Genomic DNA, 279,932 nt, shown 5'->3' on the forward strand with positions numbered 1-279,932 from the left:
TATATCATTGGAAAGATTCACAGCTATCCATCAGACACATTTTTGGAATGTTCAGGTCAACAGAAGTTTAACCTTTGACCTATAGGGTACATATCAGAATTACCTGTATAAATTGCTTTTAAAAAGAAACCCTGACACATTTTAAACTTTGTTTGACAAGTGGTTCTGAAAGGTCATCATCTTTCAAATTATATATAATATAACTAACTTTGAAAGCACTCGCTACAACTATTGTTTAATAATCACCCATATTATGCTATTGACATTAGAATGTTGGAAGCTTAGCCATATACTTCCATGTAGTGGGTCAACTGTGTTTTTGAATTGTAACTTTGGTGATAGAGGCACGAAATTTCACACACACACACAGCTAGAACAGGGTTTTAAACTGATGTGTAGATACAGGGCCATCAGAGGATTCAGGCATTAACCCCACAGATTTTTTTCTCTCTCAATATGGCCGCCCCAATAACTCATTGGGGATAAATTTCACAAATCTACAAGATCTACAAATCTTTTCTAGGTGTGTATGTGCAATTTGGTGCCTCTATCACCAAAGTTACAATCCAAAAACATAGTTGGTAGAAGCTCTGTTGACCTGAACATACCGAAAATGTGTCTGATGGATAACTGTAAATTGTCGCTTTCCAATGATATATCAAGGACATATATCATATAGTTCTAAAAGAGCTGCAAAATCTGGACCCCTACAAATCAGCCGGGCTAGACAATCTGGACCCTTTCTTTCTAAAATTATCTGCCGAAATTGATTCAACCCCTATTACTAGCCTGTTCAACCTCTCTTTCGTGTCGTCTGAGATTCCAAAAGATTGGAAAGCAGCTGCTGTCATCCCCCTCTTCAAAGGAGGGGACACTCTTGACCCAAACTGCTACAGACCTATATCTATCCTACCCTGCCTTTCTGGCCTGTTGTCTGGGCCTCTGGTAGTCTCTATGGGGGTGCCACAGGGTTCAATTCTTGGGCCAACTCTTTTCTCTGTATACATCAATGATGTTGCTCTTGCTGCTGGTGAGTCTCTGATCCACCTCTACGCAGACGACACCATTCTGTATACTTCTGGCCCTTCTTTGGACACTATGCTAACAACCCTCCAGACGAGCTTCAATGCCATACAACTCTCCTTCCGTGGCCTCCAACTGCTCTTAAATACAAGTAAAACTAAATGCATGCTCTTCAACCGATCGCTGCCCGAACCTGCCCGCCCGTCCAGCATCACTACTCTAGACGGTTGTGACTTAGAATATGTGGACAACTACAAATACCTAGGTGTCTGGTTAGACTGTAAGCTCTCCTTCCAGACTCGCATCAAACATCTCCAATCCAAAGTTAAATCTAGAATTGGCTTCCTATTTCACAACAAAGCATCCTTCACTCATGCTGCCAAACATACCCTTGTAAAACTGACCATCCTACCGATCCTCGACTTCGGCAATGTATTTACAAAATAGCCTCCAATACCCTACTCAATAAACTGGATGCAGTCTATCACAGTGCCATCCATTTTGTCACCAAAGCCCCATATACTACCCACCACTGCGACCTGTACGCTCTCGTTGGCTGGCCCTTGCTTCATACTCGTCACCAAAGCCACTGGCTCCTGGTCATCTACAAGACCCTGCTAGGTAAAGTCCCCCCTTATCTCAGCTCACTGGTCACCATAGCAGCACCCACCTGTAGCACGCGCTCCAGCAGGTATATCTCTCTGGTCACCCCCAAAGCCAATTACTCCTTTGGCCGTCTCTCCTTCCAGTTGTCTGCTGCCAATGACTGGAACGAACTACAAAAATCTCTGAAACTCGAAACACTTATCTCCCTCACTAGCTTTAAGCACCAGCTGTCAGAGCAGCTCACAGATCACTGCACCTGTACATAGCCCATCTATAATTTAGCCCAAACAACTACCTCTTCCCCTACTGTATTTATTTATTTATTTATTTTGCACTTTCTTCCACTACAAATCTACCATTCCAGTGTTTTACTTGCTATATTGTATTTACTTTGCCACCATGGCCTTTTTTGCCTTTACCTCCCTTATCTCACCTCATTTGCTCACATTGTATATAGACTTATTTTTCTACTGTATTATTGACTAAGTTTGTTTTACTCCATGTGTAACTCTGTGTTGTTGCATGTGTCGAACTGCTTTGCTTTATCTTGGCCACGTCGCAATTGTAAATGAGAACCTTTTCTCAACTTGCCTACCTGGTTAAATAAAGGTGAAAAAATTAAATAAAAATATGATTAAAGGGTATACGTGACCAATAACTTCTTGTATACTGGCATGGTTTGTCAAAGGGTAAAATCCCTATGGGAAAATGTATGGGATGGAGGGATGAAAGAAAGAGTGATAACCGGAGAAAGCTCCAATTGCTGCACTGCTATCACACATTTTCCAACTCTAGGGACATAGACCTTTAAAGAAATCACTATGAGACATCGTCACCCCAAGTGAGCCCGACCGAGGGCCCCCCATGGGTGCACATTTAGTTTTTTTCCCTACCACCACACAGCTGAATCAAATAACCAACTCATCGTCAAGCTTTGATTATTTGAGTCAGCTAAGTATTGCTAGGGCAAAATCCAAAACGTACACCCAGGGGGGCCCCAGGACCGAGTTTGGGAAGCGCTAGTCTAGAGTCCCATATACGCCAACATTCTTTCATTAGATTACATTTTCATACACAATAGACACAAGAGAGCTAAAACTGAATAAACACCAAATGACATGATACTGACTCACACGCAGCTCCTAAAAAGACATGTTCATATTAGTCAAAGCAGACAGAAGACTTGTCGAGTTCACCACACTAACACATGCATTTTCCTTTACAACTGAGGATGTCAAAAGTCCAGAAGAGTTGGACATGACTGTCAGGAGACACGGCCACTGTCTGGGTCAGTGGTTGATTTTAAAAGTACTCTTACAGTTCACAGCAGTACCAATGTTGATCAACAAAATTCTTGGCCCTGTAACGTTTAATATGTGGTATAAATATAAAGAGTCTCTGTATTTTTTTGACTTTTATAACTCTGATGGTCTTTATCTGGGTCATTGGTTTGTTGCTGCCAAACCTGTATAAAGTTGATCTACACCTGCAAGCTGCAGTGTGTTACATCAATGGCAGCCGTCAGAGGCACCCATTATTACTGTTGACACAGGGTCCTTCCCTAAGGACCTTATTGCAGACCATTCACTATATCCCTGTGGTCTGTTGATTTGTACACAAGGATTATGTCCATTAGAACTTCACAAAGGAAGTGCAGTCAGCCATAACAGGTCATTCTGTAATGTTAGGCCCCTTTAAAGACAGCATGTCACCAGGCTGCCTGTAACAGTGCACATGTGAAGGGGTGAAGATGGACAGCACTAATCTCTCTGTATTGCTCCTGATGACTCTCCTCTTAAGCCTGTCTTGTGCTGAGGATGAGATAGCACCTCTATCCTGCCCAGAGTACCAAGAGGGTTTTGACGGCTCCTGTTATGAGTTTGTGGCTCTACCGCGTTCCTTCCTCAGTGCACAGGGCTGGTGTGAGCGGGGTGGTGGACACCTGGCCTTCATTCTAAATATTGATACACAGCAGTTCCTACAGAAGCACCTGCAGCCAGAGCAGGACTGGTGGCTGGGTTTAGCACCAGCCTCCCCGAACCTAACACTGGACTCTGCTGTTGCTGAAGGTAAGAGAGCAGCCCAGGCAACTAAAGTGGGCATTATTTGATGACACTAATGCATTAGATCCTTTGATCATGCAAAGGATCTCAAAGGGTGGGAGTAGAGTGCATTGTATTCAGTTGAGCAAAAATTGTACAGAAAACCGTTACATTTCCACTGCTATCTCCCAACCTAAGACTAAGATGCTGGGCTTGTTGACTCTCACGTCAGCTGGCGTCTTGGTTGGAGATTTAATCTGGCACTATTGCTAGGAGACCATGCCACATTTAGATATATCCTTTTAGCAGCTAATGAGGTACACTTGTCATTCAATAGGTTATGCTGTCCAGTCCTTTGATTTAAAGCAGTCTTTTTAATTCCCCACACAAAGGACCAAACTTTATCACCTAATAGCGTTGTTTCCTTTCCTTCCTGCTTCTTTACGTATTTAATAATGCCTCTGACATCCCTCATGAGAACACAAGCTATCATAGTATTTATCAAATGAACTAGATAGTACACAGTAAGCATGTCAGTTCGAACAGATGGGACATCTAATATTGTGGGAAAATAATACTTTATTTCCTCTACTTTGAAGAGCAGGTGTTCCTAATGTTTTGTACCCTCAGTGTATATATTATATAATATAATACTTTCATTGGTGTTTGCGCTGTACATCCTCAGGTCCTCTCTCCTGGCTTGATGGCTCTGATGTCAGCTATTCTAACTGGATGAACGACCCTGATCCAGGGGCTGGCTGTGGTCACATGCTGAGGGGCTCAGGGTTTCAGTGGGAGGCAACAAGCAACTGTAGCCAGGAGCTGCTCTTCATCTGCCAATTTGGTTTGTATTTGATGCGTGTGTGTGTTTGTGAGGCAGAGAGCAAGGAGTGCAGCTGGATAGAACTGTTAATATTGTAAAACAAACACAGCTGCAGCAAAGGAGGGAAATACATGAAAACAAAGTTCCACTTGAGGAAGGAGCTATTGTATAATCAACATAAAAGATGTCTTTATCACACAGGAAACCACAGTAGCTGAATAAAAGCAAAGCCACTGAATATACCCTTTCAATTGAAATGACATGCTTTGGTTGTAAAAACAATACAAATAAATGGAAATACAAGGTAGGAAATATTGACCTTTGCATTTAAAGTATTGCACTGTTTGTGCTCCTAAGCTAGTGTTTCATGCATGAATGGCAGACATTTAGAGTAGGCATTGTAATAATGATCCTCTATCTAAACCATGTGTACTGATACCCCTCCCATAAATGTAATGGCTTTTATACAACTCAATTCTAAAAAGGAAGACAGCCTAATGATGAAAACGATAATGATAATTTCATATAATTTACATTATTAGTAGCACTCTCTGTAGTGACAAAAACAGTCCTACAGTATATGCCCCTTATTATCTACACAGCTTATACGCTCTGTTACAGTATGTACTATGTAAAGTGATTTTCCTCTCCCTCAGTATATAGGAAGCAGTGGCTGCTGTGTGGCCTTCAGACAGTACCTGTACTACATGCTTCTCTGCTTGATTCTAATCTCTCTCCCTCTTATCAGTTGGATTACACAACAACCAATCTTTAGTCGACCACAATGTGAAAAATGGCACAGCATCATCAGCCAATGAACTTTAGTTGTCCCTCAGACACATTCTAATAATACAGCAACACACATGAGAATATATTCAATTCAAATGCAGAATGCAATGTGATGCATTTAAAATTAAACTAAACATAAATACCCAAGTAGGCCATTAACTTTGTTCTGGTTTGGTACATTTCAGATCTTGTATTTGAACACATTGGCAAGCTTGAGCGGAGACTAGCACCTAGCACACAGTCATATTCATCACCCAGCTGTCTCTGATCCACAGTCCAGAAAAACATCATCCTTCAGAAGCCCATCGGGGAGTTTGGTGTCATCAAGTGTTATAGCATGAACCAATCAACAGATGGTGCAAACTGCAAGGTCCTGTACGGAAGCCCCCTTCAAATCCAGGTAGAAGTAGAATCTGGTAAGTAAAACCAACATGAGCAGAAATAAAAGCATCTGGTCTTACATTTCCGAGTACAAATCTTGGTAGAATGAGACAACTTTGCTATCTATAGGTACGAATGTGACCTACAAACTCCACCGTTGTGAGATGTTGGTGGCCAATTCATCAGCAGTCAGAGGAATCATCCCCCACAACATCACAGTGGGACCAGAGGTGGAGAAACAGCTGGGCTCTGGCTGCCACCAGCTGACCCTGCATGCCTCTAACGGGGTCTCGGTCTTGGGCGTGTCCACTGAGCTGCAGGTGTGTCTGCTGGAGCCTGTGGAGGGCCTGCTGGGATCAGTGATGGCTGAGGAGGGGGAGTGTCCAGACTCAGACCTCTATGTTAGTGTCTCCCTGGACCGGGGAGCCCCGGTGCAGCTTCTCTTCCAGGTGTCTGGAGCCAACGACAGCATCTCCGAGACCAGAGATATGGAAAACACCAGCATGCAGGTTTACAATATCTCAACCACTATCCAAGGTGCCTAACCTATTTACTCAAACTGTCATCCAACAAACCTTACTCAGAGATTAAAACAGTGATTGATGAAGATACCTTTTTTTTTTAAATTCTTTATTATACTCTTGTTTATATTATTCATATCAACTGTTTTGTTACAGGATTTTTGCAAGTGAAAGTCAGGGCCTGGAATGTCTTCTCACACATGGATGTGGATGTGGGGAACACAACAGTTGTTTGTCACAACAGTTCTGACCTCAGGCAGAATGGCTATGCAAACACAGTATGTGAAATAGCTAAGAATTCAATTTTTTTTATATATTCCTCTTTAACCTTTAACAGGTAGCACCTTTTTCACTAATGGGAAGGTAATTATTTTCCTGCAGTTTTTCTTCACATATTTGTTTTCATCCCCAGACAGAAAAGCATATGAGAGTTCGCCGAGCTAATAACTTGAGAATCACTGCCATTCCAGAAACTGCCAGTCAAGACACTGAAAGCGTCAAACTTGAGGTAACTGGCTTAGGAGGACTATCTAATGGAAAGCAGAGCAAATTTGAATGGGAATGCAGTAAGTACCAGTTAAAGGCTTTAAGCCACAGGGCTGTTGAAGAGAACCCTCTCACCTCACCCTATTACAGAATAAAATGAAATACAATGACTGTGAACTTTGTTACGGAAAATGGAAGTTATAAAACAATCTCAATTGTTTTTTTCTTTGTTTACTCAGTGTTGTCTGTCATCTTTTTACAGCATGGCCTTATGGTGGTGTTTTCTAACCATTTTCCCTTTCTAATTCCAATAGAAGAAGACTGTAAGGATAAAGGGAAATGCAACGATAAAACAACAGACAAGACTCGTTTGATTGAAAAAGACTGTCTTCCAAACCCATTTGAGTTTTTTGAATACACTTTTTCTGTGAAGAAATGGAGTGGCAATGAAAAATGGGTTGACTGGATTTCAACATCCCGATGCATCACGGTTACTCCAACAAAATTAGCCAACTTTAGAATTCGGTAATATGGGGATAGGCTTAAAATAGTGAAGTTAATAGAATTAAACAAAGTCATGCTATTTTATTTCATGACATGATAACTCCTATCAGTATCATTATAAAGACAGGCAATGACAATATTATAAAAATTGCTGTTTAAATATCCTATAAGCCTATTAATAATTCTAGTATCATCGTCATAATCATCCTCAGAGAAGTACAGGTAACTGCCAAAATAAAGGAAACACCAACATAAAGTGTCTTAATAGGGTGTTGGGCCACCAGAACGGTTTCAATGCATTGTGTTGCGATCTGGTGACTGAGACAAACACACACACACACACCTTAATCCCCCTATGCTCCTTTGAGAGCCCTCACTGACATCTCTTCATCCAGCCATGGTAGCCAAAATAATCATAATAACTGGACATTTTTATGCATGACCCTAAGTATGAGGGAATAATAATAATTGCATAATTAACTCAGGAACAACACCTGTGTGGAAGGACCGGCTTTCAATATACTTTGTATCCCTCATTTACTCAAGTGTTTCCTTTATTTTGGCAGTTACATGTATGTTGGACATCATAAGGCTTTTGAACTGGCCTAAGTGCCCATACAGAATGTTACTAAATATCTGGAAAGATTTGGGTTAGAAATTATTTAGCTAAAACTATTGACAGATTTGTAATCCTTAAGTGTACAACAGGGTTATGACATTAGCATGTTAATTGACTGATTTAATTCAAATTCAGAAGTAAATTGGTCATATTTTACATGAATTGCTCTCATGCCTATGGAGCATGCTGTAATTACACTAATAATATTGTTGCATTAAATGCCCAATAATTACATAATAATGTATGTATTGCTTTGTTATTACAAAGGTAAACTGTTTCTGGTACAACACTGTTCTTATTTCCATTTGTATGATATCAATAACTGCTGAACTCCATTGCTATGTATTTACGAAGCAATAATCAAGTTACTGTGTTACAAAATGTGAATTCAATGTTTTTAAGATCTATTTTATGCTAAAAACATACCTATATTCTTTCAGTTGCCAGGATAATTGTAATATAGTGGATGTAAAAAAAGACGTCAAATTCAAATTGGACTGTAACTCCAGTTGCCCAAAGGTAATTTGGCATGTTGAGGACCCAAACCCTTCAACAGTAAGTTTGAGATTCTTTTATTGTTGCATGCTGAATGCAATCATATGTTTCATTGGTTTCAAATCAAATTTTATTTGTCACATACACATGTTTAGAAGATGTTATTGTGGGTGTAGCGAAATGCTTGTTTTCATGTGTGAATGAGTTTCGTTGGAGTGCATTAATCAATTTATTGACTAACCCATGCTGTCTAATTTGGAGTTTACATATTCTAGATACATTTAAAAAAAAGATTCATAAACACATTACTTGTGGACTGCATGTGATTGACTATACAATAGCCAGAGTTCAGCGTACATGAGGACAACATTTTGAATTCTGTGGTCTTCTAGGGTGCCCTGCAAAACTGTTACAACAACGCAGGGAAAAAGCCACTTAAGGAAAGAAAAGATCAAGATGGTGAGAAAGAGTACAAAGTGAGCAAAAACTACCTGAAAGAAGCTTCAGATAGGTTTCAGAATCTCCATGTGATAGTTTATGGTGAGTACTGTATCTATTCCTTGTATTCAATTCCAAAATAACTTACTATAAGTACAGGCTAAATGTTTGGTTAACACAGTTGATAACAGGATGTCCTTCAGATATGTTGAACTTGCATCAAACTGTTCTTTAGCGTATTGACAGAAAAAAAGTGCAAAAAAATTGTCATATTTAGACATTTTCCGACTGATCAATTAGTCATCCCCATTTTTGTTTGAGATATTTATAGGAGCTTAGTTTGGATTGATTCATCCTCAGAAAGTATGGAACTAATGTAACATATTCACAAGTGGAAATAAGATATCAATATCCCTTTATATCACCGTTCTTTAGATAAGGAAACTTTTGAATATGCCAGGTACACCCTTCAGATACCAGGTGTTACGACTCCTGCACCTGCTGATACAACGCCACCTGTAACCGCTGCTCCGGCTATCACCTTAAGTCCCCCTTCATGTAGTATTTTCCCTCCGAATGGCACCGTTCTGGATCCTTTCAATATCACCTGTACAACACCTACATCCTGCACAAACGGCTGCAAATATTGTTTTAAAACTGACCAAGGTGAGTATCCCTCTTTGCCAGTGTTGTATATTTCAGGAGACCTTCTCCCATAAAATAAGTTTAGCACCAGAGCCAGATTAAGATCAACATGCCATATTGATTTAGTTAAAGAAATGATCAATGTAATCAGATAGTTTTTCTTCTTTATCTTTCAGGTAACCATCTGCGCTGCAGTTCTGTAAATAAAGTAACGTTACTCTTCCTACCTGTTGGGGAGATAACCAGCAACTACATGCTGTCGCTAGAGGTGACTGTTACAGAATTGAACACAAAGACCCGTGGAAGTACCACAATCACCACTGAGGTTTGTTATTACCAAACAAAAATAAATAATCAATTATATCATTTAATGTCTTGCCTTTCGTCTCCATAGTTCACATCCATTTAGTAATTGGAGCACTCATTTAGTTGTTATCCCCCAAGGTGCGGCCAGCCAAGTCCGGTACTCCAGTGCAGGAGCTCCAATCTGCAGTGGCGGACATAGTGGCTAATCTGGGGCAGCAGGGGATGCTCTCTGGAGAGACCCTTGGACAGATGTTCAAGTCTGTGTCGGACATACTGAATAAAGGCTCCAGTGAGGAAAAGAATAACAGGATGAAGGTATAAGGAGTGTGTGTGTGTGTGTGTGGGGAGGTACTAAATGAATATGAACTTTAAGACAAAGATAGTGATCTGTTTACGTTGAGTTTACAAGACAGATGATAGTGAGGTATCCAGATTGATTAATCCAGATGGAGATTAGGCAATTGGCGTACATGTAAAAGGTCCAGGTTAAGAGCTTTAAACATCATTCTTCAATGTTGGTATGTCTCCTTAAGCTGCGAGAACAGATGCTGATGAATATAAGTGAAGCACTGGAGAACAGCTCCAGCAGCACTCTTCAGAAAGTGCAGCTGACGGCCAGAGCTGTGGCAGGACTCACCAAGAGGGGTGATGAGCTTAGTCCCAATGCTCAGGTACACTTGGATAGCCCCCCATGGAAGCAGGGTAGCATGGAGTAATCCACACAAATACATAGGCCTATTGGTCAAAATGTGCCCAGAATAAAGACTTAATTTCAGATGGTCTATTTTTCCAGCTTGAAGCTAGCTTCCTGGTGGCAAACCTCAGCTCTTCCCTCCTCTCCATGAACGTCAGTGAGCATGTTGGAGAAGAGGAGTTGGTGCAGGCAGCTATACCAATTGTAGAGGCAGCCAGCAATATCCTGGATGTTTCTTCAAACGTGAGCACATATTTACCTTCACCTAGTCTAATGACAGTAATGAAGCAGCCTTACTGAACAGTTTGTCTTTCACAGAGAGAAGTCTCTGATTTACTTCTCAAGGGCATGGACAGTGTGCAGAGTGCACTGTTGAATGGGAAGAAGGTTGATGAAGCTTCTGTGATTGTCAACAGCCCTCATATCACTGTGTTTGTGAACAGGTAAGAAGAATGTGGGCAGAGGACATAAGAAAAGGAACTGTAGTTTTAAAAGGCAACGATTGTGACACATCAGACATATTTTAATTGCTGTTACAATACAATGTCTGCAAGACATTGCAACTGTTATGTAGCATCAATATTGAGTGACAGCATATCATGCCCTCTCAGAGTGTCAACAGAAACTATTCAGATGCAGTCTATAAGCAACCCAATAAGCTCCTCTGCAAGCTTTTCCTTCCCTCACCTGGGTGCTGATGTCCTTTCTCCAGATGAACCAGTGGATGTGAGAGTAAGTGTGCATGTGGGACTATATAATGTATGTATGTATTATCATGAGTCGGTATGCATGAAAGGTATTTTCATTGTGAAGAGAGATATGTCTTTTTGTACCTGTTAGTTTTGTTGATGAATAATTAGGTATGGTTTTTAAACCCTCTCTCTTGATTCACTATTTCCCACTTGTTACAGATGCTGAGTTTGAAGAAGAACCCATTTTCATGGAGCGAGGAGAACAATATTACCGGCACTGTGGGGTCTGTCTCCCTGACCAGAGGAAATGGTTCTGTCATCCCCATAGAGAACCTATCTGAGGAGATTGAGGTCAGAGTGCTGCAAACCCCTTCATATTCTATGTCATTTGAGAGTGTAACAACTCTACTGTTGCCTTAATAATACCCTATTAAATTAAAGATATAAGATTGCAGATCCTGGATCAGATATCAGTGGCGAATGACATCCTGTTGTATATAATAAATGATATACCCATAATCTCTTCTTTGAAAAACATAATCTCTTCTTTGATGCTCAGATCTTCTTGCCAAGGCCTGAAGGAGGGCAAGCAAACAGCACAATACTCTACTTGGGAAACTATAGCACACTGATGGTCGACGTCCCTTCACCTGATGTAACACTGGTGCTGAAGATAAAGCCATTGAAGGACATAACCTTTCAACTGTTCCTGGGGTATAAAGACTACCCAAACGATAAGCAATACATAGCCAAGACTCAGATGCCTCACCAGAGCAACACGCAAGGTGATGTACCTCCTGAACTTACATATGAATCACGTAGACATAACAATTGTGAAGCATGATGAACGGATAACATTTCATGTTTAGAACCTGTGTGTGTGTTTTGGGTACAGAGGAGAAATACACCTGGGTCCTGGGTCCCAATGATTTGATAGGGAAAGTTGGGCTGCACTACCTTGTTGTGAGGCCCATTGTGAAAGCAGGGGTTAAATCCGTCAATGCCACTGTGACTGTCACCTCCATTGCTGCTCAGTGCAAATATTGGAACGAAACCTTATCCACCTGGAGTGAAGATGGCTGCAGGGTGAGTGAAACAAGTACAACACAACACCTTATGATAAAACAAAGGCACATTGCAGCATCCCTGCAATCCTTGACCAGGCCATAATGAAATACATAAACCAACTGTGATCTCCTTAGGTTGGTCCTTTAACCACGCTATTGGCCACCCAGTGCTTATGTACGCACTTGACCTTCTTCGGGAACTCTTTCTTCGTCATGCCCAACCTCGTAGATGTGTCACGTACGGCTGAGCTCTTTGGCACCTTCGCCCAAAATCCTGTGGTGGTGTGCTTTATTGGTTCCATCTTTGTTGCTTACGTATTGGTGGTCATATGGGCACGCAGGAAGGACATCCAGGACATAGCCAAGGTCTGCCTTGAAAAACCACTGCTACCATTTTATCATCTTTGCTGTTGAACTTGCTGTTGATGCAGAGTTTTACCTTCAAGTGTTACTTCTTGTAGGTGAAGGTGACATTGTTGGACGATAATGACCCCTTGGCTGAATACCGTTACATGCTGAATATCAGCACTGGGCATCGGCGTGGTGCTTCCACCTCCTCTCAGGTCAGTACCAACAGTTTCCACTGCTGCAGGACATAATATTCTGTTCTCTGATAAAACCCCACTCAGTCACCCTGACCCCGTGTTGCTGCTGCAGGTTACTGTGACTCTGCTGGGCATGGAGGGAGAGAGTGAGCCACACCACCTCACTGACCCTGACAAGCCTGTGTTTGAGAGGGGTGCAGTGGATATGTTCCTGTTGACCACGCCCTTCTCTCTGGGGGAGCTGCAGAGCATCAGGCTGTGGCACGACAACTCAGGGAGGCACCCTGCCTGGTAGGAGAGTGGGAGGAGGGGAAAAATCCATGACCAAAGTTGAAGTGAAGATGTAGGTCTAGTTGACAATAAGAGTTTTCTTGCAGGTACATAAACAAAGTTACGGTGCAAGATGTAGAGACAGGACAGAAGTGGCACTTCCTGTGTAACTCATGGCTGGCCATAGATATGAGTGAGTGCACTCTGGATAAAGTCTTCCCTGTAGCCACGGAGATGGATTTGAAGAAATTCAGGTGAGAAGAAACTTGAATGCACCTTGGAATGGTAAAATATTAATAAAAATATAATTGTCCATTATGGTACAAGCTTCCTATACCGTATATTCTGCAGTAATATGTTCTTCATGAGGACGGCAAAGGATTTCCGTGATGGCCACATCTGGTTTTCTGTGATCAGCCGGCCTCCAACGAGCACCTTCACATGTGTCCAGCGAGTCTCCTGCTGTTTCTCTCTGTTGCTCTGCACCATGCTGACCAGCATCATGTTTTGGGGCATCCCTACCGACCCCTCTGAGCAGACCATGGACCTGGGTATGGACGCCTGCACAGTAATGGGGGCATTTGGAAATGGTAGGTTTTCAGAACAATAACTCGTTCTTCTTTCTCTTTCTACTCCTGTAGGTCATATCGAGTTCACCTGGCAGCAGCTGATGATTGGAGTTCAGAGTTCAATCATAATGTTTCCAATTAATCTCCTCATTGTGAGTATCTTCAGAAACACCCGCCCCCGAGAGACGAAGCCTGGAAAGCCCAAGGCAGAGGTGTCCAAGCAGGGGAAGACTGGCAGAGTGTCTCGCTCACAGCCCTCCTCCCCACAGAGGGACAGAGAACTCACGCCAGACACTGTCATCAAGGTAAAATATGTCAATATATTAATATTCCAATTGAAGCCAACAGTCCCTACCATAAAAACTCATTTTAGATACTGTATGTCAGTCATGATTTGTAAGTAGACAGTTGTAAGTTTGATATTAGCAAGGCTGTTAATGTACTGTATTCTCTCAGGACATAAAGAAGATTGCTCAGTCACTCTCCAAGGCTATGAAGAGCCCCATTCCACGCCTGGAGTTAGAGATGAAGCCTGGACAACAGACTGATATCAACACTCTGCTCTCCCTGGTGGAGGACATCATCCAGCAGCAGAACCGAGCCGGTGGGGAGTTCTACACTGATGCCTCCAAGAAAGAGGGATCGCTCATTCTCTCACTAGGGGTAACCAATCTGCAAGGTACATCCCGAGCCTCCAGATCCTACAATGATGATCATCAGTATTGGTTAAAAATGTTAAACTCTGCCTGACCCATATATTTCCTATGCTCCTCTGCTTTCAGAGACCAGCATGTGTGGGAGCCCTGAGAAGACTGGGGATGGGAGCCAGAAAAGGAGCACCAACAGCCAGTATCTGTACAGGCAGCTATGCCATGTAGAGAAGGAGCTGAGCCTACTGGGACCTTCTCGCTTCCCCAACCCAGACAGCTACTGCCGGGCAGTGCAGCAGGTCCAGGGCATGAAGGGACTGCTAGAGTCTTCCAGCCTGGGAGGGGACGAGCTGGCTCAAAGCCCAGGCCAAGCTGAGAGCAGTGATGGGGACAGTGGCAGTAAAAAGTGCTGTCAAGACGGGCTTCCCTGGTGGTTTGTGTTTATCGGCTGGATACTGGTGGCAGCCACCAGCGGAGTATCAGGATACTTCACCATGATGTATGGGTTGACCTATGGGAAGGACCGCTCTATAAACTGGCTCATCTCCATGGTCGTTTCTTTCTTTCAGAGCCTCCTAATCATTCAGCCGCTGAAAGTGAGAAACATCAGATTAGAACTTTCTAATTTCAATTTAAAATGCCCTGCAGCATGTATCTGTAATCTGGGTATTACTTTGTGGATTTCCTAACACAGGTGCTAGCTTTTGCAGCCTTCTTTGCTCTCGTTCTGAAGAAAGTTGATCAGGACGAATATGGGGATCCAAAAATTGAGGGGGCACTCAGAAACCCAGGTTCTTTGTTTTCCTTATTTACAGTTTTGGGGAAATTCTGTTTACTTGTACATTAGCTAGACTTTTACAACATTAAGCAGTGTAAGATGGCACAATCTGGTCCACAGATGACCCTGATGTAGTCTGGGCTGTCAGGAGGGATAGCACATGCAGCTTCTACCAGCCCCCGCCACCCACAGACATCGAGAGGATGAGGAACAACATGATCAAGGAGCATAAGGTTTTCGCCCTCATCAAAGAGATTCTCAGTAAGAGGAACCGCTTTTTCATTCACTGCACTGTCATTCACTACACCTATTGGTTAACATAAATGTTTAAGGCCTATGATTCTGTTGCAGCCTACATGGGGTTCATGTGGATGTTGCTCCTGGTGGCGTATGGTCAACGGGACCCTAACGCTTACTTCCTGACTCAGCACATTCGGCAGAGCTTCAGCCAAGGGATCTCAGACAGCATGAGCCACGGAAATGTGTTCACCTGGGCAAATACCTCTCTCCTCAGCAACCTCTTCGGAGAGTACCCAGGTAGGATTCTCTAAAGAGGATGTTTATTTCTTGGAGAAACATGAAGCTCCAAAATGTCCTAAATAAAGGTATAGATTGAATCCTGTGTCAACAAAAGCAAATGGTGTGTTAAAGGTTTCATCACAGATGGGAACTCCAAACTGGTTGGTAATGCCCGTCTTCGCCAGGTGAGGGTGCAGAAGAATTCCTGCCGAATCGCCCGCTCCATGCGCCAGGCTGTACCTGACTGCCATGCTCCATACTCATGGGAGGTGGAGGACACGGGCTCCTATGGGCCAGGCTGGAACCGCTCTGTGAGTGAAAACACCTCAAGGACCCTCCGCAGCCCCTGGCAGTACCAAACCCAGGCCCGACTCAGAGCCCAACCCATCTGGGGTAGTGTGGTTCTTTACAGGGGAGGGGGGTTTGTGGTGGACCTGGGCCCTGACTCACAGAACGCTAGCAGGTAAGCTCACAATTACAAATGCTTCAAATTGATCACAATTATCATGCCATAGCAAATGTATATAATGTATATAATGGAGGTTGGTTCCCCGGTCCCCAAATTCTGTAGTCCGCGCCTGTGTATCGAAGGGTGTATTTTAATTATTCCATGTATTCTGTCCCTGCAGTACCCTTCAATATCTGTTTGACAACACCTGGCTTGATTTGTTCACCCAAGCAGTCTTTGTCGAGTTCACAGTGTACAATGCCAATGTCAACCTCTTCTGCATTGTCACACTCATGCTGGAGACCACAGCTGTAGGTGAGACAGTTGTTATATCACTCCATGAATACAGCATAAAGTAAGTATTTAAAGGCATCCAAAACTCAGATTGTCAGCACCTGTCTTATTCTCTCAGGAGCGTTCCAGTTTCGCAGTGAGCTGCAGAGTGTCCGACTATACCAGTCCACCGGTGGACTCCACATCTTTGTCATGGCCTCTGAGGTCATCTATTTCCTCTTTATCTTCTACTACATGTATGTTCAGGTAAGCCTTAATTTAAATATCTTTCTTATGTGTAAAGCGTATAAAATCTGTGACACAATTGTCTAGTGCCATTGTTCTGGAATTCCTCCTGAGTCTAACTCTTCTCTTCTCCTCACAGGGAAAACTGATGAAGCAGCAAAAGTGGGCTTACTTCAAGACAAAGTGGAACCTGCTGGAGCTTGCCATCATCCTCCTGAGCTGGAGCGCACTGTCTGTCTTCATTAAGAGGACCCTGTTAGGGAACCGGGACATGGAGTACTACCACAACCATAAAGACCAGTGAGTTCACACTGGGTTGGGGTATCATGGGTTTCTGCTATTCTTTCGCTAGTCTGCTATCCCTATTGTTGGTCAGTTTCTCCTGTGCGATGTTCAACTTCTCCACTCTCTATCCAGGTTTGCCAGTTTCCATGAGACAGCCACAGCAGATGCAGTGCTGGGGTATCTGATCGCATTCCTGGTGCTACTGGCTACAGTCAAACTGTGGCATCTGCTGAGGTTCAACCCCAAACTAAACATGATCACTGCCACACTGCAACGGGCCTGGACTGACATATCAGGCTTCCTCGTGGTCATCACCATTATGTTCCTGGCCTATTCTATTATTGTAAGGGTCTTCCTGGAAAACTTTTAATTCTCCAACTTTCCCATTTGTCAGTCTCTTGGAGCAATGCATCTGTATTTCTAATAAATTGCGATGTGCTTGCTTTTGTGATAAATGTCTCTTCAATTTAACTGAATCGTTCACTTTTCACAGCTGAGTTATGATTCATTGTGCTTTGACACTAAATCTAGCATGTGATCATTGTCTGCAGTCTAATCTGATGTATGGCTGGAAGCTGTACTCATATAGGACTCTCCTGGATTCTGCTATGACCATGGTCAGCTTGCAACTGGGCATCTTCAACTATGACGAGGTCAGTAAAGGAAAGGACAGCTCTCTAAATTACAGCTATGGTCGTGATGGCAAGTCTGTGATTGGTATCTCCTTTCAATCCAGGTTCTTGATTACAACCCGGTGCTTGGTGCGTTCCTCATTGGCTCCTGCGTTATATTCATGACCTTTGTGGTTCTGAACCTGTTCATCTCAGTCATCCTGGTGGCGTTCACTCAAGAGCAAATACATCACAAGGTACTGTGCATCATAATCATATAACATTCCATGTTTATACAACGGATGGGTCTAATCCTGAATGCTGATTGGTTAAAACCGCATTCCAGCTGGTGTCTATTCCACAAGTTACCACTGGCTAAATCTATGACGTTAAAATGCCTATTTACTCTGTTCCACCTGAATGCGAAATCCACTGTCTCATCAGTCCAGCCAAGCAATTTACAAACTTGATCTCCACTATAAAAAGCATCTAAACATTATCTCGCATTTCTTTTAGACTAACATTTAGTTTTCAACAGCAGAGATTTGTATAAACCTTTGTCTGTATCTCCATCATTTGAAACAGCTGTCCCATAGTAATGGAGGAGTTGGTAGCAGGCAGGCAGGCAGGCAGGCAGGCAGGCAGGCAGGCAGGCAGGCAGGCAGGCAGGCAGGCAGGCAGGCAGGCAGCATTTCTCATCCAGTAGAAATCATTAATTAGCTGCCGTCATTTTTATGGATAAATACAAAGAAATGTCAGTTGAAAATAGCTGAAACAAAACTAAGTGCAGCTAGGTTGCAGTCTTTCCAGCTTCAGTTTGAAGTGATTAGCTGAGTTGTTGGCTAGCTCCTCTGAACAACAGTGTCCTGACAAGTGAACACATTTTCTATGCCAGGCGAAATCGTGCCTCATTAGCTCATTGTTATGGATGAATCCAAATAAATATCACTAGAAAACAGTTTAAACAAATGCAAATGCAGCTACTTTGCTGTTATTCTGGCTGCACATTTTGATGTGACTGTAAGTTACCCATAGTTGGCTAGCTAGCAAGCAAGGGATAAGAACGTTGCCAGCCAGTATGGCAATGGAACATTTAGAACACACGACTGGGTCGAGTCCATAAATACAAAACAAAAAGACTGAGCGACTAGCTGACTTGGGTAGGATGAAATAGTATGAATAAATTAATCCAAATAACGTTTTTAATTAAAATATGTCAATCATTATTTGAATATGTTGGTAACCCATTGTATAAAAGTGATAATGCCCTCGAAGTTGGTGTTTGGAGGATATATTAGCACGGTTTGCCAATATATCCTCCAAACACCGGTTTTGAGGGCATTATCACTTAAATAATACAGTATCAACACCACCATTTAACAGTGACCATTGGCGACTGTAGGTGTATCAACACCACCATTTAACAGTGACCATTGGTGACTGTAGGTGTATCAATGTAAGACCAATCAGATTTGACTGATCTTTTTTTACAGCCCTCAGAGGAGGAGGAGATAGTGGATCTGATGCTGATGAAGCTCTGCAGCTTGTTTGGGATCAAATATAAGAAAGAAGATAAAGAAGAAAGTAACAGTCCCAAGGTGAATGCCAACAATGCCTCTATTACTAAGAAAGAACCCTCCACTATATCCTCATAGATGCTTAGTTCTCAGTAAAGATCTGCCACTCTGTATGAATTGATTTTGGAACTGCTTTCATTTATGTTGCTCAATAGGAGTATTAAAACATGTTATATCAAGACTTTTGCACCACTTGTATGGTTGCTTGTAGCTGTTTAATCAAATCTAGCAATGTTCTAACAATATGTACAGGAAATAATAATTCCTCTCTCTAACAATTCTGCTTTTTCAATATATTTAGTTCCAAACTAAATAAACAATATAAAGGGTGTTGAACCATAGCAAACTGTATTCTTTCATCATTATAATGGGTTGCATTAAGATCAGATAAAAGGCCTGAGATGACTGTTGTGGGCTGCGCAATTCATTCTGATCACTTTTCCTAGGATAAAACACTACTACAGAAATGGTTTAGTGCAGTATCTGTTTTTACTTGTAAGAGTTGGGTGCAGACCTAAGTTCAAATGCATGTGTACAGTGAGGGAAAAAAGTATTTGATCCCCTGCTGATTTTGTACGTTTGCCCACTGACAAAGAAATGATCAGTCTATAATTTTAATGGTAGGTTTATTTGAACAGTGAGAGACAGAATAACAACAAAAATATCCAGAAAAACTCATGTCAAAAATGTTATAAATTGATTTGCATTTTAATGAGGGAAATAAGTATTTGACCCCCTCTCAATCAGAAAGATTTCTGGCTCCCAGGTGTCTTTTATACAGGTAACGAGCTGAGATTAGGAGCACACTCTTAAAGGGAGTGCTCCTAATCTCAGTTTGTTACCTGTATAAAAGACACCTGTCCACAGAAGCAATCAATCAATCAGATTCCAAACTCTCCACCATAGCCAAGACCAAAGAGCTCTCTGGCTGGAATGGGCTACAAGGCTGGAATGGGCTACAAGACCATCGCCAAGCAGCTTGGTGAGAAGGTGACAACAGTTGGTGCGATTATTCGCAAATGGAAGAAACACAAAAGAACTGTCAATCTCCCTCGGCCTGGGGCTCCATGCAAGATCTCACCTCGTGGAGTTGCAATGATCATGAGAACGGTGAGGAATCAGCCCAGAACTACACGGGAGGATCTTGTCACTGATCTCAAGGCAGCTGGGACCATAGTCACCAAGAAAACAATTGGTAACACTACGCCGTGAAGGACTGAAATCCTGCAGCGCCCGTAAGGTCCCCCTGCTCAAGAAAGCACATATACATGCCCGTCTGAAGTTTGCCAATGAACATCTGAATGACTCAGAGGACAACTGGTGAAAGTGTTGTGGTCAGATGAGACCAAAATGGAGCTCTTTGGCATCAACTCAACTCACCGTGTTTGGAGGAGGAGGAATGCTGCCTATGACCCCAAGAACACTATCCCCACCGTCAAACATGGAGGTGGAAACATTATGCTTTGGGGGTGTTTTTCTGCTAAGATGACAGGACAACTTCACCGCATCAAAGGGACGATGGACGGGGCCACGTACCGTCAAATCTTGGGTGAGAACCTCCTTCCCTCAGCCAGGGCATTGAAAATGGGTCATGGATGGGTATTCCAGCATGACAATGACCCAAAACACACGGCCAAGGCAACAAAGGAGTGGCTCAAGAAGAAGCACATTAAGGTCCTGGAGTGGTCTAGCCAATCTCCAGACCTTAATCCCATAGAAAATCTGTGGAGGGAGCTGAAGGTTCAAATTGCCAAACGTCAGCCTCGAAACCTTAATGACTTGGAGAAGATCTGCAAAGAGGAGTGGGACAAAATCACTCCTGAGATGTGTGCAAACCTGGTGGCCAACTACAAGAAATGTCTGACCTCAGTACTTGGTGGCAAAACCCTTGTTGGCAATCACAAAGTCATGTTTGCAGAGCGGTCAAATACTTATTTCCCTCATTAAAATGCAAAACAGTTAATAATTTTCTGGATATTTTTGTTGTTATTCTGTCTCTCACTGTTGAAATAAACCTACCATTAAAATTATAGACTGATCATTTCTTTGTCAGTGGGCAAATGTACAAAATCAGCAGGGAATCAAATACTTTTTTCCCTCACTGTATTTGTTATATAAATACTTTTTTCTTTGTATTTGGGTAGTTTCAAATACACATCCTGTATTTGAGTATTTTCAAATACATAGCCCAAAACAAGTACCTTTATTTGAGTATTTGAATGGTTACAACTAAATTGTATTTGAAAGTATTTTTCAAATACCTGGGTTAAATGCATGAGTGTGTGTTTTTTTTCAAATAACGTTTATCTGGATACTTGTTTCGAAATGTATTGTAAAATAATTGAAAAACCTGAAAGTATTTTAACCCCAGTCTGGTTGGGTGACAGAGTTATTTATACATGCTTGATTGACAGGCCATGTCGAAGTTAAGTGAAGTTGCCATCCTATATGCTAAAAATATAAATAAGCCACACAATGAAACAATGAAAACTAACACAGTTGATTATAGGCTAAGCTAGCCGTACCATGCATAGATTAAGCAGAAATCTAGCTTGGCTTGACTGCCCCATAGTTGCATGGACAAACTGCAAGCTTGGCTATCTACTGTAGATAGCTACACCATAACTGCTTTTTGCAACACAGGTATATTTACATACACTAGTGTTGTTCCCTATTGTATTGGGTTGCACAAAAACAGTTTGTGGGAAGCCAGAAATAAATAAAAATTCAATTTCAACTTACTGTGCTGATGCGCAGGTAGGTTGGTCTTTAAAGGGATACTTCAGGATTTTGGCATTGAGGCCCTTTATCTACTTCCCCAGAGTCAGATGAACTTGTCGATACTATTTTTATTGCTTACCTCAATTAGCCAAGAAATCCATAGTTTAAAAGCGACTGTTTTCTGGCATCTGCGTGGCGCCATTTTCCCTACATTTTCCCCCACGTGGGCCAGCCCCCTAGCATTTCGAGTTTCAGCCAACGAGTTTTAGCCTTTCTCCATTTGAGTGACAGCTAGCAAGATGCACACAAACTAGAGCGAGAAAGAGCACTGATGTGGTTCACAGATCTGCAAATATGCGATATAGTATGCAATTTTCGGGAAACACTTTTGGCTCGAGTGCTACTTTCAGAACTACTGGCTACAAAAGTACTGGAGAATCTCTTTTAGATGGGAGGAATTTAAAACCAAATATCTAAACGAACATATTATTAAAAATACTTTCCAAAGGTGGGTCTATTTTAGGCCCACTTGCTCTCTACTTACCTCATGTCAAAATTAAATTCCCCTCTATTTTTCCAAAATTGCAAACAATGTCTAAACAATTTGAAATGTTTCGTGGCCACCGATGATTTAACATTTATATCAAAATTAACAAACCATTTTATGCATTAGTGCTTTGAATTTGTCCTCTGGGGTGGCATCGTTATTCATGTAAATATATAAATGTTCAATGATTCTCAAATAGACAAGAAAATGAATTGTACTCATTATTAGTTTCTTCTGTCTTTAAATCAGTCATGATTTTCTGGAATTTCAATTAAAAAACAAATTATTTTATTGTACAATGACAATAACCAAGTGCCTCCCCATTACATTTTGAGTCAGATTTACCGTAATTTTGCCAAACCTTGAGAAAAAGTAATTAATTTACTTGTGTCTTATGATGATGTTACCTGCCACATGCTTAACAATTATTTTCACATTTTGTCCAAGACAACACCTTTTTTCCCTTTCATTTATCAGCATCACCTGTAGGACATTATGTCACACCGTTGGACAATACACAACAGGCAGTCAAATTTTACTATTAAAACATATTAATGACAATTTCCGAAGTTTCTAACCACTGTACAATTCAACTTCTAAATATTAGCAATGGATCCTCGTTAAATAATTTCAAGTGTGTTCACTCCAATTACAGGGCCTCGAGAGTCCTATTTAGTTATTGTTTTGTGTACTTCCCCAAGTCGGCAGCGGGTAATTTTGCGCCTGCTGCCTTAATCCTTGGGTATGATAGCCGTTTCTCAAGCTCACTCTCCGGAATCAAACCCTGATTCCTCATTACCCGTGGTCACCATAGTGTGCACAGAAGAACCAAAGGAAAGTTGATAGATCAGATATTATCATGAAACGTCACTGCAACGAAGGGCACGCTATCAGCTCAAGGTTATCTAGAGTCACAAAGTGTCCGGGGTGCCCGAGAGGACCCCACATGGGTTTTGGGTTTGATAAATGCACAACGTTCGTTGGCATGTACAGATGCAGGATCTTAATTTGATCACCCTGTTACAGGAGAACTTTCCATCAATGCAGGACATTCAAAACATGTAGTGTAGGTTTGTTAAGGCTTCTGAAGTTTGTAGTTTCCACTTGATTCTCACTTAAGAGAAATGTATCAACCCCTACAAGAACTTCTATTAATTATAATCCACAAAATAATTCACATTTCCTGTTCCAGTAGGATTATTTTCCTGCTGAAGCAAACTGGCTCAAATTAAGATCCTACATCTGTATTAGCTCTAGAATTATCACAGTTATCCAAGTAACGTTGGAGTGATCAAGAATCCATAACTGATGAGCTATTAGTAGTTTCATTGTACCTGACCTCCCTGGGGCCCGAAGCAAAACCATTTACTATTGTCACACAGTCACACCTGACATCCCAGTGCTCCCGCTACAATCCTCCCTCCTTTTAAACTGTTTGCTCCATCGGCCTAAGAATAAGTAGACCTATACAGAACAGAATGAGGTATAAACAAACAATATTTATTGAATAGAGTATTTTCTATAGAATCTTAAGATAAGTGAATATTAACATTAACATAAATAAGAAATTGTAGAAAATATCAAATGTAGAAAATAATAAAATATAACAGTGAGCTTTGGCTCTGCTACCTGGTAATTTGTCCAGTCCTCACAATATTATACAATTAGCTTTGTCTATACAATGTAAACATAAGCCTATAGGCTATGGCTGCAGCTATATGTCTTAAAATAGTCAAATAAAACCTATACATCTGTGTGATTAACTTTGGTTCCCTCTACAGCCTGGGCATTTTCAGCATCAGCATGGGCACCAGTCTATCTGGACTGTCTGGAAGAAATTGAGAAAGTATGTCACATAGTTATGTAAGCAGTCATTTACACAAATGTACTTCTGCTATACAATTGTAAATGTTACTAAGTGTGTAAACATTTGAATGTTTGAATTAAAATCTTACCATCAAAATATTCCTCTTCTGCACTTTCTCGAGGCAAAATCATCAATGATGTCATCATAGGACATGTGTTTCCCCACGTCATGATTTATGCTCATGATGGCCAGACCACTCAAACGTTCCTGTGACATGGAAGACCTCAGGTGGCTTTTGATGAGCTTACATTTTGTAAAGCTCCTCTCTGCCGATGCTACTGTTACTGGTAGGGTGACTGCAATTCTTAGGGCTATCCAAAGGTTAGGATAGAGTTCCTCCAGGTTGTTCTCACAGAGAAAGGAAAGCAGCTCAAAGGCAGTCATCTTATCTGATGGCAGATCAGGTCAATTCTGAATGTCGTGTGCCAGATCCATTCCACTGGCGTCACAGTCATCTCTGAAGGTTAGAGTGTTTTCAACTTCCATCCAGTGAGCCTTTAAAGATTCACTGGACATCTGAGAGGCAGTGCTGAAGTTCTGCAGCACTCCATATTTAGTTTTCACCTGGTTGAGTGTTTCAAATCTCTCATCCATGGATGTCAGCAGAGTCGACCACAATGTTGAAGAAGTTGACTTCAAGGTTTTTCAGTTCATCAGTCACTGGTTCATCAGGAGCCTCATAACTGAAATGCCTCTTGCTGTTTCTCAGTCAATTCTCTTTCAGAACAGCCTCCACATTAATTTACTCACAAATGCTTTTGGCTGTTGTCTGGGCCTCAGAGAATCCAGTTTCCCGGTATGTAGTGAGGGAGGCCTTTGCATTTGAGATTAAATTCACTGCGATATCCAACTGCATTGAGGCGGATTGGAGGAGCTTGTTCACCTTGTTTGTCATTGTCAGTATCTCACATCATACGACACAGCAAATCAAGAAGCGGTAGGACCCAACTTCCTCTGCAAGCGCTTGTGCCTCCATTTTGGCCACAGGATCATTGATCGTCTGTCTGGCTTCCAGTAATGCCTCCCAAACCTCAGAAGCCTGATACCTGATTGCATGAACACTTTGGAGCCTACTCTCCCATCTTGTGTCACTCCGTGACTTCACGGTTATGTTCACCTGTTTCTTCAAAACACTCCATCTTTGTGTGCCAGCTGAAAAAAAGGTAAAGAGCTTTTGCACATGCCCAAAAAAGATTTGGCAGCATCTGCAATGACAAGGTTTAGAGTATGTGCTCAACATGGGACGAACACGGCTCTGGGATTTATTTTGAGCAGTCTGGCTTGTACTCCTTGGTGCTTGCCCTTCATGTTGGTCCCATTATCATAAGCTTGCCCTCTGCAATCTTCAAATGGAATCTTCAGCTCGTTCAGCTTATCTAAGATGACAGTGGACAGATTCAAGCCTGTTGTAACCTCAACATTCACAAAGCCGAGTAAGGGCTCCTTGATCTCTGGCTTTCCCTTTAAAGCCACGCTTCTCAGAATAATAGACATTTGCTCCTGGTGACTAATGTCAGGTGTACAGTCCAAGATAATGGAGAAGTACTTTGACTCTCTTACTTGAGTCACTATTGCTTCCAGAATCGTGTCACTCACAATCTGTATCAGCTCATTCTGTGTGCGCTTCCCAAGGTAATGAGTATGTGTCTCTCCATCTTTAATTTTGCAGAGATTTTCCATAACGGGGTCAAATTTTGCCAGTAATTCAACCTCTTTTAGGAAGTTTCCATTATCTTGTTGGAAGAGTTTGTCTGATGATCCCCTGAATGCTAGGTTTCTTTCAGCCAGAGACTGGGTGATACTTATTAAACATGTAAGGACATCCCGCCATCTCTTTCTTTCAGCCTCCAAAATTGTATCTGGTCAAGAGTCTGTCCCCGACTTAGGCACAGTTCAAGTCCCTCTCCACTTAATCATATTGTTTGTATGTTCAGGACTACCCTCATGGTGTTTCAGAATGGCGTTGATGTTTGACCAGTCATTCACACCTTCCTTTATTATTTTGTAGGCTTTTGTAGAAAAGAGCTTAAAGCAAAAACAATACACAGCGTTGTTTTTGATTAAGTATGAAAGCCAGCTCCTGGTAATCTTTTCCCCATTTGACAGCTGTCTCTGTAATAAGCCTGAATGGAAACCTCTTCTAGACTTGTCTTTTGGGTAAGAAAAATCCAGTCCTGGTTTGAATGAACCTCTGTGCACCAATTCAGTCCTCATAAAGTCTGTGAAGACTGGGGGCCAATCTGCTAGGTCATTATCTGCTGGGTCATTTGGTGGAGCAGAAACTGTTCTATTAGGGTCTGAGCTGCTTGTATCTGATGCTGGCTGTACACCTCTGGTTGTGCTAGTACTGGCTGAGGCTGCCTGTACTTCACCTGTGTCTGTGTTAGTATTTGCTGAAGCCAACTGTACTGGGTCTGTGTTAGTACTTGCTGAAGCTGCCAGTACTGGGTCTGTGTTAGTATTTGCTGAAGCCGGATTTACTGGGTCTGTGTTAGTACTGGCTGAGGCTGGATGTAGATCAACTGAGTCTGTGCTTGTACTGGTTGATGATCCAGCATCTCCTCTACTGACAAACGTAAGCATAGCACCTGTAAATTATAGATAACAATACTATTATTAATTTTATCAGCTGCGTCAGGCCCATTCAAACTGGCTCCCCCAGATTTCCTTTTATACATTTTAAAATATAAAATACTATTTATACTATGGCATGGCTGAATACTTGATGGTTATTATTTAATGAGAGATGCAAACATATTAGATGCATCCATATTGCCCAGTACACCCAACTAATCAATATTTTAAAGTCAATATATAAATTGATAGTCAATGTCAATTCATTGTTTTCCATCTTGCATTAGTCCAGAGTTATAACTAAACCTTGACTGAGAGACTAGATAATCATTGTCTTGTTTTAAAATGATGTGCGCGTATGAGGAGTGCCATCACGCCCATATATTGTCTGGACTGGTCCCCACAGAGGTTGCTGCTGGAAAGTTTCATTTCGTGCACGTGCATATGAACGCATGTTCATGGGCGAAGCGGTTATCTTTTCCAAGCTGCGATTTATAAACACTGTTGCCCGTTGCCGTTTATCAAATATAATAAATAGTTGTATTTCACTCTCACATTTGTCAGGCACAAAGTCACAGAACACGGCCCTGGAAGTGGCTGGCAAGCCAGCAAGACAGACAAACCAAGAGATGCACTGCCCCACTAGGTTAGCCAGACAGACTAGAGAGCGATGCACTGCAAGTAAGCACATCAACTTCACGTTACTGTTATTTGCTGACATCAAACTTGGAGAGGAGAGAACAACAGTTTACCTGATTGTTGTTCCCGCAATTCACTCTCATGGTGCGGTGTTTTTTTTTTCTTTTTGTGACCAGAAGGATAGTTCCGCTTCATCCTCGCATTGAAGTTGTAAACACTGACACCCGCTTTGACACAAGGGGAAGGCGGGGCCCTTGCGTAATTTGCAGGGCCCAAGCAACGTGCGTAGTGAGCGTATAGGGCCGCCCGGCTCTGGTACCCCAGCCATGTGTACTTAGACTTGCATGGCTTAATCTTTGAGCCAAAAATATGCTACTGGCAGGATAAACCAGGTAGCCCCTAGAAACATTAAGGTTAACCTTGGTACACAGCGAGGAGGAGACCCGCTCGCACCCAGCGGGAGGCCTCGACCTACCCAGAGCAGCCAGCAGTAGCAGGTCATGCGACACAGTCCCCCTCAAAACTAACCACATTTGGTTAGTAGAGAGCCTACTGAATATTTTCTACCCCACTTTAGCTGAGACCGAAAATATCAAATTCTAGATGCCATTGCCTGCCGCTGTGCCCTTCAGCAAGTCACTTAACCCCCCACAAAACAGCTCCTGGGCACCCAGTGTGGCATCCCCCGCACCTTTCCAAAACCTGTATATGTACTGTACATACAGTGCATTCGGAAAGTATTCAGACCCCTTGACTTTTTCCACATTTTGTTACGTTACAGCCTTATTCTAAAATGTATTAAATGAATAAAAATACTAGAATAAAAATACTAAAATAAAAATACATACATAATTATTCAAACCCTTTGCTATGAGACTCGAAATTGAGCTCAGGTGCATCCTATTTCCATTGATCAGCCTTAAGATGTTTCTACAACTTCATTGGAGTCCTCCTGTGGTAAGTTCAATTGATTGGACATGATTTGGAAAGGCACACACCTGTCTGTATGAATTCCCACAGTTGACAGTGCATGTCAGAGCAAAAACAAAGTCATGAGGTTGAAGGAATTGTCTGTAGAGATCTGGGGAAGGGTACCAAAAAGGGTACCAAAAAATATCTGCAGGATTGAAGGTCCCCAAGAACACAGAGGCCTCCATCATTCTGAAATGGAAGACGTTTGGAACCACCAAGACTTTTCCTAGAGCTGGCCGCCCGGCCAAACTGAGCAGAGCTTGAGAGGATCTGGAGAGAAGAATGGGAGAAACTCCCCAAATACAGGTGTGCCAACCTTGTAGCGTCATACCCAAGAAGACTCGAGGCTGTAATTGCTGCCAAAGGTGCTTCAACAAAGTACTGAGTAAAGGGTCTGAATGCTTATCTAAAAGTTTTTTCCTATGTCATTATTGGGTATTGCGTGTAGATTAATGAGGGGGGAAAAAAACAATTTAATCAGGCTGTAACGTAACAAAATGTGGAAAAAGTCAAGGGGTTTGAATACTTTCCGAAGGCACTGTATACAGGTTTTGGAGAGGTGCGGTGGGGTGCCACACTGTTTATGTATGTGTATGTATGTGTGTCTTTAAGAGGGGTTGGGTTAAAAGGCAGAAGTAAAATTTCAGTTGGACCTTGTGTGCAGTTGACCAATAAACTGATCTTAATAATAATATTACCCTAATAATACTAATAATACTAATAATAATAATAATAATAATAATAATAATAATAATAATAATACTACCCTCTGTAGCACCTTGCGGTCGGAGGCCGAGCAGTTGCCATACCAGGCAGTGATGCAACCAGTCAGGATGCTCTCGATAGTGCAGCTGTAGAACATTTTGAGGATCTGAGGACCCATGCCAAATCTTTTCACTCTCCTGATGGAGGGTTTCCTACCAAATGTAAAGTCTTATTCACAGGGGCGAAAATCTGATATCAACTTTGGAGGGGACAATTACATTACATTTTCTCAAGAGCAATTCCTGAGGGGGACACCAAAAGTAGTGCTGTAACACATAGCCTACGTTTAATATGGTAAATGTATATTGAGGAACCAAAGAAATAAGGTGTTTGCCGTACTCCTAACTACCGGTACCCAAAACTACACAACTAATCACAACAGCAATACCATTGCCTTTAACAAATCTTAGTTCAGTCACCAGTTTAAGTTGAGAGTGGGGGTATCCATGGCATTTTCCAATTATGTTCCTATTTTACAAGTAAAAAAAATTGAGAACCTTTCATAATGTTGCCAAACAAAGACTCAACAAACTTACCTGAGACTCCCTGTCTCTGCCAGTCTGTCCCTGCATATCTGTCCCCAACTCTGCTGTCTGTGTACCATCTGTTGCCTGCTCTGCCTAATGACATCATTGTGAAACATTCCGTTAGCATTTCACTTCTTTCTTATGAACATTTTATCAACTAGTCTGAGATATTAGGCTACTAGGGTTCTTACTTTGCGTTTTGGTGTACTGAAAAATACTCTGATGTCCGTCTTTTTTCTGCAATTTTTTGGCCATTTTTCTACCTGGTTGGCTACACACACACAGTATGTAGGTTATTTACAGTAGGAGATGGGCTTCTATCATCTTATCTTCTATCATTCTATTTGGGCTTCGATCTAAAAGGTAGCTAGCAAATGTGAAACGGATTGCAGTGACAAGAGTTGACAGCTGTATGAGTTCACCATTTACACAACATATGCTGCAACCTTTTGTAATTTTTTTGTTTCATATTGGCTGGCTTCTAACAATAGCTGAATTTGCAAAGCTAGCGAGCACCAATTCAGTGGTGTTTGCTATAATCTTTGCTACACGGGTTAAATAAAGGTGAAATAAAATATATAAATAAAAGTTCCCTTGCGACAATTTAGCTTTTGCAACGAGACCATTAAATATATTTAAAACAATGTTAGAAGAGAGTGTAGTTCTGTTCAGTTTATCGCTAACCTTATCACAGGGACTTTGAAGCACTAACTTACATGCATGCTGATCTTGGAATAAATTGACGATAGCAAAGATTGCATCTTTGACGACGCCACATAAATGGAATAGGTACTAGCTAGCTTAATAGTTAATATTTGCGCGCTAGCTCTGCATATTCAGCTAGTGTGTGTGCGCGCGATTGACTGGATTAACCTCACGCCAGTTACGTGCATTGAGTGCCTTTCAGGCAGTAGATACGACCTCTCTGTTACGGAGCAAGCTAAGGAACTGGCAGTGGATCAAACCATTGTGAGGCAAAGGGTGGGGGGGTTGCAATATTTTGAAACTTAAAAACGCGCTATTAAGTGTCTATAATCAGCACAATTGCTTTCATTGCGTATTATTAATATTATTTAAATTACATAGTTATGTTTCAGTGATATATTGGGGGGGACAAATCATATTTTTCCCAGGATGGGGGGGTCGTGTCCCCCCCGTCCCCCCCGGGATTTCCGGCCCTGGGTGCACAATTGGCCAGCATCGTCCAGGTTTGGCCAGTGTAGGCCGTCATAGTAAATAAGATTTTGTTCTTAACTGACTTGCATAGTAAAATAAAATAGTTAATTGTGACTCTGAAAATAAAAACAATTTTGATAAGTCCTTGATATACTTTGAAAAGGAAATTCTGACTGTAAAAATATATTGATTTCTTATCATTTGAATCGGGCAGGTTAGGGCTTCTGCTAGGGTTTGAATAGTAGTTGGATATACAGTATAAAGGTCTCTCTCTAACCAGAGTAGCCTACTGGGTCTATAGCACTGCCTACTGGACACAATCATCTTATACTGCATGCAGGCTGCAATGAGTGCTCCATCATTGGCAGCCTTAAAGGAACAGTAAAACTCTGAGGCTGTTGACAGAGGGGCCAGAGGACCTTATTATAGCCCATTCACCGTAGGCCTTTGCTCTGTTTGTTTGTGACTCTGTTTGTTTGTGAACAAGGATACATCGTCCAATGGGAACTCACAAAGCCAGACTGCAAGGCGCACAGCCCTTTGTTGGAGCCAGAACAGATCATTCTGTGATGTTGAAGTGGTGGCAGGGAATTGCCTATCTCAGTCCCCTTTAAAGACAGCATGTCACCAGGCTGCCTGTAACAGTGCACAGGTGAAGGGGTGAAGATGGACAGCACTAATCTCTCTGTGTTGCTCTTGATGACTCTCCTCTTAAGCCTGTCTTGTGCTGAGGATGAGATGGCACCTCTATCCTGCCCAGAGTACCAAGAGGGCTTTGACGGCTCCTGTTATGAGTTTCTGGGTCTTCCTTCCTCAGTGCACAGGTCTGGTGTGATCGGGGTGGTGGACACCCGGCCTTCATTTTAAACGACGAAACCCAGCAGTTTCTACATAAGCACCTGCAGCCGGAGCAGGACTGGTGGCTGGGTCTGGCACCTGCCTCCCCAAACCTAACACTGGACTCTGCTGCTGCTGAGGGTAAGAGGACAACTTAAGAAAACACTAATTGCCATCAATATACTGTACAATAATAGATATGATTATGTTAAGGAAATCAAAGGTTGAGAGCAGACTGTCTTGTGCAAGGATGTATTTGCAATGAGTTATTTTATTATGTGTTAGAGTGTATGATTTAAATTCTTATGAAATTGCCATGATATGAGGGAATTCTATGTCAAAGGACCCATGAGCACTAACAAGAGAAGTTCATAGGATCATGTAAAATCTGGCGTCAAATGAAAGCTATATTTTTTTTATTAAGGAATATATACATTTTTCAACCATTTTCTATCCTAAATAATAGGAATAAGCAAAGGCTTTGACTGCTGATCAAACAGATGGAAAAGGGGTCTTAGAAAACATCTACCAGAAAAAGTCTTACAAGTTCAACGACGTCTATGATTGGTTCAGATTTGATCCAATCCGAACCAATAAAATGTCTTGTTTTGGGAGGAGCTCGTTAAAATAATAGCCAGTGTGTAGAATAATACCCAAATATGCAAAGGTGGATATAGAATATTTCTACCTGTGTGTACTTAAAGGTGACATCACCAGGAAGAGAGTGACATTTATATCCATAATTTTATATTTCTGTGTAGTACAGATCAGGGACCCATGATGATGTTATCATGTGTGTAAATCCACTTCATTACTGTAGTTCAATAATCAAAAAGAGGTTCAAGGTTAAGGTGACATCCGATTGTTTCTGCAGACACCTTTTGAATCTTAATTCGGAACAGATATGTTCAGTGTAAATTGTTAAAAGTAGTCTTATGTGAAACATCTGAGTCTCAGCGCAATTACAGTGCATTCGGAAAGTACTTAGGCCCATTGACTTTTTCCAAATTTTATTACGTTAGACTTATTCTAAAATGAATTAAATAAAAATCAAAACAAAAAACAATTTTTTGCTTTGTCATTATGGGGTATTGTGTGTAGATTGATGAGGATAATTATTTTTTTTTTAATCCATTTTAGAATAAGGCTGTAATGTAACAAAATGTGGATTAAGTGAAAGGGTCTGAATACTTTCCGAATGCACTGTACATTACCATGGAATTGCCCATGATGACTTTGTGTGAGAGTAGGCATAAATATTTAATTGATATTTGAAAGAGGTAATAGAGTTTTGGAGTTGTTGTTTTTTTAATAGAATAATCCTCCTTTGCTGAGCTGTGGTGGAAGTATTCCTCAAAATCTGTTTTTGCACAATTATTTTAATCAGAAATCAGTTAAATTCCCAGTCTCCTAAACTAACATGATCCGCCCACCTGCCTACCACTTGTCTTGAGACAAAGATGGTTACTCTTGGTCTTGTTTTATCAGTGGACCTTCTTTGATCTGCCAGTAAAACTGGAAGTAGACACAGGCTGGGTTTGGTGGCTACCTCTCAAGTCAGCTGGCCTGTCTGTCTCTCGCTGGGAGATTTATAATGTATTTATCTCGCACGCTAGGAGACAGTCACAATTGGATATCTCCTTTTAGCAGCACCTGGCTGATGACGAACACTTGTCATTCAACAGGGTCTTCAATAGGGTATGCTGTCCAGTCCCTTAATTTAGACACAGCTTTTTTATTCCCACACAAAGGACCAACTTTATCACCTACTCACAGCCGGCTCCTTCGACTTTGTTTTCTGATGTCATATCCCTTACTCTGCTTTTTAAGTGTTTTATTACGTGTATTAGAGTATTAACAGAATGATGTATCAGGATGAACAGCTGGGATATCATTTTGTAGGAATATATGTTACAAGTAAAATAGAATAAAATAGAATACTTATATATACTCTATATAGAATATAATACTTTATTTCCTCTACTTTGAAGAGCAGGTGTTCCTAATGTTTTGTACCGTCAGTGTATATAGAATATAATACTTTCATTGGTGTTTGCGCTGTACATCCTCAGGTCCTCTCTCCTGGCTTGATGGCTCTGATGTCAGCTACTCTAACTGGGTGAACGACCCTGATCCAGGGGCTGGCTGTGGTCACATGCTGAGGAGCTCAGGGTTTCAGTGGGAGGCATCTGTGGCCAGGAGCTGCACTTCATCTGCCAATTTGGTTTGTATTTGTTGTGTGTGTGTGTGCACGCATGCGTGGATGCATCTGTGTGTGCATGTATGCAGATTAACAAGGTAGCGAGGAATATATTGTATGCTCTTGCTATTCCCTTTCACTCTGTAATTGTTAAACCTTATTTACTTATTTGTCTCAGAATCTGGGCACTCCATTGCTTGTACTGACCACAATGCCACACTACAGTGCAGTTCTGGTCAGGTGATAGAGATTGATGACAGCTTCTATGGTCGTAAGACGGTTCACTACTGCCGGACGAGTCCCGCTTCTTCAGCCACCTCCACACAGGAGGAATGTAGCTGGATAGATGTTGTAGATTCAGTGACAGGTATGGTGTGAAGTCTAAGGTTTTTAAAACTGTTGAAATATTATGCAAGGTGTATTTTGTCCATCACTCAGGATATTGATGTATGTTTTGGTTTGACTATTGATTCAAGAATAGTCTTGTTCTTACATTGTATGAGTAAGAACATTAAAGGTCCAATGCAGACATTTTTATCTCAATATCCAATCATTTCTGGGTAACTATTAAGTACCTTACTGTGATTGTTTTCAATTCAAATGGTCAAAACAAGCAAAAATAGCTTATTAGCATAGAGCCATTTCTAAAGCAAGAATTTTGCAAGGACTGTCTGGGAGTGGTCTGAGTGGGAAGGGGAAAACTGAAAACTATCTATTATTGGCAGAGAGGTTTGGATTGAACTATATTTCTTATTGGTCTATTAACTAACGTATCGCCTGGTAATGTCGCCAGGCCGGCCAACACTCCAAAACAGGCTGAAATTTCACGTAGTCTTTTCAAACAGCTCTTACACTAAAAGGGCATTATCATAATTTTCACTATTTCACAGTATTATTCCAGCCTAATAGAGTAGATATATATAAAAAACACAGGAAATCACGTTTTTGACTGCACTGGGCCTTTAAGCACAGTGCTTTTAATGGGTCAAAGTAATTGCCTGCTGTGCAGTATTTGATAATTGCACTTTTAGGACACGCTGCTAAAAATTAAAAAGCAGAAATGTAAATATTGTAAAGCAAACACAGATTCAATAAAGGGCCCAGCAATTCAATAGAGGCAGCAATTCAACTTAATTCCACTTTAGCAAGAAGCTATCACGAAACATATTTAAACATTGAGCTCTCATGCATTTGCAAAGCAGAGAGCAGAACTGTAGCTATTGTAAAACACACACAGCTTGTGGTGAGAGCTGCCTTTGATACTGTGAACCACCAGATCCTCCTCTCCACCCTCTCCGAGTTGGGCATCTCCGGCGCGGCCCACGCTTGGATTGCGTCCTACCTGACAGGTCGCTCCTACCAGGTGGCGTGGCGAGAATCTGTCTCCGCACCACGTGCTCTCACCACTGGTGTCCCCCAGGGCTCTGTTCTACGCCCTCTCCTATTCTCGCAATACACCAAGTCACTTGGCTCTGTCATATCCTCACATGGTCTCTCCTATCATTGCTATGCAGACGACACTCAATTAATCTTCTCCTTTCCCCCTTCTGATAACCAGGTGGCGAATCACATCTCTGCATGTCTGGCAGACATATCAGTGTGGATGACGGACCACCACGTCAAGCTGAACCTCTGCAAGACGGAGCTGCTTTTCCTCCCGGGGAAGGACTGCCCGTTCCATGAACTCGCCATCACGGTTGACAACTCCATTGTGTCCTCCTCCCAGAGTGCTAAGAACCTTGGCGTGACCCTGGACAACACCCTGTCGTTCTCCACTAACATCAAGGCGGTGACCCGATCCTGTAGGTTCATGCTCTACAACATTCGCAGAGTACGACCCTGCCTCACACAGGAAGCGGCGCAGGTCCTAATCCAGGCACTTGTCATCTCCCGTCTGGATTACTGCAACTCGCTGTTGGCTGGGCTCCCTGCCTGTGCCATTAAACCCCTACAACTCATCCAGAACGCCGCAGCCCGTCTGGTGTTCAACCTTCCCAAGTTCTCTCACGTCACCCCGCTCCTCCGCTCTCTCCACTGGCTTCCAGTTGAAGCTCGCATCTGCTACAAGACCATGGTGCTTGCCTACGGAGCCGTGAGGGGAACGGCACCTCTGATCAGTCCCTACACCCAAACGAGGGCACTGCGCTCATACACCTCTGGTCTGCTGGCCCCCCTACCTCTGAGGAAGCACAGTTCCCACTCAGCCCAGTCAAAACTGTTCGCTGCTCTGGCACCCCTATGGTGGAACAAGCTCCCTCACGACGCCAGGACAGCGGAGTCTATCACCACCTTCCGGAGACACCTGAAACCCCACCTCTTTAAGGAATACCTGGGATAGGATAAAGTAATCCTTTAACCCCCCCCCTAAAAATATTTAGATGCACTATTGTAAAGTGGTTGTTCCACTGGATATCATAAGGTGAATGCACCAATTTGTAAGTCGCTCTGGATAAGAGCGTCTGCTAAATGACTTAAATGTAAATGTAAATGAATCGTCCCCCACAACATCACAGTGGGACCAGAGGTGGATCAACAGCTGGGCTCTGGCTGCCACCAGCTGACCCTGCATGCCTCTAACGGGGTCTCGGTCTTGGGCGTGTCCACTGAGCTGCAGGTGTGTCTGCTGGAGCCTGTGGAGGGCCTGCTGGGATCAGTGATGGCTGAGGAGGGGGAGTGTCCAGACTCAGACCTCTATGTTAGTGTCTCCCTGGACCGGGGAGCCCCGGTGCAGCTTCTCTTCCAGGTGTCTGGAGCCAACGACAGCATCTCCGAGACCAGAGATATGGAAAACACCAGCATGCAGGTTTACGATATCTCAACCACTATCCAAGGTACCTACCCAAATACAATCAGAAACAATGACAGAAGATAGAAGATTGTTTATTTATATAAGCTGTTTTGTTACAGGAGCTTTGCAAGTGAAAGTCAGGGCCTGGAATGTCTTCTCACACATGGATGTGAATGTGGGGAACACAGCAGCAGTTTGTCACAATAAATCAGACTTTCAGACAGAGGACCATAAAAGGCTTGCCCGGGCTAATGTGGAAATCACTTCCGATACAGAAAGTCCATCTGACTTCACTCAAAGTGTCACACTTGGGTTAACTGGTTTGAGTGAAGTACCCGGAATCAGTGAACCTGGGATACAACTTGAATGGGAATGCAGTAAGTACCAGGGCTGAGAACACTCACCTCTCATTTCAACTCATTAATAGGCTACAGTAACAAAGTCTGTCAAGACTATTTGCGTGGCTCACTTGTTCAAGTCTTATCTTCAAGGGTTGTGCCTGTTATAAATCTGAAATCCGAAGATTTTAGTTTTCAGTTCAGGCATAATCTTTCTATGAGTAGAATTGTAACAATGATGGTATTTCTCTGGTTTCCGGGTGACAGTATCGATTGTGTAGTACCTTTAATGTCCTTTCAGCACAGATGTTATACTCAAACCATGTTTCCCATTTATTCCAACAGATGAAGAATGTAAATGCAGAGACAAAACAAACCAGGAGACTCATGTGATTACAGCAGCCTGTCTTCCAGACCCATTTATTTTTGATATATATAGTTTTACTGTGCAGAAGAAAAATGGGGCCGGGGCTCAAGTGGCTAAAGCAGAGAAATGCATCACTGTTACTCTGCCAGAATTCACTGATGTTACCATAAGGTAAAACGAGGGAGGGAATGGCTCATTAGACAGATGTATAATCCTGAGTGACATTTTGTTTGTTAGGAGAGGTTTGCATTATCAAACGAAGAAGCTAAATGGCTGATTTGAATCAAATTCTAAGTTACAGTAATCTATGTCCCAGAAGATCTATTGTATGATAAAAGCTAACCTTTATTCTTCTAGTTTTTCTACCAACCCAGTGAACATAAACAACGATGTAAGGCTAAAATTGGAGTTTACCATCACAACGAGTTGCCCAACAGTAGTTTGGCATGTTGAGGACACAAGACCTTTGACAGTAAGTCTGAGACTCCTTTATTGTGCACACAGGCATATTTATGAATAGTGGTTTCAGTGCATGAATAGATAGAACTTCTGTTGTCTAATTTAAGATTAAATATACTTTATTAGTCCAGACGGAACTGTCTTCTGCTATTAACCAACCCCACTGACATGCACACAAACACACAGCTGTTTGAACACACATACACGCAAACACACATTCATTTGTAATTTGTCACATGAGCAAAATAAGCAACCAAAATGTATGCATGTGAAGTTCGATTGTATAGAAGCTGTAGTCATTCTGTACAACGACAGTGTCTATGAAGGCAACATATTTAATTTTGAGCTAATTTCTTCTAGGGAGACCTCAAACACTGCTACAAAAAAGCAAAGACCCCTGCTACACAGAATAAATGGTGGCAATGAATACATGGTGACAAGTGACAATCTGAAAAATGCACAGTCCAGATCTCTGAATCTCTATGTGATAGTGTATGGTAGGTATTCACTGATTTTAGAGTATGTGTTGTTACACGTGCTTTAGTTACAGATAATAGTAGGATGAGCATCACTTATGTTGAACCTGACATCAGAATGTCAAATTAGCCATTGTAAAGTGGGCCAATGAAGTCAAGTCAATCTGCCTACCTCTCGGGAACAACAGTTACAACTACATTGTCTATGGTGGTTACTCTAATAAATGGGGATAGAAAAACCAATGCCACAATCACCACTGAGGTTTGTCATCAAGTAAAAATCCTATCATTTACTTAATGATTTAATGCATGGAATCTGTCCTGCCTTTCTGCTCCATAGAGCTCACATTTATAATGTAGCATCTGGAGCTCTCATTTGATTGTTGTCCCCCAAGGTGTGGCCAGCCAGCTCCAGTTCCTCAGTGGAGAATCTGCAGTCTGTGGTTGAGAACACTGTCGCTCAGCTACAGCAGCAGGGGTTGCTCACTGGGGAGACCCTGGGACAGATGTTCAAGTCTGTGTCCGACATTCTGAATAAGGGCTCCAGTGAGGATCAGAAAGGTGCCAAGGAGGAGGTGAGAATGGGGTAATATGCTAAGGTCATAGGGAGCATGGGCTTTGATGCCAGGAATGTCTACACCAGGGATGGCAACTGGCGAACCGCTTTTGTAGTCCCTTGCTGCTGGTGTAATGCATTTAGTTAAGAGCCATAAGTAGTTTAACTGCAGAAATGGACTGAATGCAAAAATCAGTTGACTGCATGTGTGGCTATGGATGAGGGTACGCAGACCCGCGAGCCACTGCAGCTCCTCATGATGAGTTCACATTTTTTGTGTCCCCCACCCCGTCAAAGTTGCCCATCCCTGGTCTAGGGACTCTGTGTATTGGTGAAAATAAGACATTACACTAAACTAAAAGTTACAATAAATTAGTTTGAAGTTCAAGACAAAATGAAGTGTCTCTTTAGATGGATGTTTGTAAGGGATTCTGATTGATGTTCCAGCTGCGAGAACAGATGGTGTTTAGATGGATGTTTGTAAGGGATTCTGATTGATGTTCCAGCTGCGAGAACAGATGTTTCCTCAGGAAGCGCAAGTTACGGCCAGAGCAGTGGCAGGGATCACCAAGCGGGGGGAAGAGGTCAATTCCGCTGCTCAGGTACACTTGGATATGGGAGCAAGGAAACATAATCTTTCCCAAACATGTATTGCTGAAAGAAAGCGGAGATTTAGTTCACAATGTTGTGCTATGGATCTTTTCCAGCTAGAAGCTAGCTCCCTGATGGCAGACCTCCGCTCTTCCCTCCTCTATATGAATGTCAGTGAGCATGGTGGAGAAGAGATGGTGCAGGCAGCTACACCAATTGTTGAGGCAGCCAGCAATATCCTGGGAGTTTCTTCAAATGCAAGCACACAGGTGATATATATAGCTTCACCGAGTTCCCTGATGACAGTAATGAACTATGGTTACTTTTCAGGACTACTGCATTTTGTTTGTCTTTCACGGAGAAAGGTCTCAAAGATTCTCATTAACAGCATGGACAATATGCAGAGTGCACTGTTAAATGGCTAAAAGGTTGGTCAGGAGCCTGCCATTATCAAGAGCCCTGAGATCAGTGTGTATGCTAACAGGTAAGAGACAGAGCATTGGAGTGGAAACGTTACAATAAAAAATGCAAGGCCTGTCACATAAATGTAATTTGTATTTAAAATACAATATCTCAAAAACAAAACGCTCCTGTTAATGTCACGGCTGTCGAAAGGAGCGGACCAAAGTGCAGCGTGGTTGTAGTTCCACATTTGATTTAATTCGTGAAACTTTGCAATTCATAAATAACTGAATTTGACAAAACAACAAACTGTGACGCAGAGAGAAACAAACACTACTCAAAATATAATAACCCACAAAACCCAGAAAGAAAAACCCCTACTTAAATATGATCTCCAATTAGAGACAACGAGGGCCAGCTGCCTCCAATTGGAGATCACCCCCCCAAACAAAACATAGATATAGAAAACATAGAAAAAAAACACAAAACACCCCCTGTCACCCTAACCTACTCTACCATAGAAAAAAACATCTTACTATGGTCAGGAAGTGACAGTACCCCCCCCCAAAGGTGCAGACTCCGAATTCCCCTAAACACAAAACAAAAAAGGGAGGGTAGGGTGGGTAACTCCTATCTATGGCGGCTCTAGTGCAGTCCACATAACCTTATCCTCCAGCAGAGGAGGCGGCTCCGGTACGGGGCGTAACCCCTGCTCCACCCGCTGATCCCTCTGCTTTAGTACCACCGGACCGTGGATCGGAGGAGGAGGAACCGGACTGTAGATCATCGCTGGAGGTTCTGGGCTGCAGGCCGTCGCTGAAGACTCTGGGCTGCAGGCCGTCGCTGAAGACTCTGGGCTGCAGGCCGTCGCTGAAGACTCTGGGCTGCAGGCCGTCGCTGAAGACTCTGGGCTGCAGGCCGTCGCTGAAGACTCTGGGCTGCAGGCCGTCGCTGAAGACTCTGGGCTGCAGGCCGTCGCTGAAGACTCTGGGCTGCAGGCCGTCGCTGAAGACTCTGGGCTGCAGTTTTGAGAAGAACCCTTATACTTGGAGTGAGGGGGGTAACATCAGTGGTGCCATGGGGTCTGTGTCTCTCACCAGACAGGATGGATCAGCACACCCTGTGGAGAACCTGTCTGAGGAGATTGAGGTCAGAAAGCTGCAAATGTGTACCAATTTTAGTGGAGCTTTTCTCTTACGAGCCCTTGATGTCCAAGACTTACAGTATATCTTCTAAGATAATGTCCAAGACTTATACTTTAAAGACTATATGATCAAGTAGACAGAATTATGATTACAGTTGTATATATTACAAGATCTTCTATGATTCTCAGATCCTCTTGCCGAGACTTGAAGGCGGGCAGGTGAACAGCACAATCCTTGACCTGGGAAACTACGGCACACTGATGATTGACGTCCCTTCACATTTACATTACATTTACGTCATTTAGCAGACGCTCTTATCCAGAGCGACTTACAAATTGGTGCATTCACCTTATGATATCCAGTGGAACAACCACTTTACAATAGTACATCTATATCTTTTGGGGGGGGGGTGGATGAACGCAGTGCCCTTCTTTGGGTGTAGGGACTGATCAGAGCCTGAAGGTACGGAGGTGCCGTTCCCCTCACAGCTCCTTAGGCAAGCACCATGGTCTTGTAGCAGATGCGAGCTTGAACTGGAAGCCAGTGGAGTGTGCGGAGGAGCGGGGTGACGTGCGAGAACTTTGGAAGGTTGAACACCAGACGGGCTGCGGCGTTCTGGATGAGTTGTAAGGGTTTAATGGCACAGCCAGCAGCGAGTTGCAGTAATCCAGACGGGAGATGACAAGTACCTGGATTAGGACCTGCGCCGCTTCCTGTGTAAGGCAGGGTCGTACTCTGCGAATGTTGTAGAGCATGAACCTACAGGATCGGGTCACCGCCTTGATGTTAGCTGAGAACGACAGGGTGTTGTCCAGGGTCACGCCAAGGATCTTAGCACTCTGGGAGGAGGACACAATGGAGTTGTCAACCGTGATGGCGAGATCATGGAATGGGCAGTCCTTCCCCAGGAGGAAGAGCAGCTCCGTCTTGCCGAGGTTCAGCTTGAGGTGGTGATCCGTCATCCACACTGATATGTCTGCCAGACATGCAGAGATGCGATTCGCCACCTGGTTATCAGAAGGGGGAAAGGAGAAGATTAATTGTGTGTCGTCTCTGTAGCAATGATAGGAGAGACCATGTGAGGATATGACAGAGCCAAGTGACTTGGTGTATAGCGAGAATAGGAGAGGGCCTAGAACTGAGCCCTGGGGGACACCAGTGGTGAGAGCACGTGGTGCGGAGACGGATTCTCGCCACGCCACCTGGTAGCAGCGACCTGTCAGGTAGGACGCAATCCAAGAGTGAGCCACGCCAGAGATGCCCAACTCGGAGAGGGTGGAGAGGAGGATCTGATGGTTCACAGTAACAAAGGCAGCAGATAGGTCTAGAAGGATGAGAGCAGAGGCGAGAGAGTTAGCTTTAGCAGTGCGGAGAGCCGCCGTGACACAGAGAAGAGCGGTCTCAGTTGAATGGCCAGTCTTGAAACCTGACTGATTTGGATCAAGAAGGTCATTCTGAGAGAGATGGCAAGAGAGCTGGCCAATGACCTCACGCTCAAGAGTTTTGGAGAGAAAAGAAAGAAGGGATACTGGTCTGTAGTTGTTGACATCGGAGGGATCAAGTGTAGGTTTTTTGAGAAGAGGTGCAACTCTCGCTCTCTTGAAGACGGAAGGGATGTAGCCAGCGGTCAAGGATGAGTTGATGAGCGAGGTGAGGTAGGGGAGAATGTCTCCAGAAATGGTCTGGAGAAGAGAGGAGGGGATAGGGTCAAGCGGGCAGGTTGTTGGGCGGCCGGCCGTCACAAGTCGCAAGATTTCATCTGGAGAGAGAGGGGAGAAAGAGGTCAAAGCATAGGGTAGGGCAACGTGAGCAGGACCAGCGGTGTCGTTTGACTTAACAAATGAGGATTGAATGTCATCAACCTTCTTTTCAAAATGGTTGACGAAGTCATCCGCAGAGAGGGAGGAGGGGGGGAGGGGGAGGAGGATTCAGGAGGGAGGAGAAGGTGGCAAAGAGCTTCCTAGGGTTAGAGGCAGATGCTTGGAATTTAGAGTGGTAGAGCCCGGAGCCCTGTTCTGTGAGCTCGCAATGAGTCGTCAAGCCACGGAGCAGGAGGGGAGGACCGAGCCGGCCGGGAGGATAGGGGACATAGAGAGTCAAAGGATGCAGAAAGGGAGGAGAGGAGGGTTGATGAAGCAGAATCAGGAGATTGGTTGGAGAAGGATTGAGCAGAGGGAAGAGATGATAGGATGGAAGAGGAGAGAGTAGCAGGAAAGAGAGAGCGAAGGTTGCGACGGCGCAATACCATCTGAGTAGGGGCAGAGTGAGTAGTGTTGGAGGAGAGCGAGAGGGAAAAGGATACAAGGTAGTGGTCGGAGACTTGGAGGGGAGTTGCAGTGAGATTAGTAGAAGAACAGCATCTAGTAAAGATGAGGTCAAGCGTATTGCCTGCCTTGTGAGTAGGGGGGGACGGTGAGAGGGTGAGGTCAAAAGAGGAGAGGAGTGGAAAGAAGGAGGCAGAGAGAAATGAGTCAAAGGTAGACGTAGGAAGGTTAAAGTCACCCAGAATTGTGAGGGGTGAACCATCCTCAGGAAAGGAACTTATCAAGGCGTCAAGCTCATTGATGAACTCTCCAAGGGAACCTGGAGGGCGATAAATGATAAGGATGTTAAGCTTGAATGGGCTAGTGACTCTGACAGCATGGAATTCAAAGGAGGAGATAGACAGTTGGGTCAGGGGAGAAAGAGAGAATGTCCACTTGGGAGAGATGAGGATTCCAGTGCCACCACCCCGCTGACCAGATGCTCTCGGGGTATGCGAGAACACGTGGTCAGACGAGGAGAGAGCAGTAGGAGTAGCAGTGTTTTCTGTGGTAATCCATGTTTCCATCAGCGCCAAGAAGTCGAGGGACTGGAGGGTAGCATAGGCTGAGATGAACTCTGCCTTGTTGGCCGCAGACCGGCAGTTCCAGAGGCTGCCGGAGACCTGGAACTCCACGTGGCTCGTGCGCGCTGGGACCACCACGTTAGAGTGGCAGCGGCCACGCGGTGTGAAGCGTTTGTGTGGCCTGTGCAGAGAGGAGAGAACAGGGATAGACAGACACATAGTTGACAGGCTACAGGAGAGGCTACGCTAATGCAAAGGAGATTGGAATGAAAATGAACTAAACAACTGGGGAAGCGAGAGAGCAGGGCCTCCCTCACTAACCATTCACTGAAACACTCAAATATAACTTCTCCAACTTCCACTTTAGAAATTATAATTGATGTAAACTACAGTGGTTCAATGTTTCCAGGAATAGGCTCAAACTTAGTTTATTCAGCTAGATAACTTGGTACAGTATTCTTCCGTGAAACCCACCCAGTGCACCGTATCCTATGACGCCGTAGCTAACTAGCATGCTAGCATCCAATAACACACAGTTAGCACCAGTACTTGGTTACAACAAACTACCAATGGATCATTCGTGTCCGTGTCTAGTTCCTTTCATAACGCAGAAGTAATTAAACGTTGGCTAGCTAACACAAAGTCAGTCCTGTTAGCTACACAAGTGGACTACACATCTCGAAAGTTCAGAAAGTTAAGCTTACGTTGCAAAAATCTTATTGACTAAAAATGATACAGTACTGCTAGCTGGTAGAGTTGGCTAGCTAGCAGTGGCTGCGTTTACCTTTATCTTTGATACAAAGACAACTATGTGCCAGCTCCACGCACAGTACCCCCCCCAAATGCCAAACGTCCTGCACGGTGTTGGGCTGTAAGCACAACCCCCACCTGTGGACGTCGGGCCCTCATACCACCTTCATGGAGTCTGTTTCTGACCGTTTGAGCAGACACATGCACATTTGTGGCCTGCTGGAGGTCATTTAGCAGGGCTCTGGCAGTGCTTCTCCTGCTCCTCCTTGCACAAAGGCGGAGGTAGCGGTCCTACTGCTGGGTTGTTGCCCTCCTACGGCCTCCTCCACGTCTCCGGATGTACTGGCCTGTCTCCTGGTAGCGCCTCCATGCTCTGGACACGCTGACAGGCACAGCAAACCTTCTTGCTACAGCTCGCATTGATGTGCCATCCTGGATGAGCTGCACTACCTGAGCCACTTGTGTGGGTTGTAGACTCCATCTCATGCTACCACTAGAGTGAAAGCACCGCCAGCATTCAAAAGTGACCAAAACATCAGCCAGGAAGCATAGGAACTGAGAAGTGGTCTGTGGTCCCCACCTGCAGAACCACTCCTTTATTGGGGGTGTCTTGCTAATTGCCTATATTTTCCACATGTTGTCTATTCCATTTGCACAACAGCATGTGAAATTTATTGGTAATCAGTGTTGCTTCCTAAGTGGACAGTTTGATTTCACAGAAGTGTGATTGACTTGGAGTTACATTGGGTTGTTTAAGTGTTCCCTTTATTTTTTTGAGCAGTGTATATATATCCCTGGACAAGTGTCCATCATGTAACTAAATCTTCTTACACTGTATATTCTGCAGTAATATGTTCTTCATGAGGACGGCAAAGGATTTCCGTGATGGCCACATCTGTTTTTCTGTGATTAGCCGGCCTCCAACGAGCACCTTCACGTGTCCAGCGAGTCTCCTGCTGTTTCTCTCTGTTGCTCTGCACCATGCTGACCAGCATCATGTTTTGGGGCATCCCTACCGACCCCTCTGAGCAGACCATGGTCCTGGGTATGGACGCCTGCACAGTAATGGGGGCATTTGGAAATGGTAGGTTTTCAGAACAATAACTCGTTCTTCTTTCTCTTTCTACTCCTGTAGGTCATATCGAGTTCACCTGGCAGCAGCTGATGATTGGAGTTCAGAGTTCAATCATAATGCTTCCAATTAATCTCCTCATTGTGAGTATCTTCAGAAACACCCGCCCCCGAGAGACGAAGCCTGGAAAGCCCAAGGCAGAGGTGTCCAAGCAGGGGAAGACTGGCAGAGGGTCTCGCTCACAGCCCCCCTCCCCACAAAGAGAGAGAGAACTCACGCCAGACACAGTCATCAAGGTAAAAGAAGTAAACAATTTTAACAGAATTCATAATCAAGAGTCAGCCTGTTTGCATCGCCACAGTAGCAAAGCTGTTAATACAGTGCATTCGGAAAGTATTCAGACCCTTTCCCTTTTTCCATATTTTGTTACGTTACAGCCTTATTCTAAAATGGATTAAATAAATACAAATCCTCATCAATCTACACACAATACCCCCCAATAACAAAGCAAAATCTATTTTTTTTTACTTTAGCAAATGTATTTAAAAAAAAAAAACAGATACCTTATTTACATAAGTATTCAGACCCTTTGCTATGAGACTCGAAATTGAGCTCAGGTGCATCCTGTTTCCATTGATCATCCTTAAGATGTTTCTACAACTTGGAGTCCACCTGTGGTAAATTCAATTGATTGGACATGCTTTGTAAAGGCACACGCCTGTCTATATAAGGTCCCACAGTTGACAGTGCATGTCAGAGCAAAAACCAAGCCATGAGGTCAAAGGAATTGTCTGTAGAGCTCTGAAGCAGGATTGTGTTGAGGCACAGATCTGGGGACGTGTACCAAAAATATTCTGCAGCACTGAAGGTCCCCAAGAACACAGTGCCCTTCATCATTCTTAAACGGAAGAAGTTTGGAACCACCAAGACTCTTCTTAGAGCTGTCCGCCCGGCCAAACTGCGCAATCGGGGGAGAAGGGCCTTGGTCAGGGAGGCCTGATGGTCACTCTGACAGAGTTCCTCTGTGGAGATGGGAGAATCTTCCAGAAGGACAACCATCTCTGTAGCACTCCACCAATCAGGCCTTTATGGTACAGTGGCCAGACGGAAGCCACTCCTCAGCAAAAAGCACATGACAGCCACTTTGGAGTTTGCCAAAAGGCACCTAAAGGACTCTGACTCTCAAACAAGATTCTGTGGTCTGATGAAACAAAGATAGAACTCTTTGGCCGAATGCCAAGCACCTGGCAACATCCCTACGGTGAAACATGGTGGTGGCAGCATCATGCTGTGGGGATGTTTTTCAGAGGCAGGGACTGGGAGACTAGTCAGGATTGAGGGAAAGATGAATGGAGCAAAGTACAGAGAGTGACGAAACCTGCTCCAGAGCGCACAGGACCTCAGACTGGGGTGAAGGTTCACCTTCCAACAGGACAATGACCCTAAGAACACAGCCAAGACAACACAGGAGTGGCTTTGGGACAAGTCTCGGTTTTTGCTTTGTCATTATGGGGTATTGTGTGTAGATTCATGAGGACAGAAAAAACGATTTAATACATTTTAGAATAAGGCTGTAACGTACCAAAATGTGGAAAAAGTCAAGGAGTCTTTCTGAATGCACTGTTATTCTCTCAGGACATAAAGAAGATTGCTCAGTCACTCTCCAAGGCTATGAAGAGCCCCATTCCACGCTTGGAGTTAAAGATGAAGCCTGGACAACAGACTGATATCAACACTCTGCTCTCCCTGGTGGAGGACATCATCCGGCAGCAGAACCGAGCCGGTGGGGAGTTCTACACTGATGCCTCCAAGAAAGAGGGATCTCTCATTCTCTCACTAGGGGTAACCAATCTGCAAGGGGGGGGGGGGTTGTCTGCATTGCACTGCTGGTTGATCTGATAACATGTTCTGGTAGCATGTCCAGAGATTAAATATTTACAGTATATAGTGGCTAAAGTTTAATCATTGTTGTCAGTCAGCCAAAGGATAATCATATGATATATGGCTTAAACCAAAACTCAGAATTTATAACCAGATTAAAAACAGCTAGAACCTTATAACACCTCACCTTACAAGAAACCAAAGACCCCTGTTTGCCACGTTGAGAACCGGGATACTGCCTCTGGCAATTAAGTTTAGTAGGTTAAATGCAATAATTGAAGAAGAGCAGCTAGGAGCGATTCAGGGGAGGTTGAGAATTAACTGTACTTTACATTTACATTTTACATGTACGTACATGATAATTTAAGAGTAACCTTGTTTGATAAAATGCAACAACTCAAACCAGAAATTAGAGATAAAGAAAAACTGGAATGCTTATTTAGAAAATAAGTGTTCCTGGTTACAAATGCTGTTTCCAAAGCATGGAAGATACATCAAGAAAAGCTACACTGAGTACACAAAACATTATGAACACCTGCTCTTTTCCTTACATAGACTGACCAGGTGAATCCAGGTGAAAGCTATGATCCCTTATTGATGTCACTTGTTAAATCCACTTCAATCAGTGTAGATGAAGGGGAGGAGACAGGTTAATTAAATAAGGATTTTAAAAGCCTTGAGACAATTGAGACATTGTGCCATTCAGAGGGTGAATGGGCAAGACAAAATATTGTATAACCTTTGAAGGGGGTATGGTAGAAGGTCCCAGGTGCACCGGATTGAGTGTGTCAAGAACTGCAATGCTGCTGGGTTTTTCATGCTAAACAGTTTTCCGTGTGTATCAAGAATAGTCCACCACCCAAAGAACATCCAGCCAACATGACACAGCTGCGGGAAGCATTGGAATCAACATTGACCAGCATCCCTGTGGAACGCTTATCAAACCTTGTACAGTCCATGCCCAGACGAATTCAGGCTGTTCTGTGGGAAAAAGGGAGTGCAACTCAATATTAGGAAGGTGTTCCTAATGTTTTATTCCTAATGTTTTGTACATGGTTTTGTCAAAATTGTTCAAGCTCAGTAAATTTATGGACAACAATATTCAAACCTTGTCCCTGATTTTCAAGCTAATTTAAGTCAGGACTTAGACTGGACCACTCAAGAACACTCAACGCCTATTGGAAAGCCATTCCGGTGTGTCTTTGGCAATACCCATAACGTGATCCTGCCACCACAATACTTGAAAATACAGAGGACCAACAACATTGCATTCACTCCCGATTACTGGCCTGTATGACAAAGTGAAAAAATCCACTCCAAATCATAAATTCAGTTTGCAACAAGGCTGTTAAGCAATACTGCAAGACAATACAGCAAAGAAATGTACCTTTAAAAATGACAGGTTTAGGTCAAATACAACACATATAATTGTCACCAGCAGGGACTGGGGAGTTTGTCGGGATCAAAATAAATATGAAAGGAGCAGTTTAAATGGGTTTGTATGCGTGCAAATATATCATTATTTTCTTTGCTACTGCAGATATAGTGCTCCTACAAGCCCATATGGGCTGGGCATTTTTAAATTGCAAGACACTTTAAGATGCAAGACACTTTCAGAGACCAACATGTGTGGGAGCCCTGAGAAGACTGGGGATGGGAGCCAGAAAAGGAGCACCAACAGCCAGTATCTGTACAGGCAGCTATGCCATGTCGAGGAGCTGAGCCTACTGGGACCTTCTCGCTTCCCCAACCCAGACAGCTACTGCCGGGCAGTGCAGCAGGTCCGGGGCATGAAGGGGCTGATAGAGTCCCACCTCTCTTCTTCCAGCCTGGGAGGGGACCAGATGGCTCGAAGCCAAAGCCCAGCAGAGAGCAGTGAGGTAGACACCAGCAGTAAGAAGCATGGCGGGCTGCCCTGGTGGTTTGTGTTTATCGGCTGGATACTGGTGGCAGCCACCAGCGGAGTATCTGGATACTTCACCATGATGTATAGGCTGACCTATGGGAAGGACTCCATGGTCGTATCTTTCTTTGAGAGCCTCTTTATCACTCAGCCACTGAATGTGAGACCTACAGTACAATACATACTATACAATGTAAGATGCCCTGCAGCATGTATCTGTAATCTGGGTATTACTTTGTGGATTTCCTAACACAGGTGCTAGGTTTTTCAGCCTTCTTTGCTCTCGTTCTGAAGAAAATCTGGAGGATTATGGGGATCCAAAGTTTGAGGGGGAGCGCTTTATATACAAGCCGATTTTCCATATCTCAGGCATAACAATATATCCTTTCTACTTTCCTTATTCATTGTTACAGATATTGTGTTTACTTGTATATGAGATAGCTAAGACTAGATACAGCTTGTTTTCAACTTTTACAACCATCTTGTCCACAGATGACCCGGAAGTAGTCTGGGCTGTCAGGAGGGATAGCACATGCAGCTTCTACCAGCCCCCTCCTCCCACAGACATCGAGAGGATGAGGAACAACATGATCAAGGAGCAGGTCTTCTCCCTCATCAAAGAGATTCTCAGTAAGAGGAACCGCTTTTTCGTTCACTGCACTGTCATTCACTGCACCTATTGGTTAACATACATGTTTAAGGCCTATGATTCTGTTGCTGCCTACATGGGGTTCATGTGGATGTTGCTCCTGGTGGCGTATGGTCAACGGGACCATAACGCTTACTTCCTGACTCAGCACATTCGGCAGAGCTTCAGCCAAGGGATCTCAGACAGCATGAGCTACGGAAATGTGTTCACCTGGGCAAATACCTCTCTCCTCAGCAACCTCTTTGGAGAGTACCCAGGTAGCATTCTCTAAAAAAATTATGTTTATTTCATAGAAAGAGAAATTGTATAGGTGAAAGCGTGCTAGCGTTTTATCTTTTGGTTATTTTTTGAATGCTGTGTTATAGGTTTCATCACAGATGGGAACTCCAAACTGGTTGGTAATGCCCGTCTTTGCCAGGTGAGGGTGCAGAAGACGGGCATTAGGAGCGTTGACCAGGTCTCTCTTGGAAAAGAGATGTTATCTCAATGAGAAATATCTGTATAAATAAAGGTAAAATAAAACTTTAAAAAATGTAATAAAAAAGAACTCCTGCCGCATCGCCCGCTCCATGCGCCAGGCTGTACCTGACTGCCATGCTCCATACTCATGGGAGGTGGAGGACACGGGCTCCTATGGGCCAGGCTGGAACCGCTCTGTGAGTGAAAACACCTCAAGGACCCTCCGCAGCCCCTGGCAGTACCAAACTCAGGCCTGACTCAGAGCCCAACCCATCTGGGGTAGTGTGGTTCTCTACAGGGGGGGGGTTGTGGTAGACCTGGGCCCTGACTCACAGAATGCTAGCAGGTAAATGAACATTTACAGTGCTTAATGTTTAAAAATGATCTGAATTATCAAACCATCTTTGTGGTAGAGAAAGATGTTATTTTATTCATCCATGTCTTCTGTCCCTGCAGTACCCTTCAATATCTGTTTGACAACACCTGGCTTGATTTGTTCACCCAAGCAGTCTTTGTCGAGTTCACAGTGTACAATGCCAATGTCAACCTCTTCTGCACTGTCACACTCATGCTGGAGACCACAACTGTAGGTGAGACAGTTGTTATATCTCTCTATGAATACAGCATAAAGTAAGTATTTAAAGGCATCCAAAACTCAGATTGTCAGCACCTGTCTTATTCTCTCAGGAGCGTTCCAGTTTCGCAGTGAGCTGCAGAGTGTCCGACTATACCAGTCCACCGGTGGACTCCACATCTTTGTCATGGCCTCTGAGGTCATCTATTTCCTCTTTATCTTCTACTACATGTATGTTCAGGTAAGCCTTAATTTAAATATCTTTCTTATGTGTAAAGCGTATAAAATCTGTGACACAATTGTCTAGTGCCATTGTTCTGGAATTCCTCCTGAGTCTAACTCTTCTCTTCTCCTCACAGGGAAAACTGATGAAGCAGCAAAAGTGGGCTTACTTCAAGACAAAGTGGAACCTGCTGGAGCTTGCCATCATCCTCCTGAGCTGGAGCGCACTGTCTGTCTTCATTAAGAGGACCCTGTTAGGGAACCGGGACATGGAGTACTACCACAACCATAAAGACCAGTGAGTTCACACTGGGTTGGGGTATCATGGGTTTCTGCTATTCTTTCGCTAGTCTGCTATCCCTATTGTTGGTCAGTTTCTCCTGTGCGATGTTCAACTTCTCCACTCTCTATCCAGGTTTGCCAGTTTCCATGAGACAGCCACAGCAGATGCAGTGCTGGGGTATCTGATCGCATTCCTGGTGCTACTGGCTACAGTCAAACTGTGGCATCTGCTGAGGTTCAACCCCAAACTAAACATGATCACAGCCACACTGCAACGGGCCTGGACTGACATATCAGGCTTCCTCGTGGTCATCACCATTATGTTCGTGGCCTATTCTATCGCTATAAAGGGTCTTTCTCAAACACCTAACCTAGAAGTTGTCCAACTTCATCCTCATTCTCTTCTTATGTGATGTTATGCTTGTGTATGATGGGTGTCCCCTCGACTTGCAGTGTGAATGTAAACTGTGATCATTCTCTGTCTGCAGTCTAATCTGATGTATGGCTGGAAGCTGTACTCATATAGGACTCTCCTGGATTCTGCTCTAACCATGGTCAGCTTGCAACTGGGCATCTTCAACTATGACGAGGTTAGTAAAGTAGTACAGCTCTACTAGACTCCTGATTACTGCTGTAGTCATGATGGTAGCTTTGTGATTAAATTCTGTAACATCTCCTTCCAATCCAGGTTCTTGATTATAACCCGGTGCTTGGTGCGTTCCTCATTGGCTCTTGCATTATATTCATGACCTTTGTGGGTCTGAACCTGTTCATCTCAGTCATCCTGGTGGCGTTCACTCAAGAGCAAATACACCACAAGGTACTGTGCATCAATCTTACACTATGTAAAATTAACTTCCCTCTCTATGTATTCACAGGGAGCTGTCATTTTCAGTTCTGTTGCTTCATAGGAGCAGTGATGCATTTTGTTGACTTGTTGCCTCTAGCTGTTTAGTTATCGAATATATCATGCATGAATGAGGCTATTTGTGCCGTTTTGTGATCTAATGCAAAGCTTTAAAAAGATGGAGGAAATAACAACTCCTTCTGTTACCTCACTTTTCTGTCATAAATACACATGTATGGTTATTATGGTAACATGTGAGGGGACAACAATGAGGAGATCAGGATACAAGATAATTCCAATGTTGTATTAGTAACATGTTTGTTGTGAAATTAATAAAAAATGTTTTGAACCATAGCAAACCAGTATTTTGTCAACATTAACCAAATGAGCTGCATAAGAATGAAAAATGATTAGACTTATGTGGAGTAGACAAACAAATGGCCAATTCCCTTCGCTCTTTTAATCCATTAAGAAAATGAGAGGGTCTTCTTAATAAAAAAAAGATAGTGTCTGACAGGTGGGAAGAACGAAAATAAAGTCAGTCTGTAGTCAGAAATGACCATTGCTTCCTCATTTCTTCTCCTTCTTATCTTTCTTAGTGTCTCCCTTCTCTTTTTCCTTGTCCTCTTTCTTCTCTTTCTTGCTGTCATCTTTTTCCTGGCCTTCCTTCTTCTCTGCATCTCGGTTGGCGACCTTGTTGTTGATGAGGTTGTGAAGAGCAACCACGGAGCGGATGAGTGAAGCCAGGTAAACCACCAGCATCTGGTCATTGGTCTTGAGGTAAAATGCCTTGATGAACTCTTGAAGGTTGACGTCAGGCAGCAGGTTGAAGACGTCCTGCAGCTGGTAGATGATCTGGTGGTTGATGGGCAGCTTACCTGTGGCAACTTTGTCCAAATACCCTTTGATATCCACTAACTTGCAGTTGAGGCCCTTTAGGCCATGCACCTGGTTGGTGATGCGTTGAGACAGGGTGCCAACTGTTGTGTCCTTGATGTCTCTGCATAGAGATACAAAATATTTCATTTTAGTGACTTGCATGTTTTAAGTCAACCTGTTTCCCTTTTTGGTGGAAAAACTGGCCTTACATTTTTATGTTAAGAATCAGACTTGGGATTCAAATACCAGTTTTTCAATTACTTTCATATACATTTAAAGTACAGTTCCAGTCAAAAGTTTGGACACACCTACTAATTCAAAGGGTTTTTCTTTATTTTTAATATTTTCTACATTGTAGAATAATAGTGAAGACATCAAAACTGTGAAATAACACATATGGAATCATGTAGTAGCCAAGAAAGTGTTAATCAAATCAAAATAGATTTTAGATTCTTCAAAGTAGCCACCCTTTGCCCTGATGACAACTTTGCACAGTCTTGGCATTCTCTCAACCAGCTTCACCTGGAATGCTTTTCCAACAGTCTTGAGGGAGTTCCCAAATATGCTGAGCACTTGTTGGCTGCTTTTCCTTCACTCTGCGGTCCAACTCATCCCAAACCATCTCAATTGGGTTGAGGTCTGGTGATTGTGGAGGCCAGATCATCTGATGCAGCACTCCATCACTCTTCTTGGTCAAATAGCCCTTACGCAGCCTGGAGGTTTGTTTTGGGTCATTGTCTTGTTGAAAAACAAATGATAGTCCCACTAAGCGCAAATCAGATGGGATGGCGTATCGTTGCAGAATGCTGTGGTAGCCATGCTGGTTAAGTGTGCCTTGAATTATAAATAAATCACAGACCATGTAACCAGCAAAGCACACCATTACACCTCCTCCTCCATACTTCACGGTGGGAACCACACATGCAGAGATCATCCGTTCACCTACTCTGCATCTCACAAAGACACGCCGGTTGGAACCAAAAATCGTACATTTGGACTCAGACTAAAGGACAGGATTCCACCGGTCTAATGTCCATTGCTTGTGTTTCTTGGCCCAAGCAAGTCTCTTCATCTTTTTGTTGTCCTTTAGTAGTGGTTCCTTTGCAGCAATTCAACCATGAAGGCCTGATTCATGCAGTCTCCTCTGAACAGTTGCTGTTGAGATGTCTGTTACTTGAACTCTGTGAAGCATTTATTTGGGCTGCAATCTGAGGTACAGTTAATTCTAATTAATTTATCCTCTGCAGCAGAGGTAACTCTGGGTCTTCCTTTCCTGTGGCGGTCCTCATGAGAGCCAGTTTCATCATAGCACTTGATGGTTTTTGCGACTGCACTTGAAGAAACTTTCAAAGTTCTTGAAATGTTCCACACTGACTGACCTTCATGTCTTAAAGTAACGGACTGTCATTTCTCTTTGCTTATTTGAGCTGTTTCTTGACATAATATGGACTTGGTCTTTTCCAAATAGGGCTCTTATGTATACCACCCCTACCTTGTCACAACACAACTGACTAGCTCAAACGCATTAAAGATAGAAATTCCACAAATGTACTTTTAACAAGGCACACCTGTTAATTGAAATGCATTCCAGGTGATTACCTCATGAAGCTGGTTTAGAGAATGCAAAGCTGTCATAAAGGCAAAGGGTAGCTACTTTGAAGAATCTCAAATTGAAAATATATTTTGATTTGATTAACACTTGCTTACTACATGATTCCATGTGTTATTTCATAGTTTTGATGTCTTCACTATTATTCTACAATGTAGAAAATAGTAAAAATAAAGAAAAACCCTTGAATGAGTAGGTGTGTCCAAACTTTTGACTGGTACTGTACGTATTCAGAAACATTTTATTTGAAAAGAAGTTGAATATTTTAGTGTACACTGAACAAAAATATAACCGCAACATGTAAAGTGTTACTCCCATATTTCATGAGCTGATGTCAATGTTGTGAACAGAGTGCCCTAGGGTGGTGGTGGGGTTGTGGTATGGACAGGCATAAGCTACGGACAACGAATACAATTGCATTTTATCGATGGCAATTTGAATGCAGAGATACCGTGTCGAGATCCTTAGGCCCATTGTCGTGCCATTCATCCATCACCTCATGTTTCAGCATGATAATGCACGGCCCCATGTCTCAAGGATCTGTACACAATTCCTGGAAGAGGAAAATGTCCCAGTTCTTCCATGGCCAGCATACTCACCAGACATGTCACCCATTGAGCAAGTTTGGGATGCTCTGGATCGACATGTACAACAACATGTTCCAGTTTCCGCCAATATCCAGAAACTTCGCTGGAGGAATGGGAAAACATTCTACAGGCCACAATCAACAGCCTGATAAACTCTATGCGAAGAAGATGTGTCGCGCTACATGAGGCAAATGGTGTTCACACCAGATAATGGTGTTCTGATCCATGCCCCTACTTTAAAGGTATATGTGACCAACAGATGCATATCTGTATTCCCAGTCATGTGAAATCCATAGATTAGGGCCTAATGAATTTATTTCAATTGACTGATTTATTTATATGAACTGTAACTCAGTAAAATCTTTGAAATTGTTGCATGTTGTGTTTATATTTTTGTTCGGTGTATATTTAGAAATACACTTGGAAAGCATTTGAAAATAGACTGACTCAAATACACACCCATGCACTTAACCCAGGTATTTAAAAATAGTATTTGAAATAAGTATTTGAAAATGGTTTCAAATACAATTCTTTTTTTACAAATAACCATTCAAATATACAAATGAAAGTACTTGTTTTGGGCTGTGTATTTGAAAATACTCACAGAAAAGTATTTTCAGTACCAGATACTCAAATATACATGTATTTGAACCCAGGTCTGGTCTGAAAAAATGATGAGCAATAACACAAGAACGACAGTCATTTACATATTGAACTTCAAGACAAATGACAAGTACAAACACATTGACCACATGCATGAGTCATGTCTTACCGGAGTAAATGCTCCACTCCCACTTCCTCTGCTTCTTCAGCACCAATCTCACTGGTGACATGTTCAAATGTCTTGGATGTTGGAGTGCCATCCTAAAAACAAAAGAAATGTTACAACCATTAGACCTTCTTCTCAAGTGAGTTTGTCAGTTTTCCTCAACATTAAAGCTCAAAAGGCATCCGTTTCTCCACAACATAACAAACTTTGATTTGTACAGTGACATTCTTTCTAATCCTACAATTTTTAGATTTCACTAAGTGGTAGATGTAAAACTGACATGCAGCATAAACCTTTGTTGCAGAGGTAAGAGTAGAGAATTGTTGTTCCACTTTTACATTAATTCAATAATTCCACTGATAAAAACATACATCATGCACTTCCTCCACAGATATGTAGGCCTCCGTTGGTAGACCCAGGTCTTTCGGTTTCACGTCAATGATGACCAAAACCTATAAACAACCAAAAAAATTGAATTAAAATCTTTATACCATAGTATGTTTACTCACATCAGTAGTAATATGTAATTGCTAAGTAAAAAATTACATCAACATTTTGTATTAAATTCAACTAAAATGTTATACTTATACTTACAGAATTGGTACAATATTGCTTCACGAGTTCATTGATGGCAATGTCATTCTTGTGTAGTTTGGGGCCCGTGTGATACCAACCAACTATTCTTTCTCTTGCTGAAACAATCGGAATACATGTTCGATCACTAAATCACATTGTAGAGTAAAATCTAGCGTTATTAAAATGCATACTAATTTACAAAGAACTCGAGACTTACCATTGACTTTCTTGAACATGTTGTACATGTTCTCCAAATAGTCATGGTCCAGGAACCACACAGAATCATCCTTGTCATCCTCGTCAAATGGCACTGGAAGAAGGGGGGCGGGGGGGGATCAGCCAGATCAACAAGAAACCAAAGTGTAATGAAATAATGGACTGTGGTTGTAGAAATAGGTCACGTTAGGAAACTCACCTGCAAAGCTGTTGGACACATCAAGAACCTTCTTATGCCATGAGCCGAGAAGTACACCCACAACCCTCTTCTGACTTCCAACTTTACCGATTCTGATCAAATACAGAACAAGAGTAGGCTGTTAGCTACAGAGTTTCTGAACTGTCTTTATTGCACACTTGTGACTGTGACATCCCTGACTAGAGAGCTAACGCGTTACAAGTTGGTTAACGTTAGCTAGCTACAATAGCTAGTACAGTGCATAAACGATGCACTAATCGTTGAGGAAACCTGCCATTTGTGTAATATGAGAACTTGTGTATCTAGCTAGCTACTAGCTATACTGGATAGCATTAGGTGAATCAGAGCCTTCCGAGGTGAATCAGCTAGTTAGCTACACAGTAGCTAGTTAGCTAACGTTAACTTGATTGCTCTAAGTTAATTTACTTTCACTAGCTAGTCGTTAAAGTTAGTTAGCTACTATAAACTAGCTAAACTGTAGTTATTTGGGAAACAACAGTGAGTCCACATTTTTGAACAATCATCAACTGTCTAGATCATTCGAATCCTTTACCTGTTAAAATGATCCACCACACTCAGGAGCACCAAGGGATGGACAATAACTTTCTCAACAGCCAACTCCGGCATGTTTATGTGTGAATTGAATTCAATAGAAAATATTTTCGCGACAGAGAACAACAACCACAACCACTGTCAGTGCGCCACAATCCCACAATCCTTCGCGTAGGGTCATGTGACCAAAGAGCCAAAGGTTATGGATTTGTCAAAACTGCGCAAAAAATGCTCCGTTTGGGTTCTAACGTGCATTTTGCATGGATTTGAATACCCTTTAAAAAAAATGTTAGGCGAAATATCTTAAATGAATTTGACAAGCTATTTTTTTAATCGAACGAGTCCAGAATATACTTTGTGTAGAATCATTGCGAAGTTGCAGTTCAAGCTTTTTAGTATGGATTCCTCCATGGGTTGGGCTGTCCCTGGTTTTAACACTAGAGGGCTGTAAACCCAGAAATAACTCTTACACACTGTCCCATCCTGTCACAGTTTGATTCTAGCATGAAAGTGCTTTTGAATTTAGACATTTGACCTATTTTCAATGTTGCTCGTGATGACCAGACAGACAGTGATCTTGGTGGACAAATCAATCAATAAATTGTATCCTAATTTATTTTCCATCGTTATAGCTGTAGCTCTTAGAGTTGGTGCTTCACTTTATAGTGAACTCTCTTCTCGCGTTTCTTCAGAGTTAATAATAATCCACCCTTGGTAACTTCATTACCCTCATGCTCATCCAAGGTTAGTAGTAGTTGCCACATGCTGTGTGCATAACGTGCCTCACACTGTGTGTGCTATCTAACTGCACATAATATTTAGGTATTTTGGTTGTATGGTGTTTTCTACAAAGATTGATGAGGCTTCTTGTGATGGAGGAGTTAGGGTAGTGCCTTTATAAAGCAATAATGAGCAGTATTTAGAAGGGTGAGAGAAGCCTGATTATCATCAAAATCATAGGGCCAATAAAAGCATTAAATCCCAAGGACACGGTCATAAACACTAAGGCCACAGGTCGTTTGAAGTTTGTTTTCTTTTTATAGAAAGAGTAATGAACTTGTGAATGTGAAACAACTGACGAAACATTTGCTGTTGATTAACTCAATGCACTGAGAAAGTAATGATCAGTCACAGATGTAGACCATGGCATGTGAATGGCTATTTTAGGATGCATGTGGTGAGTGCAGTGGTGAGATTAGGTCTATGATTAGGTCTCTGCATTGTTCGGAATGGGCTCGTAAGTAAGCATTTAACTGTAACCTGTTGTACTCTGCGCATGCGACCAATACAATTTGATTTGATGTCCAATGATGTTGGGATTTGTTCTGGCAGAAGTCAGAGTGTGCCATCCTCCAATCTTTACTTTCATATCTATCTTCAAACCTGCAAACTTTCTAAAGGGTACATATGACATGAATAACGAAAAAGTCTCACATAACTCACAAGATCTACAGTACAGTGCAGTACACCCATTGTTACAGTCATGCCCCAATCAACAAACAGGTTTCTGCAATTACCTTGCTGCTGTGTTAACTTTGCTCTTGGCCATTGTTAGGATTTATAAGCATATCATTATTCATTCCACTCAAGAAGCTCATTGTGTTTTATAAGTGCTTTTTTTAAAAGTCTGTATATCTATTTAAACTGGTAGTTATCATACTTCAACAGGTGGCATAAGTGAAAACATGTAACTGTCAAATCAATAGAAACCTTCAAACCTTTATCAAATAGTATCTCACACTGAATCAAAATCCTCTTATTTCTGCTGATAGTTTGGCTTTATGAGATGCATATCATAGAACCATGATCCTTTCATTATACTCTAATATCCAAGAAGGGGTTCTGTGGAAAAAGGTTGAGGACTTTGATGTGTGATAAACTAGCACAGGTGACAAGCTGCAAATCCTTTTGCAAGTATAATGCATACCTCAACGGCCAACAGCTGTGTTGTTACTTTTGAAAGTTGTTGGAGTTGCAGTGCCACAGTCTTTGTTTACTCATATAATATCACATATATGACATAACACGTCAGAAATGGCCAAAGTGATGAGTGGATGCACCTGCATGACTTATAGCCACTGTGCCAGAAAGAAAGAAAAGCTGTGACCAATCTCATCATGACCATTTGCTTGTGCATTATCATATAACTACACTGACATTAGGGGGAGATCACCAAATGCAAGAATGACAATTATCGATAGACTTTCCTTTATTATTTGAGTAGGCCTAGTGCTGTTACACTTTCAATTATGCAAATATAAGACTAGTTGTAGGCCTACAATCATGTGACAGATTATTGTCCAGTGGCGACTGTCTTATCTTAGCTGACGAGTTTGCGTCATGGGGGGGCGGGGCTGTACAGAAAATAGACGAACTGAACACATTTGACAAACACGAACGTAAAGGAGGCAGAAAGAAGCGTGTTACACAGGCTAATAACGACTGGTTTAAGATATACGTAGCCTATATGTCAAATAGCGTTTTGTTTGTTATCAGTATATTTATTTCCCATTAATTCAGTGTCAGAGAAATATTTATTTCTAGCTTGCTAGCTCAGCGACGTTCATATCTGAGGGCGTCCGATTTCCCCTCCTCTTCAGAGGCATTACGATGCCCTCTGATTTTATATCCCTACTCAGCGCGGATCTCGACCTGAATTCCCCCAAATCCCTATATTCCAAAGGTAATACATCTATTTTATGTTAAACTGAGACTCATTTTTTTCTTGTCTGTGTTGTTTTAGTTCTTTTCGTTGATATACGCTGTTGTTACTCTCGTACATGTGTGTTGTGAAAGCGCTGTCCTGGTTTATTTGGCCGCCCCCGGTCGGGGTGAACGCCAGCGTTCCGCATCCCTCTACGTCCCTTTAGCATTGCATCTAAACAGTAGATCTATAGCCGATGCCGCGTTCAGAATAACTAGGAAATCGGAAATCGCCGACTTCAGTGCATTCAAATCCACTGGGAACTCGGAAAAATTGGTTTGAATGGTCATCCATCCTGGAATTCCAAATAAGAAACTCAGGCATCTTCCGAGAGCGCCGTCTTTCCGACCTGAAGATCACTGACGTCATGATTTGACCTGTTTTTTTCCAAGTTCCCAGTTGTCTTGAAAGCATCATCAGTGCAACGTCACGCGTAAATCTGGTTTTATTTTCATTAGAGTATTTGCTTTAACACTAAAGCTAGTTTAATCCTGTTTGTTTCCTATATGTATTTTCGACGACTATGCAATATAAAAAAGGAAATACTTTGCCTAAAATCCTGTACATTTCATACACAATGCCACATGATACATTTACCCTTTTGACCCAGTTTATTATTTATCCTCCTTACAAAGGTGAGGACCTTTTTTGGCAGGCATAGCAGATCTAGCCTAATTTTTTTGTATTCCTACTGTCTAGAAAGTATTAGTAGGCATTGGCCAAGTGATCTGTTATGTATTAGACCCATGTGTAGATTATAAAAGAAAATAGAAAGTTTCCTCTTAATAATATGCTAGTCTTATGAATGTAAGAAAGTATTAGATTTGTATACCATTCAATGTAGCTTTATATGATACACATCTGATAATGGACCAAAAGCTGCTTACCTTGATGCAATGTCAACATGTTACTGTTGTTTGTCATAAGTCAACTAGGCTATTTGTTCAGCTGGTAAATGACTACACAAATGATTTAATATTGTTTATTTACATGTAATGATATTAAAGTAATTTGTGTTTATGGTCCCATACCCTACACATATTTGTAGTGCTATCATGAGTGTGAGAGGATAAAGGCTACCTCTTTGATATCACAACACAAAAAGGGTTGATACCCTATGTTGAAAGCCATTAATGCATTCTGTGGAAGTGTTTACCAACACTGTGCCAGCAGTAATTTCAATATTTAATATTTAAACAAACACAGTCATCACTCAGATGGTGACTTAAAAAAAGAGGCAGATACTAGAGTACAATATAGGCCTAGGCCCTATTTAATGCTGTAGTTTTGGGTCTAAATAGATTATATTCACCATGGCCTAGTCCCACTGAACAACAACCAAGGGGGAGTGCACTGGTTGGCTGAACAGTTAGGGGTGTCTCTGCAGCAGCATGTCAGTCCTCTTGACTGATGCAACAGCCGAGCTGAACTGGGGTTGCTTGAGATCTGCAGCAAAGAGTAGTCACTGAGAGGAGTGGGTCGCTGCACAGTCAAATGTGAAAGTGTAGAATTTGATATGTCTTTAAGTATCACAGATGTATCTCACACTGTAGTTGCTTAAAGGTCATGTGCTATTTGTGTGGCAAATTGACAACTGTTTCAGAGCAGCTTTTGTTTTTCCAAGGGTATGATGTTATGTTGGCAATACTCAGGGCCAGGTACACTGATTCATCCTCCAAATCTCTCTTCATATGGTTTCGCAATATGTCTCAATACAGCACTTCAACAACATATCTATAAGCCCTTTGACAAACAACGATATTAAACATGTCCAATTTCACAGTGAAAGTTCATCGTACATCTTAATACATCTCAAACAGCCAGTGGTCTTAGGCTAGCCTATGTCTCTTTTTTACTCCCTCAAATCCCCTACAAAGTAGAAAGTGTAGTCTTTATTAAAGTCAGAACTTTTTTGTAACCCATTCCTGAAAACATGTTTTTAATTTCCTGAGTGCTGCAGAGATATACAGTTGAAGTCGGAAGTTTACATATACCTTAGCCAAATACATTTCAACTCAGTTTTTCACAATTCCTGACATTTAATCCTAGTAAAAATTGCCTGCCTTAGGTCAGTTAGGATCACCACATTATTTTAAGAATGTGAAAAGTTAGAATAATAGTAGAGAGAATTATTTATTTAAGCTTTTATTTCTTTCATCACATTCCCAGCGGTTCAGAAGTGTACATACTCAATTAGTATTTGGTAGCATTGCCTTTAAATTGTTTAACTTGGGTCGAACATTTCGTGTAGCCTTCCATAAGCTTCCAACAATAAGTGGTTGAATTTTGGCCCATTCCTCCTGACAGAGCTGATGTAACTGAGTCAGGTTTGTAGGCCTCCTTGCTCGCACACGCTTTTTCAGTTGTGCCCACAAATTTTCTGTAGAATTGAGGTCAGGGCTTTGTGATGGCCACTCCAATACCTTGACTTTGTTGTCCTTTAGCCATTTTGCCACAACTTTGGAAGTATGCTTGGGGTCATTGTCCATTTGGATGACCCAGTTGTGACCAAGCTTTAACTTCCTGATTGATGTCTTCAGATGTTGCGTCAATATATCCACATAATTTTCCTCCCACATGATGCCATCTATTTTGTGAAGTGCACCAGTCCCTCCTGCAGCAAAGCACCCCCACAACGTGATGCTGCCACCCCGTGCTTCACGGTTGGGATGGTGTTCTTCGGCTTGCAGGCCTCCTCCTTTTTCCTCCAAACATAACGCTGGTCATTATGGCCAAACAGTTCTATTTTTGTTTCATCAGACCAGAGGACATTTCTCCAAAAAGCACAATCTTTGTCCCCATGTGCAGTTGCAAACCGTAGTCTGGCTTTTTTATGTCGGTTTTGGAGCAGTGGTTTCTTCCTTGCTGAGCGGCCTTTCAGGTTATGTCGATATGGGACTCGTTTTACTGTGGATAAAGATACTTTTGTACCTGTTTCCTCCAGCATCTTCACAAGGTCCTTTGCTGTTGTTCTGGGATTTGTATTGCACATTTCGCACCAAAGTACGTTCATCTCTAGGAGACAGAACGCGTCTCCTTCCTGAGTGGTATGACGGCTGCGTGGTCCCAATACTTGCGTACTATTGTTTCTACAGATGAATGTGGTACCTTCAGGCGTTTGGAAATTGCTCCCAAGGATGACCCAGACTTGTGGAGGTCTGCAATTTTGTTTCTGAGGTCTTGGCTGATTTATTTAGATTTTCCCATGATGTCAAGCAAAGAGGGACTGAGTTTGAAGGTAGGCCTTGAAATACATCCACAGGTACACCTCCAATTGACTCAAATGATGTCAATTAGCCTATCAGAAGCTTCTAAAGCTATGACATAATTTTCTGGAATTTTCCAAGCTGTTTAAAGGCACAGTCAACTTAGTGTATGTAAACTTCTGACCCAATGGAATTGTGATACAGTGAATTATAAGTGAAATAATCTGTCTGTAAACACTTGTTGGAAAAATGACTTGTGTCATGTACAAAGTAGATGTCCTAACCGACTTGCCAAAACTATAGTTTGTTAACAAGAAATTTGTGGAGTGGTTGAAAAACGAGTTTTAATGACTCCAACCAATGTGTATGTAAACTTCCGACTTCAACTGTATATTCTGTTTGTAAATATACATGCTTCTTTGGTTCCAAGTACAGGACCCCAGTAATCTCTGCAATTTAGTCTGAGAGAAATTCAACTTTTATCCTGCTATTTTCATCAAACCTGAAATTACCATACAGTTATCAGGAATTTTCATCCAGTCAGTCCCGAGGGTGCATGTGAGTGTTAAACTTCAGTCACAATGTTGGGCAAGTAGGGACTCTGCTTGTGTAGTGTTGCACCTGAATCCTGAGTTCCTTAGCATTTTAGAGGACTCTTCAGTCTTCATTGCCTACTTTCCAAGACAAATACTGTATAACTTAAACTGCATGTTCCTTCAACTGAAAAGGGAGAAAAACAGTGGGTATATTTTTCTGGTGTCTTTGGTATGTTTGTGGTTTGCGGAAGGTATCCATAAGACTTTGACTCTGTTTTTCAACTGAATTCACAATAATCTGGCTAACCTAAAGTATAAAGGGCTGTGTTGACTTTCTGTCTGACCGTGCTGTTAATCCTCTACCTGGCTGGCTGCTGGCAGTGACCACACAGAGGCTGCATGCCCAGAGTAATCTCTGCACAAACGATCAGATTGTTTCTGTGGCTCAAATTTGCTGAGGATAGCCTAAATGTCATAGTCCTAGCAGTGTTGAAGAGGTGGCAGAGTGAAGCCCAGAGGGTGTCAATGAGCCACCCTTAATTAGTGTGGCTTTAAAGCCAGCAGAGTGAAGAAATGACTCAATCATCCTCTTGACTGATGTCAGGAACTTGCTCATAAATGGGTTAACTTGAGTTGGCCTGACTTGCGGCTGTAATGGACTGCCCCATGTCAGAATATGAAAATGATTCGGCTAGGCCTAGTTTCTTCACTGAATGTCTGCTTCTTGAGGAGCTACAGATGGATATCTTTACAGTGGGCTCACAGGGCTATCTATTTTTCTGTGTCACTACTTTTAAGGGTGGAATGAGTGACCGGGCATGTATGATTCTCTAGACTGGCAGGCTCCTTACATCATCATAATCCGAAAGATTTTGTGTGGGCTTAGAGGACGTTTATCCACTTCTGTAATAAGAAGGGAAAGTAGAGAATTTGAGGGACAGAGAGCTTCCTCAATTGCTGCCCTGTAAACATTTTGAGAGGTTGAAAACGCTCAAATTTAAATCAGACACTGGGTTTCCAGTGTCTGTTTTTACTCATCGTTTACTAAGTTTTACAAGCATTGACATAACATAATGTCATGTGTCATTTTGATGGACTAGAACAGGTATTCCCAAATTGGGACACGTTCAATGTCGTCGGGGGTACGCCAAATGAAAATGTGAATCGCATTTAAAATATATTTATAAAAAATGTTTTTTATTTTTACATGTTTTTTTTCTTCACATTTTCAAACAGTCCATTTATATTTTCCAACGGGGCTATACATTTGGGTGAGGTTCTTTTCTCGTCTGAGTAGCCTCATTTCACTGCCAAAAATAAAATGAAACCATCTAGTGTTCAGCGAAATAACAACACAATGTCAAATGCAGGTAGCCTAGTCAAATAATTAACATCCAATCACATTAACCGTTAATCTCTCGCGGGAATTCCACTAACGGTCCGTATGTAGCCAAAAGTAGCTGCTGCTCATGTTGGTATCAGTACTGATGGCGCAAAAGCCTTGACAGGGAGACATAGTGGAGTGGTAACAGTTGCTCCCGACGCCACTTGGGTACACTACAGCATCCACCAAGAGGCTCTTGCTGCCAAGGGAATGCCTGACAGCTTGAATGACATTTTGGACACTACAGTGAAAATGGTTAACTTTGTTAAAGCAAGGCCCCTGAAATCTCATCCATTTTCTGTGCTTAGCAATGATATGGGCAGAGACCATGTAACGCTTTTACAACATACAGAAGTGTGCTGGTTATCAAGGGGCAAGGTATTGACATGTTTTTTTTTAATTGAGAGACGAGCTTAAAGTTTTCTTTACTGACCATAATTTTCACATGTCTGACCGCTTGCATGATGACGAGTTTCTCACACGACTGGCCTATCTGGGTGATGTTTTTTCTCACCTGAATGATCTGAATCTAAGATTACAGGGACTCTCTGCAACTATATTCAATGTGCGGGACAAAATTGAGGCTATGATGAAGAAGTTGGAGCTCTTCTCTGTCTGCATTAACAAGGACAAAACACAGGTCGTTCCATCATTGTATGATTTTTTTTTTGTTGTGCAAATGAACTATAGCTTACAGACAATGTCAAATGTGATATAGCTGAGCACCTGAGTGAGTTGGGTGCACAATTATGCAGGTACTTTCCCTAAACGGATGACACAAAAAAGTGGATTCGTTGTCACTTTCATGCCCTGCCTCCAGTCCACTTACAGATATCTGAACAAGAGAGCCTCATCGAAATTGCAACAAGCGGTTCTGTGAAACTTTTATTTAATCAGAAGCCACTGCCAGATTTCTGGTTTTGCAAATTGCACTGTTAAGACACTGATGCCCTTTGCAACCACGTACCTATGTGAGAGTGGATTCTCGGCCCTCCCTAGCCTGAAAACTAAATCGAGGCACAGACTGTGTGTGGAAAAGGATTTAAGACTGAGACTCTCTCCAATACAACCCAACATTGCAGAGTTATGTGCATCCTTTCAATCACACCCTTCTCATTAACCTGTTGTGAGTTATTCACAATTTTCGATTAACAAATAAGGTTTTATATGTAAGATGATTAAATAAAGAGCAAAATTATTGATGATTATTATTTGTGCACTGGTCCTAGAAGAGCTCTTTGTCACTTCCCACGAGTCGGGTTGTGACAAAACTCACACTCATTCTTATGTTTAATAAATTTATTGTATAGTTTGTGTGTGGCAGGCTTACAATGGTGGCAAAAAACAACATTTGAGTGCGCTGACCCTGGTGCTAGAGGGGGTACGCAGCTGGAGGTTGAATGTTTGAAGGGGTACGGGACTATAAAAAGTTTGGGAACCACTGGACTAGAACATGATATGTCCCCATTGACACTGAAACCACTTGTATGACTAATCTCAGCATCTCCAATCCTCAACTATGATTTCTGAACCATCCATCAAGATAAGAGGCAGAGGATGATCATTGTTTTCCCTAGGATTGTTTTCAGCAGTGGTGGCATGGGTGTGTGTGTGTGTTTGTGTGGGGGGGGGTACATTGCTACTATTAGCGCAATGACATGCTACCTGTTCCCATAGTCGTTGGCTCAATGACTGAAAGTCTATCTTTTTTAAAGCACGTCTTGACAGAAATATATATATATATATATATATATATATATATATACATATACACAGGAAGAAAAGAAAAAATTGCAGCTAAATTAATATAGGGGAAACACTGGGATGATAAAGAAGATGATGATAAGATTTACATAGGCAGGACAGAGTACAATGACCGTCAAACGTTCTGTTGACTCTCTTAACCTAATTTTTAGGCTATAAGTGGTCATTTATTACATCAATTGTCAAACACCTACATCCTTGTAGGTAGGTAACATCTATTACAATGTTATGTGACTGGTATAAAACTATGGAACGCCGTTTGGGTCTTTGCGTGTCAAAAAAGATACATGTCAAATAAGCTTGTTGATCAATCAGGACCTGAATATGACTGCACGTCACATAATAATTTAACGCGTTCATACATTTTTCTACGTAGTTATTACACATTGATTACACTATCACTCGTATTTCATGTCACAATGATTCATCGATACGCATGTTCTGATGCTGGTGAAGTTGTCTCGCGCACCTATAGTGCTGGTCATACAAAAAGCTAGCTAGCTGATGGATGCAAACAATGTTCTTCCCCCAAAACATAGCAAAATGACATCTGTTTCAGTATCTATGGTTAGCTAGCTAACTATATAGTTAAGTGTCATCATCTAAAATAACCCTAATTTATAAAACAGTTCTTATTTGATTAATGGTGGTCGACCCATCTATGTGAAGCTAGCCACAATAAGGATTAACCACACTAGTGGACTTTGTGGTTAGCCTTTAAATTAAAAGTATGTCATTGACAGTGATGCATATGAATACAAATAGTGTAATTATGCCATAATTGTATAGATCATAATAAACGAGGTTGGAATGTTATATAAAATTAACAAAAGACAATTTGTTAATCTGTTGAAATCACACTGGATGTATTAGCCTTTAGAATCGCATTGGGGGCATTCTTATTTCACTGTACAGCCTTACCCCCATGTCATTGATCCACAATCCATAGGTATCAGTCTACTCAGTGACACCCAGAGAACATTAGCGTTGTAGCTCTTATTGTGGGACTCTGAAAAAACTGAATTGAGCCACATTTCTTGTCAACCTACTATGTGCATTAAACATTATTCCTGAGGAAAAACAATACTGTGTTGATGTTTTGGAGTCAGATAACTCTGAGGAGGGTGTTGAGTATATTATTGAGTAGACTGATACCTCATTTCATTGATCCCAATCCTTAGGTAAAACTGTACAGTGCAATATGAATGTCAATACACACAATAGGCTGACTGGGGAGGTGATATCACACAGTCACAGTCCTGTGGTAAGAGCTACAACACTAATATTTGCGTAAACACTTAACAGTTATTTTCTGTGGGTGACACCGAGTAGACTGATACCCCGTTTCATCGCTTCACATTCCAACCTTGTTTATCATTATCTAGTTTAAATCTGGCATGATTCCAACAATTGTAACCTTCTGCTTCACTTTGAAAGAGGTACTTTTATTTTGAAGGCAAACTGATATTCCACTATTGTGCCTAATCCTTACTGTGGCTAGCTTCACAACACAGCCCGTTCAGGTCAAGCCTCACTGGCCAGATGAAACTAGCTGGCTGCTTATAACATTAGCTTTGGGCAACAGGGTTAAGTAGTTGGCTAGCTATTTATTTTCATGAACTGAAGTTAAATTTAAATAGGCGAACAACAAGTGGCTACCTAGCTAATACTTACAAGGATTCCTAAAACATTGCTAGGAATAATGAAAATAACTGCAGTTTCTACTGGTCATTGTTTTCAGGCTGGTTGTATTGGTGCTAGCTAGGTACCAAGCTAAAGCTAGCTAGCTACCCCAGAAGTAGCGGTCGAGCAAATAATGCCTTATTACTAAAGCGGTATTGTAAACACATCGTTTGTGGCCGGTGTGCTTGTTTGCATACTTTTTTTGTACAGCTTTGACAGTGCTACTTATAGTCATGGTGGCGCCTGGCTTGCACGTGCAAATTCAGCACTCACAACATTCTATAATAGAATTGTGTTATTTGACGTGTCAAATTAAAAGCTTATTTAGCGTGTTAAATAGTGTTATTTGGCGTGTATCTTTTTTGACACAGAAAGACCCAAACGGCGTTCCATAGTCTGCAGCTGAAGTTTAATCAAAACATGAAACATTTACAGCTTACATGGAAGTTGGAGCAGGCAGCTGTTTACCTCATGGCTGCGTGAGGTTGTGTCGTCATACTGTACTTTTTATTTTCTATCATTTATGGATCATATTGTGGTGTTTCCCTGCCGGGCCTCTGGGAGCACGTTCTTTAATGATGCAGTGAATTGCACTACACTGCAAACACTGCTGTGGAGATGGAGCCAAGCATATGGCCTTGTCTCTGCTGTCCTGAAAACAGAATGCGCTAGAGGTGAAACACTTCTATTTCTAGTACATCTCTCCTATTACATCTGTTTTTAGTCATAATTCGCATAGTCTATATGTATATGTAGGGGCAGTGAGGGGTTAGGTTGCATTTAATACATCTCAGTTGGGTTTTGTAATGTGATCCAGGTGCAGTTCCATAGACGTAAGAATATTTGAAACTATAGGATAAGAGCATACTTCGCTTGTCTTCGGGCTGTCAATTGCCACGGACCTCACAATATGATATCACGATACTTAGTGCCAATACGATTTCTATTGAGATGATCAAGATTCTATGTGTTGTGTTTTGATGTTCCAAACATTGCTCACTATATGTCTGCTGAAGAGAGCATGAGAAAATTAGTTTTGATCAGTCATGATAATACAAGTGTTGAAAACATGTTGGCTCAATATTTTTCTTAAGAAGATTGAGAACAAGTTATAGGATGAAAAATACTGGAGGTTTGGCACAGGTACAGCAGCTAGTGCTAGCAAATTCTACCTAGCAAAATCACTAGCGTGCCTTGTCAAGTTGTAGAATTGTGACCATTTTGCAATGTGACAGGCATTTTTGGAGAAGGTATAACTACCATTAGAAGTAAAATGGAATTGGTAGATTACAAGGCAAGATATTTGAAATGGCCAGCCACACAATGAAACCTTTACTCCTGAACACTTACTTCACTGTTAAGTTAACTGGTTGGCCCAACTTACAAGCCCTGTGGTTTTGGTAAGCTTAAGAGCGCTGACCTAGAGAGACTGGTCCCTGTCTTAATGACTGTATTACACAGTGATGCTTTCCATTAGTATTGGTATCTTTGTCCTACCCTGGACCACAGATCTCCCTTTGGCGGAGGCCCTCTATGTCTCTAAGCTGGCCCACCAGAGCCCATAGGATCAATCATTAACCATCACAAGGGGAGCGGGCTGCTTTGTGTGTAAACCTGAGCTTGCCCTCAATTAATATTGACTCTGCTATGTTAAACAAACTTGGTGGCATGCGCTTAAAAATATTTGATTGCCTTGAATGCTAATATATTTATGATGATAAAAGATCAAAGACCTCAGAGGGACAACAAATGAAGCCAGTTTTTGATTAGATTCTTGATAATAATTTGAAATGTTTGACTTTATGATTGGAACAATGAGACTGCAATACCAATCTCTCTTTTTAAAACCGATGAACAAACATTCAGTCCCACACTCCTGTGCTTGCAATTCTACCTCAAGTCTGCAGGCATGGCATACACAGAGAAAGGATGGATTGGTGATCTCTCTTTTTAACCTTTGGGATTATCATGGGTTTAGAGAGAGGCCGGAATCTAAAATAAATCAGCTATCCCACTCTTTTTCTGCTCCAAACAATTTAATTTAGCCTAATCGCAGCAGTTGATAGTGTCAGTTTCACACTACTACCCAGGCACACTTTTGAAATATGCCCTAAATCCTTCTGATTATGTGCAGAATTATGGCCTAGGTTATGTTTTCTCAGACATGTCCTTATGAAATAATCTCCTTGTTCACTGGATGGTTGCTTGTGTTTTTATTCATGATATTGAGAGGCTCGAAAGTTAATTTGTTTCTCTCGTTTTGTTTCAAGACATACAGAAGGTGTTTTCCTCTCAAACATCATTTTGCCAGAGACCAGGTTATAATAAGTCATGCTGGGTATTATATGTCATGCAGCGTATAATAAGAGTATGCCAGCTGGGGGGCTATACATTAAGTACAAGGGCCACAGAGGACTGTTACAGGGCCATCCGTGTCAGTGAGTTAGGCTATGAGGATCCACAGTGGGTTAGTTAAGTGCAAGTGTAAGGTAACAGTATATTTCTGCCAAAGTGGATGCTTGTCTCAATGTCTAGTTACACGCAGATAAATCCGCTGGATTTGGTTTCCAAGAACCATCATATGATTTAGTCTCTTTAGGTGTAGGCTACTGCTTTAGGAACATTGTCATAAACTAGGCTAAATGGTTTAGTACTGTATATCAACTATGCCGACGTGAATGAGACTATCAATGAATGGATTGTTTTGTATCCAAAGACTTTTGGTATTTTTTCATTTGCTATAGGCAGAGATGGGCCTACTTTAGGACTCTGACTGTAGGAGAGTTAAATTACAGTGTGGTCTGGACATTTTGAAATATGGCTGTTATTTTTCAGTCCATTTTCTTCTCCAGGATAAGCTTAATTCAGAACTATTAAGAGTCATGGTCATGTAAATTGCTGTGTACTTCAGGTAAAAGGAATGTTCAATGACAAACTATAGCTTAGTCCCTAGTCTTGGTTTTCTGTGGGTCTGGGTCACTCTTTGTTGTGAATCCATCCAGTGGTTACAAAAATGCTTGGTTATTTCTGAGTAGCTCATTGCTGGTGTGCTTGTCTGGATATTGAAAGCTGTATGTCAACACCAACATGGAAGGAAATGGGTCAGCATCACGTCCGCTGTGTTGACATGGCTGAGAGTGGTAGTTCTTTCACTTGGTTCAAAGGGCCAATACAGATGACAGTTACAGGTGTAGGATCTTACTTTGACCTGTATTGACGCAGAAAACTAGTCCTGCAGCAACAGGATTTGATCATTTAGTCCATAATGTTGCTTGCTTGGCGGTTAGCTTGGTGGTTAGCTGGTCAAAATGTTACATGAATCGTGGAATACTGTTAATATAACTGTGTGTTAGTGCAGGTTTTCAGTGAATTTCTGTAAATCACAATCTGCATTTCCTGCAAGGCTGAAATTCTAAGCAACAAAAGAGTGATCAAATTAAAATCCTTCATCTGTATGTGAAAACAGCACGATTTCTGGTAGATGATAGGTTGACCAAAAGCCTACTTTTTTTCAAAATATGTCTTGGGCCAACATGTTTAACACGTTCTTAAATGCTTCTTATGCTCTTAGCGTACAATGTTGTCAATGAACAAGAGCTGTCAAAGCTAGCTGAGTTATTAGAGCGGTGTATGCAAAAAAAGTGAGCAGACTTGTTTTGAGAAATTAAATTTGATCACACAGCCCACTCCCCCTCAACACGCTAGCCTACTTCAAACCAGGCTGAACACTAAGGCTGCACTGATGGATCTTAAATCCATTTTATGACGCAAACTGGACAGCAGGGCTGTTTCTAGCTTTTTGGGGGCCCTAAGCGATATTTGTTTGGGGGGCTCCGCCACCTTGAAACATATTTTAGTCCCCCCCTCTTGGAGGTGGAGAGAGAAAATTGTAGCTTTAAAGTTAATGTCAAGCAATTTTACACATTTAGCCATGGGGCGTTAGAAAATGTTGTAGTTTTAAAGCAAATGTTCTGCATTTCTAAAATGAAATCCATGGGGCAGAGAGAACATTTTTCACTTTGAAATCTAATTTCATGCGATTCTAGTCATTTTTCCATGAGGTTGAGAGACAAAATAGTTGTTTAAAGCAGTTTTTGTGCAGTTCCTACACATTTTGCCATGACCGATTCCATGTTCATATGATATCTGAGTGAGAGTGAATATCAAAATCAATGGTGGCCCCCTAGAAGTCAGGGCCCTGAGCACATGCCTTGAGTGCCCAGTCACTAATTCATGATTACTACAAGGTTTAGATTAGCTGGCTAGACTAATTTACCTAGCAATCTAAACTGTTAGTTGACATGGGCTTATTGCCTGGCTGTCAGTATCTGACATGACGAGGAATACATCCTTCCTTTTTGTTTGGGGGCCCCCTAGCGGCCGTGGGGCCCTAAGCGGCCACTTATGCCTAGTAACGACACTGCTTCCCCCATAACTTCCTTTTAGAAACTCTCAGGGGTTAATGGTTAACACTAACCAAACCTCAGTAAAGAGGAGTAATAGGCCTCAGGTCAAAACATTACCTCTTCCAGTGTTTACTGTGACCTTGTTTAGGCTCTAACCATTCTATGCATGAGCGGTTTAACCTCCTAGCACCCATAGCAACAGTCACTGATAGTAACATCAACACTTGTTATTTCACCTTGCAGTGGTTATCATCCCTCTTGTTCTCGTATCAAATTGACGGATTTCTGACGGTATTATGTTACGAGGCTTTCATTAATCAATGTTCTTTTTTCATATGTTCTTCTTTTGTTTAAAATGACTGCAGAACAATGTATCCAGTGTCATAGGCACCCTGATCATAATTTGGCAAGGGAATACTAGTTCAGATGAGCGTGAGAAAATATGTAGAGCAAAAGCCACAATAGTTGCAGGGCTACAATCTCTATAAAGCATGACAAGAGGTTGGCAATACAACAAGGCCAGTTGGTTAATGCCGACCTTTCTCAAAACATCAGTATCACATAATGATCGACACACCAGTCCCTGTTGTTGCATGGTTTGTATTGATACAATAAGTCACTGCTGTGAATGAAGTGCCTCACCACATTGAGTTTAAAAACATGGCTTTTATCAGTACTGTTAAATGCCATTTGTGATTTAGTGAACATCAAGACTGTGGTCTCGTGACTTTAATTGATTACATAGGGCTAGTAATTCAGAAACCCTGTTTTAGGAGCTACTGAAAGGATTCCCAGATCAGTTGTCTGTTGGGGACAATTCAAGAATGACACAATCGTGCAGGAAGAATGACACATCGGGCATCTAACAGTTAGAGAGGCGAGCCAGCTTCAAACTGGGTTTCCAGTTTTGAATCCCGGGTCTGAAGGGGGAAAAATTTGTCTGAAAGTGAGCCAGGCAATTGCAGGGTTGCTGGTATCCTAGATGCCATTGCCTGCCGTTGTCCCCTTGAGCAAGGCAGTTACCCCCCCACAACAACTGCTCCACGGGCGCCCAGTGTGGCAACCCCTGCTCCAACCTCTCCAACTTGTGTGTGTCTTTTGGTGGGGTTGGTATAAAGCAGAAGTCACATTTCAGTTAGACCTTCTGTACAATCGACAAATACAGTGATCATAATCTTGTGCCAAATGATCTGCACGTTCCCCAGTTGTAGCTTATCTTTGGAAATCAGAACTTGGCACTATTTCATTTCTGCTACTGCCAGTAACTATAAAGAAATACATGTAGGCCTATGCACTTAACAGCATAGTCTTTGACCAAATAGGGCCTTAAATTGGGCGATACAAATGCCCAGTCTCAACACTGTCCCTTGGCTTTTGTCTCAGAGACAGATCCTGTGCCCACATTTGAACTCCGGTGGTAGACTAATTCTCACGTTAGTATTTCATAAATCTCTTGTCGACAGTTGCACGTAACATAAGTGTCGACAGAGTGTATGATGCGACGACTGAAGCCTGTTGCATGCTTCCCAATCGAAACATTTTGTGAATATATTATGACAAAATTCTGTCAAGTTTTTGTTAGTTTTGGTGTTTGGCAGGGATTTTTTAATCTGTTCACGCGCACAAACATTTTTCTTGAGGCAAGTCGAAGTTCAGTAGCCGAAGTCTGCTCCCCTTCGTCAGTGATTGGTCAACAGTACTACTCCTAGTAGGAGTGGGAACTAGGGACAGGGTTTTTCAGTAGTGTTTGTTGTCATTGAATGAGAGGCAACTCATTTTCATGCAATTTTTTTTTAACTTAAATACTCCAGTTAGATGTGAAATTGCACAACTAAGACCTCCTTTGCGAAAACGTCCAAATGAATTACAGATTTCTTGATTTATCTTCAATTAATTCTTTTGAAGAAGTGTTACTGGGTATGTTGTTGCTACAGCATCTCAAGAGGGACAAACAATAATATTGCTGCTTTTTTCTCGTTTTTCAAGCGAAGGTCTTTTTAAGGGATCATGCGAGGCACAGACGTTCACTTTGCCTAGCCAAGTTCTGCTAGGAGCAAACCAAACCTAGTATGCAGGGGCCTTTACGAGGAGCTTACAGGTACACAGATTTTTCATCACTGGTCGTTTGGGCAAATCAGGATTTAGCAGGTCCTCACATCTTTAAAATTTCAGAAGGGAAGAGATATTTGGCCTGTAGACTTGCCACAAAACTGTCTGAGAGTTTATGTTTAGAGTGGTGGAGAATTTTCTTATTATCATTAGTAATTTTTCAAACATGCCCCCCCCCTCCCCTCCCCCCCATAACCTAATCGAGCATCTGACGCAATTACGCAAGGTTTTAGTTCTGGATGTCTGAGGTTAGTGGTTTATTAAATTCTCTCTGGCCACAGGTGCTGTACCAGTGAGAGACGGGATAGGCTGGGAGTTTGGCTGTGGCGCCCTCTGCTCTCGCTGTGCCTCTCCCTCGTAGGAGACTGATTTGTGACACCTTTCTGTGAAAACCCAAAAGCGTCTCCGAGCTCTGATCCCTCTGATGTTTCTACCCAGAGCGAAATGCACACTTTTTTTTATGTCAACAAAGATGTTAAATATTTAGAGGGCTAAATCATAGCTGCCAGGAGATTTTTTTTCCATTGGCAGATGAGAAGACAAGGTCAGGTTTCAGTGTAGGCTTACAGCTCTGCTAGTCCCTCCTCAAAGAGCATGGCTCCTTATGTGGACTTTATGACATGTCTGCCCCACTTGGATCCACCACTAATGAGCATTGTTCATCAATCTTAACCAAAGCCCATAAGCCTTTTCATCTTGTGGTAGTTTTCAGATAACCCCTTGCTATTTAAAGTCCTGTTCCTGATTTGTGATTCTTGTTAACGCTTTCTCTCTCCCTCCCTCTCTCCTCTTCTACCTCTCTCTCTACTCCTGCAATTGCCACACCCACACGTGCTCTGTGTCAGAGAGCTTGCCCAACGATAGATTATTATACACGAGGTATGTCAAGGGCTTTGGCTACACTGTGACTTCAAGGGGGGTATAAATTGACAAACATTCCAGCGCACCATTACGGTTGTGCAATCTCAATTTCCTGTGTTTTCATTCCTTTTTCCTGTCACCTGTTAGTTCCCAGGGAGGTGTGGGCAGAAAGAATGGCACATTTGGAGTGACATTGTCCTATTTCCCCCCCCCTAACATCCTGTCGTAAAAAAAAAAAGGTTTATGCAAGTAGCTTAGCTACCCGTCTTAAGTCTCAATAACTTGGAATTGGGAGCATAATAAGGTTCACTTTCACTGAAGGTAGTTAGTTATCACTTTACCTCAGTTGAACTGCCTCTTAGTCACAGCCTGATAAATTATGAAATGTTAGAAGGGTTTTGGTGAGTGGGAAAACCAGACGTCATCATCAGGTATGACTGTGCCCCACTGCCAAGCTCTGAACCAGATGGAACCTGTTCTGGTTAGAGATAGGACTGATTACATTTTATCTTTCAACCGTTCGCTGCCCGCACCTGCCCGCCCGACTAGCATCACTACTCTGGACGGTTCTAGCCTAGAATATGTGGAGAACTACAAATACCTAGGTGTCTGGCTAGACTGTAAACTCTCCTTCCAGACTCATATAAAACATCTCCAATCCAAAATCAAATCTAGAATTGGCTTTCTATTTCACAACAAAGCCTCCTTCACGCTAAACTTACCCTAGTAAAACTGACTATCCTACCAATCCTCGACTTCGGCGATGTCATCTACAAAATAGCTTCCAATACTCTACTCTGCAAATTGGATGCAGTCTATCACAGTGCCATCCGTTTTGTTTCCAAAGCGCCTTATACCACCCACCACTGCGACCTGTATGCTCTAGTCGGCTGGCCCTCGCTACATATTCGTCGCCAGACCCACTGGCTCCAAGTCATCTATAAGTCTATGCTAGGTAAAGCTCTGCCTTAGCTCACTGGTCATGATAACAACACCCACTCGTAGCACGCCCTCCAGCAGGTATATCTCACTGGTCATCCCCATAGCCAACACCTCCTTTGGCCGCCTTTCCTTCCAGTTTTCTGCTGCCAGTGACTGGAACGAATTGCAAAAATCGCTGAAGCTGGAGACTTACATTTCCCTCACTAACTTTAAACATCAGGTGTCTGAGCAGCTAACTGATTGCTGCAGCTGTACATAGTCCATCTGTAAATAGCCCACCCAGTCTACCTACCTCATCCCCATATTGTTTTTATTTTACTTTGCTGCTCGTTTGCACACCAGTATTTCTATTTACACACCATCATCTGCTCATTTATCACTCCAGTGTTAATCTGCTAAATTGTAATTACTTTGCTACTATGGCCAATTTATTGCCATACCACCTCATGCCATTTGCACACACTGTATATAGATTTTCTTTTTTTTCTATTGTGTTACTGACTGTACGCTTGTTTATCCCATGTGTAACTCTGTTTTGTTGTTTCTGTCGCACTGCTTTGCTGTATCTTGGCCAGGTCGCAGTTGTAAATGAGAACTTGTTCTCAACTAGCTTACCTGGTTAAATAAAGGTAAAAATAAAATCTCAGGGCCTCTGTCAGCATCTGCTTGATAGCATTGTATTCTGTTGAATCAATCTGTTGCAAAACATTGGGCTACTACCTTTCTCGAAACTTATCTGGAACAGCATTCATTTTCCCTCATAGTTTTGAATCCCCTCCAATATAGCCTTGGCTACAGAACAACTCTGCTGAACTAAATTATGTATCTTAAAGTGAAGAGATGGCAGCCGTTTTACAGGCGCCTAATCAATTGTGCTATTATGTGGGTTTTTTCGCGTTATTTGTAACTTATTTTGTACATAATGTTTCTGCCACCGTATCTTACGGCAAAAAATTGCTTCTGGATATTTGGACAGCGATCACTCAGCTCGGATTAGACAAAGATTTTTTTTCTTCAACAAGCAGGACGCACAGGATGTACTTCAGACACCCGACAAGGCCAATATCCCCGTCATTGGCAGGAGAAAGAGACGCAGGTATAGGGGACACAGGACTGGGTGCCTTGTAAGGATCTGTTGACGGTGAGTGGGAAATCTGCCTTTACCGTCATTATTACTTGCCAACGTACAATCATTGGACAATAAATTAGACGAGGTACGATCACGAATATCCTACCAACAGGACATCAAAAACTGTAATATCTTATGTTTCACCAAATCGTGGCTGAATGACGACATGGATAACATTCAGCTGGCGGGATATACGCTGCACCGGCTAGATAGAACAGCACACTCCCGGTAAGACGAGGGGCTGCGTTCTGTGTATATTTGTAAACAGCTGGTTCACAAAATCTAAGGAAGTCTCTAGATTTTGCTCACCTGAAGTAGAGTATCTCATGATAAGCTGTAGACCACACTATTTGCCGAAAGAGTTTTCATCTATATTTTTCGTGGCTGTTTATTTACCACCACAGACGGATGCTGGCACTAAGACCACGCTCAGTCAGCTGTATAAGGAAATAAGCAAACAGGAAAACGCCCACCCAGAGGCGGCACTCCTAGTGGCCAGGGACTTTAATACAGGAAAACTGAAATCAGTCATACCTAATTTCTATCAGCATGTTAAATGTGCAACCAGAGGGGAAAAAAACTCTAGACCACCTTTACACCACACACAGAGACGCATACAAAGCTCTCCCTCGCCCCCCATTTGGCAAATCTGACCATAATTCCATCCTCCTGATTCCTGCTTACAAGGAAAAACTAAAGCAGGAAGCACCAGTGACAGCGTCAATAAAGAAGTGGTCAGATGACGCAGATGCTAAGCTACAGGATTGTTTTGCTAGCACAGACTGGAATATGTTCTGGGATTCCTCCGATGGCATTGAGGAGTACACCGCATTAGTCATTAGTGTTCATCAATAAGTGCATTGATGACGTCGTCCCCACAGTGACTGTATGTACATACCCCAGAGCATCTGCTGTTCTGGACGACTGTGTGATCACGCTCTCCGTAGCCGATGTGAGTAAGACCTTTAAACAGGTCAACATTCACAAGGCCGCAGGGCCAGACGAATTACCAGGACGGGTGCTCCGGGCATGTGCTGACCAACTGGCTAGTGTCTTCACTGACTTTTTCAACATGTCCCTGACTGAGTCGGTAATACCAACATATTTCAAGCAGACCACCATAGTCCCTGTGCCCAAGAACACGAAGGTAACTTGCCTAAATGACTACAGACCCGTAGCACTCACATCCGTAGCCATGAAGTGCTTTGAAAGGCTGGTCATGGCTCACATGAAAACCTAGACCCACTTAATTTGCATATTGCTCAAACAGATCCACAGATGATACAAACTCTATTGCACTCAACACTGCCTTTTCCCACCTGGACAAAAGGAACACCTACGTGAGAATGCTGTTGGCTTGTACCATTGCTCTGATAATAGCCTCATTCTCCCATGGTTATTTCTAATTAATCAGCAGACATTCTAAAGCCTTAATTAGATTTTGTGCCAAATCCTCTTAGGTGATTAATATACTGTAGGTGTGGTCTTAGTATGGCTGGGCGAGGTGAGACTGAAGGACAAATTAGCACTGCCATGCAGCACTAGCCAGGGCAAAGACCGCTACAACCACACACAGCCATCCATGCGGCACCATAGTGGTCCAACTGAAGAATTCAATCAGGATTGTGGTCAATGATTACAGCAAGCCTATCTCATCATGGGTTAAATTATACAAATTGGTAAATACACAGTTGGTTTTATTTAGGTTGTTCTGACTGCTGTTGCTGCAGTCCTTCATATTGCTCTGCTCAGTAATAAGTAGTGATGTTTTTTCAGGTTTGGCAATTTTATTTTTTTATTTTTTCTAAATGCATCAATTACCTCCCTCCCCAAACCCCATGAAGGGGGAGCCTCAAGGCCAGAACAACCCTTCCTAACATAAATTGTTAATGCCAAATATTTTATCAGCTTATTCCAACATTCTTATCAGCAGAGTCAACATGCGCTCGTAGCAAAATCAAGAGCAAATCCACAAAGGTTCCAAATTTGGAGGCTTGTGACGCCGCAGGCTATTTTTAAGCATGTTACTAATAACTCTCCTGGGATTTATAGATGGATGGTAGGAGAGGGGTCACTGTTTCTCAATGCTCTACAGAGCTGACGTTTGACTGTGAATTTCATGGGCTGCTGGGTAAATGGTTTGGAGTCTTTCATAGTTCTCATATGTCAACATGGCTGGTACTGTTAGAGCCTCAACCGCTAACCATTGTTCATCAATCATTCACTTGGGAAGAGATGCAGTTTTCTCCTTCATATGATCCTGGATAAATAGTAGGGTCGGGACTATACCAGTATTGCGATACTTTTTCCATGACAAAAATGAAACCATGAAGCAGTCTCTTTGATCCTTAAAAACCTGCTGTGTGTAAAATATTGTGTGCTATAGATTGTAAAATAAATAATTGTGACTCTGGATGACAACATAATGATGTTTGTTTCCAACATTAGGGCTGTTTTCCTAAATAAGTTAAATCGCGATAATGGTATCGTCCTGGCCCTAGTAAATAGCTTTGACCTTTTTTGTCTTTTAACCAAATCAATTTGTATTTGTCACATACAGAGTTTACAGCAGGTATAAATGGTGAAGCGAAATGCTTATGTGCTAGCTCCACTAAGGTATAAGAAGTAGAGGTCGACCGATTAATCGGAATGGCTGATTTTAATTAGGGCCGGTTTGAAGTTTTCATAACAATCAGTATTTTTGGACACCGATTTGCCTATTTTTTTTATTTTGACACCTTGATTTAACTAGGCAAGTCAGTTAAGAACACATTCTTATTTTCAATGACGGCCTAGGAACGGTGGGTTAACTGCCTTGTTCAGGGGCAGAACGACAGATTTTTACCTTGTCAGCTCAGGGATTCAATCTTGCAACCTTACGGTTAACTAGTCCAATGCTCTAACCACCTGCTTTACATTGCACTCCACGAGGAGCCTGCCTGTTATGCGAATGCAGTAAGAAGCCACGGTAAGTTGCTAGCTAGCATTAAACTTATAAAAAACAATCAATCAATCAATCAATCATAATCACTAGTTAACTACACATGGTTGATGATATTACTAGTTTATCTAGCCTGTCCTGCGTTGCATATAATCAATGCGGTGCGCATTCGCGAAAAAGGACTGTCAGTGCTCCAACGTGTACCTAACCATAAACATCACGGTCTTTCTTTAAATCAATACACAAGTATATATTTTTAAACCTGCATATTTAGCTAAAAATAAATCCAGGTTAGCAGGCAATATTAACCAGGTAAAATTGTGTCACTTCTCTTGCGTTCATTGCACACAGAGTCAGGGTATATGCAACAGTTTGGGCCGCCTGGCTTGTTGCGAACTAATTTGCCAGAATTTTACGTAATTATGACATAACATTGAAGGTTGTGCATTGTAACAGGAATATTTAGACTTGGGGATGCCACCCGTTAGATAAAATACGGAACGCTTCCGTATTTCACTGAAAGAAAAAACTCTTTGTTTTCGAGATGATAGTTTCCGGATTCGACCATATTAATGACCTATGGCTCGTATTTCTGTGTGTTATATTATAATTAAGTCTATAATTTGATAGAGCAGTCTGACTGAGCGGTGGTAGGCACCAACCGGCTCGTAAGCATTCATTCAAACAGCACTTTTGTGCGTTTTGCCAGCGGCTCTTCGCAATGCTTGAAGCATTGCGCTGTTTATGACTTCAAGCCTATCAACTCCCAAGATTAGGCTGGTGTAACCGATGTGAAATGGCTAGCTAGTTAGCAGGGTGCGCGCTAATAGTGTTTCAAACGTCACTCGCTCTGAGACTTGTAGTTGTTCCCCTTGCTCTGCATGGGTAACGCTGCTTCGAGGGTGGCTGTTGTCGATGTGTTCCTGGTTCGAGCCCAGGTAGGAGCGAGGAGAGGGACGGAAGCTATACTGTTACACTGGCAATACTAAAGTGCCTATAAGAACATCCAATAGTCAAAGGTATATGAAATACAAATCGTATAGAGAGAAATAGTCCTATAATTCCTATAATAACTACAACCTAAAACTTCTTACCTGGGAATATTGAAGACTCATGTTAAAAGGAACGTCCAGCTTTCATGTTCTGAGCAAGGCACTTAAACGTTAGCTTTCTTACATGGCACTTATTGCACTTTTACTTTCTTCTCCAACACTGTGTTTTTGCATTATTTAAACCAAATTGAACGTTTCATTATTTATTTGAGGCTAAATTGATTTTATTGATGTATTATATTAAGTTAAAATAAGTGTTCATTCAGTATTGTTGTAATTGTCATTATTACAAATAATGTTAAAAAATCGGCCGATTTAATCGGTAGCGGCGGGTTCTTTTTTGGGGTCCTCCAATAATCGGTATCGGCGTTGAAAAATCATAATCCGTCGACCTCTAATAAGAAGAACTAGACTGCCTTCAAGATGGCCGACTGTTGTTTTCAACTTAATTTTCTCACATTCGCATACACCGTTCCGTGGCCAGTGTGAGATTTGGCTTTTTCTTTGCAATTCTGCCTAGAAGGCCAGCCTCCCGGAGTCGGCTCTTCACTGTTAACGTTGGGACTGGTGTTTTGCGGGTACTATTTAATGAAGCTGCCAGTTGAGGACTTGTGAGGGGTCTGTTTCTCAAACTAGACACTCTAATGTACTTGCCCTCTTGCTCAGTTGTGCACCGGGGCCTCCCACTCCTCTTTCTATTCTGGTTAGAGCCAGTTCGGCATTGTACGAGAACTTCAGTTTCTTGGCAATTTCTCGCATGGAATAGCCTTCATTTCTCAGAACAAGAATAGACTGATGAGTTTCTGAAGAAAGTTCTTTGTTTCTGGCCATTCTGAGCCTGTAATCGAACCCACAAATGCTGATGCTCCAGATACTCAACTAGTCTAAAGAAGGACAGTTTAATTGCTTCTTTAATTAGCACAACAGTTTTCAGCTGTGCTAACATAATTGCAAAATGGTTTTCTAATGATCAATTAGCCTTTTGAAATGATAAACCTGGATTAGCTAACACAATGTGCCATTGGAACACAGGAGTGATGGTTGCTGATAATGGGCCTCTGTAGGCCTATGTAGATATTCCATAAAATATCAGCTGTTTCCAGCTACAATAGTCATTTACAACATTAACAATGTCTACACTGTATTTCTGATCAATTTTATATTTTAATGGACAAAAAAACTTTTTCTTTCAAAAACAAGGACATTTCTAAGTGACCCCAAAGTTGTGTGTGTGTGTGTGTGTGTGTGTGTGTGTGTGTGTGTGTGTGTGTATGTGCTTTTTATTGCTGTTCCATGTTACAAACATATTGCTCACCATGTGTCTTCTGCAGAGGGACGAGAGAGCCATGAGAAAACAACTAGTTTTGATCAGTCATGGAAATAAGTGCTGAAAACAAATTGGCTCCTTATTTAAAAAGAAGATGGAGAACAAGCCATGAAGGAAAAATACTGGAACTTTGGAACTAGCACAAAAATAATATTGTGAATTTGTCAAAACGAAACTACAGTGAGGGGGAAAAAGTGTTTGATCCCCTGCTGATTTTGTACGTTTGCCCACTGACAAAGAAATGGTCAGTCTATAATTTTAATGATGGGTTTATTTGAACAGTGAGAGACAGAATAACAACAAAAATATCTAGAAAAACGCATGTAAAAAATGTTTCGAATTTATTTGCATTTTAATGAGGGAAATAAGTATTTGACCCCTCTGAAAAACATGACTTAGTACTTGGTGGCAAAACACTTGTTGGCAATCACAGAGGTCAGACGTTTCTTGTAGTTGGCCACCAGGTTTGCACACATCTCAGGAGGGATTTTGTCCCACTCATCTTTGCAGATCTTCTCCAAGTCATTAAGGTTTCGAGGCTGACGTTTGGCAACTCGAACCTTCAGCTCCCTCCACAGATTTTCTATGGGATTAAGGTCTGGAGACTGGCTAGGCCACTCCAGGACCTTAATGTGCTTCTTCTTGAGCCACTCCTTTGTTGCCTTGGCCGTGTGTTTTGGGTCATTGTCATGCTGGAATACCCATCCACAACCCAGTTTCAATGCCCTGGCTGAGGGAAGGAGGTTCTCACCCAAGATTTGACGGTGCGTGGCCTCGTCCATCGTCCCTTTGATGCGGTGAAGTTGTCCTGTCCCCTTAGCAGAAAAACACCCCCAAAGCATAATGTTTCCACCTCCATGTTTGACGGTGGGAATGGTGTTCTTGGGGTCATAGGCAGCATTCCTCCTCCTCCAAACACGGCGAGTTGAGTTGATGCCAAAGATCTCCATTTTGGTCTCATCTGACCACAACACTTTCACCCAGTTGTCCTCTGAATCATTCAGATGTTCATTGGCAAACTTCAGGCGGGCATGTATATGTGCTTTCTTGAGCAGGGGGACCTTGCGGGCGCTGCAGGATTTCAGTCCTTCACGGCGTAGTGTGTTACCAATTGTTTTCTTGGTGACTATGGTCCCAGCTGCCTTGAGATCATTGACAAGATCCTCCCGTGTAGTTCTGGGCTGATTCCTCACCGTTCTCATGATCATTGCAACTCCACGAGGTGAGATCTTGCATGGAGCCCCAGGCCGAGGCATATTGACAGTTCTTTTGTGTTTCTTCCATTTGCAAATAATCGCACCAACTGTTGTCACCTTCTCACCAAGCTGCTTGGCGATGGTCTTGTAGCCCATTCCAGCCTTGTGTAGGTCTACAATCTTGTCCCTGACATCCTTGGAGAGCTCTTTGGTCTTGGCCATGGTGGAGAGTTTGGAATCTGATTGATTGATTGCTTCTGTGGACAGGTGTCTTTTATACAGGTAACATGCTGAGATTAGGAGCACTCCCTTTAAGAGTGTGCTCCTAATCTCAGCTCGTTACCTGTATAAAAGACACCTGGGAGCCAGAAATCTTTCTGATTGAGAGGGGGTCAAATACTTATTTCCCTCATTAAAATGCAAATCAATTTATAACATTTTTGACATGCGTTTTTCTGGATTTTGTTGTTGTTATTCTGTCTCTCACTGTTCAAATAAACCTACCATTAAAATTATAGACTGATCATTTCTTTGTCAGTGGGCAAACGTACAAAATCAGCAGCACTTTTTTCCCTCATTGCATATATTGTCCGAAATGATATCCTGATATGTAACTGTATGGATTTTTTTGTTTTTCGTCACTAGTCAGTGAAATTAATCTCTAAAGTGCAGATCGTCTCTGAGGCAAATTAACTCTAATTTCAGTGTTATATGGCTGGTTGTTTTTCTGATTGTCCTGTTTCGAAGGCTGAGAAGCTAAAATCTCTGAGTGTAGCCCTGGCTTGGTGATGTCATGCAGTGAGTGTATTTGTGCGTGCTGAGTGACCACAGGCCTCCTTGTTGCCTAAGCATGGTTTTCCCGCTGGCTGGAAAAATGCCTATGTGGGCACACTAAGCTCATTGTGAAACAGCGTCCTTGGGGGAGTGGGGGAATAGCAGTCCTGTGATTTGTGTCCTATGAATGAGACAGGCAGTAACAAGATAGATATTAGCAAATGGACCTTATTGTGACTGACAGACCACACCTGATGGTATGCAAGGCCTGGTTCAGTAAACTATCCCGTGTGTTGTGTGTTTTTGTGGGTCTGTGCAGAGGGCTGGCTTGTGTAAATAGCTTGAATTCCACAGATTTCTGATGTCTTTCTTTCATCTTGTCTGTTCCTCCTCTCTGAAGCCACTGGTAAACACAGCACAGACAGACCAGGATTTCCATTAGCAAAAAGTGGCGCAGGACATTTGAACGGCAGCGCGTTAATTTACCGGACATTTGAGAAATGTACCTGGTCCATATGCATTAGGTGCGTAACCTGATTATGGCGTCCACCCACGGTGCTCAGAATGACAGAAATCACGTTTACATTATGGTAATTAATCTTAACAAAACTAGAGAACGACCGATAATCGGCCGGGCCGATATTGACCTTTTCTATTCTATCGGCTATCGGTCCTTCTCTATCGTCTTTGCCGATAGTGCCTCTACGTAGCAAAGCTTCTGCTATGCCAGCCACCACTCACCGCCTGAGCCACGAGCACTGCACAATGCAGAGGAATGTCTAGCTGGGAAAATCATCAACAGCAAGCTAGCTTATTCTCCAACAGAAAGGTGCAGTATTGAGAAATTGATTAATTGACAAAGTGACCAAAATCAAATTCATGTTGCAAATATTAGTTTAGTTAGCAATTCACTAATAATTACGCTTTTGTCGACGTGCCTGGACATGCATGCAATAAGCAAGCTAGCTAAGCAGATAGCTATGTGATCTGTTAGCAAAGATGACGATAACTGACCCTTTTATCTGTGGTGTTGGCTGGCTAGCTATTATTAGCTACTATGCTAGCTAGCTGGCTAGATAAACATGGTGCTAAGATATCAGATAAAGTTAGCTAGCTACGTTGGCTATTAACTGCTATCTGGTTATCATATTGAACATGCACCAAGTTCGGGAACGAGCCAACTGACTTGCAGTGTAAGGTTAGCTATTTACTGGTGTGCCGATCTGACCATCCACAATCTTTCCCGTAAATTGACAGTTGATAGTCGGGTTAGAGGACTGTCATAATAGGGAAAGAAGGAAGTGTTTTAAAATGGCTAAATAAAGGTTGGCAATAGGTTTAGCTACCTAAGATTCTTACTGCATGTTTATGGACCAAGAAATCTGTAGATCTGTGCGTTCTCACTTCTCAAACTATGGGCAGATTTCAGCCTTTCAGACAATGTGTATCGTCGTTTAATCATTTTTTCTTACCCTCGCTCTCCCTGTTAGATATATTATGCACTTATATGGCTTTGTAGCAAATGTAATCACCATTAGCTAGTGCTCATAGTAGCAGAAAACGTCAACAAGGGATATGAGGATGGAGAGAGATGTGAGGAGAAAGGGAAAGTGAAGATACAGCCTTGCTCTATCCAATCATAGCAGTAGGATCAAGTTACAATCCGCCCATTCCTTGACAGCCCATTGAATTATTTCGAATTTTGTCATAGCAGTTGAGTTGTTTAGAGGTGCGTCCTGACGGCAAAAAAAATAAAATACAAATAATTTCCAGATCACAGAAAATGACTAAAAATACTAGTTTCATAAGAATCCATGATCACAAATCATGACGTTATGTTGGACCCATTTGCATTGAATAGATATGCTCTTATATTCTCAAACTAACAGCAGTGCCTATATGATGTCCTTCCATACAGGCGTGACATGCTGGAGTGATGCTGCTGTGCAAATGTTGTTGATTAGTAGGCTAATATAAGTCCCAAATAGAAGGGAAACAGATTGTCATCTGTAGCACCATAGACTCCACTGATCAACCAAACAAGCTCAATAACTCAGTGCATGCACACATTATTTTTGAATATGCATTCACATGTATTGTGAGTAGGCCTATGCCATCTTAATTCACCCAGTTTATTAAGAGATTTACCATTCAAATAAAATTGTTATGAAGTTAGATTGGTAAAAAAAAAAAAAGGCAAATGTTTTAGATTTTTTGAATTGATGAATTAATGCATACATGGCTGTCTCTTGGAGATTTTATGATATTGAATATCGGCCTAAAATATCGGCCATTGGCCTCTAAAAATTGGTATGGGCATTAGCCCTAAAATCCATGTTGGTCGTTCTCTAAACAGAACATGCAACTCAAAGATGCAACTGCATGCGTCCTTACCGAATTCCCCATGCGCAGTTTGAAGATGTTAGAATAACTGTCCACATTTACTGTTCCTCAGCCAACAAGACGAGTAATGAACAGCAAAATCAGTAACCTATGTCAATCTACTGTCCTCCATAGTAGAAAGTTGACCTACTCTGTTGGTCAACTTGTTGTTCTGTGCGAAGAAGAAATTCCAAACAGACTCTGGGACAGTTGTGGGACAATTGATCCCATATTCATACAACAGGAACATAAAAATAACTTTAAAAAACATTGAGGCTGATGCAACAGATCAGAACTTTTGCCTTAAAATTATGATAAACAATTATTTCTTAACTTTATAGCTGCACGGCAATGCACACACGTCAGTAGGCTATGCGTGAATGTTCCTACCATAATGCAATTAGAGGGAAAACATTGTTATCAAAAGCACACTGCACATGCGAGCAGTTTCATGTGACAGAGATGAATGAAAATATCAATTGTAAATGTAGAGAGATGGGAGATCTAAAGATGCAACAACTAGCATGGGTTGCTAATATGACTAGGATTGTGCCTTGGGCTACTGGACAATGAAAGAAAGTTGATTTGAAAACCAATAGAACATGAGAGAAATAGGCTACTGGTTTCAATGGCATATGGAGTTGTTGTTTTTTTATAATTGTCTCCGTTTATAGAAATGGATTTTGGCTCGGCTACTTTGAGGCAAGGTAAGACATGCCTCATGATATGAAGTAAAACGTTAAGGTTTCACACAATAAGTATATTTTTTTCAAAAATGCGTACTGCCTCCAGCTCACATTGCAAAGTGGTGTGATTCGCTGAATTCTGCCTACTACCGTTGCCTAAGCACTTGAATGGCGAATGAGAAGCACACTTCAATTACCAGTTGAGAAATAAAAATAGTAGCTCTCTTTAATCGTGGCCATCAAATCTGTAGAATTGTTGCGCAATGATTGTGCTAATAAAAGCATGTTTCACACCAGCAGCAACAGGATCTATAGCAGCAGCTCTCGCACAGATCTTCCACTCAAACTACGCTCTGTGTCTGTAAACTGTGCGTGTGTGATAATTAAGAATCATAACTACTAACTAAAAATACACGCACAATTTAATTCCACAGTAGGCTCACTGTGACTGGCTAGTTCGTCCTGATGATGGTGGGTGGTGTTGCGTTGCGAGCCAGTCGGAGGTAGGCCTAATCTGATTCCAAGAGGTGGTCTCTGGTAAAATGAGATTAGCTGGACAGAAACAGGCTGCAGGTCATGATCTCTGAGCCTTGCGTGACACCAACGGCTGCCCTTAATCCAGGACCTGGCTGCCTTTCACTTTTACAACAAACACAGATGGAGAAAGAATAAAGAGTGAGAAGACCGAAGATGCATAGACTACACAGATCACATTCTGAGAGATATGGGACCTGATAAAGATAATGCACAGTCTATAAAACCAAACCTCTCAACTTACCTTGTGATGCGTTTCACTCAATGGTTAACAAACCTCGGCTAGTTAGTTTCTTCCCCTGTCATACTGAATGGAATAAATGACACACACTAGGAAGCACATGGAAGGGAAATTATAAACATCCACTCTGTTAACCCTCTGTCCATGCACTGCTCAATGCATTGGTCTAAAATGGTCTTCTTTCATCTCAGTGTTAAGATATTGTTTGAGTGAGATGTTATGGCACTGTACTAATGATCAACCACACAGATACATACATACACACACACACACACACACACGACCCGAACAATTTGACAAATGGCTCTTGGACTGGTTGTGTGGAAAGAAGCCAGCTGTAAAGGTTAATCTGCTCTAAACTAACCTCAACACTCCTTGTGACTCCTCCCAAACATTGTACTGCAACTGGGCTGTAACTCAAATATTGCCACTCATTAAGTAATTTATTTGAGCTATTTGCCCCAACAACATTGTTCCAAGTAGAACATTGATTTGAATAACAGAACATTGAGAATCCTCATTTTGTTATTTGTGATCAAATTCACCTAAGCTATTCCTACGAAACATCCGGCCAACCTCGGAGGAAGTGGACTGGAGGCTGAGGGTATGGGCCCCTGTGTTGTTAGTCACACATTGTGGTTGTTTTTTCTTTCAGGTGGTTGATTCACCTCTGTCTCTGTGTGAAGAATAGATCTGCTCTGGGATTCAATTCCATGGAGAGCATTGTCATAAAACATTCATCAGTGGATGGCTTAGGTGACAGGACATGGCACTTGCCATGCATTAGGAAGTAGCTGAGAAGACCAGACCTGCTCTATTGGATTCATGAAGCCATTATGTTGTTATCTCAGGTAGTGAGAGATTGTGACCAGTCTGGGGCTGAGGACGGTCTCATTTGCGTTTGGTTTCCAGTGTTCAGGTACCCTAGATGGAGATATGAATGTTCCTTTGGTTATGCACAGATGGAGACCCCAGTTCAGCTGTGTGGTGGGTCAGTGCATTGGGAACCTGTAGGAGTTTCTTCTGGAACTGTGTGTGGGAGAGAACGTAAAGTAATAGTTGTCTATCTGTTGTGCTTTTATCCAAACTGTTTCCACAAGACTGTCACTGACACACATCAGTGTTTTTGTTAGTCTTTTTTGCAATGTCCTTGTTGGTGTGCTGGTGACCACGTCTATAATGATGTCACTAGTCCGTGTGGTCCTTGCTTACACCTGTATTTGGGCAGCGGGCACAGCAGCAAGAGATGAGGGTTGATGACGGTACGGTGACACTGGTAATGCGCAAGCCAACTGTGCTCTGATGATTGAGCTTGCCCCCTAGATGTCAACACATGGAGGACGTGAACATTTACATGAATCCCTGACACCAGAGCTGGTGACCCCTCATTTTGTTCTCCACCACCCCTCCAGTTTTCCTGGAGAGAGTGAGAGGGGACAGATTTCCTTGAAGAGAGTGAGAGGGGACAGATTTCCTGGAGAGAGTGAGAGGGGACAGATTTGCTGTTGGGTGATGCCATGGAAGCATTTTATTACTTCATTCCTTAGTTGTCAGGCGCATTTGAATCATGCCTCTGTTAGGTTGGCCAAATTTGAGACTGAAGGGCATTGCAACGGTTGTGATTTTCATAGTTGTCTTTAGGAAAACCTTTTTGTTGTGGCTTGAGTGGACTCTTGGTGATATAGGTTACTGTTGGGTGTGAGAATCACAGTGGACAGGTTAGGCTAGGTCTACTTGTCAACTTTTGTTTCTCTACTGATTTTGGTTGACATTTCTATGGTGAATACTTTTAGCACCTCCTTTTTGTGGCAACAATTTCACCATGTTTCAGTCATACGTTGGATGGCAACATCTTCCTTCCGGTTGAACAAATTTGAGACAACGCTTTTGATGTCAACATTTACTCAAGATCGTATTTTTCAGTATCAATGTTTTACAAAGTAGGTGGGCCGTATGTGACTTGTGCTTCAATGGTTTGTGTTGGTTTGCCGTTAGGAGTGTATTTTGCGAAGATGTTGAGTTCTCCCTCTGGGCTCATACCAGAGTAGCACCTGATTTGAATAGAAAATTGATGGCTGCCCAGACAGCTTTAGATGTCAGGGGAGGCCGTGGGTGGTGTTTAAAGATTTAACAGATTTTTTTAAACACATGGGTTACCGTTGCTTACTGAGATGATCCTGCAGTATTTACAGTAACTCTGGCAGTTGTAGAATTATCCACCTGTAATGGTAGGCTAACTTCTTTATTTTGGCGTTTTGTATGTGTCTGTTTTTCTCCTCATTTGCTCATAAGTGGGGTGGCAGGTAGCCTAGTGGTTAGCGCGTTGGACTAGTAACTGAAAGGTTGCAAGATCGAATCCCTGAGCTGACAAGGTAAAAATCTGTCGTTCGGCCTCTGAACAAGGCAGTTAATCCCCTGTTCCTAGGCCGTCATTGAAAATAAGAATTTGTTCTTAACTGACCTGCCTAGTTAAATAAAGGTAAAATAAAAATAAATAAAATGAGAAGAGACAACTCTCTTATGGAAAGTGCCCCCATGTTCCCTGTTGCTATGGTGTCAGTGGCGGCCCTCATGTAGGCTTGGTTGTAAACATATCAGGAGTGTTGTAAATAGCTCACTGCAGGTGCCAGCCCTCTGAATGTGTTTCTCCCTGCCTGGGTTGCCCATCAGATGTGCTGCTGTGAAGGTAAGCCTTTTCTTTATCCTTCCTTGTCTCTTCATTTAGTAGTGTCCCACCATAATGTAACCTAGCCACCCTGCACCTTTATCCTGCTTTGGCTGTTTGTGTTTTTCTCAATGGCCTCCATTTTTTTTCTATTTGACAAGCTTGCAATGACAATGCAGCCAACCTGTTGAACAAGCTGATAGAAAAAGGTCGGTGAACACCGTAACAAGACAAGTGGTGGGAGGGGAGGGGGACAGAAAGGGGTGTCAACATTCATTCAGCCAAAAACGCAGTGCCACGCCCCAGGTGCTAGGGCTAGTAAGAGCAAGCAGCAGGAATGTGAGGGAAATGAATGGGAGTGTAAGTCCTGCCTTTCCCATGGTGAGTGGTCTCTCTTTACACTTTTACTTCAACATAGTTGTGCAGTAAAAACTGAACACAAGCTATGGGCACGATTTTTAACTGTGTGGACGTTTTGAGATCAACTTTGCCTGGATTTGCCTCTAAAGAAGGCGAATCTTTGAACAGTAGGCTGCATGTGGCAGATCATAGGCTTGGCAGAGTTAGGCAAAATAAAGTGTACCCGTATCTTAATTATAATTTAAACCCTATCATCAATGCATGTATAGTAACCGCATTCTTTCTTTGAGAAATGGGATGGTAGTTAATTAGTTTAGAAGCAGATCAAATAAAATAATTGGCATCTTAAATCCAGTTTTGGAACTGTGAACTGATTCACTTTCTGAACTCTGTCAGAATAGGAGAGGAAATGAAGTTATCCTCATTTTCACTCTGACTTGATCAAATTCACAGAACAGCAAAACGGGGTGTAAGAATATAGAGCGTGTTAGAATGGAGGCAACACATGGGGTCAAGTCAATGTGTTTATTTAGCCAGTTAATGATATTGACCCTTGTTTTTCTTTTCCCCATGCGAAAGGAAAATCGTGTTTAGCGATGTGAAAAGAAAGCACTGTGCTCTGTTTGCGAGGGAGGAAACTATGCAGCAGAATAGGAATTTTCACTCTTTATAAAGTCCCGGGACTGTGGAAACACTAAAACAGGCCAGCCACTGATTCCAGAGCAGAGCTCTGAGAGCAGAGTACATATTTTTTGTCTGTGCGGTCTGCATTCTGTTTACTGGAAGGGCCCCGTGCAGAGTGCACATGTTCCCGCATGTGCCATCAGTGTGGCCAGGGAGGAATGGTAAACGGAGCAGCAGACTCAGAGAATTAGAGAGAAAGTGTGTGTGTGTTTGTTTATGCCTTTGTTTTCTGAAGAGGTTACCTAACGTAGAAGCATTAAACCACACCAGATCTGCTTGTGCTGCTCCAACGAGGAGGCGGCAGAGTTTGTCATTTTCAGGCCCCTCTGTGAGGGAAACTGTGTGTTCATCCAGAATGTACAGTGCTGTGGGACCCTCGAGGCCTGTGGACTGGTTTCACTGCTTGCTTCCCAGGTTCGTCTGTAGTAGACAGCCAGCGGTAACAATTGGAGGGTTAAGTATCTGATACTCACACCAAACCCCGGGACTCAGCTGCAAGTAATTAAAGCTGGCAGTTGGCAGAGAGTCAGGCGACTGTAATGGCCGCTGTAAGTTCATACCATAATATTTGGAAGATGAATAGGGTCTGGTAGTAAACGTGTTGTCATGTTGTTGACCTAAGGCTTTCTAGCTCCCCTCCCTCTGTCCCGTTCGCCCTGAGGGGGGAGTCCAAGGGAGAAAGGCCCTCTGTCAATCCTGCTCTCTCTACTGTAATCAGTTCTGAAATGCTACTTATTGACATGCCAGGGCTTTTGCTGTGACCTGCGTAGTCTTGTTTTTTCCATAGAAGTCGTTTTATCCCTGAGGTGTTACCATCTCAGGTTTGAAAGTAAAAGATGGTTTTCTTCTCAGATAACCCTCAGCAGGCAATACATTTGATTCTACTTTGACATGACTGCATGGATTCATTCAGATCTGGTGTTGCAATCTCAATCATAAAGTGAAAAGTAGCTATTGAGCTTTTTTGTCTTGTAAAATATATAAAGTATCAGCAGGGGCTTTACTAGGACACTAAAAGCAATCGATTCAAATGATAATTGGGATAGGGAATTTGATGCTCAGTAGGACTTGTTTGTTTGGGCTGACTATGACCCTATTCCCACTACGAGATATGAAGGAGAGTCTGAGGAGCGGGGTGGTGAAAGAAAATTCAACTTTTCAGTTCACATTACATCCTTGCTTTACCTTTCGTTGTGGCTGGCAACACGACATTCTTTGTCCGCAGCTCAAAGTTAACATAAATATCACAGTAGCCACTAGCCAGTAAGCACAAACTATTAAACATTGACAAACTTTTCTTCTAAAACATATAAAGTTTGTCAATGTTGAATAGTTTGTGCTTACTGGCTAGTGGCTACTGTGATATTTATGTTAACTTTGAGCTGAATGTCGTTGAATAATGCAACCAAACCATATTACACTCTGGAATAATATAACAATTCACAAACATGTATGTGCAGACAATTAAAGGGTTTATTTTCTCGTCTATAGGCTACAGTCGTTACATTTTAGCTTCAAGACAAAAGCACAGAGTTGCTATAACGGCATGTTTTCATCAAGTAAAGTTAGCCTATCAAAGCTGTTTTTATATGGAAGCCCATAACTGCCACAAAAAAAAAAGAATTCCTCATGATTTGTCAAAATGCATAATTAGTCTGATCTTCAGTCTGATCAACTGTAGTCTACTGATAACAACTACAGCTGCAGGTAGCCTAGAGAAGCCTATGCGATCTGATCCCATCTGCGCCTGGCCAGGGGAAATGTAACATGTTTTTATAGCCTACGCTATGTATTAATAGGAGGGGTGTAACGATTCACCCGATTTTCAGATGTTTAACGTCGCTCCGCGGACCTCAAAACGATCCAAATGTAGCATGCATCCGTCAGAAAATCGATTCTAACATTGCAAATCGCCGGTTCAAATTTGTTTTTATGACAACTGATGTGTCCTCTCATTCACTGTCGAACTAGCCATATAACTGTGTTGACAGTCATTGATCTACAAGTCATTTTGCATGCCGAACAAGACCAGGGAATATCAGTAGACTAGTCTGACTGCACACTGTGCCCAGCTTTGCGTGCTGACCAACGCGAGTTAGGCACCCTGTCCCTGCAGGATCATGTACATCTGTGCGGCACCTTAAGCATTCACATGCTAAAAGGGCTTGCGCGACAGTAGGCTTTATTAGTTGAGTGACAACATATGTAATTTGCTCGATTGTTATCAATGTGCTGACAATAGATGTTGTTTCAATTGTTCAGGTTCACCATCAGCAATAGTTTTGGTAGTTTTGTTTTAATTGATCAGTGTACACTGAGTGTACAAAACATTAGGAACACCTGCGCTTTCCATGACATCGACTGACCAGGTGAAAGCTATGATCCCTTATTGATGTCACTTGTTAAATCCACTTTAATCTGTGTAGATGGGGAGGAGACAGGTTAAAGAATGACTTAAGGCTTGAGGCAATTGAGACATGGATTGTGTATGTGCGCCATTCAGAGGGTGAATGGGCAAGACAAAATATTTAAATGACTTTGAACAGGGTATGGTAGTAGATGCCAGGCACACCGGTTTGAGTGTGTCAAGAACTGCAGCGCTGCTGGGTTTTCACACTCAACAGATTCCTGTGTGTATCAATGGTCTACCAACCAAAGGACATTCAGCCAACTTGACACAACTTTGGGAAGCATTGGAGTTAACATGGGCCAGCATCCCTGTGGAACGCTTTCGACACCTTGTTGAGTCCATGCCCCGACAAATTGAAGCTGTTCTGAGAGCAAAAGGGTGCAACTCAATATTAGGAAGGTGTTCCTAATGTTTTGTACACTCAGTGTATATGGTAATTAGATATACAGGGTAAAGTTGATCATTTCTTAACAAGGAATCACTTTTGGGAGGTGCACTGTATCGCTAACACAGGAAGAGAAAAGAAGCTCGCTAAAAATGTCAAACGTTCAAAAGTTTTGAGATGGGGTGGAATCCAAAGTTGTGCTATATATTCATTGGGTATGTCATAGCTAATTTGTTAATGATAAAAGCTACATTACCCCCCTAATCTGGTGGTAGATGCCTAGTCTCACTTATGGCTCAGATCAGGTGCCTACACAGTATACACCATAGACATACATCATTTACAGACAGACTGGCAGATCCAGCTCAGCGAGGCCCACCTCATGAGCTCCATCAACAACGGTTTTAATTTAGAATGGAAAATGAATGTGTTTATGCAACAAATGTTACTGCATCTCAACGCATCGATTTGTTCTCTACTCAAACTGAATCGCACCAAATCATTGCAAACTAAAACGTATCGTTCATGCATTGTATTGGAGCCCGTGCATCTAAATGCGCATTGAATCCTTGTGAAAGGGAAAGATGCACATTCCTAATTTCTAGGCTAAAATGGGCCCATTTATTTGTGTTCTAAGAAAATGTTAATGTGATCAAATTTGGTTTATAGTCACACTTCGGGTAGCTAGGCTACCTAGTCCTTTTTAATCCAGTTGTTGACTGGAATGAATCAATCAACACAATAGTAATGACTTGCTGTCTGAGCAACCCTGCATACAGCGAGCTCAGTCTTGTTTGTTTTTGTCCAATCGCAGTTGTCTCTTAATCTGTGTGAAGGGTTGTAATGTTTTAATTTTTTTTACATATGACTCTATTTTTTTACAGTAATTTATTACTATGTCATACATTTCAAATAGGGTCTGGAGTTGATTAGGTTAGCCTACTACCAGATCAGGAAAAGCTCTAGGCCCCAGGAAAACAATTGCCCCCCCACCACCACTCTGGAACCTGTGGTGCCACCTCTGAAATCACCACACAATGTTACAAATAAAAAATTGTGGTGGGGCTGGGCTTCCATAGTTTTACATGGCTCAGTGCAGCCGGCACCTACTGCGACAATTTCAGAATGTAGCAGGCTGTTACTTCAATTTCAGGTAAAAACTCAATAAAACAAGTCTCAAATATTGGGACAATGTCTCTACATTTCAGCTGTTTCAAAAACATTGCTCTGGTATTGCCATTTATACTGTAGGAGTGTTGGCTCAATGAGACAATTCTGTTCGCGCTGCCCTGCTTCAAGGGGTCAACTGTCGGGCGAGTGTCATGCGCTACCTCCGAAGGTAACAGTTGAGACATAGAAAGTAAGCAAGTTTACATTTGAGTAATATGTGTAGCCAACGGTATGTTAGGAAAAGTCTTGTGTGAAGAGGCTCTATCTGCAGAACCATAGATAGTCCTATTGAATGGAGGGAGTTGGACGTGTGAATGTGCTGGTCGTCATCACAAGTAGTGTAGTGCTTGAAGTCACCTCCCTCCACACCCGCCTTCCTCCAGTCCTCCTTTTGGTTTTCAGTGTGGTGCTCATCAGCATACTAATCATGTCTCGGGGGGCATTGTGCTCTTGTTCCTCTAAATAGCTCCCTGCCATTTTTCAGGGAGGGGGCCGAGCGAGACGTCCAAGGCCCCTGGCACAGACACGTGGGGATGGGTGTTGGTAGGTGGTGGGGGCACCGGGCAGCAGCTGATAGGCCAGGCTGTGGAGACATGGTAGGAATCTGGACTGGGGCTGTATTTATCACTATGCTCTTGTTGTTATAGTACATTTATAAACTGCTAGGTCATTTTCCAGAGTGCTGGCCAGGCAGGACAATGCTCTGGGCCTGGTACATGGTCAGTAACAACCAACAAGAGGCATGCTGTTCCATGTTTATGAAGGTTATGGATTTTCGCTGTTGAAATGTTTTCTTGATAAGGAGAGCCTATGAGTATAGCCTATAAGTGAAAGGGAAAAAAGTCACAGAATTGAATTTTACAATTTTGAAAATTGACCATCTTACTCATATTTTGAAAAGGAGGAACTGTAACTTTGCTGTATTTAAACTTGTCTTTTAGAATTCTGAAAGAGCTTCATGTACAGTAAAATCTGCTGACTTCTTTGCAAGCTGTGAGATTGAGCAGCCTTTCAAGTCCTTACAAAGGGACTCGACTCACCTCCTGAACCCCCCCTCTCTCTTTTCTCTTCTCTCTCTACACAGAATCAGTGTATGACCTTCTCCCCAAAGAGCTGCAGCTGCCGTCCTCCACTCAGCAAAACCCAGCAGCAGCCATGAGCCAGAAGAGCGGTGGAGAGGCGGTTCCCCCTCCCTCAGCTGCCCTTGACTCAGGTAAGCCCCTCCTTCTCTTCTGCCTCCATGGTAACAGTGAGCAGTGCTGGTAATGGTTCCATCCTGTTTCCTGGAGTCAACCCTTCTTTAGGCTACCTGCAAGACCACTTCCAACTACATTAGGGGTAGGCAGCACACAGTCTGTACCTGTAGGCTTACACCTGCATGTAGAGTACAGCCAATGGGCAAGGAGCAGCTGCTGAAGACCGGAGTTATGAGGCCTTATTGCCCTCTCCCTTGGGCGTCCTGTGGCCCTCAGCAAACACACTGCACACAATGCCAGCCAGCCATCCCTGGGCCCTGGGGGCTTGCTCACGTCTCTGAAGACTGTGAACAGTTCTAACTGTGAGTGATGGGAATGACCTGTTCCTGTTTTTTCGGTTTTGGTGTGCATTATCCCCTGGGTTTTACACAGATAATTGTTGCAGACATGCAGAACTATGAGCACCTTATATCATGATCTGTTGCTGGTTGCTATAAACCTCACAGCTCAGATGTAATCAGCTCCAGCTGCAGCCCCCTTTCAGAATCCCAATCAGAGGGCTAGACTGAAAATGAGCTGTGGTAAAGCATTGCCTGGTTTTGTGCTGACACAATGATTCTATACAGGAACTGTAGGATCCAAACATCTCTTTATGACATAGGCCTACAGGTTGCAAGCAGATCGGAAAGGCCTCTTTTAATGTGCTTTAGAGTAGACATTTTTAAAGGTTTTCCCATCAGGGCGTAGGGGCTGTAACACAAACAGAGAGGGCATTCTTGCTCTCCATAGAAATCCAACTTCATGATCCTAGCTCAACAATTGGCTATACGGATTGCACTGTTTTGAGTGGTTGGGTTATGCCAAAACAAAGTCATGCCTACAGTCCTTGCTGGGAACACTGTGCCTTGCAGTTGGAGTCTAAGGAAACCCTCTTCATTCCATGCCGTTAGCGGACACCCCTGATTCTTTCGGGGCACACAAGACCTACAGTCCAGTCCCCATCTTCTTGGGCTGTCTGAATGATCTTCAATACGGCAGTCTGTCTATTTGGGGTCCACCAAATCATGAAAAGCAAAATGTACCCCATTAATTGACTATAGCAATTGGCTCCCAGTCTGTTATTGTACATTTGTGAAGATAAATGTTCTAAAAATGCAAACCATCTCTCTTTTGGGACAAGACACAAGTCAGAAGCCGGGTACAAAACCATTTCGGTACTGCTCACAAAAGCATTGTTTGAGATCCAAAAATGTTAAGTAATTCAGTGATATCTCTTTGCAAAATTCCAGAAACATCACTAACTGTTTACTTATGTGTTTTGCAGCTATTTTGCTTAACCAGTTACTGCCACAACATTATTTTAAGAAGTATCTTCTGACACCATACATCAGTCTGTGTAAGGCTAAATAGTACATCTAGTACACTACAGTACTTGCATAAGGAATCCAGAAAATCACTGAAACTAGTGTGTTTGCAACTGTAGGCCTAAATGTTAATTAACCCAATATCATATTCAAAGGAAGAGAAAAAATATAAAACAAAACACCTTTTGGTTAAATTTGTCACAACCTGAACGTTCAAAATGCAATTCACTTTAGCTCTTTTTACTCTGCCCCTTACCAAAGTGCCCCGGTTTAGAGTGAGTTTCAGTAGAACCAGAAGTCTGTTGCCTTCGGACATCAGTGCTTCAATGCAGCCAATGCAGCCCTCAGACAAGGCGGGACATACTGGCTGTAGCTGGAGGAAGGTGAAGTATTTTTCAGTTTACATGAAATTTAATTTGGGACTGTAGGTTTTACTGCAAATTGGCCTTACTTCTTCTGGCTATCTCTTCTTTTCACTTTTTTTGTGAACTTTATTTTGTACCCCAAATCTTTGGAATCAAGTATTGAAAAAATACTTTGACATTTAAAATGTAGGTTTCTATTGATTCTCTGTCAAATGAGGACAACTCTTTAATTTTAGGCTGTCCAGCAGTTCAGGTTAGTTTTTTTTGGTCACTCCAGACAATTTTGCCCATCACTTTGGCTCTTTGTTCAAGTAGTTTCTCCCTCCCCGTATCCCTGCACAGCCTTCCTCCATTTGCCAGCCATATAGCTCTCTGCTGAAGCATCTCTGCTCTGGCCTTTTTACACCTTTACTGTTTTGTGCTGTTACTGTACTTTGCAGGGCGGGTGCATGCTGGCTGTGATATTACCCTACCCCCATCACCCATCCTTTGCCTGCCCTGCTACTTTTTATAGCTTGGCCTGGCTGTCACCACATCCCTGATGCCAGTGTCCTTACTGTTTAGCCCTATACGGCTGCACACTTCCATGTTCCTGTTCCTATCCCTGTTCTTATCCCTGTCCTACCACCCCTGCCTGTAACCTTAAGGCTTCATTACTTTTGTCCTGTTTGTCCCCTCCCCTGACCACTCTTCTTTGAGATATGGCTGAATGAAGATGTAGCATCACTCTAGGTTGGCTTCAGCTGTTATGTAGTAATGTTGGTGGTTTTTAGTCAACTCTTGCCATACAAAATTCATATTGCTTTTACTTTGCTGATTAGCGCTCCCTTTTTTTCTAATTGATGTAACATGTTATTGATTTCCATTTAGAAGTCTGGAATGGGCATGAATTATTTGTTGTCTGAGGTCAACTTTCTTCCTTGCCTTTCAGTCAGTCTATATAGTACTAATGCCAGGCCATTTAAGGGAGGTCATTTCAAGTAGTGCACTTCACAAGAGAGTGTGTTTTTCCGTTTTAAGTAGGTAATTGCAGTGGGAGTCTTTTTATAGGTGTACACCCATTAGAGAGGGAAATGACCTTATGTTACTTTTGCCCGTAATTTCATTCAGTTCATCTTTAGGAATGTTTGTTCAGTTCAGACCTTACTATCCCAGCCACTCCTTCTCCTGCTTCCCACCCATACTAAAGGGTCCGAGTTTGCTTGTGCCAGCTTAGCTTCTGCATGAGTTTAAAGTGGAAATGCATTTTATTTTACAAGCTCCAAAATGACACTCAGCCAGTACATTGAACAGCAGCTGATCAATATCAGAATCCACACACCTCAGCAATATATTGACAAGTGAACATACTCCACAAATGTTCTTCCTTTATTTGTTTCAATAACATTCAGCAAATGCACAAAGTGAATTGCTTTTTTTGTTGATTGGATACAAGTTGTTTTGCTATTAATGAACTTAACTTGCATTTTAGCTGGGCCCCACAGGCTTCGTGGTGGGTTGTGTGACTGTGTCTGTCTATCAGTAGTGAAGACATTTAGTCCCAAGGGCTCTTAACCCATCAAAATTCACCCAGGGTGTTGAGTAGGTCCGTCTACACTTTTAGACTTCTTACTATTTTAATTTATTGCATTTACAGTTTTTTGTGTTGTATTGCAACTGAGTTTTTGATGTCAAAGTTTGGTTTCTTTAATTCTGCATTTAAATGGTAGTGGAACACAGTGTAGAAGGGGGTGGGGTTAAAGGGACATAAAAAAAAAAAATACAAATCTACATCATATTCATCTCCAGCACCACCCCAATATCAACATGCAAAAATTTTGCATTTCTGTGTTTTGTAGTAAAAAATATCAAAATATGTTTTTCCAATGACATCAACCAATTAGTAGGTAATGTCTACTCAAAATGTGTCAATTGCACGATGCACAACGATGATGTCATTGGAAACACTTATCTTCCTCCATCTTTTTTTACTACAAAACATGTTGGGGTGGTGCTGGAGATGATGATGATAAATATGACGTTGAAAAAAAAAAAGTTTTCCTTTAAGGGTAAAGAAAAGCAGAACTTGGGCTAGGATGGAACACGCAATGGTCCCATAGGTGGAGGCATGGGGCTTCGGTAATGCGTTCACAATAAGAGCAAATGTTCTATGTTTATTTGAAAATGTATTAAGTCTACGCTGTAATATACCTTGAATCCTATTGCCTCCATCTGCTGGGGCTGTGCAATAATCAAATTGGTTTTATAAGCATGGTGATTTGCAGCCACTTTGAGCATTTTTGTTAAGTGGAAATTGGTAGGGTTTGTGGAAAGAATAGCCTACATATATTGAATGATACTACTGGTACTACCATTTTATGGCCAAACCAAATAGTTCCAGTGCCTTCAGAAAGTATTCATACCCCTTGACTTATTACACATTTTGTGTTAAAGCCTGAATTCAAAATGTATTCAATTGTTTTTTCTCTCAACCATCTACACACAATACCACATATTGACAAATTCAAAACATGTATTTAAACATTTTAGCAAATTTATTGAAAATGAAATACAGAAATATTACATTTACATAACTATTCACACCGCTGAGTCAATACTTTGTAGAAGCACGTTTGGCAGCGACTATAGCTGTGAGTCTTTCTGTGTAAGTCTCTAAGAGCTTTCCACACCTGAATTGTGCAACATTTGACAAATGTTATATTATTATAAATTATTTTATTTTATTTTTTTAGCACTGTCAAATTGGTTGTTGATCATTGCAAGACATCCATTTTCAGGTCTTGCCGTGGATTTAAGTAAAAACTCATATTTAAGTAAAAACATTCACTGTCTTCTTGTTAAGCAACGCCAGTGTAGATTTAGCTTTGTGTTTTAGGTTATTGTCTTGCTGAAAGGTAAATGAATCTCCCAGTGTCTGGTGGAAAGCAGACTGAACCAGGTTTTCCTCTAGGATTTTGCCTGTGCTTAGCTCCATTCCATTATTTTTTATCCTGAGGTGGAAACTTTCCGTGGGAATTTATGGGAATATATTGGAATTAATGGAAGAATATGCAAATTAATATTAATACCATTTAAATGTAGATGTTTTTTGCACTGGATATATTTAACATATAATTATGGAGACAGAAACATAAACCTTTTACCTTATCATAAGTCTACATAATTGCAAATGATTAAATCATTCCAATGGAAATAAAAAAAACAATTTAGTTAGGAATTGAACTTTAATTAAATGAGTTGACTCTTCACATGGGATGATTTCACTGAACAACAAAAGAAAGGGAATATTGAATGATCCCCAATGATCCATTGCATCTCCCAAAAACGTTTTCAACATACATCTGTACAATGATAGTCTAGAAACTAAAGCTTTGGTTGTCTTCCTCTCAGGCTTACATGTCTTCTCCCTGGACCTCAATGTCCACCTCTTGAACATCAGACTCTGAGGCCTCATCTTCACTGTCACTTTCCTACCTTGTTGAGGATGGCTCGTTGTCAGGCTCAAATTTGCTCGGATGGCCACCGATTTTTCAACCCTTGTATTGGTCAGCCAGTTGCTTGCTTTGGTCTGTATGTGTTCCCAAACAAGGACCAGTTGCGCTCTGAGGCGGCTGATGTTGGTGGGATTTGGAGGATGATGGACAGAGGAAAGAGTCTCAGATTTACAAAGTCCCTTCCACCAGGTGGCTGATGCAATATTGCAGTCGTGCCAACATATCTCATCTCCATCCCAAAGCCTTTGCTTGGAAGTGTACTTCGCCAGACTGCCAAGAACCTTGCCCTCATCCAGGCCAAGGTGGTAAGACATGGTAGTGATGACACCATAGGCCTTTTTGATCTCTGCACCAGACAGGATGCTCTTGCCAGCATACTTGGGGTCCAACATGTACGCTGCGGCGTGTATGGGCTTCAGGCAGAAGCCTTCATGCTTGATCTATTTCAGAACTGCAGTTTCCTCTGCTTGGAGAAACGGTGAAGTGGGCAGAGCACTACAGATTTCTTCTCTTACATCTGCAAGGAGAGTCTGAACATCAGACAGGATAGCATTATCTCCCTCAATCCGTGCAATGGCTACTGCTATAGGTTTCAGGCTGCTTACCACTCTCTCCCAAAATATGTAATCCAGGAGGATCCTCTTGATGGGGCTGTCAATATCAGCAGACTGTGATATGTCCATTTCTTGGAGAGACTACTTCCCTTCCAGGAGACTGTCAAACATGATGACAACACCACCCCAACGGGTGTTACTGGGCAGCTTCAATGTGGTGCTCTTATTCTTCTCACTTTGCTTGGTGAGGCAGATTGCTGCTATAACTTGATGACCCTTCACATACCTAACCATTTCCTTGGCTCTCTTGTAGAGTGTATCCATTGTTTTTAGTGCCATAATGTCCTTGAGGAGCAGATTCAATGCATGAGCAGCACAGCCAATGGGTGTAAAGTGAGGGTAGGACTCCTCCACTTTAGACCAAGCAGCCTTCATGTTCGCAGCATTGTCTGTCACCAGTGCAAATACCTTCTGTGGTCCAAGGTCATTGAAGACTGCCTTCAGCTCATCTGCAATGTAGAGACCGGTGTGTCTGTTGTCCCTTGTGTCTGTGCTCTTGTAGAATACTGGTTGAGGGGTGGAGATGATGTAGTTAATTATTCCTTGCCCACAAACATTCAACCACCCGTCAGAGATGATTGCAATACAGTCTGCTTTCTCTATGATTTGCTTGACTTTCACTTGAACTTTTTTGAACTCAGCATCCAGCAAATGAGTAGATAAAGCATGACTGGTTGGAGGGGTGTATGCTGGGTGAAGAACATTCAGAAATCTCTTCCAATACACATTGCCTGTGAGCATCAGAGGTGAACCAGTTGCATACACAGCTCGAGCAAGACATTCATCAGCATTTCTCTGACTACTTTCCTCCATTGAGTCAAAAAAACTTCTGATTCCAGGAGGACCATGAGCTGTTGCTATCGATAAAGTGTCTGATTCATCATTTTCACCTCTAATAGAAGTAGAGGGACTTTTGTCAGAGGTTGCTTGTTGTGAGCACTGAGGGAACTTTATGCACTTGGCCAGATGATTCTGCATCGTTGTTGCATTCTTCACATATGATTTGACTCAGTATTTGCAAATTTACACAGCTTTTCCTTCTACATTAGCTGCAGTGAAATGTCTCTACACATCAGATAGTGTCCGTAGCATTTTCCTGTAAAGATTAGGAAAAAATGAGTAAAAAATAAAATAAATACAATTCCATGTACAGATAAATAGTTAAGCAGTTAGACAAACAACTCCTTTGTAAGCTAAATGTTTTAAAATTAAACGTATGGAAACAGGTTAATTAACACTCAGTTAGCAGGCTCAAGCAAGCTAAAACCCACATGGTAGCAAAAACTAACTAGCAGAAATTGTTAAAAATGATTTAAACACGCTTTGCTGTGGGCTACTATTTACTAGTTAACAAAAAATCACGTATCTCATATAAAATATATTCACCCCACCCAGTATTGTAATCAAAACTTACCAGAAAGCATGTAGTCCTTGGCTCAGACAGTGTAGAAGTGTGGTCTCAACAGCATCTCATTAGTGTGCAAGATCTTGAGAATCAGCTGTACATGTGATGGAAGAGTGCACTGTGCATGCACAGGGTTGCAATTCCTTTGAATTGGGGATAGTTTAACCAAAATATGCCACAAGACCTAGAATTGCCTTATGTGTATCCCACAAAAAACCGTTCACTGTTATAGCTAACTTTTTTGATGAATTTAAGCAACATTTTTGAAAGTTTCTGGAAAGTTTCTGACCCTTGACAAACCCTAATTGTGGCGTAACTACAATGTTGTTGATCATCCTCAGGTTTTGCCTATCACAGCCATTAAACTGTTTAAATGTCACCATTGGCCTCATGGTGAAATCCCTTAGCAGTTTCCTTACTCTCCAACAACTGAGTTAGGAAGGGCACCTGTAACTTTGTGGTGACTAGGTGTATTGAAACACCATCCAAAGTGTAATTAATAACTTCACCATGCTCAAAGGGATATTCAATGTCTGCTTTTTGAAATACTTTTTTCCCCCCATCTACCAATAGCTGCCCTTCTTTGCGAGCATTGGAAAACCTCCCTGGTCTTTATGGTTGAATCTGTGTTTGAAATTCACTGCTAGACTGAGTGACCTTACAGATAATTGTATATGTGGGGTACATATTCAAAAATCATGTTAAACACTATTATTGCATACAGAGTGAGTCCATGCAAGTTATTATGTGACTTGTTAAGCACATTTTTACTTCTGAACTTATTTAGGCTTGCCATAACAAAGAGGTTGAATACTTATCGACTCATGGGATTTTTTTTATTTGTAAAAATGTGAAAAACATAATTCCAATTTGACCTTATGGGTTATCGTGTGTAGGTCAGTGACAAATCTCAGGTTATCGATTTTTAAATACACAACAAAATGTGGAAAAAATCTACCGCGTGAATACTTTCTGAAGGCACTATATAAAATGTGTTCATAATATACATCATTTTATGTATGAAGTTCTCTAGCTTCAATCTATCTGTACTTTGTTCCTCTGGATGTCTCTGTACCAAACCTCCTCAGAGTAATTATATATGAAGCCTTCAACCTTTTGTCCCCCATCTCCCTTTGAATATTGAATTGCAATGCATTTCGTTAGCCAGGGTATTATGCACAAACGGAACAGGTGATAATTCAAACAAGAAATGAATCCTGAGTCAGCCATTTTGGTGGTTATAGCTGTCCTATTGGCCAGCTGTCTTTTTCTTTTAGAATGGATGGGCTCCTATTGAACAGGATGTCTTCATTAGCACCTGGCGCTCAGCATTTCAAGGTTATCAGATGTACTGTGCTGTTTGCAGGTATAATAGTTTGTCAAGATCAAAAGGTTTAAAACCAGGCAATCCTTAACTGGCCCTCGTTTCCTGGACCCAGATTAAGCCTAGTGCTTTTTAGTCCAGAAATAGTCTTAACTTGACGTGATGATGACCAAAGACACATTAGGCTTTAAAGAGGCTAAACAACAAGGGTTAAAAGGTGTCTGTGATAAATGCCTCTTCTTGTGGCCAGGTGCCTTTCTCCTGTGATAAATCAGATTTCCTGATTTTTAAATGATTTATACCCTGGATAAAGAGATGCAGCAGTGCTCTCCTCCGTCCTCCCTGTAGGTGTCTCTGGGTTTTCTCTTCTTTAACACCTGGCTACATTTTAAACAAACAGCCTTGCGTGTTTAAACTAGAAGGCTAATGGGGGCGGGAGAGAGGGAGATTCTATCCAACAGTTCTACTGCTCCACAGCACAGGCCAAAAACAGAGGGATTTCATTCTCTCCCGCAGCGTTTGCTGTCCTGCTGTTTATTACACGGTTGTCTTTAGTTTCATTACACTAAAAGTAGGGCAACTCGTTTTTAGATGAGAAAAATATAGATTACCTCCCTCCTCTGGAGAGACAGCAGGACATAAAAGGGCAGTTGTTTGAAATGTGTACACAACTCACGGATGGGACAATTTACTCAGGCATATTTGCCAATGTACAGTAGTCTACAGAAAGCTTTTAGGCCATATAAATAGGTCAGGAGGAAGCAGAGTAAAAGCTGTGAACCTTTACAAAGCTGGAGGGGTTTACTGGACTGGGTTTCTTTGAGGCCTTTGTTTCTCCAGTTTCTGTGAGTGTTTTTAAGTGTGGTGAGAGGGCGCTCAAAGTGGCTGCAAATCATTCACTGTGGTTCCAATCTTAGCAGGGCCTGTATGTTTCTCATGTTTGTTACGCTTCCAAAAATCTGCATGAATAGCACATCATGAAATGTGTTTCATATTTAGATTTTCTACTTGTCATAATTTTGTAATGAACTAATCCTTCAGCATTTCAAAACCACTGTTCTGTTATGTTTATTCTTGTTTTTAAACTGATTTTCATTTGAAATTACATGGTTGTGAAAATGGAACTAGTTCTTTTGCATCCTAGGATCTGCATGTGGGGTCTGTGGGAGGAAGCTCACAGCTGCCATGGGGAACAAATGGCTGTCTTGCTGCCATGGGGAACAAATTGCTGTCTTGCTGGATCCCAATCTAACTAAAATGATTCCTGTCTTTTGAATAAAAAAATATAATCTATTGGGTAAAATAGGTGCTCCCTACCATCTACAATCAGGTGGAAGGTGTTTGTCTGTTCGCTAGATTGTATGGAATTCTGCAAACAGAAGCAATGTGCTGTATGTTTTGAAAGCATTCTTGTTCATCAGAGCATAAATGGATATATGGCTTTATACATTTCTTCTGTTTATCATGGCAACTCTACAATAAGTTCAATCAGAGCCACCAAAATTAATTCGAGAAAAATAAAAACCTATTAAAGCAAAATTGTGCTCCATGTTGTTGCACTCAGGTATGGTTTCTACATATGAGTGCATTTGGAATGGGTAAAGTGAGAGAGTTTGTGGGTGGAATGTAAAGTGACTGGAATTTCTTCATAGACAATGCACCACATTGGCTTGTAATGAGTCATAGATATCTGGAATTCTTCCGATTACCAACAAAAAGCTATCTTATTTTTCAGTTACAAGCACTGTAGCTACAGTTTTGAACGAAGTGTAACCTAGTTGCATCGCTTTTTATTTTTTATTGTTTTTATAGACATGTTGAATTTACGGTATCGATAAAGGTTTTACAAATTAGGGTAGCTTGTCTGCCTGTCCTCTCACTCCTCTCCCTTCTCCTGCAACAGTCTTCAGGATTTCACCACCATGCTCAGACCTTAGCTAGGCCCTTAGGCCACCAAGGCTTCCCTTTCTGCCATTATATAATCTCTAGTATACTGTCAATGTAATGCTTTATTTCTTACCATGGGGGTGTCATAAGCTTTCTCCAGCTCCATGTTTTTGTTGCCCTTTTATGCCAGGGACAAGCCCTACACTAGCCAAACAATCCAGTTTGTTTTCACAGAAGTGGAAGATGACAATCTACCATGCAGCATCTGCCATTTCACCTGCTTGAAGCTGCACTCTACTGTACCCTGCATTGAGGACCTGATAACTAGGAATGCTTTTGAAATGTACTCAACATTTGCTGTCATTTTCAACCCTGGCTAAGGTTTCCTAAGGTGTTTTAGGAGGACTTTCAGAAAAACATATTGATCAGGAATAGAACGAGACCCTTGAATGACGGTTCCATTTTCACAAATACGATTTGTTCAACGTAGTTTTCTTTCTTTATTTTTATTACATTTGAATGTTCAGCTCTTATTGCTCATTCGCTGTCTCGTTTTTATTCCAGGAAGTTCCCTCTGAAGCAGGGAGTGTCTGCATATAAAATGGTCTGCAGTTCTCTGCTTCATAGGTCAGAAGCTTGTTTATCTTGTCTCTGTGGCTACGCTCAGTCCCAACTAAATTGTTTGAACCTGTATGAGAAAAAGCTCCATTTGGCACGCATCATCTTACACACCAGATAATCTTAATTTCATTTGAACATCCCTCTACATGTAGATTTCCCAGTTAACTTCTGTTTATGGCAAATGCTATTGAAAATCAAGTCCCAGTGTCACTGAAAGATGGTTAGAGAATTGGATTACTGCACGTTCTGGGGAACTATTTTTTTTGCCGATTTGAATTAGAAACTCTCAAAGTATCAATTTCAGATACTTAGATATACATGTCAGTAGATTCATGACTTTTCATTTACATCATGTCCTGTTATAGGACTCTTTCCCACATTTACATTTTTTTTTTTGTCAGAACACGTGTACACACATACTCACCTACACACACTCACACATAGACACACTCACTCATCATGATGCAATAAAAGAAAAGTGAAAATTATAATTGGATGATCAAAGAAAGCAAAAAAAACGAGAAAACAACCATGCACAAATTTCGCTGCTTGAATGGGACTGCTAGCCAATGCTGGTTGAGATGCCTTTATTTACTCTCCAATTGTATACACTGTAGATGCCACCACCGTCTCCTCTTCTATGACCATGGGAGGCCCTCGCAGTGCTTTTCCCACCTCTTCCACCTCCACCATGCACTCCACTACTTCAGCCACCGACCAGACCTCTGCTCACACCGGCATCGCCGCTCCAGACGAAGGTGTAAGTAGCAGAGCGGTGGCCGACATGCTTGGAGCCGAGGGCGGGAATGGCAACAGTGGGAGTGCTGGTGGCGGCAGGGCTGGCGGCGAGAAAGGAGGGGCAGGATCCCTAGGTGGAGGAGGAAGAGGGGGGGCATCCCAGGAGGCCCAGCAGCACCACCAAATGACCCCCTCCAAACGGCGGACGGTGCTGAACATCTCGCCTCCGCCCGAGGACCTGTTTGACGACAGCCGCATGTCCTGCCAGGAGGATCAGCTCCAGGACTCAGAGCAGAGCAACAGCATCTGGATGGATGACTCCGCTTCCAACTTCAGCATCGTCAGCTCCAGCTCCTACAACGACAACACAGAGGTGCCCCGGAAGTCCCGCAAGCGCACCCCCCGCCAGCGACCCGGCCCCAAGCCTGCCTCGGCCGAGGAGGCCAGCATGGACGTGTTTGATGCAGACAGTGCCAAAGGGCCTCACTTTGTGCTCTCACAGCTGGGCTCAGACAGCAAGGCCTGTACCAAAGGAAGGTGGGTACCCCTAGATCTCTTTTACAGTGAAATTAGCCCATGTGGAAACCTAGCATTTACTTCCTTTTGGTCTGCAGAGGTAACTTTCCTTTCTTTTACATCTCTGAGATGGCTCTATGGACTTTGGTTAAGTTTCAGTTCTCAGTTTGAATCTTGTCGGGAGCACAGAATGGAAATCCATTTAGAAGTACATTAAGACAAGTTAAATGTCAGAGAAAGTGATTAATAAATTGAAAAACACTGATAGACTTGAAATTAGCAGTGGCCATTTACAACTACTATTGAATGGACATCTCAACAGAACTGTTCATTCTATATCTTGCCTGATTTTGAAGAGGTTTATCTAAATTTGCTCCATACTTATTCCCATTGTTAAGAGGTGTAAAATCACTTTACCACAAGCGGAAATCGTACCAAACCACTGGCTGAACGTTTTCCTCTTTGCTTGAAGAAGAGCTGGCAGATCGGAGGCTAGGGAGTGGCAGGATACCACAGCACAAACAATGGTCAGCCATGGTGAATCACACTGAGCCTCTTTGAAAAGCGTTGAGAAAGCAGAACATTAAATAAACCGATAAGTATGGATCCCCTAAGAGGTTCTGATGGACTCTGATTAGTAGTGGGCATCCAAACTCTGCATTGCTCACTAGTGTCACTGGGAAACCATGGCAGCTATTTGGGGATCCCTCACTAGTCCCCTGCTGCTCTCCAGTTCCAAATACCCCCTATGCTCCACCATACACACATACTGACTCTCTCTCTCTCACACACACACACACACACACACACACACACACACACACACACACACACACACACACACAGATATTTCCTGGTGGGGTCACAGCTTGGCTGGAACTTTGATAGTAAGTGGACGGTCTCCAAGTCCTGTCAAGTTCTCTTCCACTGAGAGGAAGCTTGGTGCCAACAGTGGAGCTGATCTTCCTCCCCTTACATAAATGAACACAAGGTGGAGAGGAGAGGAGGAGTGGGGGTGAGGGTTGCTGCCACTGTCACCCAACGCCAGGTTGTGCGGCCCTCAGTCCCCATTGATTACAAGGACACAGGCAGGGTTAGGGTTAGCAGGGGACAGTGCTGTGAATGAGTGAAAGGAAACAGTCCCCTGCATTAAATATAAGCAAGCGTATTGTAGTCAATGTTAGTGTTGCATGTTTCAATGTAGGTTATTTAGGAGCTGTTGGGCTTACACAGTAGCTAACCAGTCTGTCTTGCAGTTCGGCAGATGGCCCCCAAACAACCCATCAGAAAGGTGGGACCCTAGCGAGCCAGTTCCCTCAGAAGAGTGAGGGAAAGGAGCTGAAGATCCTGGTCCAGCCTGAGACCCAGCACAGAGCCCGCTACCTGACTGAGGGCAGCAGGGGGTCAGTGAAGGACCGCACTCAGCAGGGCTTCCCCACCCTAAAGGTACGCCTTAAACCAGAAACAGGACCAGGGGGGCTGGGGCCTCTAGGGCTTTTTGTGGACGGTCAGTGCCCCATACACGGGTCACTGTTTTGACTTTACCCCTTTGGAAATATGCCTTTATCGGTCCTTCACCAAATGCCACCATCAACCTGCTCCATACTCATTGTTACATAACACCTCTACATTGGGTTAACATGCTTAAGTCAGTGATTCAGTGATTGTCACAGGTTATGTAGAAACTTGTATACTAAAGTGATGAAATGTATCAACCCCAGGGTATTTTCTTTTTATGAAATAAGGTATTATAGCTAGCTGTTACAACACACCTTGGAAGGCAGCACTCGTGGTAGAGCATGGCTCTTGCAGCGCCAGGATAGTTGGTTACATTCCCATGAATGAATGACTAAGTCGTTTTGAATAAATGTGCCTGCTAAATGCAATATATTATATAACCTACATAAAAACAACATTTTCTTGTCCACCGAGAAAAGAGGCAACTATCGTTATTCTCTTGAAGTGATTACAACAGCAAATCGTGACTTTATTTGCATTTCTTTGTCATATCTCAGTATCAACAAAGCTAATCACAATGTATTGCATATTTCAAATGTTTTACTCTCAAAGTAGACAGCAAAACAGGCAGTTGTACAGTGGCAGTTCTGTTATCATAGAATACTATAAGATATGGAATTATCATCTTACTAAGCAGAAAGGTGGCACTGTATCACGTATTCACTTTTGTACGTTATTTTACCTGCACCCTTTTGGCTCTTGTGAAAACTATCCCTTGCACAATACATTGAACACTCAATTCTCTAGTGACTTACAAAAATAGGTAGAGTTGACTTTGGAGCAGCTGTGTTATTTTATGATCTGAGTGTTCTTTGTTTCCTTCTTGTCCTCAGCTGGAGGGTGTGAATGAGGCAGTGGTGCTGCAGGTGTTTGTGGGTAATGACGCTGGGCGTGTGAAGCCACATGGGTTCTACCAGGCCTGCAGGGTGACAGGGCGCAACACCACAGCCTGCAAGGAGGTGGACATCGAGGGCACTACTGTCATTGAAGTGTCCCTAGACCCCAGCAATAATATGACCCTGGCGTATGTATCTGCTTATTTTCATAGCTGTTGCAATTCTTTAAAATCACACATACTGGAGACTGCTTCTCTTAGTCATCCTCCAATGGGAGTGTGTTGGGGGCTGTTGCAGCAATAGCAGCTGGGGCCTTGTTCAGCAGGCCTGCCTGCCAGTCTAACAGCTGTGTGTCTCTGCAGGGTGGATTGCGTGGGGATCCTGAAGCTGCGTAACGCTGATGTGGAAGCTCGTATCGGGGTGGCCGGCTCCAAAAAGAAGAGCACGCGTGCCAGGCTGGTGTTTCGGGTCAACATCCCCAGGCCGGACGGTTCTGTGCTCACGTTACAGACACCGTCGTCCCCCATCCTGTGCAGTGAGTGGCTTTAGGTTATTCGTAGCATCTGCCCGCCGGAGTTCTCTCAGGAACTCTGTCGAGCTGAGAGGTGACGCACGTCACCAGGGGATTAGGGGGAGGGTAAAGAAGTTCATTCAGGGGGTTGGGTGGACAGGAGGAAAATGAAGAGGAGCTTGGTTCAGGACAAGGATGTCAATAATGAAGTCTCCATTGGGAGCCGTTACTGTCAAAATTCGACTGGATAGCCTTATGAGCATTTGTAATATAGGTTTGTTTTATTGTTTTCATCTCGTTTTTAAGTTTCAAGCTGAAGACTTGAACACTTTGAGGAGTTGATTCAGTCTAGAAGTTCCATTTCTAATGTGTTATGTATGCTTAGCAGACCATTTTCTAATTCAAGTACATTTTCAGAGACCATGTATATAGACTCTCTTCAGCTTCATGTGTTCCTCCCGTTGTGGGCATAGGGTGTGGCTGTGAGTGGCAAAAACAGGAAAGACTGCTCTGGGGTATAAGAAATTCTATTTGTCGGTGGTTTTAGAAGCAGAACTTCTCCAAAAAAAAAACGAGGGAGAGAAAGAAAGGGGGAAGAAAGAGGTGTGGACTTCTATTGTTTACAATGCCAGAGTGCAATCTGTCCAAGCGAACATTTGGCCAGAAAATGTAAAATCTAAATCTCCAGTGGCGTCTGTCTGTCTGTGTGTTGTGCTGTGGAGCGAGGTGGTGAGAGTGAGGAAGGCCTGTGAAAGCTGGGGAGGAGGAGTGGGAGGAGTCTGAGCTTGTTGTTTATAGAAACTTGAGGATTTATATTTGCCTGTGAGAAAGGGGGACTGCAAAGACAGTGTCAAGTTTACCTATATTACAGTCATTTTACTGTCTGGTTAATGATCATATACTGTAAAATAACAATCACATGCACCCCATTTTTTTAAACGCCAGCTCAGCTCACATTTTTCCTGGCAAAGCAATTAAAGCACAATTACTATTTCACAAGATTACATGTGTGCCTTCCAAGAAATCACAAGGTACTCTTGAGCAATTGGTTTAAGCTTTTCTGTTGGCATCCCCTGGTTCCTCTGAAAAGGCCAGCAGTTCTGTACTCGTGACACAATACTAGTTAAAGAAGCTAGGTCAAGCAGAACTCAGAGCCTGACTCTCTGTTGGTGTCCTGTCTACAGCCCAGCCTGCAGGGGTGCCTGAGATTCTGAAGAAGTCCCTCCACAGTTGCTCGGCGAGGGGAGATGAGGAGGTCTTCATCATTGGGAAGAACTTCCTCAAGGACACCAAGGTCATATTCCAGGAAAATGTATCAGGTAGGTCTACACAACCAATTATTGTCTGAAATCCATGTCCTTACAGTATATGAATAATGAATAACTTTCATAATGACCTACCATACTAATGAAACCGTTTATTGTTTTCCCCTCTAAGATGAGAAGTCTTGGAAGGCAGAGGCTGAAATTGACATGGAGCTGTTTCACCAGGTAAATAAGCTTATTCTCTGCTTATTGTGGTCCTAGAATGATTCATGCTAATGATTTAACTGGGTGATTAGATAACCACAGCCATTTGGGATTTGTAGGTTCACATGTAATCATCTGAAATTGCTACTCACTCAGGGAGGTGAATGGCCTCATTGTTTTGTCACCTAATTACTTTGAGCCACAGTGGTAAGTGTGTCTCAACAGTACTGCATAAACCTTTGCCCTTGGGAGCCAGAGGGTCAGCGCTACGTTAGCTAAGCCTCAATCAGTTGTCTGAGCCCTGAGGTGTTAGACGTCTTTCACGTTATTCACAATTTGTAACCATGTGTAAACTATGTAAATCACCGCCACACCTTTTACTAGTCAGCAAAGTTAGAAAGGTGTTGCGTGTTTGAACTAGTTGATGACGTACGGAGTCTCCAGTTCATCTTCGGTGCCAGGATTATGTCTGTTGTAGCTGTCTCTCTCTTTCAACTCTACATTGTGCTGACATCGCTTGATTATTTAATCAGTCATTTTGCGCTTGCACATGTTTTAGAAGGGATGTTGACACGTTTGTCACATGACTTGATGTATGTAATTATAAGACTGGGGCTACTGTACATTTTTGTTAGCTAAGTGGATTTCTCTGTTATGCGTTTCCCCTCAGAATCACTTGATTGTGAAGGTTCCTCCATACCAGAACCTAGCCATCGCGTCTGCGGTGTGTGTGGGGATCTACGTGGTGACCAATGCTGGCCGATCCCACGACGTACAGCCTTTTACATACACTCCAGAACCAGGTCTGTGATAAGTCAATGAACAAATGTTCTTTTTTTACACCTTCTGTGCCACATTAGGACCAAAACAACGTTTCCTCAGAGCATGTCTTCAGCCAGTGTAAATTATAACCATTACTCTACCACCACTACTGTATTAGGTGGATATATCCTCTAGCCTGCTCTAAATTTACCATTACAGTCCTTGGTACACTTTACAGTCCACTCGGGAACAGGGGGTATTTGTCTCCTCCTTTTTCTCTCACATCACTTCCAGTCGTTAAAACGTCCTTTGGGCACTGTGGCACGAACTATCAATGAGCGAGCAGGAAATGACAGAGAAAGGAACTAAAACAATGAAACAAAACATGGAAGTGTAGATGATCCATCTAAAAAAAAATAAAAAATACCCTTCTATATACAGTATGCACTAAACATGATACCGGATTAGGCAGCACCCTATACAAAACTATCAAGTCATACAGATTTATTCCTGATTGTTTTTCACTCTATACAGTAACATTTCATATTATATTTTTGTATATGAAAACCTGACATGCAAACGATGGAAAATGAGACTGGGTATGAAGAATAAGGTCATCTGATTTGCATGTCCATAACTCAACCTGCTTTTCTGTGTACGTCTCAGTGGACATATCTGTGAAGAAAGAAGTTCCATCTCCAGGCAAGCCCTGCTCTTTTGATCAACGGATGAAAGGTATAGTATATCTCTACCATGCTGTGTACATGCTGTATCGTGTGTTCTTGTTTGTAATGCATAGGTGTGTGTGGGGGGGGTCAATGTACTCCTGTATCTTGGCTTTCAGTATGACAATATTGTAACATTGTCATTCACGCCCCCACAGTAATTGATGGTGCCTTGATGCCCCCAATGTTGCCTCTTGTGAAGAGAGAAGAGGTCACTCCAATGGAGGTCTCCAGCAATCTCCCTTCTGCTGGCGTGTTCAAGGTAAAAGCTCTACAAATGCATTCATCAGCCTTGGCTGTGATAATGCCTCATTAGATAGTAGAATCATATCCATATGAACCATATTGATCTTTCCCCCAATATATAAAAAACTAGCCGGTATCATCTGTTTTTTGTATTCTCAGCGGACCCCCGATGTCATGTGTTCGGCCCAGCAGACGCTGGACATGAGTTCCAACCTTCCCCCCAACAACAGCCCGTTCTCCAACTCCTTGCCGCGGCCTGCCAGTGACCCTGATGAATCCCAAACAGCAGTCTTCAACAGTGCAGAGGCTCTGAGCACCATACAGAAGCAGGACATCGCTCCCACCAACTCCTTCCCCGTGCCTGCAGACTCTCTACTCCAACCTGGGCCTCAGCAGTTCCTCCTGGAGCCCAGAGAGGGGCTGGGGCAGGACAGGGCTGGCAACAACGCTGGGGCAGTAGGGAGGCTCAGTCAACAAGTGGAGGCCCCTCAACCTGCCCCCCAGCAGCACCAGCTGCCCATATTCCCCCCAGACGATGTGGCCCAACTGGAACAAGCAGTGAGACAACTGCAGGCCAAAGGATACTGCAGCCAGCAGCAACAGCGACAACAGCAACAGATTCAGCAGCAACAAATTCAGCAACAACAGCAGCAACAAATTCAGCAACAACAAATTCAGCAACAGCAACTACAGCAACAACAACAGATTCAACAACAACAAATTCAGCAACAACAGCAACAGCAAATTCAGCAACAGCAAATTCAGCAACAACAAATTCAACAGCAACAAATTCAACACCAGCAGCAGCAACAGCAAGTGTTGGAGAACCTGCAGCAGCAGCTGTTTCAGTCACAGATGCCCATGCAGTGTGGCATATTCCAGGGCGGTTCTCGAGGTGAGAACACTGAACAGCAGGGTTCCCAGCAGGGCATGGTGCAGAACCATGGTTCTCTCTTTCAGCAGGCCCAACAACAACAGCAGCAGCAGCAACAACAACAACAGAAACAGCAGCAGCAAGCAGCACTCTTTCAGCAAGCCAATGAGCTCCTCTCCATTCAGACCAACTTCCTCCATCAGACCCCTTCTCATCCCTCTCCACCCCTCTTCCATAACCCCAGCCCCCTGGCTGAGGCACAGGACCCACAGGGGGCACTGTTCCACACTCAGAAGGCCTCTCCCACCCAGGAGCAGGTCCAGGCAACCCTCTTCCAGAACACCCTGACAGTGTTGAGTAGGACCAGCCTCTCCCCAGAGCAGCCCCCCTCTGCCGCCAACCTATTCCTCCCCCAGAGTACCCTGCCCAGGCAGCTCTCCGCTAGTGGCAGCCAGCAGCAGCAGCTGGCCTTCCTCAGTGCCCTGCAGACCTCTGCCACTGAGCCCCAGTCAGTGTTCCAGGCTCAGACCCAGCTTTCCCCCATCCAGCAGGGGACCCCCATGGAGCAACAGCAGCCCTCCCAGCCTCAGCCCCAGCCTCAGCCACCTCAGCAGAACTCCATGTTTCAGAACATCTCCCCTCATCCACCTGCAAACACTCTCTCTCAGACCCAGCAGCAGCAGGCCGGCCTACTGTTCTGCAGCAACCCCCTCTCCACTCCAGAGCAGGCCCCCAGTCTGCTTTTCAGCAGCCAGGGCCAGATGCCCCCCATGAGCAGCAGCAGCCTGAACTCTCAGGAGCCCCAAAACCCCTCCATGCTGTTCTCTCAGGCCAGCATGGTGACGGTTAGCCAGCAGGAATCCTCAGAGCCCATGGCCTTCCAGGACCAGAGCCAGGTGGTGGGGAACCCCTCAGAGCCTCGCCAGCAGGGCCTGTTCCAAGAGCAGCAGCCCATGCAGCTGATCACCAGCTCCAACAATGGCCCAGAGCAGCCCGTCTCCCTCTTCATGCCCCAATCCAACATGGCTGCCCTGCAGGGTTGCATGGCTTCCCAGGAGCTCCCGCAGACAGGCATCTTCAGCACCCAGAATGGGGTGGCAGGCCTGCAGACCACCACCTCCTCCCCCGTGCAGCAGCCAGGGTCTCTGTTCCAGACAGCAGTCAGTGGGACCCTCAACCAGCCCAGCGAGGCCCAGCAGCCAGGCCTCTTCCTCTTTGGGATTCAGAATGGTAAGGATTCATGATTAAGATTTCTGTCCTTTTATCAAATGTCAGCTTTTTTAATGTGCTCCAGAAAACAGTACGCCATCGTTTGGTTTTCGCTAACATTTAACATTTCATGTGGCATGTAGTCAGTGACTACCCCTTTCTTCCCCATACAGAGTGTGGCCAGCTGATAAACTCTCCTGGAACCACTCTGTCTGATCAGATCATTGCCATCAGTCAGTCTGGTCAGAACCAGAGAGCGAGTGAGGCCCAGATCCAGTCGCTGCTCAACCAGTCCATGTCTGAGTCAGGGAGCATGCAGAACAGCATGACCGCCTCCCAGAACATGGAGAAGATAGATGACCTGCTTGTCAGCCTGCAGGAGCAGGGCAACAACCTCACTCGCTCCTACTAGGCCTGCTATAGGTTTCAGGTGAATGCTCATCTCTCTATAAACATTTTAAAAGTTTGGTTGGCCAATGTGTTTAAAACAGTTGCACTTTTGTTGTTCAGTTTAAACGTTTTGAGGGTATCAGAAAGCAGGATTAACCATTTTGAATTCTAATTCAAATTTTAATCACTGACTACTGTTTACATGCTCCTATGTCTTTAAAACGTGTAATTGCCCCTCCCTTTAGGAGCCCCGAAGACCCCCAGTGTGGACCCCCATTACAGACGGCAGAAGACCCCCCCAGTGTGGACCCCCATTACAGACGGCAGAAGACCCCCCCAGTGTGGACCCCCATTACAGACGGCAAAAGACCCCCCCCCAGTGTGGACCCCCATTACAGACGGCAGAAGACCCCCAGTGTGGACCCCCATTACAGACGGCAGAAGAACGGAAACAAATTCAACAGTGGGCTCCTGTCCAAACTCCAAGTTACATGTAAGCCTCAGCGGCCTTCTTCTCCAAGGACAGTCTTCATGTGTAGATGCGCCACAGTGGCGCCGAGCGGGGTATCAGTCCTCCACTGCATCTAAACCTGGACCTCAAAATAGGACATAGGTTGTAGTCACCCCACAACTGCAGTGTGGCCAATGTATCTCACAGCTAGTCGCCTCCAGCTGTTAATGAAACATGACACTTTGAAATGTTTGGCTAACTCATCAGTTCTCAGAACAGCACTTTGCGGTGTGGTTTTATAAAGATGGTGGTGGAAGCTAGCACAGCATTCTGTATTCTCCAGGACCAGAGTGTGGGCTCACAATTGTTTATAACGCATTATTGTCCTTTTTATACGATATTAAAAGTATTTTAAGAAATAGCAAAAGAAAATATACAATTCGTGAAAAATAAACCTTTGTAAGATATTTTGACATTAGTTCTTTCAGCACTTCACAATGCTTTCATTTTGTGACCATTTACTCATTATGTTGGCCCATGCATATTCACTAGTCAGCTATTTATCTCTTCTCGTGTTTACTGGATGTACAGCTCGACTACTTTATTACTCCTGCATGTGTGTTGAGTTATGGTTTTAGTTTTTTATTGCTCCTTTCATGAAATACCAGTTTATCTTATTGGCAGCCATCTTCCCATTACCCATTCCTGAGAATAACTCCAAGTATTTGAGTATTACACCATGGATTTCTTTCCCTGATTAGACTCTGGAGTACGAGAGATGCTCTAGATTAGGGTCAATGTGGATCAAGATTTTTATTTTTATCCAGCCTTTAAATCATTCATTTCCAGACTACATAATTAAATAATAGGCCTACAGTTTGAATAAATCAGAACCATATATGCGTACCATATACCAGTGCGCACGGTTGTCTGATTGATGTAATTAAAGTATATTGTTATTTGTATCATTCTATGGCATGTGTAGATAATGTGTTATTTTGTAGTGATGTCTCCATGGCAGATGTTTGTATTAGCTCACACACGAATTAGACTTTTATCCATAGATCAGAGTGGAGTTTTCCGTATGTTTGACTTACTGTAAAACACCAACTCTCTTGCCTACAGTGGGACACCCCAGGACCTGAGTCAAGGCCTCAAGTCACACCCTCCTTTTTCATCTTCATGAATGGCCAGTTTTATGGCTCATATTGATTGGTGTGTTCATATTTGTCGTTTGAGACTCGCCATGTTTTGACAGGGAGAAAGTGGTGAAAGTGACTGGAGCAGTTATTTGTTTTGCCTTGACCATGAATGGTTGTTTGTAGTTGGATTATTAGTGTCAGGCGTGATATACAGATGTAGGATCTTAATTTGATCACTCTTTTGTTGCTGAGAATTTTCCTGCACTGCAAGAAATACAAACTTGTAGTTTTTCTTATTATTATTTGTATTTTATAATTTTTATATATATATATATATATATATATATTTATATATTTATAATTTATATATATATATATATATATATATATATATATAATATATAATATATAATAATATATATATATATTGTACTTTTTACCCCCAATTTCGTGATATCCAATTGGTAGTTGGTCTTGTACCATCGCTGCAACTCCCGTACGGACTCGGGAGAGGTGAAGGTCGAGAGCCATGCGTCCTCCGAAACTTGACCCTGCCAAGCCGCACTGCTTCTTGACACACTGCTCGCTTGACCCGGAAGCCAGCCGCACCAATGTGTCGGAGGAAACACTGTACAGCTGGCGACCAAAGTCAGCGTGCATGCGCCCGGCCCGCCACAAGGAGTCGCTAGAGCGCGATGGGACAAGGACATTGTGCGCCGCATCATGGGTCTCCCAGTCGTGGCCAGCTGTGACACAGCCTGGGATCGAACCCGGGTCTGTAGTGACACCTCAAGCGCTGCGATGCAGTGTCTTAGATGCTGCGCCTCTCGGGAGGCATGTGTATTTGAGTTTTAAAAAGGTTTCTAAAGTTTGTATTTTTGACTTTGAAATTTCAGACTTGATTTTACCCTAATGAAAAATGCATCAACCCCTACAAAAATGTCCATTAATTATAATCCACAGAATAATTCACATTTCCTTTTGCTGCAGGATTATTTTTCTGCTGTAGCAAACTGGCTCAAATTAAGATCCCACACTTGTACTGCTGCCAAACTGGTTTGTGCTTTTATTCTTTACATGTGAATATTGGGCAGGAGTGGAGCCAACCGTAAGATTGTGTCTTGTTTTTAGTCTGAATCTGAGTATACGCATGACCAAGGGGCTGGTCTCTGATGACAACAAGAACAGCTTAGTTGAGTGCCTCCATCTTTCTCTCTTATTGTTATTGTCTGTTAGTGTGTGTTCTTAACATCATGACCTTTTATTCACTTTAAAAACAAGAAGAGTTTTTAAAATGGAGAGTATTTAAACTATTTTTAGTAATGTGATTGGTGGGGCCCCATATTCCCCATCCCAGAGCTTGAGCTGTGTTCTTTTAGATATTTTAAGGGACCCTACTCATGAAGAATGAACCGTTAAGTTGCTTTAGAGAAAAAAGCTGTCTGTGATTGGCTTTCTTCAACTCTTGTGAAAAACTAGTACTTTTGTTTCCAATAGTCATGAGTATTTATGTGAATTTTTTTATAAGATTTACAAATATTTTATCATATCTTTTTTACTGGTGTAGTTCTAATACATCTTTTCAGAAATCATATCTAATTTATTTGGTATTTTTTGTCTTAGATATTGTGTCCCACAATCATCTTTGTGCTACAAATGACTTTATGTACAAGTTTGGTTCTGATTTAACTCTGTAATTGTATTAATATTAGATATGTGGATTTGGCCCTTCCCCATCTGTTGAAACTGTAATTGGCAGTGTTCTTGTGTGTCATATCTGTCAGTGAAGCTTATCTTCTCCTTGTGAGGACAGGGATACAACTTTATGGTTGAGGGAGTTAAAATGTACCATGTACACTATGAGTCACATGTACTTTCCTGTGCATTGTTTTCCTCCTTAGATTTCCGTTCATATGCCAGGTTGAGATCAATTGTACAGTTTGTTTGTCCAAAGCTGATAGTTTAAGTCAAACCCTTGTGATATAATTTGTGAAACATTGAACCTATACTGTCACATCTACAACTTATTTCACCTCTTGAATAAGGAAAGTGTAGGAAGTTATTGGACAACTATGCCAGTTATAAAGCCATACAGACAGATAAAACAGCATCTATTAAATATTTGTTAATAGGGTTTACAAAAAACTCCAAACGAATGTGTTTGTTACCTCAACCCGAGCAGGTTGCTAATCAGGCCACCTTACTCAACATTGGACCAATTACAATGATAAAGTACATTCTTTATATATAGTATACATACAATATTTTGGCAGCAGCATGTTAATGTTTTGTGTTATGAATACACAATAAGATCATTGTTATTTTCAAGCATATTGAGGGGGAAAAAATACCTATTTTCAAATGTAACCAATGAATATCCCAAATAGTATGAGCGTTGACAAAAGAGGAGGGCTATTTGTCAAGTAGGCTACATGTTTTACATTGATGACGACATGAGTCTTTGTAATTGAGTGGCGCTATACGTTATTATGCCGGTTATGGTTCCATTTACTGAAGACCTAAAAATGAACTACTTTTCCTACTCAACCAATGACTACAGAAATGCAGAGGTCACCATGAAAGTTATATTTTTACCATATTTGCACCCAGACTAACCAATGATTTATGACATCACAGTGTACAGCAAATATATTTTAGAAGTATTGCTCAGTACATTGGATGATATACTTGTGCCTTGACAAACTTTTATAGTAGATACCAGATTTATCGTGTACCATTGTTGCCTGTTTTATTCACCACTGTGACACTATTGTCAGTGGTTATTAGCCCTTGATAACTAGTATCTTGCAAGCCATAAAACTTGTGTGCTTCAAATGCTGTACAGAAATGAGTGACCAGATAAATGTATAGTGTTGTGCAATTTGTTGTGCATCTGATTTATTTTCACGAAAATGTTAATCGCATTTGTTGTTTAATGTAGGTGCAATTGAAGTTTTGTCTCAAACTGCTATGCAGCTTGATTCAATATAAATGTATATCTGTTACTTTTTTAATATAGATTTTATCTATCTAGCCTCTCTTGATTGTTCATTGCAAATGGGAAACTATAACAAAATATTGTAATTCTGTTAATTATTTATGTAGCTTTTTGAAATGGTATTGATACTGTGTGCCACTGGAATTTATTTTTATGATTGGGCTTATGTCAGTCAAGACAAACACAAATTTCACCTAATTCAAACAAACTTGTCATTCAGAATTTTTATCATGGGTGTTTTGTTTTTATTGTAAATGTCATCAGTTAGTCTGTTCTACACTTCTGTTTGTGTCCCCTTAACCTGTCAGGCTTTGGTTTGATGTGAAAGTCTGCTTTATTTCATTAGGGTTTTTTCTGCTGGGGATAGTAGTGAACCTGTTGATAGCACTGACAGGTTATAGGTATGGGGAGTGCATATCACCTATGTGTTTTTAGCTACCATGTGAACAACCGTGAAATATTACCTTTGAAAAAATGAATCAATATAAATGTATTTTTGCTTTTGTTGGGGCATTTGTATACTCTTGCAATTATATTTATGTAAACCTGCTGGTATCTATATTAATAAAGATAGATGATACGTTTTCCTTTGTCGAGTTGATTTCCCCACCCTCTGTTTGGTTTTGGTTGGATTTTTGTATTGATCAACTTTTGTTTTTGCTCAGGAGAGACACAAAGACGCCATGAATTAACCATACCGTGAACGATTGGAAATGACAAAATCACAAGCACGTGAATTGAATTACGTTTGAAGAGTAATATAACTAATCATCAATCAAATGCATCATGGCCTTACCCTAGTTGTCCATCTGAAACATGTTTTAACATTATGAAGGGAGGAGAGCGAGGGAAGTAGAAAGGGAAAAACATGCTTGCATGCTCAGAAACCAGATGAATATGGTCACATATTCACATGTATTTTAATATTGTGATTAGAGATTAATAATTAGTAAATGATCTGTGTTCTTCAATGAAGATCCGGGTTAGGGGAGGGTTTGGCCGGGGTAGGCAGTCATTTTAAATAAGAATTTGTTCTTAACTGACTTGCCTAGTTAAATTAAAGGTTAAATAAATAAATATATCAAATGAAGACAACCCACAACAAAATAAACTCCTATGATCCCCCTGGTGGTCTGAGTGCAGTACTACTTTTGCGCAGTGTCTTCTGTGACTGATCCCCTTGAACACACTGAGATGTCATTGCGTACAGTTCAACGTCAAAATTTGTGTACGTGCGTTGATCTCGCTTGGAGCTGGAGAGGGTGGAGGGCCAGGATAGAAGTAAGGTAATGTGGTGTGGGGAATTGGATGGATGGAAATGGCCAAGTGGTGGAAAATCTGATAGAGGTATGCCTGAATGATGGCCGAGGGACCAGGATTGATGTAGCCACAGGTATCTAGTGCCATGGCAGGAATCTTGTGAGTGGGAGGTATGGGGGGAGTTGACAGTAGGGAGTGATCATTACCCCCATACTATGTACAGTAGGTCGGAGGGAGGTGGAGGTGTCAGTGGATGGAGTAGACAGGTGAGTGTTTGGAAGGGCAAAGTGGGATCAGGTGTCAGTGGATGGAGAAGACAGGTGGGTGTTTGGAAGGGCAAAGTGGGATCAGTTTCAGCAAGTGATTGCTCGGGTGGATATGAGCAGGTACGTGGATAGTATGAATAATTGAGTGGGGGCAACTACTGAGGCTGTACTTAAGAGTTCAGGGAGGAGAAAGAAAAAGGAGGAGGAAAGCAGTCCCATGGTGGACGGAGGAGTGTGGGGCAATGGTGAGGAGTAGAAACAGGGCATTTAGAGTACTGAAAAGGACGCATGACTTCCAACATCTGATTCAGTATAAGCAGGTCCTGGTGAGGAGAACTATCCGTCAGGCAAAGAGGTCATGTTGGCGTCGGTTCTGTGACACCATTGGAAGGGCGACACCTGTGGGAGAAGTGAGGTTAGAAGGGAGTGAAATTATCCAGTGGGGAGGATGGCCAGAGCGTTTGTCCAAGTGCATAGCTCGGCAAATTTGTCAGAGGAGGGGGAGAGAGAGAACGAGAGAGGAGCACCCAGGAGTGCTGGATAAGAGGGAGGATGTAAATGATGTGTTGAATGCACCATGGCAGAGGTGAAAAGGGCAATAGGCAAGGCTGGGTTATCTTCACCTGGGAAAGATGAGGTGTGCTATGTTATGTTTGCCCATCTTAGTGATGAGGCACTGGATAAGGTATTGGTGTTGTACAACAGAGTGTGGGAGGAGGAGAAACTACCAGGCAGCTGGAAGGAGGCAGTAGTGGTACCAATCCGGAAGCCAGGGAAAGACCCAGTGAGGCCAACAAGCTATCGGCCAATAGCTTTAACATCACGTGTGAAAGATTATGGAACGTGTGATTACAGCGAGGCTAACTTACTTCCTGGAGAGCAAGGGGCTAGTATCACCACAGAGTGGGTTCAGGAAGGGGGCGGGGAACTATGGATACAGTGCTCTGCTTAGAATCAGAGGTCAGGAAGACTCAGGTGAACAAGGAGAATGTTGTTGTCTTTTTTGATGTGGAGAAGGCGTATAATATGACATGGAAGGAGGGGTTGTTAATCAAGCTTGATATTATGGGGGTAGGAGGAAGAACGTACAACTGGATAAAGGATTTCCTGTTTGGAAGGTCTATACAGGTGAGGGTGGGGAAGTCTAGCAAATCAAATCCAATTGTATTGGTCACATACACATATTTAGCAGATGTTATTGCGGGTGTAGCGAAATGCTTGTGTTCCTAGCTCCAACAGTTCAGTAGTATCTAACAATTGACAACAATACACACATCTAAAAACAAAAGAATGGAATTAAGAAATATATCATTATTAGGATGAGCAATGTCATTGACTAAAATACAGTATATACATATGAAATGAGTAAAGCAGTATGTAAATATAATTAAAGTGACTAGTCTTCCATTATTAAAGTGACCAGTGATATGTACATAGGGAAGCAGCCTCTAAAGTGCAGGGTTGAGTAACCGGGTGGTAACCGGCTAGTAATGGCTATTTAACAGTCCGATGGCCTTGAGATAGAAGCTGTTTTTCAGTCTCTCCTTCCCAGCTTTGATCCACCTGTACTGACCTCGTCTTCTGGATGATAGTGGGGTGAACAGGCTGTGGCTCGGGTGTTTGATGTCCTTGATGATCTTTTTGGCCTTCCTGTGACATCAGGTACTGTAGGTGTCCTGGAAGGCAGGCAGTGTAGCCCCGGTGATGGATTGGGCAGACTGCACCACCCTCTGGAGAGCCCTGTGGTTGCGGGCAGTGCAGTTGCCGTACCAGGCGGTGATACAGCCCGACAGGATGCTTTCAATTGTGAATCTGTAAAAGTTTGTGAGGGTCTTAGGGGCCAAGCCGAATTTATTCAGCCTCCTGAGGTTGAAGAGGCGCTGTTGCTATTTCTTCACCACACTGTCTGTGTGGGTTGACCATTTCAGGTTGCCAGTGATGTGTACTTCAAGGGACTTGAAGCTTTTCACCTTCTCCACTGCGGTCCCATCGATGTGGATAGGGGCGTGCACCCTCTGCTGTCTCCTGAAGTCCATGATCAGCTTATTAATTTTGTTGACATTGAGTGAGAGGTTATTTTCCTGGCACCACTCCACCAGGCTCCTCACCTCCTCCCTGTAGCCTGTCTCGTCACTGTTGGTAATCAGGCCTACTACTGTTGTCGTCTGAAAACTTGATGATTGAGTTGGAGGTGTGAGTGGCCACGCAGTCATGGGTGAACAGGGAGTACAGGAGGGGACTGAGCATGCACCCTTGTTGGGGCCCTGTGTTGAAGATCAGCGTAGTGGAGATGATGTTTCCTACATTCACCACCTGGGGGTGGCCCGTCAGGAAGTCCAGGACCCAGTTGCATAGGGTGGGGGTCAGACCCAGGGCCCGAGCTTGATGGGTACTATGGTGTTGAGGGCTGAGCTATAGTCAATGAACAGCATTCTTACATAGGTATTCCTCTTGTCCAGATGGGAAGGACAAGGCAGCTACCTGGTGGACAATGGTACACCGCAGGGGAGCGTAATTAGGCATTTGTTGTTTTCATTCATGATCACTGATGTACTCTCAGGTACGGCCGGATATTGGGAGGTCGTTATTTGCAGATGATGGCGCCTTATGGAAGAGGGGAAGAAATGTGCCATACATAGTCAGGAAGGTACAGGAGGCAATAGATGAGGTAGAGCGGTGGGCATTAATGTGGGGATTCAGGTTCTCTGTAGAGAAAACTCAGTGTTCTTTACCAGGAGGAAGGTGGGTGATGAGGTATGCTTTAGGTTACAGTATATGGGAGAAACTTGGGGTGGGTGGGGGCCTTCAGGTTCTTTGGGGTGTACTTTGACACTAGGCTGACCTGGGCAGAACACATTGAGAGAGTGGTGGGAAAGTGTAAGAAGGTGCTAAATGTGATGCGCTGTCTGACGGGGAAGGAGTGGGGGATGGGCGCTCCTCATTGAGGACCATGCATGTTGCATTCATCTGATCTGTAATAGACTATGGCAGTATAGCGTATGGTTCGGCAGTCCGGACCTCATTGGAAAGTCTAGATGTCATACAGGGGCAAGGACTCAGAATATGTAGTGGGGCGTTTCGACCTCCCCAGTGTCTGCGCTACAGGTGGAGATGGAGGACGTGCCATTGCAGATTAGGAGACAGCATCTGAATTATTGGGTCAACCTACAGGGACATGGGGTGTCTTATCCTGCGAAAGGGATTTTACAGGTATGCTGGGAACATGAGCGAGGACAGAACACAAGCTTTGGGTGGGTGGGTAATACTCAGGCGAGGGAGATGTATGGAAGGGAGTTTAGTACAACGGTAGCTACTCCTGTAAACCCAGCATGGCTACTCCCGCCTCCAGTAGTTGATCTAGAAGTATTGGAGAGACTACAGAAAGATAGGGAGGGTGTTGATCCGTCTGATTTGTTTAAGAGACATCCGGATACTGTGTATCAAGATTTTGTGGCCATTTACACAGATGGTTCAAAAGATCCAAGGACAGACACACTGGGTCAGCATTTGTAGTGCAGGAATGTGGGGTGAGAGTCAAGAAACGTATTACAGATCATCTCGCTCTATATACGGCAGAGCTGATGGCCATACTGTTGGCCTTGCAGTGGATGGAGGAAGTCAAGCCAGACAGAGTAGCTATTTGCTCTGATTCATGTGCATTGTTGATGAGTCTTCAGTCCTTTAGATCACGTAGCAGACAATGCCTGCTTTATGATGTACTACAAGCCCATTGCAGGATTAGATAAACGGGTATACAGATAACATTTACTTGGGTTCCAGTCCATGTTGGGGTGTAGGGGAAAGAGACAGTTGATGTACTGGCTTTGTTCGGGGATGTTGATGTTGTAGTTTCAATGAGCAAGGCAGAGGCAAAACCCCTGATACGGACAATGACGATGCAGAGATGGCAGGAGCAGTGGAATAGAGTTACTAAGAGCAGGCATTTATTGCAAGTACAGAAGAAAGTCGGGGAGGGGAGGACGGCAGGAATGGACAGAAGAGAGGAGGCTATTTTTAGATTAAGGCTGGGACACAGCCAGTTGAATAAGCAGGGGCGGAAATCCCGGGGGGGGACGGGGGGGACACGACCCCCCCATCCTGGGAAAAATATGATTTGTCCCCCCCAATATATCACTGAAATAATAACTATGTAATTTAAATAATATTAATAATACGCAATGAAAGCAATTATGCTGATTATAGACACTTAATAGCTTGTTTTTAAGTTTCAAAAGATTGCGAACCCCCACCCTTTGCCTCACAATGGTTTGATCCACTGCCAGTTCTTTAGCTTGCTAGGTAACGTAGAGGTCGTATCTACTGTCTGAAAGGCACTCAATGCACGTAACTGACGTGAGGTTAATCCAGTCAATCGCGCGCACACACTAGCTGAATATGCAGAGCTAGCGCGCAAATATTAACTATTAAGCTAGCTAGTACCTATTCCAATTATGTGGTGTCGTCAAAGATGGAATCTTTGCTATCGTCAATTTATTCCAAGATCAGCATGCAGGTAAGTTAGTGCTTCAAAGTCCCTGTGATAAGGTTAGCGATAAACTGAACAGAACTACACTCTCTTCTAACATTGTTTTAAATATATTTAATGGTCTCGTTGCAAAAGCTAAATTGTCGCAAGGGAACTTTTATTTATATATTTTATTTCACCTTTATTTAACCCGGGTAGCAAAGATTATAGCAAACACCACTGAATTGGTGCTCGCTAGCTTTGCAAATTCAGCTATTGTTAGAAGCCAGCCAATATGAAACAAACGATTAAAATTACAAAAGGTTGCAGCTTATGTTGTGTAAATGGTGAACTCATACAGCTGTCAACTCTTGTCACTGCAATCCGTTTCACATTTGCTAGCTACCTTTTAGATCGAAGCCCATATAGAATGATAGAAGATAAGATGATAGAAGCCCATCTCCTACTGTAAATAACCTACATACTGTGTGTGTGTAGCCAACCAGGTAGAAAAATGGCAGAAAAATGGCAGAAAAAAGACGGACCTCAGAGTATTTTTCAGTACACCAAAACGCAAAGAACCCTAGTAGCCTAATATCTCAAAGACTAGTTGATAAAATGTTCATAAGAAATAAATGAAATTCTAATGGAAATGTTTCACAATGATGTCATTAGGCAGAGCAGGCAACAGATGGCACACAGACAGCAGAGTTGGGGACAGATATGCAGGGACAGACTGGCAGAGACAGGGAGTCTCAGGTAAGTTTGTTGAGTCTTTGTTTGGCAACATTATGAAAGGTTCTCAATTTTTTTGACTTGTAAAATAGGAACATAATTGGAAAATGCCATGGATACCCCCACTCTCAACTTAAACTGGTGACTGAACTAAGATTTGTTAAAGGCAATGGTATTGCTGTTGTGATTAGTTGTGTAGTTTTGGGTACCGGTAGTTAGGAGTACGGCAAACACCTTATTTCTTTGGTTCCTCAATATACATTTACCATATTAAACGTAGGCTATGTGTTACAGCACTACTTTTGGTGTCCCCCTCAGGAATTGCTCTTGAGAAAATGTAATGTAATTGTCCCCTCCAAAGTTGATATCAGATTTTCGCCCCTGTGAATAAGACTTTACATTTGGTAGGAAACCCTCCATCAGGAGAGTGAAAAGATTTGGCATGGGTCCTCAGATCCTCAAAATGTTCTACAGCTGCACTATCGAGAGCATCCTGACTGGTTGCATCACTGCCTGGTATGGCAACTGCTCGGCCTCCGACCGCAAGGTGCTACAGAGGGTAGTGCGTACGGCCCAGTACATCACTGGGGCCAAGCTTCCTGCCATCCAGGACCTCTATACCAGGCAGAGGAAGGCCCTAAAAATTGCCAAAGACTCCAGCCAGCCTAGTCATGGACTATTCTCACTGCTACCGCACGGAAAGCGGAAACGGAGCGCTAAGTCTAGGTCCAAAAGGCTTCTTTACAGCTTCTACCCCAAAGCCATAAGACTGCTGAACGGCTAATCAAATGGCTACCCGGACTGTTTGAATTGATCCCCCCCTTTTTTACTCTGCTGCTACTTGCTGTTTATTATCTATGCATAGATAATGTACCATGTACCTACATGGACATATTACCTCAATTACCTCGACTAACCTGTACCCCCGCACATTGACTCGGTACCGGTACCCCCTGTATATAGCGTCGTTATTGTTATTTTATTGTTACTTTTATTTATTTTTTCTTTAGTTAATTTAGTAAATATTTTTCTTAAAACTGCATTCGTTTAATTAAAACTGCATTGTTGGTTAAGGGCTTGTAAGTAAGCATTTTACAGTACAGCTGTTGTATTCAGCTCATGTGACAAATACATTTGTATTTTATTTGATTTCGAAACAGAGATAGTGGAGCATGTATTGATACAGTGTGGGAAGTATGAGAGGGAAAGAGAGAGGCTGATATCTAGTATGAGGGAGAAGGGAATACAGGAAATTAGTTTAAAGAGTATATTGAGTTGAACGTCATTAGATACAGTCTCAAATATTTTGTAATATTTTTTAAGAGAAACGTGGCTGGCAGGTAGAATTTAGTTTCTTCCTGGCCCACTGTCCAATACAGTAGGTGGCGGTAATGCACCATAACGTTGGATGCCAACGCCCGACAAAGCCTAGCGAAGGAGAAAAAGAAGATGGCAGACGTTACCGAGGTGGATGCAGAGAAACTCAGCAAAAAGTAAGCCATTGTCGATTCACTCGTTTTTTGGACAGCATTTATGAAGACGTTTGCAACACTTTGATGGTGTGTGTGGATCACATCCTTGTTATTAAACAATAAAAGTTGTAGGATATTGTTGCACCAGGTCGGATAAAGCACGATGGAAAAACAAGTTGACCATAGCGAATGTGCATACAAATTCCAATGGTCCATTCGGTTCAAATTGCATATCATGCGTGTTACTTGTAGTCCTTTAATGTGCACGTATGCATGCTTATCGTCCTATTCTGTGAGTAGATGACTACAGAACCCATATTCCATCGTACAAATTACCAAAGGTTATTTGCTGATTTGAAGTTTCTTGGTTTCATGTAGGTTGAACAAGACCACGTTTTAGCTAAAGTAGTGTTTGCCTTTTTAGCTTTACAGTAATGAGTTGCTTGCCAAATTCACCAACCTTTCAAGTGATACTGATATGCTATTTATGTGGGGAAACATTGAACTCATCAGCTTTATGCATCCAAGCTAATTATCCTATAATCCCACTTCTATAATGGGACGTCTTGCTAGCTAGTGGATTTAGCTAGCTACTTCAAGGCTACGTGGTCTGACTGATCAGCTCAGAATGAAAGTGAAAAAGTTATTCCTACTCAGTGGAAAAATTACCCAATTGTCGTACTTGAGTAAAAGTAAAGATATCTTAATAGAAAATGAGTCAAGTGAAAGTTAGAGTAAAGTATTCCTTGTGTAAAAGTCTGAGTATTTGTTTTTTATTATACTTAATTCTCAAAAGAATTTATTTTTTATTTGTATTACTTATATTAGGCAAAACAGACAGCACGATTTTTTAATTTTTTTTTAACACTGACTAGACAGGGTATATCTGAAATAGTGAACTGGTTTATCAAACAAAATCACAGCATGTTTTTGGACTCATTCAGTAGTTTTAACCTGATTTAATTGGAAATGAATTAAGTTCCATTGTTATTCCTAAAACAAATTGAAAATGATGCTGTTGCTGCTTGCCGACTAAACCAACCGTTCAGGTCATACTGATATGCTATTTATGTGTTGACAAGAACTTTTGATAAATAGCTCAATGTCAAAACAGAGTTTAGGTGTCCAAATCAATATGCAGACACATTTTGTGATATATGAAACACTCATAGCGATTTAAGGGGGAAATCAGGTTGTATGCGCTGTTGAAACCAACACAAAAAAAACGGAAACTGGAAATACTATCACTGGTTTAAAGGACAACCTGTTGAAGACAGCCAGCTACATTCTGAAGTGATGCATTTTTGACCCACCACCTCAATTCGGTCTTATGTAGCAACATTTGAAATTGTGTTTTTTACATTAGATGAAAATACAGACTAGTGGATTCATACACTGGTTACCTTGTAACCCCACTTTTGACAAAATGGCCCTTGAATGTTTTGGTACACCTACTGGAGAGCACTTATTTCTCTATACCCATTCAGCATAGTTCCCACCCTCTTAAGCCTTAGCCACACCCATCTCTTTAAGGATACACATGTAAGGCCATGTACAGTTTAAGTCGGAAGTTTACATACACTTATGTTGGAGTCATTAAAACTTGTTTTTCAACCACTCCACAAATGTATTGTTAACAAACTATATTTTTGGCAAGTCGGTTAGGACATCTACTTTGTACATGACACAAGTAATTTTTCCAACAATTGTTTACAGACAGATTATTTCACTTATAATTCACTGTATCACAATTCCATTGGGTCAGAAGTTTACATACACTAAGTTGACTGTGCCTTTAAACCGCTTGGAAAATTCCTGAAAATTATGTTATGGCTTTAAAAGTTTCTGATAGACTAATTGACATCATTTGAGTCAATTGGAGGTGTACCTGTGGATGTATTTCAAGGCCTACCTTCAAATTCAGTGTCTCTTTGCTTGACATCATGGAACAACCTAAAGAAATCAGCCAAGACCTCAGAAAATAAATTATAGACCTCCACAAGTCTGGTTCATCCTTGGGAGCAATTTCCAAACGCCTGAAGGTACCACGTTCATCTGTACAAACAATAGTACGCACGTATAAACACCATGGGACCAAGCAGCCGTCATACCGCTCAGGAAGGAGATGCGTTGTCTCCTAGAGATGAACGTACTTTGGTGCGAAAAGTGCAAATCAATCCCAGAACAACAGCAAAGGACCTTGTGAAGATGCTGGAGGAAACGGGTACAAAAGTATCTATATCCACAGTAAAACGAGTCCCATATCGACATAACCTGAAAAGCCGCTCAGCAAGGAAGAAGCCACTGCTCCAAAACCGCCATAAAAAAGCCTGACAACGGTTTGCAACTGCACATGGGGACGAAGATTGTACTTTTTGGAGAAATGTCCTCTGGTCTGATGAAACAAAAATAGAACTGTTTGGCCATAATGACCATCATTATGTTTGGAGGGAAAAGGGGGAGGCTTGCAAGCCGAAGAACACCATCCCAACCGTGAAGCATGGGGGTGGCCGCATCATGTTGTGGAGGTGCTTTGCTGCAGGAGGGACTGGTGCACTTCACAAAATAGATGGCATCATGAGGGAGGGAAATGTGGATATATTGAAGCAACATCTCAAAACATCTGTCAGGAATTTAAAGCTTGGTTGCAAATGGGTCTTCCAAATGGACAATAACCCCAAGCATACTTCCAAAGTTGTGGCAAAATGGCTTAAGGACAACAAAGTCAAGGTATTGGAGTGGCCATCACAAAGCCTCAATCCTATAGAAAATGTGTGGGCAGAACTGAAAAAGTGTGTGCAAGCAAGAAGGTCTACAAACCTGACTCAGTTACACCAGCTCTGTCAGGAGGAATGGTCCAAAATTCAACCAACTTATTGTGGGAAGCTTGTGTAAGGCTACCCAAAACGTTTGACCCAAGATAAACAATTTAAAAGCAATGCTACCAAATACTAATTGAGTGTATGTAAACTTCTGACCCACTGGGAATGTGAAATAAATAAATAATAAAATAATTCTCTATTCTGACATTTCACATTCTTAAAATGAAGTGGCGATCCTAACTGACCTAAGACAGGGAATTTTTACTAGGATTAAATGTCAGGAATTGTGAAACTGAGTTTAAATGTATTTGGCTATGGTGTATGTAAACTTCTGACTTCAACTGTACTTCATTATCAAAAGTCAAAGAAAATGCTTGATTTAAAAAAAAAACTAAAAAAAACTAACGTGATTAGACAGGACAAAGCTGTTTTCACGATGTCAGGTATATCATCAAAATAAATCAATCACAGCAAATTTTGGACTGTCAGCAGTTTTTACCTGATTTAATTAGAATACTATTGAAACTTTTGAGAACATTTTTACATTTTACATTTTAGTCATTTAGCAGACGCTCTTATCCAGAGCATACATTTAAATTCATGCATGGCAATTGAATGTTTAGGTACACCTACTGGAGAGCTCTTTGTCTACACCCATTCAGCATAGTTCACACCCTCCTTGAGCCTATCCCCACCAATCTCTTTAAGGATTCACATGTGAGGCCATGTGCTAAACAGAGTGAGTAGTGTAGTAAACAACCAAAGATTTCAAGACTAAAAGTGATGAAAGTAGTAGCAAAAATGCATTTATATTTTTATCCCCAAAAATATTTTACATTTAAATGCCTCACCTGTGAATTAGCGACTTGCGCATTCGCCTAGCTTCCTGAAACGGGTCACGTTTTGATTTGGGGTTCGCCAAAACAAAGGGAAATGCAACACTTATTTGTCAATCACTCATATCGATTTCAAGTTGTAATCAATAGAACACGGTGGGGGGTCAGGTTGCAAATCCTGTTCAAAGGAACCCTACTGAAAAAACACATGGAATCTGGGAATAATGTGCATATCACTGGTTAGAGGACAACTTGTAGAAAACAGCCAGCTACATGTTGGATTGTTGCATTTTTTAAAAAGTGGGTTGCCAATGCGGAAAGTTTAACACAACACTATTTTGTTAATCACTCATATCACATTAACATCAATAGAACGGGGGCAAATGATTGGGTTGTATGCACTGTTTAGAGTTGAACTGACAGCACTTTAACTACTCAACAAATACGAAGAAATGTAACTAATCCTGGAAATTGCAATACGATATAACTAGCAAGGGCAATGATCACAAGTCAGTCATAACGTGGCTAATAGGCTAGCATATCTATATATGTAGCTATTTATTTAGCAAGCTAAAAGCATGGTGCCTAATGTTAGGTAGCTAGGTAGGTAGCTAGGTAGGTAGGTAAGCTAGGTAGGTAGGTAAGCTAGGTAGGTAGCTAGGTAAGCTAGGTAGGTAGGTAGGTAGGTAGGTAGCTAAGCTAGGTAGGTAGGTAGGTAGGTAGGTAGGTAGGTAGGTAGGTAGGTAGGTAGGTAGGTAGGTAGGTAGCTAAGCTAGGTAGGTAAGGAGGATGTCATTGGATGAGTGACTGACCTTTTTCCACATATTATTTTTCGGTGGCTACAACTAGAGATACAGGTGTCATTTGTTTAGCTAGCAATAAATGTGAATCGCATTGCTGGCTATCTAGTTAACTATGCTGAACTTGAACGACAATTATGCAGTTAGCGTATCTCTTGCATTCGTAAATTCACTCTGGCCATCTACTCCGATTTCAGAGCACTCTCGTCTGAATATGCCAGAGCGCAGAATAACTGATGAATTGTTGCCACTAGCACAGTTAGTCACTAACGCTCTAAATAACATGTAAACCGCCTAACCAGCTCTGCTAGGGTGAGTAAAATGGTCAAGAGTGAGGTAGCCAGTTGACTTGGTGCTTGACTGCCATTGTGAGGAACGCTCAGATCAACTCAAGTCCTCAGCCACAGCGTCCAGCGTAAGGTGTGTGTGTGTGGCTCTGAATACTTGGAGAGCAAAACACTCTGAATTTACGAACAGACAATCTGACAATGCGCTGAATTTGCGAACGACCCAGAGCGCACTGACACACTGAAGGTAATTTACCAACGCACCCTTAGTTGTCAATCAAATGTATTTGGCATCGATCAACTGTGCGTGCCGGAAAGTTCCCATTGTTGTCAAAACGTGGGTTGGGGACAAGCATGCATTGCCAGGCAAGCTGCAGAAGTACGAGCAGGCTACTATTCCCCATCGTTTCAGTGCAATTTTGACGGCTAACTATCTTAAAAAGTTTAAGAGGGTTTATCTAATCTCGCTCTGGATAGCATTAGTTGTTGATCTTGCTGTTGTTATGTGCATAACTAAGGGAGAGGGAGCCTACCTTTTCATGGTTGTTTGATCAATAGGACTCCCATAGTATTCAAATATTTGTAGAAATCCATTCAGGTGTATTTTGTGGCTTTTGGCGAATGCTTTCTAATGATCTAAAATCGCGCCGTTGATACTGCTTGTAAACACAGTCCAGTTCAAAGTGAACGATAGGAGACCTGTGTGGCATAAAGGCCTACTGTTGGCTTTGATTGCTTATTCTGCACCGGTCTGGGTAGACTCCGGTCCTGGGAGAGACAGATGTTTTTTTTTTTGTAAATTATTTACTGCAGTATCTATTAATTTTCCAAATGGATGGTCACTTTCCCACTCTATATTGCGATAGTTTTCAAATGTTGTTCCCAAACATTCTATGAATTTAATAAGACGTGGAAATGACCATATCCAAGTGGTCACATTGTCAGAAAATGTAAAAATAAATACAAATAAAAGTAATGTTGCTAAAATGCTGTCAGTTCCCTATTCAAATGACACACGGAATATGAGCATTTTTACATCACTGGTTAGAAGAGAATTCAGTCATTCTGGAATTTCTGCAATTTCGGATGGAGATTCTGGGAGGCTGGCGAAACAGGAAAGAAGCAAGTCAGTTGCTTTGTTATTTAACCGAATCACAACCCGAAATAGGATATCAACATTGACATGGGTTGGTTGTTCATTTTGAATGATAGTTTAAATCTGTGTTTTGGTGTGAGGCCAGACTTTTATAGAGAGGACACCCCCGATATATCTCAGGGCCATATGAAAATGACGGCAGAGTTTTCGAACTGCAAAGTCCTGCGACTTTAAACTACTTAAGTAGTACTTCAAAGTATTTCTACTTACTTTACACCAGTTTACGACCCGTTTACACTGAACAAAAATATAAACACAAGTAAAGTGTTGGTCCCATGTTTCAAATTCACAGAAATAAGTCAGCTGTGTGTGTGTGTGTCTCTCTCCAGGTCTGGTCATTGACTGGTGTAGCACAGTAGGTCAGCCTGCATCACCATGCTGACTCTGGTGGTCAGGACTGCCAGGCACCAGGTGTGTCAAGCCTTTGGGGTCAGGGCTCAGGGGGTAAAGTTCGCTCTCCCCAGCACAGTGTCAGTCCCAGCTCTAATTCAGGGGAATCGCTGGCGAGGTGACAAAAGGTTGGTGGCTTTTCCGTTCAGTGAGAAAAACAACTAACCTTTTGTCATGAATGATTCCCTTTTTAGGCGTTACTTGTATGGCTTTATAAAGTAGTCTCCCGAGTAGTCCCCTTAACCTCAATGCTGAGTCCACGAGATATCCTGATGTTACCCTCTGTGTCGTTGTTGTTGTTGTCAGTGAGCTGAAGAGGCGAATGAAAGCTGAGAAGAAGGCATCTGAGAAGGAAGCCAAAGTCAAAGAGCAGGTTGAGCAGAAGGAGACCAATGACCAGGCAGTTCAGAATGCATACGGGGCAGATGAGGAGACCCTGGACCCTAACGTGAGCTATATGGATGTTTATGATCGTCCTTCCCTCCCTCTTGTGATTTGCTTCAGAACATTTGACTGCTGATCTTAGTAGAAGATTAAAAATATATATTTCTCAAAAATAGGGCTGCAGTAATTGAGCTCTTGTACATTTGCCCTAACCTCATGTTTATCCCAATAGCAATACTTTAAGATCCGCACTCAAGCCATCCAGGCTCTGAAGGGCACAGCAGAGGACCCATACCCTCACAAGTACAATGTAGATCTGTCGCTCACAGATTTCATTGAGAAATACAACCACCTACAGCCTGGAGACCAGCTAACAGACATTGTCCTCAATGTGTCAGGTACTGACAACAACTGTTTTCAAATATTGTGATTTTAAATAATATGATGTTGTCATTTGATGGTCAATCTGTATTTTTGACATATGTGAAACTCTGTTGTTGGCAGGTCGTGTCCATGCCAAGAGAGAGTCCGGGGCCAAGTTAATCTTCTATGACTTGCGAGGGGAAGGCGTCAAGCTGCAAGTTATGGCAACCAACAGGTACAGAACACGGTCCTTCCTAGAACTCTACTACTCATGGGAGCTCAAATACCTCCCACATGTTTCTTTTCTAACCCCGTCTGTCCATCTTCCTTCCCTGTCAGGAGCTACAAGTCTGAAGGGGAGTTTGTGCGCATCAACAACAAGCTGCGGCGTGGTGACATCATTGGTGTTCGTGGTAACCCAGGGAAGACCAAAAAGGGCGAGCTGAGCATCATTCCCATAGAGATGACCCTGCTTTCACCTTGCTTGCACATGCTGCCCCACCTGCACTTTGGTCTCAAGGACAAGGTGAGCACCTTCACAATCCTGTAGTGGACATACATAAAACATGTCAGGCCTTCATATGAATGAGAGACGATACAGGACACCTTTAATTCATGTAACCTGCAGAAGAAATGACCATTTTTAGGGATCCTCACACTTTCTCTAACCCATTGCCTCCAGGAAACACGATTCCGCCAGCGATACCTGGATCTGATTCTCAATGACTATGTGAGGCAGAAGTTTGTAACACGTGCCAAGATCATCACTTACCTCCGCAGCTTCCTGGATGAGCTGGGATTCCTGGAGGTGAGGGAAATGGCCACTAGGGGGCACTTGTGTTTTTTAAAAAGGTCTGTCAGGAAAATTACATTGGAGTGTGGAGGAGTTCAGGTTAAGAGTTCAAGAGGGGTAAAGCTGTCTTCTCTTTGATGTGGAAAGTTATTTTAAAGGTTTCTTTTTCACAAACAGGGTATGGGTGATAGATGGAGATAGGTAACTGAGACTTTAAAACCACAACACACGTTTCTTACAGATTGAGACGCCCATGATGAACCTGATTCCTGGTGGGGCCGTGGCCAAACCCTTTGTGACCTACCATAACGACCTAGACATGAACCTTTACATGAGGATCGCTCCTGAGCTCTACCACAAGGTAACATGTCCCCCGAGGAAGGACCAATAACACATGAAAAAACACTTTCAACTCCATGCTCATATTTCCGTGTCTTCTTTCCCCAGATGCTTGTGGTTGGGGGGATTGACAGAGTGTATGAGATTGGACGGCAGTTCAGAAACGAAGGCATTGACCTCACCCACAATCCAGAGTTCACCACCTGCGAATTCTATATGGCCTATGCAGATTACCATGACTTGATGGATATCACAGAGAAGCTTCTCTCGGGTGAATGAAGGGGGTGTTTCTGCTTCATCATTCTGGAATGTGAATATATAGTGTTACTCACAGTGACATGTAGGTATGTAGCTGCTAAGTTCCATTACTAACTGGTCTGCTCTCTCTCTTCCCATCAGGGATGGTCAAGCACATCACTGGAGGGTACAAAGTGAAGTATCATCCAGAGGGTCCAGAGGGCCCGACCTATGAGATCGACTTCACTCCTCCCTTCAGGAGGGTCAGCATGACACACGACCTGGAGAAGGAGATGGGCGTCAAGTTCCCAGCTGCTGACACCTACGACAGTGACGGTAAGATAATGAATGCCGGTCAGTACAGTGCCACAGCTATACCTCTATATAATTATAGAATTGTCTTACTGACCTGTCCCTTTCCACCCACCCCAGGGACCCGTAAATTCTTTGATGAACTGTGTGCCCAGAAAGGAGTGGAGTGCCCTCCTCCTAGAACCACTGCCCGCCTCCTTGACAAGGTGCCTTTTCTAATCTACATCAGGAAACCCTCCTATACCCCTTCTGTGTTGTTGACATCACGACTAAACTGAAGTTGATGTTTATCCCTGCAGTTGGTGGGAGACTTCCTGGAAGTCACGTGTATCAACCCCACGTTCATCTGTGACCACCCACAGATCATGAGCCCCCTGGCCAAGTGGTGAGCTCTTCCTATCCATATTACACTCATTTAAAAACAAGCAACGATGCTCTTATTCACATTCCAATGGACTGCAGGTTACCATTTGAAACAGAGTCCTAGGTATTGCAGTGCCCCCTGCTCGTCAATGCTGATGTCTCTAGCTATGCTCTCCTTGATCTCTCCCCATACAGGCACCGGTCAGAGAAAGGCCTGACGGAGCGTTTTGAGCTGTTTGTATTGAAGAAGGAGATCTGTAATGCCTACACTGAGTTGAACGACCCTATCAGACAGAGGGAGCTCTTTGAGCAACAGGCTAAGGTCAGTGTGCCTGGGCGAGTCGGCGGAGTAATGCTAGAAACGATGTAGTAGTAGGGGCCACTGAACTGACACATTTCCCAAAGATTCTTTCCTTACGTCAACTTAGTTACCGTTGGTGCTTCATTTTCTTTGTGATATTTTCCTGTTTGAGTCACCACCCTGTAAATCTTGATGAGCTATTTAGTTTTGGTTTCTCATCTAGCTCCTGTGTGTATTTTTGTGTTTTATTAGGCCAAGGCAGAGGGTGATGACGAGAGCATGTCCGTTGATGAGACTTTCTGCACGGCACTAGAGTATGGCCTGCCACCAACTGCTGGCTGGGGCATGGGCATTGACCGCCTTACCATGTTCCTCACAGACTCCAACAACATCAAGGTACAGTCATAATGCATACAGACAGATGCCAATATAGATCATGTGCAATCTCTAAAGCACTGTAGGCCTTAATGCTAAAATCAATGTCGTTTTTCAAGTCTATTTTGCAATACTGACTGTTCAAACAGGAATTCACAAGTGACCAAATCATGTGTGTGTGTGTACAGATGGCAGTCATTTGCGGACATGGCTATGCTAGTTGTCATAGTAATGACTGGTGTGTGCGCAGTGGGCTAGGCTGATTGGTGGTGGTGCTTGTGCTTCCTATCACTCAGAAGTTATGTAGCAGCTGAGGTGACAACAATGTCTTTAAATGTTCAAAGTCATAGTGTAAGAACACTTATAAAAGGCTCAAAGGATAAGATGATCCACCTTTCAAAAGGAGTCCCTTTTGGCTAGCCACAGCAGTCCGCTAGCTAGGTAGCTGTTTAGCTTTCTAGCACATTCAGTCATTTGTTTGTAAACCATTAACAAGCTCGTTAGCTACCACGTGTTCTTATCAAACTGTCAACCGAGTAGCTAGCAAGCAACAAGATATGCCAAATAAGTCTAAAAACCAATAAATCAGATTTGAGTGTTCAGACAAGTTGATTGGCCAGGAATCAGATTTGTATCTTATTTCCATTGTACTGTAGCACATGGAACCGGATATTTTCAAGCCACATTTCAAACCACCTTCGGAGGTGGTTTGAAATGTGGCTTGAAATATCCGATTCCATGTGCTTTTTGGATGTTCAGACTGCAGGAAAAGTAATAGATTTGAATCGAAGATGCAAAAGAATTTGCATTTGAGTCGCTTCAAACTGCCAATGTGAACAAGGCTTTAGGCATGCATGTTTATTATTATGCAATAGGGGACACTGTTTTGATGCTTGTTTACACATGCAATACACTACAAACTTGAATGCACTTCAGCAGGACTCTGTGTCTGTGAAACCACCTGATGTTAATTTTGTTTCACAGGAGGTGCTGTTCTTCCCTGCCATGAAGCCTGATGACAACAAGACAGCCCCTCTCACAGAGGGCACCTCTGTGTAGTATTGTGACCTCGCCTGCTGGCAGATCTCTGCAGGGGTTGGCATGGTGATGAAGCCTGGGGAAATAATCAGATTGGTCTGTTGGTCTCACTATGTGTCCCAGTGGCATTGACTGTTTTCCATTTTATCATATGGTTTGAATCTTGCCATCTGCATTATTAAGGGAAATAAGTTACTTAAATAATTTTTCCTCCATTACAATAGTGTGCTCTTATTACCTTGCTCTTTGTCTCTTTTCTGTCTTCCCACATTAGTGTGGTGGACATCCAAGCCCAATGTAATGTCAGTGAATGAGGGTTTCTGGACATGTTTGTTGTGTTATTGTATTCTATACAGTCCAACTACAAACAAAAAAACATTGTTCACCCACACAACTCCCATTGGAACAAAAATAAAATTTGACAAAAATGTGATTCTGTATTCCCATGATTGAGTTACATGTCAAAGTATGTCTCTGCAGCTGATATACTGTTGTAGTAGGCCTACGTTACTGGTCTGTTTTTTAGCCATGGTCTTCATTATGTGCATTTTCATACGTTTTTGGATAAACCAAGGGTGAAGTCATTCAGCAGAATCTGTTGCAAAACATTTCTTAAACGGAAGCAAACGAAACGGAGGAACGTACCAGAATTTGTTCAATAGAAACACTATGGCAGAATGACCACCTATTCTAGGTATTCTAGGAATACCTGGGATAGGATAAAGTAATCCTTCTACCCCCCACCCCACCCCCCAAAAATATATAGATGTACTATTGTAAAGTGGTTGTTCCACTGGATATCATAAGGTGAATGCACCAATTTGTAAGTCGCTCTGGATAAGAGCGTCTGCTAAATGACGTAAATGTAAAATGTTTTGTCTTTTCTGTTTTCCAAACAAACTAGTTTCTATTGGACAATTCAGGTAGCTCAATCCGTTTCGTTCTGTTTGTTAAACGGTAAACTGTTTCTGTAAGACGTAATAAATACACCCCTGGTGACTGAATACTTGACGACCAATGTGCACCCCACCCCTAAAAGGATTTTGTGGGAGGACCTGTGTACAATATCTTTGGTTAGAGGAGGAAGAGCACAAGGTGAGTAGATGTGTTCTGCAAGTTCATTTCCAGTGAATGCAGTCCAGTCACTTTCTAGTCATGCTGCAAAGTACTGTAGGACCCTAGTGTGAAATCTATCAAGAAAACCAGCATTTGTTTAACCCTCCTGCTGTGTGCCGGTCAAATTGGACTGATTTACAAGTTCTCTCTGAAAAATTGAGTTAATTTCATCTGATTTTCATAAGGTTTCATGACTGTCCACACAGGGCATCTGAACACCCAAACTACATTTTGATGATTTTCATAAAACTTTGGGTGTTAAATTTAACTTTGTACACCTGTAGTGTTCCCGGTCAAAAATGACTGGTCATAAGAAATGAATGGGGAGACTACAATTAGTGTATAAAATTGAGTTCAGGCACATGCCCATTCATCAGATGGACACACTTCCTCTCCCATACCCCCACATGCTTGTGTGTTTGAGCACACACACCTCACTCCCCTTCTTGGGTTCCATGACAAGGAACCTTTCCCCAATAGAATCTTTCCCCCATGGGAACCACACCTGTTGGCATTCTCACAAGCAATCGCAACATTGTTTCAATAATATATAGAACTTTTCTCTCAGCTCTGGTATATAAAACTTTTTTGAGGCCTTGCTCACAATTCATTCTGTGGCAGCACAATGACCAAACGATATACTGTATGTGAGGCTATTGACCTTATCTTTAATCATGACACTGGTGAGGAGGAGAGCGTCCTTGTTAAACTTTGACACAAAGTAGTCTGATAAATAGCACAATATGTTTAATCTGAGTATTTGTTATAGTCAAAATAATTCATACATGATGCTTTTTTTTACTCAAAATGAGTTGTATGAGCTCAGGTCAATGAGGCCTACAGGCCATAAATAGCAAGTAGAAGTTAAAAACTTGTAATGTTCACAAGAACTTAAGTTGATAAAAAAGATCTAACACAACTTTAGGTGATAATATATGGATTATTATGGATTATGATCAGCTATAACGGGGCGGTCATTTTGGACCGGGAACACAGAATAAGTTAACATGAAACGAACACTATGTTCTAGGAACTGTTGCCCAATCTCAGCAGTTGTGTACTACAGTACAATGGAAAACGGACACAAAAGAAACAGTGACGGGGTTAGGGCTGTAATATTCATGAAGGAAAAACTATTTAGAGTCATAACCTACCAAGCATAATGAGAATGATCGCCTTCCCCTGTTCAGATGTTGCATGAATCAACCAATGGTTGAGTGCCACGGCATCGATTGACAGATTGTTATAACGTATGTGATTAGCTGATAGTTAAAATACATATCCAGGCAGTGTAAAATATGAAATGCTTCAGCAACGCCTGGGCAGAGGAACGCGCCCAAAACCTTATGGTTAGTTCCACAATGCCTTAAAGATGCAGAGTAGACAAACCAATAGACATAATACAATCTAACATTACCAACTATGCGGGAAAAAACTATTATTTTCCGAAATATTCTGTTGCGCATTTATTACGCCTTGACAGTATCCATATAAGGAAAAAATTTATCGGCAAATACGGTCCAACTTCCACAAAGTCCTGCTGAAAATCCGCTTCTATTTCATGTCGAGAGCGCGCAAATGGTGATTGTGCGCGTTCCACTCAGTCAATTGCATGTGTAATCATTTCGGCCAACACTGTGAAGATGGCGATGAGAGTAGCGTTCCGGTGCCTTTCTGCAAACTTTTCCACAGTACTGCTTCAGCTTTCTCGACCTGTACAGATATCCGCAAATCGGCTCTTATGGAAGGCAAACACCGTACGGACACTGAGCACGGCCTCGCGACTGTCCACAGGTAACAATTTGTTACAATGTTGCCCAAATTGGCACGCTCAGTGTTGCATGTTAGATTTTTGTCAACATCACAATTGATTAACGGGTCTGTGGCTACGCATTCCAGTCGCAGAGGGGGAATAATCTCACGCTGTTTTGGTGACTTTCCCACGGTACAATTCTACACGTCAGAGAGCTTGAACTGCGACTTTTTTTAATTTTATTTGGTGATCAGTATATCCAGTTTTGTAAGCAGTTTAGAACGCATGCCTTGCTACGATAAAGTTTGGTCGATAGCACAAATAAAAAGTAGCCTAATGCTGGCCGTTACGTGGTCTAAAAGTAAACTATCCTTAGTTATTCCCAGACAGAAATCAAGTGATTTGTTTTTATGGAATTTTGGGATTCCCTGACCAGCCTGTCGAACAACGCTCCCCGCGATAGCTTGGTTTAACCGTAACATTTTGAATTATATGGTCGCTTTCCATAAACTGCTATCTGGGATGTCCCCAAAGGTAGCCAGGTCGATTAAAGCTTTAATTTTCTTAAACAATGTTTTACAGTGTAGCCTATCAGAGGTTTAACTTGACCTTGCAACGATTTGCTGGGTCTGCTTTTCACCGTCTTTAAAAAACATTAGGGCTTGTTAGGCACTCAGACACCCACTGTCTCCTGCCCCAATGTAATGGATAATTAGATACAGCAAGTCACGCACGAGTTTGGACATGGGCTGGTCAGGAGTAACACATTTGAGCATACATCTCTATTTAGCATATTTACTACATATGTAGCCTGCAAATGGCAAATACATGTGTGGTGTTTTAGTCTAAATTATATTGAAGATCTCCATTAAGGTAAGGCTCTCCCCTGAGTCTTTCAGACAAACCAGCCATGCCCCAGCATCATGCACAGTTCACAATCTGGTTCAAACCTGTATTTTTTTCTGCATGATCTGATGCTAGCATTGGAAACTGAGGCATTTAATTCCTCCCCAGCATATCGGGAAAGATTGACAGCATTTGACATAAACCATATTTGATTGTTTCTTGCTTATAATGTGGATTACATATTTGTCCAAAATAATATAAAATATGACTAGTTAATTTAATAGAAGGAACAGTCTACATAGCAGAAGAGAGGAAGGATGTTTCACTTCAACCAATAGAGAACTGTTAAATGTGTGTGCTCCCTCCCACCACTCATACTGTGTACAACCATACTACAATGTACAGTAATAGCTAGAGAATGCTGGTACATTGTATGAGCACTTGACATCACAATGGTGATAGTAATACAATTCACATCTTGTTTGACATTACAGGGCTGAATGTGGGGCAGTACATGAATGTTATCTTTTGCCATCATGCAGTATTTTAAATTAGGTTTGCAGTTTTGCACAGTACTTTTTGGCTCTGGTCCATAGTACATTAGTGTCCTTTGGACAGTCAATAACAAGGGCAATGTGTGATTTGGGATGGGTACGTAGTTAGGGTAACCCCCCTAGAGTTTGGAAACACTAAATTGATTGTGTACTCATATAACACAGAACTTGTTTTTCAAGATTATGGCCGTGTCAACTAGTCAGTGTACTAATACGTTATTAGTCTGGTTTTTCTATGCACATGCATCCCATTATCTGACGTGAATGTCTATTTTTACAGCCCTGAAATTCACAGACAAGCATGAGTGGGTACGAGTAGAGGGTGGAATTGGCACAGTTGGCATCAGCAATTTTGCTCAGGTAGGCAGTTTGGTTGATACTTTTATCAATGATTTAGTGTGCGGCTGTTTCTAAATTACTGATAATCTGACATTTATTGGTCTACATAATGCCTGTATTGTCTTGAGAGATTTATTTTGGAACTTTGTCCTGCAATACAAAGACATATACAATTTTACATGTGTATGACTATTGTTTAGGGTAATTGATTACTTGTATTATGCCTGGCTTAAAATTTGAGGGCCAATCTGATATTTGTGCAATAACTTTAAGTTTACCACAACTTTCATTGGCCTTATTTTATGCTTCATGAAATCAGTTACACGTTAGGATTCTTCCCAGATTTTCCTCAATGTATACTTCAAATATGAATATCTGCTAAAATGTTACAATTTGTGTCCCTCCATTGTAGGAAGCATTAGGTGATGTGGTGTATTGTGGACTCCCTGAGGTGGGGCAAAAACTTGAACAAATGGGTGAGATTTTTTTTCAGGTTTAAGTTTCCTCCCACAAGTAAATGTGCTTTGTTGCCAATAAGGAGGGTGATGCATGTCCTCTGTGTTTCAGAGGAGTTTGGTGCTTTGGAAAGCGTGAAGGCTGCTAGTGAGTTGTACTCTCCTCTGACTGGTGAGGTAACTGAAATCAACACAGAGCTGGCAGACAACCCTGGACTAGTGAATAAATCCTGCTACGAAGGGGGTGAGTATCAAGACGGTTACATGAGAAATCAGTTGATGCGTATGTTTGACATTTTAGTCATTCAGCAGACGCTCTTATCCAGAGCGACTTAGATGAGCAAATTAGGGTTGTCTTGCTCAAGGACACATCGACAGATTTTTCACCTATTCAGATTGGGGTTTCGAACCAGTGACCTTTCGGTTACTGGCACAACGCTCTTAACTGCTAGGGTACCTGCCACCTCCTTATGTGATTTTTGTTGGTGAATAATCATTCAACACACTAAACCCCATCTCCTGACAATGTTACTGATGGTTGCTCTGCTCTTTGACTTCCAGGCTGGCTAATTAAGATGACTATTGACAACCCTGCAGAACTTGATGGCCTCATGGACGATGGCTCCTATGAGAAATTGATCAAATCACTTGATGAGTAGACTGCTCGGCTCTCCATGTTCTTTTTTTTTTTTTAAATGTTCTTTTTAATGATGATTACAGGTCTTTCACACTAATCCTATCTGGACTGGCTGTAAAATCTCAGCTAAAATGATATGTAAAGTAGCCCTATTTATTTTGCCTGTAATTGTTTCATCACCAAGATAACCAAAATGTTAATTAACAATGCTCATCTAGGTGCTTATTGCTGATGAAACCACAAGACAACCTGAAGGGTTTGTTCCCATGTCCTGTTGGCACAACGATAAATCCTGTTGGCACAATAATCAAAGATTTATTATTTCAGGTGCTTAGTTTGGACTGAAAAAAAAAAATAGAGAAGTGGCAACAGGTTGGAAAGTGATCGTAAATGAGAAGTCAGAGACAATAAATACAGCGTACAATCCATTTTTTTTTTTCATTATGACTTTTCTATTCCATCTGGTGGGAAGGATGGAATACAGTACTATTCACTTACTTCCATAAACCACCTTAAGTCATTATTTAATAGTCAAAACTTAATTTGGTGTCTGGCAATGCAAGACTAGTCAAAACTGAACTTTGGCTGGCAGCCTGGCACTTCCAAAGACTCCCACACTTGTAGATTCACATTCTTCAGCAAGATAACCTTCTTTAGAACAAAAGGCTAAAGCACAAATGAAGCAAGAATCAATTATATTTGGGATATTTTCATATTTTGAGGTAACATCTGGAATATGTGGGATATATTGCATTTTTTGTTACACTGTTTATACACACTGCCTGTATTTATATACTGGATGGTGGCATAGCTCACTAATGTCTACTGCTATACATATTCTTAGTATATATTTTTGGTGTAGCCCTATATATGCGTAGATTGCATTTGGATTACTGATTTGTCCTGACATTCATGATATCTTGTTTTTGATTATTTGTGTACTTGTTTGACACTTTTACTGCATTGTTAGGAGCTAGGAAGCCAAGCATTTTGCTGCACCTGCTATAACCTCTGCTAAACTGTATGTGACCAATAAAATTTGATTTGATATACTGCTGCTGTATTTTCCAACTCAAGTGATTCAAGCTACTGGTAACCGAAAGTTACACTCCAGTGATATTAACACATTTAATATATCCACACAGTACCACTGATTTATTAACATATAATCAGCACAGTCAGTTAATGGAACAGTAGTTTACATTGTAAATGGCTAGTTTCCCATTCTGTGAAGGGTGTGTGTGGACCTATTCCTAGAAATTACCCTGCTTTAAACGCAAACTTTTTGTTCTGAAGCCTAACGTGAAAAACCAGGAGGATAGAGAAGCACTGCTGATGACACTGGCCGCTTCTCGTTGCTAACATTGACTCTCGGCACACCTTGACTTTTGCCCTTAGATTAAGATAGAGATGAGGTGCAGGGGAGGGTTGGTCAATGATTAATGGCAAAAGTGGGCACAGAATCAGTGTAGCAGAGAAACTGAGCAAATCTTTGACTTTATTTTTTTTATCCGTTAACTATGAAGGGGCATGGGGCTTTACTTCTTTACAGGAGAATACCATTTGGCTGTCGGACAGAAAAGATCCTCTCGGGATGGTCCTGTCTTGACCCAATGAGCAGAGTGATGGTGTTGCTGTTTATGTGCACTTTAAAAAGTGTGTGCTGCATATCTTTACTATGATTTCAAGAAAGTATTAGGGTTTAATATTTCGATGCACAACACTCCTACATTGAAAACATGTCATTCATAATTATTACAACAATGACAATGGAAAATTGGGGGATACTCTGAGAAATAGGCTGTCTGAAACGGGTCCATAAGTGAAACGTGTGTAACTTTATTGTGGGGCTGCAGTGACCCCTTGTGTACCTACAAAAATACATAAGCAATACATCAGATTTGAGTGGACGACCATTAGTTATTGAACAAATCATCTTTCATGCATGCATACTAATTGTTTCAATATGTGTTGTATTGGGGCTTGATTACGGTATGAAAAGCACGTTATTACTCAGCATTATGCCAAATCCCAAAACCAAGAAGATTTGATTTACTAACAAAAAGCGTACAAAAAGCTGATTCGATCGAAATGCATTCTAAACAAGATATATATATATATATATATATATATATATATATATATATATTAAATCAAAGATTATGATTGAATCTGTTTTAATACAACTCTTCACACGTGAATTTTAGGACATCCGTTTGACGATCCATTGCATCTACCATTGGGTGCCATATCCCACAATGCACAGTTTTAGGACTTCCTTTTTCCTTTCAGCCATTTTCCGCCTCAGACGGTATGTGAAAATAAGCTCACTGTCTTTCAAACGAAATCGCTCTTAATCCTCCAATATATCAAAATGTATGTTATTTTTATACATTTATTGCCAGAGTGTATGATGTTGTCGTTCAGAATATATGACTATTGATGAGTTAGTTGAGATAAAGGCAAGCCAGATAGGTTGACTGCTAAACCTTTCTGGGTTGCAGACGCATGCATGTCTGTTGTCAGTGACGTTACAAGTGTTTCATTGTCACCAACCTGTCGGTACTGATGTAGATTATCGACAATTAACTCCAATGATTACGGAGCCATTAACACAGTCAAATATACGTCTGTTTGTGTTGAAATCCATTGCTGCATCCCCAGTTAGCCTGGACGTGATGGCTAGCTAACTGGCTAGCATTTAGCCTAGTAAGCACTTCGTCAGCCATTTCTTTCCACCGCTGGAATGGGCTGATCTTATTGCTAAATGTGATTAGCTTCTACATGTGTTAATTCCCTGTTTCAGGGAAGTAGGCAACCATGGCACCCAGCCGGAATGGCATGCTTTTGAACCCACACTTCCACAAAGACTGGCAGACGAGGGTGCGCACCTGGTTCAACCAGCCCGCAAGGAAGACTCGCAGGTAGGCCTTGACTAGTTACATTGGTTAAGTAAAGTATAATGGGGATAAATGTTAACTTTTGGCAGAACTGTCTTACGTTTCAAACGTCTGCTGTATGCCAACCTACCAGCTATTAACTAGCATGGTTATGTGATGTACCTAGTTGGTTAACTAGCCGAAAGGATTGAATTATGGCTATGGTGTAGTTTGTTGTGTGCCTGTGACATGCCTGCAGCTGTATGTTGTGTGCCTGTGACATGCCTGCGGCTGTATGTTGTGTGCCTGTGACATGCCTGCGGCTGTATGTTGTGTGCCTGTGACATGCCTGCGGCTGTATGTTGTGTGCCTGTGACATGCCTGCAGCTGTATGTTGTGTGCCTGTGACATGCCTGCAGCTGTATGTTGTGTGCCTGTGACATGCCTGCGGCTGTATGTTGTGTGCCTGTGACATGCCTGCGGCTGTATGTTGTGTGCCTGTGACATGCCTGCGGCTGTATGTTGTGTGCCTGTGACATGCCTGCGGCTGTATGTATGTGTGCCTGTGACATGCCTGCGGCTGTATGTATGTGATGGAGGTCATTCAAATATAACTTAATATATATGAACAGACTCCTCATTTTTCAGGCGAAAGGCCCGTCAGATCAAGGCTCGTCGTATTGCGCCACGTCCTGTGGCCGGACCCCTCAGGCCTCAAGTCAGGTGTCCCACCATCAGGTATCACACCAAGGTGCGTGCCGGACGTGGCTTCACCCTGGAGGAGCTCAAGGTAAGAGGAATATTAACAGTACATTTACTTTGTGAATAATAACCTCCAGGTTTAGGCAGTGTTAGTATGTTATGTAAGACTGAACAGTCTGAAAGACAGGTGTGAGTTTATTGAATATATTTTGGCTTGCAGACTACTAGAAACTTTTACAGCAGTCAAGTGATGACAAATCTCCGGAATCTCTGTACCCACTTGATGATTCAACTTGAACCTATTTGCTGATGTCTGCTTGTTTTAATGTGTGCTGTGCATATTAAAAAAAAAGTAAAAACTGGTCAATTGATTCATAACATGGGACTCAAGCCAGTTATTAACCCATTTCTGTTTGACAGGCTTTGTCTGAATGTAGCAATCTACTTGTATTGAGTTATGTGCAAGCCTTCACACTCCTAAAAGTCCAGGCATGGCTAGCAACTAAATGCCCAACAGTCCTCAAATATTTGGTTCACTGCCTTGCATGTGCTTTGTACTCTAGGCCGCCGGTATCCACAAGAAGACAGCCCGCACCATTGGCATCTCAGTTGACACCCGCCGTCGCAACAGGTCATCGGAGTCCCTGCAGGCCAATGTACAGCGCCTGAAAGAGTATCGCTCCAAGCTCATCCTCTTCCCCAGGAAGGCCTCCGCACCCAAGAAGGGAGACAGCACTGTAAGTGTCAGTCGTAGAACGTTGGGTTGAGTGTTTAAAAGAATATGGGCACGCCATAATCATATTGTCAAAGTGATTGCTTCATTTGAGGGTCAGATTATAAACATTGGCAGTGGAAGATTTCATCAGTCATGCGTAACATTGCTGTTAAACGTGATTTCAGAAAATGAGCTTATAACCGGGGCAATGATTGAAATAATGAAACCTGGGTTGTGAGCAGCTCTGGGCCAGCAGTCAAGTGATGACAAATTCTCCGGAATCTCTGTACTACCTTGATGATTACATTTGAACCTATTATCTGATGACTGCTGGGTTCGTGTGTCCAGTGCCCATTCTGTAGTTTCTGAAACGGCCTGTTAGCAAGGAAGTTTTGAAGTTAAGGTGTGGAAATTGGGCTTCAAACTGGTCAGTGGTGGTTTTGAAATGTTTTACTGCATTTTGTGCAGAGTAACATTGATCTGCAGGGGCAGGATCTGCATGGTTATCTGGACTACTTTGTTTACATGCTCCGTTGTAGATTAAGTTTCAGTTGGTGTGCAATTAAATGTTTGAAATGTCTTCTCTTCACCCCAGTAGCATTTTAGATTGACTGCACCGTCTTGAATGTGAAAATGGTAGAAGTTACTTTTCCTGCGAGCATTAAAACCTTTCCCTTTCTCCAGGAGGAGGAACTCAAGATGGCCACGCAGCTCTCTGGCGCTGTCATGCCCATCAAGAATGTACGTATCACACATTCATATCACTTCATTCACCCAAAAAAAAGGAAGTTCATGTTCTTTAAAATGAACTTAACGCTGATTAGGGTTATAGAATGTAAAGGGGATGACCAGGTCATAATTGAAATATTTGGAGGCTGTATCTTGAGTCTATGTATTGAACACATGTTCACGCTCTTTCAGCAGTCAAGTGATGACAAATTCTCCGGAATCTCTGTATTACCTTGATGATTCTCTTTGAACCTATTATCTGATGACTGACAGATTGTGTGCTGAACCTTAACTTACAGAAGTGGACACACAAATAATTAAATCATTGAGTAATAACATGGGACTCGAGCCTAATCCATTCATTGTATTTGACTTTCTCTTTGACTGAAATGCCCTTCTACTCTTGATGAGTATATCTTTACATTAACATTGTTGTAATTGGGTGTCTTCTCCCTCTGCTGCAGGTGCACAAGAAGGAGAAGGCCAGGGTGATTTCTGAGGATGAAAAGAACTTCAAGGCTTTCGCCAGCCTGCGTATGGCCCGTGCCAATGCTCGTCTCTTCGGCATCCGTGCCAAGAGGGCGAAGGAGGCGGAAGCTGAGAGTATTGACAAGAAGAAATAACCGTTCCTTTCTATGGAACTTTCAAAAATAAAAACGTGTACAACTTCACTGGTCATTTTTCAATATGAAGGGTCATGTTTGTTACTGTCTTGTAATGTTAATTTTTTATTGCAGTTGTGGAGACATTTCTGTTCAATGGTGTTAAACACTCAACTTTGGTACGTTTGAAAAATATATTTTCATGCTTTAGTATTTCAATTCACATTTGATGGATTATAGAAATACAGGCATCAATGCTAATGTTAAATAGTGTTTACTGTGTTGCCCAAGAGACCAATGGATGGAATTTCTTGCCCAGTCACTACCAGCAAGTGGCAGCTGTATTACATTGACAATTCCTCACTCTGGCATTTTCAAATTGTATGTGGAAACCAGTCTCCTGAATGTGAAGTACACACTATGGAAGTGACATTTTCAAGGAAGTGGTCTTAACATTTGTAGGCTTTTTGAATCGTCTTCAGCGTGTCAAATGTAGCACAATGGTCCTCGAGCCAAAAAAATTCGTAAGGCACCTGGCAGAAGTAAATTCATCCGTAAACTATAATTTATCTTACAATGTACTGCTCTTCATTAATGTCATAACCCCATTCAAAAGGTTAGGGGATGCAAAGCAGAAGTGTTTGCTTTCAAGGGGTTTTTGTTTAGCATACTTTGAATTCCTAAATATTAAATGGCTTCTTTCACAAAGCAGTCAATCTACAAAATCGCAATAGAATGTGGCACCCTTGGCGTGTCAATTCCAGCTCCGAAAAGTTTACTGCTCATGTTAGTTTCACTGCTAGTTCAACCAGAACCTTGTGTGATTGTATGTTTTAGGGACTTGTGACCAATGCTCCAGCCTTCTAGTAGTTTATGAAAATGTGGCTGAGTTGTGTAGTCAAAGAATCGATGGAAAGGTTGATTGTGGAATTCCTAGATTCCCATCCTAGCCCTAAGATTTCCAGTTCGGTATTTATAGGGGTGTAAAACGCAACAATTTAAGATTTTACGGAGTTACAGTTCATATGAGGAAATCAGTCAATTTAAATCAACTCATTAGGCCCTTATCTTTTGATTTCACATTACTGGGAGTAGAGACTCATCTGTTCACAGATGCCAAAAAAAAAAAGTCTGATCTCGTGACCATTTGCCTCATGCAGCATGACATCTCCTTTGCATAGATTTGATTGTGTCCTGTGGAATGTTGTGCCACTCTTCAATGGCTGTGCGAAGTTGCTGGATATTGGTGGGAACTGGAACACGCTGTCATAATTGTTGATCCAGAGCACCCCAAACATGATCAATGGGTGACATGTCTGGTGAGTATGCAGGCCATGTAAGAACTGGGACATTTTCAGCTTCCAGTAATTGTGTACAGATACTTGTGTATTGAGGCTGTGCATTATGCTGAAACATGAGGTGGTGGCGGATGAATGGCTCGACAATGGGCCTCAGGATCTCGTCATAGTATCTATGCATTCAAATTGCCATCGATAAAATGCAATTGTGTTTGTTGTCCATAGCTTATGCTTGCCCATACCATAACCCCACCGCCATCGTGGGACACTTCATAACGTTGACATCAGCAAACCGCTCGCCCACATGACACCATACATGCAGTCTGCCATCGCCCGGTACAGTTGAAACCTGGATTCATCCATGAAGAGCAGATTTCTCCAGCATGCCAGTGGCCATTGAAAGTGAGCATTTGCCTACTGAAGTTGGCTATGATGCCAAACTGCAGTCAGTGCAAGACCCTGGTGAGGACACCGAGTACACAAATGAACTTCCCTGAGACGGATTCTGACAAGGTGTGCAGAAATTCTTCGGTTGTGCAAACCCACAGTTTCATCAGCTGTCCTGGTGGCTGGTGAAGAAGCCGGATGTGGAGGTCCTGGGCTGGCATGGTTACAAGTGGTCTGCGGTTGTGAGGCCAGTTAGACGTACCGCTAAATTCTCTAAAATGACTTTGTAGACGACTTATGGTAGAGAAAATAACATATTCTCCGGTAACAGCTCTGGTGGACATTCCTGCAGTTAGCATGCCAATTGCATGCTCCCTCAAAACCTGAGACATCTGTGACATTGTGTTGTGTGACAAAACTGCACATTTTAGAGTGGCCTTTTATTGTCCCCAGTACAAGGTGCACCTGTGTAATGATGATGCTGTTTAATCTGCTTGTTGATATGCCACACCTGTCAAGTGGATGGTTTATCTTGGAAAATGAGAAATGCTCACTAATAGGTATGTAAACAAATTTGTGCACAAAATTTGAGAGAAATAAACTTTTTGTGTGTGTGGAACATTTCTGGGATCATGAAACATGGGACCAACACTTACATTTACATTTTAGTCATTTAGCAGACGCTCTTATCCAGAGCAACTTACAGTAGGGGAAAGGGGGAAACCTAGTCAGTTTTACCTCTGAATCAGAGAGGTGTGGGGGGCTGCCTAAATCGACATCCACATGTTGCTTTTATATTTTTGTTCACTATACAAGTGCCTTCGGAAAGTTTTCAGACCCATTAACTTTTTCCACATTTTGTTACGTTACAGCATTATTCTAAAATGTATTAAATAAAAAGAATGAATCAGCAATCTACACACAATACCCCGTAATGACAAAGCAAAAACAGTTTTTTAGAAATGTTTGCAAATTTATTAAAAATAAGAAACAGAATAACCTTATTTACATAAATATTCAGACCCTTTGCGATGAGACTCAAAATTGAGCTCAGGTGCATCCTGTTGCCATTGATCATCCTTGAGATATTTCTACAACTTGATTGGAGTCCACCTGTTGTAAATTCTATTGATTGGACATGATTTGGAATGGCACACACCTGTCTATATAAGGTCCCACAGTTGACATTGCATGTCAGAGCAAAAACCAAGCCATGAGGTCGAAGGAATATTCTGTAGAGGGTGCCATGAGGCACAGATCTGGGGAAGGGTACCAAAAAATGTCTGCAGCATTGAAGGTCCCCAAGTGGCCTCCATCATTCTTTAATGGAAGAAGTTTGGAACCAGCAAGACTCTTCCTTGAGCTGGCTGCCTGGCCAAAATGAGCAATCGGGGGAGAAGGTCCTTGGTTAGGTGAGGTGACCAAGAACCCGATGGTCACTCTGACAGAGCTCTAGAGTTACTCTGTGGTGATGGGAGAACCTTTCAGAAAGACAACCATCTCTGCAGCACTCCACCAACCAGGCCTTTATGGTAGAATGGCCAGATGGAAGCCACTCCTCAGTAAAAGGCACCTGACAGCCCATTTGGAGTTTGCCAAAAGGCACCTAAAGAATTCTCAGACCATGAGAAACAAGATTCTCTGGTCTGATAAAACGAAGATTGAACTCTTTGGCCTGAATGCCAAACATCACGTCTGGAGGAAACCTGACACCATCCCTACAGTGAAGCATGGTGGTTTCAGAATCATGCTGTGGGGTTGTTTTTCAGCGGCAGGGACTGGGAGACTAGTCAGGAACAAGGGGAAAGATCAACGGAGAAAAGTACAGAGATCCTTTATGAAAACCTGCTCGGGACCTGAGACTGGGGCTACGGTTCACCTTCCAACAGCACACAGCCAAGACAATGCGGGAGTGGCTTCAGGACAAGTCTCTGAATGTCCTTGAGTGGCCCAGCCAGAGCTTGGACTTGAACCCCATCGAACATCTCTGAAGAGACCTGAAAATAGCTGTGCAGCAACGCTCCCCATCCAACCTGACAGAGCTTGAGAGGATCTGCAGAGAAGAATGGGAGAAACTCCCCAAATACAGGTGTGCCAAGCTTGTAGCTTCATACCCAAGAAGACTCAATGCTGTAATCACTGCCAAAGGTGCTTCAACAAAGTACTGAGTAAAGGGTCCGAATGCTTATGTAACTGATTTATTTTTAATAAATTAACAATGTCTAAACCTGTTTTTGTTTTGTCATTAGGGGGTACTGTGTGTAGCTTGAGGGGGAAAAAAACAATTGAGTCAATTTTAGAATAAGGCTGTAACTTAACAAAAATGTGGAAAAAGTCAAGGTGTCTGAATACTTTCCGAAGGCGCTGTACCTTGACATTCTACCACCACCATTGTATTCTCATGCACCTGATACTTCTGCACTGTGAGTAATATCCTGGGGATGAGATTATCGCCACAGTAACGACAGAATCTGTGGTAACATAGGACAGTGCAGGTCATACAATGTCTTGGTAAAAATAAGTCGGTGATAAGGTCTGACAGCATTGTTCTTATGCTCCTCTGATAGAATGACTGCCACGGCATGATGTCTTTTAAGGTTACTTGAATGTCAACTGTAGCAATGTATGCTATAATATCAATTATACTTAACCAATAAAATGTAGAGGAAGTCAGCCTTGAGGTGTGTGTGTGGGCGATACCTTAAAAATGAATGCATATTAAATTGAGTGTATGCAGGCTTTGTATGATGTCATGTCTCTTGATTTGCTGGGCAGTGGGAGTATTATGCAAACATCACATTTCCTCTGCTCCTGCATACTCTGTCCGCCATGACAACCTCTGACCTGAGCAGAATAAAAGATCCGGTGAGAACCGCACAAGATTCTGTCTCTGCCAGGTGTGCTTCTTTAATGTCTTCTGTTCTGATTATTTGCTTCAAATTGTGCTGCTGGTTGTTTATTCATGTTCTGACTTTTTGAGTGTTTAAACTGTAAGATACTCTGTTCGATGTAGCTTTGACTTAGTCTTTCCCCCAAAATAATTTACTAGTGTTTGTTGAATGTTCTCCCCTAGGCCTGTATCATAGCCTTAGGATCCAACAGGAATTGATTGAAAGGTTTATTACTGACAGCTTTCATATTAGGTCAATCAATGAAAAGTATTGAGGTAAGAAGAGGATAGGCTTCGTTTCCAATTCACTGAGCTATATTTAGATCAACTAGATCATGTTAAAACAAAAGCACACCAAACAGATTGTTAAGTGGAAATTCGAGCAACCATAGCCAGTATGGGAGCCTCTAGAATCAATGAAGTATTGGGAGTTTGCCCCAATGTGTCTAGGACTAACTTAACACAGGGGAACTACTGGGTTGAGGATTACATATGAAGTTACACAAACTCCTCACCAGTGCCTGCACAAATTCAATTTTCATGTTTTCCATTTTGGCAGGAATCGTTGAAGTTGGTTGGTATGTGACTCTCGTTATCAAAATGGTTTTCTGTTGAAAGCAAGCAATCCATTTTTACGGGAAAACATTTGAACTCCACAACAGCGTAATGTCTGCCTGGGAGCTAGAGTGGTATAAACAGCTAGATAGCAAGAAGACTTTTGATAAAGATATGCATAAATACACAGGAAGTCCAGAGAGAGAGGCTTTAGTGTTGGCACAGCGGCAACAGATGGTTCTGGTTAGGAGCTACAGCACAATGGAGCTCAGGTGTATGGCCTAGGGCACTGTTGGTTCCTACTCGCAATGAATTCCCATCGAGTTCGAGACACAGGAGGTGAGAATCTAAGACAACAGGGTAACCATTCTTTAGGCTACAACTGCAAAAAAAACATCTTGCTACCGTGGCATCAAACCCCTGTCGTTGCCATGTTAATTCTGGTATTCATGTGAGCTTCTGCACATTTACTTATAAGAATTATAACAGAAAGGAAATCAGTGATCACTATCAGAGGGTCATAGGTCAACGAAGCAGCGCTATCTCTGTTTTAAAGAGGCAGAAAGCCTTGGAGGGGAGGATGTTTCCTGCTGCAGGGTTTGTTTGATGTGATCATGATGAGGGACAAACAGCCCAGTTAAGTGAATAATTAAAATAGAGCCAAACGTTTAGTTGAGTGCTGTTTGAATAAGTAGCTCTCTGCTCAATGCTGATTAGCCTCCCTATTTGCTGCCAATAGTCTTTCCGGAGGCCTAGTTTTTATAAGGAGCAAGACCTCAACTGTGTACATGTGGAGTGCTCCTTGACTGGCCACCTCTGAAGGAGGGGCTCAGTGAATTTAGCAAAGCTTCTCTTGTAATCAACAACAGAGCCCGGAGGATGTATTGCCACCAATGATGTTGTATCCCTCTTTAGAGAACATTTGGAGAGGAATTGCTAAGTCAGACATTTTCTCTGCATCCCAGAATAGGCTTTGACCTTAAGCAATGGGAGCAGGCATATAGTGTACCTGAATTCTTTCATCCAGCCTATTGTCATCCAAGTGGGAAGGCAGAAAGGATATGTGCTGTAGGCGGGACCCCCACCACTTATAATTGCTACAGTTAAGTGCTTTGAAAGGAAAATGTACAACTCTGAATACACTTCATTGTCAGCTGGAAAGCTATCATGTTATATAATTTTTAGCCAGTTTTAGTGAGTTCACAAAAATGATATGGGCCTTGTGGGTGGGCTGAAAAAGGCTTCATATGAAGAGAACGGGTAGAGTGTATGTGTGGGTGTCAAAGGATTTTAAAACCTGCCCAACACGCTGTTGATATTCAGATCATTATAGCATTAGCTATAGCCCTTTTATTGGTATTAAATAGTCTTAAACATGTTGTTGTGTGTGTGAGTGAGAGTGCAAGAGAGGGTGGCAGAGGTAGCGGAAGGGTGAGAGAGTGAGAGTATGAGACATTGCCTGTTATTTACAAGAGTAGCACTGACTGCGATTCATCTCCATTGTTTCTCCGTTAGAGCTCAGTGTCACTTAGGGTCCTTAGCTGTCTGGCCAGCCACATCAGGGCGCTCACACACAAAACTTGTTGTGCCATCACCTGAGGATCTGTCTAATTCAATCTCTGCTGTCTGGCTGTCAAGTGTCTCCTCCTGTGTTTCCTGGGGTTGTAATTATTGACCTCCGTGAAAGACAGCAGTCCTGTCAGTGATACTAAAAGTCATATCTAGCCACTGGGAGTAATATAGTTACATTGTGTCATACTAATAGGCCTATTACTGAAGGGAGAGACTATGTATCTCTTACTTGATGTAATTGAGTGAATATTTTGGGGTGGATTGCAGACAGTTATTTTGCCTTTGAGTTGAGCAGATATGATCCAGCAACAAGGTACAGTGTTTGCAATGTTTGATAAGCAGAGATAAGCCAGCAATACAAATGCAAGACATTGGAATTTTGTGGGGGGGAAAGCCTCACATTATATGTGGACAGTATAATATGTAGCCCATTAGAGTTGAGGAAAACATTTGTGGTTGTATATGTGTAATCTGTATGCTTTTAATTGTCTGTTGGTCACTGTGGCTGTGTTTGATTTGATATATCGCAGATTAAATCAAAAGGCTAATCAACAAATGCGTAAATGCTCTGGTGGTCAATTTAGCTAAGCCTCACAGGAAAATTAGCAGAAAGGTGAGATGATTAGTGTGGAACAGCCGCCAAGAGAGAGTGTTCGTGTATCACTATTGTGAACCGCTGTCGCACCTCTACGTCTCCCTCCAGCGGATTCTGGGGACATTGCGAGCTTTATCGGTGTGGTTATCACACACCCCTTGCTTCTCCCCCCTTCCCTCCACTGTTCCTGAGTTTCGGAAAAATCAAGCAGTGTGTTGAAGGAAAGGTAACAACAAGTGTAAATCCAGGGGACCACGACAGGTAGGAACAAGCAGCAAGAGATTGGATGTATTATTTTGAAGCATATGATGCAAGTTTCTGAATGATTGAGGTAATCGAACAAAATAATGTTATTGCAGAGTATTTTTGGAATAGTATACGTTCATGTGGTATTGTTATATCATTCATTGTGAAATGCTTGGATTCATTCAGAGGTTGTGGAGGTGCATCGATAAACGACCAGTTTAGCCAGTAACATAGATCAGTTTATATATATTTTGGGATGATAATTGAATGAATAAGGCAGTCGCGCTTCTCTCTGTCACCCTCAACAAATCATGCTATAGTTATCGTAGGAAATTATTTAGGTTGAGACCAAAGTTAAGAACAAAATCTTTATGAGTTGCTTAGTTGGATAAAAGTCATGTCAATTACAATTGTACAAGTCGTGAGTAGTCATTTATCAAGCTTAGCTGTCTATAACTGACTGTCTACCAGATATAACACAGTATAAATGAAATGGACATGCTACGCCCGGTTTAACATGACCAGGGAGGGGTGTGTGCCCATGCAGTTGTTGGTTCATGTGTCGGACAACAGGTTGTAGACATATTGCTGGTCAATAATAGGTTATGAGAATCTCTTTTCCACATTTTCGTTTTTATCTGTAACATGTATAGATCAGCACTCTTATTTTTTGCATTTATTTTCCACCATCATATTTTATGTCATTGCAATATATAAACAAATAATTATAAGAACATGGAACCAACTGAACGTTACAAGTGTTGGGCAGATTATTTCGAATTAATTACAACTTTCGGGTTATTGGTTGTTTTATAGTAGCCAATGATCTCAATATGTGTTCTATTTTATGAGTCATATGAGCCCTTGTCATTTGTTCTTATTGTTTCTAACTACCTCGTCAAACACGTATGATTGCTGCCAAGGGCGCCTGATCTAATGTAACATAATTGCTTCAACCGAGCCTCACCCCACTGGAGAGCAGCAGCCGAGTGACTGAAGGTCGCTGTCCGTTGGCGGTGGTGCTGAAATAGGGCAATGTGGATTCTTGCGCCACGGCAGGCTTTGTCACTTTTATATTTTTTTACTGAGTAGCAATTCACCTGTTATTATTCAATCACCTTCATAGCCTACCTCATATGCAAACTTCTTCTGGTCCGAACTTGGATTCTGCTAATATTTATTTGGGTACCTGTAATTTGCTCCTTTAAGATTACGATGATGTTAAGTTTCAATAGCATTTTGTTTGTGGATATATGCTATTTTGCAGATACTTAAAGGCCCAGTGCAGTCAAAAACGTGATTTTTCTGTGTTTTATATATGTATTCACACTATGAGGTTGGAATGATACTGTTGACATTTTGAAAATGATTATGCCTTTTTAATACAAAAGCTGTTTGAAAAGACCATCTGAAATATCAACCTGTTTTGGTGGGTTTAATGTTTTGGCCTGCCTGGTGACATCACCAGGCGGTAAATTAGCCCAATAAGAAAGACAGTTCCAAATCTCTTTGCCAATAACATCTAATTTTCAGATTTCCCCAATCAGACCACTCCCAGACAGTCCTAGAAAAATTATTGCTTTAGAAATTGCTCTTTGCTAAGAAGCTATTTTTGTTTATTTTTGACCATTTTAATTGAAAACAATCACAGTAAGGTCCTTTATTGTTACTCAGAAATGATTTCATATTGAGATAAAAACAGCTGCATTGGACCTTTTAATTTGTGTTTTCTTTACATAGATACAGTACCTGTGTGGACTTTGAAGAGAAGGATGATCGGGAGCATACCCTGTTTTAACCCAGTTGTGATGCTCATGGACAACTTTTTCATGAAGAACACATGAAGACACATTTTGGCTAATCCTGAATCGTAAGTGACTCTCCACAGCTTTCTGGTCATCTAATCGAGACTCCCCAGCCTCCATCCAGCTCGGCCCACCCTGTCTGTTATCGCTGCAGAAATTAAATGACACCTGCCTTCATCTCAAATACAGACCTCTGAGAAAACTCTTTTCCCTTTTGTAACATTCACTACCAAGTCCAAGGATCCATTCTTCTCTTCTATGTATCTAACTCTGTGAGATTTAAGTGCCTCGCTCGGCTTGAATCCCTTTGCCATCCCTAGTAGTTCCCATTACTCTGAGCTCTCGGCAGCACCCACCATCTCTTGCTCCTTACTGGTTGACACCTCGGGTCCTGAGCCAGGATGAATGACGTCCAGGATGCTACCTCCCCAGGGGCCGCCCTTGGTGGCCCTGTCGCCTGCGTCTCCAAAGTGGAGCTGCGCGTCGCCTGCAAGGCCCTGCTGGACCGAGACACACTGAACAAGTCTGACCCATGTGTCATACTCATGGTGCAGAACCAGGGACAGTGGACAGAGGTGAGTACCCCCCATCCCCTGTATGTCCCCAACCTACTGGCCTGGTGAAGTCTTAACTAACATAGTTCACGCCATAATGTACTGATGGTATGAACAATAAGTAATGGATGTTGATGCTAAAACAACTAAGCCTGTGAAGCTCACACCCCAGTAATGAGCTGCATAAGTATCTCTATGATGTTGACATGTAACATTGGGTAGTATGACCCCAGTTTATTAAAATAACAATGATTCCGTGTCTGACGGAGTTGGATAGCATGAGGTGAACCAGAGTGAGTGCTTGTTTCTACTGAATGGAAGGCATTGTCACCTAGCAGGATATGGACGGCACAGTGGGAGGGGCAGCCCTCTCTCCCCGCCCTCCATTTCTCCATATCAAAGCTGAGCCACGTTTGGAGGATTTAAAAAATAAGTATTATCTGGAAGGCAGTGGTGGCTTGAAGACAGGAGTGAGATTTAAGGTGTGAGCTGTTTGTGTGAACGTGTCAGACTGAAGGATGAAATCCTAATCCTGCTCCCATTATCCCAACAGCTGGGCAGTGCACCAGATCACAGAGAACAAAGTAGAGCCAAGGAGAAGTGGCGTGTCTGGTGCTGGCTTGGTGGTATTGCTGCCATCTTTTCTTTTTAAATGGATTCTGATTTATAGAGTAGCTACCTAAAACTGAATTGGAATTCTCAAACAGATCACCAAGAACATTGTTCATCGGAGGAGGGAGGGGGACAGGAAATCTTATTTTCCTTTTCACGCTTCTTCCTCTACTCTCCCTATCTCTTTCTCGCGATCTCTTTCTACGTTGCAGATCATAGTTTCTTGTCTGTCTTGGAATTACACTGGTACACTATCTGCAATATGAGCTGGGGGTGTGTGAGCTATGAATAGCATATTTCCCATGATGCAGTAGTCCACTATAGTAGTCCACTATAGTAGTCCACACTGATATTCTGTATATCTATAAGGCTGTTTGAATTATAGGTGGTTGTTAAAGAAATCAATATTTGTTCCTTCATTCCATTGCATTCCCATATGAGATGGGATGATATGAGATGGGATGATATGAGATGGAATGATTTGAGATGGGATGATATGATTTGAGATGGGAGGATTTGAGATGGGATGATTTGCGATGGGATGATATGAGATGATTTGAGATGGGAGGATTTGAGATGGGATGATATGAGATGGGATGATTTGAGATGGGATGATATGTGATGGGATGATATGAGATGGGATGATATGAGATGGGATAATATGAGATGGGATAATATGAGATGGGATGATATGAGATGGGATGATTTGAGATGATTTGAGATGGGATGATTTGAGATGATTTGAGATGGGATGATTTGAGATGATTTGAGATGGGATGATTTGAGATGGGATGATATGAGATGGGATGATTTGAGATGGGATGATATGTGATGGGATGATATGAGATGGGATGATTTGAGATGATTTGAGATGGGATGATTTGAGATGGGATGATATGAGATGGGATGATTTGAGATGGGATTCCAGCCTGGCACTGCTGATGTATGTTGATATGAATCCGTGGTAGTAAGCACAGAGGCCTACACTTGTTAATTAAGCCATGCATTAGGTGCAAAATATGTTAACAAAGTGGAGGACCATAAGGGTGTCTGTAATGGTATGTAGCGATGCTTGTTGTAAGTGTATATACTGAGTGTACAAAAGTCGTAAAATGTTTAATTCCATGTATTACAAACATGGCACAAACATAGCACTCATTTCAGACCTGCCAGTGGTGCTATAGATCATAGGAAAAAACTAAAAACAAGACAGAAAGGGAGAGTCTTCTAATTACTATATTGTAACGAAACAAATATCATCAATCTAAAAAAGTGTTGGCAATATATCATATACACTGAGTGTAGGAAACATTAACCTGTACGGGATCGTTCCCCCCCACGGGACGGTTGAGCTAACGTGTGCTAATGTGATTAGCATGATGTTTTAAGTAACAAGAACATTTCCCAGGACATAAACATATCTGATATGGGCAGAAAGCTTAAATTCTTGCTAATCTAACTGCACTGTCCAATTTACAGTAGCTATTATAGTGAAAGAATACCATGCTATTGTTTGAGGAGAGTGCACAGTTATGAATTTGAAAATGTATTAATAAACCAATTAGGCACATTTCGGCAGTCTTGAAACAACATTTTGAACAGAAATACAATGGTTCATTGGATCAGTCTAAAACTTTGCACATACACTGCTGCCATCTAGTGGCCAAAATCTAAATAGCGCCTAGATTCCTATGTCATATTTGGGATTTTCTCTTGCATTTCAAAGATAAAAAAAAAGAAAATAAATAATTTTTTTTTCTTTGTATTATCTTTTACCAGCTCTAATGTGTTATATTCTCCTACATTAATTTCACATTTCCACAAAAACCCTGCTCTTCCATGACATAGACTGACCAGATGAATCCAGGTGAAAGCTATGATCCCTTATTGATGTCACTCGTTAAATCCACTTCAATCAGTGTAGATGAAGGGGAGGAGACAGGTTAAAGACAATTGAGACATGGATTGTGTATGTGTGCCATTCAGAGGGTGAATGGGCAAGACAAAATATTTAAGTGCCTTTGAACGGGGTATGGTACTGCAATGATGCTGGGTTTTTTACACTCAACAGTTTCCTGTGTGTATCAAGAATGGTCCACCACCCAAAGGACATCCAGCCAACTTAACACAACTTTGGGAAGCATTGGAGTCAACATGGGCCAACATCCCTGTGAATTGTATTTATTTATCCTTATTTAACCAAGTTCTCTTTTACAGATGAGCCCTGAATGACATCAATTACAGAAAATACACATCAATATAAATACAAAATGCAAGCAGAAAGAAAAACACGGTCAGAAAAAAAACACATTCATCAGTAGTAAAGTCCTCAATCAGCTTTCTGAATTGCCCTAGGGATGAAAAACAAATTTAAGAACATTTTGAAGATTGTTCCACAAATAAGGTGCAAGGAATTTCAAGAGTAAACCATGCCTGAGACACCTTGTAGAGTCCATGCCCTGAAGAATTCAGGCTGTTCTGAGGTCAAAAGGGGGTGCAACTCAATATTAGCAAGTTGTTCCTAATTTCTTGTACACTCAGTGTATGTTGCAATTATGCCCCAATGTATTGGCCTCTCCTCCAGGCATTGCCAGATAATGATTAACAGTGACAATGTTAAATCGTAGTGTGTTGAGATGGGAAGCATTTATTGAGGCCTAGTTAATGGTTATGAATGAGAAATGTTGTAACGATCGTCAAAAGGAGTAGACCAAGGTGCAGCGTGGTATGTGTTCATCTTGAGATTTATTTGAACTCTGAACACTTAAACAAAATAATGAACAATGGAAACCGACCGTCATGTCTTGCAGGCTATAACGAGCAGTACAAAAAATAAGATCCCACAACTACAGGTGGGGGAAAAGGCTGCCTAAGTATGATTCCTAATCAGAGACAACGATAGGCAGCTGCCTCTGATTAGGAACCATACTCGGCTCAACACAAAGAAATAGACACCATAGAATGCCCACCCCACACCCTGACCTAACCACATAGAGAAATAAACCGTCTCTCTCAGGTCAGGGCGTGACAAATGTGTTCCGAGGCTTTGGCAATAATAAAGCTTGGCTGATAGTGTTGAGCACACACTAATCAATTTGTGGCTGTGGTAATGCAATAAAACAACATTTCATGAGGAAATTAACCTGGGTTCTCTGCAAGCTGAGCATTTGAGTAGTTTACATAACTCCCCTAAATTCAGCTCGAGCATTAGGAGGTGATATAATTGATACAACCTAATGTTCCGAATAACCATATCATCCATGTCAGTGGAGAATGCAATTTGTTACAGCAAAACAAATGCCACGAAACAAGAATTCTGAAATGTGAGTCTGTTAAGCCTAGTCAATACTGAATGTCAGTGTGCAAGAAGAATTGAGAGATAGGGGAGGAGAAAGAGAGGGTGAGAGAAAAATACTGCATCCCTGCTATCTACTGTTTGCAATGGTCTGTTTACCCTTTGACCTAAAAAATATATATAACTCTCACAACAGCTTTGACTGTTCTTTGAGGGCTGCCTTTAGTTCTCTTTAGTTCTTTGTGTTACACACTGTTACAGTAACTATATTCAAATGACTTTAATCCCCTGTGTGCTAGCTATTCATTAGCTGTGGTTCACAGACATACAAATATGCGCACCCTTCCACACACACACACACACACACACACACACACACACACACACACACACACACACACACACACACACACACACACACACACACACACACACACACACACACACACACACACAGGGAGACAGACACACCACTCAGAACTTTGTCATATCTGTCCATCAGCTTTAGGAGATTGGGAAGACGCTTAATTTGCCAATTGAGCAAGAGGAACAAGACAATATTGTGTTTTATTGTCACGGATGTAAGTGGTAGTTCATCAATGTAGTCCATGCAGTGCGTTGAATTAGATTATTCTTTAGCCTGAATCTTCCAGGCAGCATTAGACTCACTGCTACACTATATATACAAAAGTATGTGGACACCCCTTCAAATGAGTGAATTTGGCTATTTCAGGGGTATAAAATCCATAGACTAACCTTGGCAGTACATGGGCTTACTGAAGAACTCAGTGACATTCAACGTGGCACTGCCATAGGATGCCACCTTTACAACAAGTCAGTTCGTCAAATTTCTGCCCTGCTAGAGCTGCACCGGTCAACTGTAAGTGCTGTTACTGTGAAGTGGAAATGTATAGCGGCAACAACGGACCTCCAAGTGCTGAAGCGCGTAATGATCGTCTGTTCTTGGTTGCAGCACTCAATACCAAGTTTCAAACTGCCTCTGGAAGTAACTTCAGCAGAAGAACTGTTCGTTGGGTTCTTCACAAAATGGGTTTCCATGGCTGAGCAGCCTAAGATCACCATGTGCAATGCCAAGCGTAGGCTGGAGTGGTATAAAGCTCGCCGCCATTGGACTCTGGAGCAGTGGAAACGTGTTCCCTGGAGTGATGAATCACGCTTCACCATCTGGCAGTCCGATGGACAAATCTGGATTTGGCGAATGCCAGGAGAAAGCTACCTGGCCGAATGCATAGTGCCAACTGTAAAGTTTGGTGGAGGAGGAATAATGGTCTGTTTTCAATGATTCAGGCTAGGCCCTTTAGTTCCAGTGAAGGGAAATCTTAATGCTACAGCATACAATGACATTCTAGATGATTATATTCTTCCAACTTTGTGGCAACAGTTTGGGGAAGGCCCTTTCCTGTTTCAGCATGACAAGGCCCCCGTGCACAAAGTGAGGTCCATGCAGAAATGGTTTGTCAAGATCGGTGGGGAAGAACTTGACTAGCCTGCACAGAGCACTGACCTCAACCCTATCGAACACCTTTGGGATGAATTGGAACGCCGACTGCGAGCCAGGCCTGATCACCTAACATCAGTGCATGACCTCACTAACGCTTTTGTGGCTGAATGGAAGCAAGTCCCAGCAACAATGTTCCAACATCTGTAACAGCCTTCCCAGAAGAGTGGAGGCTGTTATAGCAGCAGAGGGGGGACCAACTCCATATTAATGCCATGATTTTGGAATGAGATGTTCGACGAGCAGGTGTCCACATACTTTTGGTCATGTAGTGTATCTTATCCAGAAGTGGTGCGTGGGTAAAATCACTGGGGAAGCCAAGCCAGAAAAAAAGCCATATTACAACCTATGTGTTGTGATAATTGCGTTGTTTGCTCTATAACCTGTTAGTTCATATGCCTTGCGACTGTGATATATAGGCCAAAGGCCCGAGGCAATAAGAAGACACAGTGGCAGAATAAATTCAACCACACCTTTGTTTCATCACAAAATCAGAGAGCAACCGTTGTCCGGTGAAGTCCACAAAGCATACTACATGTATCAAACAGTTACATGACCTACAGCATAGTCAAGAAAGTTCATGTTTCTGACATTTTCAAACTACTAAACAACTACAATTATGAACCACAGAGAGATACTGCATGTCGCAAAGAAAACAGGAGCTGCCGCCACTATTCCAGCACCATTTCAGCTTCAACATTTCAACATCATCAAATCACCTATGCATAGTCTAATACAGTGACAACTAAAAGATACCAAAAACTATTTAGTCCAATCATTGTAAGTTACATATGATGTGGCTGTCCATGGTTCTGATTTATTTGTGTGTGTTGGTGAAAGTATAAAATAACATGTTGACTCACCCTACTTGTAGAAAAACACCAATGCCACCCTCCTCCCTTTCATGCTGACAAAATGGTCTATGACTCTCATACAGTACAGTCTTATTTTTTTGTTGTTCTAGGCTACCTGGCTAAAATAATTGCACGCTAGCCCAACTTCCTTTCATGGGCAATGTAAGCCTTCTACATGTAGCTACATATTGAACTTCCATCCTCTCAGTCTACAATGTAGTTTATGGTTGGATCAGAATTGCCTTTATAATCATTGGCTAGGACGGAGAACTAAGTAAAACCACAAGTCCAAATCCCTATCTACATCCATGGCTAATTTAGGAAAGGGTTTTTAACTAGCTAGCCACCAGAGGACAACAACAAAACGAGATGCAACAATTCAAGTTGTTTCAATAGATGCCGTATTTCTCTATGATAGCACTGAAGCCAAATCCAAACTGGCTTCCATTGACACTTTATTTTGGTACGCCAGGACCATTCACAGTTGAGCTCAATGCTGATTGGCTATTATTTTATACTTTTTTTTAATCAAGGGAGGCCAAATGCTTGCTGGCTTCCCTTGGAGTCAATGCTACAGGCAGCAGCAATATCGTACTTTTTATGACCAGACCGCATCAGATAGATGGCCTACACATACAGAGACAGAGGGGCGCAGTTTCTCTCGCTCGGATGTCTTCTCAGGTGAGATAAATTCAGCCTATTGCGAATTGAAGGACAGTTATGAAAACACATAGACACGTAAGATACATTATTTCGTTTTTTTTTCTTGGTAAAGGATTTGGGAAAGCCTGGCTTCCCTTGGCATTCATCAATACATGCCACTGATCTTAACCATACCAGTGCTGTTGATATACAGTGGCTGGAGCATGTTTGTCGATGTAGAAGCCAATTCATGGTTTTACTAAAGATAGAATTCAGCAAAACAGAGAGCTGTGTCAACATAGTTGGGCTGGGGAAGAGGCCTTTGAATGAACACTCCCTTGTGATATGTGTTGTACTGCTTTGTATTTCAGTCTTTGGTGGCCCACTCCTTTTCTCTGAAATCCATCTGAACAGGGATGCAACATTGTCATGCAAATCATTTGCTCATCATGCCAAAGGCTGAGAAAGACCGAGTAGCTAAATCGACACACATCTTGCTTCTCTCTCTCTCCTGCCGAACGAATGCAGCGCATTTTTATTTATTAATTTTATACAATATTCTGCCCATATTAACACATTTATATACAATATACTGTCACCAGCCAGCCGTCATTCACCAGCCAAACGCGCACACGTGTCGGGTGTGCAGACGAAAGAGTCGCCGACAAAAGAAGGCTTCTGCAGACTTCACTGTAAAATATAGCGTGGTGCAGCGGTGCTTCAATGGACACAAGGACAAACCCTCATAACGTTTTTAGTTGACGATGTGATTATACTTATTTTATAAATGTTAGGTATCACGAAATCGACTCACATTTTTCCTCTCTGAATCCCCCCCACCTGTAGCGGTTTTGCATTCTAATGTTTGTCACTGATACAACTTTCCCTGTATGAAAATTACTTAATTAGATTCCTCTTTTCTCTGTTGGGTAAAAAAACGTCAAATCATGACATCAGTTATCTTAAGGTCGGAAAGTCGTAGCTCTAGAAAGATACCCGAGTTTCCGACTTGGAATTCCGTGTTGGATGACAGTTAAAAAATATTTTTCCCAGTTGGAGCTAGTTTTTTTTCTCCAGAGTTCCCAGTTGTTTTGAACGCGGCATTACACCCCTACTCTTACGATAAGTGCCATGGATTTTTTTAAGCCCACAGAGAGTCAGGACACCCATTTAAAATCCCATCTGAAAGACCCATACGCAGGGCAATGTCCTCTTCACTGCTCTGGGGCATAGAGCCCTACAGTGAGGGTGTCAAACAGTTGGATATAAGAGCAACGTCAACTCACCAACATTATGACCAGGAATACGACTTTTCCGAATCGGATCCTCTGTTTGGTCCACCACCCAGGACAATGGATCGGATCCCGGCCGGCGACCCAAAACAACGGCGCCGCAGAAGGGGCAGACGGAGCGGTCTTCTGGTCAGGCTCCGTAGATGGGCACATCGCGCACCGCTCCCGAGCATACTACTCGCCAATGTCCAGTCTCTTGACAACAAGGTAGACGAAATCTGAGCAAGGGTTGCCTTCCAGAGAGACATCAGAGATTGTAACGTTTTTTGTTTCACGGAAACATGGCTCACTCGGGATACGTTATCAGGGTCGGTACAGCCACCTAGTTTCTTCACGCATCGCGCCGACAGAAACAAACGTCTCTCTGGTAAGAAGAGGGGCGGGGGTGTATGCCTTATGATTAATGAGACGTGGTGTGATCATAACAACATACAGGAACTCAAGTCCTGACCTAGAATTCCTTGCAATCAAATGCTGACCGCATTATCTACCAAGAGAATTCTCTTCGATCATAATCACAGTCGTGTATATCCCCCCTAAGCGGACACCTCGATGGCCCTGAAAGAACTTCATTGGACTTTATGTAAACTGGAAACCACATATCCTGAGGCTGCATTTATTGTAGCTGGGGATTTTAACAAGGCTAATCTGAAAACAAGGCTCCCTAAATTTTATCAGCATATCGAATGCGCGACACGGGCTGGCAAAACCCTGGATCATTGTTATTCTAACTTCCGCGATGCATACAAAGCCCTCCCCCGCCCTCCTTTCGGAAAATCTGACCACGGCTCCATTTTGTTGCTCCCAGCCTATAGACAGAAACTAAAACAGGAAACGCCCGTGCTCAGGTCTGTGCAACGCTGGTCCGACCAATTGGATTCCATGCTTCAAGATTGCTTTGATCACGTGGACTGGGATATGTTCCGCATAGCGTCGGACAATAACATTAATGAATATGCTGATTCGGTGAGCGAGTTTATTAGCAAGTGCATCGGTGATGTTGTACCCACAGCGTCTATTAAAACCTTCCCCAACCAGAAACCGTGGATTGATGGCAGCATTCGCGCAAAACTGAAAGCGTGAACCACTAATTTTAATCAGGGCAAGGCGACCGGGAAACATGACCGAATACAAACAGTGTAGCTATTCCCTCCGCAAGGCAATCAAACAAGCTAAGCGTCAGTATAGAGACAAAGTAGAGTCGCAATTCAACGGCTCAGATACAAGAGGTATGTGGCAGGGTCTACAGTCAATCACGGACTACAAAAAAGAAAACCAGCCCCATCGCGGACCACGATGTCTTGCTCCCAGACAAACTAAACAACTTCTTTGCTTGCTTTGAGGACAATACAGTGCCACCGACACGGCTCGCTAGCAAAACCTGTGGGCTCTCCTTCACTGCAGCAAATTTGAGTAAAATATTTAAACGTGTTAACCCTCGCAAGGCTGCCGGCCCAGACGGCATCCCTAGCCGCATTCTCAGAGCATGCGCAGACCAGCTGGCTGGTGTGTTTACGGACATATTCAATCAAGTCTTACCCCAGTCTGCTGTTCCCACATGCTTCAAGAGGGCCACCATTGTTCCTGTTCCCAAGAAAGCTAAGGTAACTGAGCTAAATGACTATCACCCAGTAGCACTCACTTCCATCATCATGAAGTGCTTTGAGAGACTAGTCAAGGACCATATCACCTCCACCCTACCTGACACCCTAGACCCACTCCAATTTGCTTACCGCCCCAATAGGTCCACAGACGACGCAATTGCAATCACACTGCACACTGCCCTAACCCATCTGGACTAGAGGAATACCTATGTAAGAATGCTGTTCATCGACTACAGCTCAGCATTTAACACCATAGTACCCTCCAAACGCGTCATTAAGCTCGAGACCCTGAGTCTCGACCCCGCCCTGTGCAACTGGGTCCTGGACTTCCTGACGGGCCGCCCCCAGGTGGTGAGGGTAGGAAACAACATCTCCACCCCGCTGATCCTCAACACTGGGGCCCCACAAGGGTGCGTTCTCAGCCCTCTCCTGTACTCCCTGTTCACCCATGACTGCGTGGCCATGCACGCCTCCAACTCAATCATCAAGTTTGCAGATGACACTACAGTGGTAGGCTTGATTACTAACAACGATGAGACGGCCTACAGGGAGGAGGTGAGGGCCCTCGGAGTGTGGTGTCAGGAAAATAACCTCACACTCAATGTCAACAAAACAAAGGAGATGATCGTGGACTTCAGGAAACAGCAGAGGGAGCAGCCACCTATCCACATCGACGGGACAGTAGTGGAGAGGGTGGAGAGTTTTAAGTTTCTCGGCGTACACATCACGGACAAACTGAAATGGTCCACCCACACAGAAAGCGTGGTGAAGAAGGCGCAGCAGCGCCTCTTCAACCTCAAGAGGCTGAAGAAATTTGGCTTGTCACCAAAAACACTCTTTTAAAACAAACTTTTACAGATGCACAATCAAGAGCATCCTGTCGGGCTGTATCACAGCCTGGTACGGCAAACTGCTCCGCCCACAACTGTAAGGCTGTCCAGAGGGTAGTGAGGTCTGCACAACGCATCACAGGGGGAAAACTACCTGCCCTCCAGGACACCTACACCACCCGATGTCACAGGAAGGCCAAAAAGATCATCAAGGACAACAACCACCCGAGCCACTGCCTGTTCACCTCGCTATCATCGGGAAGGCGAGGTCAGTACAGGTGCATCAAAGTGGGGACCGAGAGACTGAAAAACAGCTTCTATCTCAAGGCCATCAGACTGTTAACAGCCATCACTAACATTGAGTGTCTGCTGCCAACATACTGACTCATCTCTAGCCACTTTAATAATAAAAAATGTAATGTAATAAATGTATCACTAGCCACTTTAAACAATGCCACTTTATATAATGTTTACATACCCTACATTACTCATCTCATATGTATATACTGTACTCTATATCATCTACTGCATCTTGCCTATGCCGTTCGGCCATCGCTCATCCGTATATTTTTATGTACATATTCTTATTCATTCCTTTACACTTGTGTGTATAAGGTAGTTGTTGTGAAATTGTTAGATCACTTGTTAGATATTACTGCATGGTCGAAACTAGAAGCACAAGCATTTCGCTACACTCACATTAACATCTGCTAAACATGTATGTGACAAATAAAATTTGATTTGAAGTCACCTTGCCCTAGAGAGATTTACACTGTTATCAAAACGTCTCGCCAGGGTAAGCCTACACGAAACACAGCCCTTATTTTATGTGTTTCTAAAATCCCCTATGGGAAAAAACAAACAATTGGAACCATTTCCTTGTTTGACCACTAGATTTTATGACTCATACTGTGGTACTCTATTGGGAGCTCCTTTGGCCAGAGTGCCCCTACTGGCCCTCCAACCTCACTTCCAGCAGCATCTGGTCTCCCATTCAAGACCGACCCTACTTAGCTTCAGAGGCAAGCCAGCAGTGGGATGCAGGGTGGTATGCTGCTGGCAAGCAGGAGAGAGGGATCTGACTCCCTGGGACCTCAGAGATCCCTCCGTACGTCAGACAGTCACCTCTCTGTAGACTCTCCCTGCCACCCCAGATGAATGGGCATCACAGGGGTAGGCATCACAAAGGCACAGCCCTTCCTCTGTGGCTCTGGGTAGTTTTCATCACACACGGAAACAAACTTGTGTTCACAAATATGTCCAACCAGATAGCACAGAAAATAGAATGAGAGAAGCAGCGAGAGGAGGAGGGCTAGAGTCTAATTAAAACATGTCTTAGCTGTTATCTCCTGAGAAATGAATCACTCTTTCTACTGTTTGCAAGGTCAATAATGAATAACAAGACAATCCCCCATTCCTCAGGTCATCTGTATCAGTATACTTAATAACATTGTCTTCAACACTCTTGAGGTGTCTCTAATTAGGACTGGCAGACTAGACTCTTTATTCCACAGTGATTGTCAGTGAGAAAAGGTGCATGCTTTCTCTGTTGCTTCTCATCAACCATTCTGTGTGTGTAGGTGTCTGTGTGTGTTCTCGTCAGCTCAAGGCCAACAGCATGAGGTAAAGCAGTAGGATTAACTCCTGAATATCTGAATGTTAACGTGGACGTGCATGTGTGTACTACAGCGTGCCATGTATGTTCATGGCGTTTGGTGTGTGGGGCCCATGTTGACTCTGACTTTAGAGAGCTTTGACAGAGCTGCTGATCAGGGAGCTTTATTCTTGATTTGTGCTCTATGGACGGGTGGGATTTGGCTTTGCTACGATAAGGTTGTTAGTGAGATTGATGGCTAGGCCTGGTTTGAGATTGATGGCAATCTCTCTAGTATTTTTTGTTTTAGGTCAAACTACGGAGATTATGTAAAATTGCCTTTCAAATTGAATTACCTGTGTTTATGTCTTTCTGACTTTATCTTCTGTTTTACCATCACAACTTTTTCCTCAAACTAAAAGAGATGGAAAACAAGAGTAAAATATTTATGGAATTTCTAAGTTTCCTTACCAGATTTAGATTGACAGTTGCCTTGGGCTTGAATAATTTTTTATATGCTTTTTCAATAGCTCCAGTTTGAAATCCATTGATTCACTTAAACCATGAAACACTTAACCATGGTTCAAACACTGCTTTTTAGGTCAATTTAATTTACTGATAGCATCTTTAGGGGATTCATGTGCTTTCGATGATGTGTTGGCTCCCCTCAGAATACCTAGCTTGGAGTTAAATTATTAGTAATAATGTATCGGGCACTGGACATAATTGGATACTGGATGCTACTGGGTGCTAGATGGGTACACTCTGGCTGGGTTTACATAGGCAGCCAATTTCTGATATTTTTCCCAATTATTGGCAAAGATCAGAATCGGGCTGCCTGTGTAAACGCAGCCTCTGTGCTCCACTGAAAGCAGGTGTCAATGTGGAGAGTTCAGGCATGAACCAGGTGTATTAGATAAACAGGTGTATGAATGTCCAAGCATGGACATTCATACACCTGTGTGTCTGCTGAGCTCTCAGCCCTCAGTCCACTAAAATCCTCTCTGCTGTCACTGTCTGAACAAGAGCTTCACAAGATTTACATTTTGGTCTAATCAACAGGAAAACAAACAAGAACGCCAACAGTGGCTATAGCAGTGATCCAGGTGCAGATGGGTATTTGGCTGTTGTTCCTACATTCCCATGTGCCCATGAATGCATCACCATGTCCCATACATTAATTAGCATCGCAAATGAACTGATACAATGTACATTGCATACAAAACTGCACTTTTTATGTTTGGTAGGAAGCTGTCATTAGAGAGTTGAGTTGGAGGTCCGAGTTTCTCCAGTAATATCCAACAACGTGTCCACATTCTAATTCTGTGCCTTTTTCTCCCCTCTTGTCGCTTCAGCTTGACAGGACAGAGGTGATCAAGAGCAACCTGCACCCGGTCTTTGCCAAGGTCTTCACCCTGGACTACTACTTTGAGGAAGCTCAGAAGCTGCGGTTCGAGGTCTACGACATCCATGGCACCCACAGTATTGGCACCCGCGATGACGACTTCCTGGGTGGTGTGGAGTGTACGCTCGGCCAGGTCCTGTACTGAATGTCTGACCCTTCCACTCAGTTATCCAATGTATAATTTCTTATGTCTAATCAAATCACTCACCACACATAAACTGAATGGAACAGTGTGCCGAGTTGCTGCTCACCAACATCAGAGGGTAAAGGTTAGAAGTCACCAGACCTCGTCATACTGCTCTCAAACTGCTTTCGTACTAATTGTCCTGTAATACTTCTCACTGCTTCACTAGTCACCAGTCATTCATAGTTTTCCTGTGTTCCACAGATTGTAGCCCAGAAGAAGATGGTGAAACCTTTATTCCTAAAGTATGCGAAGTACGCTGGGAAATCCACCATCACGGTAGGTTTCCCCTATTCATCATCCTATTGATCTCACTCACCATTGGCTCACTATTGCAGTAACAGTGGCAAGCAAAATCAAATGCAATGACTTGTTAAATCAATTCATGCAGTTAAAGCAAAGTAGCTGATGTGAATCCTGTGATGTAAGGATGCTTCTCTGTACAAAGAATCATGACTCATATACAATATCTGTCATGACAAAGAGAGGGGGACGTTAAAGCACAGAGTGTTGTTTCTGTTGGATGGTCTCAACACCATCTGCCAGGCCAACATTACATTGCCATACAAAAGGAACAACACAGAGAAGCTGTGTTTAACAAGCCTGCAAATCTGACCTTTAGTGGAGTGGGAGGAAGAGTCAGTGTTCCTCACTGCTCCTGTTAAGTCAGAGGTGCAGAGTCTCTGATCTCTCAGTGCCTTCTTCTACTGCAGAGATGAGAGGAGAGAACAGAAGGGGTTTTGCCCAAGAAGGGAATTCGATAATGTCAACAACAGACCTTTTGCCTTATTGATACCTATCTTTATTGATTTTACCCTAACAAACTACGCATACATTTCCCTTCGAGAGAAGGGCTGAGAATGACTTGCTTGGGATGGAATTGGCCAAAGTAAAGATGGCATTTGAGGATCTTTCCCTTCAGCTAGTGTCGCCATTATGACCATTGATTGGATGCGATCACATGGCGGCAGCTTGCTGTGAGGCGGTTATGGGGGATATAATGGGTTTGTTTAAGCACAGTCCTGTAGCAGTGTGGGCTTAATGCATTCTAGTGAATTAGTGCTAACCTGTGTCATGGTGTTTCTGAAAATAGCTTTTCCTGATATGATAATGGGCCTGTGCTTTGTCAAGTCTGTCCGTGAGATGGATCCCAATGGCATGGCGTCTGCCTGTAATGTGCCTGCAGGCTAATCTGGAAGGTGGCAGAACAACAGACAACTGTTGTGTTTTGTGTGAAAAATCCCTTCCTAGTGTTTGTAACACATCTCTCAGATGTCCATCGTGCATATGGGGACATGGGATGTGGAGAACATCAAATGGTAGGGATTAAGGTACCGTTGTATGCAGTTACTGTGGCTCCCACTGGCAAGCATCACATTACAATGGTCTTCTAACTGGAACGTTCATAGCCGGGCCACAATCCAATACACATTATGCCTACACAACACTCACCAGGACAATGGCACCATGATATGAGATACAATAAATAATATTCATCCAAGATGCATACTGTACGTACAGAAAGCTTGACAATCTGCTGATACGACACATGCACCAAGTGTTATAGCTTTGCTGTGTTGTATTATTGAGAAGCTGAGAGACCCATAGACTTTGTTTCTGGACCATTGCCACACATTTGTTTGAATGACAGAAACCATACACTTTACTGTAGAAATGTTCTTGTTGTTTTGAGTCAACAGATGTTTTTCAGCTTGAATTTATTTAGGCTGGTTATCATTATTGTAGCAGTCGTGCATTTTAACACAAAGTCCTGTTTGATAGACAGCACTTGATTCACTGGCTTACCGGTATATAATGACACTTATTTAGGAGGTGAGGGGCAGTAAAGGGCCAATACAATTTGCCCTAATGTGCTGAGATGACTTGTAACCTTCTAACTGTTCATCAGGAGTGGTTCTGAAGGTGAGCAGCACTCTCTGTAATGGGCTCATTGTAGTGTATCTGGAACTCTTTGGGCTCTGACCACACCATTAGCTATGCAACACTGTGTCTGCTTTTAGTGTCTACTTTTAGAGTGCTCCCCTCTCCTCTCTCCCCTCTCTCCCCTCTCTCCCCTCTCCCCTCTCTCCCCTCTCTCCTCTCTCCCCTCTCTCCCCTCTCCCCTCTCTCCCCTCTCCCCTCTCCCCTCTCCTCTCTCCCCTCTATTCAATTCAAAAGGGGCTTCATTGGCATGGAAAACTTGTTTACATTGCCAAAGAAAGTGAAATAAACAAAAGTGAGGAGTAACAAAACAACATCAACCAAAAACGATTAGAATTTAACTGAACATATTGAAAGACATTTCAAGTGTTATATTATCAGCTATGTACAGTGTTTTAGCAATATGCAAACAGTTGTAGTACGAATAGTAGGAGTAGATAAATAAACAGATAAATATTGGTTGCCCTCCACTGGTTGCCCTGTTTTCATGGCAACGGGCCACAAATCTTGCTGCTGTGATTGCACACTGCACTATTTTGCCTAATAGATATGGGAGTTTATCTTTGTGGGTCTGTGTGATATGTGGGAAATATGTATCTCTAATGTGGTCATATGTTTGGCAGAATGTTAGGAAGTGCAGCTCAGTTTCCACTTCATTTTGTGGGTAATGTGAACATAGCCTGTCTTATCTCGAGAGACAGGTCTGTCTTTGGCTGCCTTTCTCAATAGCAAGGCTATGCTCACTGAGTCTGTACACAGTCAAGGATGTTCTTAATTTTGGGTCAGTCACAGTGGTCAGGTATTCTGCCACTATGTACTCTCTGTTTAGGGACAGATAGCGTTCCAATTTGCTCTGTTTTTTGGTTGATCATTTCCAGTGTGTCAAATAGTTATTTTTTAGTTTTCTCCTAATTTGGTTGGGTCTGATTGTGTTTCTGTCCTAGGGCTCTGTGGGCTCTGGTTGTGTTTGTGAACAGAATCCCAGAACCAGTTGGATGAGGGGACTCTTCTCTAGGTTCATCTCTCTGTAGGTGAGGGCTTTGTGGTGGAATGTGTGGGAATAGCTTCCTTTTAGGTGGTTATAGAATGTAATAGCTCTGTATGCATTGTTTGGGGTTTTGCGTTGTACACTTAGTGTATTTTTTTGCAGAATTCTGTATGTAGAGTCTCAATTGGGTGTTTGACCCGTTTTATGAATTCTTGTTTGGTGAGTCGACCACAGACCTCACAACCATAGAGAGCTTCTATAACTGATTGAAGTATTTTTGGGATGTCTAGTTGTATGTTCCTTTTGATGGTGTAGAAGGCCATTCTTGCCTTATCTGTTAGATCATTCACTGCCTTGTGGAAGGTACCTGTCGTGTTAATGTTTAGGCTGAGGTAGGTATAGTTCTTTGTGTGCTCTAGGGCAATGCTGTCTAGATATAATTTGTATTTGTTGTCCTGGTAACAGGAGCTTTTTTGGAACACCATTATTTTTTATTTTGACTGAGATTCATTGTCAGGGCCCAAGTCTGACAGAATCTGTGCAGAAGATCTAGGTGCTGCTGTAGGCCCTGCTTGGTTGGGGACAGAAGCACCAGATCATCTGAAAACAAACAGTAGACATTTGATTGCTGAGTCCAGAAGGGTGAGGCCGGATATACTTTACACAGATTGTACAAAACATTTCCATGACATAGACTGATCAGGTGAATCCAGGTGAAGCTATGATCCCTTATTGATGTCACTTCTTAAATCCTCTCCAATCAGTGTAGATGAAGGGCAGGAGAGAGGCTAAAGAAGGATTTTTAAGCCTTAAGACAATTAAGACATCGACTGTGTATGTGTGCCATACATAGGGTAAATGGGAAAGACAAAATATCTAAGTGCTTTTGAAAGGGATATGGTAGTAAGTGCCAAGCGCACCGGTTTGAGTGTAGTCAAGAACTACAACACTGATGGGTTTGTCATGCTCAACAGTTTCCTCTGTGTATCAAGAATGGTTCAGCCAACTTGACACAACTGTGGGAAGCATTGGAATCAACATGGACCAGCATCCCTGTGGAATACTTTTGACACCTTGTAGAGTGCATGTCTCGATGAATTGAGGCTGTTCTGAAGGTAAAATGGGGTGCAACTCAATATTAGGAAGGCGTTCCTGATGTTTTGTTCACTGAGTGTATATGTTGAATAGGATGGGGCTCAAGCTCCATCCCTGTCTCACCCCATGGCCCTGAAGAAGAAAATCTGTGTCTTTATTGCCAATTATAACCGCACACTTGTTGTTTGTGTACATTGATTTTATTATCTCTCTCTCTCTCTCACATTATCACCTCTATCTCATTCTCTCTTCTACCTCAGACACAATTAACATTTGTGTTTTTTCAGCAAAACTTATTAGCCTGTCTGTAATAATCCTTTAAATATGCAGAATAATGAACTTATTTGCTATTAGTGTATTCCTTTAGGAGGCCAACTAAACAGTCTTGTGGACTAAATTTGGACCCAGCTCCATTTGGCCAGCTCTGCATTACTGTAATGGAACCACATCTGTTTCTCGGCTTGAAGGAGCTTTCTGTAAAAGTAATAACACTCCTCAACATTTTATGTGACATATTTTGATTGGCTTCAAGGACCTGTCCACATGTCATACGACAGGCTGTCTGCCTGCGGAAAATAAAATATTCTCATTGGTCAAAAATGTGACTTACTGAAAACCTTTTTTCAGGTACACGCTGAAGAAATTTCTGGCAACAATGGATATGTTGAACTGTTCTTCTGTGCCAAGAAACTGGATGATAAGGTAAGGGATTAGAGGCCTTCTCTTGATGGAAATGTCAATATATTTCATGGGTGAATTGTTGCTTATTGCTGGCTGTTGAACCTCTCTCCTGTGAATGTGATTTCAAGATCTCTTTTTGACATTATCAGTCATTAACCAGACAAGAAAGATTTATACAACGATGATGATATGGATTTTCTACACTTATAAACGCAACATTTATTTAGATCCGTATGCTTTACACTGTATTTACTGGATGATATGACATAAAGGCATACAACATTTGTTCTATTAAGTCTGAATTGAACTTGGCTTTCTGTAAATGCTGGTTCCCCGTTGAGACAAGCATTGTGAGAATGGTGTGTCATGGACCCTTGACAGATAGCCAAAGGAAGATGAGGGTGAGATCAGTGTGAGGTTTGCTTAGTTCAGTGTGTGTGTGTGTGTTTGTTGGTGTGTGTCAGTGTGTGCGTAAAGGGTGTTGCCGTGTGGTTCTCTGTTTGCAAATAGCCCCTCCACACAAAGCATCCCACAATGGACAACAGGCCCTGAAGCTCTGCAGGTGTCTGTTCTTCCTACAGCAGCAACACGCCGTACCCGAACGCCTCCACACTTATCCTCTCTCTGTCCTTGTCGCTCAACTAATATCTCTGCATTTCTCCTTCTTTTCCTCCTTTACTCAGCATATCTCTCAGGGTCTTCCTCCTTTTCTCTGCATATCTCTCAGGGTCTTCCTCCTTTACTCAGCATATCTCTCAGGGTCTTCCTCCTTTTCTCTGCATATCTCTCAGGGTCTTCCGCCCTCTCACTTTCTGCGCCTCAAGCTAAAACATACTCTTAGTGATTATCTGCAAAATACTTTTTTCTCTCTCTCTTTTCCTACCATTCCGTTTTTGTCTGCCATTCATAAATTTATGCATTTCAAGTATCCTGGCTCTGAAAGGCTGCCTTGCAATATCCAAAGGACATGATCGACCTGTCCTTTTCAACTCTAAATTCCTGCGCCCTAACACAAGATGAAGAAATCAATCCAACATGGGGCTCACTGTGCAAAGACAGCACAGACAGCAGTAGTTTGTCAATAAATGGCTTGACAGAGAAAAGCTATGTAAAATGCACGGTGAGCTCAGAAAGAGGGAGTTTGTTGTCGGTAGAGCATTTAGGAGGGTTACGAAAGATATTTGGCAACAGATTTTGGGAGCTGGAGCACTGAGGCACCTACAGTAGAGCTGGCACACCCACACAAGGCTCAAGGCAGAAGGTTCATATCTCAGTCAACAAGACTGGAATAACTCTCTGACATCAATGATTATAGCAGAAATCTTCTTCCTGCCTCTCTGTGCTCTCAGAATGCTACCAAGCAAAGGGTGCAATTGGCCTTTGACTCTAAACAGTGTTGGATAAAGTTAACAGGGAGTGGAGGTAAAGTTCTGCTTAGTGTGTATTCATCAGAGCAGAGCCCAGACTCCTTTAATGCATTTATTCGAGTTAGCAATTTACAATCCTTTTGATTGGCTGATTGGACCTAATCCAATAGAAAAAGGCTCATGATGAGCAATTCCATGTGGAAATAAAAACAGATTTCAAATTGCACTGTTTGTGATTTAGACACAAGCAATATTGCTAATGGAATCTTCAGTGTACATTGGAGGCAGGGAAACTCATCAATGCTTGTATGGTGTGGTTTAAAACGTTCTCTTTCTTTTGCTTATTGACATAATTATATTTCCGTTGCCCAACCCTGTCAGCAAACTACTTTAACTATACACTCTTAGATAAAGGGTTTATTTGGCTGTCCCCAAAGGAGAACCCTTTTTGGGTTCCAGGTAAAAGCACTTTTTGGTTCCTGGTGGAACCATTTTTGGTTTCATGTAGAACCCTCTGTAAAAGGTTCTACATGGAACCCCAAACAGTTCTACTTGGAACCAGAAAGAGAGCCAGAGAGCAGGAGATGGAAAGTGGGAGAGAGGGGGGGTGGGAACAGAGAGAGAGAGAGAGAGACATGGGGGGGATGGTCACATGCTCAGGCAGATTAATTGCCAGGCTACTATCTTTGTATGGAATCTCTCCATTCCAATGACTTTGAGGATCCCATTACTCTGAGAAATATTACTCTAATAGACTATGCACATGATCTATACCACACAGGCTATAAATACTGCCTGCTTCACAATGGTGATCAGCTGTGATGAGGCACTTTAATATTGTAGTTGATTTACCAGCACAATGGATGACGGCTCTGACAAAGTACCTTTTCAAAGGTTTGCATTTAAATGTCTTGAATGTTTAACCTTTTGTTTTTAAAAGAACTTGAAAATATATATATATTATCAAAAATATATATAATTGTAGATGGAAAGAGTTGCTGTGACAACCACAGTATGACCAATGATCAATGAAATATCCCCCATTTATTTCTAATACTGTAATGCTGCCTGAAACGCTGTCCAAGGTACTGAACAAACTGCTGGGGGACATTATGGAACTCAGTAGACTGAGCTGGTCAAAGTTGTAGGTAACTTAATTAATGGTGCTGATTATATAAGTGGTGAGAGCTGTTATTGCTGGACAGGGATTAAATGTTGACAGACAAATGCACTTGTAATGCACGTCAGTCCACAGTGACGCCACTGGCAAGGGGTTGCCGTGACAACGAGATGGGGGGCTACCTCCTTCTCTTTCCTCCCTGGCTGTCCCTGTGGAGCTGTATCAGGCTAATGCAGCGAGAAATGGGGACATTAAATATCTTGTTTTGTGCCCCCCCCGCTCACTCTCTCACACACTTTCTTTCTTTCTTTCTTTCTCCCTCCATTCCTTTCTCTAACACTTTCATACACTACACAATGTACAGAAATACTGTCTGTTGGGCCCTGAACAATCAATTGACCCAAACAAGCTGTAGTTGCTCTCAGCCTTACCTTGAGACTCAATGTCAAATGACTCTTTCACACCCTTTTCCTGATTTGATTGGTCACAGCAGTGAACAATACACCACATGGACAAGCGGTGTCAAATTTAGCACCAGGAGGACCAAGCTAACATGTTGACATCTGTGTGCGTGTGATTTCAAGGACTTATTTGTTATTTGATTGTTTGAGATAAATGACTGTACATTAGTGGCTCAACTAGAATTACTGTATTATGTTTGATTGGTTTGTATATTTGGCAGGATCTATTCAGTAAGTCAGACCCTTTTTTGGAAATATATCGAATCAACGATGATGGAACGGAACAGCTCGTTCACAGAACTGAGGTAATGAGAAATGAATGTCTCTCTTTATATCTACCTCTCCTTCTCCATGTGTGGTGAAAATTACTCACGTCTAATGTGCTGTTGCAGGTAATCAAAAACAACTTGAACCCCGTGTGGGAGCCCTTTAAAGTGTCTCTCATCTCTCTGTGTAGCTGTGATGAGGACAGGAAGCTCAAGGTAAGAAACACAGGAAGTCATGGTGTGATGGTTTAACATTGCTGCTGTGGTATTGATGAATGAATGAATGAATGAATGAATGGAACTGGAGAAGGAAGTAACTTACTGGTGAATGAACAGTCAATATCAGAGGGTTCTGTCTGTCACTGTCTGGTTGTGTCACAGTGCCTAGTCTGGGATTACGACTCCAGGGGAAAACACGACTTTATCGGAGAGTTTTATGCCACCTTCAGAGAAATGCAGAAAATTGGCGGTGGAAGCAAGGTCAGTCGAACGGAGAGAGAGAGTGCTGTCAGTCACTGTTGAATGTTTGATGTGTGTCACTGATGTCCCACTTGTGACAAGGACAGAAATGGATGAAAGAAATGTCACGCTGCGGTTCTATGTTCTGCAAGTCATACCGCAGAAGTCATATCACATTACTATGTGTCTGTATGTATTGTCTACCTCTTGTGTTGAAGGTCACATGGGATTGCATGAATCCAAAGTACAAACTGAAGAAAAAGAACTACAAAAACTCTGGGGTGGTCATCCTCAGTGATCTGAAGGTTAGAGCCAACCGTTACAGCTCCTGCTCAGCAACTCTCCACTATCGAATACATCGACAATCATCCCCATCTCTGTGCTATTCGGTTGTACTCTCTCACAACATGTACACATGGTGCTAATTAATGAATATTGCTCATTTTAGAAATGCGATCATCCTCAGTTCACTGTCCACCCCCGCTACCCATTTCTGTAAATGACTACATCTGTGGGTGGCTGTCACCGTGCTTTCCCCCTATGTTTTTAGTTCGCAGGTCTTTTAAAAATGTTTTTTTTTAATTGGCATAGCTGTTGGTGTCTCAGGCCTATCATTTTGATTACTTCATTTGGATTAATTAGTTTCCTGCACCCCAGCTCATGTGATTGCTGCTGTCTCTCAGTTTGAATCCTCTGCCGCCCCCACTGGGCGTGTGATCTCTAACTGGCATGGAGAGAACACACTGCACATCACAGAGCTGCTGCCTTCATGTTCATGCTTACTACATAGTACTTGTTTTCTAAACAGTGCATAGCTACTGAGATGTGGTTGAATAATAGTTTTCAAATACATACTTGTTCTTTTGTAAATGGAACAGCCATTGGTTAAAACTGGAATCCATCTAAAAACATTGAGTACTCCACCAAGTCCGAACTCCCTACCCTCTGGGGTTTAGTTTAAAAGCTTCTTCTCTGTTCTGCAGCTTCACAGAGTGTATTCCTTCCTGGACTACATCATGGGAGGATGCCAAATCCACTTTACAGTAAGTTGAGTAGCCAATGCGTGTGCTAGCATATAATCATCACTTAGCAGCATGGTACAATGCTATGTTAACCTTCAAAGGTGTACGATCCACTGACTGCCTACACATTCTGTACATATTAATGGTTGCTTGCCTTCGTTAAGGTGTTGGAATAGACAATAGGTCTAGTATTCTAACCTGCCTGTGAAATTTAAACCAGTGTTCCATTTCCAGGCTAAGTGCTGTCACCAAGGCCAGTGTTTTGATTAAATGCTACATTCTCTAAGTGTGAAACATTACATTCTGCATTTTTTAACCGGTGTGCCTGTGTGCCCGGATGCTTTTCTCACTGAAGGCTAGCTCCTTAGAAGGATAACGGAGGCAATAATGAATATTCATTTAGGGGAACTGCTATGTTAGGAGCACTGCTTCATTGTTGCATAGACAGCCTTAGGTATCCCTTTCCACAGATTAAGAACACTATACAAGTCTTTTGATAATGTACTAATGATAAAAAAAATATGTGCAGTATATTTGTTTGATCATTTCCCTTGTTGAGAAGCTCTGCAGTTCTCCCTGTGCTCGTGTCTTTAGCACTGCTGACGTCAAAGAAGTGAAATATCTATGTCCTTTGCCACTCCTTCTTACATGCCCTCATCGCATCCTGCACATATGTTGGTCGTATAAATTGCTCTGAGAACATCTGCGCAATGACTGGACATAAAAGATGAATATTTAACAGACGGCTTCAGCAATGTTCATTTACATATTTTAGATATGTATGTTTTCACCATATATTATACAGATTAATTTGCGTAAGCAGTTAATGCAATTATGCCTGAGGACATGATTGCGATGATATTACAGTATTTAAGACTATGAGGCTGCTCCCGGGTTGAAAAGTCAAGTCACTCAATGGCGCAGGCTCCAGACACTTACACAATGGAAGTCAGTTGATTTGTCATAATCGTCCTCTATAGAAACACAAGTTTAACAGAGCACTGTACAGAATAACCTGCTTCAACACAACCTTCATTGACAGGTAGACTCTAGATCTTGTGTTTTATGGTGTTTGGTTTGTTTACAGTCTTCTATGAATCTGTCATTGCTCTAGGTGGCCATTGACTTCACAGCCTCCAACGGAGACCCACGGAACAGCTGCTCCCTACACTACATCAACCCGTACCAGCCCAACGAGTATCTGAAGGCTTTGATAGCAGTGGGGGAGATCTGTCAGGATTATGACAGGTTAGTCAGCACCATGACTCCCTGCCTAGCCTCTCATCCTGATCTCGATCTGTGGGCTGCTCTCTGTATGTCTATCAATGGGAAATGTAACTTTTTACATTCCATTCGGTAGATGTCTCATAATGCCGAGCCAGTGGTTCTACTCCATCTAATTCCCAGCTATGAGGAGGTCATGGAAATCGTGGAACGCTGAAATAGAATAGAATTCTGAGGATTCTTTCAACTACTCACTGAAGCATGAGTTGGAAAATGAATGACAGAGTTGGACAATTATTACAATGATAAGGCCTCGATTTAATCAGATCGAGTGATAACTCACGTTGTTTGGGCGGTGTAACTGCGGTATGAGTCCGCAAATCGGTGAGTGGCTGTTCTTGTGTGTTAAAAATCACTCCCTTCCTATTATCCCTACCGCGTTAGTTCAAAACTGCGATAGAAAGTGTGCATGTTTTCATGTTAATTTGGATGGGAATAGGCTATCAGTCTAATCGAGGTGTAGACAATATAGTATCACACGTTCGAGTGTCTGAAATTGTAATGCGACTGCATGAACTTCTAACACGGCTGCATGGGGTTTGTCGGATATAAAGTCGGGTGTGGATTTGACACCACCAAAACAACCGCTACGCAGATAGAATCTAACACTAAGTCAGCCACTGGATGTCATACATTTCCTCCATGTAATCTAAGACTTTTGCCAGATACTACGGCACTGCAACAAAATAAAACAATTTAATTCATGCGTGAAAGTTACTAAGGTCCACCTGCAATTCTCATGCCCACTGCCAACACTTTCATTAAGTCCTTATATTTCCACCTTATTAGGAGGAAATTAGAGAAAACAAATTGCTTTACACAGGCATTGGCAATGCATGAGGAGGCCCTGGGGAAATCTCAGATGAAGTTGCTTGGAGGCAGAATCAGTGTTTGAGATGAGGCTGGTCTGCTTAGATTTACTGCTGCCGCTGCCGTTTCTGCTGCTGTTGTTGGAATGGGCACAAAGCGAGATGGTTCCAAGTGCAGTAGACAGCAGGTCTTGTTCCATCCGTGGCAGCGGGTGCAGAGGAGAGGACACTCATCCTGGCGCAGTGGCACAGCAGGATTAGCAGAGGCAGGGCGGGACAGCAGCAGGATGGGCAGGGGTAGGGAGGGACAGAGGAAAGGGCAGAGGAGAGGCAGCAGCAAAGCCATGGGCAGAAGTGGAGAGATGGAAGAAGAAGGATGCACAGGGCTCTCAAGAGTTTGGGGAGATAATGTTTTCAATGGCTGGGGAGAGTTGGAGAGACAGGCTGTATATTATAATTTGTGTGTGTGGTCACATTACTTTCTGTATACAGTATTTGTTAAGGATATGTAATTGACTGGTATTATAGTTACACTCCTAATTTCTAAATGACTAATTCAATATTTATTCCATATACACCAGAGTTATCGAAGGCAGTCTTGTCAGACACCGGTTAATTAGTAACAAATTATTTCGAATTTGGTCTCTTGTCTGTTGGCACAGAGCCAAATGAGGATTTACACTGAGTCAAGCCAGTGTTGGCTCCTCCTGTTGAATGTGTGGAGAACGTTGGCTGCCTAATTAAAAAAGTACAAGAGATAACTCTAGAACAGCAGAAGACCTGTTGGAGAGACAAACTCTAGCTACCTGGAAAAGAGATGTGTAGGTAGCTAACTCAGTTTGGTGTTGGGTGTCACAAACATGCCTTTAAGTGTTGCGCCTACGTTACATCTCCTCCCACGTCAGGCTGGTATTCAGGTGCACAACGTGGGCATGGAGGCCTCTTGTGGGGAACATCAGGTGATGTGTGATCACATTTACAGAGTAGGAGCTGGATTAGGAGCCGGGCACCTTTTGCTCTGAGTGGGAAGTGGCTGGTTCTCCTACTGAGAGGGGAACGGGGCTCAGTGAACACACCCGCCTGCAAGATCCGCTTTCACATCATGTCACGTGGAAGTGAGAAAGAGGTGCCACCATGGAGCCCACATGTTTGTGCCATCCTCATTAACAGGCCTGGGAACAACATCACATCTGGCTCTCCCACTCTCCTTATTGGTGTCATGTTGAAATATAGCCGTCTACCAGGGTGGTAATCCTCCAGAGCATAGCAGTCTCTACTTGAGACTTATCACTTAATGCTGCTTAAGAAAACACTTGAGGAAAGACACTTAGTACAGACATGTGCTGCTTAAGAAAACACTTGAGGCAGACCACTACGCCACACACACTGAACCAATTTGTAGGTTGTGATGTTTAATCCAGGCTCATTTGGAAAAAGGCATAAGAATCCTAAAACGTTGAGCACAATCAAAGAGAATATGTACACCACTACATAGAAAGGCCACTTCCCAGAGAATGTCTACTTTATCTGAGGAAACCATAGTCAGACTTGAAAGCCAGTTTCTTTCACTCTCTGTCTGTGCTCGGTACTTGTGGCACCTCTACATTTTCTCAAACACCAGGTTCTATTCCCACAAAGTATTAAACTGACGGATAGAACAGAGAAGCGCCAAGCATCAGAACTAAGTAGCAGTAGCTCCATGGAAGTATTTGTACAGCCTCTTCTCTTGATACTTCAGGAGCTATGGAACATGCGTCAGAGGACAAAAGTAAGATAAATCGCCGAGGCAACTTTGAGAAGCTGTTTCAGGTCCATCTCGCTGTTATGTTAAAATGATAAGTCTGATGTATTGTAATGAGCTTTCTGTTAGGACAAAACACAATGGACTAGATAGAATAGAAAGATACAAGGAAAATAAACAAGAACAGCAATATGTCAAAGATGGCTATTCAAGGCAGAGATATCAGACATCAGTGGTTGAGTGGTTTGAATTGTATTATAGAACTTGAAACTGGCTTTGCCACTGCCGAGCAGAGAGTATGTTGTAGGCTCATTTCTCATTCACCCATTGTGATGGATCTCCCTTGCATTACAGACAATAATTAACAAAACTACCCGCCCAACCTGACCCTGCATGCAGTTTATTCACTCATTTGTCATGATTTGCTGTCAGAGAAGATGTGTTTTCGGCGCGTTGTGTTCTCGTACACCTCCATTGCTCCTGCAGGTTATTCCTGTCCTTTCTCCTGGATAGCGCTGTCCTGTGGGATTCATTTAAAGCAGGATTAGCCATTTACAGAATCTGCTTAAATCTCCCGATGCAGGGTGGTGGGAGAGAGAAGGTCCACTTTCCCCTCTTTCTTCATCTGAGGATTAAGGAGTTGAGGATTAAGGAGATTAAGGACCAAAGTGTTGATGGAGGGAACAAAAAGAGAGCATTTCTATAACACAACTGGGGGCAGAGAGAGAGAGAAATCACATCTGCTGCTTTCCTTCATTGATCCAAGCTGTTTTACCAGCTCTCTTTTCCCTGGGTTAATAGAGAGATGGGGCCTTGAGATTCTTTGCTTAGAGGGATGTCTGAGCATCTTACTCTAATGGACAGAACGGAGTCTGTGTCAAAATCAAATTTTATTGGTCACACACATGGTTAGCAGATGTTAATGGGAGTGTAGCGAAATGCTTGTCCTTCTAGTTCCGATAGTGCAGTAATATCTAACAAGTCATCTAACAACTACCTAATACACACAAATCTAAAGGGGTGAATGAGAATATGTAAATATAAATATATGGATGAGCAATAGCCGAGCAGCATAGATGGTATAAAATACAGTATATACATATGATATGAGTAATGTAAGATATGTAAACATTATTAAAGTGGCATTGTTTAAAGTGACTAGTGATCCATTTATTAAAGTGGCCAGTGATTGGGTCTCAATGTAGGCAGCAGCCTCTCTGAGTTATTGATTGCTGTTCAGCAGTCTGATGGCCTTGAGATAGAAGCTGTTTTTCATTCTCTCGGTCTCAGCTTTGATGCACCTGTACTGACCTCGCCTTCTGGATGGTAGCGATGGGAACAGGAAGTGGCTCGGGTGGTTCATGTCCTTGATGATCTTTTTGGCCTTCCTGTGACATCGGGAGCTGTAGGTGTCATGGAGGGCAGGTAGTTTGCCCCCAGTGATGCGTTGTGCAGACCTCACTACCCTCTGAAGAGCCTTGCGGTTGAGGGCGGAGCAGTTTGCCGTACCAGGCTGTGATACAGCCCGACAGGATGCTCTCGATTGTGCATCTGTAAAAGTTTGTCAGGGTTTTGGGTAACAAGCCAAATTTCTTCAGCCTCCTGAGGTTGAAGAGACGTTGTTGCGTCTTCTTCACCACGCTGTCTGTGTGGGTGGACCATTTCAGTTTGTCTGTGATGTGTACACCGTGGAACTTAAAACTTTCCACCTTCTCCACTGCTGTCCCTTCGATGTGGATAGGGGGCTGCTCCCTCTGCTGTTTCCTGAAGTCCACGATCATCTCCTTTGTTTTGTTGACATTGAGTGAGTGGTTGTTTTCCTGACACCACACTCCGAGTGCCCTCACTTCCTCCCTGTTGGCTGTCTTGTCATTGTTGGTAATCAAGTGTGTGTGTGTGTCTGCTTGCCCTTGTGTATAGCTAGGCCTGCTAGAACAAAGGACTATGGTTTTGGGATGATGTTCCAAATGTGTTGTACTGTACATCCAACAAGCCCAATTTGAATTGAAAAAATAAATACCATTTTGATTGGCTTGCTTGTTAGATGCTCTCCTGTCAGTCTTTAGAGAGAAAAGAATGAGCAGCTGTAAGCAAACTGTGAATATCGGGGATGGCAGCAGCCTTTGGAAACCAGTTACCTTTGTAGGGGCCTTGGTCGTGTGGACAGCTTCTCTCTTTCAGGATGCCGCTCTCTCATGAGAGAGACTATACCATTTCCTGAGACAGAGTAAGCCCAATTGAAGATTACTATGTTTAGCACAGAGATGATCATTCTTAATTCCCAAGGGTGGAGGATGAGACCAGAAGGGTTTTATCATCTGTTTTTCCATTACTTTGCCTTTAATGGGCTGGAGAACGTATCAATCAGCCAGCGAATTAAAGTTCAGAGTAAAGGGAAAGCTTTAGTTGTCTCTAATGAGGGCTTACAGGCAAATCTTCAATTGAATGCTTATTACTTCCTGCTTTAGTGTTTCCAGCCCATGTCATCACTCTCTCCCCTTCCTGCTGCAGTAAATAAATTAAAACAGCTTCTTTCAAATGCTGATGGCTGAAAACAAGATGTTATTATGGAGATGTTCATTCAGATTGCCACGGTGCTCGAGAATCCACTTTTTTTTCTGCATGAAAAATGTCCTGATAGCAGAGACAAAATCATGCATTTAGGCAGTATTACTAATGTGATGGAAAAGAAGCTAACACCACACATGTTCACAGTGCCATGGATTGGAGAGTGATAGATACAGCTCTCGTTCTCTGACAGGGAATGTGTGTATCTCACTAATCATTCCATCTCACATTTTAATCCTTTCTTAAACCCTCTCTTTTTGCCGTTGCACTATGAGGACTCCTGTTTTGTTTCTTGTCTCGGCTCGCATACTGCTCAGTGAGCCCCACAGCTCATCATGTGATCAGATCTACTGTATGTCTAGTGGTATTTCCCAGCAGGCATTGCTTCTGTCCTACTGTGTCTTACACTCTCATTCTCCCCCACAGTTCCTGCTTTCATTCCTCTAGTGCAGTGCTCTCCTGCCCTCCTGACAAAGAGTAATGCATTCAATATGGCAGAGCATATAGTACTACATTAGCTCATCATATTAGAATGATACCGATAATGATGTGGGGAATACAGCAATTGCGACGGCACAATTACCACTTAGTGGCGGAGAGTAACATAACCTCACCCCATAGGTGCAAACTGACAGCTGGAACATAGAAGCAATTCTTAAATTGTCATTTGAGTGTCCTAACTGGTTGAATTGTAAACAAGACTTAAGAGGAGGGATTTGCAATGTAGTTTTTCCTGTGTGGAAGAGATAAATTACAATAATGTTCTTGACAAGTATCTTCCATTTTATCAGTGACAGTGTGTTCTCCATTGTAACAGTGACAACAGTATGATTGATTGATTTACTCTACTTTACATTTTAGTGACAAAAGATTTTCCGCCTTGGGATTTGGTGCCAGAATTCCACCCAATTACGAGGTGAGTATTATCTTGTTCAGTTGTTATAATCTTTTCCCCCACTGCTTATTTTCCCTCTCTCCTCTTGGTATTTGCCCATGCCTTAGGTCTATATTGAATGGGCTGATTGCCCTATTTCCTGACACCATTCGTCACTGTCAATGTCTCACATTTCAAATTCATAATTGAGTTTATTTTTATTCACAAGCCCCTTCTCTGGAAATACCTGTCCCTGAGAAAATAACATGTTCTGAGGAAATTAAAATAATGGCAAGCAAGCAGTGTGGCGCAAGGCTCCTTGGTGTTGATGGCCACTTGTCAGAAGGTTTCAGGAGCGAGAGAGTGGCGTCGTTTTAGCAGATTTGGCATGGAGAACAGCGACTCCGCTGTTGTTTTATCTAGCACCCTGGGGAGAGGGTTTGAAGTGCCGCGCTCGCACACACACACACACAGACACACACATCGCTTTCAGAGACACACACACACACACCACTTTCAGACACAGACTGCTTCCAGAGATAGAGAGTCACATTACAGGAACACTGAAGTACTGGCAGGTCAACAGACAGAGAAAAGATAGAAGAAGACTGTCAGGATCTGTTCTGTTCTGTGCGTTGACTTATAAATAGACTTGACTACTGTAAGTTCTGTAATTATGGCTTAATGACATCTGTCTTGTCAAAGGTACATACACTGGACCGAAAAGACGGTTGTTGTGATTGGATAGAAAAATGCCACATCTGAACTATTTCTGTACCCCTGGCTGCTAAAAGACTACAAAACCAAATCAGTAAATTCAGCAATTTTGCTGTCACTTAGAATAGTTCAAGAGCCCAAAGCTGTTGTATTTACCCAAAATAGTAAAAGCTTTCAAAAGGCTGTGTGGCTATGGCTTTGTTCAATAAGATAACTGGACCACTTAGTATCAGAAACAGGGTCATTCTCATACTCAAAGTAAGCTTTATGTGGACTTATGGTCCTATATTTTGATTTATTCCACCGCTACTCCAGACATTCAAAAGATCATAAAATGTGGACTGTAATAAATGAGTGTCCTTGAAGACCCCAGTTGTATTTCAAATGAGGCATAGGGATTTTGTGTCTACACTAATTTCCAGTACAACAGTGTCTGACCTTTTTTTTTCTTCCCCCCAACAAACAGGTGTCCCATGACTTTGCCATCAATTTCAACCCAGAGGATGATGAATGTGAAGGTAAGAGAGATGAAGCCTCCTCTGGGTACCTTATACTTCTGAACATCTCAGCAGCTCTGCCCAACCCTCCATCAATCTCTACCGCTGACATTTTACAATGAAAAATGTGCATACAGGATAACATGTGGAGCTTTTGTGCTTTTCCCGCTCTCAGAATCCATCTTTAATGGACACAGAGCCCTACAAATTCACATTTCCAGTAATACGTTTATCATTAGTTCTTTTACTCCAGCCCACCTGTCTCCCTCCTTTCCTTCCTCCCTCGGTCCCTCAATGTGCTACTTCAAGGTGTGTACCCACAGTAGAACGTGTGTGTGTGTGTGTGTGTGTGTGATCAGAGATTCAGGGGGTGGTGGAGGCCTACCAGAACTGCCTGCCTAAGATCCAGCTGTATGGCCCCACCAACGTCTCTCCCATCATCAGCAGGATAGCCAAGCTGTCAGCAGGAGAGGAGACCATCAAAGATGCCTCAGTAAGTGTCCCTTTACTGCTGTAATGGAGTGATGTACAGTACAGGCCTGCATGATATGGAGAAAAATACAAATATCCATAACTGATATCCCACCCATTGAGCCTCCATGGATGAGCTGTCTCAGGCTCAGCTCAGCTTTTACACAATTAATACCAGTCAGCCAAGACAGACCATATAGGTGTATGATTGAGTGTAGAAATGAAAAACATAATAGTGATGTCATTCGCTATTATATGTTTTTGTCTAATTAAGTGATTATGCCTCTAGAAGCCTGTGGCTCAGTTGGTAGAGCATGGTGTTTGCAACGCCAGCATGGTGTTTGCAACGCCAGGGTTGTGGGTTCGATTGAAAAGGCCCCCATGGGAATCGAAAAAAAATCGGGAAAAAAAGAAGGAATGTATGCATTCACTACTATAAGTCGCTCTGGATAAGAGCTTCTGCTAAATGACTAAAATGTAAAAAATGTAAATGTAAGCCGGTGTTTGGAGGATAAATTGGCACAGGTGTTGTTAGTCTCGGGCCGGCAAGCCGTGCCAATATATCCTCCAAACACCGTATTTGAGGGAATTATCACTTTTATACAACGGGATACCAACAAATTCAAATCATGATTGACATATTTCTGTTAAAAATGTTATTTAGATGAATTTATTCATACTACTTCCTCAAGATATAGTCCACATCGTCAAATCTAGGATTGCTACCCAAGCCGGCTGGCTCGGCTGCCGGAGACACGACCCAGTTGTTAAGTCTTTTTATTCTATATCTATGGACATTTGTTCTAAATGTTCCGTTGTCATGCTGGCTGGCTAGCTAACAACGTATTGTTAGCTAGCCAACTTGGGCTAACACAGTCACATCAAACAGTGCAGCCAGAATAACAGAAAAGTAGCTGCATTTGTGTTTGTTTAAACTGTTTTCTAGTGACATTTATTTGGATACATCCATAACAATGAGCTAATGATGAGCTATTTCGCCTGGCATAGAACATTTGCTCTCTCACCAGTAAGCTGTTTGGAGGAACTAGCCAATGACACAGCTAACACAATTACTTCAGACTGAAGCTGGAAAGACAGCAAACTAGCTGCATTTTGTTTAGTTTTACCTGTTTTTCTATGGACATTTCTTTGTATATATCCATAAAAATTATGCTGATTTATGGCTGAGAAAAGCTGCCTGTCTGTCTCGTCCTGACTCCCGAGTCCCGACACGTTGATTACCATCGAACAGCTGGAGATCGAATTTCAATATTGAAACAATGTTGCAAGTATCAGAGAGACCGACAGCAAGGTTTATACAAATCTCTGCTGTTGAAAACCAAATACTAGTCTAAAAGAAATGGGAGATTAAGTTTATAAATTGTCTGGCTGGGCTGATGAAACAGTGGATTGCGCAGTGAGATGGAACAGTAAATAGGCATTTCATAGCCTTAGCCGGTGCTAACTTGTGGAATAGACACCGGCTGGAACTCAGTTTTAACCAATCAGCATTCAGGATTAGACCAACCCATTATATAAATCTGTTATAATTTATTAAGGTTCTGCATAAGCACCTTTAAAATCTCTCAATGAAACGCGGTAAGGATCGAGTTAACAAGAATGCCCAAGGCCTTTAATATCAATGTGTTCCTACATTAGTTTGCCCTCAGGCTGTTCCCATTTACATATGAAACCCTTTTCCATCATTCTGGTCATTTATTCTGCTTTGTCCTTGTACTGATCTTCATTTATTATTCAATCATCCCTTCTTCTGATCAGTAAATGAGACCAAAGGATCAATGCAAAGAGAATTCAGGACATGAGTTAAAACTGAAGCTGGGGCACTTTAATCCCAAGGGACTCATGGGACACCTGAGAGGAGAATACATGGGAATACACTCATAGACCTCATATGTAAAATCCATTGGCAAATGTACGATATCTGTAGATGTTGAGGATTGTCTCATTCATATTGAAATCCTGCAGGGAGAGAGAGAGGTGTTGATGGGACTAGAGATTAATACATTATTACTTTTCTCAGTGTTTCTCAGTGTTTCTCAGTCAGATTTCAGAGGATAATGTGTTACACACAGACAAGCCAAGGGCACTGAAGTGTGTGGTGACAAAAGGTTAACACGCAACCGCAACCCTCTCCACTTTCCTCTCTCCTCCAGCGTTACCACATCCTGCTGATCCTCACGGATGGCGTGGTGACAGACATGGCGGACACACGCGAGGCCATCGTGCGCGCCTCCTACCAGCCCCTGTCCATCATCATCGTTGGCGTGGGCAATGCAGACTTCACAGACATGCAGATCCTGGATGGGGATGACGGGGTGCTGCGCTCGCCCAAAGGAGAGCCCGTCCTCAGAGACATTGTGCAGTTTGTGCCCTTCAGAGACTTCAAAACGGTCAGTATTGCCCTCCTTCCCTTCCGCCGTCTATACCTCCATCCCTCCAACTTCCCTACCTCCCTCTACTCTGCTATGCCACAGTCATATTCCAACCAAGCCAAAAGAACAGAGGTGTGGGTCTCCAAGGTCTCAGAAACTGCACTACTTTTATAATAGCGATGCTGGCGGCCATTAAGTCTCCCAGTGTGACCTCCAAAGCCCCTTCAGTAATAGCATTACCCTCCAATAGATCTTTGAAGACATGCTAACAGCCAGGCAGCCTCTCCTCTGCTGGCCTTGCCAGTGCTACAGATGGAGGAGCTTCAGAAAACCCTCCTAAGAAAAATAAATGTTGTCACCAGGAAAGAAAATCCATTCATTTAGAAAAGTAATGATGAAAAATGCAAAAATGCCTCCAAAAGCTTGATGCGATTTGTCTGTGTGCTCTCTTTCCTTTTGACCGCTGCCCAAACAATGGAAAACACAAATCACTCTTTCCATTCTTCCTTTGTTAGGTTAAAAAACAATTTGCCCAGAGTTTCATTGGATTTAGGTGCCACTGAAAATGATTGTTTTAACCCTTTGGGGTCTTGTGCCAGAACTGTCCAGACTACAGCTGTGTTCTATTTTTCACAGGCCTCGCCCGCTGCCTTAGCCAAATGTGTCCTGGCGGAGGTGCCTAACCAAGTGGTGGAGTACTACAGTCACAAGGCCATCTGCCCCATGCCGCCCGTCCCATCATGTGACTCTCCCACCTCCCTTGCCAACACCCCTACAGAATCATTGCCAGCAGTGGGGCCCACGGCCTGACCACATCTCAGTCCAGCAGAGAGAGAGAGAGAGGGTGCAGATCGCTGCTCTGGACCAAGAACCATGGTCATTAATATTAGTGTTGTTATCATTCTTTTTTCATTTGTACAGCGTTCACACACAGACTGGAAACTGAAACCTTTGGATTGTTTTCTCTCTCCGTTCGGATCATGTCCCTCTGCCTGGCTGTGCATCCATCTGCCTGTTCAGCATGATGCTGGAGCCTTCGTCCTCTTCCTCCTGTTTTGAGGATGCATGCAGGTGAATCCTTCCCAGAGTTGATCAACTATGATCACAGGCTCTCTGTCCCCTTCTGCCCTGATACTGGCACCTCGGCCCTCAGTTGATTTTTTATATGACTTCTAAGGCTCTCCAAGGCTTCAGTCTGCTTCTCCTGCTTCATTTGCTCTGCTGTGTCTCTCTAAGTCTTACTGCCCATCACTGTATTGTCTGAAGAGCCTGTCAACTGAAGGATTGGGAGAGGGGGGGGATCTAAACATATCAAACCACATGAGTCTTTCAATTATGTGGAAATAGATTTAGGTAAAACTTTATTTTACTATTCCAACATGATGCCTGCACAGAAAAGGTAGTCATATACAGTACCAGTCAAAAGTTTGGACACGCCTACTCATTCAAGGGTTTTTCTTTATTTTGTACTATTTTCTACATTGTAGAATAATAGTGAAGACATCAAAACGATGAAATAACACATATGGAATCATGTAGTAACCAGGAAAGTGTTAAACAAATCAAAATATATTTTATATTCTTTAAAGTAGCCACCCTTTGCCTTGATGATAGCTTAGAACACTCTTGGCATTCTCTCAACCAGCTTCATGAGGTAGTCACCTGGAACGTATTTCAATTAACAGGTGTGCCTTGTTAGAAGTTAATTTGTGGAATTTCTTTCCTTAATGCGTTTGAGCCAAAACGTTGTGTTTTGACAAGGTAGGGGTGGTATTTAGTAAAAATCCATATTATTGCAAGAACAGCTCAAATAAGCAAAGAGAAGCGACAGTCCGTTACTTTAAGACATTAAGGTCAGTCAATCCGGAAAATTGCAGTAGCAAAAACCATCGAGTTAACAGCCCAAATAAATGCTTCACAGAGTTCGAGTAACAGACATCTCAAAAACCACTATTCAGAGGAGACTGCGTAAATCAGGCCTTCATGGTCGAATTGCTGCAAAGAAACCACTACTAAAGGACACCAATAATAAGAAGAGACTTGCTTTGGCCAGGAAACACTAGCAATGGACATTAGACAGGTGGAAATCTGGCCTTTTGAGACTTGGTTCCAACCACTGTGTCTTTGTGAGAAACAGAGTAGGTGAACGGATGATCTCTGCATATATGGTTCCCACCGTGAAGCATGGCGGAGGTGTGATGGTGTGGGGGTGCTTTGTTGGTGATACTGTCAGTGATTTATTTAGAATTCAAGGCACACTTAACCAGCATGTTACCACAGCATTCTACAGCGATACACCATCCCATCTGGTTTGCGCTTAGTGGGACTGTCATTTGTTTTTCAACAGCACAATGACCCAAAACACACCTCCAGGCTGTGTATGGGCTATTTGACAAAGGAGAGGGATGGAGCACTGCATCAGGTGACATGGCCTCCACAGTCACCCGACCTCAACCCAATTGAGATTGGTTGGGATGAGTTGGACCGCAGAGTGAAGGAAAAGCAGTGAAGGAAAAGCTATTATTCTACTATGTAGAATAGTAGTAAAAATAAAGAGAAACCCTTGAATGAGTAGATGTCCAAACTTTTGACTGGTACTGTACATGCAAACTTGACATTTTCCAAATGATTCACACAAAAATTACGTTACAGTACAACATTTTAAAGCTTAGTGATTTATTTCAGATTTAGCGATGACATGTATTTATATCACAATCTCATGTTTATAATAACCTTATGCATTATGGCAGAGCATTCAAATAAAATGTTACAGAAGTGTATACATGATAAATAAGTCAACAAATATAAACAAATATACGTACAGTATAAATAAATGATAAAGATCTACATCAAGATAAATCAGATCTTTTTCAACTGTTATGCCCATTACCTCCATATGAAGCATACCTTAGGTCAGGTTGAGATAAAGACAAATCCCTATCTGGAGCCTGTTACTTTTCTTAACTGAATTAATGAGGAACATTTTAAACAGGGCTCTTCATGGTGTTTGTATCACAAGGCTGTACGATATTTTAGGTCTTTAAAACGAATCTTATTCAAGGGAGATAACCTTGCATCTCATTACTCATGTGAAAGACCTCACTGCACTGTCTGGTGAAGAATCTAAATTCGGTGGAATGTATATGATTCATATTGTTTGAAGAGTGCAAATGTCACAGGAGTACACTTTGACATTAATGAGAAAAGACCAGAGAGTGGGATCATGGCCTTGTGTTCATATCGACTGGTTTGGATAAGATGCTGCTGACTTATGGTAAGCAGCTTTACATGCACATCCCTCCATGATTAATATGTACTGTAACAATTTTTTCCCTCTAGGAACTATTTTGTTCTCTCTGACACTTTGACTTGTTGATTGTATAAATCATGGGTAAGAAGTCTTGCACATAGTTCTATAAACTTCTTCTGATAAAAATTATACTGACGTAGTTTAGGTGCATCAGGTATCTACGTCAGATATGATGCAAACAGGTAACCTGAATCACTGAAGTCGTATTATTTTGTCTGCCCACATTTTTACATACACTAAGAATAACACCTTAAAACAGGTTGCATTCAGTATAAAGATTGCAAATGTTTTCTCATAATGGAGAAATATCATGAAGATTACATCACAGTTGTCTGGGATATTATAAAACTGGCCCTAATCCTCATCAGTACATTTCTCTGGACAGTAACAACCACATGCAGGCTGGAATTCAATTGAACCCACCATAGATGGTCATTGGCCAATTAGCATAATATGGGTCTCTAGATGTTGATGCCAGTCTGTGCCCATGCCTCTGTCCCCTCTGTCCCCTTTGTTGATGCAACTTTGTAATTATCAAGTTCACTTTGGCTTCTCTCTCAATACTTGCATCTCTCCAATATGGCCCATGTGCTCGTGTGTACATAACTGTGGCTAAACTCCCCGGTACAGTGCTCCTGTGTGCTGTGGTCTGAGCTCCTTTGAAGAACAGTGAGTGTGTATCTGTCACTAAGGACCATGAGCTACGGCTTATTGATTTAGGACACCCAGATCTGGAGTCCTACTTGATCAGCTGAATGTAAATAACCCTGGATGGACTTTCACCTCCACACTGGGGCTCTGCAATGTGATGTGTAGGATGGGGAAATTGATGTTCTGACATCAATAGTAATATATTGAAGTACTTTATATTTATTAAATGAATTCTTTGTTTGTTTTTGTTTGGATATCTACTATGTGTTTGTTTGAATATGATGACACCATTTCTCAAGGTGGCATACTGCCATGGATGTATTCATCACATGAATGGATATCTCATTTTTAGGATTACTGTTGTGCAATGGCAGGAAACCTTATCTATCAGATCTATATTGAGAAATGTATGAATCATTGGCAAGATGATGGGGTACACTGTTATCCGTTACAGCCCCCTGGTCCTTATCTTTATTGCACAAGCTAAAACAGTGTGCATTTTCATAGAATTGGCTTGTGCGCAGCCCACCATATGCACACACTAAGACCATACATACATTACACACTCCGAGCAACAACAAGTGATATCATGCTGATATGAATCAGTGTTCCTGTTCCTGAGGGGGAACGGGATTTGAATATCATATGCTCAAGGCACAAGTATCAGCACCTTTCTGGTGTTTCTTTGCTGTGCTGTACTATTGTTCCCACCCTGGACAACATGGCCCTGGACAACATGGCTCATTATTTAATGTTGCCCTCAGGCACAAGCCAAAGCACTCTCCATCAACTCAAATCATCCTTTGCTTAGTTCATTTTAAGAATAAACCCTTTAGACCAAATGCACAGTTAGTTGCAGGTATTGCTAACCCTGATGCATACTGTGCCTAGCAGTATTGATTTCGATGGTGGATGTCTCTCCTTTCAAATATTTATCAAGGGGGAATGACTGTTTTTAAATGAGCACTGCAAAGAGTGCATAATCTGAGGTATTTATTTTGCATTCACCACTGACAAACATGGGCTCTGAACACTACTGTACAATGGGTGGAAGGTAATACAGGCTAGTCTATTGCCCTGCTGTGTATTCCATAAACCACTGGATGATTTTGAGGTCATAGGTATTTTATTTCTAAAAAGACAATTCATTGCATGCTTACTTCTGTTGTTAAGATGTGTTGTACATTCATTTGAAGTACGATATGCTGATAGGCAAGCCTACATTTGTACAAACCTCTGTTCATGTTGTGGATGCTCTATTTATCTTGCATTTAGGCCAATAAATCCAGTCAACTGCATGATAGTTTCTGTGATGTCTCATCCTTGTGAAAAAAGTGGAAATATTCGCCTCTATTCTTCCATGGTTTTTAAGTGGAAAAAACGAAATAAAGATTTAGTATTTATTGCCATTTGATTTGATCATTCTTCTTCTCTCATTCGATTCAGGTTATTAGGTTGTGGGAATTTACGGCGTACCTTTTGGAGGTAAGACAATATTGGATAATATGTTGCTACAATAGGAATTTATCACAGATTTCCATTACAACGGCCCCTGTGAGCCCCACATCTGACTCAAAGCACTTACTGATGCCATTAAACCACCAGAGAGATGGAGTGACATCCCCTGTTCATTTTCTGTGACCTATAACATGTTTTTTGCCTTGTGGTTCAATTTAAATTGGAGAGGAATACAATTGAGAGAGGAATGCAGCAGTCTTTTGAGAGTCGCAATCTCTGCTCTCGTATGATTTCCCCCGGTGTGACGGAAGCTTTGGTCGGGATACTCCATGCACACGCTCACCGTGGCCGGGTCAGCGATGATGAGGCTGTACAGCGTCAGTACATGTAATGGGGGTGAAGACTGCTCCTTCAGACAGTTCCTTTCATTTAACGGCTATTGTGCGAGAGCGCTGCATAGCGGCTGTTTCCATGGTGACGGGGACTTGTGACAATACCTATGTTCGGAGAAAACCAGGGACAGAGGTGGGGGGGAGGGGGAGTGGTAGAGGGCTCAGTGCGTAATAGAGTGAAGTTTTTCTTTAAAGACTTGTATTTTTTTAAACAGAAGCCTTGACTGTGTTGTTCAGTGCCCTCACAAAGCCAGATAGAATCCACAAGCCACCCCAGCTGAGCTCTGTGCTCGCGGCTAAAGCTTTGCTGGATAAAGATGCTTCTTCAAGTCTTACAGTAAAAACCCTGCTCCTTCCATCACATGGTTGTAAGGAAGTTTATTTTTAAACCTCACAACGGCAGGTCAAAGTGGTGGTAACATTGCTAAAAATAATGTTGGTGTTGAAGTGATATCTTGGAAAACTGATATCCCACAATCCTGATGCTGCTCTGCCCACCATTCGAGAGGTATTGGATTCCTCCAGCAGGCCTGGCTGTAGGGAGGAGTGGTGTAAGTTGAGCAATTTTTTACATTCTGCATCACTCCGTCAAGGGAAATATAATATTCTTTCTAACAAAGATATCTAAATATATTTCAGGATCTTGTGTTCCTATACAGAAAGTAATACAGTGCATTCGGAAAGTATTCAGACCCCTTGATATATTCCACATTTTGATATGTTACAGCCTTATTCTAAAATGGATTAAATTGTTGACTTGTTGGAAAGGTGGCATCCTATGACGGTGCCCCGTTGAAAGAGTGTATGGGGTAAGTTGTGCCGCCTACCTAACAAACACTTAGTTATTTTTTTTTACACTTTTAACATTACCTCATATCTCAGCAATAATGCCTTGCATTACACCTGGGAAGAAAACACTTACATTTGCTCAACTTGCCATTGGCTCAACCATTGGCTCAGCTTACACCAAGGTATACAATTTGACTATATTAGCCCAGACAGCTACAAGGAGGCACTTTCATGCTAGGTTTAGGACCTCATATTGAAGCTTATAGAGACCCCACCTTATGTATAGAACAATCTTAAAATGATATATTTGGTTTAGATACAAGCATCATGAAACCTCTAAATAAATTAATTTGACTAATTTACCTAACTTGCTTACAACATTTCCATGTGGTTTCTACCGTCACAGACTCCATGAATGATGACCTCTTCCTAAATATCTGGTCAAATTATACATTTTGTGTATGGCTTCCTAGAAACAACAGTGGCTGAACTTAACCCTTTGGCTCAACTTACCCCACTCTCCCTTACTGTTCTCCTGTCTATATTAGCATGGATAATGAAGCTGAGTGGACCCATTCCTCTGTAAAGGGGAAACACTCTCTTCTCTCTGCAGACCCTTTGTGCCCTGATTTACAGCCACAATTAAAGAGCGCTCAGCACAGCCAAATATTCATTGGCAATAGAATCGACAACAGAGTCGTGCCCTGAGACAAGGTGATGTTTAGGGGGAAACAGCTCATCAACTCCAAGTTATAGACTTTAATGCAGGGAGGACCAGCTGGATTCCCACTCGCCGGCAGGGTGGGATGTAGATTGGTGTGCGTTACAGTGCTGGGCAGCAGGCTCTAATGAGGAAATGAATGATTGAAGGTGGAGGTAGGGAGCTGCTCAGGAGTAATTAGCCATCTCTTCTGATGTTCTCTGACATTCAGTGAGCTCCAAAAGTATTGGAACAGTGAAACAATCTTTGTTGTTTTGGCTCTGCATTCCAGCACTTTATATTTTAAATGTTACAATGACTATGAGTTAAAGTGCAGATTGTCACCTTTAATTTGAGGGTATTTTCATCCATATGTGGTGACTTGTTAAGAAATTACAGCACTTGTATATAGTTCCCCCATTTTAGGGGACCAAAAGTAAGAAAAATGTGCTAAATAAACAAAAGGAAAAATAGTAACACAATAAAATAGCAATAACGAGGCTATATACAAGGGGTACCGGTACCGAATCAATGTGCTGGGGTACCGGGTAGTCGAGGTAATTGAGGTAATATGTACATGTAGGTAAGGGTAAAGTAAATATGCATAGATAATAAACAGAGAGTACCTGCAGCGAATGTGAAGAGTCTGAAGGAATGTGAATATACAGTACCAGTCAAAGGTTTGGACACACCTACTCATTCAAGGGTTTTTCTTTATTTTTATATTTTTCTACGTTGTAGAATAATAGTGAAGACATCAAAACTATGAAATAACACATATGAAATCATGCAGTAACGAAGAAAGTGTTAAACAAATAAAAATAAATGTAAGACTTTAGATTCTTCAAAGTATGGTGGTTTTGCCTTGATGACAGCTTTGTACACTCTTGGCATTCTCTCAACCAGCTTCATGAGGCAGTCACCTGGAATGCATTTCAAATAACAGGTGTGCCTGGTTAAAGATTAATTTGTGGAATTTCTTTCCTTCTTAATGCGTTTGAGCCAATCCGTTGTGTTGTGACAAGGTAGGGGTGGTATACAGAAAATAGGCCTATTTGGTAAAAGACCAAGTCCATATTATGGCAAGAACAGCTCAAATAAGCAAAAATAAATGACTGTCCATCATTACTTTAAGACATGAAGGTCAGTCAATCTGGAACATTTCAGTGAAATTGAAGAAACTGTCTCTCATGAGGACCACCACAGGAATGGAAGACCCAGAGCTAACTCTACTGCAGAGGATAAGTTCATTAGAGTTACCAGCCTCAGAAATTGCAGCACAAATAAATGCTTCACAGAGTTCAAGTAACAGACACATCTCAACATCAACTGTTCAGAGAATCAGGCCTTCCTGGTCGAATTGCTGCAAAGAAACCTCTACTGAAGGACACCAATAAGTAGAAGAGATTTTCTTGGGCCAAGAAACATGAGCAATGGACATTAGACTGGTGGAAATCTGTCCTTTGGTCTGATGAGTCCAAATTTGAGATTTTTGGTTCCAACCGCAGTGTCTCTGTGAGATGCAGAGTAGGTGAAGGGATGATCGCCGCATGTGTGGTTCCCACCGTGAAGCATGGAGGAGGAGGTGTGATGGTGTGGGGGTGCTTTGCTGGTGACACTGTTGGTGATTTATTTAGAATTCAAAGCACGCTTAACTATCATTTGTTTTTCAACAGGACAATGACCCAACACACCTCCAGGCTGTGGAATGGCAATTTGACCAAGAAAGAGAGTGATGGAGTGCTGCATCAGATGACCTGACCTCCACAATCACCCAACCTCAACCCAATTGAGATGGTTTGGGATGAGTTGGACCGCAGAGTGAAGGAAAAGCAGCCAACAAGTGCTCAGCATATGTGGGAACTCCTTCAAGACTGTTGTAAAAACATTCCAGGTGAAGCTGGTTGAGAGAATGACAAGAGTGTGCAAAGCTGTCATCAAGGCAAAGGGTGGCTATTTTGAAGAATCTCAAATATAAAATATGTTTTGATTTGTTTAATACTTTTTTGGTTACTACATGATTCCATATGTGTTATTTCATAGTATTGATGTCTTCTGGGCAGCTCGTGGCTGGGCTTCCTTTTGTAATCCATGACAGTTTGCAAGCCCTGCGACATCTGACGAGCATCAGAGCCGGTGTAGTAGGATTCGATCTTAGTCCTGAATTGATGCTTTGCCTGTTTGATGGTTCGTTGGAAGGCATAGCGGGATTTCTTATAAGCATCCAGATTAGTGTTCCACTCCTTGAAATCGGTAGCTCTAGCTCTTAACGAATGTTAGTGCGGATGTTGCGTGTAATCCATGGCTTCTGGTTGGGATATGTACATACAGTCACTGTGGGGCTTGTGAATGCTGGTGACTCATTTGGTATACTCCTCAATGCCATCAGATGAATCCCAAAGCATATTACAGTCTGTGCTAGCGAAACAGTCCTGTAACTTAGCATCCGCTTCATCGGACCACTTCTGGACCACTTCCGTCATTGGTACTTGCTGTTTGAGTTTTTGCTTGTAAGCAGGAATCAGGAGGTTAGAGTTTAGGTCAAATTTGCCAAATGGATGGCTTTGTGCGCACCTCTGTGTGTGGAGTAAAGGTAATCTAGAGTTTTTTCCCCTCTAGTTGCACGTGACATGTTGGTAGAAATGCGGTAAAACAGATATCAGTTTTCCTGCATTAAAGTCCCCAGCCACTAGGAGCGCCACCTCTGGATGAGTATTTTCTTGTTTGCTTATGGCCTTATACAGCTTGTTGAGTGCAGTCTTAGTGCCAGCATCGGTAAAACAGCGGCCATCCCCTCCAGCACCATTCTCTCCATCTGTATTAAAGTAGTAAAAAGTTAAGTATTTTGTCCCATATTCATAGCATGCAATGACGACATCAAGCTTGTGACTACACATTTGTTGAATGCATTTGCTGTTTGTTTTGGTTGTGGTTCAGATAATTTTATGCTCAATAGAAATTAATGATAATAATGTATTGTAAGAAAAGAATATGTTTCTAAACACTTCTACATTAATGTGGATGCTACCATAATTACGGATAATCTTGAATGAATTGTAAATAATGATGAGTGAGAAAGTTACAGAGGCATAAATATCATACCATTATCCGTAATCATGGTAGCATCCACATTAATGTAGAAACATATTCTATTATTATATACAATGAAAGTGACTCCAAAAATGACACAATACATTATTTACCTTTAATTTCTAGTTGGGAACAAATTGATCTGGAACACAACCAAAACAAACTGCAAATGCATCCAACAAGTTTCTAGAGCCACAAGCTTGATGTAATCATACTAAACTTTTGATTTCTTTAATACACATATAAATCAATTTGTCCCAATACTTTTGGTCCAGTAAAATGGGGGGACTATGTACAAAAAGTGCTGTAATTTCTAAACGGTTCAGCCGATATGGATTAAAGCTGACAAGCTGAGAGTCTGCACTTTAACCTCATACTCATTGTATCATTTCAAATTGAAAGTGCTAGTGTACAGAGCCAAAATAACAACAACATTTTCACTGTCCCAATACTTTTGGAGCGCACTGTACGTACAGAGAACTTATATCATCACTCTCTCCCTATCTCTTCACATGCACACATGCACACACACACACCTCCACTAGCGTCCCTTGGCTATCAAGACTTGCTGAGATTGCATCTCAAAAGTATAGTAGTTTGGATATGTTGGGAGTGAAGATACACAGCATCTCCATAATGTATTTCATTTTCTCTTTCCAATGCATACTGTTGTCATTTTATATTCTAGTGACAAATGGTACTGGCAGTATTCCAAAACGTTATCCGTCATCTGAAAGGAGCAGCAATTGCATGCTATATAACTTTGACTGCCACCAGTCTTTGGCAGACCATTTCTGTTAGAGTCAGTTGGCAGTCATCAAAGCAGAGTGATGAGAGAAAATAGTTTACAGAGCGAAGACAGCTCCACGGGAACAAACCTGATGACAGGAGATACATCAGTTTGTCTCCTGTCTAACGGATGGCTATGTGAAGCAAATAGACCCAAAGGAATATAAAGCATTGTCAACATAATGTCTGAATTATTTCTTTTTACTTAAGGCAAATAGACCCACAGGAATATAAAGCATTATCAACATATACTGTCTGAAATCTCTCTTTATCTCCCTCCCTCTCACGCTCTCTCTTTTCAAGCAGACCACCATAGTCCACGACCCGTGCCCAAGATTGCCAAGGTAACCTGCCTAAATGACTATGGACCCGATGCACTCACATCTATTGCTATGAAAATCTTTGAAAGGCCGGTCATGGCTCATATCCTTTGTAGCTCAGTTGATAGAGTGTAGCGCTTGTAACGCAAGGATAGTGTGTTCGATTCCCGGGAACACCGTAAGTAAAATGTATGCACGCATGACTGTAAGTCACTTTGTATAAAAGTGTACGCTGAATGGCATATATAATATCATACCAGACACCCTGGACCCACTCCAATTAGCATACCGCCCCAACAGATCTACAGATGATGTAATCTCTATTGCACTTTACACCTCCCTCAACCACCTGGACAAAAGGAATACCTACAGTGCCTTCGGAAAGTATTCAGACCCCTTGACTATTTCCACATTTTGTTACGTTACTGCCTTATTCTAAAATTGATCAAATAAAACATTTTCCTCATCAATCTACACACAATAACCCATAATGACAAAGTGTAAACAGGTTTTTAGAAATGTTTGCTAATTAAAAAAAAAAAAAAACAGAAATACCTTATTTACATAAGTATTCAGGCCCTTTGCTTTGAGACTCGAAGTTGAGCTCAGGTGAATTCTGTTTCCATTGATTATCCTTGAGATGTTTCTACAACTTGATTGGAGTCCACCTCTGGAAAATTAAATTGATTGAATAAAAAACATGAGCTGGCGCACACCCAGAATAAAATGTTTATGTAGAGGTGCTACCCTGAAGAAGGCAGAGTGATGCCGAAATGTTTACCCAATACATTACTGGGAGTTTATATATGGAGTGTGCGACTCTGTCTATATAAGGTCCCACAATTGACAGTGCATGTCAGAGCAAAAACCAAGCCATGAGGTCAAATGAATTGTGTGTAGAGCTCCACGACAGGATTTAGTTGAAGCTCAGATCTCGGGAAGGGTATCAAAACATTTTTGCAGCATTGAAGGTCCCCAAGAACACAGTGGCCTCCATCATTCTGAAATGGAAGAAGTTTGGAACCACCAAGACTCTTCCTAGAGGTGGCCGCCCGGCTAAACTGAGCAATCAGGGGAGAAAGACCTTGGTCAGGGAGGTGACCAAGAATCCAATGGTCAATCTGACAGAGCTCTAGAGTTCCTCTGTGGAGATGGGAGAACCTTCTAGAAGGACAACCATCTCTGCAGCACTCCACCAATCAGGCCTTTATGGTAGAGTTACTAGACGGAAGCCACTCCTCAGTAAAAGGCACATGATAGCCGCTTGGAGTTTGCCAAAAGGAACCTAAAGACTCTCAGACCATGAGAAACAAGATTCTCTGGTCTGATGAAACTAAGATTAAACTCTTTGGCCTGAATGCCAAACATCACATCTGGAGGAAACTTGGCTCTATCCCTACGGTGAAGCATGGTGGTGGCAGTGTCATGCTGTGGGGATGTTTTTCAGCGGCAGGGACTGGGAGATTAGTCAGGATCAAGGAAAAGATGAACGGAGAAAAGTACAGAGAGATCCTTGATGAAAACCTCAGGACCTCAGACTGGGACGAAAGTTTACCTTCCAACAGGACAACAACCCAAAGCACACAGCCACCAAGACAACGCAGAAGTGGCTTCCGGACAAGTCTCTGAATGTCCTTGAGTGGCCTAGCCAGAGCCTAGACTTCTCTGGAACATCTCTGGAGAGACCTGAAAATAGTTGTGCAGCAATGCTCCTCATCCAACCTGATAGAGCTTGAGAGGATCTGCAGAGAAGAATGGGAGAGGTTGTAATCACTGCCAGAGGTGCTTCAACAAAGTACTGAGTAAAGGTTCTGAGTGCTTATGTACATGCAATATTTCCAATATTTTTTATATATATTAGTACACATTTCTAAAAACCTGTTTTTGCTTTGTCATTATGGGGTATTGTGTGTAAATTGATGAGGGGAAAAACTATTCAATACATCTTACAATAAGTCTGTAAAGTAACAAAATGTGGAAAAAGTTAAGGAGTCTGAATACTTTCCGAATGCACTGTATGTAAGAGCTGTTCATTGACAACAGCTCAGCATTCAACACCATAGTCCTCACCAGGGCAGGACCCTGGGACTGAACACCTCCTTCTGGATCCTGGACTTCCTGATGGGCCACCCCAGGCGTTGAGGGTAGGCAACAACACATCCGCCACGCTGACCATCAACACGGGGGCCCCTCAGGAGTGTGTACTTATACCCATTCTGTAATCCCTGATGTGTTGGGGAATTATTCAGATATGGATCATGTTTCAATATTGTGGGTTGTGTATTGTCTTATCAGAAAATGGTATTCTGTTGACTATTGGGTCATTGTGGATGTTTTACAAAAAGTGTATAGGTCTGATAAACTCACAATATTAAAACTAATTTAAATTCATATTTGAAAGACCAACCTCATTTGACATTTCAGGAGCAGGCATATTTGCCCATAAAAAATAAAATGGTGGCGCATCTTTGTTGCTTTATCTGACTTAACCTTCCCTTTCAAATGCCAGAGCAGCAATAAGCCATGGAAAAGATAGAAAGACATATTAGTGTGGGGCTTTAGATAAGCACTTTGAAAGGTTAGTTTTATTTCCCATCTTAAAAGTTCAGGGTATTCATTTCTTAGTCAGGGGGCTGAATCCCGGGACATATAATTAGCCCTATTAAAACCAAGCCAACCAGCTAGGGCTTCAATAGAAATGACTACAGTGCTGTGGAGGTTGGTTATCAGACCATCACTGGATAGCAGTGTTGAAAGAGAGAAAGATCAATGCATAGAGTTATGTGAGCATAAACTGTTCTATCATTGTTGCTACAACTGAGCAAACTGGTGCCATAGACTGGTTCTATTCCAATCAGTAAAGCACGCGCTGAATTCATAATGTTGTAAACACAATACGCTTGTCTGACCTCTCTCCATCAATCTCATTCCTGCAGGCAGCTCAGTACTGGCAATCATTATGTACTGAACAAAAATATAAACACAACATGTAAAGTGTTGGTCCCATGTTTCGTGAGCTGAAATAAAAGATCTCTGAAATGTTTCATTTTGTGCACAAATTTGTTACATCCCTATTAGTGAGCATTTGTCCAAGAAAATCCATCTACCTGACAGGTGTGGCATATCTAGAAGATGATTAAACAGAATGATCATTACACAGGTGGACCTTGTGCTGGAGACTATAAAAGGCCACACACAACACAATGCCACAGATGTCTCAAGTTTTGAAGGAGCGTGCAATTGGCATGCTGACTGCAAGAATGTCCACCAGAGCTGTTGCCAGAGAATTTTATGTTAATTTCTCTACCATAAGCCGCCTCCAACATAATTTTAGAGAATTTAGAAGTACATCCAACTGGCCTCACAACTGCAGACCACGTCTAACCATGCCAGCCCAGGATCTCCTCATCCAGCTTCTTCCCCTATGGGATCATCTGAGACCAGCCACCCGGACAGCTGATGAAACTGAGGAGTATTTATGTCTGTAATAAAGCCCTTTGTGGGGAAAAACATTCTGATTCTGATTGGCTGGGCTTGGCTCCCAAATGGGTGGGCCTATGCCCTTTCAGGCTCACGTATGGCTGCGCCTCTGTCCAGTCATGTGAAATCCATAGATTAGGGCCTAATGAATTTATTTCAATTGACTGATTTCCTTATATGAACTGTAACTCAGTAAAAGTGTTGAAATTATTGCATGTTGCATTTATATTTTTGTTCAGTATATTTGTTCAGTAGCAAATATAGACCTTTCTGTGGTCTGCAGAGTTAAGTGGGATTGAGGGCTGGTCGTGGGTTAGACAGAGGGATTTTTTTGTCATTTTTTGGACTAGTCATTACAGCTATTGCATTCGTGTAGCTGTAAATAGTGTATCTTGAGAAGACAAATGGAGGGTATACCTTTCCCACAGCACACGGTGCATAAGGGAGAGAAATGAACCGGTCACAAGAAAGTACTAATGTGTTGTAACGTGGCCATTCTGTCTTTTTGTGAATAAATAATCTAATTGAAGTACCAATTGAGATTCCCCTCCAATTGCTTTCTGTCTCTGCGGGTGATAAATGGGCTTAATTTTTTCCAGTCTTGGTCCTATTCCCTCACCAAGATGACTAACACTTCTGGATGCGTAACAAGGGCAGGCATTGGAAAAATAATTAGTTGTAATCAACAATGAACATAGGTAACTTGAGACACAACGTTCTAGACTTCTTGTTGGTCCCTCAGCACAGATAGTTGTCCTAGTGTAGTAAATAGTAGAAGAAAAACTCACCTTTCTTTCAAATTAATGAATATAATTCAAGGTTGCTGTTGCTGTTGGTTTGTTACATGGTTAGCAATTTACAAGCAGAAAAAGAAAGCCCCTTTAAGGTGGATTTATAGTCTACAGTAACTGTATGTATAGTATGCATGTAGACTTGTTGTATGATTGGACTGATCAGATTTTTAGAACTTTAGTAATTGGGCCATGGCTTGTGTGATGGACACATAGGATACATCTTTCACTTAGGTGATTCACAACATGCCTTTGATATTCATTGATTTGCAACTGCAACACAATGCTCCCTGTTTTCAATACATGGATATTCACCTTGTCACATCACTATTTAACAATGATTAAGCAAAATACATTCTACCTGCTGAGTAAACAGCGCATGGTTATAGTCCTGCTGGAATTGGTTAACTTACAGTATGCTGTGGAAGGCTACATGTGATGTGTAGACCAGTATCATCAGTGTGCATCTCCTTGGATTGCAGAAAAGCCCTGACCAGTAGCAGATCCCTCCCTGAAGAGACAACATGAATCAATGGCCATATAACCTGAGCCAATTACAGTCTCACCTCTGCCCTTAGACTAGCCTCATCCCCCTCCATCAGCTCTTACTGAGAGCTAAATGAAGGCCAAGCCTGACCTGTGACAGAATTTTAAATGATGGTACTGCACTCACATTAAATTAGCATTTCTGGTTGGTTACAATATGCTGCAGTAGGTGTAGTAATGCAACCCAGAATAAGCCAAGGTTTCACTATGCTTAATTTTTTGTTGAACACTCCTATCATGATCAACTGATGAGAGTATTGAGCAAATGTACTGTATGTAGTCCCAGCAGGTAATCCATTGTGTCCACATGACAGCATTCAATGTGATCTTTTTCTCTGAGTCAAATGTGTTTTGTGCCAAAGGGAAGGAATGGGGAATAGTCATAGTTATTACAGCAAACAAATCCTGTGATAGTGATAAAGCGTCAGGCGAATATCCCAAAATGTCAGGCACATCATGAGACGCTTGGGTGGAGGTCTGTTGGAACCAGAGGGAGGCAGCCTTGCTGCGATAAGCCTGAGGGGCTGCCATTCTCACTACTGTGAGTGACATCAAACTGCCTTTTAACACTTAGGCTTGGCCTGGCTTCTCATAAAACGTGACAGAGTGGACTAAAGAGAAGTACAAATAGAATTTAGTAAACAGCAGGAACGTCACTCAGAAGCTCGGGGGTTATTATTCCTTAGCATTTCAGAGGCAGATGCTGTAGGAGTTACAATTCCTTTACTGTTTGATATTGAGACCATTTTCAAGTGTTATAGTCATTCCCCACAAATCTCATTACCGTCTGTACTGTTGATGATGGTTTACATTCAAATGATGTACGGTATCATTCTGCATGTCCTTTATAGTTTTTTTATGAGTAGTAGAGAGATTCAAATAAATAGCAACATGCAGTAGGCAAGAAAACCTTTTGCGTGCCTACTGTACACTTGATGTGTCCATTCTGTCTTTCAATTGTCACCTGACAGGAGTTATGAATAATATTGCATCAAGTAATCCTTTGGTCTGTTCTCTCTCTATTTACTTTGTTATGTCACACCCTGATCTGGTTCACCTGTCCTTGTGATTGTCTCCACCCCCTCCAGGTGTTGTTTATTATCCCCGGTGTATATATCCCTGTGTTTCCTGTCTCTCTGTGCCAGTTCGTCTTGTTTGTCAAGTCAACCAGCGTTTTTCCTTGCTCCTATTTTTCCCAGTCTCTGTTTGTTTCCAGTCCTCCTGGTTTCGACCTTTGCCTGTCCTGACTCTGAACCCGCCTGCCTCACCACTCTGCCTGTTCTGACTACCAGCCTGCCTATCCCCTTGTACTGTTTTGGACTTGGTTCTGGTTTCTGACCCCTGCCTGGCCTGACCTCGAGACTGCCTATCGTCTGGTACTGTTTGGACTCTGACCTGGTGTATGAACTCTCGCCTGTCCCCGACCTGCCTTTGCCTCCTCCCTTTGTTATAATAAATATCAGAGCTCTACCGTCTGCCTCCTGTGTCTGCATTTGGGTCTCGCCTTGTGCCCTTATATGTTATATCATTTAAAACAGTGCTAAAGATCTTCCAATGGTAAATCTCTTTGTCTAAAAAGAAAGTCTTTGAGAAACTTCCCAAAGTGAAAAGCCTTATTATTCACAGAGGGAAGTACTAACAGTATGAGCGTTTTGTGATATTTTTGACAATCGCCCAACAGTCCCCAGCTGCCTCCATGTCACTTCTGACCCCTTCCTTGACCGCCACACAGGCTACCTGTCAGAACACAAACTGCACAGAGGTATACAGTTGAGCACACAAGAGAACACTCCTGCTGGCTTCACGTCCCAAAGAATACTTCTTTTCTTGTTATGACACTGTCTTCTCCTGTTACTCCTGAACCATTCCTCTTTTTTCTGTCTTGTTTTAACCACTTTACCTACTAAACAGAACTATGTTCTAATGCTTGGTACGGGTTTGTTTATTTTTTGGTTGTCATTAAGCAGATGCTCTTATCCAGAGTTACTTACAGTACTGAGTGCATAAATGTTTTATTTCTTTAGTTGTTTAATCACATGCTGTATTTCTGCCACTGGTATACATTGTTGTTTTTGTTGACACAGTGGTCTTTTATCTTGTGTTCAGTATTCATGACTTACCCCAGACACTTATACACACAGATCAAATTCATGATTCACCTTTAACGCATCATTGCATTGTCCTCAAGTGGCTGCTGTCAAACGGCAGACAGACCCTCAGGTCTGCAGTTTGACAGCGCCGGAGGGTAAGGCTGCCGTCTTATCGGCTCTTAACCAACCATGCTATTTAGTTAGTTTTTTCGTCTTGTTAGTAACTTGTTTTGTACATGATGTTGCTGCTACCGTCTCTTATGACTGAAAAGAGCTTCTAGACATCAGAACTGCGATTGCTCACCTCAAACTGGACGAAGAGTTCTTCTTCAATGAGTTGGACGGGAGGGATATAATACTACAGACACCCGGCCAGGCCCAGATCCCCGTGATTCGCTGCAGAAGGAAACTGAGATTTTGTGGAAAAAGATCAGGGTGCCTTGCGAGGATCAGGCGATGAGTGGCTAATCTGCCCTTGTCATCCGTCCTGCTACCTAATGTTCAATCACAGGGAAAATAAATGGGACGAGCTGAAAGCACGTATATCCTACCAATGGGACATTAAAAACTGTAATACCTTATGTTTCACCGAGTCGTGGCTGAACGACGACATTAAGAACATACAGCTGGCGAGTTATAAACTCCATCAGTAGGACAGAACAGCAGCCTCTGGTAAGACACGGGGCGGGAGCCTATGCATAGCTGTAAACAACAGCTGGTGCACGATATCTAAGAAAGTGTCGAGGTTTTGCTTGCCTGAGCTAGAGTATCTCATGATAAGCTGTAGACCACACTATTTACCCAGAGAGTTTTCATCTGTATTTTTCTTAGCTGTCTACATACCACCACAGACCGATGCTGGCACTAAAACCGCGCTCAATGAGCTGTATACCGCCATAAGCAAACAGGAAAACGCTCATCCAGAGGCGGCTGCTAGTGGCCAGGGACTTTAATTCAGGGAAACTTAAATCAAACAGGCCAACATTCATAAGGCCGCAGGGCCTGACGGATTACCAGGACGTGTACTCCGAGCATGCGCTGACCAACTGGCAAGTGTCTTCACTGACATTTTCAACCTGTCCCTGACTGAGTCTGTAATACCAACATGTTTCTAGCAGACCACCATAGTGCATGTGCCCAAGAACACTAAGGTAACCTGCCTAAATGACTACCGACCCGTAGCACTCACATCTGTAGCCATGAAATGCTTTGAAAGGCTGGTCATGGCTCACATCAACACCATTATCCCAGAAACCCTAGACCCACTCCAATTTGCATACCGCACCAACAGATCCACAGATGATGCAATCTCTATTGCATTCCACACTGCCCTTTTAGACCTGGAGAAAAGGAACACCTATGTGAGAAGGCTGTTCATTGACTACAGCTCAGCGTTTAACACCATAGTGCCCTCAAAGCTCATCGCTAAGCTAAGGACCCTGGGACTAAACACCACCCTCTGCAACTGGATCCTGGACTTCCTGATGGGCCGCCCCCAGGTGGTTAGGGTAGGTAACAACACATCCACCACGCTGATCCTCAACACGAGAGCCCCTCAGGGGTGCATGCTCAGTTCCCTCCTGTGCTCCCTGTTCACTCATGACTGCATGGCCAGGCACGACTCCAACACCATCATTAAGTTTGCTGATGACACAACAGGGGTAGGTCTGATCACTGACAATGATAAGATAGCCTACAGGAAGGAGGTCAGAGACCTGCAAGGACAACAACCTCTCCCTCAACGTGATCAAGACAAAGGAGATGATTGTGGACTACAGGAAGAGGAGGATCGAGCACGTCCCCATTCTCATCGAAGGGACTGTAGTGGAGCTGGTTGAGAGCTTCAAGTTCCTTGGCGTCCACATCACCAACAAACTAACGTGGTCCATGCACACCAAGACAGTCGTGAAGAGGGCACGACAAAACCTATTCCCCCTCAGGAGACTGAAAAGAATTGGCATGGGTCCTCAGATCCTCAAAAGGTTTTACAGCTGCGCCATCGAGAGCATCCTGACGGGCTGCATCACTGCCCGGTATGGCAACTGCTTGCCCTCTGACCGCAAGGCACTACAGAGGGTAGTGTGTATGGCCCAGTACATCACCGGGGCCAAGCTTCCAGCCATCCAGGACCTCTATTCCAGGCATTGTCAGAGGAAGCCCCTAAAAATTGTCAATGACTCCAGCCATCCTAGTCATAGACTGTTCTCTCTGCTACCGCACGGCAAGTGGTACCGGAGCGCCAAGTCTAGGTCCAAGAGGCTCCTAAATAGCTTCTACCCCTGAACAGCTAATCAAATGGCTATCCAGACTATTTGCACTGCCCACCTGGAACACTGCTGCTACTCTCTGTTATTATCTATGCATAGTCACTTCAATAACTCTACCTACATGTACATATTACCTCAATTACCTTGACACCGGTGCCCCCGACATTAACTCTGTACTGGTACCCCCTGTATATATCCACGCTATTGTTATTTACTGCTGCTCTTTAATTATTTGTTATTCTTATCTCTTACTTTTTTGTTGTTGTATTTTCTTAAAACTGCATTGTTGGTTAAGGGCTTGTAAGAAAGCATTTCACTGTAATGTCTACACCTGTTGTTTTCGGCGCATGTGACAAATACCATTTGATTTTATTTGAAGTACTGGGACACAAGCAAACTATTCAGGAGTCAATTTGACCCTGCAAAACAATTAGCACTGTTATTATGTTGTGTTCTGTGTGACGAAGTGACTTCAAGCCCAAGTAATCTGTAGAACGTAGTCCCAAGCTGGCCCTTGTTTTCAAGATTGACGCCCAGGCAGTGAGCTGTGGAGGGAGACAATTGACTCACTGAGACCGTGGAGGTAACTGGGCTGCATAAGCACTGGCATAGAAATCATGTTCTCCTGCCAGAGCAATCACAATGCTCCTGCTCCAAATCACTTGTTTTGTCTTGTTACGGTCGTGAAGCTGTACGACCTGCAGGCCGACTTTCGCCGGTCCACTGGAGTCGCAATCGTTCACTTTACCCCTGTGCTGAATATACCCCCAGCAGCCCAGAAGGTACTTAGAGACTGACAGTGTAGAAAAGCCATCCAACGGCCATTGATGAAAGGCATCTTTCTCTCTCATTCTCTGCCTGTGTACCTATGTACGCACGTGTGGGTATGTGCGCACAAACGTGTTTGTGTGTGTCTAAAATAAAGGTAAATGCTTTGCTTCTCAAGTGTTGCTCATTGACAACTGCCCCCCTCCCCATTCTGTGATTTTGTGTTTCAGAATATTACTGACATGTTTGCAAATATCTGAACAATATTGCAAAGCTAACTGTGTGTATGGTAGAATATCCTACAGACAACTTAATTTGGCTGTGGATCTGTTTCACTTTCACAGAAGCCAGAAATTTCAAGGCTGTTTGTCCACTAAAGTTGAAACAATCTGCAGGCCTATGGTCAATGTAGCAGGCCGATAGGGATACCAGTGATGACGCAGACAGGCAGGAAGAGACATAAAGAGCCGGGTCCACATCTGATCTCCTCCCCACCACAGTGAACCTGTAGAGGATCAATGGTCATTAATTACAGCCTACATTGTAGTATAGCCAAGAGATTCTGGGTGGGCGTCAACAACGGAGCATCATCCAATTAATGGAATGATAAAAAACGAAGGTATTTTACTCTTCGGGAGCTATAAGGACAGTTTTTGTTTGTTTTTTCCAAGGACATCAGAAAACATCATCGCCATGCCACTTAGGCTCAACATGGCTCTACATTTCCTGTAGTGGGCTGTCCTTAGTGTTTACTGTGATGGGTGGTACCTTTCCAGGGTTACGGTTCATCGATGTTGATGCCATAACAGAAAACGTATTGAGATTCTGTATCAGACTAGTCACACAAGGTGTAGATATATGTACCTCTATGGTGTAGACTGCATGTCGTCACGTCTTTCTCTGTAGTTCAGCCAAAATCAGAAAATAATGATTACACCTAACTGAGACCTCAGATTACTACAGTCTGAAGAACTGCATCCGAGTCAACCTCCATCACTCTGCAGTTCCACCGGAAGATCTATAAAACGACAGGAACACTTGTTCTTATTTATGTTTGTTTGCTACTTCAGCTCCCCTGGAGTAAGACTCTTCCGCATAGTTTATGTGAATGTTTCCATCCCATGACAACATAAGGCCCTGGTCCATGAGCTGAGGTTGCATTACGCCAGAGCTGCAGTATCAGCGATAATAATCCCTCATCTGATATTCATAGACAGCAATTGGCATATCTATTAGTAGACGTGAGTAATGTGCTGCAGATGCAACAGTCAGCAACGGTTTCAGCAACACCACATTGACAAGTAATAATTCAAACCATCCTGTATTTAATTCAGTGTGCAGCTAATTAAAACGTGTGAGAGCCTGAAAACGTGTGAGAGTGTGAAAGATTAAGAAACATTTGGAACAGACCATGAGGGAAGTAGGCTTAAGTGAGAGGAGCTGGAAGACTTCTGGCTATAATGTGCTCATTGGATTTTGATTAAAACAGTTTGAATGACAGGACCACTATCAACTTCTGCCAGGTGTTTGCACACAGATTAGGCTAGTTTTAATTTCCCTGCCAACATCCTCGTCTGGTCAAATCTGTCTCCCCTGGTTCTCCAGTCTCTTAGCTCTCTCCCTATGGACTACCTCCCTGGCCCATTCAGTACTCTCTCTGAGTAGGCCTATGTGGTCTACAAAAACAAATGCTCATGCATGGCTTATTTTCAGCTCAGACAATGTATGTGTGTGTGTGCGCGTTTGTGTGTGTGTGTGTGTGTGTGTGTGTGTGTGTGTGTGTGTGTGTGTGTGTGTGTGTGTGTGTGTGTGTGTGTGTGTGTGTGTGTGTGTGTGTGTGTGTGTGTGTGTGTGTGTGTGTGTGTGTGTGTGTGTGTCTGTGTGTGTGTGTGCGTGTGTGTGCGAGTTCGCGTGCATGTGTGTGTTCCCTCCTAACCAGACTATCTGACACACCCCTTGTGGCTACAGGACAACGATAATAATTATACATCAAGATTCATGGTACACTCCACCACAGAGAGGTAATGAGAAAAGTAGTGTGTTATCCAGCGCACAGCACATTCTGTTCTCCCTCCAGCAGTGAGGTTAAAACTGTCATTAAAATTACATTTTCCTCATAAAATCAAGGGCATTATTTCCTATTTCTAAAACAAGCATAAGTTGAAAATGTTAGAAAAGCAATCAAGTGGCCAGGAGGACTTAGCGTTGAGCGGTGTAGACAGGCAGATGCGTGGATGACAGGGTTATTGAATCACAGTCTCAGCAGGCTCAAGTGAAACGGAGACAAACAGTAAAGTAAACATCACAGTGTGCCCAGGGCTGATGGGGAGATTGGGAATTACAGGCCTGTTAACAGACCAAATCTATTCCACTGCACACAGAACTCAGCAGGGACACCAGTGCTTAATTTGAGCCGGATCCTGCAGGAACATGATCTAGCTTCTCTCAGTTTTGGACTGTTTCATTCTGGAACCTATTTTCTCAAATCTGGTAACTCTCCTGGCATGAAGAATAATGTTCACTGTTTGCAATGTAAAAATGGCAATAAAAGCGATTAGTGTTAATTTGAGTTGCCTCCTCTGTAATTCTCCTGCCCCCTAAAGAACATAATGTGAAAATGTGCCTGATATTCTAAGAATTGATTTGTGTTGGGCCGGCCCGGGTTTATGGTTTGCGCAACATTGTAGCCTAGAGACCATCGCATGGCCATTGCGGTGGTGAGAGCGAGAAGCCACCTGAATCTCTCACATAACTAGAGTGAGATTCACTGAAATTACAGTATTTAATTCAGAATGCTACACTAGGTGTAGCCCTATAATTTAGCCCTAGTGGATCAATAGCTTATATATAAAAAAATATATAGCATAGTTGTGGATTGTGTGGAGCCCAATCACAAGGTACAGCCTACAGTTGGGAACGTGTGGCAAATGTCAGTGAACAGCATGCAGCCAAAACAGGCCTTTCGTAATATTTCTAATACAATCGTGGGAAAACACAGGCTGGAAAGCAAACGGCTCCTGATGAAAAGAGAAGACTAATCTGTCTCTAGGCTACCAAAAGATTTGATCAACTTCCAAATAGGCCTATTGTTGAGCAAACAGCATTGTTTTACAAAGTAAAACAACAGAGAGACTAGGCTTTTGGCATGAGCGCATCGGCCAAGCTTTTTTAGGAAGATAATTTCCTCCTCACATTGTACAATATGGCCTAGGCTATTGGTGGATTCAATACAAGGTCGTTTTTCTTGATCTCAGATTCACTGTTTGTCAGTGTCAAAGTATCCTGTCATTTCAATTATTTGTTGGGTATTAAAAAAGATTCAGTCATAAAAAATCCTAGGGTCCTCTTTCCACTGCAACTCTCAGAGCCCCACCTGTTTTGAGACCCACATTTTTTTCCCCAGGCTTGACTGTTTTGCATGTTATTTTGACATTAATACGAGTCACATCTCAGTTTGCAAATCATTAAAAAAAAATATATATATATATATCATTGAGTTAATTATGTCGCATACAAACATGGTCTCTTTTTGTTTTCTTGAGTAAAGCAGCTCCAAAATGCAGGTGTTTCAGCCTGGCTCAATGCTTGGTGGTGGTGGGGCAAGCCAGCAGAAAATAGGAGCGTTGTGCCTTGATTGGCTCAGTGTTCTGTCACTTATGGGGAAACTACGTCACCAGTCCTTCGTCAGGGAAGAATCAAAAATTCTAGCCCTCTGCGTCCTGCCATATAGTTACATTAGTAGTGCCCTTCCAAGAATGCCCAAGGTCATTGGCCACAGATAAAATGATGTCAAATCACGTTATATGTACAGTAGCTTTGATTGGACTGATCATGTCAACATCTTACTTTCAAAATCTTAGCTAGCAGTCATCATCATGAATCAAGTTGACAATCTACTGGCTAATCCTTTTTAATCCTTGTCATATGAAGAGAAATAATGAAGATATATTATAGATAAAACGTATCGGGGATCATCGGGCATTGGACATAAACATTACACAACAAGTTTGGCAATCGCAAATTCAATAATGAGTGGTTTGGAAGGAATTGGTGACAGTGGCTAACCGCAAGCATTGCAACTGGGAAGTCAGGAATAAACAAGCTCAGACTGGGAAAATACATTTTGAACGGTCATCCAACTCGGAATTGTAAATCTTTCTCTTTCTATTTCTTTGATGACAAAATTTGCCAACGGAGGACCTCCGCGACACCTTCCTGTTCAAGTGAGCACAGCACAACAAGATCAGTCCAAAAATGTCTTATATGTTGCTGAATAAATGATGTAATATGCCAGGGAGATATGTATACTGTAGCTAAGAAAGTAATACTAAGTGTATGTTCTGTAGTAAGCTGTTAGTAGCCCATGTGCTTCACCGTAATAATTTGGTCTATTTTCACCTCTTAATTTTGCCTAACGTTATTGTTATGACTCGGTGGTGCACAAGTAGTCTATAAACTGTTTTTGAGAAATGTCATCATCTAATATTGTAAGAGCTTTCATTGTCTGCTTATATGCCCCCTTTAGTTATCATACAGTCACATCTGACTTGGTGTACAGGGAAAATACTGTAAGAGCAGCCCATGTTCTGCATTCTGTCGCTGTACATTTCAAAAGTGCTGAACACATAGTTATATTGACTATGTTCATCTTAGCTCGCTCATTAATGTCTTAATGAAAATTACAGAATGCCTCTTATCCGCTCATCATTCGCTTATGCCATAGTTTGTACATCTCAATTGTCAGTAGAAACCACATTTGTTTAAGCAAATCAGCCATATAAGCTATGTTAAAAAGGAAGTAGACGAGGCTGAATGAATTGTTTCGCTGCCAGACAAGGCTCCGCTGATAGGTGTAGCGTGGTAAGGATTCACTCCACTGTACTGGAAAGAAAGCTTTGCTGTTGGTACAGCTTCATATAGGCCCTCACTGTTTGTGGGCACCGCTTATCGCCATTATAGTGCAATTCATGTATTGTTTAGTGTTGTGTTGTGTAGTGGCTTTGCTGGCATATATCTAAAAACATTTTGGGGAGTTTGCCCAACCAAGATTTACATGCTAAAATCGCCACTGGTCACAATAGAAACTCATGAATACCTCCCTGAAAAAGGGGAGAATCTATTTAGTTGCTGAGAATCTACACTGAACAAAAATATAAGCGCAACATGCAACAATTTCTAAGATTTTACTGAGATACAGTTCAGATAAGGAAATCAGTCAATTTAAATAAATTCATTAGGCCCTAATCTATGGATTTCACATGACTGGGAATAAAGATATGCATCTGTTGGTCACAGATACCTTAAAACAAATAGCTAGGGGCGTGGATCAGATAACCAGTCAGTGTCTGGTGTGACGTCCATTTGACTCATGCAGTGCAAAACATCAGTTGATAAGGCTGTTGATTGTGGCCTTTGGAATGTTGTCCCACTCCTCTTAATTGGCTGATCAAAGTTGCTGGATATTGGCGGGAACTGGAGCACACTGTCGATCCAGAGCATCCCAAACATACTCAAAGGGTAACATGCCTGGTGAGTATGCAGGCCATGGAACTTGGACAATTTCAGCTTCCAGGAATTGGGCCCAGATCCTGGCGACATGGGGCCGTGCATTGTCATGCTGAAACATGAGGTGATGGCGGCAGATGAATGGCACAACAATGGGCTCAGGATCTCATCATGGGTTCTCTGTGCATTCAAATTGCCATCAATAAAATGCAATTGTTTTCACTTTCCATAGCTTATGCCTGTCCATACCACAACCCCACCGCCACCATGGGGCACTCTGTTCACAACGTTGACAACAGCAAACTGCTCGCCCACACGACGCCATACATGTTGTCTGCCATCCGTGAAGAGCACACTTCTCCAGCGTGCAAGTGGCCATGGAAGGTGAACATTTGCCCACTGATGTCGGTTACAAGGCTGAACTGCTGTCATGTCAAGACCCTGGTGAGGATGATGAGCACGCAGATGAGCTTCCCTGAGAAGGTTTCTTCGGTTGTGCATATCCACAGTTTCATCAGCTGTCCGGGTGGCTGGTCTCAGACGATCCTACAGGTAAAAAAGCCAGATGTGGTCTTGGGCTGGTGTGGTAACTTGAGACATCTGTGACATTGTGTTGTGTGACGAAAGCGCACATTTTAGAATGGACTTTCATTGTCCCCAGCACAAGGTGCACCTGTGTAATGATCATGTTGTTTAATCAGCTACTTGATATGCCAAAACAAATTTGTACACAACATTTTAGAGAAATAAGGTTTTTGTGCGTATAGAACATTTCTGGGATCTTTTATATCAGCTCATGAAACGTGGGACCAACAATTTACATGTTGCGTTTATTTTTTTCAATATATAATTTTTTTAATATCAATTTTGTTGACTCCGCTTTTTCTGTTGTCTTGTTTGGAGTTTAGATAACACATTTAATCTTATGTTCAAACCTTCTCTTTTGTGAAATATTTGATGGCCACAATAGCTTTATGTGAAATGTGGACGTGAAATCCGTAAGCAGGAAATTGTATTTTTCAGAGGCAATCACTCTGCCAGAGACTGACGTTATGATGTAGTTTAAATGTCATGGAACCCCGGCTTGTGACAGACACCAAATGAGCAGCCATTATCCCAAAATGTATTTTGTTGCAAACTGCCATCAAGCATTGCAGGAAGAAGCAGTGATGAATATGTTTGGTATACAAAATCCCATCTATAGTGAAGGAGCTAGGCAATGACAGTGCTTCCTGTCTTGCTGAGCAAGAGCTGAGTAATTACCCTCACAGTTCTAGTAGGGACATTTTGTCTGCTGAACATTACAACAGCTTCCATTAGACACGTCGTTCAGAGCAGTTTGTAAGGCAGAGCGAGAGTGTTCAAAGTGCCAAATGTCGTTCCGAGATTCATCAATGGTCCTTGTTTCCTCTCTCTGTGTCTGTCTCTCTCGTTCTCTCTCAGATTCAAATTCAAATAAGCTTTATAAGCATGAATGACAAGGCCACTGTTGCTATAGCAAAGTGAGATAATGACAACAATAACAGTAAAAAAAATAGTAATGTTGATTAGAGAAAGGGGAATATATACTGCTCAAAAAAATAAAGGGAACACTTAAACAACACATCCTAGATCTGAATGAAAGAAATAATCTTATTAAATACTTTTTCTTTACATAGTTGAATGTGCTGACAACAAAATCACACAAAAATAATCAATGGAAATCCAATTTATCAACCCATGGAGGTCTGGATTTGGAGTCACAATCAAAATTAAAGTGGAAAACCACACTACAGGCTGATCCAACTTTGATGTAATGTCCCTAAAACAAGTCAAAATGAGGCTCAGTAGTGTGTGTGGCATCCACGTGCCTTTATGACCTCCCTACAACGCCTGGGCATGCTCCTGATGAGGTGGCGGATGGTCTCCTGAGGGATCTCCTCCCAGACCTGGACTAAAGCATCCGCCAACTCCTGGACAGTCTGTGGTGCAACGTGGCGTTGGTGGATGGAGCGAGACATGATGTCCCAGATGTGCTCAATCGGATTCAGGTCTGGGGAACGGGCGGGCCAGTCCATAGCATCAATGCCTTCCTCTTGCAGGAACTGCTGACACACTCCAGCCACATGAGGTCTAGCATTGTCTTGCATTAGGAGGAACCCAGGGCCAACCGCACCAGCATATGGTCTCACAAGGGGTCTGAGGATCTCATCTCGGTACCTAATGGCAGTCAGGCTACCTCTGGCGAGCACATGGAGGGCTGTGCGGCCCCCCAAAGAAATGCCACCCCACACCATGACTGACCCACCGCCAAACCGGTCATGCTGGAGGATGTTGCAGGCAGCAGAACGTTCTCCACGGCGTCTCCAGACTCTGTCACGTCTGTCACGTGCTCAGTGTGAACCTGCTTTCATCTGTGAAGAGCACAGGGCGCCAGTGGCGAATTTGCCAATCTTGGTGTTCTCTGGCAAATGCCAAACGTCCTGCACGGTGTTGGGCTGTAAGCACAACCCCCACCTGTGGACGTCGGGCCCTCATACCACCCTCATGGAGTCTATTTCTGACCGTTTGAGCAGACACATGCACATTTGTGGCCTGCTGGAGGTCATTTTGCAGGGCTCTGGCAGTGCTTCTCTTGCTCCTCCTTGCACAAAGGCGGAGGTAGCGGTCCTGCTGCTGGGTTGTTGCCCTCCTACGGCCTCCTCTACGTCTCCTGATGTACTGGCCTGTCTCCTGGTAGCGCCTCCATGCTCTGGACACTACGCTGACAGACACAGCAAGCCTTCTTGCCACAGCTCGCATTGATGTGCCATCCTGGATGAGCTACACTTCCTGAGCCACTTGTGTGGGTTGTAGACTCCGTCTCATGCTACCACTAGAGTGAAAGCACCGCCAGCATTCAGAAGTGACCAAAACATCAGCCAGGAAGCATAGGAACTGAGAAGTGGTCTGTGGTCCCCACCTGCAGAACCACTCCTTTATTGGGGTGTCTTGCTAATTGCCTATAATTTCCACCTGTTGTCAATTCCATTTGCACAACAGCATGTGAAATTTATTGTCAATCAGTGTTGCTTCCTAAGTGGACAGTTTGATTTCACAGAAGTGTGATTGACTTGGAGTTACATTGTGTTGTTTAAGTGTTCCCTTTATTTTTTTGAGCAGTGTATATATATATTACAATAGAATTTTTGTAATCTCTCTCTCCTCTCGCTCTCTTTCTCTCTCCCCTCTCTCTCTCTGGGTGTCTGAGTAATATGGAGACCCTAAAGCACTTACGGTACCCCTCCCTCCCTCCTAGGTACCAACGTTCTCTCTCCTCCTACCTCCTCCACCTCCCACTGGACAAACATTGGTTGAGTGATAGTTTCCTCATTATTACAACTTACTTTATCAATGTAATAATGTTGCTTTAATGGCACCGGAAATAGTTAGTCCAAGGTTTGGTTTATTTTAAGCTGAACTGTTTGTTGTCTGTTGACAACTCAATAAAATATCACATAAAATGGGATGTTGATCTGACATTTTTGCCCAGTGGGGTCCTGTTATTGAGCCCCATGATCTCTGCTTCAGACAATAGATTGGATGAACAAACAAATAAAACCTTAATGGAAAACAGTTTACTGTGTGGAATGGACGGAATACCTATAATTCACCTGAGAGCAGGTCTGTGTCTGTCCCTTCATATGGCACTAATTGAAAGGCAGAGCCTATGGAGAGGCATAATGGACAGAAGAGGGTTATCCAAGGACGTCTTGACAGAGGGAGAGCAAAGCATTGAACGTTTTCCTTAAATACAGCGGCCATGCCCCAGACTGATTGCTTTATCTCTTACTGATGGCCAGAAGTGCTCTATGGTCTAGTTTGATTTTGTGATGTTCTTTCACATTTAAAGATAAAAGAAGAGCACCAATCAAAGTGACAGGTGATTTTCAGAGTCTTGGTTGTATTTTGGGGTAACACTTTATTTGGATAGTTCACATGTGTCAAAGTCATTCCACAGAGGGTCAAATGTCTGCAGGTTTTTGCTCCTCCCTTGTACTTGATTGATGAATTAAGGTCACTAATTAGTAAAGAACTCCCCTTAACTGGTTGTCTAAGTCTTAATTGAAAGGAAAAAACAAAGACCTGTAGACACGAGGCCCTCCATGGAATGAGTTTTGACACCCCTGGGATAATTTATCTGGAGATGCTCTACAGCAGGCCTCCCCAACCCTGTTCCTGGAGAGCTACCCTCCTGAAGCTTTTCGCTCCAAACCCAGTTGTAACTAACCTGACTCAGCCCATCAACCAGCTAATTATTGGAACCAGGTGCGCTATATTAGGGTTGGAGTAAAAACCTACAGGATTGTAGCTCTCCAGGAACAGGGTTGGAGAGCCTTGCTCTACGGACGATCTACAGACTATCAGTAAAACTTCAACTAACCCTGACCCAAGCCTTAACCCTTAGCCTAATTCTAAACCTAATTCTTATTCTAAACCTAACTGCAACCTTAGCAAGCAGTTGCTTATCAACAAATAGTTTGTTGATAGTATGATGGAATAACCAGACTATCCAAATAAAGTGTGACCTATTTTTGATAGTCCTGATGGTCAATGGCAGTATGGTATTATACTAGGTATTCTATTACAAACTGTTCATGATTTCATATAACTCAGGTGCAATTTGAGCCCCAGAAGCACACATACAGTGGATTCGGAAAATATCTACTCCGATTTCAGAGCACTCTCGTCTGAGTGTACCAGAGCGCAGGATAACGGATGGGTTTACGAACACTCAACACTCGTTGAATACGGCCGGTGTCAGTAAAAATCTGCAAAAAAGCTTAGTTAAATTGTTGCCAGCAGCACAGTTACAGTCACAAATGCTCTGGATAACATGAAAACAGCCTAACCAGCTCTGCTAGGGTTAGTAAAATGGTCAGAGTGAGGTGTTCTCTCATTTATGTCTGGAAGTAGCAAGCAAGCTAGCCAACTTTAGCCAGTTAGCTTGGATGCTTGACTGCCATTGTGAGGTCAGATCAACCCTACTCTTCGGCCAGCACATCCAGTGTGCTCTCTAAACGTTCCGAGAGCAAAATGCTCTGAATTTTACGAACGGACAATCTGACAACGCTCCGAATTTATGAACGCCCAGAGTGCACTCTGACAGCTCTCTGGCACTCCAGAGTGAATTTACGAACGCACCACAACGCCCTTCTCCCCCGATTGGTCAGTTTGGCCGAACGAGTCTTGATGGTTCTAAACTTCATCCATTGAAGAATAATGGAGGCCACTGTGTTGTTGGGGACCTTCAATGCTGCAGAAATTGTTTGGTACCCTTCCTGAAGCTGTCTGTGCTATACAACCGTCTCAGAACCAGCCTGCTGTGCCCATTAAATATACCATTTTCCAACAGTACAGACAAACTGACTACAACACAAAAGGCTAATGATTTGCGAGTAAAAGCTGCCAATGGAAGCCTATTGAACTGCACTTTTCACTGCACAGGTCAGCAGTATAATGAAATTCCCCAACCTAAGCTCATAATAGAAATGTTCAATTATGACCGTGAACACCCTGATTCAACCACCACCATCTCTACAGGAACTTCTGCCTGGCATGGTGGGATGGAGATTGGCCTCAGACATAGAGATATACTGCTGAATCCACTACTACCTTACCCCCTCAGCTCAATTTCACATTCCCTGGTTATAGATACTGTCGACACCTTTCTGTAAATATGCCCAGATGTAGCCAGCATACGTTTACCTATAGAGAGAGAAAACATTTATTTGTCATCATATTTTCAATTCATTTCTCTGGAGTGTGATGTGATGTGGCATTTCAGATGACTGACAATGTGCACTGGAGTTTGAAGGTGAGTGGAGGGAGTTTAAAGATATTGCAGCAAGAACACATTCAGAGGGGCGTGAAAATGAAATCCCACACACCGATTTGCATAAGAGGTGCAGACAAAAATCCACATGCATCCACATGCACGAACGCACACTCAAAACTATTATTTTAACCAAACTGAAAATATCAGAGTAGAAAAAATGCCAGGCTTGCAGCATGGATGCACCCAACCTAACATGTTTGTTTCTACATTTGAAAATAGTTGAGTGCCTCTATGTAATAATTTGGAGTATCATCACATTACATGGACTAAAACATCTACATCAAATTACCAAAATATATTCCCAGTAATCCATGATACAGAAATAACCAAATATTTTCCAGTCCAGACGGGCATGGGTAAATAAAGCACTTTGTGGAATTGCACAAAACAGAAGCCCTGCGTGGCAGGAAATGGGCTCTGGCAAGGTGACGGAAGGCTGCTCTCTGATGAGTAATACGCTCTGGTTTGGTGATTTAACAGACTGAAGAGAGAGGATTGGCTCTGGGACTGACGATACTGTGCTTGACTAACCATTACTGAATAGCTGAATGTGAGTGTTTCTCTGCTGCTGAAAGGAAATTAGCTAAACCCACTGAGCCCCACCTCTTGGCATGGGCAGCCAAGTCAGAACTGATGGTGTTGACTGTCACAGTGCTGATAGGCTGGACACCTCAGCTTTATTGCAATCCAACATAGTAAAAGACTGTGTGTTCTCTTAGCCTAATGAGGGGGTAAATTCATCATCCTTCCCATCAGTCCTTGCTCAGCGCCCGCCAGACAAATCTATTTCTCCCATCCATTCATTATGTACCCTAGTTTCTACCAGCTCTTCCCCAGCTTACACTCCCAGCTGATCACTATCAGGAAACAAATGAGAGAGAAATTAAACTGAAGCAGATCATCAAAGGTCTGTGTGTGTAATGTCTACTTTCTTCTGGCGAGCGAAAGCTCTATAAAACAAATCAATTTAGGTCCAATCTGGGATCGTTTACCTGGGAGGCAAGACAAGAATAACTTTAATTTCTGTGTTGAGGTGTTTGGATTTGAAACTGGCACACTCCAATCTAATGAAAGGGAAGTAACTAAATCCCATTACATTAAATGGATCCTTCATTTCTAACTGCCTGTTTAAGACATTGGAATTACTTCAGAGGAACTTGTGAATGGCGGCATTGGATAACGTCCTACACTGGAGCAAAGGCCAGCTCAAAGTTCAGACTTCTAGAAGTGGTGTTAGGGTTTGACCTCTTAGGTTGTTATTAGTTTTTACTCTGTCACATGCTCCCATTATGCTCCCATGATGCTCCCTATCAATCATCCCACCTGGAGCTTTTGTGCTCCAGACTGGACCTGAAGTCTCCCCTTGCTCTCTGAGCCCTAACAGAGCCATCACTACCCAAGGTGAGGGAGGGAGTTAGGGGTAACGTTAGCCAGTAGAGGTCCATAGAGGGCTTCCCCTCTCTCAACCTTCAGATAACAGCCTCTTGGACTAATTATGTTCTCTTTTAGATCAGTAGCCAGTCATGTGTCTCTGCTGCTCTTTGTGGACCTCATCTCTCCAGATGGCCCTGACTCATAATTGTGTCTGAGAGGAAGGATATAAAGCAGACGGAAATCTCTAGTGGGGGGAAATGGATCAATCTTTACATTGATATAAGGCACAAGCACTTATTTAGATTTCCTTATAGGAACTATTTTAACACGGAAAGTTATCAGGTGCATTGTTACGAAACCAATAATTAGCCTGCTAATATTGATACGCTCGCTAAGTCTAGGGGTCCTAGGCCTAGTTAACTGGTCTGAAACCTGATTTAAGGTGTGCATCTATGTGAGAAATCAGGGGATGAGGACCGTGTTGTATGTTTATGTGCCCAGGAGACAGCAACCTTATCTTAGGTCTAGGGCCAACTCAGTCTTGAGTTGACTCCTCCTGGGTCGGCTAGCCCAAGTGGATTATTGTTTGTTCAAAATGATGACCAAAATATATATTCACAAAAATAAACTTAAAAGGACATTTCCAAAACTAAGGATTTCAACCCACATGGCCACATGGCCTCTAGTCTAGAACACCCGACCCCAGAAAACAGTGACTAGGGTCTGGTTTCAATGACTGATGGACTCTTTTGGCAACTTCGATAAGTTGCCAAACATTTCCGGGTGGGTCCTCTTCAGACAGACAACTCTCCTAACAAATCATTCAGCACAGATGCCAGAACGTTTATTTCTAGTACAGGGTCAGGCAAACAACAGGATGAAGGCAGGCAGAGGTCATTAATCCAGAGAGGGTGCAAAAGGTCCAGAATGGCAGGCAGTCTCAGGGTCAGGGCAGGCAGAACGGTTAAAACCAGGAAGGACTAGAAAACAGGAGCAAGAACAGAGCAGGGGAACAAACGCTGGGGAACAAACAAACTCCTGGAAACAGGAGACAAAGGGCTGTGAGACATGGGTTTAACTCTGGACACATGGAAGGCGGGATGCATACGGTGGGAACCGGGCAACAGAAGACGAACAGCAGAGGGACCTTGGAGATGGGAAAAGGGCCGATAAACTTGTGGGAGAGTTTGCGGGATTCCACCCAGAGGGGCAGATCCCGGGTGGACAACCAAAACTTCTGCCCTAGACGATACCGGGGAGCTGGGGTCCGGTGGCGATCCGCTTGTCGTCGATACCTAGAGGTGGTCTTGCGGAGGGCCTACTGGGCTCTTCCAGACCCGATGACAGCGGCGGACAAACATCTGTGCCGAAGGTGTACCGATCTCTTCTTCTTGCTCAGGGAAGAGCGGAGGCTGATACCCTAGGGAACACACAAACTGTTGGTTCCAGGTGGTGGGGTTGGCGGAGACCAGGCAGCGCAGAGTAGTTTCTAGGACCTGGTTTACTCACTCCAACTGGCCTTTGGACTGGGGGTGGAACCCGGACGACAGGTTGGCCAATGACCCAATGAGAGTGCAGAACGCCTTCCAGAACCAGGATGAGAACTGAGAACTCCGAAAGATGTGCTGCACCATGAGCTAGGCCATCTCTCTGGCAGAGGGTAGCTTGGGGAGAGGAATGAAGTGGGTGGCTTTGGAAAACCGATCCACTATGGTCAGGATAGCGGTGTTGCCATCAGATGGGGGAGACCTGTGACCAAGTCCAGGGAGATGTGAGACCAGGGACAGTGAGGGACAGGCAGAGGTTGGAGGAGACCAGCCGGAGCTTGCAGAGGAGTGTTGTTCTGTGCACAGCCGTGCAAGTGGCAACGAATGCAGAGATGTCAGGAAACATGGTAGGCCACCAAAAGCGTTGTCACACAAAAGCCAGGGTCCGATGGGAGCCCAGGTGGCAGGCAAGCCTGGAGGAGTGGGCCCACTCCAGGACCAAGGAACGGGCCGCATCAGGAACGAACATCCGGTTATCCGCCCCCCCCCCCCACGGGGATCGGCTAGAAACACTGTGCCTCATGAACCTGCTGACCTATTCCCCAGCTGAGTGCCGTCGGCAGGCACGAGGTGGGAAGGATGGACTCAGGTTCCGGGGTAGTAGCTGTGGGGCTATAGCAGTGCGACAGCACATCCGGCTTGAAATCCTTGGATCCCGGCCGGTATGAGAGGAGTAGTTGAACCGGGTGAACAGTAGGGTCCACCTAGCTTGCCCGGAATTGAGGCACTTGGCGGTACGGAGATATTCCAGGTTCTTGTGGTCGGTCCACACAATGAAAGGATGTTCCGCCCCCTCCAGCCAGTGCCCAACTCCTCCAATGCCATCTTCACCGCGAGAAGCTCACGATTCCCCACGTTGTAGTTCCTCTCCGTGGCGTTGAGGCGGTGGGAGAAGAAGGTGCAGGGATGTAACTTGAGGTCCAGAGCAGACAGGACAGCCCCCACGCTGGGACAGGACAGCCCCCACTCTGACATCCGAAGCATTTGCCTCCACCACAAACTGGTGGGCTGGGTCAGGATGAACCAAGATGGGAGCTGTGGTGAAGCGGTGTTTGATATCCCGGAATGCCCGGTCAGCAGCTGGGGACCACGTGAACGGAACCTTGGGAGAGGTGAGTGCAGACAGGGGGGAAGCCAGTGTGCTGTAGCCCGGGATAAAGCGACGATTTTGTATTTTACTCAAGGGGATAAGGTGGTGATTTAGTTAATCTAAATCAAATAAAATCTACTTTATTTATACAGCACATTTCAGACATGGAATGCAATGTGCTTTACAGGAAAAAACAAATAAACAATGAAAATAAAAGCTGAAATATTTACTACACAACAAACATAAGATAAAAAAATAAAGAATGACACAAACTGAACAACTAAAAAGTACACTAAGGGAAAGCAAAGCTAAAAATATGTGTTTTAAGATCTCTTATAAAGATGTCCACGGTTTCAGCCCGTCTCAGGTTCTCTGACAGGCTATTCCAGAGGCTGGGAGCATAATAACTGAAGGCTGCCTCTCCATGCCTCTTGGTCCTCGGCTTTGGGATAGTTATATGGTCAGTGCCAGAGGACCTGAGGGATCTACTGGGTGCATACAATAAAAGCATTTCTGACATATATTGGGGTGCACAATCGTGTATTGGTTTAAAAACCAATAGAATAATCTTAAAATGTATTCTATAACTCACAGGTAGCCAGGGCAGAGACCTTAAAACCGATGTAATGTGTGCTCTCCATCTGGTCTTGGTCAGTACCTGTGGTGCAGCATTCTGTATGTTTTACAGTTGACCAATGGCTTTCTTGGGTAGACCAGACAGGAGAGCAATACAGTAGTCAAGCCTGCTTGTAATAAAATCATGGATGAATCCGTATCAGCCTGAGAGAGAAACGGCTGCACCTTGGCAATGTCCCTCAGGTGGTAAAAAGCTATTTTGGTCACATTCCTAATGTGTGATTCAATTATTTTTCAGAATCTAAAGTAACACCTAGGTTTTTTTACCTGATGTTTTATATTTATTGCCGGTGAATTAAAATGTGCAGTCTTGCCTTGATTTAGCTGGAGGAAGTTGTGAGCCATTCAAGTATTTAAATCACTAATCCAGTCTAATAATCTATCCATGGGGCAAAAATTCTCTGGTGACACAGAAATGTAAAGTTGTGTATTGTCTGCGTAGCAGTGAAAATCAATGCTGTGCTTTCTGATAACGCTGCCAAGGGGTAACATATATAAACTGAACAGTACGGGACCCAAAATGGAACCTTGTGGAACGCCACATGTGATATGTATTTTCTCTGAGTTATGTTCACCAAGGGTGACAAACTCTCGACCGGTTAAATAGGTCCTAAACCAATTTAAAACTGGACCGGAGAGGCCAACCCACCTCTCCAATCTGTCCAGAAGGACATCATGGTCAACAGTGTCGAATGCAGCACTTAAATCTAAGAATACAAGGACAGAGCTGTTTGGCATCTGTGTTGGCTCTAAGATCATTTACCTCTAAGGCTGTGTTGTGCTGTGGTGGGCATGAAAACCATATTGGATTAAAAAGAAAATACAGTTAGCACTTGGAAAATCATTTAGCTGTTTGAACAACAATTTATCCAGAATTTTGCGTAAGAATGGAGATTGGCCCGAAAATTACTAAGAGCTGAAGAATCTACATAACTTTTCTTCAGAAGGGATTTCACCATAGCAGTTTTTAGTGCAGTGGGGAAAGTGCCTGTGAACAGGGAGTGATTAACAATATCTTGCACTTCTTCAGATATGCTATTAAAAACTGTTTTGAAGAAGGTGATGGGGATAGGATCTAGAAGGCAGGTAGAAGGCATAAGTTGTGATACCACTTTCCTGAGCATGTCTGTGTCAACCAGGGAACATAAATCCATAGTGCCTTTGTGTGGTGGGCTAGGGCACATAATCATCAAACTTCTCATCAGGTCTTGCTTTACTGATCCCCAGCCTAATGTTGGTTATCTTATGTCTGAAATATGCCGCAAACTCAAAAGTTCACATAGGTTTGTGGGGGTATGATTAATCAGTCCATCAAGGGTCGAGAAGAGCACACTCAAATTATTCTGATTAATTGTGATCAAGTTAGAAAAATAAGCCTGTCTGGTATTTCTAATTGCCTTGTTATATATGCCAAGTTGCTCTCTCAGAATATCATAATGGACATTAACTTTGACTTTCTCCACTTCCGCTCTGCCTTTCTGCAATTTCTCTTTAATTGATTAGTTTCCTCACTCATCCAAAGTGCTCTCCGTTTTGATGTGGCCTTTTTCAACTTTACTGGAACTATGTCATCAATGGTTGCCCTTCATTTGCTATTAAACGACACCAGGACAGCGGAGTCAATCACCACCTTCCGGAGACACCTGAAACCCCACCTCTTTAAGGAATACCTAGGATAGGATAAAGTAATCCTTCTAACCCCCCCCCCTAAAAGATTTAGATGCACTATTGTAAAGTGGTTGTTCCACTGGATATTATAAGGTGAATGCACCAATTTGTAAGTCGCTCTGGATAAGAGCGTCTGCTAAATGACTTAAATGTAATGTAAATGTAAAGTTATAAACTAAATCATCACAAGAAGAAGGCAGAATAGGTGGTGGTGTATTGTTCATACACTCAAAATCTGTAGCAACTTCAGAGGTAGGATAGTTTATTAATAACGCGTTCAGTATTACCCTGTGCTATGGGCAACAAGATAGTAAAAAATACACAGTGATGATCAGATAAAGCAACATCAACAATGGAGGATATGGCAATAGAAAGCCCCCTGGTAATAACCAGGTCCAGAGTATGGCCGCGGTTATGGGTGGGCCCAGTAACATCATAGTTCTCAAGGACAATAGAAAATAGTTCAGATAGATCAGTAAAGAAAGTGGGGCAGTGCTTTTGTGGCCTATACAGGGTTATGGCCAGCACTGGTGGCTGACATTTAAACAGTATAGCATGATGCTCAAAAGACCCAAAGTCACCAAACAAAAATGTCCTTACAGCTGAGGGCATTAGTTAAAATAGAGGCTATCCCACCAACTTTTTTCCCTTTTCTGATAAAGTATGAAAAGCTGTAGTCCGGGGGGAGGCTTCAATAACAGCGGCACTACAGTCTGATGACAGGGAGAAACATGCTATCAACTTTGCGCTCAGTAATGAGGTCATTCACGAGAAAGGTTTTACTTGTGATTGCTCTAACATTTAAAAGCGCCATATTCAATGAGTGTGGGCCACTCTGCCTCGAGGTAAGTAATGTAATAAAAAATTTTTTTATTAACGTTACAACCAAGTTTTCTGACAGTCTCCAATCTATCAGAATGGTAGGAGATAACAGTTTGTATAAACTAAGTAGAAGGCGGAGTTAAAGTAACATAAATGTAATTATGTTCCTTTAACGATTGAATTAAAACTATTTCATAAAAACCGAGTGTAGACAGTACACTCTTCTGTTGCACGCTTGAAGATGTCTGTTGCGTGATGATGTCTGTTGGCTGTCTTGCCCCCTGCAGTGTGAGAGCATGCATCCAAAAGAAACCAGCCCAAGTCACTGTGGCCTAGGGTCGGCTTTTTAGATTTTTTGTACTTTTACCCCTATTTCGTGAAATCCAATTGGAAGTTACAGTCTTGACCCATCGCTGCAACTCCCCTACGGACTCGGGAGAGGCAAAGGTCGAGAGTGATGTATCCTCCGAAACACGAACCTGCCAAGCCGCACTGCTTCTTGACACACCGCTCGATTAACCCGGAAGCGAGCCGCACCAATGTGTCAGAGGAAACAACGCTGGGCCAATTGTGTGCCCCCTCATGGGTCTCCCGCTCACGGCCGGCTGTAACACAGCTTGGGATCAAACCCTGGGCTGTAATGACGCCTCAAGCACTGCAATGCAGTGCCTTAGGCCGCTGCACCACTCTGTGCCCTAGGGTCAGCTTTTGAAGACCACATGACCACCAAGAAAATAACCTGCAGCCGTCCGGCTCAGCAAGCTTCCGCACTAATCATTACTTGATTGCCTCCACCTGTGGGCTTAATAAGACTTGGCATAGCACCTGCCCCTGACTCGGTTGGTGCTGCCACCTAGGGATAGAGTGTGGAAGTGTATCCTGGTAGTGTGGTGCCTATGTGCCAACACTAAACTATCCCCCATATCATAACACAAGTTCAGTAAATATTGGGTTGCTGTCGTAATATTACAGTTGTTATAACATTCAGTAATTTAACAATTTGAGGGTTCCCCTGTTAAGGACAGCATACTGTATTTGACTGTCACATTCTTGTTCATTTGAATAATCATAGCCTTTCCATCGCTTCACACTGACTGTGAAAGTATCATGCAGTATGTATTTTAGTAAATTATGTACCAGTTCTTTTTTATTTTAGTCTGATATTCTCTTTGGCTGCGACAGTTTTGATGTACAAACCACCTGGCCGGTGAAAATGGAAATGAAAATAACCTATAGGAGGAGATGAAAGAGAGCTGTCAAGGCACTGACAAATATATGACTAGAGCCAGGGACTCACCTTTCGCTTACTGCCAGAGCCAAAATGCCCACATGCTGCAGCTTCTGTGGACATGTAGTGGTAACCCATCACACATCGTTGAGGCCATCAGTGTTTAGGACCTATGATTACATGCATCTAAACCTAAGCTGACGAGGTGGAGCAGGCAATTCACCTCCTCTCTCAGAGCCACAGGAGTTTGTGGACATGTTTCTCACCTATTACTAACTCATGGGAAAATTCGTCTGTCATTATGGGAGTGTTTCGAGACACAGATTATCCATTATATTGACCAGATACTCTAGTGGCCAGACTAACAATGAAAATAAATGCATTGAAAAATGGAAGGCAGATCAGTTGGGACCATTCTAGCCAATGAGAGGGCAGATATGCGTGTGAACAATAGGTTTGAACAACGTTTTCCACTAGTTACCACAGCCACAAAGTAAAAATTGGCGAGATCCTAAAAATTCATGAAAACAAAAAATTGCTTTTTGGTCTTAAATTAAGGTTAGGGTTAGGCATAACGTTAGCAGTGTGGCTAGGTTTAGGTCTAAAAGCACATTTTAAGAAGAGAAATTGTAGAAATAGGCAGGGTTTATGACTTTGTGGTAACTAGTGATGACCAGGCACAATGCTGATATAGTGTTTTTTTGTCACCTGTCTTACTTATATCAGTACACTTGTAAAAACCTAATCATTATGAAACTTCTATTCGATCAAATAAGCCACAAGTAGCAAATAACCAAATTTGACACACTCATTGACCTCCAGTTCGGCCCAGAGGCATAACTGGGCCCAATTATACCTGTCACTTCACCTCTTCCTCTCTGGATGACAGCAGGCTTGGCAGGATGAGAGGAACAGCAGGAGAGGGGGGTGGGGTCAGAGACAGGCCAGGAAGGCGAGAGGATGGGGTGGTGGTGGTGGAGGTCTCTGGTCCTCTGTGGGCCCGTCCAGCCATCATAGGAAGTCACCTCATGGAGCAACAGCTTGGATTTCACACCTCACGGTCCCTGGAGGGTCTCCTCACTGAGGGGAGAGGAGAGCAAAGGTGGCCTGACCTTATCTAGATAGTGTGCCATTTAGACTGCTGAACAGGTCAGAGCATAGACAAGGGTAGAGAATCTATTTCCACTTGACTGGGTACAGTAATTTCTCTCTCTCTCTCTCTCTCTCTCTCTCCTTATATATGCCTCAGAGTGAGGGTCATGTTTTATCTGCTGGGATTGGAACTTAATTATTGTGTCATTGCAGGTGCTGGCTCATTAGTGATTACTGGGATTACTTTTACTGTGCTTCCTTAGTACTCCTTGCATTGCTCTTAGCAAAGAAGGTAATGACAATGATTTACAGTACCTTCTGTTCAAGGATGGCTGAAGACCTTACTGTACTTGCAGGGTTAGCTCACTAATGGTGTGTGTGCACCTTGAGGTAGCTAGTGGGATGGAGAGGAATCATCCCCACATGTCTCATGCTGACCACCATCATTAGTGTTGCCAAGAATTCTAAGGCTACCTGCCACAATGACTACTGCCCTGTAGCACTCACATCTGTGATCATAAAGATCATAAACTCTATCATTCCAGACACCCTAGACCCACTCCAATTTGCATACCGCCCCAACAGATCTGCAGATGATGCCAACTCAATTAACACTCCACACTGCACTCTCCCACCTGGACAAGAGGAATGCCTATGAGAGAAGGCTGTTCATTGACTACAGTTCAGAGTTCAACACCATAGTACCCTCCAAGCTTGTCACCAAGCTCAGGACCCTGGGACTGAACACCTCCCTCTGCAACTGGATCATGGGCTTCCTGACAGGCCGAACCCAGGTGGTGAGGATAGGCAACAACACCTCCGCCACGCTGACACTCAACACGGGGGCCTCCCAGGGGTGTGTGCTTAGCCCCTTCTTGTACTGCCTGTTTACCCACGACTGTGTGGCTATGCATGACTCCAGCTCCATTATCAAGTTTGCTGACGACACAACGGTGGTAGTCATGATCACCTACAGTGCCTAGCAAAGTATTCATCCCCCTTGGAGTTTTTCCTATTTTGCTGCATTACAACATGTAATTTAAATGGATTTTTATTTGGATTTCATGTAATGGACATACACAAAATAGTCCAAGTTGGTGAAGTGAAATGAAAAAAATAACTTGTTAAATAAATTCAAATAAATACAAACTGAAAAGTGGTGCTGTGACGAACGTCGTAGAGAGGAGACCAAGGTGCAGCGTGGTAAGTGATTAATATTTATTATAACTCAGAACACTAAATCAAAACAACAAACAGAGGAAAACGAACGTCACGTTCTGCAGGCTTTACTGAGCTGTACAAAAACAAGATCCCACACTGAAGGAGGGGAAAAAGGGCTGCCTAAGTATGATTCCCAATCAGAGACAACGATAGACAGCTGCCTCTGATTGGAAACCATACTCAGCCAAAACAAAGAAATACAATGACATAGAATGCCCACCCCATATCACACCCCGACCTAACCAAACAGAGAAAAACGGCTCTCTCAGGTCAGGGCGTGACAGGTGCGTGCATATGAATTCACCCCCTTTGCTATGAAGCCCCTAAATAAGATCTGTTGAAACCAAGTACCTTCAGAAGTCACATAATGAGTTAAATAAAGTCCACTTGTGTGCAATCTTAAGTGTCACATGATCTCAGTATATATACACCTGTTCCAAAAGACCCCAGAGTCCTTGAGTCCTTGAAGACCAAGGAGCTCTCCAAACAGGTCAGGGACAAAGTTGTGGAGAAGTACAGATCAGGGTTGGGTTATAAAAAAAATATCAGAAACTTTGAACATCCCACGGAGCAACATCAAATCCATTATTAAAAAATGGAAAGAACATGGCACCATAACAAACCTCCCAAGAGAGGGCCACCCACCAAAACTCATGGACCAGGCAAGGAGGGCATTAATCAGAGAGGCAACAAAGAGACCAAAGATAACCCTGAAGGAGCTGCAAAGCTCCACAACGGAGATTGGAGTATCTGTCCATAGGACCACTTTAAGCCGCACACTCCACAGAGCTGGGCTTTATGGAAGAGTGGGCAGAAACAAATAAGCAAACACATTTGGTGTTCGCCAAAAGGCCTGTTGGGAAACTCCCCAAACATATGGAAGAAGGTACTCTGGTCAGATTAGACTAAAATGTTTCTTTTTGGCCATCAAGGAAAACGCAATGTCTGTTGCAAACCCAACACCTCTCATCACCCCAAGGACACCATCCCCACAGTAAAGCATGGTGGTGACAGCATCATGCTGTGGGGATATTTTTCATCGCCAGGGACTGGGAAACTGGTCAGAATTGAAGGAATGATGGATGGCGCTAAATACAGGGAAATTCTTGAGCTAAACCTGTTTCAGTCTTCCAGAGATTTGAGACTGGGACGGAGATTCACCTTCCAGCAGGAAAATGACCCTAATTATACTGCTAAAGCAACACTTGAGTGGTTTAAGGGGAAACATTTAAATGTCTTGGAATTGTCACGACTTCCGCCGAAGTCGGCTCCTCTCCTTGTTTGGGCGGCATTCAGCGGTCGACGTCACCGGCTTTCTAGCCATCGCCGCTCCCTTTTTCATTTATCCATTTGTTTTGTCTTGTTCTCTGCACACCTGGTTTTCATTCCCCAATCACACTACATGTATTTATTCCTCTGTTACCCCTCATGTCTTTGTGTGAAATTGTTTTGTGTTACCTTTCAATTTTGACACGCTAGACTGGTGTGCGTTTATTCCGTGTTTTGTTCACGAGGTATGTTTATTTGTTTGTACATAATTATTGTGACTGTTTGCGCGTTTTGCACTTTTGCCAATTTGCTGGAGATTTCGACGCAGTGGCGTCCATCTGTTGGTTTCTCCTGCCTAAATAAAGTGTGCGCCTGTTCACAACTCTCTGCTCTCCTGCACCTGACTCCGCTCCCAGTACGCCCACCATTGACAGGAATGGCCTAGTCAAAGCCCAGACCTCAATCCAATTGAGAATCTGTGGTATGACTTCAAGATTGCTGCACACCAGCGGAACCCATCCAACTTGAAGGAGCTGGAGCAATTTTGCCTTGAAGAATGTGCAAAAATCCCATTGGCTAGATGTGCCAAGCTTATCGAGACATATCCCGAGAGACTTGCAACTGCAATTGCTGCAAAAGGTGGCTCTACAAAGTATTGACTTTGGGGGGGTGATTTGTTATGCATGCTCAAGTTTTCTGTTTTGGGGGGTTATTTCTTGTTTGTTTCACAATCAAAAATATTTTGCATCTTCAAAGTGGTAGGCATGTTGTGTAAATCAAATGATACAAACCCCCCAAAAATCTATTTTAATTCCAAGTTGTAAGGCAACAAAATAGGAAAAATGCCAAGGAGGGTGAATACTTTCGCAAGCCACTGTATGGTGCTGAGACAACCTACAGGGAGGAGGTCAGAGACCTGGCAACAACTTCTCCCTTAACGTCAGCAAGACCAAGGAGCTGATCGTGGACTATAGGAAACAGGGGGCCGCAGCGGAGAGGGTCAAGAGCTTCAAGTTCCTCGTGTCAACATCAGTGATAACTTAACATGGTCCCCTCACACCAACACAGTCGTTAAGAAGGCACGGAAGCGCCTCTTCTCCTCAGGAGGCTGAAACAGTATATGGCATGGCCCCTTAGATCCTCAGGAGCTTTTATAGCTACACCGTCGAGAGCACACTGACTGGTTGTATCACTGTCTGGTATGGCAACTGCAGTGACCTATGACAGGAGGGCCCTACAGAGAGTGTTGCAGACAGACCAGCACATCACTGGGGGTGAGCTCCCAGCCATCAAGGATGTACATGCCAGGCGGTGTCTGAGAAAGGCCCCAAAAATTGTAATGTACTGTTCTCTATGCTCACGTTTGGCAGGCGATACCGGTGCATCAAGGCTCAGACCAAATGACCTCATAAACAGCTTCTATACCCTGGCCATAAGACTGTTAAATGGCTAACAACTACTGCTTTCCCTCTCCCACAGACTATCAACACTGACTCTATGCCCATTCACAGGTCTCTCGGACACACTTTCACTGTCACTCTTACTCACACACACATACACTCACAACTGACACCATCCACTTACACCCACACGCACACACCCTCTCACACCTACTCTGCTGCTAAAATGATTCTTGATTAGATGTATTACTACTATGCTACCTGCTGCTAAAATGATAACTGACTTGATATATTACTATCATTACGCTGTTGTTTACATGTACATTTTGCTATTAGTATATTACCACAAGTATTTATACATTCCTGCTACCAGTCACTTTCAGCCCTGTTTACGTGAATATCCACCTATTACTCCTACACCGACACTCTTGCACACATACACACATAAACTCACATACACACACACCACCACGCACCCACCACCACTTATGCTGCTGCCATACTATTTACTATTATTATTATTATTATTAATCCTGCTACCAGTCACTTTCTCCTAATCCCTGCCTTTATGTACATATCTACCTCAACTACTCCAGTATCCCTGCATTGTCTGGTACTGGCGGAAGAGGCGATTCCGGGACGCTGGCCTTCTAGGTAGAGTTCCTTTGTCCAGCGTCTGTGTTTTTTTGCCCATCTTAATATTTTATTTTTCTTGGCCAGTCTGAGATATGGCTTTTTCTTTGCAACTCTGCCTAGAAGGCCAGCATCCCGGAGTCGCCTCTTCACTGTTGACGTTGAGACTGGTGTTTTGGGGGTACAATTTAATGAAGCTGCCAGTTGAGGACTTGTGAGGCATCTGTTTCTCAAACTAGACACTCTAATGTACACTCTAATGTTCTCTTGCTCAGTTGTGCACCGGGGCCTCCTACTCCTCTTTCTATTCTGGTGAGAGACAGTTTGCGCTGTTATGTGAAGCGTTGTACGAGATCTTCAGTTTCTTGGCAATTTCTCGCATGGAATAGCCTTCATTTCTCAGAACCAGAATAGATTGATGAGTTTCAGAAGAAAGTTCTTTGTTTCTGGCCATTTTGAGCCTGTAATCGAACCCACAAATGCTGGTGCTCCAGATACTCAATTAGTCTAAAGAGGGCCAGTTTTATTGCTTCTTTAATCAGAACAACAGTTTTCAGCTGTGCTAACATAATCCCAAAAGGGTTTTCTAATGATCAATTACCCTTTTAAAATGATAAACTTGGATTAGCTAACACAATTTGCCATTGGAACACAGGAGCGATGGTTGCTGATAATGGGCCTCTGTACGCCTATGTAGCTATTCCATTAAAAAAATCTGCCGTTTCCAGCTACAATAATTAATACAACATTAATAATGTCTACACTGTATTTCTGATCAATTTTATGTTATTTTAATGGACAAAAACAAGGACATTTCTAAGTGACCCCAAACTTTTGAAGGTAGTATATATATATATATATATATATATATATACAGTACCAGTCAAAAGTTTGGACACACCTACTTTCTTTATTTTTACTATTTTCTACATTGTATAATAATAGTGAAGACATCAAAACTATGAAATGACACATATGACATCACGTAGTAACCAAAAAAGTGTTAAACAAATAAAAATATATTTTCTATTTGAGATTCTTCAAAGTAGCCACCCTTTGCCTTGATGAAAGCTTTGCACACTCTAGGCATTCTCTCAACCAGCTTCATGAGGTAGTCACCTGGAATGTATTTCAATCTAAACAGAGCTAAACAGTTGTGTTGTGACAAGGTAGAGGTGGTATACAGAATATAGCCTTATTTGGTAAAAGACCAAGTCCATATTATGGCAAGAACAGCTCAAATAAGCAAAGAGAAACGACAGTCCATCATTACTTTAAGACATGAAGGTCAGTCAATCCGGAACATTTCAAGAACATTTTAAAGTTTCTTCAACTGCAGTCGCATAAACCGTCAAGCGCTATAATGAAACTGGCTCTCATGAGGACCGCCAAAGGAAAGGAAGACCCAGAGTTACCTCTGCTGCAGAGGATAAATTCATTAGAAATACCAGCCTCAGAAATTGCAGCCAAATAAATGCTTCACAGAATTCAAGTAACAGACACATCTCAACAGCAACTGTTCAGAGGAGACAGAGTGAATCAGGCCTTCATGGTCGAAATTCTGCAAAGAAACCACTGCTAAAAGACACCATTAATAAGAAGAGACTTGCTTGGGCCAAGAAATATGAGCAATGGACAGAAGACCGGTGGAAATCTGACCTTTGGTCTTATGAGTCCAAATGTGAGATTTTTGGTTCCAAAAATAGGTGAACGGATGATCTCCGCATGTGTAGTTCGTTCCCACTATGAAGCATGGAGGAGGAAGTGTGATGGTGTGGGGGTGCTTTGCTGGTGACACTGTCTGTAATTTCTTTAGAATTCAATGCACATTTAACCAGCATGGCTACCACAGCATTCTGCAGCGATACACCATCCCATCTGGTTTGCCCTTAGTGGGACTATCATTCGTTTCTCAATAGGACAATGACCCAAAACACACCTCCAGGATGTGTAAAGGCTATTTGACCAAGAAAGAGAGTGATGGTGCTGCATCAGATGACCTGGCCTCCACAATCACCCAACCTCAACCCAATTGAGATGGTTTGGGATGAGCTGGACTGCAGTGTGAAGGAAAAGGGACTCCTGAGTCCCGAGTGGTGCAGTGGTCTAAGGCACTGCATCTCAGTGCTAGAGGCGTCACTACAGACCCTGGTTCCAGGCTGTATCACAACCGGCCGTGATTGGGAGTTCCATAGGGTGGCGCACAATTGGCCCAGCGTTGTCCGGGTTAGGGTTTGGCCGGGGTAGGCCGTCATTGTAAATAAGAATTTGTTCTTAACTGACTTGCCTAGTTAAATAAAGGTTAATTAAAATGTAATTAAATATATTTTTAAAAAGCAGCCAACAAGTTCTCAGCATATGTGGGAACTCCTTCAAGACTGTTGGAAAAGCATTCCTCATGAAGCTGGTTGAGAGAATGTCAAGAGTGTGCAGAGCTGTCATCAAGGTGGCTACTTTGAAGAATCTAAAATATAACATTTAATTTGATTTGTTTAACACTTTTTTGGTTATTACATGATTCCATAAGTGTTATTTCTTATTTTTTATATCTTCACTATTATTATTCAATGTATAAAATTTCTAAAAATAAAGAAAAACCCTTGAATGAGTAGGTGTGTCCAAACTTTGACTGGTACTGTATATATATATATACTGCTACATGCAATGATTAACAAGAGCCTCTTGGTTGATGGCTGTTGGCTCGTGAATAAAATTCTAACCACACAGACAATTAATGGTAATCCAAGATGGCGTAGCAGTCGGACGTGTGTTTTGTCTTGTCTCGTCCTGTCCCATGTATATATAATTTTCTTCGTATATATTTAGTATATATTTTAATCTCACATTCCATCTACGGACTGCAACCCCCCTCACCCAATGTGGTACGGATCTGCTATTTTTATACTTTAGAACCGGAACCCCCATGTGTGTGTGTTTTATTCCTCATGTTTTTTAGTTATACTATTTTGGTATTGAATAATAAACTGCTGGGAAGGGCTTGCAAGTTAAGCATTTCACTGTACTTGAGCATGTGAGAAATACAACTTGAAACCTGAAACTCATACAAGGCATGGGGGTAATTAGCTAGTTTTGGCACAGAGATGTGTGTATTGATTCAAAGAGAAAATACCTCCATGGAACCTCTGGGACAAGCTAGAATTTATTGAAGTTTTGCTGTGCTTCACCGTACACAGAATAAGAGAGATTTTTCAAGTGTTCTCCTTTCATTTAGAACAAACAGACTCGGCTCTCTCATGTGCTCTCATCCACCAGCTGATCAGACGCGGATGGAAGGAGCGAGGTAGATCTGCACACAGGTGCTCATGCCTACAGCAGTGGGATAGAGGGATGGAGGATAAAAGACACCGATGCTGACAGCCAGATGTGTATTAGACACACCGGCAAGACACACTCCAGGTCTCCACACTGAACTCCACCACCATCTCAGTCTTCCGCTGTGCTAGTCTTGTCAGCTTCATTGTTACCCAGGATCCCCTGAGTGTTGTCAGTCTAACAGGATAACAACTTGGTCTCTACTCTTCTGCTCAGTCTTCTATCACCTCTCCTCCTATCACACTGACAGGCAGGGAGTTCCTCTTCAAATCTAAGAGATCCACTTTAAAAGTTACAACCATTCTGATAGGGTCACAAGAGAGCAAGGTCAGATGCTAAAGTAAACAAAGAAGCTAACAGCAATTATTCAGCACCACTGATATAGACAGCGACGGAATCAGAATGTCAGAGTTTCAGCGCCACTGAACAGTGGACAGCTCCCGGCTCATGCGCCCCAACTTCAGCAACACAGGAAAGTAGACAGCAATCGTATCCGGCGTCTGAAGTTCAGCGTCACAGGAAAGTGGACAGCGATCGCCTCCAGGAAATAAGTGGAGCTGGGAAGTAGACCTAAACAGAAAGAAGCCTAGAAACCTGGGAGGGGAAGGGCAGGGAATAAAATAAACCCCTCCATTGTTTCTGTACCATACCATATGATTATTCTTGCACAGATGGACAACTAACAGGTTTCATTAGAAGTCAAGAAAATCATGAAAAACAATTACAAGGAATTTGCGAATCATTTATATTACTATATTAAGTTATATTACTACACAGTATCATGTTTCAGGAGATGTTCACAGATAGCTATTCCCACTGTCTTTTAGAAAGTTATGAGACAGATTCATTCATGTCAGCCGGCATAAGGAGCTGGTCCACTGGATCTATTTTGAGTCTCAGTAATTCTACATGCTGCATTATGTCATTTTGGACAATGAGACTCCACCTCTAAGTCAACAGTTCTCTCTCACTGGTGTAAAACTAAATGTGAGTACAGCACTGGAACCGGCAGAGGTGTTACAAGCTCAATAGAAAAACAAAATCCTGGTGTATTATTCTGCAAGCACTGGCTCCCACTTAGATCAACAGCAGCAAAGCCAGAACAAGAGGAGATGGAGACCTAGCGCCGGCTTCAGGCAAGGACTGGAGGTGAGAGAAAGAGAGAGAGAGAAAGAGAGAGAGAGAGATGGGGGGGCTACGGAGGTTTGGATGGCAGCAGATATTTGGAATTCTGAATGGTCTCCAGAATAACAATGTGCTCTCACTCAGTCATTAAAGATATCTCACAAGGATAAAACAAAAGATGAAATGATTATCATGCTTTGATTATGTCCTGATTGGCTGCACTTGGTACTACTGCTACATGCAATGATTAACAAGAGCCTCTTGGTTGATGGCTGTTGGCTCGTGAATAAAATTCTAACCACACAGACAATTAATGGTAATCCAAGATGGCGTAGCAGTCGGACGTGTGTTTTGTCTTGTCTCGTCCTGTCCCATGTATATATCATTTTCTTCGTATATATTTAGTATATATTTTAATCTCACATTCCATCTACTGACTGCAACCCGCCTCACCCAATGTGGTACGGATCTGCTATTTTTATACTTTAGAACCGGAACCCCCATCAGAAGCTAGCCAGCTAACTCGCTACTAGCTAGTAGTCTGTTAGCCTCTGCTAGCGGTCCATTCCGTTAACTCGGACATCAGCCAGCCTCAGCCCGATCAATTCCTGCCAGTCTGCACAGCGCGATATCAACCCAGAGCATATCGGACTGCTTTTTCTCTACCACATCTTCGGATTCCTATCACAAGCTCTGTACCTTTACACCGGATCATTGCAGCTAGCTAGCTGCTATCCGAGTGTCTACTCCTGGCTAACGTCTCTGTCCCGAAGCAAGCACCAGTTAGCCTGGAGCTAGCCTGGAGCTAGGCCCATCTCCCGGCTAGCCAAAGAGGTTCACCAGCCAATCCTTGGGCTACAATACCTCTTTTTCCAATTGGCCTGGACCCTTTACTGCCGACACAGAGCCCCGCCGATCCGTCATGACTGGTCTGCCGATGTAACCGTCTAAGGTGGTTTCACCAGGCTCTTCCGTTGCGACGTCGCCGAAGGCCCATCTGCTATCCCCGGCCTGCTAGCTGTCTGAATCGCCGTGTCTCCAGCTCGCCTAGCGTAGTAGCGACTACTGAATTGGCTCCCTGACTCATCTATTGCTACTCTTTGGACCCTATGATCACTCGGCTACACATGCCTCTCCCTAATGTCAATATGCCTTGTCTATTGCTGTTTTGGTTAGTGATTATTGTCTTATTTCACTGTAGAGCCCCCAGTCCTGCCCAATACTCCTTAGATAGCACTTTTGTTCCACCCCCCACACATGCAGTGACCTCACCTGCCTTAACTGGTGCCTCTAGAGACAAAACCTCTCTCAGCGTCACTCAATGCCTAGGTTTACCCCCACTGTACTCACATCCTACCATACCCTTGTCTGTACATTATGCCTTGAAACCATTCTTCCGCGACCAGAAATCTGCTCCTTTTACTCTCTCTTCCGAACGCACCAGACGACCATTTCTTATAGCCTTTAGCCGTACCCTTATCCTAGTCCTACTCTGTTTCTCTGGTGATGTAGAGGTTAACCCAGGCCCTGCAGCCCCCAGCAACACTCCCATTCCCCAGGAGCTCTCATTTGTTGACTTCTGTAAAAGCTTTGGTTTCATGCACGTTAACATTAGAAGCCTCCTCCCTAAGTTTGTTTTATTCACTGCTTTAGAGCATTCCGCCAACACTGATGTCCTAGCCGTGTCTGAATCCTGGCTTAGGAAGGCTACCAAAAATCCTGAAATTTCCATCCCTATCTATAACATCATCCGACAAGATAGAACTGCCAAAGGGGGCAGAGTTGCAATCTACTGCAGAGATAGCCTGCAGAGTTATTTACCATCCAGGTCTGTGCCCAAACAATTCGAGCTTCTACTTTTAAAAATCCACCTTTCCAGAAACAAGTCTCTCACTGTTGCCGCTTGTTATAGGCCCCCTTCAGCCCCCAGCTCTGCCATGGACACCATATGTGAATTGATTGCCCCCTATCTATCTTCAGAGTTCGTGCTGTTAGGTGACCTAAACTGGGATATGCTTAACACCCCGGCCATCCTACAATCTAAGCTAGATGCCCTCAATCTCACACAAATTATCAAGGAACCTACCAGGTACAACCCTAAATCTGTCTTCAACCAGGATCTCAGCGATCACTGCCTCATTGCCTGCGTGGGTAATGGGTCCGTGGTCAAACGACCACCTTTCATCACTGTCAAACGCTCCCTAAAACATTCAGCGAGCAGAACTTTCTAATCGACCTGGCCCGGGATTCCTTAAAGGATACTGACCTCATCCCGTCAATAGAGGATGCCTAGTTGCTCTTTAAAAGTGCTTTCCTCGCCATCTTAAATAAGTATGCCCCATTCAAAAAATGTAGAACTAAGAACAGATATTGCCCTTGGTTCACCCAGACTTGAATGCCCTTGACCAGCACACAAACATCCTGTGGAATTCTGCATTAGCATCGAATAGCCCCTGCGATATGCAACTTTTCAGGGAAGTCAGGAACCAATATACTCACTCAGTAAGGAAAGCTAAGACTAGGTTTTTCAAACAGAAATATGCATCCTGTAGTACCAATTCCAAAACGTTTTGGGACACTGTAAAGTCCATGGAGAATAAGAGCCCCTCCTCCCAGCTGCCCACTGCACTGAGGCTAGGGAACACTGTCACCACCGATAAATCTACGATAATCGATCATTTCAATAAGCATTTTTCTACGGCTGGCCATGATTTCCACCTGGCTACTCCTACCCCGGCCAACAGCTCAGCACCCCCTGCAGCAACTTGCCCAAGTCCCCCCGCATCTCCTTCACCCAAATCCAGACAGCTAATGTTCTGAAAGAGCTGCAAAATCTGGATCCCTAAAAATTAGCTGGGCTAGACAATCTGGACCCTCTCTTTCTAAAATTATCCGCCGAAATTTTTGCAAGCCCTATTACTCGCCTGTTCAACCTCTCTTTCGTATCGTCTGAGATCCTCAAAGATTGGAAAGCTGCCACGGTCATCCCACTTTTCAAAGGGGGAGACACTCTAGACCCAAACTGTTATAGACCTACAGTTGAAGTCGGAAGTTTACATGCACTTAAATTGGAGTCATGGAAACTCGCTTTTCAACTACTCCACAAATTTCTTGTTAACAAACTACAGTTTTGGCAAGTCGGTTAGGACATCTACTTTTTGCATGACACAAGTAATTTTTACAACAATTGTTTACCGACAGATTATTTCACTTATAATTGTCACGCCCTGACCTCAGAGAGCCTTTTTATTTCTCTATTAGTTTTGTTGGTGTTCATTTTAAATAAAAGTAAAATGTTCGCCTACCACGCTGCTCCTTGGTCCAATCTTCACGACGAGCGTAACAGAAGATCCCACCACCAAAGGACCAAGCACGTGGAGGAGCAGGGATCCTGGGCCCGGGAGAAAAGGGAGTGGAGGACATCATGGACATGGGAGGAGGTTATGGCAGGGGACAAGACCCTGCCATGGAAGCAGGCGGAGGCAGCGAAGGAGGATCAACGATGACTCTGGGGTTCGCAACCACGACGCAAGCACGAGAGGCAGCCACAAAACATTTTTTTGGGGGTGCACACGGGGTGGTTGGCGGAGCCAGGTTTCAGACCAGAGCCAACTCCCCGCACTCGCTTTAAGGAGCGTGCGACCGTTCAGGTCGGGGACCTCCAGCGACGGTCTGCGGTCCGGAGCCTCCGGCGACGGTCTGCGGTCCGGAGCCTCCGGCGACGGTCTGCGGTCCGGAGCCTCCGGCGACGGTCGGCGGTCCGGAGCCTCCGGCGACGGTCGGCGGTCCGGAGCCTCCGGCGACGGTCGCGGTCCGGAGCCTCCGGCGACGGTCGGCGGTCCGGAGCCTCCAGCGAGGATCTACGGTCCAGAGTTTCCGGCGGGGATCTACGGTCCGGAGTCTCCGGCGACGATCTACGGTCCGGAGTTTCCGGCGACGATCTACGGTCCGGAGCTTCTGGTGATGATCCCCGCACCAGAGTCGCCACCAAAGATGGCGGATCCGCGAGCGGAGCGGGGTCTATGTCCCGCACCGGAGCCGCCACCAAGGCTAGATGCCCACCCGGCCCTCCCCTTAGAGTCAGGTTTTGCGGCCGGAGTCCGCACCTTTGGGGGGGGGTACTGTCACGCCCTGACCTTAGAGCCTTTTTATTTCTCTATTTGGTTAGGTCAGGGTGTGATTTGGGTGGGCATTCTAGTTTTTCTATTTCTTTGTTTGCCGGGTATGGTTCCCAATCAGAGGCAGCTGTCTATCGTTGGCTCTGATTGGGGATCATACTTAGGCAGCCTTTTTCCCACCTTAGTTTGTGGGATCTTGTTTTTGTATAGTTGCTGTGTAGCCTGCAGAACTTTACGTTTATTTTGTTGTTTTGTCGTGGTTCATTTTAAATAAAAATAAAATGTTTGCCTACCATGCTGCACCTTGGTCCAATCTTTACGACGAGCGTAACAATAATTCACTGTATCACAATTCCAGTGGGTCAGAAGTTTACATGCATTAAGTTGACTGTGCCAAGAAACAGCTCGAAAAATTCCAGAAAATTATGTCATGGCTTTAGAAGCTTCTGATAGGTTAATTCACATCATTTGAGTCAATTAGAGGTGTACCTGTGGATGTATTTCAAGGCCAACCTTCAAACTCAGTGCCTCTTTGATTGACATCATGGGAAAATCAAAAGAAATCAGCCAAGACATCAGAAACAAAATTGCAGACCTCCACAAGTCTGGTTCATCCTTGGGAGCAATTTTCAAATGCCTGAAGGTACCATGTTCATCTGTACAAACAATAGTACGCAAGTATAAACACCATGGGACCATGCAGCCATCATACCGCTCAGGAAGGAGACACGTTCTGTCTCCTAGAGATGAACGTACTTTGGTGCGAAAAGTGCAAATCAATCCCAGAACAGCAAAGGCCCTTGTGAAGATGCTGGAGGAAACAGGTACAAAAGTATCAATATCCACAGTAAAACGAGTCCTATATCGACATAACCTGTAAGGCTGCTCATCAAGGAAGAAGCCACTGCTCCAAAACCGCCATAAAAAAGCCAGACTACAGTTTTCAACTGCACATGGGGACAAAGATCGTACTTTTTTGAGAAATGTTCTCTGGTCTGATGAAACAAAAATATAACTGTTTGGCCATAATGACCATCGTTCTGTTTGGAGGAAAAAGGGGGAGGCTTGCAAGCCGAAGAGCACCATTCCAACCGTGAAGCACGGGGGTGGCAGCATCATGTTGTGTGGGTGCTTTGCTGCAGGAGGGACTGGTGCACTTCACAAAATAGATGGTATCATGAGGGAGGAAAATGATGTGGATATATTGAAGCAACATCTGAAGACATCAGTCAGGAAGTGTAAGATTGGTCGCAAATGGTCTTCCAAATGGACAATGACCCCAAGCATACTTCCAAAGTTGTGGCAAAATGGCTTAAGGACGACAAAGTCAAGGTATTGGAGTGGCCATCACAAAGCCCTGACCTCAATCCTATAGAAAATGTGTGGGCAGAACTGAAAAAGTGTGTGAGAGCAAGGAGGCCTACAAACCTGATTCAGTTACACCAGCTCTGTCAGGAGGAATGGGCCAAAATTCACCCAACTTATTGTGGGAAGCTTGTGGAAGGCTACCCGAAATGTTTGACCCAAGTTAAACAATTTAAAGGCAATGCAACCAAATACTAATTGAGCGTATGTACACTTCTGACCCACTGGGAATGTGATGAAAGAAATAAAAGTTTAAATAAATCATTCTCTCTACTATTATTCTGACGTTTCACATTCTTAAAATAAAGTGGTGATCCTAACTGACCTGAGACGGGGAATTTTTACTAGGATTAAATGTCAGAAATTGTGAAAAACTGAGTTTAAATGTATATGGCTAAGGTGTATGTAAACTTCTGACTTCAACTGTAAAGGTCCTAAACCATCCTGCCCTGCCTTTCTAAAATCTTCGAAAGCCAAGTTAACAAACAGATCACCAAACATTTCGAATCCCACTATACCTTCTCCACTATGCAAACTGGTTTCTGAGCTTGTCATGAGTGCACCTCAGCCACGCTCAAGGTCCTAAACCATATCATAACCGGCATCGATAAAAGACAGTACTGTGCAGCCGTCTTCATCGACCTGGCCAAGGCTTTCGACTCTGTCAATCACCGCATTCTTATCGGCAGCCTTGGTTTCTCAAATGACTGCCTCGCCTGGTTCACCAACTACTTCTCAGATATAGTTCAGTGTGTCAAATTAGAGGGCCTGTTGTCTGGACCTCTGGTAGTCTCTATGGGGGTGCCACAGGGTTCAATTCTCGGGCCGACTCTTTTCTCTGTATATAGCAATGATGTCGCTCTTGCTGCTGGTGATTTTCTGATCCACCTCTACGCAGACGACAACATTCTGTATACATCTGGCCCTTCTTTGGACACTGTGTTAACAAACCTCCAAACAAGCTTCAATGCCATACAACACTCCGTCCGTGGCTTCCAACTGCTCTTAAATACTAGTTAAACTAAATGCATGCTCTTCAACCGATTGCTGCCTGCACCCGCCCGCCTGACTAGCATCACTACTCTGGACGATTCTGAATATGTGGACAACTACAAATACCTAGGTGTCTGGTTAGACTGTAAACTCTCCTTCCAGACTCACATTAAGCATCTCCAATCCAAAATTAAATTCAGAATCGGCTTCCTACTTCGCAACAAAGCCTGCTTCACTCATGCTGCCAAACATACCCTTGTAAAACTGACTATCCTACCTATCCTTGACTTCGGCGATGTCATTTACAAAATTGCCTCCAACACTCTACTCAGCAAACTGGATGTAGTCTATCACAGTGCCATCCATTTTGTCACAATAGCCCCATATACTACCCACCACTGCGACCTGTATGCTCTCGTTGGTTAGCCCTCACTACATATTCGTCGCCAAACCCACTGGCTCCAGGTCATCTATAAGTCTTCGCTAGGTAAAGCCCCGCCTTATCTCAGCTCACTGGTCACCATAGCAACACCCACCCGTAGCACGCGCTCTAGCAGGTATATTTCACTATGCCAACACTTACTTTGGCCGCCTTTCCTTCCAGTTCTCTGCTGCCAATGACTGGAACGAATTGCAAAAATCACTGAAGCTGGAGTCTTATATCTCCCTCTCTAACTTTAAGCATTAGCTGTCAGAGCAGCTTACCGATCACTGTACCTGTACATAGCCAATCTGTAAATAGCACACCCAACTACCTCATCCCCATATTGTTATTTATCCTCTTGCTCTTTTACACCCCAGTATCTCTACTTGCACATCATCATATGCACATCTATCACTCCAGTGTTAATGCTAAATTGTAATTATTTCTCCTCTATGGCCTATTTATTGCCTTACCTCCCTACTCTTCTACATTTGCACATACTGTACATAGATTTTTCTATTGTGTTATTGACTGTACATTTGTTTATGTGTAACTCTGTGTTGTTATTTTTGTTGCACTGCTTTGCTTTATCTTGGCCAGGTCGCAGTTGTAAATGAGAACTTGTTCTCAACTGGCCTACCTGGTTAAATAAAGGTGAAATAAAAAATAAAAAAAATAACATATTCAACATTTCTACAATCTGACTCAAAAGTGACATTGTAGGGTTGATTCCAATTAAGACACCATTTCTAATTTCCAATTGACAGTGAATAAATTATATTTAGTCAAGTATCACACTTAAAAGCAGGGTTAGGTAGGTTCCTACGTTACTAGGGTTGAGCAGGTTTTTGGGCGAGAGGTAGCCTAGCCTAGCGGTTAGAGTGTTGGGCCTGTAACCGAAAGATCGCTGGTTTGAATACCCGAGCCGACAAAGTGAAAGATTTGTCAATGTGCCCTTGAGCAAGGCACTTAACCCTAATTTGCTCCTGGGGCACTGCACTACTATGGGTGACACTGTAAAACAACACATTTCACTGCACCTAACCTGTATTTGACAATACAATTTTATTTTGGTTTATAAATGTAATCTGTTATAGTTACTAGTTACCTATCCAAAATTGTAATCAGTAAGGTAACTTTCGGATTACCTCAACTCAGTAAAGTAATTGGATTACTTTCCGTAACTTTTGGATTACTTTCCATTTAAAAGGCATTAGAAGAAGAAAAAAAGGACAACGCTATCACACACACGTAGGCACACACACACACGCATTAACACAACTTCTGTTTGTCAGCTCCATCCAAAATGGGACCAGTGATTTCATTACTGAGGGCAGCCTGCCATTACCCAAAAACCTGCCTGCTGATGGAAAAAAACATTTGATGGCACTGCCCGACTACTGAAAAACACCATGATGAACAGAAATGACCATGTATTACAGTGGTCATATAAGCATAGCCCATCTGTTTGATGGCATGAATAACATGTGGAGCAGGACACAGTGACAGATGAAGGTCAAATATGAGTGCAGCGGAGGACACCTCTGTTTCTCTGTCCCCCAGCATCATATTCTCAGAATGGAACTCTGGAGACAGGTGACACTGATCTCTTCTCCTAGCAACCGCGCTACAGTTAAACCTTGGTGAGCCTGGCATATATATATATTTTAAACATTTAACCTTTATTTAACTAGGCAAGTCAGTTACAAACAAATTCTATATGTACAATGACGGCCTACCGGGGAACAGTGGGTTACCTGCCTTGTTCAGTGGCAGAACAAAAGATTTTTACCTTGTCAGCTCAGGGATTTCATCCAGCAACCTTTCAGTTACTGGCCCAACGCTCTAACCACTGCTCCAAAATCGCCATAAAAAAGCCAGACTACGGTTTTCAACTGCACATGGGGACAAAGATTGTACTTTTGGAGAAATGTCCTCTGGTCAGATGAAACAAAAATAGAACTGTTTGGCCATAATGACCATCGTTATGTTTGGAGGAAAAAGGGGGAGGCTTGCAAGCCGAAGAACACCATCCCAACCGGGAAGCACGGGAGTGGCAGCATCATGTTGTGGGGGTGCTTTGATGCAGGAGGGACTGGTGCACTTCACAAAATAGATGGCAGCATGAGGGAGGAAAATTATGTGGATATATTGAAGCAAAATCTCAAGACATCAGTCAGGAATTTAAAGCTTGGTAGTAAATGGGTCTTCCAAATGGACAATGACCCCAAGCATACTTCCAAAGTTGCGGCAAAATGGCTTAAGGACGACAAAGTCAAGGTATTGGAGTGGCAATCACAAAGCCCTGACCTCAATCCTATAGAAAATTTGGGGGCAGAACTGAAAAAGCATGTGCGAGCAAGGAGACCTACAAACCTGACTCGGTTACACCAGCTCTGTCAGGAGGAATGGGCCAAAATTCACCCAACTTATTGTGGGAAGCATGTGTACCTGAAAGGCTTGACCCAAGTTAAACAATTTAAAGTCAATGCTACCAAATACTAATTGAGTGTATGTAAACATCTGACCCACTGGGCATGTGATGAAAGAAATAAAAGCTGAGATAAATCATTCTCTCAACTATTATTCTGACTTTTCACATTCTTAAAATAAAGTGGTGATCCTAACTGACCTAAGACAGGGAATTTTTACTTGGATTAAATGTCAGGAATTGTGAAAACTGAGTTTAAATGTATTTGGCTTAGGTGTATGTAAACTTCCGACTTCAAATGTAGTTAGTGATTTTGTCAGCCTGAGAAGATGATTCCACTGCACACACACACACACACACACACTGAGGGAGAGAGAGAGGAGGGGAGAGAAAGAAAGAAAAACTATCTTAGTGTAAATCATAACTTTTACGTTATCACAAATTGCATTCTGAATGAGTGTTCTAATGTTAAGAGCCAACTAGGCCAAGGCTGGTTGCTCATGATATTTTCTGTTACTTTTAACAGACCCATATGTCTCTTATATTGAATATTGATGATGTTGCCTGTTTTTTCACCTAATGTAGCTGCATTTCTTGTGTGTTATGTATCATTAACTCAGTATCTGTTTTTTGCCATACTGTCTGGAAATACAAATTACAAATTCAACAATGTATGCAGTTGCAAGCACCTCTCCCTGAATGGATGTCCTCTTTGGAATACAGCAGTCCCATTTGAGAGGACAAGACAAATACCACAGAGAAGGAAACAAGAAACAGCCCAGTGGCCCTTAAATTCAATTTTCCAGCTCTCAGTTTTGATCATCCATTAGCGTCCTTTCAAAGGAGAAATACAACTTTTTGAGAGATTACTAGCTATGCTTTAAAAAGGAACATGACGTTTTTATCATTTCATTTTCTGCATGATGTGATAATTGTGTGGAGTCATAACTATGACAGTGTTTAAATTGCATTACACTGTAAAACATTCAAGGTTTGAACACCCTTTTGGAATTGTTTTGCATGTATTTGAGTCCAATCGAAAACTATAGCATAAACTATTAAGCTTGGGGTTGTATCACGCTAATGGTATATATTATATCCCCAGCTATAGTTATCTCTTCGATCCTAAAGTTTATAGCAGTGTTTCAATAAGGAGAGGCTTTTTTTGCCTAGGGTTGAAACGACTTAAAGTTATCATACTGTCTGTGTGGTGTGCTGGATGTCTTTATGGCTCCTGTCTCCAGTGGAAAACAGGTTTAAGTAGACTCTGTAATGCACCTCCATGCTTCGTCAGTCATGCAGACTGCTAATGAATTAGTAGCCCTCGGGGAGAAAACATGCATTGCAAATTACACAGGAAAAAAAGTTACAGTATGAGGTCTCAAGTTGGATTACCTACCCTTGAAAACTCTCCATGATAGATTTCCTCCACACCATATGAAAGGGGATACGGCAGAGCAGGCACCTCCATCTGTTAAAGAAAAACAAGAGGCTCTGTCCCTGTCGCTCTGTCATCACCGCTGATGGACAGGTCTGCTCTCTGATAGAAATAATAGGTGTCTGAAAGGCCAATCAACAAACAGGTCTTGAGAGCTGCTCAGTAAGGCCACCAGAGGGATGTGCTGTTTTGATTGCTAAGTAAATACCTTGTCCATGAAGTAAGATGACTCAAAGACCAGGACTGGCCCTACAGTACTGTAAGTTAGAGGTGAAGTTAATTTAGCAGTTCCAACAGCCAAACGTTTCCAAGCCACATCATCTTCACATTTTATGGTGAATGTATACATTTATACAAAACTTTGTTCCCTCGTGAAAAGGGGGTTGATCTGGTAAAGGTGTGGGCTGGTTCTCTTCCTCCTTGCCTGCATTTTAATGATTGACTATGAAACTTTAATGAAGGGAACCTTCAGGCTCTCCAAGATGCTGATTACCATTGCCACTCTTTCATTTATTTATTCATTCATTCTTTATGCTTTATTTATTTATTCATTCATAGCAAAGAGAGATCATGCTCTCGAAGGTGAGGTGCCAATAGACTGGAGATGCGGACGGTATCCACCACTGCATCTTCCTGCTTTGTAGACAAACTGTGGAAGGCAGTGTTCTGGAAACCTTACCAGGCCCTCTCCCCTCCGTTCCCTCCCCACACCGAGAGCTCAGTCTGTGGGGAGAGCAGCAAACAAAGTAGCCTTAACATTATGCAGTGCACAGCTTCCCTGCATCTAGCAACCAGCCTCTACACTCCCAAGAGCAGAGAGGAGGGGTTAGGGGTTACAATCAATGTTGTGGCACAGAAAAACAACAGAAGAGGCAAGACATTTAATGAATGTCAATAGCTCTTTGAGAGGGGAGGAGTAATTATATAATGCTGAAATGCTCTAGCCTCAGGATTGGCATTCCTGTGTGAGGCAGAAGCACAGTGGCATAAGTATTGCATAACTCTGTCAATATATGAACTAGTGCAGCAGGCTTACCCAGGAGGAAAAACAGTTAATGGTCATCATTCATACCCACCACACAGATAATTGAAAATGACTACCTGTATTTTCTATTTAACCTTTAACTAGGCAAGTCAGTTAAGAACACATTATTTACAATGACAGCCTACCAAAAGGGCTTGTGCGGGGAAAGGGGCTGGGATTAAACATTTAAATAGGACATACCTAGAGACCTAAGACAACATAGCATGGTAGCAACACAACAGCATAGCAACACATGGCAGCAGCACAACATGGTAGAATAAAACAGGGTACAGACAACAGTACAAAGGGCAAGGAGGTAGACAACACATCACACAAAGCAGCCACAACTGTCAGTAAGAGTGTCCATGATTGAGTCTTTGAGATAAATCATTGTTTGGACAAAATGTTGCAAAGAACATCCTTGTCTATTTATATTCCAGTATCTATAGGGCTCTAACACACAAACCCCATCAGGCTACTATGTATGGTTCTGAGCTGTGGAGTTCAATGATAGTCTGGTTATCAGACATATATTAAAATTACTGACTTTATGCCCTCATTGCCTTGGTAAAGTAAAACACTGTGCTTACTAATGGACTCCTTTGTGCCTTGATCATGTAAATCTCAATGAGATGTCAGATTGCTTTGGGGATTGTGCACATGGCTCAATATGCGTCCCTTAAAATGTTCTAATGAATCAAGTTCAAATAACAGTTGTGGTGCATAGACCACTTGCTGTCAGTGCCTTTTCCCAATTTGTAGTGGGTCTTGAAAGAAGCAGAATAATCTGCATAAGATTTCACTGCTCTAATGACAATACCCAAGTGAAGAAATATGAGAAAGTACATTTCTCTGGGGGAATATAAGTGTCCTTGAGTTGGGATTTGGACTGAGAGCCAGTGTAATTCTGTGAATAGCTTTCCTCAATTATAATAGTCACATAAGAGAAGGGTCACATCAAGTGGGAGGTTGACATTATTCCTCTGGATATAGTCTCACTGGGCATAGACATCAGTTCCGTTGTCAAGTTTTGATTGATAGTTACCATTGTCAATTAAGTGAAATAAGCATGAATTGAAATTTGAACGAATAATCTAACGAAGATGCTGTGAGTCAAGAAGCAGGTGAAACGTTTAATAAAACAAACATGAAACGAGATTAGTGGCATGAATACCGACTGAGGAACAAACATAAGGGAGGGACCGATAAGAGGTGTGAATCATAATGATCAACATGTGCGTGTAATGAAGAATCCCAGGACCGGTGGTTAGTATTCCGGCAAAGTCAAATGCCAGAGGAGCAGAAGTGACAGTAGCCCCCCGACGCGCGGCTCCTGCTGCAGGACGACGCCGACCAAGAGGACAACCCTGAGGAGCAGATCGGTCTGGACGGCGAAGGTGGAAATCACGGCTGATGTTGGGATCCAGAAAGTCCTCCACCGGAACCCTACATACCCCTCCCAGTCCACCAGGTACTGGAGCTGACCCCCACGACACCAGGAGTCCAGTAGGGCTCTGACAGCATATGTCAGACTCCCCTCGATGTCCGGGGGGGGGGGGCAGCAACAGCTAGAGGACCAGGAACCACCGGCCTGAGGAAACATAAAAAGCGGGTGAGATTCGATAGTGACTGGGAAGCTGTAACCAAAACATCACCTCATTGACCCTCCAGAGAACCTTGAACAGCCCCGCAAACCAGGGGCTCAGTTTCTTGCAGGGCAGGTGGAGTGGGAGGTTCCTGGTATAAAGCCAGACGTGATCCCCAGGATGGAACACAGGAAGAGCGTCATGCCACACTTCTACACGCCGAAACCACTCATCAACCGCAGGAGCGTTGGTCTGGCTCAGGGTCCACGGAGCCAGGGCTGGCTGATACCTCAAAACACACTGGAAGGGGGTCAACCCAGTGGAGAAGTGACGTAGTGTATTCTGGGAGTACTCTGCCCATGGAAGGAAATGTGCCCACTCACCCTGCCGGTCCTGACAGTCACTGTTCAGGAAACTCCTGAGCTCCTGGTTCAGCCTCTACCTGCCCGTTTGTCTGAAGCCGGTAACCCGGAAGTGAGGCTGACCGTGACCCCGAACGTCTCCCTAAAGGCCCTCCATACTCGTGATGTGAATTCGGGGCCACGGTCAGAGACGATGTCCTCCAGAAGGCCATAATGTCACAAGAGTGCCTCAGCGACCTAGAGAGCAGTGGGGAGACCAGGAAGAGGGATTAAAAACAGGATTTAGACACTACCACCAAAATGGTGGTGAAAGCATCAGAGGAAGGGAGATCGGTTACAAAGTCAATGGATAGATGTGACCATGGTCGCTGAGGCACGGGAAGGGTGAAGGACTTTGCCCTGCTGGAGCGTTCCGGGGGGGGATTTTGTTTGAGCACATATGAAACAGGAGTTGACGTAGCGAGTGACATCCCACGCTCAAGTGGGCCACCAGTATTTCCCAGAGATGAAATGGATAGTGCGAGAAATACCTGGATGTCCAGCGACGACAGCTGTGTGCCCAGGTCAGCAGCCAATCCCTTATCCCTGTGGGAACGTAGATGCGTTCAGGAGGACAGTTAGTGGGTGCGGGCTCCTTCTCCAATGCCTGGCGGATGTCTGCATCTACGTCCCAAACCACAAGAGCTACGACTAGGGAGGATGGGATTATAGGTGCACTCCGGACAGGACCCTCTCCCCCGAATCGTAGAGCCGAGACAGGGCATCAGCCTTGGTGTTCTTTGAACCTGGGCGATAAGTCAGCGTGAAGTCAAACATTGAAGAACAGGGCCCACCTCGCTCAGATTCAGCCTCATCGCTGTCCGTATGTACTCCAGGTTCCAATGGTCGGTGAGAATGACGAATGGAGGGTGCCAAGGAACCAGCCAGTGTCTCCAATTCTCTAATGACAACTTCACCGCCAGGAGCTCCCGATCAGAACCCGACATCGGAATTCCTCTGCAGGGGACAGTTTTAGAGAGAGAAAAAAAGCACAGGGGGAACAAATTCAGTGGAATACCCGGTCGTTGAGACAGAACTGCCCCCACGCCAACCTCTGAAGCGTTCACCACCACAAATTATCTTGTGGAATCTGGATGTTTGAGCAGTGGGTGGAGGTGTAACGTTCCTTGAGACAGAAGGCCTCGTCGGCTGCTGGGCTCCACACCAACATACAGGGCCCTCCCTTAAGGAGAGGAGTGGCGACAGAGCTGACGTTCCTGATGAAGAGGCGGTAGAAGTTGGTAAACCGCAAAAACCGTTGTAACCCCTTTATGGTGGTTGGGACTGGCCATGACATGACTGCATCTACCTTCTGGTCTTCCATCCTCACACCCTGATTTGGTAACCTAAGGATACCGACCTCTGGTGGAAGTGGAACTTCTCAGGCTTGACAAACAGATGGTTAGCCAGGATGCATTCCAGGACGGATCGAACGGGGGTGATGTGATCCTCCAGGTTATCAGAGTAGCTCAAGATGTTATCGATATACCCAACCTGGCATCCGAGCATGTCCCTGAACACTAACGGAGCATTTGCTAAGCCAAAGGGCATCACCAAGTACTCGTAGTGACCAGACATCGTGCTGAATGCTGTCTTCCACTCATCCCCCTCCTGGATGAGATTGTAAGCACTCCGCAGGTCCAGTTTAGTTTTTTTAAATAAAAAGCTGTGATGGCACCAATGGTGCTTGGTGCTGATTTCGTTGAGTCCTCTGTAGTCGATGCAGGGACATAACCCTCCATATTTCTTGGCTATGAAGAAAGAAAAAAAGCTGATGCAGGACAAGTGGACGTGTGAATGAAACCTTGTTGGAACGCCACTTGGATGTAATCCTCCATGGCCTGGGTCTCAGCCACCGACAGAGGGTAGATGCATCTGCACAAAACCTGAAAGCAGGTCGATGGAACAGTCCCAGGGGCAATGAGGAGGAAGACAGTCTTGGAGAATACCTCCCGCAGGTCCTGATATACCTCTGGGATGTTGGACAACCATAGGACTCTCAACCGACATGGAACCACAAAGGACAGGGAAGCAGGTCCGCCGGCATTCAGGCGACCAGTCTGTAATTCTCATCCTCGACCATGAGATGGTAGGGTTATGGCGTTGAAGCCAAGGGAGGCCGAGGATGATCTTGTGGACTGGTAATGAAAAAGGGGATGTTCTCCTGATGACTGGACTCCACGGTGAGGGTGAGTGGCTGAGTGATGGTTCCAGATCCTAACGGCCGACTGTCCAGGGCTTGAACCAGAAAAGGAGAGGAGAGCGGGTATGAATTGATGTTAAAGGAGGCAAGGTTTTGGTCAATAAAGTTCCCCCGCGGCACCAGAATCCACTAACGCTGTAGACACCGTACATGAAGGACAGTCAGTGTGATGGACACCAAAAAGAGCCTAGTAGACATTGATGGAACTCACTCATGTCCCAGGGGGTGGAAGATCATGCGACTGTCCCTCTGATCTTGTGACTTCCAGATTTGGACATGCCGAACACCTCTGGAGCTTGTGCCCTCCGTGTCCACAGTACAGACAGAACCCCAGCTGTATCCATTTGCGGCTATAGCTGGGGGAGACGAGTGACCCCCTACCTCCATGGATTCAGGCTCTGATCCCGAGTGTTCACTGAGGGAGGGAAGAGATGTGTACCGGCGCTCCCGAAGTAGGTTATCCAGATGGATGGCCATCGCAATGAGTGCGTCCAAGGTGAGGTTGTCGTCGCGACAAGCCAATTACGTCTAGGACCTCTTCACACAAACCTTTTCTAAGCGCCGGCTCATTCCATCCACTTAATGCCACTACTGTCCGAAAGGTGAGCACATACTCAGCAGCCGTCTGGTTCCCCTGCCGTAATTGCAGTAGCCACTCACCTTCCTCTGCCCTCCAGGGGATGATCAAAAATACATTTAAAAACAGAGCCATGAACCCCTCATAAGAATCAAGCTCCTCCTCTCGCCCAGACGGCCGTAGCCCATTCCAACATCCTACCAGTGGCAACCTTAGACCTCTCAGTGGTAGGAGCTCCCATCTGATGCCTAAAATAGAGGGAGCACTGTACTAGGAAGCCATGGCATTTGGATGGTGTACTGTCATGTTTATCGGGGAGGGATAAACGGGCGTCGCTGACCTGAGTGGGGGTCACTGATGTGCTGGGTCGACTGGCTGAAGAGTATCCTCCACTGGATGAAGGCGACGCCTCTCGGGTGTGTTTGAGACGTTGCATACCACGAAGAACCTCCATAGCCGATCCCAGTTGTGCCAGCTGGTCATGGTGTTGACGTAGAAGATAACCCTGTTCATCGACCATCTGAGAGATATTTGAATTTCCTGCTGCTTCCCTATTTTGAGTCGGTATTCTGTAACAAAGACGCTGTGAGTCGAGAAGCAGGTGAAACATTTAGTAACCCATGAACCGAGATAACATCACAGTGGGGAAAAAGCATGAACACAGGAACAATACCAACTGAGGAACAAATGTAAGGTAATGAGGAAGGTAATGGAGTCCAGGTGTGAATCATAATGATCAACAGGTGCGTGTAATGAAGAATGCCAGGTGTGCGTATTGATGTATCCCAGGACAGGTGGTTAGTATTCCGGCGACATCCAACGCCAGAGGCGAGGAGCAAGAGTAGACGTGACAGTAAAATAGTCGATATCAGTATAAACATTCGTAATGCTTTTTTCAGCACTGTTCTTCTGTATAAAGGGTACAGATGTGAATAACAATATATGGCATCTAATTTACATGAGAAAATGAATGGCTCTTATATCTTAATGAATCCCCTCCTACAAATGGCCTTGTTTTTTTACATCTTCTGACTCAATTTGAAAGAAACTATGCCATGTTAAAATCACGTGATAGCTTTAGAGTGCCTGTAAACTCATATTTATGCACTTTGTCCTGTTATTAATCTACTATTTTAACAAGCTAAACTGCATCATAAAGCAAAAAAAAATTCACGCATGATTCCTCCATCGTCACCTACCTAGCACAAATCCTACATTATGCTGTGTTGTTGGGGGATACTCCCAAAATAGAATTTCCATTGAAAGCATATTGCTCAAGTACAAGTGAGGTGAGAGCAGTTGCGAATTACTAATTTCTGTTGTGGTTATATTACTGCTATCATGCTGCACATTGTACCATTTAACACTTGACAGTGCCATTTGCTTTACAACGTTTTGAATGCATGTGACAAACTTGGGGTTGATTAATGAAACAGTCAAGTGTAAACGTGTTTTAAATATATTTCTGAAGTTCTCTTTCATAGTTTGTGTGATCATGGGACACCACAATCATTATGAATGACAGTTTTCATCCAAAGTGTATCAGTGAGGGTGTTTCATCGTCACCCTGGAGATCTCATACCAGTGTGCATCTGTCAGAGTGCTTTTATACATAATGGCAGAGCCCTGTTATCATGTGGCGGTAGGGAGACTGTCAGACAGACAGAGAGCATAGTGCTGCTTGTTTCCCATCACATATATCCTAGTGATAATGAAAGTTAGTAGTGGACCATCTACTATCCCCACCTCCACCCTTCAGCCTCCATTCCAACTTGTAGTAGTCAGCCTACTATCTCTCCTCAGCATCTGTTATGTGTCACCATCCACTTGTGGAAGCACTCAGATTGATGCAGCCCACGCAAAACAATCGAAGTCCACCCACTCACACAAAAAACAACACTGCACATCTTTCCCTATCTTGCAGGAGCAGATACACAAAACATCCTGTACACACACACACACACACACACACACACACACACACACACACACACACACACACACACACGGAAAAACCTACGTGTACACGGACACACACACACTCTTTCCGTAACAGCTACTCATTTAAAGTATTCACCCTATCCATATTTGAGCTGTACAGATAGACTCCCATAAAACAATGTGAAAATAGGAATTCATTCTACTTCAAATCCCTATTTCTTAATGGGAATTCAAATTATTATTGAAAAGAGACGGAAAATTAACCAAACTATAGCACATAAGAGATTAGGGAAAACTTGCAGAGGGGTTTAAGAAGATAAACCTGGTTGTTTTGCTTCGATGCCAGAACCATTTGACCTTCTGCAGGGATGAGCCACCCTCTTTTCTGTGAACTTCCTGAATATTCTAATCCTGTTAGTCCTGCTGTTCTGAGGAGGCACATGAGGTAATTCAGAAGTTCAGTTGTCCAATATGGGATGATTGCCGCAGTGCAACACATTAACTCTGCCTGGATCACACTACTTACAATGTACATCAAAGTCAGATTTATCAAAGCATCCAATCATATTGTCTCTGCACTATTAAAAAAATCACATTTGAGATAATATTCTGACTAATTATGTTTCCTGTGTCATTTTGATTATATTATGAAAGGGTGCTTGAATTCTGATTGAATGTGTCAAAAAAAACCTAAAGCATCCTTATCCTGCCCCATGTATTATTGACTCAATGTAGGCTAATGATCTCCTACCTGACTTGAACCCTGGTTTATGAGTAATTCATCTTCACTGGGGTAGAAGTTTAGTTGCAATGTAAAACCCACAAGCACAGAGCAGCCTCTCTAACAGAGAGAAACGGTCATAAATCAGCACAGAAAATCTAAAAAATAATGAGGACACTTATCACCATGCTTCAGGTAACCAATGGCAAACCAAAATGTGCATCAGCCCCACTCTCCTGTGGCTCAAAATAGAAAATGGATGTGCTGAGTGATTACAGAAAGGCACAAATTGGCCCCATACTTTTAGCTTCAGACTGGTACAATGCCCCGTCTCTGAAGCATAGCGGTGCCTATCTACATCTCAACACATACATCTCCTTTTCATCCTTTAATGTGCCTAAAAAATGTATGTAGCATGAGATCATGATGGTGTTTTTTAATGGCCAATATGTATTTGCATTGCTTTTAAAATTTCACGGCAGCTTGTGTCTTCATTTGTTCTTGATGATTCATGCTTATTCACTTCAACAGCTTGATTCATTTTGCAGACATTAGACAATAATGGAATATTATTTGTCTGGGCACAATCTTTAAATGTAAAGATATATTCACTCTATCAACTTGTCACATTTAGAAGAGCTAAGGAATGACTACAAATAAGCCTTCTGGTAATAACCAAAACATGTATTCCAACAAAATGTGTTACATCTTTTTCATACAATGTGAAGTATATTCTGTAGAACCAAATTAAATAGCCTTGTATTGGGTTGGGGCGTAATGAAAATCTTATTCTCCGACTGATATTTCTCACGAGGGCCCTTGGATAAATAAAATAACATTTCTGCCTCAGCCACTAATATGTGAGCTATCTGTACAGTATCAATGTTTGAACAGCGAAGTCCAGCTGCTATGGAGGACCATCAGAGGGGCCGCTTCCACAGCAGGTAGGCTAGTAGTGTCAGCTAAACATGGACATATCCCTCTGTGGAAGGAGGACGGCCTGGAATACGCCTTTGATATATGCGCTTGTCACTGTCCTAATGACGAATCCATCTGTGCGGAGTCCAGCGCAGGGCTTGGAGGAGATGGTCTCATCTTTCAGCTATTTAGGTTAATGTCCTCGCGCTCTTCCTCCCAAATCCACTCCCCCATGTAGCTCATCTCTGCCAGCGCTCAGGTGGTCTTCACCTGATTCCGCCTGTAGAGGAATTGAGCGACGATGGAGCCATTGCTCATATAACTAGGCCACAACAGAATAATCCTAGTGTAAATGAGTGTTTCAATACAATGTCGACTACATTACACAACAAAACAATGGCATACATGGACACCAACTCTAAAATGTGTTGAAAAGTCCTTTGAATGTGTATATTTCTCCTAATGACCAAGGAAGAATAATTTGCCTCTTGGTTGATCTTTTTACTTGCGTCAGAGCCACGTATTTGATTGGGGCACGTGACTATCACCTAACGTGCCACAGGTGTGGTAGTGGTATTTATTGTTGTGCATACCACGGCTTGGTAAGTTGATTTTATCATGTAAATTCACCTGAAAGAATTTTGAAGAGCATGCCCTTGGGTGTTTTCTTTTTTAGGTTTCACAAAGGAAGTGACAAACAATATGACCGACAATGTTGGCAACACTCAATTTGTCTGAGTCCGAGGACACCAATCTAACCAGCACAGATACGCAAATGCTTCTAGAACGGCACAGGCCCATTAAAATTGGCATAATATCAGTTTTAGGAGCGATGATCACGTTGGGGAATATTGCAGTTATTATGGTGATTTCTTCATCGGTGTCCGGCTGGTCAAGGAACTCTCGATACTTTTTACTCTCACTCACCGGTGCTGATTCGGCGTTTGGACTGATCATCACGCCCTTGAATCTGTGCGTCAGTCTTGCGAAAGACTACAGTGAAGGCCCAGACTTCCTCTGTCACATTGTCGCTTTCTTCAACGCGACGATCTATTCGACTTGCATGTACACACTAGCTACAATAAGTCTCGAAAGATACATAGCAGTGTTTTACCCACTGAAGTACTCATCACTGATGACAAGGAGAAGAACGCTGCTTCTGATCGCGTTTGCATGGTGTTTTCCTCCATTTTTACTTGTGCCCATATCTTTTCCTAACGGGATAATTGAGGTCCACTTTTCTACAGCGTCACTGGTTTGCAATCCATCGTACTCTACTAACGTTGTGTACTCTCTAACGTTGACGTGCCTCATCTTCTTTCCTTGTTCAATCATCATGACTTGCGCAAACCTGCGCCTTTGGTTTGCTGCAAAGAGACAGCGGGTAAAGATGCGGGCACAACACCTGGGTCGTCATAACAGACCCGACGTAGCCTCCAGGGTGCTTGTCCCTGTGATGACCGTGTACTACACATGTTGGACGCCGTGCATGGCGGCAATTATCTATAATGGTGAGTAGGCCTATAGAAGGAACCAGTTGGTTTACATTTAGGGGCTGAAGGAACTTTAACTTGTAGATGGAACATCTAAAATTCAGACAAGGTGCATGTTTTTTCCAAAGTCACTCGCCACCGTTCTAAATGATCTCAGGAAAATGACCGTAACAAATGCAGGCTACAAGGCTGTAAAGTGGAAAAGCCAATGTGCTGGGTGTAAGATGACCTAGGTAGGCTGATGAATCAGACTGATATGGGCAGCTTCTGGTATACGGCCTGAAACTAAGCAGTCTAAACGGGAACGTTTCCTTACAATCAAGAATCTTGAATAAAATTACATTTTACACTACTGGTTGTCAGTATAGTTGGTTATTCAAATTAGCCCCAGGAAAGTGTTATTTACCCGACTTTTTAGAGCGCTGGTATTGCTGCTGAAATATCTATCACCTGGCACGTGCGGAAGACCATGTAAACACCTGCAAGACTTTGGTCAGTATGCATGCATGCTGAAAACCATGTAAACACCTGCAAGACTTTGGTCAGTATGCATGCATCAAAGTGCAAGTCCTTCAGTCTTGTGCACGTGCCTTGGATCAGGAGCAAACGCATCTTGGTTGTCACATAGTCCCACATTTTGAAGTCTGTTATAATACTGTTCTGTGGATATTTTGTCTCAAATTTCGACCCACTGAAGAACCAATCCCACGGACAATCGGCAGTAAGTTAAAATTGTATTCAACGTTCATGATAGACAAGGGAAGATTGGTTATTTGTAAATGTGTTTGCAAGGCGCCGCATACTAGGTTGTTTGCTTACTCTAACTCAGCTAGGTGAGGTTTTTGCAGAGAAGATCTTAGTCGTGCAATTTTACATATAACTATGTTTGGTGCAATATTTCTCATGTGAAAATAATTGCATCAAAACTAGTTGTCTCTCATTTGAATGACAACACACTTCATTTAAGAATCCTGTCCATAGTTCCCACTCCTGCTAGAAGTAGTACTGTTGTCAATCGCTCTTTGACTGACAATGCTTGTGCATAGTTTTATTTCATAGCCTATGCTGTCCCTTTTATTTGTTTTTCTCTCTCTGTTTTCTTTTCCACCAGCCATCTCGGGCAACAGAGTTCCAGAGTGGATGGAGTTTGTGGTGGTGTGGCTGCCAACCTCCAACGGTTTCCTCAACTGCATCTTCTACTTCTGGATCAACCTCAGCTTCCGTAGAAAGTTCTGCCTGCTCTTCCAGCGGCTGTGTCTCACATTGTGCCCAGATTTGGCCAGGGCCCTGGGCTGCACAGCCAGCTCACAGACTGTAGTCTGGGACAATAACAACACCCTCCAGGAGCGCTGCTCCAGTGTGTCGTCAACCTGCACCCTGATAACCCTGGCCAGTGACACCCCCTTCTGAGGGATTATGCTTCTCATAGACATGGTACTCACTCACATTATTCAATGATACATCTGGTAAGTTTCAACACCAAACACCTGAAGGACATTTAGGAGAGCTGCTTGTATTGAGATCGTGGTATCAAGTGTGGCAAGGAGACATGAGAGTGCTGTCAGGCCATGGTGTAGTGTTTGACAGGGCTTTGAAGCATTTATCTTCCTCACCATCACTATGCAGTTTCAGTTATTTTGAATATTTTTTTTGTTTGTTTTTTTGGAACCCAAACCTAATTCTTTGAAATTTTATTCATACCGAATTGACAGTCTTTGGTCCATGCTGGAATGTTTCTTTTTTTTATAGATGTATTTTTTGTTTTACATTTTACTGTCACACCAAGTGTTGTCAGAATTTCATGCACCAACAGTGAAGACCTCTTAAACCACATTTTTAGTGTTTTTTTTTTTAGTTTGTAAATCCATCTGAATGTAGCCCTCATCCAGCCATGTCTCCCGCCACCTTGTTTGTATTTGCATTATCAGTATTTTACGCGGTGCTACAATTTTATCTGCAGGTTGTCTACAGCCCATCAATATGTTGCACTTAAATGTCAATGTTGAATTAATTGAAATATTTAGCCATCAAACAATAAAATGTATTTGGTGAACTTCACTAGGAAATGTTTACAAGCTCTTTGATGGTCTTCAGGCCGTCTACTCTGTAGACCTATATCTTGTATATCAAAGGCCCGGCGTATACGTAGCAGCCTTGCAAGGTAAACCTTTAAGTCATTGAATTTCATCCCGAGAAAAGTAATTAATCAGCTCCAGTGTATAAAAGTCACCACTACACTCGTGTCTGTCGGCGTTACCCTTTCCCTCCCTTTGACTTAGCTTCTCATATCACCAGGGTCACCTCCCAATTCGTGGTCCCTTTTTTTTAAAGCTGTTAAGACTACTTACGCATAACCATCACTGCTACTGTCCGCCCTACATTGTATCATATTGGGCAGCTCTCTTATACTATTTACAACTTCCTTTAGACATGCTATTATGGTAAATGTTGTCAGTGAAACCTGTTGGTTGTGTACCCATCTCTTTGAGATTCATGACCTGGCATGTATAGTGTTTGGCCGAAATCTGAAAATATAGTCCATATTTATTATGAAACTTGCCAAACTCTATTGGTGCTTTCAAGTGTAAAAATAAGTACTTGGACTTTTACGAATTATGTATGTTTAACTTGTATTTTGTGAATAGTTGAGTGACTTGGCTGTGTACATAACAATTTTATATTGTTTATAAATAAGTGAAAATCCCCCAAAATGTTGTTTGTGATTGGGAAATAAAGCATAATGCCTTTATTGTGTTAATTAGTCATTTAGTGTGGCATGGAAAAGGAGAGGCAGATTTGATAAGCTGCCTACATGGGAATTATGCTCTGCAAGAGGCTTCACTGAATATCACTGTTATTTCCCACACTGTATTTATTCCAATTTGAGGTCAAGTCAGACTCACACAGGTTTCTGTGCCTTGGCTCAGGGGATCCAGTCATAGAATGCGTCAGCCCACCACCTATCTGCTTTAGTTTGAGATGATTGGTCTCTGCTGAGGGAGGAGCTGTTTTTTACATAGTGTATATATCATTTTTTTTCTGCACAAATTTCTGTTTGTTGGCAATGTCCTATTGTACATAAGGACAGCTGGTGACACCTCGAGAGATCTCAGTCCGACAAACTGCTATCAGGTGAACTGTTATTTATTTTTGGTATCTATTTAGTTATAGAGACGTGATACCATCAATGCAATCTGTAAAATAACTCCTAACTTTACTTAAAATGTAACCTTAAAAATGTAGCTAGCTGGCAGGAGCAGATTACATAATCACTAGCATGTCATTCTGGGACAGGGAGCTTTAGCTATAATTATTCCAAGTAGCAATTTAAGACTACAAAAATCTATAGGACAAGTATTGTAAAGCTAATAGTCATCAAGGCAGAACTCACTCATTTAATTAATGCTGACAAATAAGAATTGCCACATTATCCCTGTCAATAGACCTAGTTGGAGTAGGATGCAGAGTACCCTGCCTTTATCCTTGTAGCCTAGTTGTTGTAATTTAAGACTGTCAAGATGTTCATTTCTACAATCCTTTGCTGCTTTGATTTCTTTGATTCAATCTTGTCTCTCACATTTGTCTCCCACAATCTATTCAGCTCTCTCCTGTGTCCTGCTCCCAGAGATCAACTAAGTGCTGCTCAGCTGATTCACTGACCTGTTTGGAGAACCATCCTACTGCAGTTTGAACTATCCCTGCCATCACTATTAAAAATTCAGGCCTCATATGCATTTGTCTGTGGATTTTGTCTTACACTAGACTTTGTATTTTAGAGTTGAGAAGCACCAACTTCAGATACACATGCTTGTTATACTTCTCTTTCTATATCTATTGATTGGAAGGTTACATATTTAGATACCTTTGCTGTTTGTCTCTGTACTCAATAAATGGTGATGTGATGTTCTTTGTTTGAATGTATATGTGTGAAATGTATGTCTCACTCAGTCATAGTTCGTAGTAGAATAATGGATTGGCAAGAATTTAGCACTGAACTTTTAGAAGGTTAGTAGGAAAGTTAGGTTAATCATTTAAACCACAAATCTATTCACATTCACTGAACATTGAGTATTTGAAACTAGTTCTGCAGACTATCATTCTCCATATGTTATATTCCAATGCATTCAACATTATGCAAGCCCTCCATGGTATTGGGTAGGAGTTTACTGGTTCTTATTACAGAACACATTATATACATTTTGCTCAGCTGTTTTTAGAGATTGTACTGTGAGGTATATGTGTAGGATATACCGTGTTGGCTAATATGAATATGCAGCTGTACTATTTAAACCACAATTCTTGCATACGGTGCCTATAGAAAGTCTATATCCCCCTTGGATTTCTTCAAATGTTATTGTTTTACAAAGTAGGATTAAAATTGATTTGTCTTTTTTGGTCAACTATCTACACAAAATACTCTGTCAAAGTGGAAAAATGCAATACATGTTAGAAACTCCTTTGGCAGAGATTATAGCTGTGAGTCTTCTTGGGTAAGTCTCATGAGAGCTTTGCATACCTGTATTGTTTAATATTTGCCCATTATTATTTTGGAAATTCTTTAAGCTCTGTCAAGGTGTTGGGGATCATGGGAAGACAATTTTCTAGTCTTGTCATTAGATTTTAAAGCAGATTTTAAGTCAAAACTGTAACTTGGCCATTCAGGAGGAACAATCACTGTCTTCTTGGTAAGCAACTCCAGTGTAGATTTGGCTTTGTGTTGTAGGTTATTGTCCTGCTGAAAGGTGAATTCCTCTCCCAGTGACCATGTAAAGCAGACTGAAGCAGGTTTTCCTCTAGGGCTTTGCCTTTGCTTAGCTCCATTCCGTTTATTTTCATAATAAAAAAACTCCTCAGTCTTTGTCGATATCAACTATACCCGTACCATGATGCAGCCACCACCATGCTTGAAAATAAGGAGGCAGTTACTCAGTGATGTGTTGTGCTGGATTTGCCTGAAACATTTGCATTTAGGCTAAGAAGTGTATTCCTTTGCTGTGGTTTTTTGCAGTATTACTTTAGTGCCTTGTTGCATACATATACATGTTTTGGAATATTTGTATTCTGTATATTTTTATTCTTCTTTTAACTCTGTCATTTAGGTAATTCTTGTGGAGTCACTACAATGTTGTTGATCCATCCTCTGTTTTCTCCCATCACAGCAATTGAACTCTAGCTGTTTTAAAATCACTAATGGCCTCATGTTGACAGCCCTAAGCAGTTTTCTTCTTGTCATGCCGTCAGTTCAGAACGACGACTGCGTCTTTGATGTGTCTGGGTGGTTAAATACATCACCCACAGCATAATTATTAACTTGACAATGCTTAAAGATAAATTCAATGTCATTTGTTATTGTTATCCATCTACCAATCACAGAGACAGAGGAAGGGGCAGTCATTAAAAAAATCATGTCAACCCATATTATTTCACAAATTTTACTTCTGAACTAATTTAGGCTTGCCTAAACAAAGAGTGTGAATACCTATGCAACAATTATATTATAGTTATTATAAATTTGGTTAATTTGTAAAAAATAAATAATATCTTTTCACTTTGACATTATGGAATATTTTGTGTAGATAAATGACACAATATACAATTAAATCTATTTCAATCCCACTTTGTAATGGAACAAAATGTGAAGAAAGTTCAAGGGGGTGTAGACTTTCTATAGGGACTGTACATGACACACACATATTTCTATCAACATCAAATCACATTGTATTTGTCACATGCGCTGAATACAACAGGTGTAGACCTTGCAGTGAAATGCTTACTTACAAGCCCTTAACCAACAATGCTTTAAGTAAAAAAAATTGAAAATAAAAGTAACAAATAATTAAACAGCAGCAGTAAAATAACAAGCGAGGCTATGGCACGGGTTAGTTGAGGTAATTAAGGTAATATGTACATGTAGGTAGAGTTAACGTGACTATGCATAGATTATAAACAGAGAGGAGCAGCAGTGTAAAAGAGGGGTCTGGGTGTCACGCCCTGACCATAGAGAGCCTTTTATTCTCTATGTTGGTTAGGTTGGGGTGTGACTAGGGTGGGTAATCTAGGTTGTTCTGTTTCTATGTTGGCATGGTGTGGTTCCCAATCAAAGGCAGCTGTTTATCGTTGTCTCTGATTGGGGATCATATTTAGGCAGCCATTTCCCCACTGTGTTTTGTGGGATCTTGTTTTGGTTTTTGTGTAGTTACCTGTGAGCACTCCAGAACGTTTCGTTTATTTTTTTGTATTTGCTGAAGTTTCACTTTATAATAAAGATGTGGAACGCTGTGCCTTGTTCCAGTTCTTACTGCGATCGTGAAACTGGGTAGCCCTTTGATTAGCTGTTCAGGAGTCTTATGGCTTGGGGGTAGAAGCTATTAAGAAGCCTTTTGGAACTCAACTTGGCGCTCCGGTACCACTTGCCGTGCGGTGGCTGAGAGAACAGTCTATGACTAGGGTGGCTGGAGTCTTTGACAATTTTTAGAGCCTTCCTCTAACACTGCCTGATATAGAGGTCCTGGATGGCAGGAAGCTTGGCCCCGGTGATGTACTGGGCCGTGCACCCTACCCTCTGTAGTGCCTTGCGGTCAGAGGCCGAGCAGTTGCCACACCAGGCATTGATGCAACCAGTCAGGATGCTCTCGATGGTGCAGCTGTAGAACCTTTTGAGGATCTGAGGACCCATGCCAAATCTTTTCAGTCTCCTGAGGGGAATAGGCTTTGTCGTGCCCTCTTCACAACTGTCTTGGTGTGTTGAGACCATGATTGTTAGTTGGTGATGTGGACACCAAGGAACTTGAAGCTCTCAACCTGTTCCACTACAGCCCTGTTGATGAGAATGGGGGCGTGCTCGATCCTCCTTTTCCTGTAGTCCACAATCATCTCCTTTGTCTTGATCACGTTGAGGGAGAGGTTGTTGTCCTGGCCAATCAGGAAGTCCAGTATCCAGTTGCAGAGGGAGGTGTTTAGTCCAAGGGTCCTTAGCTTAGTGATGAGCTTTGAGGGCACTATGGTGTTGAACACTGAGCTGTAGTCCCGTGTGGCTCAGTTGGTAGAGCGTGGTGTTTGCAACGCCAGGGTTGTGGGTTTGATTCCCACGGGGGACCAGTACAGAAAAAAAAAAAAATGTATGAAATGTATGCATTCACTACTGTAAGTCGCTCTGGATAAGAGCGTCTGCCAAATGACAAAAATGTCATGTAAATGTAGTCATTGAATAGCATTCTGACATAGGTGTTGCTTTTGTCCAGGTGGGAAAGGTCAGTGTTGAGTGCAATAGAGATTGCATCATCTGTTGTATGCAAATTCGGGTGGCTCTAGGGTTTCTGGGATAATGGTGTTGATGTGAGCCATGACAAGCCTTTCCATGCACTTCATGGCTATAGATGTGAGTGCTACAGGTCGGAAGTCATTTAGGCAAGTTACGTTAGTGTTCTTGGGCACAGGGACTGTGGTGGTCTGCTTGAAACATGTTGGTGTTACAGACTCAGTCAGGGACAGGTTGAAAATGTCAGTGAAGACACTTGCCAGTTGGTCAGCGCATGCTCGGAGTACAAGTCCTGTTAATCCGTCTGGCCCTGCAGCCTTGTGAATGTTGACCTGTTTAAAGGTCTTACTCACATCAGCTACGGAGAGCGTGATCACACAGTCGTCCGGAACAGCTGGCGCTCTCATGCATGTTTCAGTGTTACTTGCCTCGAAGTGACGCTTTGCCTGTTTGATGGTTCGTCGGAGCGCATAGCGGGATTTCTTATAAGCTTCCGGGTTAGAGTCCTGCTCCTTGAAAGCGGCAGCTCTACCCTTTAGCTCAGTGCGGATGTTGCCTGTAATCCATGGCTTGTGGATGGGGTATGTACGTACGGTCACTGTGGGGATGACGTCATCGATGCACTTATTGATGAAGCCAGTGACTGTTGTGGTGTACTCCTCAATGCCATCGAAAGAATCCCGGAACATATTCCAGTCTGTGCTAGCAAAACAGTCCTGTAGTTTAGCATCTGCTTCATCTGACCACTTTCTTATTAACCGAATCACTGGTGCTTCCTGCTTTAGTTTTTGCTTGTAAGCAGGAATCAGGAGGATAGAACTATTGTCAGATTTGCCAAATGGAGGGTGAGGGAGAGCTTTGTACGCACCTCTGTGTGTGGCGTAAAGGTGGTCTCGAGTTTTTTTCCCCCTCTGGTTGCACATTTAACATGCTGATAGAAATTAGGTAAAACGGATTTAAGTTTCCCTGCATTAAAGTACCTGGCCACTAGGAGCGCCACCTCTGGATGAGCATTTTCCAATGTGCTTTTATTTGGGTTTATATGCAAATTAAATGATTATAATGTTTCTTTAAGCCTGCAGCTAGTTACTTGAAATGAGACAC

General features: G+C 42.7%; 8 protein-coding genes, 3 non-coding genes and 1 pseudogene across 23 annotated transcripts; 11 read left to right on the forward strand and 1 right to left on the reverse strand.

Moving 5' to 3' along the window:
* Positions 1-3,412: 3,412 nt before the first annotated feature.
* Positions 3,413-19,249, forward strand: LOC106562168 (polycystic kidney disease protein 1-like 2). Its single transcript, XM_045690366.1, is given in 32 exon segments — positions 3,413-3,698; positions 4,357-4,579; positions 5,243-5,280; positions 5,559-5,699; positions 5,794-6,201; positions 9,549-9,697; positions 9,817-9,993; positions 10,212-10,349; positions 10,472-10,815; positions 10,984-11,104; positions 11,284-11,415; positions 11,624-11,849; positions 11,960-12,150; positions 12,267-12,497; positions 12,593-12,694; positions 12,789-12,967; positions 13,054-13,200; positions 13,298-13,497; positions 13,588-13,820; positions 13,972-14,194; positions 14,298-14,761; positions 14,860-14,956; positions 15,064-15,204; positions 15,295-15,480; positions 15,595-15,925; positions 16,092-16,225; positions 16,323-16,450; positions 16,569-16,729; positions 16,847-17,057; positions 17,266-17,367; positions 17,451-17,582; positions 18,819-19,249. Coding segments are annotated over 32 exon segments (6,138 nt in total). The 3' UTR covers positions 18,981-19,249.
* Positions 19,250-36,224: 16,975 nt separating this feature from the next.
* On the forward strand, positions 36,225-52,388 carry LOC106562094 (polycystic kidney disease protein 1-like 2; annotated as a pseudogene).
* A 217-nt stretch (positions 52,389-52,605) lies between these two features.
* On the reverse strand, positions 52,606-57,998 carry psd7 (26S proteasome non-ATPase regulatory subunit 7). 2 transcript variants are annotated; one of them, NM_001141146.2, is given in 8 exon segments: positions 52,607-53,315; positions 55,995-56,053; positions 56,163-56,254; positions 56,531-56,611; positions 56,754-56,851; positions 56,953-57,045; positions 57,151-57,242; positions 57,704-57,863. In NM_001141146.2, coding segments are annotated over 8 exon segments (591 nt in total). In that variant the 5' UTR covers positions 57,778-57,863; the 3' UTR covers positions 52,607-53,313.
* Positions 57,999-60,049: 2,051 nt separating this feature from the next.
* nfat5b (nuclear factor of activated T cells 5b) lies at positions 60,050-120,558 on the forward strand. Of its 8 annotated transcripts, XM_045689144.1 has the most exons (15): positions 98,318-98,446; positions 100,055-100,176; positions 109,447-109,509; positions 110,121-110,778; positions 112,014-112,203; positions 113,109-113,299; positions 113,474-113,646; positions 114,807-114,941; positions 115,060-115,112; positions 115,762-115,894; positions 116,520-116,588; positions 116,737-116,840; positions 116,984-118,928; positions 119,081-119,337; positions 119,543-120,558. In XM_045689144.1, exons 4-14 carry the CDS (start codon positions 110,144-110,146, stop codon positions 119,317-119,319), a joined length of 3,867 nt encoding a protein of 1,288 aa, XP_045545100.1. In that variant the 5' UTR covers positions 98,318-98,446; positions 100,055-100,176; positions 109,447-109,509; positions 110,121-110,143; the 3' UTR covers positions 119,320-119,337; positions 119,543-120,558. The 8 variants fall into 8 exon arrangements, with proteins under 8 accessions (XP_013982135.2, XP_045545099.1, XP_013982137.2 ...); XM_014126660.2 differs by lacking the exons at positions 100,055-100,176; positions 109,447-109,509 and adding an exon at positions 60,050-60,385; XM_045689143.1 differs by adding an exon at positions 60,215-60,385 and having other exon boundaries at positions 98,318-100,176; positions 109,447-110,778.
* Positions 120,559-131,835: 11,277 nt separating this feature from the next.
* kars1 (lysyl-tRNA synthetase 1) lies at positions 131,836-143,315 on the forward strand. 2 transcript variants are annotated; one of them, XM_014126658.2, is made up of 15 exons: positions 132,026-132,107; positions 138,317-138,505; positions 138,684-138,825; positions 138,994-139,159; positions 139,266-139,359; positions 139,464-139,650; positions 139,807-139,932; positions 140,159-140,278; positions 140,365-140,527; positions 140,656-140,829; positions 140,926-141,011; positions 141,105-141,190; positions 141,364-141,490; positions 141,722-141,865; positions 142,829-143,315. In XM_014126658.2, exons 2-15 carry the CDS (start codon positions 138,363-138,365, stop codon positions 142,901-142,903), a joined length of 1,833 nt encoding a protein of 610 aa, XP_013982133.2. In that variant the 5' UTR covers positions 132,026-132,107; positions 138,317-138,362; the 3' UTR covers positions 142,904-143,315. The 2 variants fall into 2 exon arrangements, with proteins under 2 accessions (XP_013982134.2, XP_013982133.2); XM_014126659.2 differs by lacking the exon at positions 138,317-138,505 and having other exon boundaries at positions 131,836-132,107.
* Positions 143,316-145,422: 2,107 nt separating this feature from the next.
* On the forward strand, positions 145,423-149,635 carry gcshb (glycine cleavage system protein H (aminomethyl carrier), b). The gene is made up of 5 exons (XM_014126657.2): positions 145,423-145,792; positions 147,432-147,511; positions 147,903-147,966; positions 148,058-148,189; positions 148,507-149,635. Exons 1-5 carry the CDS (start codon positions 145,642-145,644, stop codon positions 148,602-148,604), a joined length of 525 nt encoding a protein of 174 aa, XP_013982132.1. The 5' UTR covers positions 145,423-145,641; the 3' UTR covers positions 148,605-149,635.
* Positions 149,636-150,874: 1,239 nt separating this feature from the next.
* On the forward strand, positions 150,875-154,912 carry rpl13 (ribosomal protein L13). Its single transcript, NM_001141291.1, is given in 6 exon segments — positions 150,875-150,893; positions 151,389-151,506; positions 152,110-152,251; positions 152,727-152,900; positions 153,563-153,619; positions 154,072-154,912. Coding segments are annotated over 5 exon segments (636 nt in total). The 5' UTR covers positions 150,875-150,893; positions 151,389-151,402; the 3' UTR covers positions 154,231-154,912.
* Positions 152,412-152,490, forward strand: LOC123725323 (small nucleolar RNA MBII-202). The gene has a single exon (XR_006757821.1). It is a non-coding gene; the product is annotated as a small nucleolar RNA MBII-202 (small nucleolar RNA).
* On the forward strand, positions 153,140-153,223 carry LOC123725321 (small nucleolar RNA MBII-202). The gene has a single exon (XR_006757819.1). It is a non-coding gene; the product is annotated as a small nucleolar RNA MBII-202 (small nucleolar RNA).
* On the forward strand, positions 153,808-153,889 carry LOC123725322 (small nucleolar RNA MBII-202). The gene has a single exon (XR_006757820.1). It is a non-coding gene; the product is annotated as a small nucleolar RNA MBII-202 (small nucleolar RNA).
* Positions 154,913-161,697: 6,785 nt separating the features above from the next.
* LOC106562089 (copine-7) lies at positions 161,698-200,316 on the forward strand. 3 transcript variants are annotated; one of them, XM_014126654.2, is made up of 16 exons: positions 161,698-161,767; positions 163,493-164,132; positions 177,709-177,891; positions 178,147-178,221; positions 182,594-182,668; positions 185,817-185,900; positions 185,988-186,077; positions 186,243-186,341; positions 186,539-186,625; positions 187,304-187,363; positions 188,457-188,590; positions 194,606-194,660; positions 195,802-195,853; positions 196,192-196,325; positions 198,478-198,714; positions 199,333-200,313. In XM_014126654.2, exons 2-16 carry the CDS (start codon positions 163,959-163,961, stop codon positions 199,504-199,506), a joined length of 1,713 nt encoding a protein of 570 aa, XP_013982129.1. In that variant the 5' UTR covers positions 161,698-161,767; positions 163,493-163,958; the 3' UTR covers positions 199,507-200,313. The 3 variants fall into 3 exon arrangements, with proteins under 3 accessions (XP_013982129.1, XP_013982130.1, XP_013982131.1); XM_014126655.2 differs by having other exon boundaries at positions 161,721-161,837; XM_014126656.2 differs by lacking the exons at positions 161,698-161,767; positions 163,493-164,132 and adding an exon at positions 170,958-171,072 and having other exon boundaries at positions 199,333-200,316.
* A 70,533-nt stretch (positions 200,317-270,849) lies between these two features.
* zgc:162592 (G-protein coupled receptor) lies at positions 270,850-276,298 on the forward strand. 2 transcript variants are annotated; one of them, XR_006757510.1, is made up of 3 exons: positions 270,850-271,588; positions 272,682-273,036; positions 275,172-276,298. XR_006757510.1 is itself a non-coding variant. In XM_014126652.2 (2 exons), exons 1-2 carry the CDS (start codon positions 270,853-270,855, stop codon positions 272,978-272,980), a joined length of 1,035 nt encoding a protein of 344 aa, XP_013982127.2. In that variant the 5' UTR covers positions 270,850-270,852; the 3' UTR covers positions 272,981-274,317. The 2 variants fall into 2 exon arrangements, 1 of the variants encoding a protein (XP_013982127.2); XM_014126652.2 differs by lacking the exon at positions 275,172-276,298 and having other exon boundaries at positions 272,682-274,317.
* The last annotated feature ends 3,634 nt before the right edge of the window (positions 276,299-279,932 follow it).

This window comes from Salmo salar, chromosome ssa11 (genome assembly GCF_905237065.1).
Source record: "Salmo salar chromosome ssa11, Ssal_v3.1, whole genome shotgun sequence".
Taxonomy (NCBI): domain Eukaryota; kingdom Metazoa; phylum Chordata; class Actinopteri; order Salmoniformes; family Salmonidae; genus Salmo; species Salmo salar.

Bases quoted from the DNA above. Each gene is read 5' to 3' on its own strand.
- zgc:162592 (XM_014126652.2), top strand. From the start codon at position 270,853: ATGCTTCTAGAACGGCACAGGCCCATTAAAATTGGCATAATATCAGTT. The intron at 271,589-272,681 runs GTGAGTAGGCCT...CTTTTCCACCAG, and splicing joins GGCGGCAATTATCTATAATG to CCATCTCGGGCAACAGAGTT.
- gcshb (XM_014126657.2), top strand. From the start codon at position 145,642: ATGGCGATGAGAGTAGCGTTCCGGTGCCTTTCTGCAAACTTTTCCACA. The intron at 147,967-148,057 runs GTGAGATTTTTT...TCTGTGTTTCAG, and splicing joins GCAAAAACTTGAACAAATGG to AGGAGTTTGGTGCTTTGGAA. The intron at 148,190-148,506 runs GTGAGTATCAAG...TTTGACTTCCAG, and splicing joins TAAATCCTGCTACGAAGGGG to GCTGGCTAATTAAGATGACT.
- psd7 (XM_014126630.2), bottom strand. From the start codon at position 57,777: ATGCCGGAGTTGGCTGTTGAGAAAGTTATTGTCCATCCCTTGGTGCTC. The intron at 56,612-56,753 runs GTAAGTATAAGT...GGTTGTTTATAG, and splicing joins AGCAATATTGTACCAATTCT to GTTTTGGTCATCATTGACGT. The intron at 56,255-56,530 runs GTATGTTTTTAT...TTTTGTTTTTAG, and splicing joins CTGTGGAGGAAGTGCATGAT to GATGGCACTCCAACATCCAA.
- nfat5b (XM_014126660.2), top strand. From the start codon at position 60,313: ATGCCCTCTGATTTTATATCCCTACTCAGCGCGGATCTCGACCTGAAT. The intron at 60,386-98,317 runs GTAATACATCTA...CTCTCTACACAG, and splicing joins CAAATCCCTATATTCCAAAG to AATCAGTGTATGACCTTCTC. The intron at 115,113-115,761 runs GTAAATAAGCTT...GTTTCCCCTCAG, and splicing joins ACATGGAGCTGTTTCACCAG to AATCACTTGATTGTGAAGGT.
- kars1 (XM_014126658.2), top strand. From the start codon at position 138,363: ATGCTGACTCTGGTGGTCAGGACTGCCAGGCACCAGGTGTGTCAAGCC. The intron at 138,506-138,683 runs GTTGGTGGCTTT...TGTTGTTGTCAG, and splicing joins CGCTGGCGAGGTGACAAAAG to TGAGCTGAAGAGGCGAATGA. The intron at 139,160-139,265 runs GTACTGACAACA...TGTTGTTGGCAG, and splicing joins CATTGTCCTCAATGTGTCAG to GTCGTGTCCATGCCAAGAGA.
- LOC106562089 (XM_014126654.2), top strand. From the start codon at position 163,959: ATGAATGACGTCCAGGATGCTACCTCCCCAGGGGCCGCCCTTGGTGGC. The intron at 187,364-188,456 runs GTAAGTTGAGTA...TCATTGCTCTAG, and splicing joins GATGCCAAATCCACTTTACA to GTGGCCATTGACTTCACAGC. The intron at 195,854-196,191 runs GTAAGAGAGATG...GTGTGTGATCAG, and splicing joins AGAGGATGATGAATGTGAAG to AGATTCAGGGGGTGGTGGAG.